The 288358-nt window shown below is 45.8% G+C and overlaps 1 protein-coding gene across 1 annotated transcript; it reads left to right on the top strand.

Moving 5' to 3' along the window:
* The first annotated feature begins 42817 nt into the window (after positions 1-42817).
* ATP10A (ATPase phospholipid transporting 10A (putative)) lies at positions 42818-222620 on the top strand. Its single transcript, XM_054451653.2, has 21 exons — positions 42818-43607; positions 125462-125666; positions 164331-164416; positions 174050-174156; positions 175244-175375; positions 177341-177471; positions 179451-179703; positions 182999-183216; positions 184474-184668; positions 187139-187706; positions 193110-193213; positions 193308-193434; positions 199266-199450; positions 206197-206524; positions 209544-209620; positions 213495-213620; positions 217836-218036; positions 220258-220338; positions 220418-220522; positions 221024-221211; positions 221358-222620. The coding sequence occupies exons 1-21, from the start codon at positions 43159-43161 to the stop codon at positions 221989-221991; spliced, it is 4500 nt and encodes a 1499-aa protein (XP_054307628.1). The 5' UTR covers positions 42818-43158; the 3' UTR covers positions 221992-222620.
* Positions 222621-288358: the final 65738 nt, after the last annotated feature.

Below are 288358 nucleotides of genomic sequence, written 5' to 3' on the forward strand. Positions count from 1 at the left end.
ACTCCTGTTTTCATTCCTCTTCCTCCACAGAATTTTATTATAACAATTTCTTATGCTTAAAACTCTTCTGTTCATCACACTGTCAGGTTTCTTCCTACAAAAGCTATGTACAAAAACTTAAAATTTTAATTTTCTTCAACATGTCTCTAAATGTTAAATAACTTTTTCCAGTTATTGTAAATGATTTATTCCAGTTATCATGGTTATTAACACTCAATTCATTAAGGTAAAATGACTACATGATAACTTGATAATTATTAATAGTGAAAATATACACATCAGAAACACATCTTATAATGAGACAAATGGTACTAAGACTGTTTTCAAATTACTTTATGTATCCATGGATGAATATTACTTATCAGTAGCATGACATATGATTCGGTATCAGTTGGATTCCTATTTTTTATATATGTAAGCATGGCGAAAAACTTTTTTACATGAGTAAATACATCTGAATGGAAAGTGTTTTGTTGTAAAGATTCCACTCCTTCTGAGTTATGTGCTGAAAATTACATGATGATTGATCATAAAAAATTTTTTTTGAGACAGTCTTGCTCTGTCACCCAGGCTAGAGTGTAGTGGTACAATCATGGCTCACTGCAGCCTCAAACTCCTAAGCTCAAGGGATCCTCCCACCTCAGCCTCCTGAGTAGCTGGGATCACAGATGTGTGCCACCATGCCCTGTTAATTTTTATTTTTAGTAGACACGGGGTCTCACTATGTTGCCCAGGTTGGGCTTGAAATCCTGGGCTCAACCAGTCCTCCCATCTCAACCTCCCAAAGTGTTGGGATTACAGGCATGAGCCACGCCCAGCCTAAAAATTACTTTTAATGATCTAATCCATCAGTTTATAAATTGACTAGATCCTCCTTCAGTTCATGGAAAGCAAAGAACTAGAACAATCTGACTTGCCAGAAGATTAGTAACACAACCATTAGTCACTCACTTTCTCACACTTTCCCAACACTGCAAATATCCTCTGGTGGACAGGCTGTGGCCGTGGCCAGGGAGGCCTTCCTCCTCTGGGCTGATGCAACATTTCCCTGGGTGGAAAGATCCTCTTGGGGAGGGAGCTGGGTGCTGTGGAGGAAGGCGGGGAAGAACTGCATCTCCATCAGGGCCTGCCCATGAAGATGGTGTTAGGTTCTGGAACACAGCTTGCTTAACACTGCCTGTGCCCTTGCAAACTTTGTGTCTTGCTGGGGCTTGTAGATCCCAGTTTGCAAATGGTGGCATTGTGTAAATCCCAACTCCCTCAGGCAAGGGCAAAAACACATCACCTCAAACTGTGTTTTGTGCTTTTTTTTTTGGCAGGGGGCCTAACGTTTTATAATTTATTTATTCATATATTTAGCAAACTGTTATGGAGGCTCCTATACCACCTGACCCCCCCTTCAGCTGAGAGGCCCACTCATGCTGGGTACCCAGGAAACTGCAGGCCTGGCCTGGAAGCTCAGCAGCTGAGTGGCACATTGCAGGGGATGAAAAGCCAGGAGGATAAGCCAGCCTGGGGGGACCCTGAGGGCAAGAACTATGAGATGTCCTCCAGGGGAGAGAGGCAGAAAGCCACTGTGGGGAGGATCGGCCTGGAACCCAGACTGACAGCTCTTCCTTTCCAAACACAGCCCCCAAGAGAGGGAGAACCCAGATGGCCCCATTTCCAGACAAACAAATGCCACTGTTTTTGTTCTTTCACAAATCTGGTTCCCTTGACAATTAAAACCAAGTCATAGCTGGGTACAGTGGTGTGTGCCTCTAGTTCCAGCTACTTGGGATGCTGAGGTGGGAGGATCACTTGAGGCCAGAAGTTCAAGACCAGCCTGGGCAACATACTGAGTCCTCCCATCTCTATAAGAAAGAATAAAATTGGGTTATAGATCATATTTTAGTAAACTTGTTTTCAGCACAATGTCTAATTTTAAAAACAACAATGTGCTCTTAGTAGTCAGACTTGGACTATTGCTGTTGTTTAAAAAAATACACACACCTTTTTCTCAAAAAGAGATGATTCTGAAAGTTTTCTGGCAGGAAACATCTCTAATGTAACTGGAGTTAATGAATGATGACTTAGATAAAAGACACTTTCTACCCATGCTGCCATACCAGCCTCCTGGTCCCCCAGGGAGATCTGTGGCCTGCAGCCCAGGGGTCATGACAGTAAGCTGGCCCAGGAGGACCACGTGAAAGGCTTCACAAGATTGCCTCAGGTGGAAGGGCACAGTATGGAAGGCAAATCAGAGGAGGAGTGACCTTTTCTGTGGTTATAAGGAAGACAGGTGAGGCCGAGAGCTTGAAGAAGGGCTTGCAGCTGTCCTGACATTAAAAGGCTTGTTCATTATGGGGGTCATGAAGCTGTTTGTCATCTTGCTTGGGCTCTTTGTGGAGGACAGATGTGACGCCCTCACATCCTTGAGGCTGGCGTCTCAGGTTTTTTGGTGGCAAGTCCCCGAGGCCCACTCGAGTGAGCCAAAGGCAGGAGCCCATGGGATACTTGGCCAGGACCCACATCCCTGGAACCTGGGCTGTGTGGGGCCCTAGACTAAGATCTCTCCTCGACCAACCTCCAGCCAGGCTCCTCTGAGCCCTCTTCTCAAAGATACCTCCACTCTGGCCTATAAAGACTTCAGCTAACACTAACACGGCATCTAGCAGCTCGTGGCCACATCCCTAGGATGACACCAGCCCCCCTTATAGTCCCTACCTCAGGAAACTCAAGGCTGCCAAAAAATTCCCTGTTCCAGCCAATCCCTGCAGCTACGGCCCCTGTCTCCCAGCCTCTGTGGGACATCAGGAGCTAACTTCGACAAGTGCCAGTTAGCAGCCCAGTGGGGCCGGCCCCTCCTTCCTGGGCTTTGCAATTTCTCACTTCCTGACTCCAGCAAGCCTTCCCTCACCCCTCCCTCCTCCCTTGGAAACATCCACTCACCTCTGTACACATCCAAACTAACTTCAGTTCACACTGTAACCTCTTCCCCACTGCAACGGTTATTGCTGTGAAAAATCTCTCCTGACCCTGTCACTACTGCCTGGCTTTGTTTGTCTTTGACACTCTGGGTTCAGGTAGGACAGGGTGTGCCCGGCCACAGCCCCCTCCGGTGACTCCAGGCTGGCCCGCTTCCTGCTGTGTGTGAGGTTTTGGAGTGGCAAGTTTGTTCTGCTTTGTTTCATGGTTTTCGGTCCCTCCCAATATCCCCTGGCCTGTGGTCACCACAGTCAGCCCAGGCCAGCAACTGACCCTGGCTGGAGGTTAACACCATGGAGCCTCCCTCATGTGTGTGCCTGAGTCCCTGCCCATGCCCCAGCAATGGTCACAGGCTTCTCACCTCCATTCAGCCCCCCTATTTGGGGCCCTACCTTTAGCCAGCTAGCCAAGCGCTCATTGTAACCCAGTATTTGTATTCGTTCTCCATAGAAAATTTGTCAACTGGGTAATGCATTTCTTTTCACCTGCCTCTTAGTGACTGGGCTTATGATCAGAATCAAGTGCTATTTTGTGGCCACCGGCCCCTCATTGGCCCCTTCCTCAAACCCATGCCAGATCTGGAGTGAAATGCCCTCAGGTTGACCCCTGCTCGGAGCCCAGGCCAGGTGAGACCGACTGGTGGGTGCACTTGGAGATCACACCCCGGCTGCTGGAGGGACACTTTGAGCTAGGGCAACACGCATCAGTGTGCACCGAGCCCTTCCTGTGCACCCGCACTGCAACTAGAGCTTTCTAAGAATTGTCTCACTCCATCCCCAAGAATTGTGTGGCTGGGGGGGGTATGCTCACCCACATTTTGCAGATGGCAGAGAGTCTTGCAGAGCTGCCAGTGTTCCTGAGGCTCACACAGCCAGCCGTGTTGGGGCGGATGCTCCGGCCTCTTGTCTGGCTCCAGAGCGAGGTAGCGCCTTGTAGCACATTCCCAACAATTTCCTCATCGGGAGGCTTCCTAGGAAACCAGCCTCCCTGCATATGTGGACACTGCGATGCATCAGCCCTATGCCTGGTTCCTCCCAAGCTGAACGCACCCACTTATGAACCGCCCTTGATATGCCAGGGCATCTTACACTGCACTGGGTTCCTATTTACGTGTAACCACATTTCACTACCTAAACAATGCCTGTTTATTATCTCACAGTTCTGGTAGATCAGGACTCTAGACAGCCTTGAGCCGAGTCGAGTCCTCTGCTCAGAGTCTCCCAAGCCGAAATCCAGGCATCAGCACAGGCTGCAGGCTTATCTGAGTCTGGCGATCCTCTTCCAGCTCACTGGTGCTTGGCAGGATCCAGCTGGGCTGTAACACTGAGGTCTGTATATTCTTGCTGGCTGTCAGCCAGGGGTCACTCCGAGCTCCTAGAGGCCACTCTCACGTTTGGAGAGTGTCAATCAAAATACGACTGGGCAGCAGCTCACACCTGTACTCCCGGTACTCATAGAGGCAGAGGCAGGAGGATCGCTTGAGCCAGGAATTCCGGACCTGCTTGGGTGGCATAGTGAGACTCTGTCTCTACGAAAGGAAAAAAAAGAAAAAGAGCAAAATATGGCAGCTGACTTCCTCAAGGCCAGCAGGAGGATGTCTATCGCCGCCTCTTGTCTCCTTTAAGGGATCACCCGATTAGGTCAAGCCCACTCAGGATAATCTCCTTTTTATTGACTCAAAGTGAACCATCAGGGACCTTCACTACATTTGCAAAGTCCCTTTTTGCCTGTTCACACTGAAACCCTGTTGTCTTCACAGGAGTATCCCACACTCAAGGGGAGATGCTATTCAGAGCATGTACATGAGAGTGGGGACTTTGGGAACCATCTTACAACTCAGCCTACCGCACTCCCCATTATCAAATTCTCCCAGCCCCTCTTCCTGAGGCCAAACCTAATGCTGGAATTCCTCACTCCCTCCCTGGACCTCAGAATAGTGAACTTCACTCCCACTTGAAACAAGGACAACTAAATGACAGACCTGGTATTGTAGAAACTCAGGAGACTATATTGCCTTCATGCACCAACTGGTGACAGAGGAATAAGTGAATTTGCGAGTCAAAAGGGTACACTCCACTTAGACTCATGGAGGATGGGCACCTTCTCCCCACCCAGGCCCAGCTCCACATCGTTCTCACATTTCACTGTCAGACTGACCTCTGCCCATTCAAAGCATTGCACATAAGCTTGGGCATAGCTTGCTTCCTTGTGAGGACTGAAGTTTGTCCAGACAGATGAGGCTTTGCTCAACACCTTGGCTCCAACCATGTCACATGGATCCTCCTCCACATTCAGCGTTGCAGATTGGCTGAATTCCAAATGCCCCACAACTAGGGCAAAGGACAGGCAGAACTTTTGAGACAGAAGAGAGACAGTGAGTTATCACAGGGTGACTCATGTAATAGGTATGACCCATCCATGAGAGTGGTTGCCCACTCCTAGAGAACAGAGGGAAACGGTGAACAAGACCGGACTCCCAACTTGCACTATTCAACAAGAACCCACGAGAACTGTGCCACGCTTGATTGAGTATTCCTGCCTCCCCGGCAGCCATCAGCTAACATGCAACTTTAATCTGTCATATTAATTGATGTCTGCATGTGGTGAAGGAAGAAATTCACATGTTTCAGAAGTGCCGTCAGTGAAATCACAGGCCTTCTCACTCCACTGAGGTAACCACTGGCCATAGCTTCTGGCTCCAGTTCTTCTGTGAGTTTCCATTTATGTCTTTTTCAAGTAAGTCCTAAGAGATTTCCCCAGCTTTAGCTTCCAGATTTGCAACTTGGTGTTCAGCCATTCCCAATTTATTATCCTGCTCTAACCTTTGGCTCATGTTTCATTTATCATGTTTCAAAATTCCAAGAACACATTATATTTCTCTAAAACTCCTTTTACATAGCAGTCCATTGTCATTTTAAGGCTGTATCTTCCTATAGTGTGTGTGTGTGTGCGTGTGGTATGTGCATGTGTGTGTATACACAGTCACTTGTCACTTAACAACAGGGATACACTCTGAGAAATGCTCATTAGGTGATTCTGTCATCCTGCAAACTTCATAGATAAACCTAGATGGCATAGCCTCCAACACACCTAGGCTGTATGGGATGGCCTATTTCTCCTAGGCTACAAACCTATACAGCATGTTACTGTACTGAATACTGTAGGCAGTTATAACACAATGGTAAGTATTTGTCTCTCCAAACATATCTAAACATAGAAAAGATACAGTAAAAATGTAGTGTAAAAGATGAAGAATGGGACACCTGGATAAGACAATTACCATGAATGGGGCTTGCAGGACTAGGAGTCACTCTGGATGAGTGAGTGAGCGAGTGGTGAGTGAATACGAAGACCAGGACATTACTGTAGAATACTGTAGACTTTAGAAACACTGTACACTTAGGCTGCACTAAATTTATAAAAAATATTTTTTTCTTCAGTAACAAACTAACCTTAGCTTACTGTAACATTTTAACTTTACAAACTTCTAAATTTTTAAAAACTTTTGACTCTTGTGATAACACCTTAAAACACAAACACAAAATATGTTGTTTCTTTATATTCTAATACTCTAAGCTTTTTTTTCTATTTAAAAACTTTTAAAAAACCTTTTTAAACTGTCTCGTTAAAAGTTAAGACACACCTAGGTATGGTGGCTCACACCTATAATCCCAGCACTTTGGGAGGCCAAAGCAGAAGGATAGTTTGAGTCCAGAAGTATGAGACCAGCTTGGGCTACATGGTGAAACCCCATCTCTATAAAAAATACAAAAATTAGCCAGGTGTAGCAGTGTGCACCTGTGGTCCCAGCTATTGAGGAGGCTGAGGTGGGAGGATTGCTTGAGCCCAGGAGGTGGAGGTTGCAGTGAGCTGAGCTAGCACCACTGCACTCCAGCCTGGGCAACAGGGCAAGAGCCTGTCTCAAAAAAAAAAAAAAAAAGGAAGACACAAACACACACATTAGCTTAGGCCTACACAGGCTCAGGATCATCAATATCACCACCTTTCACCTCCATATCTTGTCTACTGAAAGGTCTTCAGGGGCCATCACATGTATGAATCATGGCCGAGATCGTCCAGTGCACTTCAGCCTGGGCAACAGAGTGAGACCCTGTCTCAAAACATTAAAATATATATATAAAAAATAAGGCCTTCTTCTGAAATACCTCCTAAGGGACTGCCTGAGGCTATTTTACAGTTAACTATTTTTTTTATAAGTAGAAGGAGTACATTCTAAAATAAAAAGTATAGTAAATATGTAAGCCAGTGACATAGTCTTTATCAACTACTTAGTCTTTATTATCAAGTACTTGGTACTGTACGTAATCGTATTGCTATACTTTTATGAGACTGGCAGTGCAGTAGGTTTACTTCCACCAGCATCACCAGAAACACATGAGTAATTGCATTGCACTAAGACATTAGGATGAGTATAATGTCACTAGGAAACAGAAATTTTTTAGTGCCATTATAAACTTATAGGACCACGGCTGTGTTCATCACTGAACAAAATGTCATTATATGACATGACTCTGTGTGTGTGTGTATATATATATATATGTGTATATATATATATATGAGTGTATATATATAGGGCATGTATATATACACGTAATATTAATATAAACAATTATATTACACACATGCAGTCAATTAATATCTATGTCCAATGAAGTTTCCCCTGTTCTCTGGATTCCTTCTTGATCTTCCTCCCTTGTTTGTGGTTTTCCTCACACTTCAGGTTTTCTTTTGAGGATTGCAGGGTTTGGTACAGGTGGTGAGGAGGGCGGAACCCTCTGACGGTCAGGTCAGGCAAGGTGCGCTGGTGGAGGGTGAGCCATGGGAACCTTGTTCCCAGCGCAGTCAGCTCTGCCCCATCAGGACCAAGGGCAAAGTGTGGAAAGCAAGGACCCAGCGCCTTCAGTGAGCCCACACAGTGATTCACCAGATTCCCCCATCACTCCTGCTCTTTGCCATGAGAGACCTCAGCTTGTTTCTCATGTCTCCCAGGGAAAAACCCCACTAACCTTCTCACATTCAGACTACAGTTTACCTCCTGCTCAAACACTCAACCCCACTCTCAAGGTCCTCTCAAGTTTTCCTCAAAATTCATGGCCCACTGATGCCCCTTTTCTGTGTTCCAGCATCTGTGTGTTTTCTTTCTTTTGAAAGTCTCTTTTCTGTCATTTCAGTGGGACTCCTGGAGGAGAGGACAGAGCTGCATGGGCCCTGCCCACTGTGGCCATCCTTGTCTCTGCACCCACTGCCTCTACCCACCTTGTCTCTTGAGAGCTGGGGCTTGTGTGTTTGCTGAGGGCTTAGACACCCTCTTGCATTCAATGGGTGGAAACCTCATGCCTTCCCTGGGGAAGCAGAGACCATGGCCTGCACGTGGTTCTCAGTACTCAGAGTGCCTATGGTGAACACAGAGGCCAGGCCCTACTTTCAGAGATGCTGATCCAAGAGGGTTAAGATGGACCTGGGACTTCAGCCAGGGTGCATGGTGATGCAATGGCAGGACTCTGCCCACTGTCACACAAGGCTGTTCAGGAGCAAAGAGGCCTAGGTCTGATCCGCCTCCATTACTTACTCGCTGTGTGCCCTTGGGGGAATCTAGCTCAACTCTCCAAGCTGTAGAAAGGAAAGGAGAGTGGTCCCTACCTTCTGGGTTTGATTGGTTGATTAAATGGCAAAATGCAGCACAAGAAAGAACATAGCACATGGGATGCACTAAGTGGATGCTAGCTATTAAAATTACCATCTACACAATTGCGTGCACCCCAAGGTTCCCATGCTTGTGTGGCTGGTTTTGGCAGGTTTCCCCAGGTGTTGAGATTGGAGGCTGCTTCTAGGGTGTCCTCAGGAGCCAGTGAAGTGTGGAGGACAGTCTCTTCCTTCATGAAGGCCTCTGGCTCAATGCTGATGGACCCTTCCTGATGGCTTTTCCTGGTTTTTCAGACTCCTCCATGGATGGCAGCTTGTCTGCAGTTAGTGCTCTTGTATTTTTACATTTTTGTAGAGGCGAGGTCTTACTATGTTGTCCCAGGCTGGTCTCAAATGTTTTTCCTCAAGGGACCCTCCTGTCTCAGCCTCCTAAAGCGCTGGTATGACATGTGCGAGCCACTGCACCCAACCAAGTCATCAAATTTCTGCAGCAGGCAGAATACTTCCCTCTAAATCTCTCGGATAATTTTTCTATTTCTCATCTACTATTCTTGGGAAGACTAAACACCAAGGCATATATTAGAACTTTGCCCAAATTAGAAGAAAAGGCAGAGTGGCTACTGAGTCCTTTATTGTATTGTCTGATTGGATCAGGTGAATGTTGTGGTTGGGGCCACTCAGCCCTCATTCTCATCCCCGCATGCATTTTCTTTCCTGGGTGGCTTTGCAGGAGGATGTGCTCCAGAGGGTACCTTGCATCAACCCAGCACCGAATAAACAATTGTTCAGTTTCTTTTTCTTTTCTTTCTTTTTTTCTTTTCTTTTCTTTTCTTTTCCACTGCAATGGAGGCTCGCGATGAGGGAGAGAGACTAGACTCAATCACCAAATATTTTTTGTCAATATCTGTCCTTGGTAACAAGTGCCTTCGTTTTCTGTGAGGAAAAAGAAATAAAAAGTCATGGTGTTAGGAACATTGATCTACAGCTAGAGATGTAAGGACATCTTCAACATGAGGAAGAGTTGGATAATAACTCCAAAGATTCCAAAACAGCCCATGATTGCTGGATTCAAAACTGGGCCCATAGAGAGAACAGAGATCAAGACCAGAGCTCTAGCTGCTGCCAAAATGAGCAACAGGAGTTTTCTCCACTTTGAAAAGATGAGAAGATATCAGCTGGTGATAAATCAGGTGATTGCGATAAAATGGAAAGTTTTCCTTTCTGATCTAACAGGAGTGTCAACGGTTGGAAAAGAAAGCTGATATGGAATATCAATGTAGGTGGGTCAGAGTTCATCTTGATAAATATCAAAGGGAAAAATGACCTTGATTTAAATTGTTGGTACATAACACTTCAAAGGAGAAAGGTGGTTGCTTCAAAGTACCCCCTTTATTCTTTTATCCTGCTGTGGAACTGAAAGATGAAAACATCATTGTAACAAAATAGATGTCAATTTAAATAATGTCTACTCTGGAAAACATGATCTTATCAAAGAAAAAGAAGGAGGGAGGGAGGAAGGGAGGAAAAGGAAACACTAAGCACAGTGATTCTGAGAATCATGGAGATTATTTCCTTCTGGCACAAATGCAAAAACATGAGATTATTAAAAATTAGATTACTATGGAACAATTTGTTTCCAATTCATCTTTGCTGTTATCTCAGTTCATATTTTAATGACATTGCAGGGAAAATTGAGCGGTTTATTTCTCTTTTAAAAATTTTATGATGCACCCTCCCCGGTCCCATGTGAGTCTGACCTGGACGCAGCAGGGGCTTCCACACATTGCAAGTCTACAAGGAACACAGAAGGAACTCTCCTTGGACCACAGAGCCCAGTGGTGCTAGCATGGCTCGCCGCCTATGTTATACCCGCTGGCCACCTGGGGTTGGCTCTAGTATTGCAGACCATGGGCACCCTGGCCACCAAACACTCCTACCCCAGCAGCCTTGAGATCAGGAATGCGGTTGCCACCTGGCAGTGAGACCGGGAGAGGCTGCCCTGTTAGGAAAGTTGAAGTAACTTTAGTTCAGATACTGAAAGTTTTTCAAAAGTCTTTTCCAAAAGAAACGACTTCTCAATATTTCTATCATTCTTACAAATGTGCCTTTGGATGCTGATTTAGAGTCAAGCTTCCTTGCAATCATTTTGTTCTCAGCTCTACCATGTGTTGGACTCAGTAGTACTCCCACCTGTTATATAGTTCACTTGAGCTATTGGTATGATGTTTATTAAATATAATAATAATAATAATCCTCTGACCCCAACAATGTTTAAAAAGAATTATACACCACAGTCAAGTGGGATTTATCCCAGGTATGCAAGGCCACATCAACATTTAAAAGTCAATTAATATAATCCATCACATCAACAGGCTAAGAAGAAAAATCTCATGATTGTATTATAGATGCAGAGAAAGTATTTGACAAAATCCAACACTCATTCATGATTTTAAAAAAAACCCTCAGTATACTAGGAATAGAGAGGAACTTCCTCAACTTGGTAAATAATATCTACAAAAAGCCTACAACTAACATCATAGTTAATGGCAAGAAACAAGAAGCTTTCCCACTAAGTTCAGGAAAAAGGCAAGGATGTCCCCACTCACCACTGCTTTTCCGTATCATCCTGGAAGTCCTAGCTAATGCAATTAGACAATAAAATAAAATGAAGGTATACACATTAGGAAAAAACTTCTGAGACTAGTGAGTGATTATAGCAAGGTTGCAGGATACAAGGTAAATGTACAAGTGGAATTTGAAATAATAACACTCCTTTGTGATCATTTCAATTTGAATTCCCAGTGCTTAAATTAACATGCAACTTTTCTTTGTTTTCTAGTTGTAAAGTTTCATCTTTCTGTTTTCTTCAGCTGTTCTCTGCCCCTGCCCTGTCTGCCATTCCAAGCCCAAGGCCCGGGAGAACAGTGAGTGAGCAGGTCCCTCTGCCTTGCCCGTCTCATCCTCATGGAGAGCACACATCACTCTGCAAGAGCTCCACGCAGTGCTTAGCCAGTCACAGCTGCCCTGGGAAACAATTACACATAAAGCAATAATTTGCTTACAGTTTTTAGTGAAATGTATACTTCTGTGATTAATAAATAGAAAATGTGAGGGTCAAATGCAATAAACTCTTGTGGTTTGGAACACTATATTTCCTCTTGGGAGAGAAGGAAATTAAGAACATTTTTTTTCCTCTAATTACACAACAGTAAAAAATTGATTCCCTTTGTGGTAGTGAGGGTTGGTGATGAGGGCAGCAGGGAAGGCAGGCTTTGAGAATTTTAAAGCATAAAAGATGACCTTCCTATAAAAGAGTGCCACTTTTTATCATGTAATAACTTAAAACATAGAATTTGGAATTAATACAATAACAAAACTATGTTAGTTGCACCTAAATCAGCTCACAAATTCTGACAGTATTACACTCCAATTCTCTAGAAGTGCTGCATGAAGAATCCAAGCTAGATATAAATTTACTAATTTAACTTTATTTTAAAGAACACCAGGGTGAGGTTTTCTACACTAACATGTACCAGGTTAACTTGGAGTATGAGGCTCTAAGGATCCCAAGTAGTTGGCGATGTTTTTAACATATTTTTAACTGAAATAATGAAGAATCACTTATTACAACTGAAATAAACTAATCCTAAGTGTTTCTATATACCTTAACTGTTACCGATGTTTATCTCCCTCCTGCCCCAAGATTTCAAAGATTCATTATTCCTATAGCGGTAAAAATCCCAAATGTCTTATGTTCTCCCATCTTCTGAGTCCAGCCCTCGTTTTCAGTCTCATTTCCTGTGGTGTCTATGGCACCCCCTTTCTACCCCAACATCATTTGTTCCAGCACCAAGACTCATCACTGTTCCACAAACCCACCACACGCCTCTTTGCCTTCTGCTCTTCACACATGGCATTCCCTGTCTGGCTTTTTCTCCTCCACACAGCCTCTTACAGCTACTAGAATCCGATAACTCTTCAATGCCAATCGCAAATGCCACCTCCTTGTCAAAAGCTTTGAATTCCAAGTGAACATCTTCTTCTTCTGTTCCCCCTTGAAATAGGATTCCAATCTAGCATTGATCACATTCATTCATTTAATATAATTCAGCATTTTACTGGACCTTGGCAATTTATCTAGCTCCAGCACATATGTTTAGGCACTTACTATTAAATGGTCCCTGCCCTCTAGTAACTTAGGGTTTCTTCCTTGTGTTGTAATACTTTGTGTTCCTTCTTCATTAGATTTTAAGGCTACCTAGGGCAGTACTTTTCAACTTAGCTTTGTGCCTAGGTTATTGACCAATGGTAAAGGAAGTCAGGTATAAATGCAAATTAACTCACACCCAGGAGGCTGCTCTCTGCACCTGTGGGATTCCAGACACTCTGCCTTCAGAAAGCAACCCAGTAATTATAGAAGACCTAAATGTACAAGTTGATCATAATGTTCATATGGAAATATAAACATGTAAAAATCACCAGAAAAACTCCGGAAGAAATAACAAAGGACTAGCCCTGCCAGATATTAAAACATAGAATTCTTTCTTTTTTTTTAGGTGATGCTCATTCATTTATTTCTCATTTTATCCTCATCACACCAGGCTGGGAGAGGAGGTGTCATGCACCAGTGTATAGATTGTGCTATTGCCTTGCTTTCAGGCAGAATTGAGATCCAGGTTCTAACTGTCTCCAAGTTTCCAGCTGGGACAACAGCAGGAAACAGGCAGGGGGCTGACTCTCAGGCTCATGTTCCAGGACTCCCATCTGGGTACCTGAGGATCTTCCACAGAGATCATACATGGGGGCTGACAGCAGCCCCTTAAAGCAACGGGGATGACAGACCCAGAACTGATATCAGGAGTTGCAGGAACAACCACATCTGCACAGAGAGGACCTGAAAAGACCTTGTCCTTCCATCTGTATCCCAGAATCCTGGCAGAGCCTCTCCATGAGGACAGGGCCAGGGCTGGCGCCTTGGCCCATGGCTGGTCTCATGAGTGGCTCAGAGTGAGTCCTGCTCTCTCCAGCATCTGTAGACTGTAGACATTGTTACCAGCTCCTGTTGGTGCCTCTCTGCTTGAGGTGCTGGGCAATTGTCTTGGACCATTCACCATCCTCTTCCTCAAATCTTCACACTCAAGAAATCTCCATTCTTTTAAGAAACACTGGATCTCCTGGTCACTCTAAGTTTTAATTGACTGCATCTGTTGGTTTTTCTGGTTCCTTGGTTTCTTTTTCCTTCTTTACTTTCTGGGGTTTTCTAGTAATTTCAGCCCGAATTCTCACTGTCTCCATTTTGATTCCTGAGGTTTTTTTTGTGCAGCCACAGGGTCTAAAAGCACAGGCAGAGAGTTGGCACAGCCTGTGCTCTGCTGGAATTCAGGTGAGTCAGGAGTGCCCAAATGGAAAAATGTATTTGCTCCTCTATACTCCCTGCCAGCTCTCTATGAAGCTTCCTTAATTAAAGGAGTGTGGTATTAGCAAGTAAAAGGACGGCAGACCAGTGAAACAGAAGGTAAAGGCCTGAAATACAGCCAGGTACACATGGAGATAAAGCAAATGATACAGACCCTAAGTCAGCAAGTAAAAGATGGAACCCTCAAATAAATATTTTTGGGACAAATAGATAGCTATTTAGAAGTAACATTCAATCCATACCTCACTCTCCACACTAGAATAGTATATGACAAATGTAACAAAAATCTAAATGTAGACCAAGTGCAGTGGCTCATGCCTGTAATCCCAGCACTTTGGGAGGCTGAGAAGGGAGGATCCCATGAGGCCAGGGGTTTGAGGCCAGCCTGGGCAAAAAAGTGAGACCCTGTCTCAATTTAATATATTTTTAAAAATCTAAATGTAGAATATTGAGACTATCTAAATTCTAGAAGAAAATATAAGTAAACTTCTTTATCATCTGGAGTAAGAAAATCTCCCTAAATATAGCTCAAAATTCAAACTTCTTAATTATGACTCAAAATTCAAAATGTATGAGCTTCAAGTCAGTGACAAGTAAGAAAGAAAATTGAAAATAAAGTAGAAATTCAAATTTTAGAAGCAATAAAAGACCAGTCATATAAAGATGGGCAAGACATCTAAATAGAGAGTGAATTCCCAGGGGGAAAAATGTAAATAGCCCTTAAACATATGAAAATATGATCGATCTCAAACAAAATAGAAAAAAAACCAAATTAAAACTAAACTGAGATATCATTTCTCACCTACCAGGTTGACAAAAATGCAAAACGCTAATGACAAATGATGCTGAGAGGCCCTGGGAAGCAGGCATCCCCAGATATTGGGTGCGGCACTGCACAACAGTGAGCAAAACTGCATATGCGCTTACTCATGACCCTGCAAACACACCTCCTGGAATCTAACTTTAAGCTACATTTGCAAAAATGTGAAAACATGTAGGCAAAAGGGTGTCTACTCACTGTAGCCAAAGGCCAGCCAGAGACAGCCCACATGTCAAAACAGCAGGAAGCTGATGGAATACATTACGTGGGCAATGCAATTGTAAAAAGGAAAGAGGAATCTGGGCAGGGGTTATGTTGGGGTTGTTATATTACTTTCTTGAGTTTTGTATTTCTTTTTAAAAAAAAGTATCATAAAATGTTAAATTCTGCACCCAGCCCCCTACCCCAAGGGAGATGGGCCCTGAGAGAAAGTCGGGGCATCTTTCATGAACACAGAGATCTGAGGATGGCCTGTGCCTCTTCAGGAGCTCACAGCAACCTTCTACTTGAGGAGTGTTAATAGAGTTTCTAAAGTTTGAAAGTCACTGCTGTATAAGACTTATGCCTGGCTACTTTACAGAGCAATATTTAGTTGCCATCGCAATTCTTTTCCACTCTTCAAATTTATGAGCCTGGCTGCTCTTCAGACTTCCCCTGGCTGCATCCACTTCAGCTGGCATTGTCTCTGGCTGCCGGCATGTAAGTGCAGTGAAATGTGTTGCTACAGCTTGCGTTACCTCTTGCCTTTTCAATACTGCATAGCCCCAAAGTCTCTCTCTCTGAAGCCTTAGGAAGGACTGCTCATGGGAGCTAGGGCATTACTAGGACTGCTAGATGTCTTTCACAGTCAAAACACACAGCCCCCACAAAATCCCTACCCACTCGCCCCTGGCACTGTAAAGCAACAATGCAAATGAATATATGAGACGGGTAAAAAGCTTTGTGTCCAGACAAACACGTGCACAGGGATGTTTATAGCAGCTTTATTCATAACTGCCAAAACTAGGAAGCAACCACCATGTTCTTCAGCAAGTGGACGGCAAAATAAACTGTGGTACATTCAGAGAATGCAGTATTATTCAGTAGTAAAATGAAATGCGCTATCAAGCCATAGAAACACATGGAGGAAAGTGACACGCATGTCACAGGGTCAAAGAAGCCAATCTGAAGAGGCTACCCACTGCATGGTTCCAACTGAACGATATTCTGGAAAAGGCAGAACTATGGAGACAGGAAAACGATCAGTGGTTCCTGGGGGCTAGAGGAGAGAGAGGGATGGATAGGAGGAGCACAGAGGATTTTTAGGGCAGTGAAACTACTCTGTACAATACTGCAACGGTGGATACAGGGCATTATACATTGGTCCAAACCCACACAATACACAACACCAAGAGTGAAGCATAATGTAAACTGTGGTCTCTGTGTAATAATGATGTATCAATGTGGCTTCATCAACCATAAAGAAATGTGCCACTCTGCTGGAAATGTGGACGGTCAGGGAGGCTATGCTTGTGTGGGGGTGGAGAAGATGTTGGGACCCTCTGCTCATCTTGCCGTGAACCTAAGACTGCTGTAAAAAGATAAAATATTTTTTAAAATGAGCTTTTATTGATAAATAGAACGTGCTAGAGAAATTGTTATGTGCCCATTATGTGGGAGGTACGTTATGCAGAAATGCCAGCCACATAATTTGACCATCTCATGATTTCTTATTCCTGCAAAGACGGATGTGGCTCATAGCTTGGTCCACCCAATGCAGAAACAATATGAATAAGCATTTCCATTCTAGCCTAAATGCCTTCCCCATAATGCTTCCAAATCCTTTATTTCCTTTCCCAACTCAAAAGCAGCAAATTGAAGGTAGCAATTTTAGGATCTTATCTGAATTTTCCACCTAACTAACTTTTCTTTTTTCTTAAATCTTGGCAGCTTATGAATCCGCACACATTCCTCTGCCTTGGAAACCTTAAAAAGATTCTAGCGGTCGGGCGCAGTGGCTCACGCCTGTAATCCTAGCACTTTGGGAGGCCGAGGCAGGCAGATCACGGGGTCAGGAGATAGAGACCATCCTGGCTAACACGCAGAAACCCCGTCTCTACTAAAAATACAAAAAATAAGCCGGGCGTGGTGGTGGGCGCCTGTAGTCCCAGCTACTCGGGAGGCTGAGGCAGGAAAATGGCGTGAACCCAGGAGGCAGAGCTTGCAGTGAGCCGAGATCCCGCCACTGCACTTCAGCCTGGGCGACAGAGTGAGACTCCAACTCAAAAAAAAAAAAAGATTCTAGTGACATAATAAATTCTGCCTTATTTCCACCCAAGATCAAAAGCTCTTTACACTTAGTTCCACAGGACTGTGGGGGCAGCAGGTGACCTTAGTGGTTGACGTGAATCTCTCAGAGGCTGGCTGCCTCAGAAGAGATCAAGCCTTAGGTCTTCCTTCCTGTGCATGAGACTTTGCAGCCAAGTCTCAGGAGGGCATCTGTACTCACATTTGCAAAAGGTCAGCCGAGCGTGATGGCTTGCACCTATAGACCCAGCTACTCTGGAGACTGAGGCTGGGGGTCACATGAGACCAGGAGTTTGACACCAACCTAAGTCACATAGTGCGACCTGTCTCTAAAAAAAAAAAAAAAAAAAAAAGTTTTAAATTAACAAGCCATGGTGGCATCCATGCGCATGTAGTCCCAGCTACTCAGAAGACTGAGGCGGGAGTTTGCTTGAGCCCAGGAGTTCAAGACTGTGGTGAGCTAGGATCAGGCCTCTGTACACCAGCCTGGGTGTCAGAGAGAGACCCTATCTCTAAAAACAAACAAACAACAACAAAAAAAACGTGCAAAAAGTCAGGATGGGCATGGAGAGAAGGCACTGGCAAGGAGATGGCTCCCTACAAGTTTCTTACATCTTCCCTTATACCCTAAATCCTGCCCTCTTTTCCTTCTACCTGGATAATGATTTTCTTCCTTTGGCCTCTCTGATGTACATCCCACCCTCAATATCTTCCCTTTAGTCTACTTTCCATGTTGTCATTATGAAAACTCTGGAAAGGAAAGAAGCTTCAAAGTCAAAATCCCCTAGTATTCAAAATTGTTTAGGAACCATGAAGTACCAATTTTCCCCATCAGATGAGCAAAAGAGACAGATGGATAGTATCTTATAGGTTTGGATGTAGGGAAATAGCTCGCTCCATGCAGTGGCAGATACAAACTCCATGCAGTGGCACAGCATTTTGGAAGGGCTCTTTGGAAGGACTGCACCTATTCAAATTCAAATGCATGTTTCCTTTGACTGAGACACCAGTTCTAGGAATCTAGCCTATATCAATTCAGTCAGTGCCAAAAGTATATGTGTAATGTATGTTTTGAGTCATATTGTTTGCAATAGAAAACCACTTACATGATCTAAATGCTTATCAGTATGTCACTGGTCAAGAAAGTTTTGAAAACACTTTGCTACAGAATGCAACAGAGCTACCACAAAGGGTAAGCTCCATACAGCCTGCAAAGAAAGATTCTCTATATTGTACTTCTGCTGTTATATGATAAGCAAAGACCAGGGTCACATGTTTCTTTTGTAGTTTAGCCATATGGACTCCCAAGGTGTAAACACCACCCCCCATGGAGTCATGGCATCAGACTCCTCAGCAACCTCAAGGACAGGTTTCAGAGTAGCAACTGGACTGCATCTCACATCCTTGCCTCAGCCCACTAAAGGTCTTCCTGCAGAATCTTACCCTGGCTCACACCTCTTTTCATTCCAAAATGCAAAGAAGAGCCATGATTCCATCTCAGATCAAATCTAGAAAATAACAGTTATACATCGAGGCCAAAAAAAAGAAAGAAAGGATAAATATTTTAAAAACAAAAATATAGAGGACAGGCTAGATGCAGTGGCTCATGTCTGTAATCCCAGAACTTTGGGAGGCTGAGGCAGGAGAATTGCTTGAGATCAGGAGTTTGAGACCAGCCTGGACAAGAGAGCAAGACCCTGTCTCTAGAAAAAAAAAATAGCCAGGTATGGTGGTGAGTGTCTGTGGTCTCAGCCATTCAGGAGGCTGAGGTAGGAAGATCTCTTGAGCCCAGGAGGTTGAGGCGATAGTGAGCCAAGATCACACGACTTACTGCACTCCAGCCTGGGCAACAGAGAAAGACCTTGTCTAAAAATGCAGGGATGGAAGGAAGGAAGGAAGTGGGGGGGGAGGGAGGGAGGGAAGGAAGGAATAAAGGAAAGGAAAGTTCACTAAGAAACCAATAATGAGGAAAGTGTGAGCACAGCTAACATTCAAGAACAACAGCCATTTGGAAAAATGGCTGCAAGTAACAATTAAAACAAGCAAATAAAAAAGCAACAAAGTACAATTTTTACATAATAAGTCAACAAACATAATGATAAAAACCCTGGGCTCAAGAGGCTCTGTGGAATCTGGTGCACTGTGCATACGAGTGAAGTCCCCACACCCTTTCCCCTCCAAGACAGACACTTCCCCAAGCCAGGCATAAGCACCCAGATCTGCTGGCACAGAATGCAGAGGTTGGACAAGACTGCGTGGGAAGGGAACAGAGATGAGGGCCTGGGAGAAAGCATGGGTGACTTGACTAGAGGCCTTGAACTTCCCCTCTCACTGGTCTTTTTCTTTAAAACAAACCCATTCACTATCCCTCCACCCCTCCACGTTCCCTGCTGCTCCTGATTGATGCAAAAGAACAAACACATTCATTTCCTAACAAACACCCTTGTGGTGAGATAACATGTTGATCTGAACCGACATGTTTATCATTCCGTCTTTCCCCATGGCCTCCTTCCATTTCGGCAGCAACTTGAGGTCTTGTCTTACCAGCTCTCGAACATTGGCCGGGAGAGGAGAGGAGACCTAGTGTTGGAGTTCTCAGCCTTTGCATCCCAAAATAGACTTTTGAAACTTCATGTGGAGAAAGAGAAACCTCAGGGAAGCTCATGATGAAAAGGCATTCCTCTCACCCACTTCATCCCAGACTTGACAAAGACGTCAGAGTCCAGGGAAGGAGGAAAGGAGAAGACCAACAGAGATAATTCTATACAGCATGGGGCCTAGCGTCCTGCCCTGCACCCACAGGCCTGATTGAGGGAGAAGGGACAGAGGGAACCCCCTTTTCCTTTCCCTCTTACTTGGCCCAGTCCCTTCCTGGCTTCTGCCCACCCCTGTCTTTGTTCCCTTTGATTCAATGTTTTGTTACATCTGCACTGGTTTCACTATCTTTCATCAGTCCTATAACCTCTCTTCCCAACTCCTCTGCCTCCCTTTTTCTCAAAATCATATGCCTTTTTTAGACTGACGGTTCCTGCCTTACGATGGTTTGACTTAGACTTTTCAAACTTACTGTGGTGTGAAAGCAATACACACTCAATAGAAACAGTACTGTGAGGCCAGGCATAGTGGCTCACATCTGTAATCCCGCAAGTTTGGGAGGCTGAGGTGGATGGATCCCTTGAGGCCAGGAGTTCGAGACCAGCCTGGGCAACGTGGTGAAACCTTGTTTCTACCAAAAGTACAAAAATTAGCCAAGCATGGTGGCGGCGGGCACCTGTGGTCTCACTGCTGGGGAGGCTGAGGTAGGAAGATGGCTTGAGTCTGGGAGGTCAAGGCTGCCACAGAGCAAGACCCTTTCTCAAAAAAAAAAAAAAAAAAAGAAAGAAAGAAAGAAAAGAAATAGTAGCTGGAGAACCCACACAACTGTTCTGTTTTTCACTTTCAACCATATTCAATAAACTGTCTGAGATACTCAACACTTTATTATAAAATAAGCTTTGTGTGAGATGACTTTGCCCAACTGTAGGCAACTGTAGGCACTCTGAGCTTGGGTGAGGTGGGTTAGGCTGAGCTAGGATATTCAGCAAGTCAGGTATATCACATGCACTTTCTACTTAAGGTATTTTCCATTGACCACTGGTTCATTGTGACATAATCCCATCATAAGCCGAGGAGCATCTGTATTATTACTATTATTATTATTGTTATTATTATTTTTATGTGTGCACACCAAATGTTTATCAGCTTCTCATTCTCTTTTCCCAATTGTCTCATTTATTCATTTTTCAAATATTTATGGACAATCTACTATGCACCAGTCATTGTTGCAGGCACTGGAGCTGCAGGAGTGTTCAAAGTAAACATAATTTCTATCCTTTCCCTCTCACGGACTTTATATTCAAATAGGCTGAGGGTGATGTAGAAAATGATATCAACACATAGACCATAACACCAGATGGTGATGAGGGCTCTGAAGATAAGTAAGTCAGGAAGAAGGAAGCTGCCAAACACAACTGGAGTAGTGTCAAAAAGGTACATACCACTAATCTCAGCGCTTTGGGAGGCTGAGGCAGGAGAATTGCTGGAGACCAGGAGTTTGAGACCAGCCTGGACAACATAATAAGACCCTGTCTCTACAAAAAAACTTAAAAATTAGTTCAGCATGGCGGTATGTGCTGCTTGTCCCAACTCAGGAGCGGAGGCAGAAGGATTGCTTGAGCCCAGGAGTTGGAGGCTTCAGTGAGCCATGGTCATGCCACTGCACTCCAGCTGGGGCGAGGGAGACCCTGTCTCTAAAAAATAATAACAAAATAAAATAAAAAGGGACTGACTTGAATGTCAGTGCATTAGGAAAGGTCTTTGAGAAAGTTGATGCCTAATGCAGTGAGAGTGGCAGTTAGACAGGCATCGATTGCTCAGACTCACAGATCTGCAGATTGTTATGAGGTGGAATCCAATATGCTGTGTACAGCAACCACATTAAAGTAAGGATATGCATCACAGCCAAAGGGCGTCTCCCAATAAGAGGCCAAGAGAGGTCAGGGCAGTCTCCTCATGCTCCCTCTGAAAGCACTTGGCCAGATGCACGCTCTCTCAGATCAGGACCCAGGGGCTACAGAGGCATGCACTAGGCAGGCTGTTAAAGCTGAACCAAGAAGCAGAGCCAAATTGGGAAGGTGAGGTGCAAGGGACCACAGAGACTGAGTGCAGGGAGCAGAGGCAGGCAGGGGGTGTTTGTGTGCTTTTTGTAAGTATTTTGGTTCATCTTAGTGTGTCCACTTAATGGAGCTAGAATAAGTCAGCAATTTCCATGTGATAGTCCATAATTAAAAGAAATAATACCATGTTATTATAAAGAAAAGAGAGTTGAATAAGAGGTTCTTGGCTTCATTAAGCCAATTAGATCAGTTTCCTTCTGGGAAAAGCACAATGATTCCTACCGTGCCAGAAAATTCAAGTGAACCCTGACAGCTCTCAGGATTAGGAAGTATTTGCTCAAGCATGGAAGTCAAGCTTCAGGGGTGGCTAAAGAATGTCTGAGCCTGACTATGCAGATGCCACGCATAACTACACTGTGGGAGGATGGCATATATGGACAGTAAGTCATCCAAAGGGCTTCTAATTTGTGACTTATAAAAGCATACTGCACATTCTGGAAAGTGCACACATCATAATGTACAGTTAAAGGATTACCGCAAAGTAAATACTGTCACGCCAAGAAGTAGAGCATGGCCAGCACTCCAGAAAATCCCTTATGCTTTCCCCAGCCACTGACACCTTTCCTTCTTAAAGGTAACCACAAAAGTAAAAAGAAATGCAAAAACCCAGGCAACTGGCATTCTATTCAGTTAATAGAATATTACAAAACCTCACAAAGTTCCCTTAAGACCCTTTCCAATCATCTTCCACTCCTCAATGCCAGAGGCAACCATTGTTTAGACTGTTTTCCAAGCTACATTAGTTTTGCCTATCCATGGACTTCAACTACATAGAATCAAACATTAGGGAGTCTTTCATCTCCGGCTTCTTTCACTCAGCGTAATGTATCATGATTCATCTATGTTCTTGAATGTATCCTTGATATTATTGAATAATAGTCCATCATATGGAAATAACACATTTTGTTTATCCATTCACTTGTCGATAGATATTGCAGTGGTTTCTAGTTTTTGGCTATTTTGAATAAAGCTGCAATGAACAACCCTTTTATGTACATATATTTTCATTTATCTAGAGTACTTGACTAGGACTAGAATTGCTGATCACAGATAAATATATTTCATTAAAACAGAAATTACCACACATAGTTCCAGAGTGGTTGTGCTGACGCTAGACAGGCGAGCCCCCAAATTGGGGCTTAGCCTGGGAGGGCTCTTGGCTTCACCCAGGAAAGAATTCAAGGGTGAACCAGTGGTGTTAAACAGCAACTTTGATGGCAGCACAGTGCATAGCAGTAGCAGGGGTACTGCTCCTTGTGAAGCACGGCTAACCACAGGCAGTGTGCCCAGAGTAGCAGCTCAGGGGGGTTCTGCAGTCATTTCATACCCACTTTTAATCACAGGCAGATCAAGGGGTGGATTATGCAGAAATTTCTAGAAAAAAGATGATAACTTCTGGGTTGTCAGGTCATTGTCAGGGAAAGGGGTGGTAACTTCTGGGTGTTGCCATGGCAATGGTAAACTGACATGGCACTGATGGGCATGTCTTATGGAGAGGTGCTTTTGCCTCTTCCCTGTTTCAGCTAGTCTTCAATCTGGTCTGGAGTCTGAGCCCTGCCTCTGGAGTCAAGTCCTGCCTCCTGCCTCAGTACCTGCTTTACGCTTCCACCTGCAATGCATGAGAGTTCCAGCTGCTTCACATTCTTTGCCAATATTTGATGGTATTATTCCTTTTCACTTGAGCCATTCTAATGTGTGTGTAATTGTACCACCTGGGCCTGGAGTTTCCTTTATGGGAAGGACTTTGATTTTGTTTTTATTTCTATTTTTGTTCATTTTAAATTTGAGATGGACACTTGGTCTGTTGCCCAGGCTGGAGGGCAGTTACACAATCATGGTTCACTGCAACGTCGACCTCCCAGGCTCAAGCAGTCCTCCTGCCTTAGCCTCCCAGGAAGCTGGGACTAAAAGTGTTCACCACCATGCCCGGCTAATTTTTTATTTTTATTTTTAGGAGAGATGAGATCTCACTATGTTTCCCAGGCTAATCTTGAAATCCTGGGCTTAAGTGATCCTCCAGTCTTGGCTTCACAAAGTGCTGGGATTATAGGCATGAGCTACCGCACCTGGCCTAGGACTTAGATTTTTGAATTTAACATCTTTAACTGATATAGAGCTATTCAAATTTTCTCTTCATCTTGCACTGGTTTTGGTAAACTCTGTTTTTCAAGGAAATATCCTATAACATCTAATTTGTTGAATGTATTAGAAGTCTCCACTATGTTGACTTGTTATTGTTTTAAAAACTATACGTTGTAGTGTTGTAGTGAGAGTGTAATTTCATTTAACCTCCACTTTTTTGCTATGTCATATATTTTAAATTTGCATAAGTTAGAAACCTCACAATACATTAGTATAATTTTTGCTTAAACAATTGCTTGCTTTTCAAAGACATTAAGAAATTAAATATAATACAGTATCTTTTTTGTTTTATATTTACAATATCCAGTTTTCTCCATTTCTTTTCACCTGAAGAACTTTTAGCTTCTCCTCTAATTCAGGTCAGCTGGTAGTGAATTCTCTCAGCTTTTGTTTATCTTAAACTGTCCTTATTTCACACTGTCCTTATTTTTGACAGATTATTTCTTCCTGGATATAGAATTATGGGTTGATGGATTTTGATGAGAAGTAGCTGAATTTATATACAATTTCTCTGTATGTAACATGTCTGGTTTTCTCTGGCTACTTTAAAGATTTTCTCCTCATCTTTGATTTTCAGCAGTTTGACTCCATTGGGCCTAGTTGTATTTTTGTTTTATTCATCCTGCCTGGAGTTTTCTGAGCTTCTTGGAGGCTTATGGAAGCTTATATTTTAAACAAATTTGGGAAATATTTGGCCATTATTTTCTCAAAACATTTTTCTGACTCATTCTCTTTCTGTTCTCCTCCTAAGACTCCATCTCTCCATCTCTCCATATGTTAGACTATTGAATATTGTCCTACAGATCAATGAATCTCTGCATACTTTTTCTCCCTAATATTAAGATTGGATAATTTGCATTTATCTGTATGAATGTAAGCAGAGTATGCTTTGATCATCTTCGTCTACTGTTAGGCCCATCCAGTGAAATCTTCATTTCACACATTGTACTGTTCTAGAATATCCATTTAGTTCTCTTTACAGTTTCTATTTTTTCCACTGATGTCCCCTATATTAAAATTTATTATGACCATTGTGTATGCTAGGTTGCTGAGAGTCTTTTTCTTTTTGGTCTTCTTTTAGATCTGTGTGTTTTATTCTGGCAGCCAGTTAATGTACTGGTGGTTGAGCTTGATCCAGCTAAGGCTTGCTTCTGGACTTTGATGTTGGTATTCTGGGTGTAAAGTAGCCCTTACTCTTTTTTTGTTTTGTTTTGTTTTTTTGGTTGTTTTTTTTTTTTTTTGAGGCAAAGTCTTACTCTGTCGCCCAGGTTGGATTGGATTGCAGTGGTGCGATCTTGACTTACTGCAACCTCTGCCTCCCAGGTTCAAGTGATTCTCCTGCCTCAGCCTTCCAAGTAGCTGGGATTACAAGCACATGCCACTATGCATGGCTAATTTTTGTATTTTCAGTAGAGACAGGGTTTCGTCATGTTGGCCAGGCTGGTCTCAAACTCCTGACCTCAGGTGATCCACCCACTTCGGCCTCCCAAACTGCTGGGATTACAGGCGTGAGCCATCGCCCCTGGCTGAGTAGCCCTTACTCTTTGACTGATGTAGTCCTGTCCCTCAGGCATGGCCTTGCTGTGGTCTCACTTGAATACTCAGAGTGTTCACCATTCTGTTTCTGGCGAGGCAGAACTCCTGTGTCTCCCAGCACTCCAAGCACTGCACAGTCTCTGGAATTTCCATTCAATCTAGCAGCTGCTCACTGCCAGGCCTTGCAATTGACCAACACATAAGCATAGCTTAGTATCTAGCCAAAGACTTAAGTGGACACTGTGCAGACTTTTAAACTCCTTCTCTGCACAGTTCCCCATTCTTTCTGATACCCTGTCCTTCAAATTGCGGCTGCCTAAGCCACCCTGAGCTTCAAGCAAGGCCTCTATTATGCACTGAGACCATCAGTCATGCTCTGGGTGGATTCCACTTCCTCCCATCTCCAGCTGCAGTTTGGAAAATGCCCTCAGGTGGCAAACAGAGGCAGTTTTGGTGCCCACCCTACACTTTCTTCCTCTTTCAGGATCACAGTTCAATCTTGCTGTTGCCCAGTGCTCAGAAACAGTTGCCTTGGCTGGGCACCATGACTCATGCCTGTAATCCCAACACTGGGAGGCTGAGACAGGAGAATTGCTTGAGGCCAGGAGACCAGCCTGAGCAGCATAGTGAGGACTCCTCTCCATAAAGTAAATAAATAAATTAGGTGGATATGCAGCACATACCTGTAGTCCCAGCTACTCTGGAAGCTGAGGTGGGAGGATCGCTTGAGACCTGGAGGTCAAGGCTGCAGTGAGCTATGATCGTAACCACTGAACTCCAGCCCAAGCTACGGAGCCCAAGTTTTGTCTCAAAAAAACAAAATGCCTCATCTATTTTGCCCATATTTATAGTTGTTGATGGTGGAAAAGTTAGTCTGGTATCAGTGACTCCATCATATGGCAAGAAATGAAAGTAAATTGCCAAGAGTTTCATTTTCTTTTTAAATTTGTACTTTAATGATTTACAAACATCATCATATACAGGTTATATTTTACAACATGTTGTCCAACCTTTAAAACAAACAAAGAAACTTCAACAAATGTAAAGTAAGGAAACAGATTTTTAAGTACCTTGGTTTTCAAAAAATTCATTTTGAGGAAAGCGGAGCCATGGAAAGGTCTTCTGCTGTCAATGGTGCTACGCTACCTTCCGCCACGCCAGCAGAGTCCCTGGATGCTAGGATCTAAATGCATTTGGCAGACACAGCTGAGAAATAGATGTGTGACATTAATAAAAGAAACAGTTCAAAAATGCATGCTTTACTCCAATCTGTACCTATATTTTTATATTTTTGTCTTCTGCAGCCCTCTCATTTGCTTGGAGTTTATAAATTATTGCACTTGCCAGAGCCATCATTCTAACAATAAAAATGCTAAATTTAAACTTTCACTTTTTTTGAAATAAAACTCTCAATTCTGCCTGTAATCTCAGCTACTTGGGAAGCTGAGGCAGGAGAATTGCTTGAACCCAGGAGGTGGAGGTTGCAGTGAGCTGAGATCGTGCCATTGCACTCCAGCCTGGGTGACTGAGTAAGACTCTGTCTCAAAAAACAAACAAACAAAAAGCAAAATAAACAAAAAAAACCCTCTCAATTCTACTAGAAATATAACCTAGGGTTTTTTTTTGTTTTTGTTTTTGTTTTGTTTGTTTGTTTTTTTACTTTAAGTTCTGGGATACATGTGCAGAATGTGCAGGTTTGTTATGTAGGTATACACGTGCCATGGTGGTTTGCTGCACCTGTCAACCCATCATCTAGGTTTTAAGACCCGCATGCATTAGGTATTCATCCTAATACTCTCCCTCCTCTTTCCCCCCATCCCACAACAGGCCCTGGTGTGTGACATTCCCCTCCCTGTGTCCATGTATTCTCATTGTTCAACTCCCATTCATGAGTGACAACATGCGGTGTTTGGTTTTGTGTTCCTGTGTTAGTTTGCTGAGAATGATGGTTTCCAGCTTTATCCATGTCCCTGTGAAGGACATGAACTCATTCGTTTTTATGGCTGCATAGTATTCCATGGTGTATACATGTCACATTTTATTTATCCAGTCTATCATTAATGGGCATTTCAGTTGGTTCCAAGTCTTTGCTATTGTAAATAGTGCTGCAGTAAACATACGTGTGCATGCATCTTTATAGCAGAATGATTTATGATCCTTTGTAACCCAAGTTTTATTTTAAAAAAAAGTTGAAGTTTCAACCAAGCCAGAAGATCATAACTATAGACAAAGGAAAAGAACATGAAATATCCAGTTTTCTACATGGGTAGCTAAAGTATGTAATGTATGTGCATTACTTTTACTCAAAGTTGTTTTTTCTTTTAGAGACAGACTCTTGCTCTGTTGCCCAGGCTGGAGTGGAGTGGAGTGGCATGATCATAACTCACTGCAGCCTCCAACTCCTGGGCTCAAGAAATTCTCCTGCCTCAGCCTAAGTAGCTGGACTGCAGATGTGTGCCACCATGCCTAGCTAATCTCTTTGTTTTTAAAAATTTTTTTGTAAATACAGGTTCTCACTCTATTGCCCAGGCTGGTTTTGAATTCCTGGACTCAAGTGATCCTCCTGCCTCAGCCTCCCAAAATGTTGGGATTACAGGCATGAGCCACCGCACCCATGCTCAAAGTTGCCTTTGTGGTGTGGAAGCCATTTCTCTTTATTCTAACTGCCTCTAATGAGGCAAACATGTTTCATGTCTAGATTATCTGCAGCCAGATGGGGAAAGCATTTAGGATCTAGAACTTGTCAGATAATATGTGTAAAATTATGTTTGGGTAGCTGAAGACCAAAGGAAGTTGATAGAATCATGTAATGCCTCACCACATCTAGGATACAGAACTAACACACTGATATAACTCAAACAAGAGCCTCTTTTACCTGGCCCACTGCCTCCATCTGTACTTATTCCTTACCACACCTAAATTCCAGACATACTGAAACTCTTGTGAAAATACTTGGTGATCTTATTCTTTGCTTCCACCACTCTCTCTGCTGTGCCTCCTTCTTGTTTCTGCGTGGCAAGCTCCTACTCTCCTTTCACCACCCAGTCAAGGATGGCCTCTTGACTACCTCTCTCCGGGTAGATTTTTTTTTTTTTGAGATGGAGTCTCGCTCTGTCGCCCAGGCTGGAGTGCAGTGGCGCGATCTTGGCTCACTGCAAGCTCCGCCTCCCAGGTTCACACCATTCTCCTATCTCAGCCTCCCTCGTAGCTGGGACTACAGGCACCCGCCACTACGCCCGGCTAATTTTTTGTATTTTTAGTAGAGATGAGGTTTCACCATGTTAGCCAGGATGGTCTCGATTTCCTGACCTAGTGATCCACCCGCCTTGGCCTCCCAAAGTGCTGGGATTACAGGCATGAGCCACCGCACCCAGCCCTCTCTGGGTAGTATTAACAGTTCTCTGACTTCCAGAGCCCTGCAGAGGCTTCTGTCATGGCACTGGTATCACATAGGGGCACTTGGTGTTTACAAGTGGAAGGAGGTAGGATTTAGAGAAGTTGATCTTGGTGACTGGAGCTTTCTATTAGTCATTTGGGAGAGAACGGATATAGGAGGCATAAAATGAGCAAGAGCATGTTTTCAGGTTGCTTTATTTCCAAAATTTGCTCTTGAGAATCAAAAAGGAAGGGCTGAGGTGGTATATTACAGCAGAGATGGAAATGCAGTGGGAGGGAGAGTGAGACCACTGAAGACCATCCGGCGGCAGGGCGACTGGAGGAGGTGGCCTGGGCGGGGCCTCTGGCCTGTGGGCTGTTGGGGAAACCACAGCTGGCACTGAAAGCCTGCCTAGCTTCGCCCTATGTAGCTCCTGGTGGGGACACCTGACAGCCGTGGAGGCAGGCAGAGCCTGCAGACAGGCTGGAATTGGCTGGAACCTCAAATGCTGCTCCGTGTTCTGCCCTTTGCCTTGGCTTGCTACCCACAGTTGTCATCCTGAATTTTCCAAGAGGCAATTCCTTTCCTGTGTTTAGATATGATGCTGAGCCTTCTCAGAACTGTCCTGGTAGACGTTCCTTCCTGGGCAACGGCCCAGAACGCATCTGTGTCTTTCTAAAATGGAGATGGGCTCCTTGACACCTAGAGGAGCAACAGAGGGTGTGAAGGAAAAATTTCAGACTTAACACTTGAATGTGGCTGGGGAGGGTGATGTTTTGTCAAAATACAAGTGTCTCCTCCACTCAGCATGGCTCCAGAGGGCAGAGACACAGCCCTGTTTAGCACGACTGAAGCAGCATATCCACCACTGTTTGTTGCTTGTCTGCAACAAGATAAGGAACTTCTCAGAACATAAAGCGAACACACTGCTTCCTTGCTTCCTTCCCTGAGAGTGTCTTTCCTAACAGGCAGTGCACAAGCGGTCTGCAGACCACACCTGAAGTAGAACTGACTGTGCATCCTTGCACTCCTGATCGTTACCACAGAGCATGGCACATAGTGGGCACTTCATGGTACTCTCTTTGTGAAATAGTTATTTTCATGAATAAGTTGAGCTTTAGAACAATCATTAGAGGACTCAGGCCTTTTTCAGGAGAGTGGACCTTCTCTCTCCTCAGCAGTAATCACTTTCCTCTCTTAATTCCTTCTTCAGTAAAATATAATAGCACATTGCTCTCTCTTGCTATCGCCCTCTTTCTCTGTCTCCATCTGTCTTATACATCTAATAATATATTATTTGTCCAAATATGATTTGATTATTCTATAAGATAAAATTGAATGTCCCTTTTTTCTTCCTTGTCTTGCTATCTTCCTGTAGCTGGTCATAGCAACATTGACTCAACGAATGACTTAATCAGTCTTGCTTCTTAGGGATTACAATGGATTCAGCTATGTCCTTCTCAAATTTATATGTTGAAGTCCTAACCCCAAGTATCTCAGAATGTGACTTTATTTGGAAATAGGGCTGTTGCAGATGTAATTCATTAAGTTACAATGAGGTCATGCTGGAGCAGGTGGGCCCTAATCCAATGTGACTGGTGTCCTTACAAAAAGGGGAACGTGGACACACACACGCACACACACACACACACACACAGAGAGAGAGAGAGAGAGAATGTCATGTGACCATAGGAGACGATATTGCAGTGATGTCTCTACAAGACAAGAAATGCCAAAGATGAGCAGCAAACCTCAGAAACCAGGTGACAGACTGAAAACAGAGTCTCCCTCCCGGTCCTCAGAACCGGCCAACTCTGCTGGCACCTGAATTTCAGACTTTTGGCCTCCAGACCTGTGAGACACCTCGTTTCTGTTCACGCCATCTAGTTGGTGGTGCTTTGTACAGCAGCCCTAGTGAAAAATATAGGAGTGTATTCTACACACTTTGTTCATATCCCACAAATGGGGCCTAACACATGACCACACAGTTGAACCCAAGAGGCTGAGGCTGCCGTAAGCTGAGATTATACCACTGCACCCTGGCCTGGGCAACAGAGCAAGATCCTGCCTCAAAAAAAAAAAAAAAAAAAGAAGAAAAAATAAAAGTAAAAAGAATTTTAAAATGTTGTTTACCTTTAATATGATAGTATGTTAGGCTTTCATGCTATGGAAATAGGAAGTTTTTACGTCGTTCATTTTGCTGTTTGTGGCTTCTAGGTTTTGTCCTTGTTTAGAAAATTCTTCCCCCTCTAACATAAATATAACACGTACTTCTCTGGTACTTCCCTTTGTTAAAATGTTTTAATAATAAACCCCCTAGGTTGTATTTTAGTTTATGATGTGAAATAAGGATTTGACTTTTCCACCCAAATTGTCCATGTTTCCAATGCCATATACTACACAGTACTTTCTTCACTCCATTGATTTCAAACTCCACGTTTCATCACAGACTAAATTTCCATACACACAGAAATGTTGCTGAGTTCTTACTTTTGTCCCCAGTGTGCATTCCTGTGTGAAAGCCACCAGAAATAGTATCTTTAATTGACAGAGTAGATCTATCTCTCTCATGATTATATTTTGATAGTGGAATTTACATTGTTTCTTTGTGTGTGTGTGTGAGGCCCACCTTTACAATACATCATTTGGAATACAAACATTATATGTTAGACATATGCTAGTTATAAAGCGTACGAATATGCAAATATATTACAATGAGAAAATTAACATCAATAAAATGAATAAATTAAAATAATCTTGATTTTTTCAAGTAATATTTATAATATACTAAATGTTGATATATTTAAATAATTATAGTTAAATATGTTTATATCAGAATTTATTTAAAATATAAATATATAATTAAATAGTAATTAATAATTAAAATTAATAAAATAATCAACTCTACTTAGATTTCACCATGTACTATGTGTGTATGTATATTTAGTTCTACACAACTTTTCCTGTGAACACCACTCTGATTCAATATAGAAAGAGTCCATCATAGGGATCTCTTCCACCACCCTTTTATAGCCACAGCCTGCCCCCTCTCTCTCCCCTTTGTAAAAATTGGCACCACCAACTAATTTACCCTCCATCTCTGTTGTTTTGCTGTTTCAAGAATGCTACATTAGGCCAGGCACCGTGGCTCATGCCTGTAATCCCAGCACTTTGACAGGCCAAGGCAGGCAGATCACTTGACCCCAGGAGTTTGAGAAAACCCTGGGCAACATGGCAAGACCCTGTCTCTACAAAAAATACAAAAATTAGCTGGGCATGGTGGTGTGTATCTGCAATCCCAGTCACTTGGGAGCCTGAGATGGGAGGATCACTTGAGCCCAGGAAGTCAAGGCTGCAGTGAGCTGAGATCACTCCACTGCACCCCAGCCTATGCGACAGAGCGAAACCCTGTCTCAAAAAAAAACCAAAAAACAGAAAATTAAAAGAATGCTACATTAATGGAATTGTATGATATGTAGACTTTAGAGACTGGCTTTCTTCACTCAGCACAAGTCTCTCAAGATCCATCCAAGTTGTGTGCCTCTGTAGACCATGTCTTTTTACTGTTGAGTAGTTAATTCCACAAGTGTGGATGCACCATAATTTGTTTATCCTTTCACCTGTTGGAGGCATTTAACTTGTTTCCAGTTTCTGACTATTATGAATAGAGCTGCTATAAACATTCACATACAAGTTTTGTGTGAATGAGTTTTAATTTCTCTAGGATGAATGCCTAAGAGTACAATTGCTGAGTTGTATGGTAAGCACATGTTTAGTTTTACAAGAAACTACTTTATCACATATATAAGTATGCTTAACAAGATTGTGCTTAATATTGCTAGTAGTATTAGTGCTCTGCAAAAATAGTATTGTACCACATGTGGTCATCCGGGACTTATAGCCAACATAATGTTTCCAAGATTTCTCCATGTTGTTGTGTATAACACAACATAATGAGACACCGTCTGTACTAAGCCCGGGAAGTCAAGACTGCAGTGAGCTGAGATCACACCGCTGCACACCAGCCTGGGCATCAGTGTGAGTCCATGTCTCAAAAAAAAAAAAAAAAAGAACATGTTTGTATGTATATATAAATATATCAAGCAAATGATATATCTTTGTTTTCTTTCCTCTCTTATTCCCTTATCAAGTAACTATAAGATATATTGAGCCAGGTGCCTTGGCTCACGTCTGTAATCCTAACACTTTGGGAGATTGAGGCACGAGAAGGGCTTGAGGTCAGGAGTTTGAAACCAGCCTGGGCAACCTAGAGAGACCCCTATCTCTATTAAGAGAAAAAAATTTTGACTTTATATCAATATTTCAGTATTGCTAATTTTACATAATACTATTTAAATTATGGGATATTGGCTGGGCTCAATGGCTCATGCCTGTAATCCCAGCACTTTAGGAGCCTGAGACAGGAAGATCTCTTGAGCCCAGGAGTTCAAGACCAGCATGGGCAACATAGTGAGACCCTGTTTCTATAAACATACATACATGTGTACATACATACACAAATGGATATCAGGAGAAGAGTAAACATTACTCAAGGACTTTACCTCCTCTTCTGGAGAAGGGATGGTTTAAGGAAATGCATATGGGTGCTAAATTGACAAGGGGTAGATTTGTGAAGATTAATTTTAAATGTTAATTTGACTAGATTAAGGGATATCCGGATAGCTGGAAAGGCATTATTTCTATTTTATTTTTATATGTTATGTTATGTTTTATGATTTTTGAGATAAGGCCTCACTCTGTCACTCAGGCTCTAGTGCAGTGGCGCAATCATGGCTCACTGTGACCTCAATCTCCTGAGCTCAAGTGATCCTCCCGCCTCAGCCTCCTGATTAGCGTGGACCACAGGTGCATGCCACCACGCCTGGCTAATTTTTTTACTTTTTGTGAAGATTGGTCTCGCTAAAATGTCCAGGCTGGTCTCAAACTCCTGGGCTCAAGCGATCCTCCTGCCTTGAGCTCCCAAAGTGCTGGGATTACAGGCATGAACCATGACGCTCATGCAATTTCTGGGTCTGTTTAGTGAGAGTGTTTCCAGAAGAGACTAGCATTTGAATCAACGGACTAAGGAAGGAAGATCTGCCCTCATCTGATGTGGGTAGGCACCATCCGATCAGCTGAGGGCCTGGATAGAACAAGAAGCAGAGGAAAGGTGAACCACCTTCTCTGGAGTGAGCCATCCATCTTCTCCTGCCTTGGACATCAGCACTCCAGGTTCTCTAGCCTTCATACACCAAGACTTAGAGCAGTGGCCCACTGGCTTCTCAGGCCTTTGACCTTGGACTGAGAGTTACACCTTTGGCTTCCCTGGCTCTCAGACCTCAGTACTTGGACTGAGTCACACCACCGGCTCCCTTCATTCTCCAGCTTGCAGAGGGCACATCATGGGACTTCTCCGTCTCCATAATCCTTGTAGCTAATTCCCACAGTCAGTCCCCTCTCATCCATCCATCCATCTATCTATCATCTCTATCCATCATCATCTATCTATCTATCCCATCTATTTATCTATCATCTATCTATCAATCATCTGTCTACCTATCATCTATTTATCTATCTAATCTGTCTATCCATCTATCATCTCTATCTATCCATCCATCATCTATCATATCTATCTATCCATCTATCTATCTATCCATCTAATCTATCTATACATCTATCATCTTTATCTGTCCAGCCATCCAACTATCTATCATCTATCATATCTATCTATCTATCCATCTATCATCTCTATCTATCCATCCATCTATCATCTATCATATCTATCTATCCATCCATTTAAATATCTATCTACCTAATCTATCCCTCCATCTACCTATCATCTCTGTCTATCCATCTATCATCTATCCATCTATCTATCTATTTAGCTAGCTAGCTAGCTATTATTTCTATCTTTCTATTAACATCTATCTTCTATTCTTTCTGTTTCTCTGGAGAATCCTGACTAATACAGCTATTTTATAGTTAATTTGTTGAGTTGAAAAAATAAATCCAGCTGAAATATTAGTTCAGTAAATGTGTAAGATCAACTGGTTACTTTTAGAGTTCCATTCAGGGACATGGCATATTTTATATCTATTGAGATCTTCCTTTATCACATTCAGTAAAATTTTAAGTTGACTAGTCATGTGACAACATTCTTCTCATCTATAATATTGGGATAAACATTCTTCTGCCTCAACGAATGGCCAGGAGGGTGGAGAAAATGACTATAAAATGAGAAGCACACGCCTGGCTGGTGTTACATGTGCTACACAGGCCAAATATTACTGCTGCTGTTGTTTGCTACGATTATTTGCAAACATCTTGAACTGGTTTTTGTTATTTTTCCTTAAATATTTTATTCTAAAAATGAGACCATTTTTGTTCATTTACTGCATTTTCTAATTGGCTGTTGCTTGCATAGGAGTAACTTACTGATTTGTACATCTTTATTGTATAGTTAGCCTCATTACTAACTACTCCCCTGATAAAAACCACAGTTTATTACCTGGGCATGGTGGCATGCCTGTAGTCCCAGCTACTTGGAGGGCTGAGATGGGAGAACCACTTGAGCCCACGAGGTCGAGGCTGCAGTGAGCTGTAATTGCTCCACTGCACCCCAGCCTGGGTGACAAAGCTAGATCTTGTCTCAGAAAAAACCTCACAAAGTTGCAAATAGTGATAGATTTTGCCTTTACACCTATAAATATTACTATAGAACAAAAAAGAAAACTACAAATAAACTATTTTCCCTTGCAATTGTGCTATCCAGTTTTAATAGCAAGTTTTGCTAACCTTGCAGAATAAATTGAGAGGGTTTCAATATCTTTTTGTACTGCATTATAAATAAAATTGAGGAATAAACTATTTTGTAAACTTTGTCAAATATTCTCTATTGCGTGGTTTTGGAGGATGAGATTCTGAGGACCCGTTCAAGATCCTCCGGAGATTGTTAATCTATTCGAAATATGTGCTTATTCCTTATTAATTTATATTTTGTTTGTTATATAAATACATTAGCATGATACCAAGGTAAATACTTTTTCTTTCAGCACACAAGCACAAGTGTTGTCTCTTTGAGTCTTTGCTTGTCTTCAAATGCATTTAATTGTCAGGATCGTTGAGTATCAATTTGACTAACAGAGAAGCTTATATTCAAAATCTACTTCTCAAAAAATTCTGTTGACGTTTTTCCATCACAGAATGAAGGTGAACATTCACTTACCAGATATTTAGTAAGAAGCCACCCTGTGCAGTGCTCTTCTAGGCACAGGGGTTACCTTGCAGCAGTGAAAGAGGCAGACACTGATTCCTGCCTTGTGGAGCTGAACGTCTTGTCACGAAGGAGAAGAGGCAGTCCGCTAACACGTGGGATGCCTATCGGTGCAAATTCAAATACAGCTGGAAGGGGATGTGGAGCCCTGGGTGGGTTGTGTAAGAAGTGCCTGGAGAGTTGCAACCCCAGCTGGGCTGAGCTCTCTGGTGTCTTCCTTCTGCCGGTCTTGGTTTCATCATCTTAGTTGCCCTGTTAGCTCCCTGTGGCTTTAAAATATATTTTTTGTAAGCATTTTGTCCATCTTTCCTAGATGTCTCCTGAAGGGCTGTCCCAATTTTCTTGGGCGGCTATTAGCACAGGCAAAAGTGAGAGGGATTTTTCTGGGTCCACCCTCTCCCCAATATGATCATCTAGATTGTTAATGTTGCCACTTTGTGGGATTTTTTTAATGTGTTACCTGCTATGCTTTCTACTTCCAAGAATTTTTGGCTGTTCCTCATTTACTGCCTTTCCATGGCAATTTTATAGATGGGCTGGTCTGCTGGATATCTAAGGGCAATAATGGTGATTTCTAATGTTATTGTCTGTGTTCTGAATTGGCTCTTTTTCCTCAGAGAGGAGAAACTCACTTGGGTGAAGTTTGCTTTTTTTTTTTTTTCATGTTACCAGTTGTCCTAAAACAATCCAGTGACTCTTGACTGTAATATAGATTCATGCTTATCATTGCAGATACAGACCAGAGGTTCTTAATCCTGGCTGCAATTGGAATCACCCAAGAAGCTTTTAAAAAATCTGGGTGCTGGGGTCTGGTCCCCACGTGTACTGAGTCTGGAGCAAGGCTTGGGCATTGCTTGGGCATTTAGAAGCTCATCAGGTAACCTTAAGGAGCAGCCGGTCTTAAGAGCAGCTACTTGAAATAACCAGCATGGGACTCGCAGTGGTATCCTGGATGTAGCAACATGGCGGCCTCCTTATTTTCCCAACTGTGCCTCATCCTAGAATGGCCTGCTTTCTCTGATTTTGAGCCTTCTCAAGGGATCTACTGGAAAAACTCACTTTTTTTAAAAAAGTGTCCTTGCCTGCTTAACTCTGTAATATGTTTTCTTTTCTTTTTTTTTTTTTTGAGACTGAGTCTCGCACTGTCTCCCAGGCTGGAGTGCAGTGGTGCGATCTCTGCTCACTGCAACCTCCACCTCCCAGGCTCAAGAGATTCTCCTGCCTCAGCCTCCCGAGTGGCTGGGATTACAGACGCGTGCCACCATGCCCAGCTAATTTTTTGTATTTTTAGTAGAGACGGGTTTCAACATGTTGGCCAGGCTGGTGATTCGCCCGCCTTGGCCTCCCAAAGTGCTGGGATTACAGGGGTGAGCCACCGCGAGTGGACAATATGTTTTCTTATATGTGTTAGACTTTCCTGCTAATGTGCTCATCAGTTCTATATATTCCTGACACCCCTCAACATCTTCTGAGATATCTTTTTGTCTTCTGAAGGTACTTTTTCCCAGTTCCCCAGTACAACTGAACATTTATTTTTTTGAAAAATATCATGTGTTTTGTAAAGGAAATTTAGTTTGGAAAAAGGGAGAACAAATTATCTCAGGCAGGCATATCAAACTACGAATTCCTTAGAAATGATGGTATGTTGGATAAGGAAAAGCTTAAAAATAAAAAATATAAATTTTTGCTTATCTGTCTAGAATTTTTTTTTTTTTTTTTTACAGAGTTTCACTCTTGTTGCCCAGGCTGGAGTGCAATGGTGCAACCTCAGTTCACTGCAACCTCCACCTCCCTGGTTCAAGCGATTCTCTTGCCTTAGCCTCCCGAGTAGCTGGGATTACAGGCATGTGCCACCACACCTGGCTAATTTTGTATTTTTAGTGGAGATTGGGTTTCTCCGTGTTGGTCAGGCAGGTCTCGAACTCCTGACCTCAGGTGATCCTCCCGTCTCAACCTCCCAAAGTGCTGGGATTACAGGTGTGAGTCACTGTGCCCGGCCAGAATTTTGTATTTTTAGGATTATGTACATAATCATAGATTTAGCTTATTCAATCATTAGTCAATTACTTTTGTCCAAAATTTCACAGCTCTGTATTTTGGAACTTTTTGGATGATGCTGAGGCCATATTAATTAATAGATAGCATCTGTGCCTGGTTTATTGTATTACAAATTTCAGAATCTGGCTGGACCCAGGTGGGAGGATTGCTTGAGCCCAGGAGTTTGAGGCCACCCTGGGCAACATAGGGGGACCTCTCTCTTTCTAAAAATTAAAAATAAAAATAATTTATTTATTTTTGAGATGAAGTCTTGCTCTGTCACCCAGGAGTGCAGTGGCGCAATCTCGGCTCACTGCAACCTCCACTTCCCAGGTTCAAGCAATTCTCCTTCCTTAGCCTCCCAAGTGGCTGGAATTACAGGTGTGCATCACGATGCCCAGCTAATTTTTGTATTTTTAGTAGAGACGAGATTTCACCATGTTGGCCAGGCTGGTCTTGAACTCCTAACCTCAAGTGATCCTGCCCATCTCGGCCTCCTAAAGTGCCGGGATTACAGGAATGAACCACCACGCCAAGCCAAAAAATTAAAAATATTTAAAATAAAAATTTTAAAAATGTCAGAATCTGTTATGCCTATTTGTAAGGGCAATCACTAGAGTAAATATTAAACAATGCTGTCAAGTTAAAATGTTTTAGACTGTGATTCTTACTTATTCCATAATTATTTATTTCACCAGCCATTAGAGGTACTGACTCTCGGTATCTGAAAACTAGAAACAATCTTGGTGATTGTCTCATTCAATTCTCTATACTTCTTAGTTGGAAAGTAACACCCAGAGTCTCTTCTCTGCACTCTGTTTATGCCCTGTATGCATCTTGCGCATCTAGGTGCGATCTCATCACACAGCTCTAACCCCCAGGTGTCTCCCAGCATCCCCCACAGCTGTGTCACCAGTGTGGACCTTTGCTGTCATGTCCGGTCTTCGATACACCACTGCCCACTTGCCATCTCACACTTAACATGCCTTATGCTGAGCTTGCATTTTCTCCTTAAACCTGTTCATTTATTTTTCTCACTGAAACATCCAACCTGTTGGCCAGTTACATTAGCTCTACCTGGAAGACATACATCCAGTTTGTCCATGTCTGTCTATCCAATGCCAGGTCTAAGCCACCTCTTAATTTACACCTCTCCTGCTCCAACTCTGCTCAGAATCAATTTTCTATCTATTAAAAGAGCATATAAGATCCTTTTGTCTCATGCCTCTCTGCTTGGGGCAGCCCATGGCTTCCTATTGCACTTGGAGCAAATCCAGAGACTTGTCCCTTCCAAAGGCTAGTGAAGCCCTAAATGCTGGCCACTCTGCTGCTCCTCATGGCTACCCTCTCCTGCATCCAGACCTGCTCTTGACCCCAGACTGACATCACCACTGCCAGCACGACTCCTACTCCTGAGGGCTGGTGAGCACCTCCAGTTCTGCCTCATCCTCTGTCTTCCCAACTCAGTAGATGAAACTTGGGTTTTTAGCTGTTGGGCCACCCTCACCTCCTTTCTTGCACATCCCACAACCATTCCAACAGCATGTCCCTCATGCTCTGAGGAGGCCTTGTCCCACCTCTACCAGGGCCACCCAGCCTGAGCCACGACGTGGCTCAGGATCACTGCAGTGGCCGCTCGCCACGACGTCTCCCTTCTCCTGCCCTGGCCCTCTACATTTTATTTACATTGCAGCAGGAGTGATCTCTGGAAACCTCGGTAAAGCCGCTTGATGCCTCTGCTCAAAATCCTCCCAAGGCTTTCCCTCTCACTCAAAAGCCAAAATCCTCACCAGGATCCACAAGGCCCCACATGACCTCACTCTCGGCCACGTCTCCAGTCTCCCACTCATCTCCAGTTTCCCGGGCTTCCTTGCTGAGCCTGAAATCCCTGAACGCCCCCCTACCCCGTCCCGTTCTTGCCATTTCTTCCCTAGATGCCTGCACAGCTTGTGTCCCTAGGCCTCCACTCAGTGTTGCCTGAGAAGCCTCCTTGGACCACCCAATTGACAGGAGCAGGAGCCCACTCCTCCCAGCCCTGGTTTCAGGTGTCCCTTCATTTTCTGAGCCATCTTTGTTGGGATTCCCACGTGAGGACTTAGTGTTCCAGGGAGCAGAGACTTGCTGTGTTTCCCAGGTGTCCCCATTGCCTAAAGCAGAAGCTGTGGGGTTGAAGGTTTTAGAATGAGTGTGAGGCAGAAGCCCCACCTGTTTCTTAAACACACTGAGATTTCTCCTTCTTTGGGGCCTTTTGACAGAGCTGCCCCCTCTGTCTGGAAGCCTCTTCCACCTGATCTTGTCCCATTCAGGTTTCAACTCCAGTGCCTCTCTTTGGAAAGGCCATCCCTCATCCCTCCCAAAGCCCTCCGTGGGCTCTCATGGTTTTTCGTTTGGTTGCTGCAGCTCCATGACAACGTCTTGTTCTCCCTAGCTCTCCGATGAATTCCTGTGCCTGGAACATTGCCGGGCATACAGCAGGTGATGAGTAAGTATTTGCCGAGCAAGGACAGTTACAGTGGTTCTCACGGCCTACGGCAGGCCCTTGTTAGAGCCCTGTGGTGCAGATGGCCAACCCAGAGTTGACCAGACCACATCAGAGCCTCATCCTCGCCCCAGCAGGCCAGGGTCTCAAAGTCCAGCTGGCAGAAGACACCTGAGCTCAAAACCCCTCCAAGATTCCCCGGATCACACAGCTTGGAGACCTTTCTGGAGGTGAGCTGAGCTAGGCCTTCCTGGAAATCCTGACTTTGGACTGGGGAAGAGCAGGTGGAAAAAGATTCCAGACTTGAGGAGCATTGTGACTCACAGAATCTTGGAACCTTAGGGCGGAATGTGGATGGGATGAGTAAGGACTGTTCTGAGAAGGATAAGGAGACCTCTCACTTTGGGGCTGGGCCTGAACCAGGGAGGGGCTGAAGAAAATCAGCAAGTTGGTGCCAGGTCCCCTCAAGGCCTTAAGGGACCTCTGCCTGAGGAATCATCATTTGGCTTTGTAAGCACCGGGGTACTCCTGGAAGTCCAGGGTAAGCAAATGGAATGAGGCGGTAATTACTTTGGCAACAGTGTGGACTGGCTGAAGCTAGGAGTCTGGTAGGCGCCGACACCCCTGGAGACTTTGGGCGAAGGGTCCACGGGGATGCCTGTGAAGACAGGAGGCCACTGTGGAAGTGTAGGGAGGCCGAAGGCCTCGGGGGTCACCAGGTGGGCTGCTAGAGGAAAACACGGAGCCGTGAGATGAGGCCGCAAGACTGCAGGTGCTGTGGGCCTTCATTTGCAGTTGATGCTCCGTTTGGGTTTCTGCTGGTTGCCTGTGAGACTTGACTCCTTTCCCCGACAATGCAGACTTCAGCCAAACCTTTCCCTGATCTGGGCCTCTACATCTCAAAAGCCCACCCCTGTGACTGGGGGACGGGATTATTTTCTTCACAGCTGTCACCACTCTACCTTCTAACACTGGGTTCTGGGCAACATTGTGGATGGTGGCAAAACTGGGTAGAGCTGTAAGAATGTCATAACTGGAGCCGGGTAAGCCAGGGTGCTGGAGGGGAGGGCCTCCACAAGCCAGGGTCCTGGGGAAGACGTAAGTGATTTGAGTCCATCCAGGGCAGTGCCTTGTTAGCAGGCACCCCCAGGAAGAGCCTGGGGCCAGGGCCAACCCCCCAGCCACGGCCTCCTGGGCAAGAAATAACTGCTTCTCATCTCTGTACTTCTTGAGTGGGAGGCAAACAGTCACAGCCGTGGGACATCTGTGGGGTCTCACTGCGGACGTGGGGGACTCCCAGCTCCTTTTTCCACGCCAAGCTTATTCTCCAACCCCTTCTCGGATGCCCCATGATGTGGAGGGGAGCCCTTCGCCCCACACTTCTGGGACACCCTCCTGACCCTCCCCTCTCCTCCCCACAACCATCCTCGCCTCCCCTGCCGTCTGGGCCATGACAGCCGCCTCAGAGCTACAGGGCACAAGGAGCGTTTCGGTCCTCATGATTTCCCAGGGAGGGAAACAGACACTCAAACACCTGCAAACCAAAGCCTGTCTTTGCTATAGCGATATATTTCTCCTTTCCATGAAAAAAGAACAGAAAAAAGAAAAAGAATTTATTTAGGAGAGGAAGGAAAGGTAGTGATGATGATGGTGGAAAGGAAACGGTCTAGTTCACCCAAGAACGGAATCTGAAAGTGGTGGGAGCTGGGCAATGGGGTAGGAAAGAAGTTCTTAGAGGCAACGCGGAATCGCCCTTCCCAGGGCTCCCCAGGCGCAGAGGTCCTCCGTAAAAAAGACTTAAAAATTGGAGCACTGGATGCCATGGCTCCTTTGGATTTTGATTCCAGTTGATCCCTGGAGTAGGGTCCTAACCGGGGTCTCCCGAGGTCGTTTCGCCGTCCAGGATGGAGCAGGTCTGGCCCCTGGAAGGGCGCGCGGGCTGCTCGGGGACGGGGGCGCCTTTTCTCGCGCTTCGCGGTTTCCTCTCTCCTACTGCAGACAGCGCGCGTTTGCAGTGTTTTGGGACCGAACTGATGCTTCTGGGAAACGAAACTAAACCTCTCTGAAGTTTCCAGCTCGGGCTTTTTTTGTTTCCCGCTATCCGGCGTGGCCCAGTCCGGGCGCGGAACGAGGGCGGGGCCGTGGCCACCGCAGCGGAAACGACCCGGGCGGGGGGCGGGCGGCGAGGACAAGGGGGCTCTGTGCGGCACCCGCCCAGCTTGCGCCCTGAGGACTGCGGCCGGGCGGCGGGGCTGGACGGGAGTGGACGGGCCTGGGCGCGGGCTGGGCGCGCTGGGCCGGCCGGGCGGCGCGCTGACCGCGGTCTCCGTGCGTCCCGCAGGCGGGGAGCTCGCACCGCCGCGCCCGGGCCGCGAGTGATGATAACCTAAGAGGCCGGCGCGGGCGGGCGTGAGCGGCGGAGGAGCCGGGAGAGGCGACACGCGGCCATGGAGCGGGAGCCGGCGGGGACCGAGAAGCCCGGGCCTCCGGGACGGCGGAGGCGCCGGGAGGGCAGGACGCGCACGGTGCGCTCCAACCTGCTGCCGCCCCCGGGCGCAGAGGACCCTGCGGCTGGCGCGGCCAAGGGCGAGCGGCGACGGCGGCGCAGGTGTGCCCAGCACCTGGCCGACAACCGGCTCAAGACCACCAAGTACACGCTGCTGTCCTTCCTGCCCAAGAACCTGTTCGAGCAGTTCCACCGCCCGGCCAACGTGTACTTTGTCTTCATCGCGCTGCTCAACTTCGTGCCGGCGGTGAACGCCTTCCAGCCCGGCCTGGCGCTGGCGCCGGTGCTCTTCATCCTGGCCATCACGGCCTTCAGGGACCTGTGGGAGGACTACAGCCGCCACCGCTCCGACCACAAGATCAACCACCTGGGCTGCCTGGTCTTCAGCAGGTGAGTCGGGCGGGCGGGCGAGCGAGCGCGCGGTGGCGCAGGGCAGGGCGCCCCGGGAACTTGGTGTTGGGCGCGGTGATTGGCAGGGGCTGGGTGCTTAGAAGGCAGCTCCACTCTGGGTGGAGGGCCCGGCTGCGCGGGACCAGGTGCCGACCGAAGCCACAGCGCCGCCAAGGCCTCTCTGTGCCCCGGCGGCGGCTAAAGGGGCGCCCTGGATGCGGGGACGCGTGGGGATCCCCTGTCACTCCGTGTCGGGGCCAGAATGATCCCAGGGCTCGAAACCGACTGCCGCTGGGCATCCTCATCCACAGCCGCCCCCACCTGAAGTGAAAGGCAGGAAAAGCCAGCCTGGCCCCCTGGCCTGAAGTCCCTGCTTCAGTATTCGGCCAGGCACAGTGGTCTCTGAACAGCCGGCATAGGACAGTAAAGCTCAGTCTGATAACAGCTCGGCTCAGGACAGCAGCAAAGTGAAACTCCTGCCAAGTCCTGATATGCCTGGCACTGCCCAGGTACCAGGGCAGGGGAAATAACAGCAGTGTCCATCCTCCACTGTGAGCCATGAGTCGCAAGCCAGGCACCGCCCGGTAGCTGCCTGCCTAATTTTCTTCATCTTAACCTGCTTCCTGGGGGAAAGAGGCTGTGGGGCGTTTGTGAGCCTTGCCACGGCCAGTACTAGGGGTGACCCTGCGATGGACCACTCCTGCTCTTTTTCCCTCCCTGAGTTTTAGAGTCTCGGGCGGACCTATCCAGAGGCCTGCGGCCTTTTCATCCTTTATGCTCTCCACCCCAAGAGAGCCCCTTGGTAGATCCATCTTGGAGCTGTGTCCAGCAGCCTGGACCACCTCAAGGCCCTGTCCCTGAGAAAGGTGGGTCGTCTTAGCTTTCCTCCAAAGCTCAGCCCATCGTTACCTCCTGCCTCACCTTGCTTGACCCGGGTACAGGGACTGAGATGGGCTTCTGAATAGAACATTAGCGGTATCTGGCTTCCATTATGCATGGGGAGACTCTAGGAAGCCCTATGCTCTCTTAGTGGCAGATTGTTCCCCTAAAAGAGGAGGGTCGGAGTGGCTCCTGCCTCTTAGAGGTAGACATTCATGAATGCCTTAGACACAGGCACTCATAGCTTGGATGAAGCCATGGATGCGTGCCTCTGTAGTTGAGTACCTTTCACCCTCCCAGCAACACTGCAGTGGCTATGCTCCATATTTTTGTAAACAGAGTAAACGGGTTCAGAGAGGTTAAGTAAACCTGCCCAGTGTCACACAGCAGCAAGGTCGTGGTACTGGGATTTGACCCAGGTCTTCCCGACCGCACAGCTTTTTGAATATTTCTGTGCTCGTGCTTCTGAAACTTTTGTAAGAGTCACTGGAGGCACTTGTTAAAATAACAGTTTTCCAAAGTGTCTCACTCAGCAGGCCTGGGATTGAGCCCAGGAATGTATTAGATTAGCATGCAGGTGACTCTTATATGATGGCCCACACTTTCAGAAACACCACTCTGCCTGCTCCCAAGCCTTGCCCTTCGGCCAGTCAGCAAGCGTGACTGTCATTAGACCGGGCTGTGGGATTTCCCGGCCCCTGTTCGCCAGAAGCCTCAGCAGGGACAAGAGCGGCACCCCTTACACAAATGCCCTCCGTGTCCCCCGAGCGAGGCCTCCACCACATAGCCCTGGTGGGGCTCAACAGTTTTAAGCCTTTGCACAGATACCACTTCCTGTTATTACTGAGCCCGTAACTCCTGTAGCCTCCTTTTTAGAAATACTTATGCCTCAGGAGAAATATCGTTTATTTTCGGTTGGCAAAGTGCTTTGAATCCATTATGTCATTTGATCCTCATGGTAACTATCATACCCATCTTGCAGATGAGGAAACTGAGGTTGGATCTAAAAGCTATTCTCTTGTTTCTATGAGCTTGTAAGGCTTCATGGGACTTTGAAACTTCAGCTTCCATTTGGACTACACCCATCTACGTTTCCCTCCCCTTCCAATCTGCCGTTGACTCCAGGCATCTTAACTCTCCCTCAGACTCTGTCTTCTTCCTTACTGAAGGAACTGTCAGCATTTTTCATTCACTTCCCAGCCGCCTTGAGGACAGTGGGCCCAATGCCCTACTTCTGTTTATTGTTCCCTGGGAAGGCAGGTCAAATTCTTCCAGTCCCAGAAAGGCTGGAAGAGGTGGTGCCAGGCCCTGGGAATAGAAGGAAGAGGAGGCTGGTTTCACCCAGAGTTTACTGTAGGGACAGATGACACCGTAGGGTGTGTCTACCAGGTGAAGTCCTGGGTGGGGCTCCTAGCCCTGGGATGCAGGCTCCATGTCAGGCGAGGCCTCCCAGCGCAGGACAAGAGTCTGGGATGGTGGTGTGAGGACCAGGAAAATGGTGCCAAGCAAGGTGGGGCAGAGGGTGAGTGCTGCAGTGAGAGATCGGGGGCGGGGGGTGCACAGGGTCATGGCACAGAGATTGAGAACAGGTTCTAGGGTACACTGGGGTGAAGCATCGACATGAAGCCCTGGCTCTCAGGACCTGGCACCCAGACAGCACAGAGCAGCCAAGGAAATGACTTCTGTGTCAGGCCAAGGTCTGTGCGGTGCCTTTGGTTGACTGCAGAGAAGATCAGAAGCACGACTGTGAACTGTCTAGGTCTGTTTTGTGTGGCGCTTCCTCCCAGTGTTGCTGCTCTAGCTGCTGTGCATAGGAGTGTCGGTCCAAGCGTGCAACGCACTGTTCACGCAGCGTATGAGCAGACTTTAGCTGGAAGTCTTACCGGCTGCCACTGTCCCAGAAGTGACTTCTTGGACATTCCCTTGTATGTGGATGTGCAGCCCGTAGTGCGTCATCGTTTATGTTATTATTTATGTGCTGTTTTTCAGTGACACCATCCTTGGGCCCCTTTCTGTGAGAATCCCTTTGGAGCCTGTTAGAAATGTAGCTTCCTAGGCCAGGGTGTTTGAGAAGTAGTCGTCTGTTTCCTCCTTCTGAACACATTTTCTCCTAATGGATCTCACACGCAATTTAGGAAAACTCTCTTGAGCCACACTCAGCAGGTTGGGGGAGCACTGGGTGATTCTGGGGGGGTTAGGTCCTGCCTGTGGCGCCTGCTGGGGGGAAGGGCCCACCCACCCAGCATCACTAAGCTGTGGTCCAGTGGGATGGGGAGGGTGTGGGAAGCCCCTCTGATCATGTGGGCCTCGGTGCTGGCTGAGGCCGTTCAGAGAAGCCATCTTCCCATAGCCCTGGGTGGGAAGAAAGGGGCTGCCTGCGCTTGAGACGCTGCCACTGAGTGAGCCCTGGTGAGAGTCTAAGGGGATGTGGCCTCCGGCTTTCATTTGAGGCTTGGACTTCCCTTTAGCTGACATCGGTCTCCAACACTGAGTGTCCAGCTGGAACAGGGTGGGCATCCCTGGGGGCCGAGGGCTGAGGGGGCAGCAGAGCAATCTCAGGGCTCCTGCTGGGTAGGGCTGGAGGAGGAGAGGGGAAGAGAAGGGCAAAGGGACTCAGCCTAGGCTGGGAGAGTGGCGGGCGGTTCTGCAGGCAGGAAGCAGAGATCTCCTATCAGAGGAAGACTTTGTGCCTTGCAGAAAGCTTTCTCATCCACCTCTTCCACAGCAGGGGTGAGGGGGGAAACCTTAAATCAGCAGACCTGGAGTCCTGCTCCCAGAAATGGAGTGTGCCTTGCAAGGGTGCTGCCGGAGGAGAACCTGGGCCAGTGATCTCATCTGTCCCCCAAAGCCTGCCTAGGCTATTGTTATCTTTTTTTTTCTCTCTCTCTCTTTTTCTTCTATGTACTTGGTGATGACTTGAATATAATCTTATTGACACCTTTCAGTGTCTGTCTCCAGGATGATGTAACTAGCAGTATTTCTGCAGGAAATAACCAGAGATGACTTTTCCCTGAATCTTCTGGGCTCTGTGCTTGGGTCTGAGGGCAGCATCTCAGCGTCTTTCCGTCATCTTTTGGGAAACGGGTAGTCAGGAGGTGCTCTCTGCTTATTTTGGAATTGCCCTACTTTTGGTCTCTTCCCCTCACTTTTATTTTCACTCCATTTTCCCAGCCCACCAGGGTTATTTATCCAACCCGTGTCCCCTGCCCTTCATGTTTTGTTGTTTCGGAAGAGCTGAGCGGATGAGAAGGTGAGATTCTCACCCAACAAGGTCCTCCTTTTGTTTTCTTTTTCTGCCAGGGCTTTTGTTTCTCTTGTCTCCCCTCTTCCATTCCTCCTCCGTGCCTCTTTCCCTTCCCTTCCAGGTGAGCCTCATCTCTTCCTCTGTGGCACCCTTGGCTCTTTCGGGGCATATTCCCTCCATCCTCCCTCTTAATGCAACAAGAGGCCAGCAGTCAACACATCTTTCCCCTGGGAAGCACAGCACCCTGTCATTTGGGTAAAAGGTTTGCAAAAGCAGAGACACCAGGACAAGACCCAGGAGTTAAGAATGCGCAGGGACCATGCCAGTTCTTAAGCAGGGTTGACATCTCTGTAGGTAGGTTAGGGCACTGGACGCTTGCGGAATATTATTTCCACATTGCCATTCACATGTTTGTTGGAAATAATTTTTCGGTACCTGTTACATGTCATATATTACTGGGCTCATGAGGTCAAGTTGCAGTGGAAAAAGAATGCTTCTTTTCCTAAAACCTTGGTTGTCATCCAAAGGCAGCCTTGTTCATGAGGCAGTTCTTTTTTTACTTGTTAATATGAGCCAAATGTTCTATATGCACAATTCCATTTTATCCTCCCAACAATCATATCATTTCCACATCCCCATTCCACAGATGAGGAAACTGAGGCTTCAAGACTCAATAGCTTGCCTAAAGTCACACTATTAGGAGCTGACAGTACCGTGATTTGAGCCCAGATCTACCCTGCTCTGACCCTGTGTTCACAGTTATTACCTTACTTGCTATTCCCACCCCAAGAACAACAGGCCTCATTAAAATAATTATTCTAGAAAATTTCACATACATAGAAATGTGCACATGTAACAAACTGCCATGTACCATTGTCCAGTTTCAACAATTAGCAACTCATGGCTAACATTATTTTATCTGTATTCCCACCTACTCCCTTCTCCTCTGTCATTCTGATGCAAATTCCAGACATCATTGACGTTTCACCTGTAAATGTGTCAGTATTTGTCTTTGGAAAAGCATGACTCTTCTTAAAACTAAACTATAAATACCATTATCATACCTAAAAAAAATTATTATTTTTTAAGACAGAGTCTTGCTCTGTTGCCTAGGCTGGAGTACAGTGGCATGATCACGGTTCACTGCAGCTTCCATCTCCTGGCCTCCAGTGATCCTCCTGCCTCAGCCTCCTGAGTGGCTGGGACCACAGGTGCACACCACCACACCTGGCTAATTTTTCTTGAAAATTTCATAGAGATAAGGTCTCACTATGCTGCCCAGGCTGGTCTCCAACTCCTGGGCTCCAGCTGTCTTCCTTCCTTGACCTCCCAAAGTGCTGGGATGACAAGCCTGAGCCAGTGTGCCCGGCCTAATTTCCTAATATTGTTAAATACCCAGTTTGTGTTCAGATTTCCACTTATGTCATAAATGGGATGTGTACATTTCAATATGTATGTTTGAATTAGCTCTAAATAAGGCCTACTCAGCAGGTGGCTGATAAATCTTTTAAGTCTCTTTTAATCTATAGATTTTCCCCCAGAAAACTCTATTCTCTTTCTTTTTTTCCCTTTCAATTTATTTTGAAGAAATTGGGTTATTTGTCCTGTGGGGTTTTCCAGGGCCTGAATACTGCTGATTACTTCTGTGTGGTTTCAGGTAACATGTTTTTTTCTATTGTAATTTCTGTGAATTGGTAGGAGGGTCTGCACACTTCCTCAGCGTTTCATCAGGCTCAGGTTTGAATTTTTGTTATTGTTGTTGTTTTGGTCTCCACATTCCTAGGTGGTGTTCTGCATTTCCATTAGGAGATACGTGTGCTCACTTGTCTTTTTGTGATGTTGACAGCCATTGATGATCATTGCCTATATCCATTGATTTGTTAGAGGTTGCAAAATGGTGGTGTCCTAATTTATTATAGGAAATACTTTTATAAAGAGACACTTCCCCTCATCTACTAGCTGGTTTCCCAGTGGTCCAGCCTACATAGTAAAAGAGAAATAAGTGCTTGATATTGGATCACTAACATCTTCTAACGCTAACTGTATTAGACCATTCTCAGGCTGCTATGAAGAAATACCCGAGACTGGGTAATTTATAAAGAAAACAGGTTTAATTGACTCATAGTTATGCATGGCTGGGGAGGCCTCAGGAAACTTACAATCATGACAGAAGGCACCTCTTTACAGGGTAGCAGGAGAGAGAATGAGTGCAAGCAGGGGAAATGCCAGACGCTTGTAAAACCATCAGATCTCATGAGACTCACTCACTATCACAAGAACAGCATGGAGAAAACTGCCCCCATGATTCAGTTACCTCAACCTGGTCCTGCCCTTGACATGTGGGGATTATTACAATTCAAGGTGAGATTTGGGTGGGGACAGAGAGCCAACCCATATCAGTAACCAGTTAGCGTTCTAAAATTCTCAAGCTTTTTACTTTGAAATCATTTTAGACTTAACAGAGAAGTTGCAAAAATAGTACAGATGCATACCCCTTACCCACCTTCTTTTAATTTTAACATTTAACTGCACTATAATTTTCAAAAATCAAGAAAATAACATCAGTACAAAGCTATTCACTAAGTCACATTCTTTATTTAGATCTAAACAGTTTTCCATTAATGCATTAATCAGTTTTGGTCAGTATGTTTACATGTTGATCCTGTGTCCTGCCACCTGGCTGACTCACTTATTACATCTAATAATTGTTTGTGGCTTCCTTAGTCTTTTCCATATAGAACCATTCATCAGTAAGCAGAGATAGTTTCACTTATTCCCTTTCAACCTGATACCTTACATTTCTTTTTCTTGCCTGATTGCCCTGGCTAGAAGCTCCAGTATAATGTTGAATAGAAATGGCAAAAATGGATATCCTTCTCTTGCTCCGGATCTTAGGGGGAACGCATTCTTTTTTGCCATTAAGTATGATGCTAGCTGTTTGCGTGTGTGTGTGGGGGGGGGGGGGGGGTGGTGTTTTAACCAATACTGAGATTTCAAGCTGTGGGGTTTTATAGATGCTCTTTATCAGGTTGATGAAGTTCCCTTTTGTTCCTACTTTGTTGAGTGTTTTTGCATCAAGAAAGAATTTTTGATTTTGTCAAAGGCTTTTTCTACGTCTATTGAAATGATCATGTGGCTTTTATGTGTAGTTCAACTAATATGACATATACTCATTAATTGATTTTCAAATGTTAAACCAATCTTGCATTCCTGGGATAAAACTTACTCGGTCATGGTGTACAATCTGTTGTTATATTTTGCTGGATTCCGTTGACTAGAATGTGTTGGAGAATTTTGCATTTGAATTTATATGCGATATTTGGGATTGGGGGCCGTATGTGTGTCTTTGTCTGGTTTTGATATCAGAAAAGTACTATACTGGTCTCATAGAATGAGTTGGGGAGTGTTTCCATGTTTCCACTATTTTCTTTTTTTTTTCTTTTTTTTTTTTGTGAGACAGAGTTTCACTCTTGTTGCCCAGGCTGGAGTGCAATGGGGCGATCTCAGCTCACTGCAACCTCCGCCTCCCAGGTTCAAGCGATTCTCCTGCCTCAGCCTCTGAATAGCTGGGATTACAGGCAGGCATCACAATGCCTGGCTAATTTTTGTATTTTTCTAGTAGAAACCGGGTTTCACCATGTTGATGAGGCTGGCCTCGAACTCCTGACTTCAGGTGATCCATCCTCCTCGGCCTCCCAAAGTGCTGGGATTACAAGCGTGAGCCACTGTGCCCGGCCTGTTTTCTTTTTTGGAAGATTTTGTGAAGATTCGGCATTAATTCTTCATTAAATCCTTGGAAGAATTCAACATGGAAGATAACTTCACTCTGAGCCTGGGCATTTCTTTGTGCGGAGTTTTAAAGATTACTATTGCAACCCATTTACTTGTTACGACTCCGTTCAGATTTACTATTTCTTCTCAAGTCAGTTGTGATAGTTGTATCTTTCTAGGAAGTTGTCCATTTCTTTGAGTCACATAATTTGTTGTCATAGAGTTGCTGATGGTATGCGCTTGTAATCCTTTCTGTTTCCATGAAGTCTGTAGTAATTATTGTGATGTGGTCTAATAGGCATTTTCTTTTCCCCCATTCCTTCTCTATTGATGAACTAGAATTCTTAGAACAGCTGTTTTTCTTTCTCATTGATTTGTATACTCCATGATTGATGTCATTGTAGTCTACTGGAAATTTGTTTTATTCTGGGGATGATCAGTGGATATTAATGTAATTGATCTTTTGCTCACACTGTTCCAGGCTGTGGCCTTTGGGAGCTCTTTCAGGCTGGCTGTCCTGTCCTTCAGAGGCCTCAGGCTTTCTTCTTTCTGAACTCTCCCTTACTCTCTGACTACATGGGCTGTTCCAGGCTCATCTATTTCGGCTGCCCCAGCTCTAGAACCAACCACTTCTCCTGCGGGCTATATAACATTTCTAAAAAAAAATTATTATGAATTTGTGGATTTAAATATAATTTATTGGTTTTAGTTCATTGCAGTTATTTCTATAATTGATTTCTTTGGTCAGTAGGAACCAATCAAGTTATCTCCTGAGTCTTTTTTTTTTTTTTTTTTTCTGAGACAGGGTCTAACTCTGTTGCCCAGGCCGGAGCGCACTGGTGCAATCATAGCTCACTGGAACCACAAGTGGTCTTCTTTAATGCAGTTCTTCTGTACCTTTCAGTGGCCTTTGAAGCCCCACCTGCCTGTTCCCGGGTGCTATGCCATGGCCTGCATGGTGCTCATTTAATGGTCATTCATTGTGGTGATTGTCAATTCTCAGGTTCCATCCTTCCTGCAAGTAAGGGGTCAGGGGTCTCATCTTGGGGGGGAGTACTTCCTTCCCGACGTGTTGGTGGACATTTAACAATCACAGTGACTGGCAGTGTCCCTGGCACTGGTACTCACAACTGGGGTTGCTGGTTGACATGCGATGCCCCCACCTGCCCAGGAAGGTCCTGCCCCATTGACTACCCTTTCCCAAAGGCCAGTCAGGCCTTCACTGAGAAGCATGTTTGGAAGAACCTTTTAAAGACAGGGCTTCCCCACGTTTTGGGAAGGTTGAGAAGGGGCTGGGTGACTGGTAGACTCCTGCTGGTCACAACATGGTGCTTCAGCTTCTTGTTGAACTCCTGCAGCAGGGGAGCCCACTGTGCACATTTGTACAAGATTCACCTTGCCATATTTAGCACACTGACAGAACTTACAGGAAGCATGAAGAGCTATTTTGATTTCTGCTTTTTTAGAAGACTCTTAGCCTGACTTTCTATGTTTACTTGTTTTGCATTTTCCCGGAGTGCAGTTTGTATGAATTACCCTGCACATACCTTGTGGTTATTTTTCCACTGGGGATACTGTATTTTGGAATATTTTGCCTACCAAACTATTTTTATTAGGCAATTAAGAATTTTTGTCCTCATTTTAGTTAGAGGCAATTAAAACGCCCTTGTAGAGGCTAAAGGAAAACTTCTCCTTTGCCCTCTGAAAGTTTGCTGGAAATCAACTGACAAAGGGCAGATTAATAGGAGAAAAGGCATACACATTTATTAACATGCATAGCACAGAAGAACTGTAGGAGAATGATTGCCCAATCTCAGTGGAGTACGGAGAGTTATATACCCTCCTTCTTAGGGGAAAGGGAGATGGGAAGTGGGGATGATCGTAGGGGGGTAGTAAATGAGTTTTAGGGGAATTCACGGTGCTTGAAGAACACACCATAGTCTGGGCCACAATCTTTCAGGCCTGCAGAGCAGACAGTGGTTTGTGACAAAAGCCTGTCCAGCTGTGTTGACAGACTTCAGTTTTTCTTCCCACAATACGAATTCAGTTAATAAAAACTTGTTTTCCTCTTTGGAGTGTCTGGATTTTAGGGAGAGAAGGGAACTTTGGAGGAGTTCATCTTGGGCTTTGGGTGAGACAGAGGATTGAGAGGTGAGGTTGGGGGGCGGTTAGAGAGACGCTGAGGGTTCTTCAGTTCAGCGCATCAAAGTGCCATATTTTGCGGTATTGGTTCTTGAGCCCCAACACCCTCAATGAGGTCAGACCCTTGCCAGCAGTTAGATGCTAGGCAGAATGCATTTCTCTTCATCCCAGTGTTCTCATTTAAATTGGAGGGAAGATGGCATTCAATAGGAGGGAGTATAACATTACTTTGGAGGGAGGATGGCATTTAACAGGAGGAAGGATAGAGGGAGGATGACATTAAATTGGAGGGAGGATGGCATCAAATTGGAGAGAGGATAACATTAAATTGGAAGGAGGGTGGCATTCAATAGGAGGGAGGATGGCATTAAATTGGAGGGAGGGGAAGAGAGAAGATAGCAGCTTCTGGTGTGCTGTGAGGAATACGTGAAATAATGCAGAGAGGGTGGGCTACAGTGCCAGGCAGGCAGGCAGGTAAGAATTTGAAAAGTTTAGTTGCAACTCATTAGTATTACTGTTACTACTGCTATCATTATTGCTATTAAGATCTTTTGATCAAAATAAACTTCCTCAGTTTTTTAAAATTTCTAATACAGTTTTATTTTTAGAGATGAGGTCTTGCAATGTCGCCCAGGCTGGTCTCGAACTCCTGGCCTCAAGCAATCATCCCACCTCAGCCTCTCAAAATACTGGGACCGCACCTGACCTGTCCACATTGCTAAGACACTGAGTTGTGCCTCCAAGCCCAAAGAATTTTAGGTGTCATTTAGCTGTATACTTGTACCATGAGGAAATGGACAGTTTTTGGAAAGAATTTTGAAATATTGGGAATAGATCCGACCCCCATTGAGAATTTTAAGGACCGCCAAGGATCCAGAGATACCCTCTGTTGGCTCAAATGTCTTCTGAAAAATGTACCTCACTAGAAGAAGCATTCTGGGGAAATGGTAACATTAAAGCATTCTTTGTTTAAATGGCAATGTGGTGTATATTGTAAATGAAATTGGATTTGATAATAACCTTTTAGGGGGAAAGTTTGTTTTGAAAACATAAAATGAAGTAAATTCATTGGCACATTTAACGATGTCTTTGATTGATTTTTGCTTATCAACAGTTATAACAATTAAAAAAAAAACGTAAAGTAAGTCTTGGTTTTCAAAAGGAAACTCAACCTAGACCAGGAATGGAGAGCCTTGGAACAGAGGCCTCCATGCAAGTCTTCTCAGAAAGGTGCTTAGTAGGTGCTTTGGAGGCCCGTGAGCTCTTGCATAGTAGGGAACTTTAGATCCGCTCAGGGACCTGCCTTATTTCTGTTTCAGCATCAGAGTTGCCTCTTGTATAGTAATCTAAGACTTTTCTAGAAAGGTCCTGGGGTGCGAACACACCTCAGCATGGGCCAGGCCAGACTTGACAAGGCTCCCTCCCCAAGTTCGGCAGAGTCGCCGAGATCCCCACTCATCCCTCCCTAGCCTGTGTTTGCTTTGCTTCCCCCAAGAAGTGATGTTTGGCATGGAAACTACTGCTTCTAAAAGAATCCAGTACACGAGGGGTTAACGAAATGGCAGGAAACCCAGGCTGTCACCGCACATTTGAAATGAGTCATTTGTAGAGTTTAAAACATTTCACTACTTTTGTGTCCTGCGTTTTGTTTTTGTATACTTCTAATAACAGTTTAAAAAGTCAGGGGCAGGAAAGGTAAATGTAGGTTCCAAGTTCCATCCTTTGTTCAGATGTGACCTTGGGGCCCTTGGGTGCTCTGTGCAGGAGGGGAGGTGAGCGCGGCCAGGTCTTGGGGGGCGGTGGGCGTGGTCTCGCCCTGCCGGGCCGCGGAGTGAGTCACCGGGGCTGGGGAGGGAGGGAGGGGGGGAGAGAGGGAGGGAGGGAGGAAGGAGCAGCGCTGGGTCCGCTGCCGCCGGACGCCCTACAGTTCCAGTTTTCCAAAACTGGCCGCGTAGGATGGCGCCTGGGGACTCGCCTCGCCTGTGGGCTGGCCCCCAGGGTGTGGCCACATCCCTTTTTCTGGGCCTTTCCCTTCAGGGCTCGGCTGAGGCGGTACCAGACACAGCCGGGGTCTCTCCTGTTGCTTTTTGCCAAATTGGAAATCAGTTTTCTTTCCCTTACAAAACGCATCCACGCTGTCTGTCTCGATCATCTCCAGTGCTGCACCTTGGCCCAGGAGTATGGTTGACTCAGAAAACTGAGAGCATTGTGAGAGGAAAGACGAGGCAGGGAGAGAGCGAGCTGGGGAGGCGCCTGTTCCTGCTGGGTGCTCCCCACTGACTCTCTCTGAACAAGCCAACCATTTTTGAACATAAGTCAAAGCGATGTTTTCCAGAATGTCTCATATACATAATGGGCTACAAATTGTTCACCTCCAGTGAACAGTTTCAAAATATACGTGGCATGTAATTATTTTCTCAAAAAGGGTAATCTTATCGACCTGCGTGATTTAATTATATTTAGTTATGTATGTCTTGTCCCTCATAATTAATTGGTAGAAACCTAGGTAATGGCATTTCATAGTGCCATCATTGTCATTATTTTATTTATTCGTGTTGCCAGGACAGACTTGAGTCAAATCAGATGTGTGTGTCTTTTTTAACTCTCATTGTGACTTGCATTGTAATATTTTCCATGTACACATTTTTTTTTTGGAAAGAAAATCATTTGCTTTTAAGCAGGATGGAAAGTTTGATTCATTCCAGAGAAATCTGGCTGCTGCCTGTGGTCTTTCACATCCATGGGGAGCATGTTTCGGGGCCAGGAGGCCATGCTGACAGAGACCCTCAGGTTCTCTCTGGCATGGAGGTGAGAGCCAGAGTTGAGCTCAGTCCTGCAGCTGCGCCGTGCTCCTCCTTGATCACGGTTAAATTCCTCCGTTTCTGGTCTTTTTCTCTTTTTCTCCTTTCAGTTTCCTATCCTGTGTTAATTCCTCTGTAAAGCGTATGGCCAGACTTAATGGGAATTCCTTCATAATGCGCCCTTGGGACTTGGAGAAGATGTAGAAGGAGGGAGGGTGGTGTCTGTAATTCTTGGCTCTGTTCCTAACTACTGCATGCAGTGACATCTTAACTCAGTTCCTGCTTATTTAGTCCTGTACTAAGGATGTCTTTTTATTTTCTCTTGTCTGGTGCTTTGACATCTGGAGCCTTGCTGCCTCCGGAGGGACAGGCCCTCCCAGGGCTAGATAATTCCTAGAGATAGCAAACAGCATTGCTGCAGCATGCCTTCCGTGTGCAAGCCACCCAATCCAACGTCCACACCCTCGGCCCCCTCCGTGTTTCATCCACTGTGCACCTGCTCTCGTCACCCCAGGTCCAGCCACCAGGCAGCTAGGGACAGCCCTTTGTCCCAGGGTCCACCGAGGTTATTCAAACTAATGGATTCTAAACCTGCTCACCCCGCTTCTCCTGTTCTTTCCCATGGAAGGCACAGAAAAGACTCTACCTCCTCTCACCAAGGTCCCTGCCTCCTAGGACACTGGTCTCCCCTATGCTCCCCCTCCCACAGCGGTAGGAGCGGCGAGCTCCTTCTCTGGAGGACTCTGAGTAACAAATCCTCTTTTCAATGGCAGTCCTCTCCTGACCTGTCAGCCCCATAGTGCTTGAATAATAATAGAACTTAAATTGTAAAACATCCCTGGAGCTACTGCTCTCCCTTAGGTCCCATGAGAAAGGGGAATGAAAGTTGGCTGCAGTTAAGGTGGCTAATCAGCTGATGGTGCTACCTTAACTGCAGCCAATTCTAATTCCCCTTTCTCATGGAAAAACATGGGGAGATTATTCTGGAGTGAATTGTGGGCCCAGTGTAATCACAAGTCTGTGAAAGTGGAAGAAGAGCGGGCAGAGAGGTCCGATATGAATACTACTTAATTTGCCATTGTTGGCTTTGAAAGTATGGGCGGCTCTAGGAGCTGGAAAAGGCAAGGAAACATTCTCTCCCGCAGCCCTGCTGAAACCATCGTTTTGCCCCAGTAAGACCCATGTCAGATTGACCTCCAGAATTGTGAAATGACAGATTTGTTTAGCCGGTGCAGTGGCACAAGCCTATAGTCCCAGGTCCTCAGGAGGCTGAGGCAGGAGGATCACTTGAGACCAGGAGACTGAGGCTGCACTGAGCTGTGATTATGCTACTGCACTCCAGCCTGGGCAAGACCCCATCTCTGTAAAACAAAATAAATAAAATAAAACTCCCCAAATTTGTGTTACTTGAAGCCACCAAGTTGTCATAATTTGTTGCCGCAGCGGGAAGCTAATACATGTGTTCATTGCAGAGTTTAACAAACAGATACCATGTTTATTTTTTTGCTTGTTTTGCATCCTCAATTTACAGATGATTAAAAAAAAAACAAAAAACACTTTTTAGAGGCCAGGTCTTGCTATGTTGCCAGGCTGGTCTTGAACTCCTGGCCCTCACACAGTCCTGCCTCAGCTCCCCAAGTAGCTGGAAATACAGGCTCTATCTGCCATGCCTGGCAGAAACCACCTTCTTAACTGCAGCTTTTTGTGTGTTAATATTGATTAAGATCATTTCCGTTAAAAAATGGCTGTAGGCCAGGTGTGGTGGCTCACATCTGTAATCCCAGCACTTTGGGAGGCCAAGGTGGGTGGATTGCTTGAGCTCAGGAGTTGGATACCAGCCTGGAAAACATGGCGAAACCTCATCCCTACAAAAAATACGAAAAATTAGCTGGGCATGGTGGTGCATGCCTGTAGTCCCAGCTGCTTGGGGGGCTGAGATTGCTTGAGCGCAGAAGGTTAAGAGTGCTGTGAGACGTCATTATGATTGCACTACTGCACTCCAGCCCAGGTAACAGAGTAAGACTCTGTCTCAAAACAAAACAAAACAAAACAAAAGGGCTGTAGCTGTTTGAATTAGCTAGGAATATATGGAATAGCTCCAAATTGCTTAGTGGGATCATGAAGACCCCATGACCCCCAAAGATCATGATACGGTGGAAAAAAGGTGCTTTTTAAAATTGTTGTTCAAATACTTAGTGATAAAACTTCACGTATTTCTCTAGCACCATATACTTGCCTGAATTTTTATGAATTTGTATGGCACCATTCTTAGCTAGCTCTGTGAAGAGCTTATAAATTCTTCATTGTTCCTGTGAGGAAATGGGAGCCCAGAGAGGGAGGTTTCAGTCCAAAAGGGGCAGAGCTTCGGAGCAGAACAGGTGGCCCTGGGGCTCTGGGGTCCCAAGAGATGTTACTCAGGGCCACTGGCTGAGTGCCTGCGCGTGCTGCTCAGTCAGAGCCTCCTGTGTCCCTTTGATCTTTGACGTGTGTGGATGAGATCAAGTTGTTTAAATATTTCTGGCTTTTGAGAAAGTGTCTAACACCAGATAGTTATCCTGATAAAAGCCAATACCCAGAATTTAACAAGCATAGCTGACAAAGATGCTGTATGGATGCTTTTTAGAAAAATGTATATGTTACTGATCCTTTTTAGTGTAGCTGGTTCATTACAGCCACAGTCTTCAAATGTTTTTGATCTCACACCTCTATCAGTAAAAAGTGGGCATGTGCACCCAATGTGGGTGTGTATTTATTTATAAATTATAGGGATGTAACGCATAAATATCTTAACATCTATTGAAACATACAAAATATAAATAAAAAAATAAACCACAATTACAAACAAAGGTGGCAGTATTTTTCTGCACTCCTGTGATGGTGTTATGTTTTTGTGTGTGGGCGTCACTTTAGGCACCACTACCCAGAACATCTTCCAGGAGCTTCATGTTGTGATGTCATTTTACATCACTGAAAGAACACTGCATGTGTCAGGCACGTGTCAGTCACATGTCAGGCTAGCTGATTCTCATGCTGTCTCTTTTATCCAGGGATATTTAGGAAATCTTAGAGAACGCCCAGCAACCTGGGGCCACCACCACGGTCTACCTTCATGCCCAGGGGTGGCCCCTCTGCGCTGTGCATGTCAGTTCTGAAGGTTGAGGCATGAGGTGTGGGGTGCTCTGACTCCTCCACTTCCTGGAAGTGGACCACGTGCAAACTTGCGGCTTGTCACTGTCACACTGAGCAGCTGAGCTGTGCTCCACTGGTACACACAGCCTTACAACCTTAAGCGTGTTCTATCTTGTGCTTTACTTTTAAAAAATTGTTTTATTATGGTGAAATACACATAACAGAAAATTAGCCACTTAACCCTTTTAAGTATGCAGTTCATGGAATTCAATACCTTCACATTGTTGTTACCATCACCACCACCCTGCTCTCCAACACTTTTAATCCTCCCAAACGGAAACTTTGTGCCTGTGAAACACTAACTCCCGCTTCCCCCCAAGCCCAGCCCCTGGCGACAACGGTTCTGCATTCAGCCTGTATGAAGTGGACTGCCCTGGGTGTCTCATGTGAGCGGAATCACATAGTACTTGTCCTTTAGTGACCAGCTTATTTCACTCAGCATCGTGTCCTCAAGGCCTATCTGTGTTGGAGCATGTGCCAGAGCCTCCTTTTTGAGGCGGGTACCATTCCATTGCGTGAATCCACCACCACATCTTGTTTATCCATTCATCTGTTAACGGACCCTTGGGCGCTTCCACCTTTGGGCTATTGTGAACAGTGCTGCTGTGAACATGGGGGTACCAGTGTCTGTTTGAGTATCTTGCCTTTTTCGTCCATGGAGACATTCTGCATGGATTCCGGGACGGCTTCGTTGGGGTGGTGCCTAGGGCAGCATGCACCCTGGGGACCCTCCCACGGTAGCATTTGTGCTGCTCTCAGGACCTCTAGGGAGGTGGCCCCTTAACTCACTATGCTGCTGCTGCCAGTGGAGAGATGTCGGGCCCTGGCTGGGTATTTACTCCCCTCCCTGCAGTCCTTTGGCCAGGGAGCCCAGGAGAGTTGCTGTCAGCATGGGTGCGGTCGGGTGCCCTGTCTGTGGTCTTGTTGCCTAGATGTCATCCCACACTTTCTCTCAACCTTGACACTCGTTGTAAGGCCCTGCTCTCTGGTAACAGGGACATGACTGTGAACTCAAGGCAGAGTATGCGAAACAGTTCCGGGGAGGCTCAGTGTGTATGTTGGTGGAGGTGGCCGGGCCTCATCACAGTTAACTTCAGCCATCACCCAGGTGGCCTCTGACACACACACACACACACACACACACACACACACACACACACACACACACACACACACACACACACACACACTCCATGCTGCCGGGCCTCATCACAGTTAACTTCAGCCATCACCCAGGTGGCCTCTGACACACACACACACACACACACACACACACACACACACACACACACACACACACACACACACTCCATGCTGATTTCCTGATTTTGAAGGCTTCACTTGGTCTTCTTGGCCTTTTGTTGAATATGTCACTGGCACCTTCTTTAATACATTCAGTCTGTGTCCCTTGTGCGTGCCCAGATTCCTGGCAGTCAGCAGTGAGAAGCTGCCTGCCAGTGCTCCCCACAGTTCCTGAGAGGCACCAGCCAGAGGGGCTCCGTGAGAGGCGAGGTCTTGCTTGGTGAGTGTCCACCTCATCACACACTTTCTCCTGGTGTTTGGTAGGGATTTGTGGAGAACCACTTTCTCCCGGTATTTGGTAGGAGTTTATGGAAAACCTTTTCATTCATCCCTTTGCTATGGCCCTTGTTCAGGCTTGTGCCCCTTGGATAAAATCGGAGGCACACAGTGACTGGGGATGGGAGGGACAGGGAGAACACCCATGCCTGAAACCTATCATTTAAGACAAGCTGAAGCCACCGCATGTGCCTCCCAGGTTGTGGTGCGGACTGCCAGCCCCTCCTTGTCTCATTTTGCAGACAGGGGCTAAGCATGTCCCCAGACGGCAAGCCACAGGGTCCACAAGGCCTGGTTGTTTGGCAGCTGGTGCATGGCCAGGTCTGCCCTCCTCACTACTCACCCACTGCAGCCTCTCGGGGTGGTCCAGGCAGGAGGGGCAGGAGCCCTCTTCTTCCTTTGCCACTCAGAGTGCGTGGAGCGGGCAGGAGGATCAGGTTGCGGGGAGCTGCACACTGAGTAAGTGCTTGTTCTCCCTACATTTTAAAAGCTCACAGGAAAATGGAGAGTTTTTTTCGAAAGAAAACAATTTCAATTATTTGATTTACTTTTGATTACCTGGGCAATTAATATCCCTTTATTTTAAAATATGACATCATAAAATCAAATAGACTAGGAACATGGTGATAAAATAGAAAAATATCTCTTAAACTTCCTCAGTTTAGGAGGACCCATAAAATTCCCTTTTACTTGCCTCATAATTTAACTTGAGGTTGCAGTTTATGAGTCTTTGCTTTCGTAGAGGCTCCAGCTGGCAAAGACGTGCCGTGGAGAGAAACGCACCACCTGTTCCCTCAGGGTCCCTTCTACTGAATGGCAGATTCTCCCCCCGTCTTTATATGAAAATGTTCAAGTTGCAATGTTGTGACACATACTCCTTGTAAATAACAAATATGTGAGCAAAGTGTATAACAGAGGTATGTTTTAATACTGTGTGCTTTGTGGCCTTGTATCATTTGTTTCTGAAATTTTGACTCCTTCATGTTCTTGGGGTGACAGTAAAATCGGGTGATATCTCTATTCCATTTGTCTTGAACACAAGTATCCAGTGTGGTGGGCGCTGTCTCAGTTTTGGTGGTGGGTAATAGTGTCATTTCAGACAAGCACTCTAAAACAGCTCCGCGAGACCATGGGAAGCAGGAAATCGGCTAAAAGGGAGACTCCAGCCCTTCCAGTGCCTGGTCCGTGTTCTTGAACTTAGTTTCTTGTGTTAACCGGAAAGCGCATCCAAAAATAGCTTCTAGAGTTGGTGGGTTCTGCGACGGGAGCTGTGGGCATGGCATGATTTTCCCAGATAGCTCAGATGGGAGTTTCCCTGTGGCAGCCGTGCATCTGTCTTTCTACAGGGGACCAGTTTTCCTTGAATATCCCCAAACGACCTTTTCTACTCTGGATGCCTGGATAAGCTCTGAGTAGATGGAGTCTGGGAGGGATGTTGGAAGAAGCTGTATTCACTCATAGATGTCTAAGAGGGCTCTAAGCCTCTGTGCCTGCTTTTGCTGTGATGCGGGATGCAAATGATGAATTCCTGCACAGAGAGGAGTAACTCTTTTCTGCACCAAGTCTGGGCTCTGGTATGGGAAAATCTATCATCCTGTCTATATAGAGGCACACTTCAGCCAGATTCTTGGTGAATTTATGATGCTCCCCACTCCCCGTTTAAATCACATCTGTCTCTCCACTTGCACCGAGGAGTTTCCTTCCATCTCTGAATTTTGACATATGTGGAGCTGTGCTCCTGGGAGCCTCTGCACACACTGATATGGGTTTGGGTGGTGATAGGTGGAGTGCCGAGGTCACACCCTGGGACGGTGGGGGTGGGGGGTGGATGGTGGGCCTGCTGCTCCTAGGGCTCATGGAAGCCCTCTGGCACCAGGGAGGAGGCACATGGCGTGACTGCACTGGGCATGAGTTTAGCTTAATTTCGTGCCAACTGTTGGCACCTCCTGGCAGCCACTCAGAACAATAGGTTTTGAAATTCTGGATAATGGAGGGTGATCATTTTGATATTTAAGTAAGCCTGCTTGGCCAGGCACCATGGCTTGTGCCTGTAATCCTAGCACTTTGGGAAGCTGAGATAGGAGGATTGCTTGAGGCCAGAAGTTTGAGACCAGCTTGGGCAACATAGTGAGATGCTGTTTCTATAAAATGTATACATATATAAATAGCCAGGTGTGGTGATGTGCATCTGTAGTCCCAGCGACTTGGGAGGCTGAGGTGGGAGGACTGCTTGAGCCCAGGAGTTCAAGGTTGCAGTGAGCTATGATTGTACCACTGAACTTCAGCCTGCGTGACTGACAGAGTGAAATTCTGCCTCAAAAAAAAAAAGTCTGCTTGATTATGGAGTCAAAGACATTTACCTGTCTATACAATGAGAGATAATGTTTATGACTGAGACCTAAAAGACTGTTGACATATTCATTCTATTCATCCTAGTATGAAAATCATTTGGCTCCTATAGAAATATCCCCCAAAATACAAGGAAATGAAAACCAGTGTTTTATTTTCTAGGCAGTGCACTGAAACACGGTAGAAAACTTTAAAAACAGGGGCTTCTGGTTTTAGAACAAGATGGTGTAGATTCATTTTTCCCTGCTCCTCCCCGTGATTACAAGTAAATAATTCAACAAGAAACAGTAAAAGGACACTGAAAACTAAAAGCAGGCAGACTGACTGGGGCCTCAGGACATGAGGGGTATCAACACTGTGAGTCCCTGGACTTCTGTTTTATCTCCTGTATCCTTCCAGTGTGGGCACAGGAAGGCCTGTAACCAGAACCGCCAACAGGTATAGAGAAAACAAAATAAAGCAAAACCAAAAGGCTCTTTCAGGCCAAAGGGGAAGCTCAGTGAGACCTAGTGGGAGCCCAAGGCCCGCTCCACACCCAGGCCATCAGTGGACAGCCTGACGCTGCTGTGTGGACCACACCGGTGATTCCGGGAGACCCAGGCTCAGGGGCTTTTGCCCACCCACCCACATCACAGCAACAGGTGGCCCAGGGAACTGCCTTCCACTCCTTTATACAGAGCATTTACAAAAAACCTACAACCAATTTCACAGTTAAGGGTGAAAGACTGATTCTACAAAACCCAAAACAAAACCTCTTACAACTGAAAAATGAGCTCATTACAATGACAGGATACAAGATCCATGGCTATGAATTGACTGCATTTCTGTATCCCCACAATGGACTAGTGAAAACTGAAATCACAAATGTAATACCATTTACAGTTGCACCAAGAAAATAAAATACATACATATAAATTTCACAATGCTCATACAGGATGCAGGATGAACATTACAAAATGCTGATGAAAAATATCAAGGAACATCTGAATAAATGGAGAGACTTCCCATGTTCATGGATCGGAGAAATGAACATAATAGTGAGTCGGTTTTCTCTATAATTATCTATAGATTTAACATAACTCCTATCAAAACCTCAGCAACGTTTTTTTTGTAGACATAGACAAGCTTATTCTACGTGGAAAAACACAGGTCCAAAAATATCCAGAAGATTTCTCAAAAAGAATAATAAAGTGGAAGCACTCACTTCTCCCAATATTAATGCTTACCGTGGAGCTGCAGAATTTATGATAGTGTGGTATCAGCAAAGGGATGGCACATATGTAATGAGCCAGAGTGAAGAACCCAGAAACAAGTCCCAACAGATATGCCCAATTAGTTTTTGACAATCAGTTCAGTGGAGGAAGTATAGTTTTCCAATAAATGGTGTGGGAGCAATTAGACATATATTAGAAAAAAAAAAACCTAAACCTCACATACCTCATATAAAAATTAACTTGGTAAACATTATAGATTTAAATGTAAAATGATAAAACTTCTAAAAGGAAACATAGAACATTTTTGGGATCTAAGACTAGACAAAGAATTCATAGACTTGACGTGAAAAGCATAATCCTTTGCTGTGGGAAAGACCCAATGAACAAGAGCAGACAAATTCCAGACTTAGAGAGAATATTTGCAAATCACATACCCAACAAAGCACTAATATCTAGAATATGTAAAGAACTCTCAAAATCGAACATTAACAGAACAACAAATCCTGTTTAAAAATGGGCAAGACATGAGACATTCACTGAAGAAGGTATACAGATGGCAAGTAAGCACATGAAAAGATGTTCAACATCTTTACAAAACAGGGAAATGCAAATTAAAGCCACTCAGAGATACCACTGTGCATCTATCAGAATGGCACAAATAAAAAGACTGATACCACTAAACGCTGCTGAGGGTGTGAGAAACGGGATCTCTCCTATGTTGCTGTGGGAATGTGAAACATAGCCATTCTGGAAAATAGTCCCTTCACAAAATTAAAAATAGAATTGTCATATAATCCACCAGTTGCACTCCTGGGCATTTACCCCAGATAAATGAGAACTTGTATTCACAGAGAACCTTTGCAGAAATGTTCATCGCAGCTTTTTTTTTTTTTTTTTAATAATAACCCAACACTGGAAACAACCTAGATGTTCCTCAAATGGTGAGTGGTTAAAGAAACTGTGATCCATCCATAGGTGGAATACTAGTCAGTAGTAAAAAGGAACAGACTGTTGATAAACACAGCAACTTGCATGGGCCTCAAGGAGATTTTGGTGAATGGAAAAAACCTGGGAGCTAAATGATAAGAATTGTGAACTCAAAGAAGGGAACAACAGACACTGGAGTCTACCTGAGGGTGGAGGGTGAGAGGAGAAAGAGAAGCAGAAAAGATAACTGTTGGGTAATAGGCTTAATACCTGGGTGATGGAATAATCTGTACAACAAACCCCTATAACGTGAGTTTACCTATGTAACAAACCTTCACATGTGCATAGGTTTGTTACCTGTGTAACAAACCCCCAAACCTAAAATAAAAGTTAAGAAAACCTAATTTCAAAAGGATATATACTGCATGATCCCATTTATAGAACATTTGTGAAATAACATTCTTAGGGGGATGGGGGACAACTTAGTGTTTGCCAGGGGTTAGGGATGCAGGAGGGGTGGACGTGGCCCCAGAGAGGTAGCATGAGGGATCTTGTCCCATTGCTACCATCTTGATTGTGTGTACTATTTTGATTGTGGTTGTGGTTGAGAAATTGCACAGATGCACATGCGCACACCCACATGCACACAAATGCACTTAAAGCTAGAGAAATCTGAATAAGCTTTCCCGGTTTGCCAATTTCCCAGTTTCAATTTTGTCCTCTGGTTTTGAGGCATTGGTAGCCTTAGGGGAGGCTGGATGAAGGGTGCATGGGACCTCCCTGTACATTTCTTTGCAACTCCCTATGAATCTGTAATTATTCCAAAATAAAAAGCTTAAAATATGACCATTGAGTTATTAATGGTAATGAGTCAGTATAAGAAGAAGACATGGAAATTTGGTGTGCCCAGTGCACATGTCGCCCAGGTGGGGCTCCTGCCAACGGAGTGCCCGGCGGTGGGAATGTGAGGCTTTCAGAACCCAGCATGCTCTCCAGAGCGGGAGAGAGGACGAGCCTGCCGCCTTGCTAAGGAGGGCTAGTGTAGATTTACCCTCTTTCCAGCAGAGATGAAGATCTTGGTCAACGGCATCTCTCACGGGTGTGAAGATAAGCATTAAGATTTATGAGTAACTTGAGGGCAAGTGGGAGAATGTTGCTTTTTTTTTCCCCAGACCTGGCCTCTAAGGAGACTTGGCTCTGTAGTTATAAAGGGTACATAAAATGCTCTGGATGATTAGATTACATTAACTCCTGGAAATACCAAAAGTACTTTATTTTAATGTATTTGTTCTTGTAGTTATGAGCAATTTGGATAATTACAGTTGGAAGGGATGTGCTGACGCACATACGCTGGAGTTACTTATTATCCCAGCCTTGATCCTGGGAATATCACAGCCCTTCACCTGTGATACTGGAGTTTAAACTGGAGCTAAGGTGTAGCCAGTCTTCTAGACAGAATAAGTATTGGATACAAGCCCGCTGTTAAGTCATTGCTGTCACCTAGGTAAACACGACTTTGTAACACATTTATGAGAAATGGACACCATAGAGAAATAAATACTACACTGCTATGGGATATTCCTGAGTGAACCAGCTTGTGGTTAGACGCATTGCTCCACCAGACAAGTTTACAATGAACTCGGGACAGGTGTCTTGCAGTTATATGGGAAGACAAGGAAGCGCTCAATAAGAAATGCTTCTGCAAACACACTGTTCGCTCACCATAAAGAAAGGCTGCCTCTACCATAGCAGTAGTACCCTGGAATAAAGCCCATCCTTTCCCCATTTTCTCAGGGGAAATAAGTACTAAGGAAGTGCCACATGCGATATTATCATCAAGCGCCACTACTCTCGAAAGGCTGCTTCCCTTAAAAAGCCCCAAGGGACTCTGTTGCATAGTGAGTTTAAAGATGCAGAAAATCAAAACTTCATCTGCACTTGAGTAATAACACTCCGTTGCTGGATTACTAAAATATGATTCTAGGACAGAGATTAAAGGGTGACACCTCAGCTCCCAGCCAAGACTTGAGGTTGTAATTCTATGGTGGGAGAGGCCCCTTAGGCTTTCATATTAACAGTGTGGTTAGGGAGTTTGCCAAGGGTGGCTTTGCTGGGGATGTGAAGGTGTCACTGTCACCTTGCTGGGCATAGGCAAGGCACTTGGAACAGACAGCTCCAGGGCTTTCACTCCTATCTCCCTGAAGGAATCTAAGGGTTGGGCAGACACCTAGCGTGCCAGGTGCAGGCAAGTCACCTGGGTGAGACAGGCAGTATATTCCAAAGTGTTAGGCCTCTTAGGCTCTTATTTCTGAGTAATAAGCACTTCTTTGAGTGTGCTGGCTTCACATTTGATTGAAACATCAAAGCATCACAATTTCTGTTGTGTTCAAATTGGGTCAAACAAGTGCCGTCCAGACAGGGTATGGACTTTCATACCTTTCGTCATCATTGCTCTACACATTGGATGCTGGTTGGTGTTTAATGAAATGTATTAAAGTTGAAATCCAGGATGCCCTAGTTTTTACTAAAACAGTGAATCTTGTACATTAATCTGTGCAAACCAGCTCCATGGCCCGGAGCCCTGGCAGCTCAGCTGTCCCTCGTCCATCCTCCACACTGCCAAGGGGCAGTGAGAGGCTCCAGCATACCTTCCTTCCAAGAGCACTGTCGCCAGTTCCCCCCTCCCCACCCGTCTTCCCCACTGCCCGGCTCCCCTTCCACCTAAGCCTGCCACGTGCTCCTGAGCAGTTTCCCCTTCTGTTAGCCCAGAGCCTTCCCCATGCCCTCCAGCTGTTTCCCAGGACCCTGCCAGCCAGTGCAAAGCAGGAAGGTGCCTTTCGGGCAGCTTGCTGTTTGTGGACGTGCTTGCCTTCTGGTCAGTTACCCAGTGGTGCTCGTTCATGTTAGATGGGAAATCCTCTGAGGGCTGAAAGACACTTTCGGCTTTGATCTTCAGGTCAGCAGGACCAGTCAGCATCAACATCTACTATATGGAAAGCCCTAGGCTTATGCGTCCTGCAGTCTTGAAACTTCCTGCCCTGTGACCACCATCTCTGCGTTTCTCCCACTCCCTGCCCCGGGAGCCTCCTTTCTTCTCTGTCCACGTGTTTGAGATTGTTTGTCAGCGTGAGATCCCGCAGCATCTCTGTGTCTGGCTTATTTCACTTCAAATCCTTCAGGTTCATCCACGTCGTTGCAAATGGCAGGATTTCCTTCTTTTTAAAGGCTATATAGTATTGAATTGTGTGTATATACAATTTTCTTTATCCATTCATTCCTCAGTGGACACTTAGGTTGGCTTCCATATCCTGGTTCTTTTGAGTAATGCTGTTTTGAACCCTGTTGAGGGGCAGGTAGGAAAAATAAGCCTCAAGGTCTAATGCACAGCATGAGGACTGAAGCTAATATGGTAGTCACTCTTGTATTGTATACCGGAAATTGGCTAAAAGAGTAGATTTTGGGGCTTTCACCGAAAAAAAAAAATGAGGTAACTGTGTGAGATGATGGATATGTGAATTTGCTTGACTGTGGTGATCATTTCTCTAGGTATTTCACTATGTTATATGTACATCAAAATATAATGTTTTGTACCTTATATGTATATAATAATTTTTTAAGAAAAGAGAGCCCCATGGCAGGTGGTGTGTGGACCTGAAGGTAAATACTGGGTCTTGCCTTTGAGGGACCTGCAGGCCAGGGAGAGGGACAGCACATGCATAGACGGTCTTGCTGGATCGGAGACTTTCTCAAGTGACTTCAGCCCTCATCTCCTACTGTGAACTGACAGTAACAATAGTGCCCATTTCCTAGGGTTGCTATGGGCACTGGCGCCCATGAGCCAATAGCTGCAAAGGACTCAGGATGGCTCCTGGCACATGGTTGGCACTGTGAGTGTGTTTGCTAGAGGTAGGGACAAAGCTGCTGCCTGAGGGAACAGTGGGGCTGCTCGGCTCTGGACGCGCTGCCTGGAAGACACCCTCCAGAAGGTGCTGGGCCTGTCCAGTGTTGATGCTCACCCGGGTAAACAGGAGTTTGATGAAATCGACATGTGTGATTGCCTGGCTTTGGTGTTCAGCCTGCACCGTGAGCCTTAAGTGCTTCTCATTTTGCAGCCAGTGTTGCCACTCTGTTGTTGGGTGTGTTTCTCTTGCCAAGCTGGACCTGTAGGATGGTTGGTTCAGACAACCCACTGAAAGGAAATTGGAAAGAGAAGAGAATTAGCAAAGAGGAAAGGTTAGAAAGAGAGAGATGAAGTTATATAGCTGGGAAAAGAGGAGCAGGAATAGCATAGCAACTAAGAGGAAGAAAAAGTAGAATACTCCCAGGCTGAGAGCCCACAGCTGTAATCCCAGTGCTTTGGGAGGCTGAGGCAGGAGGATCACTCGAGGTGAGGAGTTCAAGATCAGCCTGGCCAACATAGTGAGATCTTGTCTCTACTAAAAATTGAAAAATTAGGCCAGGCGCGTTGGCTCATGCCTGTAATCCCAGCACTTTGGGAGCCCGAGGCGGGCGGATCACGAGGTCAGGAGATTGAGACCATCCTGGCTAACACGGTGAAACCCCATCTCTACTAAAAATACACAAAATTAGCCAGCTGTGGTGGCGGGCACCTGTGGTCCCAGCTACTTGGGAGGCTGAGGCAGGAGAATGGCGTGAGCCCTGGAGGCAGAGCTGGCAGTGAGCCGAGATTGCACCACTGCACTCTAGCCTTGGCAACAGAGTGAGACTCCGTCTCAAAAATAAATAGATAAATAAATAAAATAAAAAGTTAGCTGGGTGTGGTGGCACGAGCTTGTAGTTGCAGTTACTTGGGAGGCCGAGGTGGGAGGACTGCTTGAGCCCAGAAGTTTGGCGTTCAGTGAGCAGTGATAGTACCACTGCACTCCAGCCTGGGTGACAGTGTATGACCCAGTCTCTTAAAGAAAATATAAAAGTGGAATACTGATTGGGAGGGAGGAGGCTGTGCCCAAGGATGAAGGTTCCTATGGCCAGCCTTGTTGTGTGCAAAGGGCCAGGCTCTGGACCCTGTTCAGGACAATTGGCAAAAACTGTGCTGACCCCATAGTCAGGAAAGCAGCTATGGTCACTGCCCTCACTGCGACCAGGGAGGGAGCTGCTTCTGTGGGCTGCTGCTCCTGCGGGGGCTTTATTGAGACCCACTTCACATACCATACAATTCACCCAGTTAAAGTATACAATTCAGTAGCTTTTTAATATATTTGAGTATCTGGGAGAGTTTTGCATCCATCGCCACAATCAACTTTAGAACATTTTAAATTAACTGATTAATTTTTAAGAGATAAGGTCTCGCTCTATTGCTCAGGCTGGAGTGCAGGGGAATGATCATCACTCATTGGAACCTGGAACCCCTGGGTTCAAGTGATCCTCTCACCTCAGCCTCCCAGGTATAGCTGGAAGCACAAGCTCATGCCATCATGCCCAGCTAATTTTTGTTTTTAAACTTTTTGGTAGAGACTGGGTCTCACTGTGTTGCCCAGGCTGGTCTCAAACTTCTGGCCTCAAGTGATCATCCTGCCTTGGCCTCCCAAAGTGCTGGGACTACGGGTGTGAGCAACTGCACCTGGCCTAGCACATTTTTAGCAGAAAAATGAGCCCCATATTCCTTAGCTGTCACCTCCTAATCCTCCACAGATTTGCCTAGTCTGCACATTTCACAAAAATGGATCATATGTAATACATGGTCCTTTGTAACTGGTCCTTCACATAGCATGTTTGCAGGCTCATTCATATTGTAGCCCGTATCAGTACTTGATTTTTGTTCATTGCTGAATGGTATCCCATTGTATGGATGTACCACATCTTATTTATCCATTTGTCACTGATAGATATTTGGGCTGTTTCTACTTTTGGCTACTATGAATAATGCTGCTGTGAACATTTGTGTACAAGTTAGTGTATGGACGTGTGTTTTCATTTGTCATGTGTATGTCCCTAGGAGGAGACTTGCTGGAGCACACGATACCCCTGAGGTTTAACTGGAGAGCTGTTTGCATTCCCACCAGCAGTTCTGCGAGGGTTCCACTTTCTCCACATCCTCCGACGCTTACCTGTCTGTTTCAGACTCCAGCCATCTATCGGGTGTGAAGTCACATCTCATTGTGGTTTGGATTTGCATTTTCCAGATGGCTACTGATGTTAAGCACATGATGTTTGATGTGTTTATTGGCCACTTATGTATCATCTTTGGAGATCTTTCACCCATTTTTAAATTTGGCCTTTTATTATTTAGTTGTAGTTTTTAGTAGATACAAGTTCCAGTCAGATAATAGGACTTGCAAAAACTTTTCCCCATTCTGCAGGTTGTCTCTTTGCTTCCTTGATTATGCCCTTTGAAGCACAAACTTTTTAAATTATTATTTTTAATTGACAAAAAATTGTGTATATTTATGGTGTAAAACATGATGTTTTGAAATATATATACATTGTGGAGTAATGAATAGTTAATAACACATAGTTAATAGCAGATAATAGCATAATAATAAATAATGACAATGTATTGTATACTTAAATTTACTGAGAGAGTAGATTTTTTTTTTTTTTTTGAGACAGAGTCTCCCTCTGTTGCCCAGGCTAGAGTGCAGTGGCGCCATCTGGGCTCACTGCAAGCTCCGCCTCCGGGGTTCACACCATTCTGCCTCAGCCTCCCGAGTAGCTGGGACCACAGGCGCCCACCACCACGCCTGGCTTATTTTTTGTATTTTTAATAGAGATGGGGTTTCACCGTGTTAGGCAGGATGGTCTCGATCTCCTGACCTCGTGATCTGCCCACCTCCGCCTCCCAAAGTGCTGGGATTACAGGCGTGAGCCACGGCACCCAGCCGAGAGTAGATTTTAAGTGTTCTCAGCACAAAAAAATTAAGTCTCTGAAGTATGCAGGAATAACATAGGAACCGAGAGGAAGAAAAAAATGGAATACTGCCCGGTGCATGTTAATTAGCTTGATTTAGCCATTCCACTGTCATCCATTTTGTAATAATTTTTCACTCCAGAGTGAAGAGAAGTGTGGTAGGGGTACTCTACTGTCAAACCACTCTTTAAATAAATAAAAGTGAAGGTTATCACAAGAAATTCATGATGAGCAGGCCTCAGACCAGTCATCTTCGGCTCTGCAGGGCCGGGCTTCTCTGGCTGTTTAGGGACCTCAGTGTTGCATTTCAGTGAGGTCTTTGCGGGAGCATGGCCAGCATGCATGCATGCTTTTTATTCTTTTAATTAAAGATAAAAATAAAAAAATATGGGCCGGGCGCAGTGGCTCACACCTGTAATCCCAGCACTTTGGGAGGCCAAGGTGGGCGGATTGCCTGAGGCAGCAGTTCGAGACCAGCCCAGCCAACATGGTGAAAATCTGTCTTTACTAAAAATGCAAAAATCACCCACTTGTGGTAATGTCCGCCTCTAATCTCAGCTACTTGGGAGGCTGAGGCACAAGAATCACTTGAACCCAGGAGGCGGAGGTTGCAGTGAGCCGAGATCACACCACTGCACTCCAACCTGGGCAACAGAGTGAGACTCTGTCTCAAAAAAAAAGAAAAAAAAAAAAAAGAAAAAGAAAAAAGAATAAAATAGATTAAAAACATTTAATTGACACATAACAATTATACATATTTGTGGGGCACAGAGTGATATTCCCTATGTATACAGTTTGTAATGATCAAATTGTGATAATCAGCATGTCTGTCACCTCAAATACTTATTTCTTTTTATTGGGAGCATTCAAAATCCTCTCTTCTAGCTATTGGAAAATACACACTAAATTACTGTTAACTATAGTCCCCCTACAGTGCTGCGGAACGCCACAACTTATCCCTCCTCTCCAGCTGTAATTTAGTATCCAGTAACATACTCTTTTCATTTCCTTTCTTTGGGCAGAAGGCTAGATGTTGCCTGTTTTTGTTTTATTTTTCTGCTTCACATATAGCGCACGAAAGCAGAGTGTATTCAAAAAAGTTTGAAAAAAAAAAAAGGAAACGAATTTACATAGGACCTGTAAGCATAAGACAAAAAATGGAATCTGGTCATCGACAACCTTAAATAAAAAGATGCCCATTTTAGACTGCGACAATGGTCCAGAACATGACAAATCTTTGTGATGTCTTTGCCTTGCCCGGCACACTCACAGGCAGCTGCCTTTGCTCAGATGAGGCCTTGTGTCTGCTAGGAGAGTAGCACTCAGATTGTCCACCCATTGCTGAATGAGTTTCCTGAGGCTTCTGTAACAGATTACCATACACCAGGTGGCTTAAACCAACAGAAGTGTATTCTCTTACAGTTCTGAGGCTTCAAGGCTGAGACCAGGGTGTGGGCAGGGCCGTGCTCCTGTGGAAGGCTCTAGAGAAAAATTCTTCCTTGCCTCTTCCTGCATCTGTGGTGGCCGCCAGTCCTTATATCCCCTGTCTTGCAGCCACATTGATCTGATTTCTGTCTCTGTCTTCACAGGGCTGTCCTCTCTCTCGTGAGTCTCTGTGTCTCTGTTTTCTCTGCTTATAAGGATACCAGTCATTGGGTTAGGGCCTGCCATACTCCAGTACAACCTTATCTTAACTAACTATATCTGCAAGGATCTTATTTCCAAATAAAGTGACATTCAGAGGTTCCAGATGGACATGAATTTTGGGGGACACTATTCATTCAACACAGTGTAATCGCCAGAGTCACTTACTGGCACTGTCCTGCTGGCACTGGAGGGTTTTTGTTTGCTTGTTTGTTTTAGGCATTCCATTTTGCTCGTGAATAATGAGTTATTAACAGCAGGAGGTTCAGAAGGTTGTGTGGCTCTTTGGAAATACATGACAGTGCTATCTTTTAGATCCCCTCACCTGGGTCAGGCAGTGAGGTGGTGCCCGTAGGAGCCTCTGTAAGTGCAGGTTCCCCTTGGTACCATGCCTTGCACATCATGTGAGCTCAGAGTTTGTGGATAGATAGAAACTCAGGAAACACAAAATATCGATCCATATGGTATTTAGCTGAATCTGTGAAGACTGTCATTGATTGCCAAGAATTATGAGGATATTGCTAAGTCAGTGGCAGTCATTTACACTCCACGAAAAGCCATTTTCACATCTCGACACACTGAACATGTATTTTTAGAGAATGACTAAATGCAGTTCCATCCCCTATTAGGAATTCCCTGCCCGCAGCATTCTCCAGGAAAATGTTGTCAAGGAGATTAACTGTCCACATGGGTGAGTCCAGCATTTTTCTGAGGTAGCACAAACATGCAGAGCCCATTATAGTTCCAGGACTTGCCCAACAATGTGTAATTGCAGCGTGGAGAGAATCTCATACAGGGAGGAGCCCCTGAGGCCCCCAAGCCACACACAGCTTTGGAATGAGGTGGGAGAGGGTATGGGCAGCGGTCCCAGACATCCAGACACTGTGGAGGGTGCTGGGTACGCATGGGGTCCAGCCTGTCTGCTGAGGAGCAAGCAGGGCATGGTGGGGAAGGTGGCGTGGGTGGCTGGGACTTTTGTTTGCATTTCATTGCAGACTCATCATTTGCCCCAAATATAATTTTGGCCTTGAATCATGTAGCGAAGCAGCCAGATGAAGGGAGGCCCTGCACAGCCAAAGCTCTGAAGCCTGGGAAGTATTGCCGTCCCCCTCTGAGAACATAGTTCAGTGAATCACTTTTCTGGCTTCCTTTCAAAGTCTGAGGAAATGAAGTCTTTAGGTTTGAAATAGTGATTCCCAGGAGCAGGTAAGTGCTGAAAGCCTCATCAGGTGGCATGTTTACTAAAGCCACTTGTTTCTTTTGAAAAGGGTTTTAATATAGACCATCTTAAAGTGTCATGACCTCATGGGACAATGCAGGGGGACAGAAATAAGTTGTCACCTCTGAGTTTGGGACTGAAGACCCCAGTGCTCCAGTGAGGGAAGATGGAAGGGGGCCGTGGCGAACTGGGCTGTTAGAGATCATGTGGCCGGTGCAGGGACACAGGCCCCCCACCACAGAGAGAAAGGGTCTCTGTCTCCTCCTGAGAGCCTGTTCAGGAATCTCCAGATTCTTGAACTGGTGGCGTGGTTTTCTTTGGAAAGGAAGGAAGGTGTAAAGAAGCCCAAGTCAGTTTCTCGCTTGAGAAATGCTCTTGCAAAGGGGCAGTGTGGTGGGAATTTTAACCTTTGCCACTCCCTCTAGCAGAACTGTGTGGTTTTGGACAGGCTGGCCACCAGTTTCAGAGCACAATAGAGGGACACTTCCACCCCTTTCAGTGACTTCCCAAGGTGGCTCTGCAGAGCACCCCTTAGGAGAGTGGAGGCCTGGCCTCTAAGGCCATTCTGAATGAGGGGAAGGTGGGGATGACCCAAGAAGGCCAGCACTGCAAGGCCACACCCCCTCTTCTGCATTTACCCCCAGGTGCCTGTGCTGGCAGCGGCACATCACCAGTCCTTCTCCTCTCCGTGGCTCCATCCACAGCTCCTGCTGGCCAAGGCTTTCGACCTGGCTGCCCGTCGCGCTTCTCCCTGCCTGCACCACCTCCAACTCTCTCCAGACGGTGACTGAGGCCTCCTAGCTTACCCTAACCACCTCCTGCCTCCACCCCGGCCCCTAGCACACACCTGAGCATCCTCCACCCAATGGCCAAAGTGATTCCTTACAATATAAAGCAGACTAGGGCCCTCCTCTTCTTGGAAGCCTCCCTGTCTTCTCTTCCCTGGGAGTGAGATCCAAAGTCTTTGCTTGACCCACAGGGCCCTGTACCTGGTGGCCCACTGTGTCCCTCCCCTGCACCCTCACTCTCCGCCTCCCATCCCACTGCGCCTTGGCCTCTTGGGACTCCAGGACGAGCCCTGCCGCAGAGCCCTGGGGTGCTGCCCCTTCCCCCAGCTCTCTCCTGGCTCCTGCCTCGTTCAGGCACCTGTCCCAGTGTCACACTCCCAGGGAGATCCTCCCTAAATGCCTCACCTCTGTCCCTACTCCTTATCTTACTACAGTCTGACCCACTTACGGATTTGGGCATTTAGCTGTTTCTCTACCCACCCTCCCTCCGCATTAGAATGTTAACTCTTGGGAGCAAGAGCTTTGTTTTCTGTGTGGCGGCATGCTTGGTTCCTGCTCAAGAAAAAAAATTTTTTTTGAAAGAACAAATAACATCAGCACTCAATACTCATTTATTCACATATTTAAGACATTTTTACTGGGTATCCCATTTTAATTCATCCTTAAAATGGAACTGATCTTGCCTCGTTAGCCTAAGTTCAGGAGAAATGGATGCAAAGCTCTGAAAGTCACTGATCTGGGTGCTGTGAGGTGACATCATCACAGGTGACATCATCACTCAGCCATGGAGACATTTGAATGGACGCTCCCCCTTTCTCCCAGACAGATGTGACCAGGCTTTATGAAAATTGTTCTGTAAAGAGGCACTTTTCACCACATTATTTTAATACACTTGTGTTATTACTAGAAAAATGGGAAAGAAGGAAATAAAGTTTACATTGACTTCCTCCTCCTTACTCCATGTTGGTTCTTGCAAACAGGCTGGAGTTGTGTGTCTGTTACCTCCTCCTTTCTCGCACATGTTCCAGCATTACGCATGATGTGGAGCAAAGCTTTACTAATAAGGTTGCCAGGAATCACCAGCCATATAAATACCTATGTTTTTGAGTGAACAATTCCATTTCTATAAATCTGTCCTGGGAAGGTAATCTTTAATGCAAAGATTACAGGGCCCGAGGATAGTCAGTTTTTGCAACAGCACATGTAGAACACAACATGAATACTGCCAAATCCATATAATAATTAGATATCATGGTTCACTTACTGGAATACTGTGTATTTATTAAATTATATTTTAAGATACTTTCTGGTTACATGGAAATGCTTATGACTGGATAAAGCAATACAAATGATATCAAATACGGGATGTTAAATTTCCCTCTAAGTCCTGCTTTAGCTGCATCCCGTATGTTTTGGTGTGTTGCATTTTTGTTCGTGTTCACCTCAAAATATTTCCTGATTTCCCCTGTGATTTCCCCCGTGATCCATTGGTTATTTAAGAGTGGATTGTTTAATGTCCACGTATGTATGTATTTCTCAAATTTGCTTCAGTTATTGATTTCATTTCTAAGCTCATTCCAAGAGCCTACTTAGTATGGTATCGATCCTTTAAACTTACTGAGTTTTGTTCTATGGCTTAGCTTATGGTCTGTACTACAGGACATGCCACATGCACTTAAGAAGAAAGTTTATTCTACTGTTGTTGGGCAAAGTATTCTACAGTTGTCTGCCAGGTCTAGCTCATTTATAATATTTTTCAAGTCTTCTATTTCCTTGTTAATTTCTGCTAGTTCTATTTATTGTTGAAAGTGGGGCATTGGATTCTCTGTTATTGTTAAATTGTCTATTTCATCCTTCAGTTCTGTCATTTTCTGCTTCATTTGTTTTGGGAACTTATTGTTAGCTTCATTTTTGTTTATAATTGTTATGGCCTCCTGATGGATTGACCTTTTTCTCATTATAAAATGTCTTTCTTGATCTGTAGTATCATTTTTTTGTTTTAAAGTCTATTTTTTTCTAATACTAATATAGCCAATGCAGCTCTCTTTTGGTTACTTTTTGCACAGTATAACTTTTTTCATCCTTTTACTTTCAACCTATTTGTATTTTTTAATCTAAAGTGTGTCTCTTACAGATCACATATAGATGGATTGTGCTTTTTAAAAAATCTATTCTGTCAGTTCTGCCTCTTAATTGGAGAACTTGACCATTTACATTTAATGTACTTACTGAGTTGGTAGGATTTAAGTCTGCCATATTGCTATTTGCAGTCTTTATGTCTTATGTATTTTTATTTGTCTATTCCTCCATTACTGCCGCCTTTTTTGTTAAATAGATATTTTCTTGTGTGCCATTTTTATCTCCTTGTCATTTATTTTATCACTTTGAGGGTTATTTTCTTAGTAATCACCTTGTGGGTTTTAGTTAGCATCTAAATTTCCAGCAACGTAGGTCAGATTAATACCACCTTAATTACAGTGCCATGAAAACTTTGTTCATATGTAGCCCCACCATCCTCCCTCCATTGTGCTGGTGTTGTCAAGTCCTGTCAATTACATCTTTTATACCGTGTATGCCCATCAACATAGATTTGTAAATGTTGCTTTATGTCTTTTAAATCAAGGGGAAAAAAGAGTTACAAAGAAAAACTACATTTGCATTTTATATTTACTTAGTAGATACTTTTACTGGTGCTCTTTATTTCTTCTGATCTATTCAAGTTGCAGTCTAGTGTGCTTTCATTTCAGCCTGAAGGATTCTGTTTATTATTTCTTGTAGGAGAGGGGTCTGCTAGTGGTGAATTCTCTGTTTTTGTTTATCTGGGAATGTCCAATTTCACCTATGTATTTTGAGTAGTTTTTGCTGAATACAGAATTAGCGACTGGCAGTCTTTATTTCAGCACTTTGAAGATGTCACCTGACTCCCTTTCGTCCTTCATGATTTCTGATCAGAAGTCAGCTGTTAAACTTACTGAAGATCCCTTGTACGACGTGCATCACTTTTTTCTTTCTTTTTTCCAGATTCTTTCTGTTCATTACCGAATGTAGGGTTTTGGGCTTTTGACAGTTTGATTATGATGTGTATAAGTTTAGATCTCTTTTGAGTTTATCTAATTAGGAATTGTTTATTTAGCTTCTTACATGTGTAGATAGATGATTTTCATCAAGTTTGGGATGTTTTCAGCCATTATCATTATCATCATTATTATTATTAGTTTTTTTTCTTGAGACAGAGTCTTCTTCTGTTGCCCAGGCTGGAGTACAGTGGTACGATTTAGGCCCACTGCAGCCTCTGCCTCCTGGGTTCAAATGATTCTTGTGCTTCAGCCTCCCATGTAGCTGAGATTACAAGTGTGCACCACCACATCTGGCTAATTTTTATATTTTTGGCAGAGATGGGGTTTCACCATGTTGGCCAGGCTGATCTTAAACTCCTGACCTCAGGTGATTCCACTTTTTGAGACGAGGTCTGGCTCTGTTGCCCAGGCTGGAGTGCGGTGGTACAATTTCAGCTCACTGCAACCTCCACCTCTTGGGCTCAAGCCATCTTCTCACCTCAGCCTCTCAAGTAGCTGGGACTACAGGTGCACCCTTGCACCTGGCTGATGTTTATATTTTTATTTTGTAGAGATGGGATTTTTCCATGTTGCTCAGGTTGGTCTCAAACTCATGAGCTCAAGTGATCCACCCACCTAGGCTTCCCAAAGTGCTGGGATTACAGGCATGAGCCACAGTGCCCAACCCAGTCATTATTTTTTCAACTATACTTTCTTCCTTTTGTCTCTCTTTTTTCTTTCTGGGACTCCCGTTATTCGTACATCTGTTGGCTTGATGATGTCCTACGGAACTCTGAGACTGTCGCTATTTCTTCATTTTTTTTTTCTTTCTGTTTCTCATACTGAACAATCTCAGTTGACCTATTTTCAAGTTTGCTGATTATTTTTTCTGTTTGCTCAGAAATCGACTGTTGAGATCTTCAAATTTTTATTTCATTTATTATACTTTTCAACTCCAGAATTTGTACTTGGTTCTTTTTTGCAATATCTTTATTGATATTCTCTATTTGATAAGACATTATTATCATACTTTTCTGTAGACATGATTTTCTTCAATTTTTTGGAAATATATATTTTTTCTAGTAACTCCAACATCTGAGCTTGCTTGGGGACAATTTTTCCTGTGTGCATGGGCTTTCTTTTCTTATTTATTTGCATGTCTCATAATTTTTTCTTGTTCAAAATGACATTTAAAATAAAGCAATGTGGAAACTTTGGAAATTGAATTCTTTTTTTCTCCCCAGGGTTTGTTGTTGCTGTTTGTTGCTGTTGTTGTTTATTTATTGACTTTTATGAACCAGTTCTCTAAGGTCTATATTCTTTGTCCTACGGTAGCCTGTGCTTGATTATCTTAGTGGTCAAATAATGATGGACAGAGTCTCCTAATCTTTGCTGATGTTATGTGTGCATGTTTTGGGCACACCTTCAACTCTTTGCCAGGCAGTTACCTCTTTGTCTTAGCCTTCATTGCTGCTTGTGCAGAACCTCATGTCTGCTAAAGGTGAGGGCTCATGGCCCTCTCATGTTCCTTCTGAGTGTGTGCATAGCTCTGAGCATGTGCCTATTCCTGCACATGGGTGTGGCCTTAGAGATTCCCAGGAATATGCTGGAGGTTCAAAGCCCTCTGTTAATATCTCATTCCTAAGGCTTTCTCTTTAAGATTTTGATCTGCTTGTTGTTTGCCCCACCTCATAGCCACCATCTCAGATGTTCTAAACAACTGCCTCTAATTTGACAAACGTCCAGTGAAAACGCTTTTCCTAATGGGTGAGTTCCAAGTCAGGTTAAATAAAGACAGACTTGTGAATGGGATTTTCCAGGGAAAAGCGGCCTGGTCAACTAATGATAGTTCTCTCATACGGGCTTTGAAGGAGCTCCAGCCTCGTGTTTTGCCCTTCGGTAGCTGGTTTCTTGTTTTGTTTTTCCCAGGGTCAGGGTGTTGCTCTGTCACCTGGGCTGGAGTGCAGTGGTGCTCACTGTAACCTCAGACTCCTGGGCTTAAGCGAACCTCCTGCCTCAGCCTCCCAAAGTGCTGGGATTGCAGGCATGAACCACAGCACCTGGCCTAATGGCTGGTTTTGAAGGCTACCTTGGAGGTGCAGTGAGGAGAATAGGAAATAGGGAAAGGTAAAACGCCACAAAGCTCACTGTTCTTACTGAGTTTCAGCCATTTTTCTTGAATAAATGTCCTTGGATTGTTGCTAGTATTTGATTAATTTTCAGAGACCTGAAAAAAGTTGATTTTGATGATATTTTGCCATTGTTCTTTCTCACTGCTTTTATGAAGGAGATAATTTTTGGAGGTCCTTCACTCCACCATCTTCACTGACTTCCTAAACATAGGATATTAAATGTGTTTCGTTAAAATGCAAAAAAAAAAAAAAAAGTGAGAATGTTAAAAATGTAAGAAAGAGGAATGAGTTGAGAAATGTTTTTTCTTTTTTCTATTTTTTTTTTGAGACAGGGTCTTGCTACCTTGTCCAGGCTGGAGTGCAGTGGTGTGATCACAGCTCTCTGTAGCCTCAACCACCTGGGCTCAAGCAACCTTTCTGCTTCAGCATCCCTAGAAGCTGGGACCACAGGCATACACCATCACACCCAGCATTTTTTTGTATTTTTTAATAGAGGTCTCACTGTGTTGTTCAGTCTAGTCTGGAACTCTTGGGCTTAAGTAATCCTCCTGCCATGGCCTCTGAAAGTGCTGGATTACAGGCATGAGCCACCTCGCCAGGCTGAGAAATGTTTTTTTCAATTACTATGTTTAGTGAAATATTTTTTTTCTCTTTAATAATAGGAAGTGTAATCTATAAATGTTATGTTCATACACAAGTAAGTTTGCCTTGTAGCAAATTTTTAGTAAGTGGTGGGGGTTGGTAAACTACAGCCCCCATTTTTGTAAATCCAGTCTTACTGGCATGCAGGCATGCTGTTCTGCTATTGCACTGCCCGTGGCTGCATCTGTGCTGTGGTTGCAGAGGTGCATAGGTGCAAAAGAACTCACATGACCTGCAGAGTCTAATATGTTTACTCTCTGGCTCCTTACAGAAATAGTTTGCCAACCCCTGGTGCATAGGAAAGTAAGTAGCTATTTTATTTTAAATATAGTAATGAATTGGGAAATGTGTTAACTTGAAGTTTGCTTATTACCACATGGTTATTTTAAAAGCTCTAATGTCAAGAATGAATTTAGTAGAACATTTTGGTTGTGAGCAATGTTATGCTATGAAAATTTTTTACTTGCCTTATAGAAATTAAAGATCAACAATAGTTGAGTTAATTCAAGTAATGCTTTTGGTGCTGTGAATAAATTGTACCGTAACTTCCTTGGAAAACTTCTATTTGGAAACAATTTGGTCCAGTCACTTAAATCTTAGCATTTGAAATACAACATAGTGGGTATCTGACCCCAAAGCAGGAGGAATGCCTGTGTAAGGGCACTGACCCCACAGAAGGGCACCTGGGGGATGTCCTCAAGTTTTCAGTTGTTATTTGAACTTGTGCAGGCCACTTTGTTTTTCTGATCTCAATTTTATCCTCTATTAAATGGGTATAATATTCTGAAAACATTGTGTGAATTAAATGAGGTTATGTGTGAATATTCCTCATGAACTATAAGAGTTGAACAATTGTCTGTACTATTATTATTATTGATATTGTTGCTAATGTGTAATCAAGATGCAGAAGAGGTTTTTTTCTGTTGCTAATGCCATTAGCATTGCATTTCTGTAGCTAATGCCATACCATTGAAGCCAGATTCTTTAAAATATTAAACCCTCCATTAATTTAAAAACACTGTGCCCTTTCCAAGCCAAAACCTCAATTTCTGTTTCACTCTTGAGATTTTTTTCAAAAATAATAAAAGTTTAATTTAAAACATGTTGCTTCTTTAAATAGTTAATTTCTGAAAGTTTGCACACTGCAGAAGCATCAATAGTTCTTATTTTTTTCGTGTCCTTGAAAAAAAAGAGTTCTTATTTGGATTAAATGACTCACAATTTAGTGAAGGTAGAATTTACAATCCTAGATGGAAAGTCAAAGAAAAAATATGACATGTGAATCTAGCTTGTTTTTATTTTAGGTTGGAATTAGCAATTCTATTTGGCTAAAACTTTGACTTACTGCAGTTAAACATTGATTCAACGGTGAATTGATGATATACTGCTTTGTATAAGGTATAAAAGGTGAGGGGAAATAGTTATCTCTAAGGTAATTTCCTCTAATAATTGTTTTCTAAGCAGTAGGTTCTGTATGTGTGTGAGAGAGAGGGGTACAGAGGGTATGTGACTAGGTTTGTCCTTGGAGTGAGACAGGTCAGGGTTTTGTTTCCACTCTACTTAGAAGCTCATTGTGTCAATTTGGGTGCGACACTTAAGCCTTGTGCTCCTCTGTAAACCGGGAGTATTACTTGCCTCATATAGCCTTATTGTGCGATAGGCAAAGGTGTGTCAGGACCCTGTGGCCTGCCTGCCACTCTGATCATTAGACCAGCAGAAATGGGAGGGCAAAGCATAGGTCAGATCAATAAAATTCATGCCTGTCCCAAAGTTACATATCCAGACTAGAATGTTAATGAAATGCTGAAAATACATAGGTTATTATTTATCATTATTTGTGTTTTCAGAAGTACTACCGAACAACTTGGCATCCTACAACATATATTTGTAAATAACACATACAGCCGGCCCTTCGTATCCCTGGGTTCTGCATCCCTGGATTCAGATCTAAAAGTATTAAAGACAAAAATCACTGGGTCTATACTGAACACATACAGACCTTTTTTTCTTGTCGTCATTCTCTAAACAATACAATATAATAACTATTTACATGGCATTTCCATTGTATTAGGTATTATAAGCATGTAGAGATGATTGAAAGTCTATGGGAGGATGTGAATAGATTATATGCAAACACTATGCCATTTTAGATCAGAAACTTCAGCATCCGTGAATTTTGGTATGCGGGACTCCTAGCACCAGTTTCCCACAGGATTCCATACTGGAGGGTTGACTGAATTTTCATAATTCTAAAAGGTACACAGTATTTACTATAGATCATTTGGACCCTAGAGTAATGTGGAAGGAAACAGCCATCATTTGCAGGATTCTTTGCCATTCAGAGCTGTTACCAATTTGGCATAGCTGTAGTTTTGTGTCCCATGTTTGTCCCAACAATATTATGTTTCCTATGCCATAAAATATTATGCAAAAATATGATTTCTAAAGACTACAATGTTTTTGCTCTAAAGATTGTGACCATTGACTTCATTATTTGTTTTGATCTGGGCGTAGATCCTTGTAGAAAAATTTGTGCACTCTTCCAGTGATTTCAAGCAAAGCCCCTTCCAACCTTGGATTCCACAGTTGAAATGCTCACCCAGAGAGGCCCCTCCCCCACTCTCACTGACACTGGGCCACCCCCTTAAATTTGGTCTTTCCTTTAAGGCAGGCAAAAATGGCATCTTTTTGTTTCCAATTTTTATCTATTCAATGTTGTTTCTTTAAGGTCACTAGCCATATGCTTTTTTTTTTTTTTTTTTTTTTTGAGACAGGGTCTTATTCTGTCATCCAGGCTGGAGTGCAGTGGTGAGAACACAGCTCTCATTGCAGCCTCGATCTCCCGGGCTCCAGTGATCCTCAGCTTCCTGAGTAGCTGGGACCACAGGCTCATGCCATGACACCCAGATAATTTTTAACTTTTTTTGTAGGGGTCTAGCTATGTAGCCCAGGCTGGTCTTGAACTCCTGAGCTCAAACGATCCACCTGTCTTGGCTTCCCAGTTTGCTGGGATTGTAGGCATGAGCCATTGTGCCCAGTCTGTTTCTTCTTTAAATCACCGTTTCTTTGTCAGTTTTTCTAAAAATTAAGGTTTCTTTAATTAAAAAGTTTATAGGATATATTGATATGACTATAATGTATGTTTATTTTTATTTGTCAAGTATTTTTCCCACTTTATTATTACTTTCAATTTTGTTTAGAGTGTTTTTGACACATAAAGTGGAAAACTTGCGTACCTTCTAATACATCAACCTTTTCCCTTTTAAGTACTTTTTAACTTAAAAAGTTCTTTCGAACCCTGAAATATGCAAATATTTGCCTACATTTATTTCTGTTTGCCTTATGGTTTTATGTTTTAATTTATCTGAAACTTTTAAATGTGTATTCTGTTTGGGTACAGGTGTTGTTTTTCCCCTTCATATAATAAATTTTCCCAAGCAGCATTTTTGAATTTTCCCTTCTTTACCATATAAAATTCGACCTTTATTGTACTCTTTTTAAAGCATTTTTTCCCAGACCGCTGCTATTATCTCGCACACTATGCCGAGCATTTATAAACATTTCAACACGTAGTGGTGAAAACCCAACTCTGAAATTGTTTTCTTGTGTATTTTCACCTATTTGTTTTTCCGTGTAAGTTTTAGAATTATTGTCAGGTTCTCTCCTCGACTTTGGAGTTTTAGTTGGGATTGCTCTTCTGTCAGGAGAATCAACATCAGTATGGTATACTGTGTTTCTGTTTAAGACACGGTAGGTCTTTGTATTAGCCCAGTTTTCCTTTTTAAGTCATTCAGAAAGTACTGCCATTTTCTCCATAGACATTCTGTCCATTAATTTTGAAATTTACTTCTTTAACTTTTGTAATTTTTGTGTTATGGTGAATGGACCTACCGTCCATGGACAAACCCCTTTTCCCAGATTTTTGAGCTAGTTATTGCTGATGCATATTGTTCATGTGAAGCTGGCTTATTTACTGAAGGTTTAAAATTACGATCCCGTAGTTCTATCATATTTTTATTTATCTATACGTATTTCTATTTCTATCTATAATACAATGTATTCCTTCCTTTAGTGCTGTTTTTAATTTTTAAATGTTTAAAAATTTGTATAAATTGAAGGAGCACAAGGAGTATTTTGCCTGGGGGTGAAGCCTGGGCTTTTAATGTATCTACCGCATGTATATAATGTACATTAAGTAACTTCTCATCCTTCACCCCCTCCCGCCCTCCCCCCTTTTTAAGTCTCCAATGTTATCATTTTACATTCTATATCCTTGTGTTCATGTTATTTAGCTCCCACGGATAAGTGAGAATATGTGGCATTTGACTTTCTGTTTCTTAGTTGTTTCACTTAAGATAACAGCCTCCAGTTCCATTTATGTCGCTGCAGAAGACATGATTTCATTCTTTTTATGGCTGAATAGTATTCCAGTGTATATATGCCACATTTTCTTTATCCAATTATCCTTGGATGGACACTTAGGTTGATTCCACATCTTTGCTACTATGAATAGTGCAGTGATAACAATACAGGTGCAGGTGTGTCTTTTTGATATAATGATTTTTTTTTTCATTTGGGTACATACCCTATCGTGGGATTGCTGGGTCAAATGGCAGTTCCATTTCTAGTTCTTTGAGAAATCTCCATATTGTTTTCCATAGATTTGTACTAATTTACATTTCCACTACCAGTGTTTAAGCGTTCCCTTTTCTCCGCAGTCTCACCAGCACCTGTTATTTGTTAACTTTTTAATAATTGCCATTCTGGCTGGTGTAAGGAGGTATCTCGTTGGGGTTTCAATTTGCATCTCTTTGATGATTAGTGACGTTGAGCATTTTTCATTTGCTTGTTGGCCATTTGTATGTCTAGTTTTGAAAAATGTCTATTCATGTTCTTTGCCCACTTTTTAATGGAGTTACTTGGTTTTTGTAAGTTTGTTTGAATTCCTTGTAAATTCTGGATGTTAATCCTTTGTCAGCGGCATAGTTTGCAAATGTCTTCTCTTATTCTGCAGGCTGTCTATTCACTCTGTTGATTATTTCTTTTGCTGTGCAGAAGTTTTTTTAGTTTAAGTCCCATTTCTCTATTTTTGTTTTTCTTGCTTGTGCTTTTGAGGTCTTTGTCATAAATTCTTTGCCTAGACCAATGTCCAGCAGTCTTCCCTCGGGTTTCTTCTAATACTTTTATAGTTTCAGGTCTTAGAGTTAAGTCTTTAATCTATCTTGAGTTGATTTGTGTATAGAGTGAGAGATAGGGGTCCCAGATCATTCTTCTGCATATAGCAATCCAGTTTCCCCAGCACCATTTATTGAAAAGGGTGTCCTTTTTCCTGGTGTTACATTTTTGTCGACTTTGTGAGATCAGTTGAATGTATCAGTGTCCTCTTCCATTCCATTGGTCTGTGTGTCTATTTTTGTACCAATATTGTGCTGTTTTGATTACTAAAGGCTTCAGATATAATTTGAAGTCAGATAATGTGATGCCCCAGCTTTGTTCTTTTTGCTTAGGACTGTTTTGGCTATTCAGGCTCACTTTTGGGTCCATATTTCTTTTAGGATGGTTTTTTTCTAATTTTGTGAAAAGTGATATTAGTATTTTGATAGGGATTGCTTTGAATCTGTAGATGGCTTTGGGCAGTATGGCCACTGTAATGATATTAATTCTTCTGGTCCGTGAACATGGAACATGGAACATGGAACGTTTTCCATGTCTGTGTCATCTACAGTTTATTTTATTAATGTTTTGTAGTTTTCTAAAAATACTTGTTTAATATTAACTTACTACCTTTCTTTAACCTTTTCTTGTATATTTGGCTCATAATCTATTTTTCATATTAAACACTTATTCTAGATTTAACTTGCATTAGGAGTATCTCCTATAAAGAGCACATATTTTGACTTTTACATATTGTTTGCATAAAAATCAAGTTAAATTGAAAATTTAAGTTTCCTTAAAGATCACTTTAGTGGGATTTACATTCAAATAAATAATAGTATGAGATATTTATGTGTTTCTAGGTTTTTTTTTATATATTTATGAATTTATATCCCAGATGTTTCAAACAATTTCCATGCAAATTGCTTTTTTTAAAAATAATTTTTTTTTTTAAAAGCTAGTAAAATTTAGCAGTGGGGGGATTGTATAGTGACACTAATGTTAATAAGTTCTGATAACCCACTACCATCTGACCAGTCAAAAATTAACTAGAATACTAAAACTAATTTCTAGTGAAAAACAAAAATGAATACAACTTTGTATATTCTCTTTAAAGGAATGTACATTGCAAATAGAATTTTGTCATCATCGTATTATTACATGTAATTTTTCAAATTCTTTAAACCATTTCATCTTCACAAGAGCCCCGTGCTGTATTGTTCCCATTTTAAAGACGAGAAATCTGACCCCAGGAAAGGTTAAATAATGTGTAGAGGTGGATATCCATGTATTGAGCTGAACTGACAATTGAACTTTGATATTTCTTTTAAACCATGGTGGTGACCAGTGTCCTCCCAGCTATAATCAGATTAGACTAGAGATTTGGGGGAAAGGAAAGAATAATTTATGTGCATTTGAGCAGTTGTTTTCTGCACTTCTGTAAATTATTTTGTCAATCTTATTTAGACCCTTTTATAGGATTAAATATGCTAAGTGAAGTTGTATTTCCCCATATTGCTAATATTTGCATTTCAGTTGTCTTTATACTATCCAAATTGGAAATTGATTTATTAAACTGACCTAATTTAAATAAGAACCTCACCTTCTAGTTGGATACAAACCGCATTGTTTGTTAAAAGAGAGAGAGAGGCTGGGTGCGGTGGCTCACGCCTGCAATCCCAGCACTTTGGGAGGCGGAGGTGGGAGGATCACCCAAAGTCAGGAGTTTGAGACCAGCCTGACCAACATGGTGAAACCCTGTCTCTACCAAAAATACAAAAATTAGCCAGGCATGGTGGCAGGTGCCTGTAATCCCAGCTATTTGGGACGCTGAGGCAGGAGAACTGCTTGAACCTGGGAGGCAGAGGTTGCAGTGAGCCAAGATTGCACCATTGTACTCCAGCCTGGGTGACAGAGCGAGACTCTGTCTCAAGAAAAGAACAAAAACCAAAAAACAAAACAAAACCAAAAAACAGAGAGAGAGAAAGACAGAGAAAGTTGCATTATATATAGTATATTATATAGACTAGCTAAATTGTAAAATTCAAGCAGGATTTTTTTTCCTACACATTAACAAATTTTAGGTTAGAGGCCCACACCGTTTATAGCCAAGAGTGTAAGATACAACAGAATTTTGTTTGTTTATTTTACAATTTGATTTTTAAGATCCATTTTTACTCCAGATTTTTCTTTGTAAGCCTCTTCTTTCCCTAACAAGGAGAATAATACATTAAAAGTGGAGATCTTAGATCTTTTCACTTTGCAGATAGGTCATACCTTAAAAAATAATGTGACTAAGACAAAAAAATTATATTTTCTTCTCATTTGTTAATTCTTCACAATATCATACCGTCTCAGAATTGAATAGCATTATCACTGACCTTGCAAGGTTAGGGAAAGAAGTGCACACACAAATCTTTCGCATGGCGGATTGTTACTTTTTAAAGAGGTATGAATGGAATGGCATTACTTTTGAAAATATTTTTTAAAAAGCTCTCTAAATATTGCACAGAATTCTGTATTTCATATTTTTACTGTGGCCATCACTTAACACAAACTTGAATTTATATCATATGTAGAGACAATTTTATTATTTAGGGACCGTCAGAAAGGAAAAAGTTTTTCATTTCGTTTTCCATATTTCTCCACCTTTAATTTTAAAAGCAGAACTAGAAAAGCAGCTGGGTGTGGTGGCTCACATCTGTAATCCCAGCACTTTGGGAGGCCAAGGTGGGAAGATAGCTTGAGGCCAGAAGTTTGAGACCAGCCTGGTCAACAAAGTGAGACCCCTCATCTACAAAAAAACAAAGCAAAATAAAACAAAACCCAGAGAAGCAACATAAGATCTTTCATTTCACTTATAATAATTTTTATTGTTCTCCAAGTTCTGTTTACCAACTTAAAATATTTTAAATTCTAAGTTTCAAATATTATTGATAGTAAATAAGCAAGTATATCTCACTTTAAAAAATATTCTTAATTTTCCTATAAGTCAATTGTTACTGGCATTCTAGATCTTCTACCCTGGAATACTTTGATTTAAAAATATTTAAGTAATTTCTTCTTATCTTAAAACTTTCCACCCTACACAATTGTCAGATTAACCCTTAGGTTATTAGCATAGAATTAGAAAGGCAAAATTTCCTTACATTTGCAAGAGTTGGAACCAAAATAAGTCAATTAAAACACAAAGATACTCTATATAAAGCAAAAATGTGTTATTCTAAGCAGGCGAGCTAGTTGCTTAATAAAGTTAGCTTTTCTCCTAAAATGGCTAAAAAATAGAAACAGTCTTTTAACATTTCCAACATTTTATTTTCGTGGAAAAAGCAATTTTTCACATGTGCAGGAAATGGAATGATTAAATAAGCTTAACAAAATTTTTTTGCAGAATTCATTTTTGGGTTTGGTTTTAGTCTGTTTCTGTAGTACCCGGTAGACATAATCTTGTGTGATGGGTAACAGTTGCGAGAGGTGAACTCTTAAGTTTCTTTGCTCTTTAGGATTCTGCAACTTGCAGAACATCTGCTAAAAAGTAACAAAGCTGATGCATTTAAGTTTTCCATCTTCTGTTTGCCTGGTCTTTACCGGCATGGAAAGTAAGGAAGAGCTGGTGGGAAGGGCTGAGGGAACTGAGGGGCTGGAAGAAGGGCGTGTCCACACTGAGATGCCGCTGGATTGCATGGGTACTGGAGCTCCGGTGATGGGAGGCTGCAGAGCAGTTTGGCCCCAGGGGGGCCCGGAGCCCACGAAGTCCAGTGCTGTCTGAGGTGTACAACAAGCTACACATGGAGATTTTCATAACTGTCTTTTTCATACGTCTCCTTTTTTTCAGCTCTGAGAACAGAGTTTATTGAGGATCACTGGTTGGCATCTTGACACCCCCATGGAATAGACTGCCCATGCACTGTGTAGATGCTATTTTTAAAGTGTCGGGAATAGACTCTTGAGGCAGTTAGGGAGCTACCATTCATCCTTTACACAATGAGAAGTCTGTGCACATATAAAATGAGAAAACAGGCTTAGAGTGTGTGAGTAGCCTGCCCGTTGTCACATCCCAAGAAGCCCATGCATGTTCTGAAACTGGAAGTCACGCGAAACATTTTGAGCATTGATGATCTCCCTTTATCAGTAATTTCAACTAACTGGGTTATTTAAGTGAGTAGGCATTTATTTGTGGTTTGTTTTTCTTATGATGGAGAATAGTAGTCGGGTTTCATGGAACGTAACTTCTGAGTGCCTAGTGGTGTGATGTTGACCTGGTAGTGGGTTTAGGGGATGGAGGGAGATCCATCTAATCAAGTTGATTTTAACGACCAGCAGGACACTCTGTTGGGCATCTTTTTCCTTAAAAGGACATTCTGATTCTTTGAGAGAACCTTCCTGTGTATACATTCTTCATAAGCCAGGTGGATTTTTCATATTTATAAGGTACACACTATACACAAAAATGCATGTGTTTGTGCATTTTCTCACTGGCTTTTCATCATTGGTGCCAGGCTGGGACAAGCTTTGCAGTACCAGATTATGTGGCTGGCTCTGCCTTTCTTCTGTCTGTCCTCAGATTTGGAAATAAAAAGTGTTTGCGCTTTTTATACACCAAATGACTTCCCAAGTGAGACAGAACGGTTCCAAGGGCAATGCACAGTAGTTTAAGTTAACTTAAAGAAGGCTTATTCACTTGTCTTTAGAAGTAGCTGACTCCCACCTGCTCAGCTTTCCAGCTTTAGGACTGTGGGGACTCCAGGGATCACAATGAAGTGGATATATTCCAGAGTGATTTTGAAGAAACAGAGGAAGATGAGGTTCCTGTCATCACGGATGGTACTGAGGAAAAGGGCAAATGGGATTTGGATTCCAGTCCCAATCACGTTGGTCTGCAGACATCATTGGTGGAACCAGGCAGAGGGGCATCTTTGCCATTTCTGGTGACTTTCATTCCTTGTGTACACGCAGATTTTGTCTGGCATCATTTTCCTTCTGCCTGAAGGACTTCGTTGAACATTTCCCATGGTACAGGTCTGCCCATGATGAATGTCTTTGTTTAAGTCTGAGCAAGTCTTTATTTTTCCTATGTTTTAAAAATACATTTGCACCAGTGCAGAATTCTAGGCGGGCAGTTTTCTTTCACTTCCTGACATATGATGCTCCTCTGTCTTTTTGCTTCATTGTTTCCAATGGGACATTGGTTATAGTTCTTACCTTTACTTCTCTGTATATATAAGGTATTAATATTTTTTTCTCAGTTTTCAAGATTTTTCCTATCATTGATTTTAAGCAATTTGAATATGGTGAGCCTGGGTGTAGTTTTCTTCTTGTTTCCTGTGCTTGGGGTTTACTGAGTGTTTTGAATCTGTGGCTGTATGGTTTTCAGTAAATGTGGAAACATTTTGATCATTATTTCTTTAAGCATGTTTCTCTGTTTCCCACCCCCCCAAACTTGAATTTACAGATAGATTAGGCTACTACAGCTGTCCCATAGATTACTGATGCACTTTTCACTTCCTTATCTTTAAAAAAAAAAGTCTGTTTCATATTGGATAGCTTCTATTGGTTTGTCTTTAAATTCACTAACTTTTTTTTTCTTTCGTGATGTCTAATCTGTCATTAGTCCCATCAGTGGGTTTTTCATCTGAGACATTGTAGTTTTCAACTCTAGAAGTTCAATTTGGATCTTAAAAAATTTTATTTTTTAATCCATTCCATGTCTCTGTGTAACTTAATCTTTCCTCTAGCTTCTTGGACACAGGGATATTTCTCAAGTGTTTTATCTGCTGTCTATTCCTTTTATCATCACTGCCATTCCTGGATCTTTTTCTATTGATTGATGCTTTTCTTTATTGTAGGTTGTGTTTTTCTGCTTCTTTGCATGCCTGCTTTTTTTCAATGGAAATCTAACATTGTGAATTTCACCTTACAAAGTGCTGGACATTTTTATGTTCATATAGATATTCTTGAGCTTTGTTCTAGGATGCAGAGAAGTTACTCAGAACAGGTGGGCCCTGCGGAGGCTTACTTTTAACCTTTCTTAGTTGGGATCAAAGCAGCCTTTAATCCAGGCATTTTCCCCTACCGCTGAGATAATATCCATCAGATTACTCTACCTGATGGCCTGTGAATATCTACCTTAACTGATGAGATCAAGGACTATTCCTGGATCTTGGTGAGCTCCACATAAACTTTCCTTTGTTTTTTACCATTGGGTCTTTCCCTGAACTTGGAGAAGTCCCCTCACGTGTATGCATTGATCAAGCCTCAGCCACAATCTCAAGGGTACCCTCCAGAGACAACTAGAGCTCTCCTTCTGGGGGCACTGCCTTACAAACTTGATCTGCCTGTGTCTCTGTGGGGCTCCATTCAGGGCACCCGCAGGCTCTGCCTGGCTCCTCAGATGATGAACTGGGACAGAGGAGCTCACCTTGTTTTGCCTTATCATAGGATCATTGTCCTTCAATTCCTGCTGTCTAAAAATCATTTCTTAACATGCATTTCTTACTTATTTGGTGCAGAAGAGTAAATCGTGCACTGTACTTTTATTCTATCTTAGTGAGAAGTAGAGGTTTGTAATCACTTTCAAAGTGAAATTGCACTTTGTCTTTCTAGCAGTCCCACTCAGAGATCAATAGTGTGCTTGGCCGCCCTTCCACAGCCAAGAGAGAATAATCATGCAGTGTTTCAGAATACTGTATTCCCCTGCGTTCAGAGAAAAACAGAGACAGCCCAGTAACAACAACAAGAAAAATAGCTTGTTTTAATTTAAAGTAGAACAAAATGAGTATTTTTTCCTTTGTGTTTAAGTCAGGTCGATTGTAGATAAATTAAAGGGCTTTGATATCATCAGCAAAGCATTCTTCCCAGCTCAGGAACAAATGCAAGTGTTCTTGGAAAAGGTTTGTGGGTGTACTTAGGGCGTCCTTGTTATTTTCCCTCGCTTTGAATGAAAAAAGAAACTTATTTATTTTTATAGTAATGTTTCCTCAAAGTGATTGTGTAGCAACCATAGAACATAACACTCTGCGTTACAAAGTAGAAACAAATAGAGCTTTGTACTTAGTACAGGTCATGATATCCAAACTACAAAAGTCTTTTTAACAGGGTGAGGATCTGAGTGAGAGGTTCCTGTTTCCTGACTTGTTATTTTGAAGTGTGATTGATAACTGTGCTCTTCACCAGAGAAAAGTCAGAAACTAAGGAAACTGTTAGCAACAAAAAAACTAAACTAAAAGTCATTTTGGTTGATTTAACTCCGAGGCGTCAGTTTCTTAGAGTGCCAAACCCAAACCCTGGCTGCCATCTTTGCCGCTATAAACGTTCACTCCATTTTAGGGGAGCGTGTTTGCGCCTTGTAGGGTGGAACGGGGAGTGTGTGCTGGGTGAGAGCCATAGCAGTCTCTCCGTGATGCTCTGCACCAGCTGGGGCTGGAGCACTCTGCCCACTGGCAGCTTCCAGCCGTGTACCTCGGTTTCCCCTGGCATCGGGGTGGGTGTGAGCTGTGTTGGCCCTTGCAGAGTGGAGAGTCTGTGCAGGTGCAGCCAGCTTGGACAGATGCATGATGGGAGGACAAGCCCACATCCATCTGGACGAGGAAGTGTTACGAGGTCAGGCTGGGTCAGACTTTGGTCTCGTTGCCACTAATAAACCACCATGCATGGTCCGTGGACTCCTGAAGCCTATGGTGTCTCTGGGGTCCCAGCGTTTTCTCCCCACAATCTCACAAGTAGTTTTTCACTTCCTTCTTGTAAACTTTCAGATCACGTCCCACCTATGCACTGGTCTTGCTACAAACACTTACCAAATAGTAGAGGGGAGTGTGCACTCCTCTAACAAGAGCTGCGTTGGATAGGCCCATCCACAGAAAGCTGGGAGGGATGCCCGGGTGTGCAGTTTCCACATGGGGAAGTCATTGGAAGGCTTCCAGTATGTTCCATGCCATTTGTTTTGTCTCCTCATCCTTACCTCTTGTTCCTTTTTTTGTTTCCTCCTCTCCTTTCTTCTCCCAGCTCTGCCTTATGCCTTGATGGCCTAAAACTGGGCAGGAAGAAAAGTTTGCCTCTGTCCTCCTTCTTCTCACTCACTCCAATCCCTTATCTGCGAAGAGCCTGCTGGAGCCCAGGGAAGTCCGTTTCTGCTGGGGACATCCCAGCCTCCGCCTTCTGGGTCTGGGCAGTGCCCCTGGATACTGACTTCCCCCTCCCTTTTGTGTCCCACCCCACGCTGAACCATCCAGGACCTATTTTGCTGTTTTGTCTGGGGACTTAAAGCTGTTCATTGGCTTTAATCAATGCAAGGAAGTAAAATTCCTGCCAAGCTGCCCTTAAGGTCATCTGGGAGAGACCCTGCCATGTAACATGATCCTTCCGCCTCCTTCCAGCCGCGGCTTCATTATATGTAAAGCTAGGCTTCTGCTGACTCTCAGATCAGACCCTCCTGGCTTTGTGTGCCTTTGTAAGGCTGTGGTTACACCTGAGGATCTCGGCTGCCCTCCTCTTAGCTGCCAGACATAATTGATGGTGTTTGGGTCTAGGCTGCACCTCACCTTCCTGGCTCTGAAAATGAGTCACCAACCACCTCGATTCCTCGTGTTGGAATCCCTGGAGTGCTATTTTCCGTGGGAGGCTTTTACTTTCCGAACCTGGGCAGCCCTGGGCTCCTGGTCCTGCCCAGGGCTGTGCTGGCTCGTTTTTCAGACCGTGGTACAATCAGGCCTTGTTGATCTTGTGCCTGTTGTATGCAGGTGTGAGTTAAAGCCCTGTTGGATATATAACCTGACTTTAGTTTGGCTACTGCTTTCTTTGACTGGCTTTTACCTGTGTGTGTTTTCAACTTTTGCAAAACAGTCCCCGTACCCAGAGTCCCAGTGGCACTGCTACACTTTGAAAATAAGCAACTAAACACGTGATGCCCATTCTTAGGACATCCTCAGATTTAAAGGAACCGTAAGAACCTCGGGCTGGGCTGGAACTGCTGATAAGCAGTGGTGACCGCTGAGCGGTGCAGGTTCCTCGGGCTTGGTCCCGGTAGGTGACTCACAGAGCTGTCCTCCCTGTGGGCTCTGCCCTCTCGGGTGACCAGGAACAGGGAACGTTAGGGGATCTTAAGCCAGGCCCTTGGGCTTTCTGATAGCAGATCTTATTAGAAGGTCTGGGGGGAAATGAGGAGCATGAGAATGGTTTTCCTGCTCTAGCCCCGCATCCATCATCTCCCCAACGCGTCCCCACTGTGGGTCACTGGGAGTGATCAGGAAGTGATGTGGAAGCAAGGGTTCCAGTCACTAGGTGATGAGCCTAATGTGTAAGACTAGGCTCCACTATGGACGTTCCGTCATTTTTTTTTTTTTTTTTTTTTTTTTTTTGTAATGACCTTCTTACGTTTGGGTGGTTCACCATGCATGTCTCAGATTTTCTGGAAGTGTTTGTAGCTCTCTAGCTTGGGTGACTCGGAACCTGTGACTACCAGGGCAGGCCATTTCTCCATGAGTGACCCAGGCAGCAGCGGTCCAAGGTGGAACTGAGAATGAAGGTTGTGGGAAACAGGACTAGGTGTCTCCAGTCCCTTCCTCACCTGTCATGTGTTTTAGGATCTTTCCATGCTCAAATTACAGTATGTTGCTGGAGACCAGAGATTAAATGCAGGAGTGGGATTGCCTTCCTGCCTTCCCAGCCCCTCTGTGGGGAACAGCACTGTTCTCAGGCACGTAGTACATATATGGAACCATGAGTGAGTTTGAGATTTTCTCAAGAAGAAAAGGAAAACGAATAAAAACGAAGGGTTTAAAGCAGAAATTAAATTATGTATTACTTTGAAAATAGGCTTCACAAAAAGAATATCATTCTCGAATAAAGTAAATTTGCCCTGTTTATTCTTAAAAGCTCACAGCAAATTTTTGATGAAGCAGATGGATTTCTTAAATTAAGGTTTGATACTCCATTTGATTTTTTCCTTGTCTGTGATTTTAAAATAAAATTTATTCCTTAGAGAAAATCAGAGTAAAATGCATGTTCTCCATTCCTCCACCATGCAGTAAGCCGTGTCTGAAGGTTTGGGGAGTGCATGCGTGGGTCATGTCTCACCCCGCCCCAGACATATGCTCCTCTCTCCCATCTCATGGGCTCTTCACATGACATCCTGCAGAGCCCACCCCACCCCACACTCAGTTGGGCTCTTTCTGGTGGTGGCTTCATCCCATCTGCGGCCACTGGGGAGCCCTGACCCACAGTGTAGACTCTTCTATCCTTCAGGAAGCATCTGCAGGGCTCAGGTTTCAGGGACACAAGAGGGACACTCTCACTTAGGCATCATGTCCCCTCTCCCAACCCTATGGCCCCTCTTCCGTTAGACCCTTACTGCCTGTACCTGGCTTCTCCACACGCCCCACCTTCATCTCGTGGCCACGCAGTGAGAGCATCGCACCCTCCCAACTACATCCAGTCTTCCCTCAAAGCCCGGGGAACCCTGCTGTAATGTTAATGCCTGTCCATCTTCCCCACCCTCTAATCCTAAACTCAAATCCCACCTCACTCAAGGACCTGCTCCAGGTCCCCTCAAAGAATGTGTGGCGTTTGGCATAAAATTGGTATACTGGCACAAAGATAACATAGATCCAGGTCGGCCACCCAATGGGGGAAAAGAGTGGGGTAAAAATACCTGAGCTGGGAATCAGTAGTTACTTATAAAACTGTTCTCAGCCAGGCACAGTGGCTCACGCTTGGAATCCAAGCACTTTGGGAGTCCGAGGCGGGTGGATCACCTGAGGTTGGGAGTTCGAGACCATCCTGACCAACATGGAGAAACCCCATCTCTATGAAAAATACAAAATTAGCCAGTCTTGGTGGTGCATGCCTGTAATCCCAGCTACTCCGGAGGCTGAGGAAGCAGAATAGCTTGAACCCAGGAGGCGGAGATTGCAGTGAGCCGAGATTGTGCCATTGCACTCCAGTCTGGGAAAGAAGAGCAAAACTCCATCTCAAAAAACAAAACAAAACTGTTCTCACACCTGCAAAATGAGGTAAACTGGAGCATGTTTCCATGACAGCTGTTGTGGCTTGTGTTGAGGTAATCCTTCCTTGCTGTTCCTCATGTGACTATTAATTTATGGCCAGCTGCTTAATCTAAAATTCCCTGCAGCATAGTAAACCCATGATGAGACCTTGACAAAAGACAAATGCAACAATGAGAACAAGCCTTAGACCCAGAAAATAACCTTGAGGAACAGGGAAGATTCATGGCAATGCTGTTTTCATATTGCAAAATTAAGGACGTTTATTATGTCCAGCATGAAAACAAAGAGTTAAATCTCTAGGTGTGTTCTATCAGCCAGTGATACATGTGTCCCTTTTGAAAAGTAAATATGACAGATTTAACTTTAAATATTCTTTCATGATTGCTTATTGGTTTTTTTTCCTACTGGTATGTTCCACTGTAGTCTTCCTCAAAGAAATAGTACAGTTGACCTTTACCTCCACTACAAAACGGCTGCAGAATTGATACAGTTGTCACCAATACATGTTGGGTTTTTTTTTTTTCTTTTTCTTTTTCTTTAGCAGGGGGGATGGAGTTTTGCTCTTATCGCCCAGGCTGGAGTACAATGGTGCGATCTCAGCTCACTACAACCTCCGCCTCCCAGATTCAAGCAATTCTCCTGCCTCAGCCTCCCCAGTAGCTGGGACTACAGTGGTGCAACCACCACGCCCAGCTAATTTTGTATTTTTCATAGAGATGGGGTTTCACCATGTTGGCCAGGCTGGTCTCGAACTCTTGACCTCAGGTGATCAGCCCACCTTGGCCTCCCAAAGTGCTGGGATTACAGGTGTGAGCCACCATACCCAGCCCCATGTGTTTTTCTTTTAAAAATATTTGGTGAATGACGACTTCATTTAAAACTGTTATTTCACAGGGAGTGTTCAGCTGTCGTCACAAGAACTTTCAAAGTCTTCATTCATTGAGCTAGCAAAGCTCACTTTAATATATCTGGGAGGCCCCTGTGGCTGGACACAGAGACAGACGGCCTGAAGCCAGCCCCTAGCAGCGGAAGGGTAGGCAGGAAGGCCCCTGGGCTGGTGGGGGGACCACCCTGCTGGCTGCCCCACCTGCCTGGGGCGGGGTGCTCAGGACAGGGTCAAGCAGCCAGTGACGCTCCAGGGAGGAAAGTGGGTGACATTGGAGCAGATGCTTGAAAAACGTAAGGATGCCACCAGGGGAGAAAAGAGTGAAGGATGTTTTCCTCCTCTCACAGCCATCACAGCCATTCCTTAAAAGCCATGAACTTCTCACTCCTCCCGCTTGTGCTCTGTTATTGCTCCTCCAAAGCTGCTCTTTCCAGCCTGGTGGATGCCCCTCCGTTTGATGGAAACACACGTGTGAGTGGAAGTGTAAGCTGAGGTCAGAATGGTGCGATCTCCACGTACTAGAGAAAAATACATTCCCTTCAGTTTCTGGAGAAAGGGAAGGAGTTATAGTTTGAAGTAAGTGAACATTTATGGTGGAGAGGAAGAGAAGAAAATGTACAGCTGACTTTTGAACAATGCGGGGCTTAAGGGTGTTGACCTTTAACTCCCTGCACAGCTGAAAACCTGTGTTTGACTTTTGAGTCCCCTGAAACTTAACTGCTGATAGCCTACTGTTGGCCGAAAGCATTACCAATCACATAAAGAGTAGATTAACTCATATTTTGTACATTAGATGCATTATATACTGTGTTCTTACAGTAAAGTAAGCTAGAGAAAAGAACATGTTATTAAGAAAATCTTGGCTGGTTGTGGTGGCTCACACCTGTAATCCCAGCACTTTGGGAGGCCGAGGTGGGCGGATCACGAGGTCAGGAGATCGAGACTACCCTGGCTAACACCGTGAAACCCCATGTCTACTAAAAATACAAAAAATTAGCTGGGCGTGGTGGCGGGTGCCTGTAGTCCCAGCTATTCGGGAGGCTGAGGCAGGAGAATGGCATGAACATGAGGCAGGAGAATGGAGGCGGAGCTTGCAGTGAGCAGAGATCGTGCCACTGCACTCCAGCCTGGGTGACAGAGCAAGACTCCATCTCAAAAAAAAAAAAAAAGAAAAGAAAAGAAAATCTTAAGGCAGAGGAAATATATTTACTATGCATTACGTGGAAGTGGATCATCATACAGATCTTCATTCTCATCATCTTGATGTTGAGCATGCTGAGGAGGAAGTGGAGGGCATCTTGCTGCCTCAGGGTGGCAGAGAGGTGGAGGAGATGGAAGGGGAGGCAGGAGAGCCAGGCACACTTGGTGTAACTTTTGTTAGAAAAAAACCACATGTATATGGACCTGTGTAATTGTGGCTGTTTCATGTAGTACATGGAATGAATGAAAAAATCACTTTTTTGATGCATGACCAAAAGAATATTTAATTTTCTGCATTAGAAAATAAAAAGTGCTAAAAATTTGGCACTTTTCTGTTTCTTCTCAAGGTTGTAAGGGGCTGCTTGTAATCATTAAGGTAAATGGCTAGGGAAAACTATTCCAAATAAATGGCAGATGTGCCTGCCGTCTTTGATTTCAAAATACATTTTCCTTTAGTCTCTGGGAATTGTGGGAATTACAGGTTTACTTTTTCTTCTCTTTTTTTTAAAGTAAAGGCAAGACCTTGTTTTCACGAAGCCAATTATAAAGTGTTTGGCATTCCCTAGACTTAATTTTGGGGGAAAAAATAGCGCAGCCTTTGGGTTTCACATATGGATTCAGCATTTCTTCATGTTCTTCCCATGTAAGACAGACACACCCCTCCAATCTGAGGGCCCAGGAAGTGCCAGAGAGGAATGAGACCCGCATTTGTTTGGCTGAAGACTGTGACTTTTATCTGAGACCTACTTAGATTTTAGTGCATTCTGTTCCCCATCAAAATGTGTAAGTAGCCAATTCATTTCTATTCTTACTCAGAGATAGCACAAAAATAAGGACGCGTGTAAAGTATATTGCAGTGAGTGGGTACATACATTGCTAAGTGCTGCCATTGAAAAAATTCATTGTGGTAAAGGACCTTTTTTCAACAATGAAGGCAGCATCTCTTTTCCTGGATCGAGACCCGTAGGCACAGTGAAGGAACTTGGAATTGTGTGGCTGGTGGCGTGGCTCCAATCCCTTGGAGGCACCGTCTGCCACAGACCAGCGCGGGCTCCTGGCACACAGTGAGTCACCCGGATCCAACCAGTCATTCAAAAACAAACTTGAGAAGGATCACTGGGTGCAGCTTCTCTACACGTGGTAGACAGGGGTCCCATAGGCTGCCAGGGCCCCGTGTGTGGATGCTGGACTGGCTTCTCCTGGAAGAATGCCCGCGTGATGGCCCGTCAGCTCACCATGGCTGCCACAGGTCCCATTCTGGCAATGTGCCTTTTATTTCAAAAGAATTTTTCCTTTTCCTCCACACCCGCCTTTCTATTTTCCAAACGAAGAGCCTCCACCTACCCAGGCTTTATTATAATTTAAGTAAATCTAAAATGCCAATGTTTAAAATTTCTCACATTTCTATCATATTTTATTTTTTACTTCTAAAAGAACTTTCATATCAATTTTTTTCAACTATTCAACAAACACTTATTTGAAATATGTTAAATATTCAGCAAAGGCCTACTTTGTGCTGGAAGAATTCTCATTCGATTCTTAAAGACTGTGATGAGAGGTGACTGGCCTACTATCGTTACCGCATTTCACAGATGAGATGGCTTGGGTTCAGCTCACAGGAGTGAGATGCTTCTCCAGGCACATGTGTGGAGTGGGCGGCCGGGTGGACCTGGACCTGGACCTGGCCACCTGTTTAAGGCCTCAGCTCTTTCCACTCCACACCACTGCCTGTCATTTGTCCTTTCCGTGTTTAGCCATATGTGCTCATTCACGCATGTACACACACACGTCACACACACACAGACACACACCACACACTCACAAACATACACCACACACACACCATGCACACAGACACACACACCACACATACACACGCAGACGCACACACACCCCTACCCACATATGCACTCACACACCATGCTATGTATTCACAAACACAGCGTCACATCACAAACACCTCATATCACACACTAAGCACAATTACACACACACAAACACACACCACACACTCACATCCATAACCACCCACACACCATGCACATAGACACACACATCACACATATAGACACACACACAGATGCACACACACATACCAAGCTACATACAAATACAGCCTCACATCACAAACACCTCACATCACACACTAAGCACGATTACACCTCACACACACACACCACACTCACATGCATGCACCACACACACACACACCATGCACATAGACACACCACACATACAGACACACATACAGATGCACACACACACCATGCTGTGTACTCACAAACACAGCCTCACATCACAAACACCTCACATCACACACTAAGCACAATTACACACACACACACTCATGTGAATACCTCACACACATGTGTCTTGGGGCGAAGCAATATGCAGGCAGACCAGCAGCAGCAAGTGCGTGCCAGGAGAGGCGATGGGAGCCTGTGCCTGGGAGGACAGCGGCAGCTCCCGGTTACACTCAGAGAAGCCGAGGCCCACGGAGGTTTGTGACTTGTCCATCATGGTAAAGACTGGGTGTCATTCTCAGATTTTCTGAATCCACTGTTCAGTTCCATAGGCCCTGCCGGAGTGCCCACTGCAGGCTGTCCCGGAAGTGCAAGCAGGATGACCACAGGCCTTGGATCCCGGGGAACGTATACCTGTGTAGAACAAGTGTCAGTGACGGATACTTGGGAGTAGGACAGGACTGGCCCACTTGAGGCTGCGTCTGGGGATGAAGCTGCCCCTCGTTCATACGGACTCACACAGACAGAGCAACTTGAGCTCCTCCTTTCAGTTCTGTCACTTTGCAAAGCTCTTGGTAGAGGGCGAATTGTCCTAGCCATTCAGTCCTTGTACCTGAGAAGCAGGAGAGAAAATGTCCCAGCACCCAGGGGACATGTGACATGGACAGTGCCCACCCTGTGCCCCATTGTATCCTTAGCACCTAGTGTGTGCTCAGCAGAACCAACAGATGTTTCCTGAATGAATGCATGAATGAATGAATGGAGGAGCCCAGCGGGCGAAGCATAATTCAGGTATTGGAGGGGACGGTGTGGCGGAAGTGCCCGAGACAGGGAAGGAGGCACCAGCACAGACCAGTGTCACAGGCCAGCTGTCTGCTTACTACCCGTCTCCCTCCCCGCAGGTGCCAAGATTGCTACATCCCGGGGTGAGATGTGGCTGTGTCCTCGTGACCCGGCTTTGCCAGGAATTATCTCACCTCACAAAGACATAGCCCTTGGCCATAAGAGCACCTGGAGGAAACTAGGTTCTGGGCAAAACCCCTAAAACAGCACCCCTACTGGTGTTGGCCACACCCTCATATGTAAAATGCAGTTTCACCTAAATTCTGTTCACGATTTGTTTTAGGCAGATTAATGACCCCCACGGATGTGTACATCCGAATCCTCGGAACTGATGGATGTTTTAGGTTGTAGGGCTAAGGGGAAGTCAGGAGCTCCTCAGTGACCTCGAGATAGATTCTCCTGGATCATCTGGGTGGGCCCAGTGTAATCACAAGGTCCTTAAGGTGGAAGAAAGAGTCAGATGAGGGAACCAGAGTGCTGGTGGCCCAGTGCGCAAGACTTGCCACCATTGCTGGCTTTCAAGACAGAGAAGGCGGCCGGCCGTGAGCTGAGGCACGCAGGTAGCCTGCAGAAACCAGGAAAGGCAGGGAAGCACATTCTCCGCTGAGCCTCCAGGGAGGAGCGTGGCCCTGCCGACACCTTAGCTCAGTGGGCCATGTGTTGGAATTCTGACCTACAGAACGATAACATCATAAACATGTGTGGTTTTCAGCCACTAGGTTTGTGGTGACCTGTTACAGCAGCCCCAGGAAGCGAGTTCATGGGCCTAGTGGTCGGAACACAGCACGCAAGGTCTGGGTAGCCCCAGCCTACAACAAGGAGGCTCACGGGCCTGAGAGAACCTGCTGGACGTTTATCAACAAAAAGCCTGCGGTGGGAGGTGCTGAGGAACATGGTCGTCGAGGTTTGCAAGGACTGAAGCTGGGTGCCACAGCCTCGTGCTGAGATTCCGATGTTAAGAACAGCTCAGTCTGTGCTGCGGCGCAGGCACACGCACGTGTTTCCACGGTGCACTCTGCCCAATTTCTGTTCTGTTCTAAGAAGAAAAGCATCCAGACGGAGAGTTCCCAAATAGAGTTTTGGCCCAAAAGCAACATTTTACTGAGTCAACACAGGAAAATTATTTTAAAAGGCTCTTGGGAGAACAAAGATGGCTTTGTATTTGGTGCTGAACCCAAGTAGGCCACATGCCCTTGTCCTGCAGATCTCGTGTTCTCCGCATTAACATAAAGGAGTTGATGAGATCCTTGGCTCCGGAACACAGGGAGGTGTGGAGCCTTCTGTAGGGTGCAGGTGGCCAGCTGTTCACCACCTGTATCCTTTATCCATGTAACGAGTCAGTAACTGGGGAGGTTTAGGGACACGGGGCTTTTGTATGCTGTCAGATACATCCATCGGGGTTCAGAGACTGGCACGGCGGCCTTCCAGCAGGTGGACTGTGGTGCCATTCCTGCCCAGCAATGCCGAGCAAAGCCAGAGCAGGCCGGGCAAGTCAGAGACACATCAGCATCAGGGGGCTTGAGAAAGCTGGAAAGTGTGTTTTTCCTGAAGCGAAGCTGTCCCACACCGGATTGAACCACTGTAACATGCTTAACAAATTGAAGTCTCAGCGTAGTGGCCATTGGCTGCCCAAGAGCTGACCAGGAATGAGCGTCGCACCTGCCCCCAGGACTCTCATGCACCCTCATTCTCAGTGCTCTGCCTGACGCGGGATGCTAAGCGCTGCATGCACCTTTAACACAGTCCCCGTGACTACCACCTGCCACACAGGCACTGCCACTGTTACCCCACATTGCAGATGGGGATGCTGAGGCTCAGAACCGTGATTGGCTGTGAACTCTAAAGTGCTGGTGCAGCGTAACCCTGGGGGTCTGGCTCCCACCCCTTGCTCCTCTTCTCTGCTGGTCCACCTCATGCCCCGAGCCCAAGTGCAGTGAAAGGGCCCCTGGACACCTGCATCAGCTCTTCCTGGGCCTCGAGGAGATGCTGGCTGAGTGGCCTTGGGCATTTGGAGCACATGTCCTCAAATTCCAGCACGCACAGGACAGCCTGTGGGTTAATACACATGGGGGCATAGACCCCACAACCAGCCTTGGGACACCCTTTGTGCACCCAACTGCTCTCCTCTGCTGAGGAGAGGCTGTCACCCCAAAGGTCTCTCTCTTTTAGTTTCGTAAAAGGAAAACATACTTTCCCTTCATCTGGAGCAGACTTACCAAACCCCATGACAGTGAGCCAGGAGCAGCGTCAGCATCTGGTACAGCGGGTTCATCAAATACCAGGAAGATGTGACAGAGACAGGCCTGACTTCTATGGGAACTCGGTTCCTGATGTTGTTGTAATATTGGTAATAAAGTTAAACCAAAAAATAATAGATGAAATGAAGTCAGAAAGACATGGTTAAAGTAGTTACTGTGAGCACCAGCTTTTGAAATTAGGGTAGGTGGGAAGCCTCGGGGTCCCCAGAGTGGTCTGCTGAACAGACCTTTCTACACAAAGCTAAGCTGAGTTTGCATGAACATCTTCAAGTGTTCGTGTTTCCTCCTGGTGCTTGTACCTCCGTAAACTCACTCTTCATTTGCCCCATTTGAAATTGCCGTGTCAGAATGTAGCTTCTTGTGGGAAGGTGCACGGTGGAACAGTGCCAGGGAGCAGCAGCGCCCAGCAGGCATGCGTGGAGTGAAGGAGCGCGGTCAGCTCCCAGCTGCAACCGCTGGGTCACAAGGGGAGGGCAGGTGAGAACTCAGGCAGGAGAGGAGAGGTGCTTGGGAGGTAGAAATCCGTGCTGTGTCCCCTGGGGAGGCAGGAGCAGGGGACAGGCGGGTATCAGAGAAGGAAGGAAATGGTTCTTGGGGTGTTCAGTTGGTGTGGGGTGGGCCAAGGAGAGCAAGGGAAGCAGCTTATCTGTCCAGGACATAGAAAACTCACTGAAGCCCTATGGGAACCTGTAGCTAAAGAAAACCCAGCAATGCCGATTCTGTCTTTATTTTAAATGTCAATGTTTCTTCCTCAGGGATATTTGTTCATTCATTTTGTTTTGTAAAAGATATTGCATTAAAATAGTGTTCATCCTGATCCCTGAGCTGTTGCGTGCACCCTTGCGTTTTGCACTTGATGTGAGCGCCTTGCCTGCCTCGCCCTGGCCCCCAGGCGAGTTTGGTGTCTAATGACAAGGTTCTTTGTCGCTTTTCCTCCTTCTTTAGAATTCCTGAGACTGAGGAGGAGTTAGAGGTATCCATCAATAGTTCCTATTAGTGAAGAATTGTTTCCACTCTGTTGGGTTTTCTGGGTTTGTTGTTGTTGGCCAGGAAGAGATACATGGTATTCCAGAACTTCTACCTAATTTATAAATGTACCAGTTTATAAATACTTCATTATAAATTGATGTGTTTGGACTGGATTCCCTCACAGTGATGCCCTGAAGCTATATGTACTTCGGGTTTGTTGAATTTTACTTCTATTTATTTATTTTCAGACAGGATCCTGCTCTGTCACTCAGGCTGGGGTGCAGTGACGTGATCACAGCTCACTGCAGCCGCGACCTCCTGGGCTCAAGCAATCCTCCCACCTCAGCCTCCCGAGTAGCTGGGACCACAGGCGTGCATTTCCATGCCTGTCTTGAATTTTATTTCTTTGTGGAACATGCCAATGAATGTTATTTAGTTTAACTTTGTTTTTTTGTCTGTTTGTTTTGTTTTTATTCTTAGTGAAGAATTTTGCTGAACACCATTTTGGTTCATCTCTGAGTTTAGGGTGCCTGGGCCGGGTTGCCCAGCCCTGAGTTTGTAGTGCCAGCCTTTAGAGGCTGTAAATTCCCAAAAGCTACATTTGAGCACCCGACACATCAGCGCTCAGGAGCAAAAAATGTGAGGGCGGGAGAGACGAGCTCCCAAATCCGACCTGCGTTTGGACATAACTGGGATTTTTTACGAGGAAGGCAGGGATGCGAGAGGGGAGAGCCCAGGAGGAAAGCTGCTCACCTTCCTGGGCCAGTCAAACCAGACACCATCAGGGAAGTCTGCGTGACCGAAGGATCATTGTTCTTTGAAAGAAAAACAAGTTCCGTAACCTTTCAGACAGCCCCCGAGTTAGGATGTGAAGTTATCAATGACTAGTGATGCCCCTGTACCAAAATAACTGCAGGCAAGCAGGCATGGGGAGAGGAAGGAAAGGCACAGAGAAAGGAAGGTCGGCCAAACAGGCACCTTATGGTTTGTTTTTTTAAAGTCACAGAGCCTCCGTTACATGAGGACGGGGGAGTTTGTTTCTTCTATAGGGGACACAGAGCAAACCACTCAAGCCAGTCGGGGGCCTCCGAGTGGGATCCCTGTACCGGGCTGGTGGGTGCGGGCGGCGCACGGTGCCCTCCTGAGGAGGAGCGAAGGGACACGGGCACAGCTGTCAGGCAGCTCCGACAGAATCACAGAATCGGTTGTGTCCCACGGTCTGCAGTTTGTTCTCCCTCTCAGTGTCTGAGAATTGCCTGGTTCACTCAGCCGTGGACACCTGGGCGCTGTTTCACCAGATGGGAGTCCGGCACAGTGCCCGCGGGAAAAGAGCGTGCCTTCTCTGTGGAGTTGAATCTTTGCTGCCTTGCGCCGCCCTGGCCATTTGGTTGGACATCCACGTAGAGGCTGTGGTAGGCTAAGCCCCTGGGAGCGTTTGCAGGGTCGTTTAATTACACAACATCTGTCACCCAGGTGAGTCTGGGCTTCGGCCCCCTTTTCTATGACAAATGGACTTGCGTGGGTGTCTGTTGAGGCTTTGGGATTCCCGCCTGAGCCCTCCTGGTGGCTATGGGACCTCAGACTGCCTGGGGCAGAGGGGGAAGGCTGGACAGGCACTGGTTTCCCCCAAGCCTCCCAGCACTGGCTTGGGGAGGGTGCGGCCTGTATGTAGAATTCAGACCCTACAGCATGAAGCGCACACTGCACCAGGCGCCTCCAGAGTGTTGATTCGCCTCCAGGAGACTTGTTTGGAGTTTTGATATTGTTGCTTTGGAGTCCATCTCCCCTGCCAGGGTAGGGCTCTCATTGCTGAGACTGCCTATGTCAGTGAAGCTGAGGAGCTCCTTAACTCCAGTGATGAGAGAAGCCGGCTGAATGCAACCCGGGGCCTCCCTCCCTCTTCCAGTTAACTAGGCCGGATTCCAGATTTGTGACCCTGACGAATTTTGCAAGGGTTATATTTTTAAGAAGCTTAAAATGAAGTCTGTAACAACACAGAAGTCTTACATATAACTCTCTTCTTGGACAACTTCTTATTGTGCTCTGTGGGTAACACACTTTCAGTTTAATCCCTGTAGATGTCCCTGGAGGATATGACATAGACGAGGAGCCAGCCTAGGGTGAGATCGGGTAGCATGGCTGTGCTGGCACGTAGAGGGTAAAGGCAGGGCTGAAGGTCTCTCTCCCCACCCTCACCCTTCAGGGCGGCAGTCTCCTGGTGATCTGTCTGCCCCAAAAGAGTGCCAGCCAGAGGAGTCCCAGCTCTGACCTTGGTGACAGGGAAGGATCTGCGTGCTGTGGAGCTGGGCTGCCCTTCTTGGATGGCTGTCCCCCCAGGAGGGGCCCAAGGACCCACTGACCCCGCTCCAGAGCTGCAGCACTGGCACCTGGAGCCCAGAGCGTGTCATGTCTCCATATGTAGAGAGTCTGTAATTTCAAAGAGAAAACCTAGCACAAAATGGAAAAGTGTGGCAGAAAGTCAGGAAGAATTGAGTTCAAGGGAGCACAGAACCTCTGAAAGGGTGGGGTGGGGGCAGGGGCCAGGGCAGCCACCATGGCACTGGCCTTAGGGGACTCTCTCTGAGAGGGCTAGCCTGTCCTCATGCCACTGAGGAGTCCTTATTCACAAAGACATGTACTTTGTGAATTCTTTTCTGAAAAAATTACATTTCCAACTTACTAGAACTTGCAACAGCACAGATGAACCTGGAGAACATTATGTTCAGTGAAATAAGCCAGCCACAGAAAGACAAATACTGCATGATCTCACGTACGCGTGGAACCTAAAAATGTCGAACTCATAGAAGCAGAGAGTAGAATGGGGGTTACCAGAGGTTGGAGGGGACTTGGGGGGATTTTGGTCAAAGGATACAAAGTTTCCCTTAGACAGGAGGAGTCGTTTTAGGATCTGTTGTACAGCACCGTGACCATAGTTAATAGCAATGTGTATTTCAAAACTGCTAACAAGTAGATTTTAAATGTTCTCATCAGAAAAAAAGATCGGTATGTGAGATGTTAATGGTTTAATTTAACCATACCACAGTGTATACATGTATCAAAACATGACATTGTGCCTCATGCTATATACAATTATTATTTGGCAATTAAAATTTAAATTTTTTAAACATCTCCAAAGCTACAGAAGGAGGAAGGCCTCTACAAGGCCAGCTCAAATTACTGCTGTCACCACCTTCTGTCAAGTGTCACATTGTCCTATGGCCTAGTTGACCCATCCCAGAGGGATATCCGGCAGGTTCCAGGCAGGTAGCACCTGCCCAGGACACATGTGGCTCTGACAATGTCTGCCTCACCTGTGGAGGGTCCATGACTATGGGAGAAGGTCCCCCAGTGTGGGTGGGAAGAAGCCACGTTGTGAGGTGGGCTAGCAGCTCCCTGATGACTCATGAGCACCACGTTTGAGCATGAACGGAGGCTTCTTTTCCAACTCCAGCTGCTCGGGCATTGCTGCATGCATGCACACAGGCCATAATTAGACCATGGCAGTGTGCATTAAAGAGGCCAATGCCACACTTATATTTATAAGCTCTGAAACAAACTATTTTTTTTTTTGAGACAGGGTCTCGCTCTTTTGTTCAGGCTGAAGTGCAGTGGTGCTATTGTGGCTCACTGCAGCCTCAACCTTCTGGGCTGAAGCAATCCTCCTGCCTTAGCCTCCCAAGTAGCTGGGACCACAGGGGTACACCACCACACCTGGCTAATTTTGTTTCTTTTTTGTAGAGCTCAGGCTAGTCTTGAACTCCTCCCACCTGGGATTACAGATGTGAACCACCACGCCTAGCCCTGAAACAAACTGTCTTCACATCTTGTCCCTGTTCGTTTTGTGTTGCTATAAAGGAATATTTGAGGCTGGATAATTTACAAACAAAAGAGATTTATTTGGCTCATGGTTCTGCAGGCTGTACAGGAATCATGGCACCAGCATCTGCATCTGGTGAGAGCCTCAAGCTGCTTCCACTCATAGGGGAAGGGAGAGGGGAGCAGAATCACAGGGGTGAGGAGGGAGGTGCCAGGCTCTTTTTAACAATCGGCTCTCACAGGAACTAATAGAGCCAGAACTCACGCATATCCCCTACACCCCCAGGGCAGTCATCTATCCATGTGGGATCCACCCCCACGACCCAAACACCTCCCATGAGGCCCCACCTCTAACGCTGGGGATCGGTCTTCAGCAGAGGTCTGGAGGGGACAAACATCCACACTATAGCACGTCAAAATTTTCCCAGTGTGTATTATTACACAGGACTGCAGAGTGAAGGAATAAAATGATATCTAAAGAAATACTTCTGGACAGATGTCTTAGTGCTAGTACCTGTCTGGCACACTTTGGGAAAGCAAGTACTCATACTAGTAAGCATAACGATCATAACACATGACTAAACCAAAATCAGAGCTCATTCTGTGGCATTAGGTTGTTATTCCCCTCATCAGAAATCCAAAAATGTTAAAATAGTTCTTGCTCCTATTTACAATAGGAAAGGTATTCAATCTCAAATCATTGGGCAGAGTGTAGGGAAGAGGCTGTCACTCTCTCTTCTCAGCAGGTGACAGGGAAAGCCCAAGGTCGCCATTCATTAGATGTTAAACATCGGACTGGAGGTGCCAAGTTAGTGCAGGCCTTCCCTCCGTGGGCCTGTGTCATAGTCACATGGACGGTGGTGTCCTGGGTGGCCCCCAGGCCCCGGGTGGGCTGGGCTGTGTGGCCGTGATTCGTGCTGATGCAGTCCCTCAGAAGGGGGTGCTGCTTATTGTTGTATGTTTGCATGGTCACATAAGATACCTGGGATATAGCCAGCTGTAACCTACACAATTTTCCGAAAGAAAAAAAAATTTTTTTTTCCTAAAGATAGGAGAGAACCACGTGATTTAGCAATGCCTGTTTCTCAGCACTTCCTGTCTCCCAAATACTCTAAAATTGGGAGGCATGAGCCAGTTGAGTTTTGGGCCTTCCTTAGAGCTGCTGTTCTGACTTCCAGCTGTGAGTCTTTGGGCGTTGACTCAACCCCCTCTATCCTCAGTATCTTCATCCTGATAATGGGAATGACACACCTCCTAGGGACACTGCCAAGACTGACTGGTGACGATGACTCTGCAATGGCCTTTGTGGAATCCACGTGTGTGGCCTCCAGAGAAGGTGACCATCAGCATGGCCCTTCTCACCGTATTTTACCCAAGGAGGAAAACTCAGTTTGTAGTTAGTTCTGCATTTCAGCCTTGTTATCCATTCTCGGAATATTACCGGGTAAAGTCAGTTTCGCGAGGGCACTGCTGCTGTTGATGCTTGACTGGGAAAATTGACATTGGCTTCCAAGCCGGGATTCACAAAGGTGTCTTAGGTCACTGTACACTGTGCCCAGGGAAATCATGTCTCCGTAGTATATTTTGATCCATATGTTAAAGTCCCTTCTATTCCCAGGGCTGGGTCTTCCAAGACGAGGCGGTGTTTGTATGCTTAAGGTACTTTACTGATCATACTCTGTAGCCCATTACAATTTAGGGATATTTGCAGTAAATACGTTATGGAGAAATATTGTGATTTTTTTTGGAGATATTTCCGGAGATTTTTTTTTTGCTTCTTATATTTATTTGTTTATTTATTAAAGAGGTTGCTTTTGTGATTTTTAATTCTGCGTGGTAGGAGAAGCCAGCCTCTGGGCAGGGTGATGTTAGTAAGGGACTGATCGGAGGGTGAGTGCTTCCAGTAAGTTGTTGCAAGAGAAGCCTCAGGGAAAGGCACATCTGAGGGCTTTGACCCAGGCTGCCACCCTCACATGAGTGAGAAAATCAATCTGCCTGTCTGGCTTTTAATCCCCTCATAATGAAAAATGAGAGAGAGGAACCTTATAATCAGTGAAGCCTTTTCACCTTCAGAATTCTGATTTAGAGGAATCTGGGGGCTCTGGGGAAGTGATGTCCTGGACAAAATCCTTCTCTCCCTCCCATACACATCCTGAATGAGGTAGCTGCTGTATCCCTGGGCATCTGGGGCAGGACTTGGGTTCCCTGGGTCCCTAGACAGCACTGGTGCGGCATCGGAGAACCCTGGGGTAAGTCCCACAGAGCAGAGCATCTTGGAGGAAACTTGGGCTTGCAGAGGTTTGGGGGCCTCCAGTGGAAAGGAGATCAATTGTGCATGCAAAGGCGACTGGATGCCCTGGTTCCCCAGGCTGATTTTCCCTTGCTCCTGAGGGAGATTTGGGAGAAGTTATGTGCCTACAACTCTTGGGAGGCCACTTCACCTTTTCTAAGAAAGGGGTCTGCCATCACTTTAGAAAGCTGACCCAAGTGTGCTATGCTAACCAAAATAGTAACCATTCATCTGCAGGGTCCTGGCAGCCAGGGAGCGGAAGAGGGTTTGGACAAACAGAACTCACACCCAGCGAAGTGGAGCTGCTGGGGAAGACCTGTGGCCACTTACAGAGAACTACTTACAATCACTCAGGGAGCACAATGAGCACTTAGAAGGGGAAGTGGGGAAGGTGGTCTACAAAAATAGGAACAAAAACTGCACAGTACTCAGAAAGAAACTTAACAAGAGGCTTAGGACCTTCATGAAGAAAGTGGCGCTATCTTTTTAAAGGGTGTAAGTGTGCATGAGGCACTGCAGCATCTCCCAGGGCCCTGGGTGGGACGGGAAGAGCAGGTATGATTGCAGTGCCCATTCTCCCAAGAGCCGCATGCATTTCTATTTGGAGGCTTCTCTTGGAATTGAATAAAATGGCCTTAATGTTTATGATGCCTCCAAATAGCCAAGACAGTCTTAAAAATAAGATTGAGCCCGGGTGCAGTGGCTCATGCCTGTAATCCCAGCACTTTGGGAGGCCGAGGTGGGTGGATCACCTGAGGTTGGGAGTTGGAGACCAGCCTGACCAACATGGAGAAACCCTGTCTCTACTAAGAATACAAAAATTAGCTGGACCTGGTGGCTCATGCCTGTAGTCCCAACTACTTGGGAGGCTGAGGCAGGAGAATCGCTTGAACCTGGGTGGTGGAGGTTGTGGTGAGCCAAGATCGCGCCACTGCACTCCAGCCTGGGCAACAAGAGCAAAACTCTATCTCAGAAAAAAAAAAAAAAAAGATTGAAAAGGAGCAACTTTTTGTACCAGATATTGGAACTGGGGCCGCAGGTGAAGTTGTGCAGGTAAAGATGGTCTCAGCAATGAAAGCCCTGCCCTGGCAGGGGAGATGGACCCCAAAGCAACAAAATGAAACTCCAAACAAGTCTCCTGGAGGTGAATTAACACTCTGGAGGTGCCTGGTGCAGTGTGCGCTTCGTGCTCTAAGATCTGAATTCTAAACACGGGCCTCACCCTCCCCAGGCCAGTGCTTGGGGGGTTGGGGTTGGACATCCACACAGAGGCTGCAGTAGGCCATCTAACCCCCGGGAGCATTTGCAGGGTCATTTAAATACATGCAACATCTGTCATCCACATGGGTCTGGGGTTGGCCCCCTTTTCTATGACAAATGACCTGCATGGGTGTTTGTTGAGGCTTTGGGACATCCCACCTGAGCCCTTCTGGTGGCTATGGGACCTCAGACTGGCTGGGGCAAGGGGAGGGCTGGTGGCCACTGTCTTTGCAGAGAGCAGAGCAGGACCTCCCCAGTGTGCTGGCCCAGGGCCCTGTCTCTGGACTCCACCCTGAGCAGGTACCTTTGCATGAAGACTCCTCTCAGCGCTGAAGCTGATGGTGGCACTGATCCAACATACTGTACTATCATGCCATATGGGGTTGACATGAGAGAGGACAGGTAGATTACTGGAAGCTAATAAGCCCAAATCAAATGATATTATCTATAACAGAGTGGGTATGTAGGTTCAGTGGGAAAAGAACTAGTTAGCAATATTGACACAATTGGCTGTCTGGAAGAAGCAGCATTGGATGCTCAGGTCGTAACAGAGGAAAATGAACATCAGTTGGTTTGACCATTTAAATGTTTTTTTTAAAAAAAAAAATACTCTGCACTCCTCCCACAAAAATCAAACAAGCAATACTTGGAAACAACATGTATAATACAGGGACATAGGTGACAGTCTTAGCCAGGCCTGGAGAAGTCAGGTATATTTACCTATATAAAAATCTGAAAGGATTATATAACAAAATTATGCCACAACTAGAAATTTTAAAACTGACAAACCATGGCTCTTAGAGAAAAATATTTGCAAGGCCAAAGACAGAAAAGGGGTTAATATTTTCAATATGAATGCTCTCACAGGTTTTGTGGTTAAGAAGAGAGGAAAGAATACAATAGAAAAAATGAGGGAGGCCAGGCACGGTGGCTCACACCTGTAATCACGGTGCTTTGGGAGACTGAGGCGGGAGAAATTGCTGGAGCCCAGGAGTTTGAGACCACCCTGGGCAACATAGCAAGACTCCGTCTCTACAACCAAGTTAAAAAACTGTTGGGCGGGTGGTGCATGTTAGCTACTCCCAGCTACTCCAGAGGCCAAGGTGGGAAGACTGCTTGAGCCCAGGAGGTCGAGGCTGCAGTGAGCTGTGATTGTGCCACTGTAGTAAGCTAGATTGTGCCACTGCACTCCAGCACAGATAGCAGAGTGAAACCCTGTCTCTAACTAAATAAATCAGAAGAAGAAGAAAAAAAGAAAGATTGAAGGGGAAACAAGCAGAGTTAATTCACAGAGGAGGCTGCCAAGTGGTCTGGGCGGCAGGCAGATGCACATTAAAAGAATAGTAGATGTCCTGCCCTAGCCAGGTGTGGTGGCGCACGCTTGTAATCCCAGCTACTGGGGAGGCTGAGGCAGGAGAATTGCTGAACCCAGAAGCCGGAGGTTGCAGTGAGTCGAGATCATGCCACTGCACTCCACCCTGGGCGACAGAGCAAGACGTTGTCTTAAAAAAACAAACAAACAAAAAAAACCACACTTGCAGGGAGGTTTTAAAAAGACAAAAGAAAGCAGCTGGTTTTGCAGAAAAAAGGGCCTGGAGACTCTTAGATACTGATGGAGGAGTGTGAATTGTTACAGCCTCTTAGGAAAAAATATTTACAATGCAAAACTTCTCCGTAGGAATAAGGAGCGCACAACTCCTACCTGTTTCCTGGGATTGTCATACCAATGAATGAATTAATGCATGAGAAATTACCTTGAAAACTCTAGAAGTGCCCCAGAGTGTTTTACATCCATTACTAGTGGGCAGTATTATTGAGATGTCTTGAGGTCTACTAAGATACTTTGAGAATGTACCACTATATGCAGAAAAGACCACAGTAGAAATGATTTGTCAGAAAAAACGTTTCATGTTAAAACTTACTAAGAGGTTTGTAAGTGATATTGTTTTGAGGCATCATTTTGCTTTCGCAAACTAGTGTTTCCTGGGGAAAATAGATTTAATCGGGGTGTTCAGTGTTGCATTGTAGTAAGTAATTACGTGATGTGAGCATAGCATGGTGTGTCACTTTCTCTGGGCTGAGAGACTCTGCACCCTTTCTTCATTCTAAAAAGAGGCCAGAGGCCCTGCCTTCTGGGGGTGAGTTCCGCTGGGACAACGTTCAGCCCTTTCTGACTTACCACAGAGCGACCAGTATTTTCCATTCAGCTTGACTCATTTGAGCAATCTGCTCCATGCACACATGTGCTTCCACACATCTGGGACATTTCTTAGAGCTCACATCACCTCGAGGACACATACAGAATAGAAAGTGGTTCAGAAATACATTTTGTGCATCTAGTCTACACTACCATATTTTTGGCAATTTCGGTATCAGAAGATTCACTCCAGAAAAAGCACTCCAACTATCATTTCTCACTGCCTCTCACTTTTAGTATTAGATTCAGAATCCATTAGCACGTCTCACTGAAGGAGCAGATGTTTCAGTTTATGGTGGAAGGAAGACACATTCTGGGCGTTATGCAACATACTTGGCTCACGTTCCCACTGCGGATTTTGCCATTGCTGTTACAGTGCTGAGTTCTCACCTTCGTGATTTTAAAAATACGTTGGTTCTGTAAACATTTACTTAATAATCCATTTTCCAGAATGTTTGTCCTGGGTGTTTTAAAGCAGCATTTCTCAACTGGGAGCGATTTTGCACCCCCAGGAGGCATTTGACAATGTTTGGAGCTGTTTTAGGTTGTAACAACTTGTGGGGAGGGAGCCCTACTGGCATCTATAGTGGGAGGCTGGGGATGGTGGTCAGCAGAGTGTAGAGCCCAGAGCTGTCCACCATCAAGGATATCCGGCCCCAAATCTCAACAGCGCTGACGGCGGAGAAATCCTTGTTGCTGGCATTCTGGGCTTTCTACTTCTCTGCCTGATGTATATAATGAGTGTATATTAAATCTGCGATAATTTTAGAGTCTTGTTTGGTCTTTTTTAAGTGATGTAAAATTATTTTCTGTCTCTGTCTCTGTCATACACACACACACACACTTCTTTATTTGTCCACCATATGAAAAATAAATTCCAAGAAGGGTTTTCTTATTCCCAAGGCATCGGCCTTGGCACTAATGATTATTCCACAAGATTCTTGGATCTCTTGTGGTGATCCTCCCATTTAGGGCTCGCCTCACTGTGTCCTGGTTTCACATTTGCTCTGTTGGTTTAAAGTGTTACGCACTTCTCCTGTTAGTTGGCCAAAGGAGTCCCCCAGGCTGACCTCACTTGGGAGGCCTCAATCTAGTTGGTCTGCATGTTAGATTCATTAACATGTCTTCTTTTTTCTTAAAAAATGTATTCTTGCCAGGCATGGGGGCTCACTCTTGTAATCCCAGCACTTTGGGAGGCTGAGTCAGGTGGACATTTGAGCCCAGGAGTTTGAGACCAGTCTGGGCAACATGGTGAAACCCCGTCTCCACAAAAAATAAAAAACAAATTAGCTGGGTGTGGTGGTGCACACCTGTCATCCCAGCTACTTGGTAGGCTGAGGAGGGAGGATCCCTTCAGCCCTGGGAGTTGGAGGCTGCAGTGAGCTATCATCACAGCCCTGTACTGCAGCCTGAATGACAGATCAAGACCCTGTCTCAAAAACAAACAGCCCCGCAAAATAACACATTACCTGTTTCATCTATAAGGCACAAAGCATCCAGATTTTTCTAGGTTTAGTCAAATGTAACACAGGTTTAATTGGAGCTTTCTCTTTGTAGGGATTAATTGTTCTCTTCCAATGAAATAATACAGAATGATACCAAACACATAAACATATTTTATATACCACCACACCTCAAGCAGTACCGTCTGTGTTCTCCATTTCATGGAAATCCTGTGAGCAGTCTTACCATCTTTCTAATAAAAAAATCAAAATAACAGCTCTTGTTTTAATTCCAAACCACAAATCAAATATAAGATATAACGCGCTGCTCATTTGTACTATTTCTGATTGTATTAGTCAAAATCAAACACTCACTTCAACAATAATAGTGAGGAAAAACCATGCTCAAAAGGAAAACAGGAGATGTGAAGTCAAAATAGTGGCCACGGCCTCTCACTTAATTGAACAGTCACTGTTGACAGTCTGGTGACAGCCAGAAGAGCATGAAGCGGGTGGGACAGGAGCAGAGGGCTACGGGGAAATGGGTCAGTGTCTGCTGGAGGAGACTATAGCGATCCTACAGACCCCCGTTTTGCAGATCAGGAACTCGGGCACTCAGAGTCACTGGCGCCCTGTCTTACTGGGGATGAGTCATCAACACACTTGAGACTGTGTGCGCACCGTGGCTTTGTGACCCTAAATGAAAGTAGTGGCCAGATGTGAAGCACTGTCGTTAATTATTGATCATTCCAAAGCCAGCTATTTAGTGCTGCTCCTACATGTTTCCTGCAGGAGGGATTTTGTGAGGAAGGGTATGGCGGCTTTGTGCAGAAGGAACCTGTCAGGTGGCCAGGCTGGGGCCCCTCAAGTGTCAGGTGTCCCCTGCCCATGTTCGGAGCACCTCTCAAAGCCACCAAATCAACCTGAAGCCAGGGGAATAAACAGCTACCCTGCCCTAGCGGGAACTCTCTCAGTGGCTTGTTTAGCCCAGAGGGAAGTCCCCAAGGTGAGCCCGGGGGAGGGCAGTGTCCTTCTGTGGCCACAGCTCAGATGGTCCCAACTGCAGGTGGTACTAGTGAGGGAGGAGCTCATCCCTCATCTATGCAGGCCGGTGTAGGGGTCACTTCCCAGTTTGTAGCAAAAAAAACACAGTTTGGTGACTCCTGATCTTGGACAAGCCCCCTCCGGTTGTTTGCACGTTGGAAGTGGTTTTGGCAAATGGACTGAACTGTGTTACTCCATGTCTTCGTCAAACACTGGCACAAATCTGGAACTGTCTGCCTTTCCTCCCACCTTTTTCTTATCTTTTTCTTTTTCTTTCTTCTTTTTTTTTTTTTTTTTTTTTTTTTTAAGAAGGAGTCCTGCCCTGTCATCCAGGCTGGAGTGCTATGGCGCGATCAGGACTTACTGCCACCTCAACTTTCCCAGTCTCAGGTCATTCTCCCACCTCAGCTTTCTGAGTAGCTCGGACCAAGGTGCGCCAGCACACCTGGCTCATTCTTGTATTTTTTTGAGAGATGGGGTCTCACTATGTTGCCCAGGCTGGTCTTGAACTCCTGGGTTCAAATGATCCTCCTACTTCAGCCTCCCAAAGTGCTGGGATTACAGATGTGAGTCACCACGCCCGGCCTCCACCGTTTCTCAAGCTTAGTGATATTTTATCTCAGACCACATTAGTCTCTGCACTGCATAATTTTAAAGGGAAAAATGGAAGAACTTTTTTGCTTAGCACTTTACAGTCTTCATGAGATATTCCTCCTTTAGGCTACCAGATCAGATGTGCTTTCAAAACCAAATCTCTCTAAGGCTTCCTAGACCCTGGAGTCACCCAGGTTTGTGTGACTTTGGGGAGGTCAGTCTCTACGTGTTTGGTTTCCACGTCTATAAGTGGGAACATACTGTCAGGATCGCGAGAGGGTTCACTGAGATAGAGACTGTGAAATGTTCTGTGCAGGCCTGGGTTGTAATAGAATATCCAGCACAGCTTTGCTGATTTTTAAATGTTGTTATTACAATTAAGATGATAATGGGCCAGGCACTGTGGCTCACACCTGAAATCCCAGCACTTTGGGAGGCCAAGCTGGGCGGATCATGAGGTCAGGAGATCGAGACCATCCTGGCTAACACGGTGAAACCCCATCTCTACTAAAAATACAAAAAAAAAACTAGCCAGGCATGGTGGCAGGCGCCTGTAGTCCCAGCTACTCGGGAGGCTGAGGCAGGAGAATGGCGTGAACCCAGGAGGCGGAGCTTGCAGTGAGCCGAGATCCCGCCACTGCACTCCAGCCTGAGGGATGGAGCGAGACTCCGCCTCAAAAAAAAAAAAGATGATAATGATGTCTCAACGCTGAGAGGAATTTAGCATCTAGAGCTCCTGCTGGTGTGGCCTAAAGACCTGTCCGAAGCTCTTAGTCATCCATGGCCTTTGTAGGGGAGGTCCACTTCTGAAGAACAGTTCTGTCGTTCAAAAGACTACATGGTCTCGCTAGAGCTGGGCATGAAATGTGCTTGAGTGATGCGCAAGAGGACTGTCTACCTTCATGGATGTGCCACTGGAAGTTACTGTCTCCAAAAATGGAGTAAAACTGCGGTGGTGATGGGCACACATTCGAGATGCCCTTCCAGCCGTGTTCACTCGGCCGTGGGAGGTGAAGGCCGAGGTGTGGAGGCAGACCTGTGGCTGCCGGCGGGGGTGGCAGGCACCCAGGAACCCTGTGTCCCCCGGGCCCTGTGTGGTCAGCCCTGGCCCACCCCGATGCCGTGTGCTGGCATGGTGCCCCTCTGCCCCCGGCCACTCCGCCAGCTTCCCTGCCTGGGCATGACCTTGCCTGTGTGGCCTGTGCTCAGCCCTCAGCTCTCCTTCACCCCATACTTCTCCCTGGTGCTCTCAGTGATGACATCCACAATGGGGGCTGCTGTCACCTCTGTGCTTAAGACCCCCAAATATTTCTGTCTCCATCTGCCTGTCTTCAAAGCTGGAGACACCTCCGGAGAGCCCACCCTGCACAGCCCCACCAGCTTCTTGAACTCAAAGTTGGTCACTGTTGGACTCTGTCCCTTCTCCAAGCAGACCCTGCCCCTGGGCAAGGTGGGTGGTGCCCCCATTCCAGCCACCAGGGCAGAGACCCGGACACCCACTCCCCGATGTCCTCTTCAGTAGCACAGGCAGACTTCCCCAGCCAGCTGTTCTTCCTGTCTCTAGAGGTCCGCGCTGATAAAAGCCTCGAGAAGGGCGTGGTTGAGCGGCTGATGTTAGAATGTTGTGCCAGTGGGCTTGATTTCTGTCTTGGGGGTATGCAGAACCTGTGCATGAGGATAAATTGCAGGGTGAGATGCCCCTCCTGCCACTCACTGCTTCTGCCTGCCCCTCGGTTCCTGTCACTACAGCCTGTGAGCTGCTCCTTCCAGCCAGTGTCACGAGAATGGACGTTATTAAGTGTATTCGTCAGCTCAGGCTGCCATAGCAATGGACCACAGATGGGGTGACTTCAACAGCAGGAATGTATCACCTCGCAGTTCTGGAGCCCAGAAGTCAGACACCGAGGTGTGGGCAGGATGGGTCCTCCTGAGGCCCCTCCCCTTGCCATGTTCTCCCTGTCCTAACGGCTGTGTGCGCACGCCTCTGCTGCCTCTTTCTCTTGTAAGGACCCCACCCACATTGCATTTGGGCCTAGCCTTATGGCCTCATTCTAACTGGAATCCTCTTTAGAGCCTCTCTCTCCAAATAGTCTCTGGCGGGACACAGTTCAGGGGACATTAGGAAAGGCTGGAAAAAATAAAATAAGATATCCCCCCATGGAAAGGGGATTTGTACATAAATACAAACACATATCTATATCTGTCTATATCATAAGATATATATCTATGATATAGATATGTATACAAACACATATCTCTATATATATATATCTATATCATAAGAAGAATAAAAATCAGGGAAATGCAGCCAATGGTGACATGGCAGGGTTGATGTGGGCCCAGGCTCCTTGCCGGGTGCTCCAGCTGGAGTGGTTGCAGGATTTGGACCCCTGAGGCATCTCTTGCCTTTTTGGTCTGCTGCAGTAAGGAGGGGCCTGTCCCGCTGTTCCTTCATAAGGGGTTCCTGAATCTGAGTCTTCCAGGGTCTGTCCCTGGTAGGGATTCCCATGGACTGCAGGGCCTTTTCTTTTTCTTTTTTGACATGGGGTCTCGCTCTGTCACCCAGGCTGGAGTGCAGTGGCACGATCTCGGCTCACTGCAGCCTCCACCTCCCGGGTTCAAGCGATTCTCCTGCCTCAGCCTCCTGAATAGCTGGGATTACAGACACATGCCAGCACACCTGGCTAATTTTTATATTTTTAGTGAGACAGGGTTTCATCATGTTGCTCAGGCTGGTCTTGAACTCCTGACCTTGTGATCCACCCACCTTGGCCTCCCAAAGTGCTGGGATTACAGGCATGAGCCACCGCACCTGGCCAGGGCCTTTTTTCTTAGAAGCCAGCGTCCTTTCTGCAGCCCATGAGGAACCCCTTCCTACGCCCCCAGAAACCAGGACAGTGACCTGAGGTCTCCACGTGGCACCCCCGTCTCTCCATGTGTGGAGGGTCCTCAGGGGGGAATCTCCTTCAGAGCCGAGATGCCTCCCCTGAAGTTTCTATTTTAAAAGCCTCCTGGATGGGGCAGGCAAGCTATTGTTCTATGATTACAAAGCAGATGGAAACCGACTTTATTTTGGATGAGGGTTATACATGGAATGTAGTTAACATAAACTGAACAGAGACAGTGCCTTGCGGTGTCTCTCCTCCTCCGCCCAGGGTGAGGCCCAGGACTGCCGTGTCTCCTGGGGACCCCATCGCAACAAAGCCTGCCCCGCCGATGCTCGGGCATAGGCTGCCTTCCTGTGTAAGCAAACTGTGACTGAGCGTTGGGAAACTTTCTTCCAAAGGGACAGGCCCTTTCTAATGGCTTCATGTCCTCTGTAGGAGCCCAGCAGACGCTCATGAAAAGGAAGGACAAAAAAGCTTGTAATGACATGAAGTCAAGGCTTGACCTTTGGAAAAGGAAGTAGGCACACGGCTAGATATGTCAGTGTCTCAGTCATCAAAGCTTCCTGTCTGTGCTCGGAAGGGGTCCGACTGGCCGTTGCAAGCTGGACGGCCCGGGGTTGGGGGCCACTGCCATGCCTCCTCTCAGACCTCGGGCTGGGGCCTGAGGAATGAGCCTCTGCATGGCCAGAGGACCCCATGGTTCCCTGGACTGACCATGCTGGGACCACATGGCCTGCAGGTGACCGAGCTTGTCACAGCGGGAGAAGCAGCACTGAGGAATGCTTGGGTAAGCCCAGGAAGAACAACTTTGGGACCACTTTCAGGGGCTTGACTCCACAGCCCCCAAAGGGCGCTCTCTAGTGGTGATAGCTTGCCTTGCATTTGTTTTCGAGGTCAGAACCGCATTATCTAATGTATCTTTGTTCCCACCGTAGTGCCCCAGAGCTATGCTTTGTACATAACTGGTTTGGTGGATCTTGAATTAGAGGATTTAAAAAAAAATAGAGGCTTAAAATGACAGGGGATACTCCTCTCTTCAGCATCTAGGGCAGCGGATGGTTTCTTAGGAGCCTCTTGAACTTTGCCAGGGGGTCCCTCAAATCCACACAGGGGAATAAAATAGAAGTGAGAAAGTTGGCGTGTGGCTTCCTAGCTCTGCAAACTCTCCATACTTCTCATCCAATGCTCAGGCAGCTGATAGATGTGGCCCACACAGTCCACCTCCAGATACAAACCAAACTCCTTGCTCTCTTGGAACTTGGGTGAGAGTAGTTTCATGGGGGGTGTAGGATAGGAGGATTAGTAAGATGGTTATGGTTAACATGAAATGTGTTTTAGTGCTTTTTACTCTTTTACAGTATCACCCAGAGGATAGGTTTTCTGTTTCTTTGTTTTTGAGATAGGGCCTCACTCTGTCACCCAGGCTGGAGTGCAGTGGTACCATCACAGCTCACTGCAGCCTTGATATCCTGGGCTTAAGTGAGACTCCTGCCTCAGCCTGTCAAGTAGCTGGGACTACAGGCTCATGCCACCATGCCCAGCTAATTTTTTTTTAAATTTTTTTGTAGAGATGGGGGTCTCACTATGTTGTCTAGGCTGGTCTAAAACTCCCAGCCTCAAGCAATCCTGCTGCCTCAGCTTCCCAAACTGCTGGAATTACAGGTGTGAGCCATCGCACCCGGCAACCCAGAGGATTTCTCGGTGAGATTTTCTGGTGTAACGTATCTTGTTCAGATAAATTTATGTTCCTCCACTTATTTAAGAATGGCCAAAACCACCTTCAAGGAACTCTTACAAATGACCTTTGTGACATTAGTTAGCCTGTTATTCCAGGAAAAAGAATTAAAGAAGAAATCTAAAAATTATGTTTTAATCTAAATATCTGTTGATAGTGACTCGTAGGTTCTGCAGGCTGACTGTATTGGGCGTTGTTCTAAGCAGGTGGCTTGGAATGTGTCCCTGGGAGGTAAGGGGGCCTTCCAACTGCCAAGTGTCTCTCTTACCTGCTGCACTTTAAGTCCCATTTCCCATGGCTTAATGTGTTTTAATTTTTTTTATTATGATGGAACATGCAAAATATAATATTTAATATTTGAACCATTTTACATTTTTTAAATTATAAAATGCACATAAAATCTGCCATTTTAACTATTTTTAAGTGTACCATTCAGGGACATTAGTGATACTTACAGTGTGGTACAGTCATCACTACTATGTATTTCCAAAACTTTTCTATCACCCCAAACAGCAGCTCTGTGTCTATAAAATGATAACTCTCCATTCCGCCTCTCTCAGCCACTGATGGCGCCTAATCCACTTTCTGTCTCTGAATTTTCCCCCACTGGGCACCTCATATGAAGTGGAACCGGCAAGACTTGTCCTTTTGTGAATGGCTCATTTTACTTGGCACAATGTCTTCAGTATTATAGCATTTCTCTTCATGACTGGGTAATACTCCATTTTGTTTATTTTTCACCTGTTCATGGATACATGGATTATCCCACCTCCTAGCAATTCTGAGTGACGCTGCTGTGAATATTGGCTTGCTATACCTGTTCCAGTCACTGCTTTCAGCTCTTCTGAGTGTAGACCTAGGAGTGGTCATTTTAACCATTTTAGAGTGAAAAATTCAAGTGCATTCAGTGTTGTGCAACTGTCACTAATTCCAGAATATTCATATCATCCTAGAAAGAAGCCTCTTGCCGTTAAGCTGTGACTGGTACTCCCTTTTCCCCCAGCCCTTGGCAGCCGCAAATCCACTTTCTGTCTCTATGCATTTGCTTGTTCTGTATATTTCATGTCAATGGAGTCATACAATATGTGGCCTTTATGAATATTCTTTTCTTCTTTTACTTTGAGTGGGCTTCAGTGGTATGAATATTCTTTTTTTTTTTTCGAGACGGAATATCACTCTGTAGCCCAGGCTGAAGTGCAGTAGTGTGATTTCGGCTCACTGCAACTTCTGCCTCCCAGGTTCAAGTGATTCTCCTGCCTCAGCCTCCCAAGTAGCTGGGATTACAGGCACACACCACCGCACCCGGCTAATTTCTGTATTTTTAGTAGAGACAGAGTTTCACCATGTTGGTCAGGCTGGTCTCAAACTCCTGACCTCATAATCTGCCCACCTCGATCTCTCAAAATGCTGGGATTACAGGCGTGAGCCACCACACCCGGCCAAATATTCTTTTTAAAACACCTGTTTATTATCAAAATTTTCAGCCTATGCAAAAGTAGAAAGAATTGCCATATGAGCCCCACGTGCCCATCACCCAGATCCAGCCATGACCAATGTCTCGTGAGTTTTGTTAATCAAAGTCTGTTTTCTAGGGAGGAAAAGAAATACGTGAACCGATTCTGGAAAGAAATCCATGTGGGAGACTTTGTGCGTCTTCGCTGCAATGAAATCTTCCCTGCGGACATTCTGCTGCTCTCCTCCAGTGACCCCGACGGGCTATGCCACATTGAGACCGCCAACCTGGATGGAGAGACCAACCTGAAGCGGCGGCAGGTGGTCCGCGGCTTCTCAGAGCTTGTAAGTGACCCACGTTTCCAGGGCCTCGCAGGCATCACAGCCACATGGTGTCCCCATGACAGCCTTCTGGGGCTCAGAGCACCTGCATTTTCCTCTGTGTCAGACCAGGCTGTTTTTCCTAGTAGATGAGTCTGAGGGTCTGAGAGGACCCCTGACCTACCTGAGCCCATGACCTGCCTGTAACTGTGGGAAGCAGGATTCAGTTTTTCTGACTCTGATTTCCCTTGTGCATGTCTCACTTTCTCAGAATGTTATTTGTTCCTGTAAAGTTACAAGGAACATTTATGACCAGCTGATGGTCAACACGTACCTAGCAGTTCCACTGGTTTACTAAACGGCAACACAGCAGGAGTCATGGCCTGTTCCTACCAGGATGCTCAGGAACATTTTCTCCTCAAGGGTGTTTGGGTTCAGCGCCAGGTCTTTATAGCTGAATCCTGCCTCTGGTGTGCCTCGGTCACCGTGCAGCAGGGTGAGGGGTGAGAGGCTGGAGGGAAGCAGGTGTGACAGCTGCACGCACCGACTCCATCGGGCTGCCCAACCTGTGTCCCTACTCCAGGGAGAAAGGGCCCCACCTGCCAGGTCTGTGCCGGCAGTGTGAGGTGCTAATGCCAGGTGAACTGACAGGGGCAGGAGCCCTCAGAAATGAGGAAGACCCTACAAGGAAATGGGCCTGGCCCAAGCCTTCTCCTCCCAAGCCTCCTTCTCCCAACCCTGCTCTGGCCTAGACAGCAGGTCTGAGTCGGCCTGCCTTGAAGAGTGGGGAAGCCAGCCTCTGGTTCACAGGGAGGATGCCGCTGGGCTTTTCCTCCTCTATCAGACAGTGCCCTCCCCCATCGGCCTCAGCACCAGCCCATCAGGCTTCCCCGGGGCAGTGGGCTCTGCCGTCTGTGGACCTCAGTGAGGGCACTGTAGGGCGTGGGGGGTGAGCGATTGGCTGGGCAGGGTTGTAGGGGGTTCTAGCATCCCTGTCTCCGCTCTAGATGCCCCCGGTCACCGTCACAGGGGGAGGTGCCTGACACACTTGCAGCAGGCCAGGTACTCCACACCTTGCCCGCCCGGCCTGCCTGCGGCAGACATCAGTACCACACAAGCGTCTGCCTGATTGTTCCACCCGGGCTGATTTCCGCCATGATTTCCTCATTTACTTTGTGTGTGTGTGTGTGTATGTGTGTGTGTGTGTTTTAACCTTTTATGCCAAGTGTATTTTTGTGAGCTGCCTCAAATCTTTCTGGAATAAGGCAAAGCAGACATAAAAATTAAAAATAGTATTTTTTTTGTTGTTAATGGAGTGCTCTCATTTAGATCAGGAGAGCTGGTGAAAGAGTTAGGGACCCCTCGAGGCACAGCCTGGCGACGCCCAGCTTCTCCGTGACTGTGCTGCAGGGTTTGGTGATAAGTGTGGGCCCCATCCGCTGCCACCCCGTCGCCCCAGGCCCTCGTGCCCACCCCCCACCCCCGGCTCTCTTCAGTAAGTCATGGGCGTGAGCCGGTCACACTCTCAGCTTCTCCCCTAGGCCTGCCCCCGTCTCCTCTGCAGGGATGTGAACTAACACTGACATCAGCCAGGGACAGCATCCCCTCTTAGTTCCCGGGGTCTCAGCTAGAGTTAGGGGCAGGTAGAGGGCTGATAGCTCAAATGTCACCTCTGAGAGGAGCAGCCTGTGTGCACAGAGGGTGAGTGCCACTTAAACAAATGCAGATGAGTATCTACTGGTGAAACCTCAGACGAGGTGGAAAATACAGCAGAATTTAAGCACTGGAGGGTGGAGCATGCACGCTTGGCATGGCAAGTAGGGGAACGCCGCAGATAGATCTCCTTGATCAACTCTCAAGAATGACTTCCTCTACCGGGCATGGTGGCTCATGCCTGTAATCCCAGCACTTTGGGAGGCCGAGGTGGGTGGATCACTTGAGGTCAGGAGTTCGAGACCATCCTGGCCAACATGGTGAAACCCCATCTCTACTAAAAATACAAAAATTAGCTGGGCGTGGTGGCGCGTGCCTATAATCTCAGCTACTCGGGAGGTTGAGGCAGGAGAATCGCTTGCACCCGGGAGGCAGAGGTTGTAGTGAGCCGAGATCGCACCACTGCACTCCAGCCTGGGCGACAGAGCGAGACTCCATCTCAAAAAAAAAAAAAAGAACTTCCCCATTTCCTATCTTCTGATCTTCAACTTCTGAACCCAGTCATATCTACAGTCCTCCCCCACCCACTTTTTACCCAAACAATAACTGCAGCACTTCATAGCTCAGTGGTGCTTTATATAAATGAGCTGCTTACAAGTTGGATGTTTAAAACTCGAGGACGGCTGCAGACCAACACATCTACGTCACCCTTCTCAGGGCCCCGGGAATGCTGAGGAAGTAGCTTTGAGCCATGATCTGGTCAAAATGGCCAAATTAACAGCCTAAACAATTCTGAGGGTTTTTAAAAAATTGTTTTATTAGCACCAAAATTCTTTACCTGCATACACATTCTGGTCCCAATTACCTTTTTTCCCCCACTTTCTGGTTTTTTTTTTTTTTTCTCTTTCCCTAAAGGTCCAAAGACATTTTTTTGGTATCCAAATTCCCATTTATGCATTAAATTCTGAAATCTATGAACCACCCCACTGAAAATAAAGGAAGCAAGTCTCTGACTTTTAAACCCCAGCAACTGAAAAACCACAAATGCCAAGAACATTTAAGTACTCTGTGTTTCAATTAGTTTTTTTATAATACTGAGTTAGCTTGTCTCAGACAGGTTAAGAACTAGTAATAATCTGTACACTGACTTATGTGAAATATAATATATTATTTTACCAGTTTAATGAATGATCAGTTGGAAGTGGGAGCCCCTTTGCAAATCACTTAAATTAGAAGCGATTTGCAACACTTAGGTTAAGGAGAAGAGCGGGCCTTGGCATTAATGCAGAAACTTAATGTATCCAGCAGGGTCCAGTCAGGAGACAGAAACCACACATGATTCAATCAGAGAAAGTCTGATGTGAAGAATTCTTAGTTGGGGATTGGGTTATAAGAAGTAATGATACGTGAATTATATCTCAATAAAGCTGTTATCTTTAAAAAAATAAATAAAAAAGGAGTAAAGAGGACTCTGAAGAATACAGGAGCCAGGAACAGTGGCTCACGCCCATAATCCCAGCACTTTGGGAGGCTGAGACCGGAGGGTTGTTTGAGGTCAGGAATTCCAGACCAGCCTGGGCAACACAGGGAAACCCCATCTCAAAAAAAAAAGAAAAAAAGAAAAAAACTTGCCAGATATCATGGTGTGCAACTGTGGTCCTAGCTCCTCAAGGGATTGAATGGGAAGGATGGTTTGAACCAGAAGTTTGAGGTTGCGGTGAGCTGTGATCATGCCACTGCACTCCAGCCTGGGGGACAGAGACCCTATCTCTGTCTTGAATATATATGTATATGGGAATAGCTGATGAAGGGACAGCCACTGCCCCTGGCTTTGAGACAGACGTGTTCTCCCACTCAGGGAAGAGCGCCCTCCCAACCCCTGAACCATGGCAGGGGGCACAGCCTTAAATTGGGAGATGGCAGAAAAGGTACTTAGGGGCTGCACTGGTGGAACCTGCTAGAAGCCTTCCCTTGGGGGCCGGGGAGGCCATTGCCAGTGACATGCCAAGCATAGGAACTTGCTATATGCCAGGAGCAGTTGCTGGCCACTGGATGCTGCTGGAGCCAGGCCCTCGCTGCAGTCGATGAAGACTGGTGACAGCTCTCTAGACAGCAGCGCCGTGGAGCCCCACCTTTGAGAGGGTGCATGGAGCAGCAGCCTGGGCTCAAGAGGGCCCATTGTTGCCTGCAGGAATATGTTCAGGGTACCCTAGACTGAGAGATGGGGAAAGTGTGGAGCAGGCCAAGCCCTGGAGAAACCTGGAGAGGGTGGGCAGTGCGGAACGGGTATACACACACACACGCATGCACGCACACGCGTGCACACACACATGCGTGCACACACACACACCCCACCTAAAGACCAGCCACGGGACCAATACGTGGAGGACTCAGGCCTATTCACCAGCGATGCCCAGTACGCAGCAGTGAGATGAGTCCAGGGGGCTTTTGTTAGGGGTTTGGGGCCATGAGGGGTCAAGGGAGATTCCAGAAAGAGGAGGTTGAAACTGACTCTGAAGGCCAGGATGGAGAGGTCTCGGGTGCCAGGCACTATGGGGAATGACGTTGGTCAGAAGGTGCCCCAGAGGTGGAATAGGGTTGTATTTAATGAAGAGCATTGGAAAAAGTGCACAGTGTTGAAGGGCTACAACAAAAGCTGGAAGGAGGTGGGCATGGCCCACCCAGACCCCAGAATCTGAAGGCGAGGCCTAGACACCGGGCTGATGGCTCCGGGACCTTAAATCACCCAGCTATTTCACTTGTGGCAAAAGAAACAGAGATCTTGAGACGTAAAGATTTGATGTAAGAATTGGAGTTGAATGGATGTTATCCAAGAATTGAGAGAGGCCCCTGTGTGGAGCATCACACTGTCAGACAATGTCTCACATTTGTTCAGCCTCCTGCACGCCAGGCCTGCTATATCTCCCACAACTGTAGTAGAGCAAACATTTTTAAACACAATTTCACAGTGTTTTAAGTATAAATCTTGTGAGATAATGATTATCACACCATTTTACAGATAAGAAACAGAAAAAGTGAAGTCAGGAGAGTCTCCCAAGGTGCCTCCCCTCCCCCACCCCATCCGTCAGTGTGGATTCGGAGCGGGTTCCTCCACTTTGCGTGGGGTGTCTGCTGTCTGTCACCTGCACATTTGTGCGGCCCTGCAGCCCTGCAGCCCTGCCACGAAGGTGCATACATTCAGACGTTCTGTGGGTCGCAGTTTCTAGTTCATCTGTAACATTTGTCATTTCTGCAGAACCAGGAAATCCCTAGACTGATAAGTTTATGTAAAACTCAGTGTTTTCAAAGACTCATTTTTGTAAGTTTTAATTCATTCAGCAGATACGTATTGAGCATTTATTATGTTTCTACTGCCATTCTAGGAGGTGCATTGATCAAAACTGGGGAGCATCTTTCCTCTCATGGTGCTTACATGATCTGTGTGAAAAATTAGATAGACGGTTGAAGTCTTCGGTGCTAACTGTAGACGAGAAAGCAGAAACAGGGATATGAAATGTCAGATGAGTGTTGGAATTTCAGCTGGGGTGAAGCGGGGACAGGGCTGTCCTGCTTGAGAACAGCTGGAGAGTCCAGACCCAGAGGACACATCAGTGTCGGGAAGAGCCGTCCCAGAGGTGACTTCTGTGTGGGTTAATTTACTGAGAAAATAGTTTCCAACAGTTTGTCTCTTGGGTGGACCTGTTTGGGTGAGTGCCCACAATCCCAGCCACACCCACGTCCTCTGTGCAGCGCTGTGGGGAGTAATCATTGTCAGGCTTCCAGAAAGATCTGCTGCTGACTCTTCCCAGGCATGTGCACATGTGTGCACGTGTGTGTGTGCACAGTGGTGCGTGTTCCAAATAAGGAAGAAAGATAAAAGGAGTATGGAAACTTCCTAGGCTGGACAAACACTGCTCTTAAACACGTACCTTCACAGTCAGGTCAGCAGTGATGCTAAGGTGGAGACAGGGCCTCCCCTCTGCTTTCTGAATACACTGTGAGCAGTCCCTGGGGGGCCTGGTGTATTCAGGCTGTGACTCAGCACAGTTTTCTTTACAAAGGAGAGTCAGTCCCACCCCAAGTTACTTGACAGAATTCAGAAGCTTAGAAAACGACTTTAAAAGTCCAAATATGTAGAAGACAACATATTTTTTTTTAAAAAAACTGCTACCTACACATGCTTCCAAAATTGTCTCTATCACAGGAAAACTAGAAGTGAAAAAGTACAATTTGCAAGGTAGTTTTTGTACTCAAGTCTCTTTTTCCCTAAGCTTTTCAAGTTGTTAGTTGTTAATGAAATTTAGCTACATTGGCCGTGGTATTGAAGGAGGCAGCATAATCTATCATCTAAGTGGAAAACAAAGACAGCTGCCTGGGTATGGTAATTAGATCGGTCAGTTTTAAGCCTTTACAAAGAGGCTTCCATGTTTTTCTCTTACACATGGAAGGATAGTCAACAAGCTCATAAGTTATACTGAGACATTTTTGTTTTTAAATTTAACAATCTCATAATTTTCTTGAAGGACATTAAATCTGTAACAGGAAAGACAGAAATAAATGACTTTGACAATACAATAACTTTATTTAGATTAAATTTTTAATTCTAACAAGTGTGGATATTCAAAGAAATTCAGTTCGGTAGGTAATATGATTATTTGAGACATACCATGTTTTTTCATATTAACTGTGTTTATTTCATGGCAATATAAGTTGGCCCGAAGAAGATTTTTTTTTTTTTTAATTCTGGTGACTTCATAATGGATTCTTTGCCTTTAATTTATAGTCTATTAAATCACCATGTACAGAGAGTACAGCACCAGCAATCTGATCTTTTTTTTTTTTTTTTCTTTTTGAGACAGAGTTTTGCTCTTGTTGCCCAGGCTGGAGTGCAATGGCACCATCTCGGCTCACTGCAACCTCTCTGCCTCCCGGGTTCAAGTGATTCTCCTGCCTCAGCCTCCCAAGTAGCTGGGATTACAGGCATGCGCCACCACTCCTGGCTAATTTTGTATTTTTAGTAGAGACGGGGTTTCTCCATCTTGGTCAGGCTGGTCTTGAACTCTGGACCTCAGGTGATCCACTCATCTTGGCCTCCCAAAGTGCTGGCATTACCGGCGTGAGCTACCGCACCCGGACCTCTGATCTAAATGAATAAATTAATGCCATGAAGTTGATAATAATTTGGCTAGTCTGAAATATTTATCCAAAAATATCTTCTTATACTGTGTGAAAACTTAAAAATTTTTTGTGTGGTTGGAAATGATCATTTCGTATTCCAGAAGTAAAAAGACAACCAAAGCAGTAAGATGTTTTAATTCTGTTCAAGATAGCATACAATGTGAAATGCTTTTTTTCTCTTTAACTGTATTTTCACTGTTAAAAAAAAAAGAGGGGAATTTAATAAAATTTCCAGTTTTCCTAAATGTAGTTTAATTGCATCAGCAGTTGCAAAGGGTTTGAAACTTTCTCTGTGTGTATGTGTGTTTCTGGAGCAGGGATTTCCTTACCAGTAGGAAGAGGTGACAATGTGAGATCGACCCAGTTAACACTAGGCGTCTCCTCATGAGTGAGTGTGTGTGTGTGTGTGTGTATGTTTAGGTGTGTATGTTTGTGTGAGTGTGTATGCAGACAGTTGTGAGTGCAAACATTTTTGCAAGTGAGTGTGCAGGTAAGTGTATGTTCCAAAGAAGAAAGCAAAGTGAAGTGATATTGCTTTATTAGGATATCACTTTCTGTTATCTCTAAATTTAGGAGAGGATAAATGTTCCCTCCTAGGCTAAGATCTAGTGTTGTAGAAGTGGATTGCTCTGCAAGAGAGTGCTCCCTGGGGGAATCCGGAGTTTCCAATCTCCCTATTGAGGACCTGCTGTGAGCCCATGCATTAGGTGAGAGGTGCCCATGCGATCCACCTCTTCTGATTGGACTCTGGAACCTTTGTCCCTTGGTGGAGGCCGTATGCTGTGTGTCATTTCCCTTCTGCTTGTTTTGTGAGCACAGCTTTCAACAAGAGGGAACTTCCTTGTGTCCCCAGAGCACAATGCAAGACCTGTCAGCACCCCCTGGCCTCCGCAGACATTTGAGTTATCCTAATTTTGTGAATTGGTAAGAGCCGGCTTCCCTCGTTCAACCTATCAATGCTTTCGGTTTGCGTGTGCTCCTCAAGTGGAAGGCCGTATTTTGGTTCTCATTGTGGTATTAGGGCTTCCTTAGAGTTTCGCCCGTCCACAGCAGCAGAGATTCATGAACACATTTGCAGTTTCATATAGTCACATAAACCAGACCTTATAAAGGAATCGACCTTTAAGGAAAGCAAGAACTCGACTTCAGAAAACACTATTACCTACTGGGATGTGGATGAAACTGGGCTTCCTGACATCTCAGTTGGGTTTAGTGTCGAAATTAATTCAGGGCTTTTTCACCATTGCTAATGAATAATCCATGTGCCAAGGAAATGACTTCATGAACCCCAGTGAGACTTTTAACCAAGCTGAGATCAGGCCTGCAAACTTCTTTAGTTTGTCAGTTTTCACAAAGCCCTTTTCAGTAGTGTGTCTGTCAGAAGGCCCTTATGTTCCCCGCCTCCCAAAACTGTAAAAGGACAAGAAATGTGGGTGTCATTGCTGGCCACGCTGTCTTCCCTGGGGTTCTGGAAAGTGGGGGATTGGGTGCATGCCGGGGGGTTCATAGGTTAGGAATTGTGCCAGAGCTTCAGGGTCGTTCCACTCACCTGTCACAACTGACCTTTGCCGCACTGGCACCAGTCCCTGGTGAGAAACAAGCCCTTTCATTTGTGTAGTAAAGAAGGCCAACTTCAAAGCATTATGGATGTAGGTTTGTTTTGGACAAAACTTCAAATAGCTGGTTTGCTCATCCGGCCTTTATCAAGCATTCTGGGGCCTTGACCACCAGGCAGGAAATTCTGCGAGGACAGACTCTGAGGTTGACATCTCCACCTCGGCCCAGTGAGCCTGCGTGGGCCACGGAAACCCCTCTCGGGGATTTTGAGTGTTGTTTTAAGGCTAAAAGTGGGCACGGAAAAGTTTCGGGTGCAAAGTCAGGTTCTGAAGCTGAGACTGCCACAAGCATCAGAGACGTCAGGGCCTGGTGGGTGGGTGGGGGACGTTGGGAGGAGAGAGCCCTCCCTTTTCTGCAAATCTCCTATGGACCAGAGATTCAGCCACAGCCCAGAACCTGGAATTGGGGTGGCTCTGAGTCAGTGTTCAGAAAGCCGGTAACCCTTGACGACTGAAATGAGTGACTGAGGCAGAAGTATCAATCAATTGAGGTTTGTTAAGCCAGCTTTAGGGTGTGTCCCAGTAAAATAGGAATCACAGACACCTGTGGCTGATTTCTGAAGCGGTTTTCAGGTCGGGCGCGATGGCTGACGCCTGTCATCCCAGCACTTTGGGAGGCTGAGGCAGGTGGATCACCTGAGATCAGGAGTTCGAGACCAGCCTGGCCAACATGGTGAAACCCTGTCTCTACTAAAATACAAAAATTAGCCAGGTGTGGTGGTGGGCGCCTGTAATTCCAGCTCCTTGGGAAGCTGAGGCAGGAGAATAGCTTGAATCCGGGAGGCAGAGTGGATGCAGTGAGCCGAGATCATGCCACTGCACTCCAGCCTGGGTGACAGAGTAAGACTCTGTCTCAAAAAAAAAAAAAAAAAAAAAAAAGGCGGTTTTCAGGAGGTGTAGTAGTCATACATTTCCTTAAAGCAGGAGGAGGCCCACAGGAAGAGTGGCAGGTAGGCAGCCAGGGAATGGTCACTTTCCTGTGAGACTCCAGTTGGTGTCCAGTAAATCCACATTTTTACATCAGACAAAGTCAATGTGTGAAGAGAAAAAGAGAGCACAGAGTCAATTATGCAGACATCTCTGGGTGGGTGGAGGAAGGAGTCTTGTCTTTGTTCTGTAGCTGGCAAGATAAGCTTGTAGTGGACACTATTAATGTGGAATCCAACAGACTTTAGTTTTAGAAGCTAGACTTAGATAGCAGACCTAATGTTTTTTTCTTTTTATTTTTTATAGAGATAGGAAGGTCTCACCATGTTGCTCAGGTTTGTCTTGAACTCCTGGGCTCAAGCAATCCTCCTACATTAGCCTCTCAAAGTGCTGAGATTATAGGCGTGAGCTGCCGTGCCGAGCTCTTTGTGTTATGATTGGCATGTCCTTGTTTATGGGTGGCCAGCAAACAATGTCCTCATGAGTGATTCCAGGGGGCATGTTGTGCTGCAACCCTGTTAACCTCAGTGGAGAAGGCACAAGTCCAAAAGGCAGAAGAAGAGACCCAGAGCCAGCATATGCTACACGGGGTTTGATTAGGGGCTTACACAGAGGGGAGAGAGTCTGGTGGTGGCCGGCTGAACAGGAAAACCACTACCGCTTATAAACAGCATGCACTTTCTACAGCATTTTCACTTAACACTCTCCCCTGAACGACCTCCACCTGGAAGCCTTCATTTAACCCAAAATTCAGGGCCTCAATCCCCTGTGCAGCCCGAGTTCCACAGGACAGGTGGGGGCTCAGATGTTTATCATAGACAAAGAACAGATCTCTGGGTTGGCCACGCCCAGATGTCCTAGCTCAGCACACACTCGGGCACATGTGCCATGCAGAGTCATCCTCAGGGCAGGCTTGAGGTATTGCTGTCAGGTGCATTTGCCCTGCAGGGCAGCCCTGCAGAGACGCTGTAGGCCTCTTGCCTGTCCCTGGGGCGTTGGATGATGTGTAATGCCAGTGAGAGCGGTTCATCTGGAACAGGGTGTTGCCTGACTCCACCTCTGGACCTAAGTCTGGGGGTCCTGAGATTTACTATTTTCCTTTGCAACCCTCTGGTGAGAGTGACGACCCCCACTACTCCCTTCTCCTGGCTGGGTAACAGTGCCATCTGACACTGGGCACTCACCTGTGTCAGGCCCTCATTCATTTAGTTCTCTTGGCAGCTCTGAGAAGGTGCTGTTATTACTCGCATTTAGCAAAGGAGCCACTGAGACTCAGAGGGAGTCAGCCCCTTGGCCTGCCAGGGTCCAAGTGAATGGTGGGCCAGGTTCTTGGCCAAGAGTTGGGGCGCAGGGCCTGGCTGTGAAGCCCCTCAGGGCCATCTCTGCAGAGCAGCGTCACCATTACTGTCGCCGCTCAGGCTGATTGGGCTGGGCTGGGCCGATCCGCAGCTGTGGTCAAGTCTGGAGTGGCTGAAAACATGGGTGGGGCCTCTCTCCACCTTGCCTGGGTCGTGTTTTAAATGCACACCTCATAGTTGGCTTGGGCTGCCATAACAAAGTGCCATGAATTGGGCGGCTTAAACTGCAGAAATTTATTTTCTCACAGTTCTGGAGTCTGGAAGTCTGAGATCAAGGTGCCGACAGAGTTGGTTTACTTTGAGGCCTCTCTCCTGGGCTCGCAGGTGGTCGTCCCTCTGTATGTGTCTGTGTTCTGATCTCTTCTTTAAGGACACCAGTCCTGTTGGATCAGGGCCCACCTCAGTCACCTCATTTAACCCTTATTCTACACCTCAGAATTGAACTCCTGCTGTTAGTATTTGTTGTGGATGCTCCAGACATACGGCATGAGGCATTTCTAACATCCCAGGCACTGGCACGTATATGTCAATTTGATGGGCTGGAATGTTTTGAAAATGTATGTTGTAAATGCAGCGTTTGGCTGCCCACCTGCACTCGCTGGCCTGCATGTGCTGAGGGAAGGGAATTCTTAAGTCCCTGGTTCCTGTAGGTCACATTAGGGGATCTGACTCTCATCCAATAAGAACACAGGCCTGCGGTGGTGGCAGCTTGGTGCACAAGGCAAGATGTGTCCCTCAGCCATGACAGTCAGCCTCGTGTTCCAGTCCCCAGAGAACACATGGCCCCCGTGACCTCAAATCACTCCAGCCAGGGGCGTCAGCCGTTCTTGCTGGGTCCAGCTCTCAGGAACTCACCTTTCCACCTCAGCAGGGAAATCCCCTGAGGAACCAGAAAGAAAGGTAGACTTTGTGTCTGGGTGAGGAGGAAGGGACCACCCCGTGATGGCTCTGTGGCCTTGGAACCCACCCAGCAATTTGGGGTCATCTCTGCTTACTTGAGGTTTTAGTCTGCAGAAGTCCATGAATGCGGACACCAAGTGAAGTCTCAGCTTCAAGCTCTGGGGGTGTCCTGGCTGAAATCCACAGGGAGGGACGGCTGAAAACATGGGTGGGGCCCCTCTCCACCTCACCCGGGTCGTGTTTTAAATGCACACCTCATAGTTGGCTTGGGCTGCCATAACAAAGTGCCATGAATTGGGCGGCTTAAACTGCAGAAATTTATTTTCTCACAGTTCTGGAGTCTGGAAGTCTGAGATCAAGGTGCCGACAGAGTTGGTTTACTTGAGACCTCTCTCCTGGGCTTGCAGGTGGTCGTCCCTCTGTGTATGTCTGTGTTCTGATCTCTTCTTTAAGGACACCAGTCCTGTTGGATCAGGGCCCACCTTAGTCACCTCATTTAACCCTATTTCCTCTTTAAAAACTGTCTTGAAATAAGGGCACAGTCTGAGGTATCCAGGGTTAGGATTCGAACACATAAATCTGGGGAGGATAGAATTCAACCCCTCACAGTGCAGGTTCAGAGTGAAAGTAACTGCCATTCCTGGATGGTGGCATCACCATGCTGATCACCTCAGATCAATCTGTTTCACTGCCTCCCAGTTCTCTCCACTGTCAGGAAGAGGAAATGCTTTCTCATGATGAACGTGCAGCTAGAAACTGTAGTTCCAGAGAGTTAGCTGAAGGCTGAGGCACCGGGGCAGGATGGCTACTTCCCCAGCTGGCTGCGGTGTTCTAGGAAGCTGATGGTTATGGTTAGTATATGCATGTCTTTTTTTTTTTTTTTTTTTTTGAGACAGAGTCTCCCTCTGTCACCCAGGCTGGAGTACAGTGGTGCCATCTCGGCTCACTGCAACCTCCACCCCCGGGTTCAAGCAGTTCTCTGCCTCAGCCTCCTGAGTAGCTAGGATTACAGACGCCCGCCACCACCCCCGGCTAATTTTTTTGTATTTTTATTAGAGACAGGGTTTCACCATGTTGGCCAGGGTGGTCTTGAACTCCTGACCTCGTGATCCATCCTCCTCAGCCTCCCAAAGTGCTGGGATTACAGGCGTGAGCCACCGCGCCCGGCCTATATGCATGTCAAAGTAAAAGTTCTGTGGATAACAGTGGATCAAAAGGAATGAGGATTTTACTATGGGGCAGACTTCGAAAATCTGATTAGAGTGTGTTTCAGTATTGGAGCGTGTGTGCATGCACGTGCGTGTGACAGTCAAAGCATTAATAAGCAATGTCAGGACAGAAACTCTATTAAACATTTCCCTTAGAAATAGTGAGGGAAAACCTTTCAACCCTTAACTAAACTCTCCTTTAAAAGTTCTTAGCATTTCCTTCAAGGAAGACATAATTTCCACAGAAGCAATACGTAGTGTTTTTCCTGTTCCCTGCTTGTTTAACATTATAAAAGTAATCCAGACTTGTTTTACACCAGTAGTGAAAAGAAGGCTCTACCAGGCATGGTGTTTCACACCTGAAATCCCAGCACTTTGGGAGGCCAAGGTGCCCAGCACTTGGGGTTCCCTCTGACCTGGCTGTCCCTCATCCAGTGCAGAGAACCAGCTGCCAAGTCCTGTAGATTCTGCCTGTGCAAGTCCAGGAACCAGCCTCACAGGGGTGAGGGGACTTTGGGAGCCAGCCCTGGTGCGCCCGTTGGACCCCCTTGGCCCCATGTTCACCCCAGTGTCTCCCAGGTCAGGGATGCCCAGTGCCTGCCCATGCACCCATCCAGCTTGGCATGTTAGATGCGTCTCAGACAGAGGGCCCGCAAGGGTCCCATACTCCAGTGAGCACACCTACCTCCGTCTACAGCACAGTACTTCAGAGAGGTGACAGCGGCTGGGTCCTTGCTCACTGCAGTGGCCGCAGAGAACATCTGCCAGCACTTAGCACAGGCAGCTAGCATGCATTAGTTTTTAGCCCCTTAGTGTCTCATTGGCCGAGGTGGGATTCCCCTGAGGAGCTTTAGAAGTCCCAAAGGCCTGGGCTCACCCCTGCATTCTGACTCCCCTGATGTGGGGTGGGCCAGGCACTGGGGTGCTCCAAGCTCTTCTGCACTAAGAACCACCACCCTGAGATAAGTACAGTTGCTTCCCTATTTTACAAATAAAGGGGTCCAGGTCTGGACAGGTCAATGGGCTCACCCTACTATGCAGCCAGTCAGAGGAGGGGCTGTGCTGCAAACCCAGCATTGGACTCCAGATCCTGTTCTTATAGCACTCCCCAACCCCATGCCTCTCTGTCTGAGCCCCAGTTCTTCCAGGTCTCCCAGCAGACTCACTGCCTGGGACGTGGCGCAGCCTCCATCCATCCTCTTTGCTTCTCGGTGACAGCAGCCTTGCGTGGCACCTCCTTCACCTTCTCAGGGGTGCCACAGCGTGTCCACCCATCTCCTCTCTGCAGGAAGCCCTACGTTCTGCTGCAGCACCTGCCAGAATGATGCACCAAAATTGCAGTTCTAACCTCGGCACTCTCAGGCTGAAAAGCCTGCAGCGGTGGGTGTCACCTGTGAACACCATGGTAAAGTTAGCAAATGGCTCTCTAGACCAGAACAGGCAGAAGGGAATTTGATTGCTGCCCACACATCTGACTGTAATGTGCTATGTAGCGGAGCAGCCCTCTTCAAAGAAATTGCTGATGCCAAGAAACCAGGCAGGGCAAAGTGTGTGTATGTGTATACGTCTGCCTGTGAATGTCCATGTATTTAGTTATATGGGGCCCATTAAAGTTTTTTTTTTTTTTTTTTAAGAAACGGTTCCACTAGTATAAAGTGTGGACAAAACCCCGATTAGAGTATTTTTCAGGAGTTTTTTGGGACTGGCGCCTTCTCAAGCTGCAGCTCTAGTCCCCATGGCACCTGGCTATGTTCTAGGATGTTTTGCTGAGGCCCGAGGAGTGTTTGCAGGCGGCACAGACACTGAGCTCAGGGTGCTGGAATGGAAGCGGCTGGGTTGGGGCCTAGAGGCAGTGTTTGAGCACGTGGTTCCTCAGTGCATGTGAGTACCACCTGGCCCTTTCTTGTCACCAAGAACTGCCAGTAGGAAGATCCAATTATAATAGAGGCTGGTGGAGCTTCCTGCCCTCCTCACTTCTTCTGCTGGCTGAGAGGGAAGCCCTATTTCAGGAGGGGTGTGGGCCGCTGGGCTGGGCCTGGGGAGGGAGACGCTGGTGGAGCATTCGGGGGCTCGAGGATGTTGGGTCTGAGGGCTTGACCACAGCACAGTGAGACACTTGATTATACAGGCAGGCTACAGCGTGGCATGGAGAGTGAGCTTTAGGGTCTGCCTCCTACATTTGCTAGCTTGTAATCCAGGAACATCATTTGACCTCTCTGGGCCTCAGTTTCAGTATCTGCTGATATGGGTTGTCCCCACCCAAATCTCAACTTGAATTGTATCTCCCAGAATTCCCACGTGTTGTGGGAACCAGGGGGAGGTAACTGAATCATGGGGTCTGGTCTTTCTTGTGCTATTCTCATGACAGTGAATAAGTCTGACTAGACCTGATGGTTTTATTAGGGGTTTCCACTTTTGTTTCTTCCTCATTTTTCTCTTGCCGCCGCCATGTAAGAAGTGCCTTTCACCTTGCACCATGACTCTGAAGCTTCCCCAGCTATGTGGAACTGTAAGTCCAATTAAATCTCTTTTTGTTCCCAGTTTTGGGTATGTCTTTATTAGCAATGTGAAAATGGACTAATACATCTGCAAAATGGGAATGATGTCAGAGGTCCTTCTAGCCTGCCCTTTGCACTGCACCTGGCAGGTGGTGAGTACTCAGAAGGGTGGCCGCCCTCAGCACTGCCCTGCTGCTGCTGTCATTGAAAGGCAGGCTACTGGAGGAAAGGTGAGACTGGCACCAGGAGTGAAGTTATAGAGAAAAGGGTTTGCGTCTCTGTAAGAAGAACCTGACCATGGATACAATACCTCTGTCTAATCCACAGAGCTGGAAGAATTAAGGTGAGGCTGGAGAGTTTGGGTATTAGATGAGAATTGGCTGTCCAGGGCCGGGAGCTTCCAGCCTGAGCTCTGGGAAGGAAGCTGCGTCTCAATGATCTTTTCCTCGCCCGGGACTTCAGGAGTGACCGCTTACCTGCACATAAGAGCAGGAGACAGCTGTAGTGCCACAGTGAGGGATGTGATATCATCAGAGGCTCTACACGGGCAGAATTCTGGAATGTGGGTGGGAACGCTGAGTCTCTGACTTTAACCTGAGCTTTCTTGGTGCCAGAAAACCAGAGCAAGTTGGACACACTGAATGTTCTGGAGGGTTTCTGAGATATCAACGGCAGGGGCAGGTGGACGTGTTTCTAATGGAAAGTTCTGATGCTGAAAGGGAATTCTTTGGTCACATGTTGTCACTATTGGCAGGTATTCTATAGAGGAGTGGAGAATGTTGGATTACTATGCTACTGGCTGTTAAACATTGTCTCTCCACGAAGCCGCTAGGCTGTGCGAGGCAGACACAACACCCCCGCCCCGCCCCCGTGTGCTGTGCTGACTTCATCACGAGGGCTCCACAGGGCTGCTGGTGCTCCGCAGAGACCCTTCACCTGAAACATCAGGGCCGTTTAAAGTCTAAGCTTCAAGGAGAAAATCATCTAGAAGCAAGCCTTGATGATGTTTAATGTGTGTCCTGCCTCCTCACTAGCATTCTGCAGACAAATGCTTTAGCCAGGAGGTTTAATAGAATGAAGTGCATTTCCTTACCTTTCCTTGCAGTCTCAGTTCCCCAGTGGTTCTCATTTCCTGAGCCCAATCATGGAAGTCAGAATTACCCTCTGCCATTAGCAGGCTGGAACTTTTAGCTCATGGCACTCCTAAACCCGAAGGTAGAGCCTCTGAGGTTTCTAGCATCATAGGCTGAGTGATAACCCTTTGTATTTCAGGTGATGGGAAGAAGTGAAGGATAGCTCAGGTTGTTGGAAAGGGAATATCTTGGTCTGTTCCTAATACTGTAATGAAATGACCACAGACTGGGTCATTTATAAATAATAGACATTTATTTCTGACAGTTCTGGAAGCTGGGAGTAAAAGATTGAGGCGCCAGTAGATCTGGTGTCTGGCAAGGGCTCTCTTCCTGACCTGCAGACAGCCACCTTCTGTCTGTGTTCTCACATGGCAGAGAGGGAGAGAGGCAGAACTTCGAGTGAGTGTCTCTTCTTAGAAGGGCACTAATCCCACTCATGAGGCTCCACCCTCATGCCCTAATCACCTCCCAAGGACCCACCTTCAAATACCATCAAATTAAGGACTAGGTTTTAACATATACATGGGGGACTCAAACACATACATTCTAAGGGCTAAGTTTTAACATATACATGTTGGGGGACTCAAACCTGACATCTGTAGCAGGGAACATCCTGAGTCCTGGAAGCCCGCGCTGCACCGTGCATCTTAGGTTGGAAAGCTCTTTGCCCAGGATTCCTCATTTTCGTAAGTCTTTGTCGGGTCAGTGGAATAACAGCATCAGCCTCACTCGGTGCCTTTAAGAAATGCAGAGTCCCAGGCCCCGCCCAGATCCACTGAGGCAAGGATCTGCGTTTTGACAAGATCCTGGGGGATTCATGTGCCCGTTGGAGACTGAGAAGCCCTGCGTTGCATGGGTGTCGTCTGGACATAATGAGGCATATTCTTCTCTAATTGTTGTCCTTGGTTTCGGATGCAAGTGGGATAACCAGCTTCTGTGATCCTGCTTTCCTGACATAGTTGCTATTTTCATACTTCACTAATTAAGCACTTAAAAGAAGACACAGAGAGGTTATCTTTCACAAACAATGTACTTTTGAAAAGCTCTGAATAAAATAAAATTAAACGGTGTTCTCCTATAGATATAATTTTAGCGATGCTTTATTTCCATTGCTTATTGATTGATCCACAGGGGAGGAGCTTATAGCTGGCCAGCTCTCATCTGCAAAGTAGTTAATTATTAACCGCACTTATTTGCACTGATCCTGTGCTTCCTGGAGTGAATCATTTTACAGCAGGTGCTGCAGAATCAGTGTCTTGCTGTGTCCTGGTCTTCATTAACCTGCAGCCTGTGTTCCTCCAGCTTTTCCAAATAATGACGGAGGACAGACATTCACAGAAACAATGTTTAATCTGGGCACCCTGTGGCCCACTCAAGTTGACACATAAAATTAACAATCATGTGCGTGGAAGCCTCAGAGGCATCCTTCTGGGAGCCCAGTGCTGGAAGGGATGCTGGAGAGCCAACTTCACCAGGAGGAAGTGAGTCTGGATGCAGGGGGAGGAGCCTGGCCATCTGCTGTCGTTTGGGATGAGTCGGACTCACTGGTTGCTGATATTCAAGACAAACAGATGAGCGGATGTTAAATTAGTGATCTAGAATTAAAAGGATGCCCAGTCCCAGTGAAAATAATTTATTTCAAGAATTCCATGGGCAAGCAATTTAGGCATGTAAAATAACACCCTTATTCTCAGCAGGTTAATTTTGCTTGAGAATGAATTGAGTGCAGGTGGAGGAGCAATTATTTTCTTACAAAAATAAGCTTCCCTTTCCCTAAGTTGAAAATAGCCTTGGATAAGTCAGATGACAGTAGTTTCTTAAAGACAGGCAGTTTATTAACTGGTTGTTTTTAGCTGCTCAGTAAGAGTCTTTCAAAAAATCAAAAGTTTGGGAAAATGTGTGCCACTTGGAAAAAAAAACATCGTTAGTTAATTATCGGTTGAAAACTTTAGCTGCCCTTTGGTTTTTTAAACAGCCTTATTGAGGTCTGACTGACATAAAATAAACCGCACATATTTAAAATGTATAATTTGGTCAGGCTCATGCCTGTAATCCCAAAGTTTTGGGAGGCCAAGGTGGGAGGATCACTTGAGGCCAGGAGTTGGAGACCAGCCTGGGCAATGTAGCAAGACCTTGTCTCTACAGAAAATTTACAAATTAGCTGGGCATGGTGCCATATGCCAATTCCTAGCTGGTTAGGAGGCTGAAGCTGGAGGATCCCTGGAGCCCAAGAGTTCTGGTTTGCAGTGAGCTACGATTGTGCCACTACACACTAGCCCAGGCAATAGAGTGGGACCCTGCCTCTAAAATAATAAATAAATAGGCTTTTAAAGACAGGTTTAGTTCCAGAGTTGGACTTTTCAGCTTTGTTTCTTAATTAGATTATTGACTTAGGGGGTAGAGGCTACTAATGAATGGGCAAAGCATATTAGGTAGAAGTCTCCTGAAGCTTCCCTCAGAGGCCCATTTGTCCTGGTGGTTAACATGGAGACCATTTTCAGAGGTTGGGCAGACTGTTTTTAAGGGCTTTCTTGGAAATCTTTGAGACAGCCCCTTTTCTAGTGTCTTGGTTGTTTGCACAAGTGGCAACAATTTTTTGGAAACTGTTGTTTTAGGAGTCACCTATTAGAAAGTGCTCCAGGGCAGTCCCAAAACTGTTCTAGGTTGTTGGTTGCCATGGAGCTGAAACACTTTGGGAACAGCTTTCAAAAGCTCATTTGTGCTGTTTCAGCATTGCCTGGCCCATAAGTAGTCCAGTGAGGCTTGTCAGGTTCCTATCATTCTCAAAAAATATCAGTGTGCCTCTTTCATTCATTTTTGGGCCTCCCCAGGTCCCACCAACCTGTGTATTAGTTGGTGGCAGTCAGATATCCAGAGGTCACATGTTACAATTAAGACCTTGAATTCTTTAGAAAACTTTCGAAGGTCTTTCCTAGGTTTAGGAAATTTTTGAACTATGGCCCTGAGCTCTATTTCTGTCTAGGGAGTATCAGTCACTTGGGGATTATCTCCTGAATTTGTGGGTAGTTCTTATAAGGAAACTGTTTAACTGCTATTTCAAGGGAAAAAGGCAATTCAGACAGAGTGTTAGCCTATGAATATTCAGGAGTAGACCATGAATATTCAGACAAAGTAGGATAGGGTATGGGGAATATCTTGCATTTTTAGATTTTCATTAGCTTTTTGTAATGAATCTTTATAAAAGGCTATTTTGGAATCCTGTTGTCTCTTTGAGGATCCTGAATGCCAATAAGAATCCCATTCCCCCTGCCTAATTTGCGGAGCCCAGGACTCAAGTGCACTTCTTCAATAAACAGTTTTGTTCATCTGGAACGTTTTACAAAATGGCTGCTGGAATTCTGGATTATCTTTAATAAGATGTTTCCACTTCTGTAAATATTTGCAGGTTACAGGGCCAAATATACATGAAAAAGGCAGGTCTGCTAGAAGGCAAGTATTTAGAGCTTGAGAAATTAGGGATCCAATTTTTATGTCGGATCTTGGGTTTCTCAGGGCCGGGATGACTTTACCTCTGAGATCGCCTTGACCAACTTAGCCAATGATTTTGCATTTTCTGTCTGACCCAGGTACCCAAGTCTTCTCTTACCTGTGTGTAAGAAAAAAGAACACAAATCCAAATCTGTGAATTCCAAAAGCTGGAGTTCACGCCCTCCTGCAGTAATAACCACTTATGGCAACTGCTGTCAGTTCCCTTTAAAACTGCAGCCCAGTGGCTCTCTCCTGTAATCCCAGAACTTTTGAGGCCAAGGCAGGCAGATCACGAGGTCAAGAAATCAAGACCATCCTGGCCAACATGGTGAAACCCCATCTCTACTAAAAATACAAACAAATTAGCTGGGCATGGTGGCACGTGCCTGTTGCCCCAGCTACTCCGGAGGCTGAGGCAGGAGAATCTCTTGAACCCAGGAGGCAGAGGTTTCAGCAAGCCGAGATCATGCCACTGCATTCCAGCCTGGTGACACAGCGAGACTCCATCTCAAAAAACAAACAAACAAAAAAAGAACCAAAAACAAACAAAATAAAAAACTGCAGCACATGAATGCCCAGTGGTTCACACCTGTCATCTCAGCACTTTGGGAGGCCGATGCAGGAGGATTGCTTGAGGCCAAGAGTTTGAGACCAGCCTAGGCAACGTGGCAAGACTCCCATCTCTACAGCAATTTTTTATCTTGTCTCTACGAGAACAAAAAATTAGCTAAGTGTGGTGGTTGTGCATCTGTAGTCATAGCTATTTGGGAGGCTAGTGTGGGAGAATCCCTTGAGCCCAGGAGGTCAAGGTTATAGTAAGCTCTGATCACGGCAGTGAACTCCAGCCTGGGTGACAGAGACCCTGTCTTTAAAATATATATATATAACATATATATCATATATATAACATATATATCATATATATAACATATATATCACATATATAACATATATATCACATATATAACATATATATGATATATATAACATATATGTGAGATATATATATATAGAAACTGCAGCCCTTTATTTATGCTAGCCACAGGTGGGGGGCAATGTACACTTCTGTCCAGCCATATTCTTGGGAGCTTGACTCAAGTGTTTTATGGAACCAAGCACAAGAAGTCTTGAAAAATGTAGCAAAAATTACAGCCCTTAAGAGTGACTTGGGGGGGGTGCAGTTAGGTGTGCCTTTTCCTGTGTTCCTCAGGGGGTCTCAGGGAATCAACCTAAGTGTCCATCAACAGATGAATGAATAAAGAAAACATGGTATACACACACAATGAAATACTATTCAGCTTTAAAAAGAAGGAAATTCTGTCATTTGCAACAACATGGATGGAGTTAGACAACATTATGTTAAGTAAAATAAGCCAGGCACAGAAAGACAAGTATCTCATGTACTCACTTATATGTGGAATGCAAAGCAATCATACTCAGAAGCAGAGAGTAGAACTGTGGTTACAGAGGCTGGGGGATGGGGGAGATAGGGAGATAGATGATGGTCAAAGGGAGCAAAATCTCAGACAGGAGGAATAAATACACATTTTTTGATTTTGAGTTCTGTTGTACAGTGTGATGAATATAGTTAGTAATGGAATATTATACATTTCAAAATTACCTAGAGGGAAAATTTCAAACGTTCTTACCACAAAATCGTCAGGTACTTGGAGTGGTAGATATGTTAACTAGCTTAATTTAGTTATTCTATATTGTATTCACAAATCATACCATTACTTTATACCCCATAAATTTATACAATTATAAATGATTAGTTTACAACAAAAATCGCAACATAAAATAAACAATTAGAGAAAACAGCATCTAGAATAATAAAATACCTGGAAGAAATTTAAGCAAGGAGGTGAAAGACTTATATACTGAAAACTATAAAACGTTGCTGAAAAAAATTTTAAAGGACTTAAATAAATGAAAAACCATCCTATGCTCATGGATAGGCAAATTTCATATTGTTAGGATGCCATACTACTCAAAGCAATCTACTGATACAATGCGATCTGTGTCAAAACCCTAATGAATTTTTGCAGAAATAAAAAAGGCAATCCTCAAATTTTTGTAGAATTACAAGGTTCCCCATATAGCCAAAACAATCTCAAAAGAGAAGAATGAAGTTGGAAGATTCACATATCTTGACTCCAAAATGTACTACAAGACTACAGTAATCAAAACAGTGTGGTCTACCTGAGATGTTGTACCCTTTGACCGTCATCTCCCCATCTCCCCCAACTCCCAGCCTCTGTAACCAGAATTCTACTCTCTGCTTCTGAGTTTGGTTGCTTTAGATTCCACATATAAGTGAGTATATGAAATATTTGTCTCTGTGCCTGGCTTATTTTATTTAGCAAAATGTTGTCTAATTCCATCCATGTTGTTGCAAATGACAGAATTTCCTTCTTTTTAAAGCTGAATAGTATTTCATTGTGTATCTATACCACATTTTCTTCATTCATCTGTTGATGGACACTTGGGTTAATTCCATTATTGTGAATAATGCTTCAGTGAACATGGGAGTGCAGACATCTCTTTGGCAAACTGATTTCAAATCTTTTGCGTAAATACCCAGAAGTGAGATGTTGGTTCATATGGTAATTCTATTTTTAGTTTTGGGGGAACCTCCATATAGTTTTCCATAATGGCTGCCCTAATTTATATTTCCATCAACAGCATATGAGTGTTCCCTTTGTCCACATCCTCATCAACATTTGATATCTTTTATCTTTTTGATAACAGCCATTCTGACAGGTATGATAGCAAATCTCATTGTGGTTCTAATTTGCATTTTCCTAATGATTAGTGATGTTGAGCACTTTTTCATATGTCTTTTGGCCATTTGTATGTCTTCTTCTAAGAAATGTTTATTCAGATCCCTTGCCCATTCTTTAATTTGATTTTTTGTTTTCTTGCTATTGGGTTTTTGAGCTCCTTGTATACTTTGGATATTAATCCATTATTAATCAATAATAGCTTGCAATAATGGATATATGGCTTGCAGATATTTTCTTCCAATTTGCAGGTTGTCTCTGCACACTGTTAATTGTTCTTTTGCTGTGCAGAAGCTTTTGAGTTTGATATTACCAAACTTGTGTATTTTTGTTTTTGTTGCCTGTCCTTTTGGGGTCAAATCAAAAAAATTATTACCCAGACAAATGAGAAATATTTTTTATAATGTGAGTTATGGTAAACTTGTTGACACTTGTTTTAGGACCTAAAAGATGGTCTATCTTGCTAAATGCTCTATGTGCTTTTGAGAATAATGTGCATTCTGCTGTTTTTAGGTGGAGTATTTTATAGATGTCAAACAGGTAACACTGGTTGATGATGTTATTCGAGTCTTCTGTATTCTTGCTAATTTTATGCCATTTTTTTTCTAGGAATTATTGGAAAGGGCTACTGAACCTCTGAACATAATGCAGATATGTGTATTTCTCTTTGCAGATCTATCAGTTTTGCTTCATTTATTTTGAAGCTTTGTTGTTAGGGGCATTTTGGCCCTTTTATAAATCCCTGGCAATATTCTCTGCTTTGAAACTTACTTTGTCTGATAGCAATATAGCCATTTTAGCTTTCTTTTGACTAGTTACAGCATAACCTTATATAACATATTTGCATCTTGTATTTAAAGTGCATTTTTTTAGGCAGCAAGAAATTGAGTCTTTTGCTTATTTTTTAAAAAAGAGTCTCTGCCTTTAAATTGAAATGTGTAAAGCTTTGCATTTAATGTGATTAATGACATGGTTAGATTTAAGCCTATCATCTTGCTAGTTGTTTTCCCATCTTCTCTTTGTGACCCTTTTCTTCTTTTTCTGCTTCTTTTTTCTCCCGTTGGCTATACCTCTTCATTAGAGGTTACTTCAAGGTTTGTTGGATACATCTTTAATTCATCCTGATCTATCCTTTCAGTGATATTATTTCAGTTCACATACAGTAAAGGAACTTTGCAATGGTATCCTTCCATTTCTCTCCTTCCAGACTTTGTACTGTCATCATCATCATCATCATCATATATATATGTTGTAAACAAATGTTATTTTTATGATACATTTTGCTTATATATTACAGAGATTTACGTAATAAGAAAAAGTCTTACTTACCCATGCTCATAAAAAGAGCACTAAAATCACCTAGAGCTTAAGGATGAACTGGCTGTCAAATAACAAAACAAACAAACAAATAAACAGTTGCCTTTTCCTGTGCTCTTCATTCTTTTGTGTAGATCCAAATTTTCAATTGATAATTTCCTTTTGCCTGAATGGCTTCCTTTATCATTTTTTTCTGGTATGGATCTGTGGGTGATGAATTTTTTTTCAGCTTTTGTATATGTGCAAACATCTTTATTTTACACCTTCCTTTTTTATTTTGAAAAATATCTTTACTGGGTGTAGAATTCTAGGTTGACAGTATTTTACACTTTGGTGCTTTAAAGATGTTGCTCAAGTGTCGTCTTGCTTGCATTGTTTGTAATGAAAAATCTGCTCTTATCCTTATTTGTGTTCCTTTGTACATAACACAGCTGCTTGCAAGTTTTTTTTTAATTACTAGTTTTAAGCAAATTGATCATGATATGCTTTGTAATTTTCTTCATAATTTGGGGGTTTGAGATTCTTGGATCTGTAGGTTTATAGTTTTCATTAAGTTTGGAAACTTTTCAGTTATTATTTAATGAAATATTTCTTCATACCCTTCCCCATCTTTGGGGATTCTAAGTAATAGAATATTGGCTTCTTGAAATTGTTTTACAACTTACCAATCCTCTCTTTTGATTCTTTTTTCTCTTAGTATTTCTGTTTGGATTGTTTTGGTTACTATTTTTCAAGTTCACTATATTTTTCTTTTGTAATTTCTAATCAGCTGTTGATCTCATTCAGTTTATTTTTTGTCTCAGATATTGTAGCTTTCATCTCTAGAAGTTCAATTTTGGTCTCTTTTATACCTTCCATGTCCCTACTTAAGTTTTTGATCATTGGAAAGCCAGCATAATTACTGCTTTAATGTCCTTTTCTATAAATTCTAACATCTGTGTTTCTTCTATGTTAGATTAAGCTGACTTACTTATTCTCTTTATTATGGGCCTAGTTTTCTTTCTTCTTTGCATGCCTGATAATCTTTAATAGGATGCCAGATATTGGATTTAACTATAAATATTCTTGAGTTGTGCCCAGGACTACAGTGAATTTACTCAAAACAATTTGATTTGTTAGGAGGATCTAAAGAAGTGCTCATCTAGAGTTAGTTGTTCTGCACTCCTGAGGCAAGACTTTCCTAAGTTCCCTAGCAGTGCTGATGAATGATTAGTTTTTCCAGTGTGGCTGGTGGAAGCAGGCACTGACCCCAGATCTGTGTAACAGAGAACATAGTTCCCTCTATTTCTCTCTTATTTGCATCATCTTTAATCTCTTAATAATACTTTATAGTTTTCAGTGTTGAGATCTTATACATTTTTTAGATGTATTCCTAGCAAAGTGATTTTGTTAGCTTATTACAAATAGTGTGCTTATGAATTCAATGTGTGTGTGTTTACATGTAGTAAATATAGTATACATGCATATGTATGTATGTTCATACAGTCTATAGAGACATAGTAGATGATCTTGTATCCAGAAACTTTGCTAAACTCATGTATTAATTCTTTTTTTTTTTTTTTTGACAGAGTCTCACTCTGTTGCCCAGGCTGAAGTGCAGTGGTGCTATCTTGGCTCAGTTTCAAGCAATTCTCCCGCCTCAGCCTCCTGAGTAGCTGGGATTACAGGCACACACCACCACGCCCAGATAATTTTTATTTTTTTTTGTATTTTTAGTAGCTATGGGGTCTCACCATGTTGGCTAGGCTGGTCTGGAACTCCTGACCTCAGATATCTGCCTATCTCAGCCTCCCAAAGTGCTGGGATTACAGGCGTGAGCCACTGTGCCCAGTCACTTATGTATTAATTCTAATAAGTTTCTAAGATTATTTTAGATCTTCTACACAGTCATTTTATTTTTGAATTATGATAGCATTATTTCTACCTTTTTAGTCATTATACTTTTATTTTTTTCTTACCTAATTGCAGTGGCAAGGACTCCAGTACAGTTCTAAATGGAAGTGGTGATATCATACATTCTTTCCCTGATACAATGTGTAAAGGGAAAAATTTGAACATTGTACCACTATATATGATATTTTATTAGGATATTGGTGAATAGCCCTTACAAACTAATGATTCTTTTATTCTTAGTCTGCTAAGAGAAAGTATCATGAATAAATGTTGAATCAAATGCATATTCTGCTTCAGTTGAGTTGATCATATGATTTTTCTCTTTTTGTGTTAATGTGTCTAATGACGTTGATTTTTCTAATGCTGTACCAATCTTATTCTTGAACTATATCCGTCTTCCTAATGTATTGTCTTCTATATATTTCTGGGATTAGTAAGCTAATGTTTTATTAAGAATTTTTGGCTGGGTGCAGCGGCTCACGCCTGTAATCCCAGCACTTTGGGAGGCCAAGGAGAGCGGATCACGAGGTCAGGAGATCGAGACCATCCTAGCTAACACAGTGAAACCCTGTCTCTACTAAAAATAGAAAAAATTAGCCAGGCGCCGTGGTGGGTGCCCGTAGTCCCAGCTACTCAGGAGGCTGTGGCAGGAGAATGGCGTGAATCCAGGAGGCAGAGCTTGCAGTGAGCCAAGATCGCGCCACTGTACTCCAGCCTGGGCAACAGACCGAGACTGTGTCTCAAAAAAAAAAAAAAGAATTTTTGCCTAAATAAGATAGACTTGTACTTTTGTGTTGTTTAATATGTTTATTGTGTTTTAGTATCAAGCCCATGCCAGCTTCATAAAATAAATTAAGAAGTATTTGTTCTCACTACTGGAAGAGTTTATATAAGTGAATGTTATTTCTTCCTCAAATTTTTGGCAAATTTACTGGTGAAGCCATCTGAATCTGAAGTGTTTTTTGCAGAAAGATTCAAATTACCTTTCAATTTGCTTAATGTTAAAGAACTATTGAGAATATGTTGGGTTTTTTTCTACTCTAAATTTTAGAAATTTGTATTTTTCTATTAATCTGTCCTTTTTACTTAAATTTTCAAATTTATTGGCATTCAATTGTTCACATAACACTTTTAACCTGTTGATGTATGTAGGATTTGTACTGATGTTCCCTTTTTTATTTCTGTTATTATATAATTTATATTTTTTTCCTAGATTTGTCTTTTAATTAGTTATCTTTATTTTTTCCGCTATTGTGTTTAGTATAGTCTTCTTTTTTACAAGTTGTGCCTAGCTCATTAATTTCTCCTTTTAGTATTCCTTAATATATTCAAGTAGACTATTAATTTCCCAGAAAGCAAGCAATATCCCACAATCTTTGATACATAGTACAAGTTGAGTATTCTTTTTTTTTTTTTTTTGAGATGGAGTTTTGCTGTTGTTGCCCAGGCTGGAGTGTTGGCACAATCTTGGCTCACTGTAACCTCTGCCTCCCGTGTTCAAGCGATTCTCTTGACTCAGCCTCCTGAGTAGCTGGGCTTACAGGAGCCCACAACCAGGCCCAGCTAATGTTTTGTAGTTTTAGTAGAGATGGGGTTTCATCATATTGGCCAGGCTGGCCTCGAACTCCTGACCTCACTTGATCCACCCGCCTTGGCCTCCCAAAGTGTAGGGATTACCGGCGTGAGCCACTGCGCCCAGCCAAGTTGAATATTCTTTATCTTAAATACTTAAGACCAGAAGTGTTTCAGATTTCTGATTTTTTTTTTATTTTTGGGATATTATTTGCATTACACTTACCAGCTGAACATTCCTAATCCGAAAATCTGAAATCTGGAACACTCCAGTGAGCATTTCCTTTGGGTGTCATATGCCAACACTCAAAAAGTTTTAGATCTTGAAGCATTTTGGATTTTGGAGTTTCCTAGTAGGGATACTCAACCTGTATATTTAATATCATTTGCAAAAATATTTTTCTTAATTTCTCTCGTGACTTCTTTTCTTTGACTAATTGGTCATTTAGAATTGTATTACATAATTTCAAAGCAAATGGGACTTTTAGTAATTTTCTTTTTATGGTGAATTCTGATTTAAGTTAATCCTATATGAATTTAGTTTTTTGAAAATGATTGATACTTGCTTATGGCACAGAATATGGTCAGTACTTGTCAGTGTTGTGTGAGTACTTGAAAAGACTGTTCTACAGCTCTTGTATGCAGTGTTTTATACGTGTCCATTAGGTTAGTTTATTAATAGTGATGCTCAAATTTTATATAACTTCCTGGTTTTTTGACTTTTATCAAATACTGAGAAAGGAATGTTACCAAGTTTGTGGATTTGTTTTATGTCTCCTTTGTTTCTGTCAATTTTTGTAATATATAATTTGAGTTTATGCTATTAGGATTGTATAAATTTAGACATTTTTATTTTTCAAATGAGTTGAACTTTTTAATTCAAATTAATGCTTTTTATATAGAGACATGCTTTTTGATTTAATACTATATTATCTAATATTAATACAGGCACATTAGCTTTCTTTTTGTTACTGTTTGCCATTTATATCTTTTTCAGCTTTTCACACTGTTTTCTAGTATCTGCATGCTTTAGGTCTTTCTTCTCGTCAATATAGTCTTGAGTTTTTAAATTCAGTCTGACACAGTTTTTGGGTTTTCATTAAAATATTTTTCTTGATCCACTTTTAAAGTTACTACTGGTATATTTGAGTGTGAAGCATCCATTTATTATTTTTATTTGTCCTGCCTGATGTATTCTTTTTTCTCTCCATTTTTGCCTTCTTTCTGATTCATTGAGTTTATCATGCTTTCTTTGGTTGGTTCGGAAATTATATGCTTCTTACTATAATATTGGTAGTTACATGAGAGATTACAACATGCATCTTTGACTATCAGTATTAAATGTGAATTGATTTTTATTCTCTTTCTGAATAATGCAAGGGCCCTTTTTAAGCAAAAAACATCTTTTTATTCTCTTCCAACTTACATACTCTTGTGTGTTGTAATTATATCAGTTTATGAATTGCCAAAGACGTTATTATTTAATACAGTTAACATGCTTTTATATTTACTTTCTTATTTACCATTTTTGTTGCTTTTCATTTCTGCCTGCATCTTAGTCCTTTCATCAGACCAATTTCCTTCTCTCTCTCTCTTTTTTATAGCAGAGTTGGGGGTCTTGCTCTGTTGCCCAGGCTCATCTCAAACTGCTGGCCTCAAGCAATCCTCCTGCCTTGGCCTCCCGAAATGCTAGGATTACAGGCATGAGCCACCGTGCTTGGCCTCCTTCTCTTTTAACATTACTGTTTAGTATTTTATTTAGTTTTTGTGTGCCAGTAACAAGTTTTATCAATTTCCCTTTTTTTGTTTGAGAGGATTCTTGCTCTGTTGCCCAGGCTGGAATGCAGTGGTGCAATTTCTGCTTACTGCAACCTCCGCCTCCCAGATTCAAGCTGCAACCTCCGCCTCCTGGGTTCAAGTGATTCTCCTGCCTCAGCTTCCCAAGTAGCTGGGATTACAGACACGCGACACCACACCCAGCTAATTTTTGTATTTTTAGTAGAGTTGAGGTTTCACCATGTTGGCCAGGCTAGTCTTGAACTCCTGACCTCGTGATCTGCCTGCCTCAGCCTCCCAAAGTGCTGGGATTACAGGCGTGAGCCACCATGCCAGGCCTCAATTTCCCTTTAAGAGTTTATTTTCTTTGGTTTTCATCATTTTAGTGTCATATGCCTAGGTATAATCTCCCTTCACAGACCCTATTTGAAAGTTCTTGCATCTGTGGTTTGTTGCTTTTTGGTCAGATTTACTACATTCTCAGCTATTATGTATTCAATAATTGCTCCTCCATCATTCTCTCTCTCTTTTTCTTCTGGGGCCCTGATTACACACGTTAGACTTCCCTCTATCCTTTATGGTTTCTTCCCTGTCTTCTGTATTTCTCATCCTTTCATCTTCCCATGCTTAATTCAAAACCATTTTTCTCATGTTTCTTGTAGTTTGCCAGTTTTCTCTTTGTGTTTGCCAAATCTGCTAATAAGCCAGGCAGTCAGCTTTTAACTGAAAATTTCATGCGGGCTCTATTTTTTCAAAATCTCTAAGGTCACATTTTATAATTTCTAGCTGTTCTAAAATTTCAGGTGCATCTTTAGCTTTATGATGACAGCAAGCATGATTTTAAACTTCCTGTGGGTCTGTTCCTATTCTTGTTTTGTTGGTTCTTCCATGATGCTTTACATCCTGTTATGCCTGGTTATCCCTGAGTCTGTATCTGACATTGTACCTGGAAATTGATTTTTTACAAATAATTTGAGGCCTTGTATTTCATATATATATATATATATATATATATGTATATACACACACACGTACATGCACACACACATACATGCGCACACACAGACACACATATATAAAGAAGACTTTGCTGGTTTTGTTTAGTATCTAGGGGTTCTAGCAATTTGGAATTATTATACTCCATTTTTCATATTGAGATTTTTCTGGGCCACTCAGTTGACTCTAAGCTGGGTAGCAGCTGCACAAAAGGAACTCAGCAGTGTTCTGGATGTGTTTGATGCAGTGGCACCATGTTGGATTAAGTTCCATGTTGACGCTCTTTCCTGCAGTTCACTTCCTCTGTGATGCAGTTCTTCCTGGTTGCGTTAGAAAGCATAGGTGTTTATCAGGCCCCTCTCTTGGTAGGTTTTATGGTAGACAGAATAGTGGTCCCCCGAAAGATGCCCACATCTTAATCGCCTAAACCTGTGGATATGTTATGCTACGTAGCAAGCAGAAATGGAGGTTGTAAGTGGAATGAAGGCTGTTAATCAGACCTCACTATCAAAGTGATACAGCATGAGACAGACTCAATCCCCGCACACTGATGACTTTAAAAATGGAAGGAAGCCATAAGTCAGGGAATGTGACTCAAGAAGCTGGAACAATCAAAGAGATGGATTCTCTCCTAGAGCTTCCAAAAGGAACGCAGCCCTGCCAACTCCTTGACCGTAGCTCAGTGAGATCTGTTTCCAACTTTGGACTTCCAGGACTGTGAGATAACAAATGACTGTTGTTTTAAGCAACCACATTTGTGGTCATTTGTTACAGCAGCTACAGGCAACTAATATGGGCCCTGAGCACCAACATGTGTCTCATGAGCTCCACTCAATCTCTTAACTATATCTTGCAGAAGCTGTAGACCCTCCTCAGGGAAAAGAAACCTCAAAGCCCAGCCTGAACTCTGGATTTTTGTCTTTTTATTTCTTGGCTTGCTTATTCTTCACTTTCTTGTTAAATCGTTCATACCTCCAGGCAGCTGTCTTCAATTTTCTGTCCAGCATCTCTGTTTGCCAGTAACTGGAGGTTTGGTCCAAATTGCCCAGTTGTCTGGTGCAGGATAACTTTTCTTTTGAATCTGATGATTGAGCAAGTCTGGGTGTGCTTTAGAATTTCACATTTCTGTTGCCATTTTAGTCTTGGAATCATTCCCCAGATTAGCACAAGAGCTTTTTTCTTAGCTGACCTCCTCTTTTTGTATTCTCCATCCCAATTGGCCTCTAAAATAGTAGTATGGTCTTCCTCTATGTGGCTACCAATGGCCCTGTGGTCCATGGAACTCTGCCTTTAGGGTCCCTTTTATTATAAACACACTGAGGCTCCAGACCCCTCTTATGCTGTGCAGAGAGAGAGCACCTTTTCTCCAGCAAGGCTGTCTACTCAGTGATCTCTGAAGCATGACACATTCACACCCAAAAGCTATGCCTCAGCTCACACCATCACCCCCACCTGTAGTGATGGAAGAGGCACTAAGTGGCCTGTGGCTGTGGAAGCAGACAGACTGATGTGGACCTGACTGTGCTAATAGCTCAGCAGAGGGGCTGCAGGCGGGTTTCATGCAGGGACACCCTGTTGGATTAAGCACAAATACGTTCAAGAGGGCAATTTTAACGAACAGCCCTCATCTAGGTTTGAATTTGGTGTTCTGTGAAGCAACTCTCATTACCTACTGTCTGAATGCGCAGCCAGTTCTTAGGGACTCTTAGGTGCATTTGACGGAGGAGAAAGCAAGGCTTTGCTCACAGCCACAGCCCACTGAAACAGCATGGAGCGTTTGAGGCCAGGAGGGAAAGAAAGGGTTTTGATTTTGAGACTTCAAACTCTAACCCCGCACTGTGAGCTTTAGAATTTTGCCACCATCTACCGAGGCTTTTTGACTGTGCGACAGTCAGGAGGCAAGGGGACAAAAGATGAAAGGCAGGAAAGGCAAGGAGGGGCTGGCGCCTGCGTTCTCAACTAGAATTTAACAAGGGAAAAGCTGCCTTTCTGCTCAGAAACTAAGGGAGGACCACTTGATCTCTAACACTCGTGCTTGCGGCAAGAAAATCTCCAGTTAGAAAAAGAAGGCAGAACCCAGACATCCCTTGATCAGTTTCTCTGAGGCGTGAGCCTCCCAGAAGCCACCTGTGGACCTGTGTGAAGCTGACTCTGAAAGAGAACTGCGGAGGCCCCGATGCCAGTTCTCATTGTCCCTGTCAGCTTGTCACCGTGGAGACGAGAACCACGTCAGGCAGGGACGCAGCATTCACAGAGTCCGTCACATGCTGTGTGACGTGCAGTGGAGTGTCCTGCCATGAGCGGCTGGGCCAACCTACTTATCACTTCCATATTTAGGATACCTTAAATAATACAATCACAGCCGCTATTATAGATTACATTGCTGTCTAAATGGGTTTCATGCTCATTTCTATTCAGTATTTGTCACGGGGCATTAACCGCTAGAGTAACACTGAATCTGTGGAACTTGGAGAAATTATCACTTTGAGTTAAGTTTCCTTGTACGTTCGGTGTTTCTTGCCACCAGACGCTTTCACTTGGGTATTTATTTATTATTTATTTATTCAGTAAATAACTGATTGAGTACCCACTATGTGTCAGGAGACACGTGGTGGACAAAACAGACTACTTTGCTATTTCAGTTTAGCAAATTGAAAATGTTCACCTGACAATACAGTCTTGGCAGTGAAAAAGTAAATTCACTCATTCATTCAGTATTGGGATCGGGCCATCTGCCCTCCTTTGAATTTCCACAGCACTGACTGTCAAGTGGTAAATACAAATTAGATTGAAATATAAAATAATAATAATAATAATAATAATAATAAAGAAATTACAAAACAAAAGAGTTGGGGGTAATTATTCCATTAATTTGTGTTAAAATGCTTGGCTTAATTTAATTAAGGCATTCTTTACCCATGATCAATAAGTAAGGAGCTAAGGAGCCGGATTAGGGGCTATGAAGAAATCATTTTATATTGCTGCCAGGGGAAAAGTGCCCGCACTTTAAAAAGAGGAACTATGCATTCTGGAACCACAGAGATGCCTCAGCAGGCCGTCTTGGCAGATGGTGCGGCAGGCAGGGGCTCTAGGTCCCCAAGAGCCCAGCATGGAGTTCTGAGGTGATCCAGAAACTTGTGGCACATGAGATCCTTCTGAGATAAGCATTCGTCACCCTCTGACCGTGTGTGTGCCAGGCACTGTGATGGTCTCAAGGGCACAGAGTACCTGTGCTTAGGGAACCTGTGGTCTAGTGAAGGAGGAATGGGAGCCAACTCCAGCCACACCCAGGAAGCACAGGGTTTGATGTCTGTGTGGGGACTAAGCAAGTTCGGAGCTGTGGCACCTGCCTACCCTACCAGGGGGCCGTTAGGAAGGCTTCTCCAGAAAAGACAACATCCTGAAATTCTAAATGAAGGGCACTTCGCCTGATGCTGTAGGATGGGAAGACAAAGGAAGCCATGCAGACAGGTTTGGGCTTCCTCAGGGTTCCCTGCGTGGCAGGAATGGGTGCTGGGAGGGATGGCAGCTGAGGAGGTCAGCGCAGTGACCCTGAGCAGAACTTTGCTGTTGCGTGGGATGAGAATTGCATCCTGTAGGGCAGCAGCTGTCTCCAAGGCTTTGTTAAGGTGGAATACTTCTGTGATCAGACGGGCATCATTCAGTCCAGGGGCAAACAGGCCCATAGCAGGCGGCGAGACCAAAGCAAGGTAGACAGTTAGAGGTGTTGTGTTTGTCAGTGAGAGCCTTCGAGGACCATGTCCAGGCGTGATGTCAAGGCTGGAGGTGAACCAGGGGGACCTCAACCTCCTTGTGACCTAGGAGTATCATAACGGGGAATGCAAAGGGCGTTTTCAGAATGGGATCCAGATGCAGAGGACAGGGGAGTGTGTGTGTTTTCCACATCTTCTCGCTGGTGCAGGCGGTGGCCCTGCCTGGCTGGCAGGTGCTGGCCCCTGCTGTCTGTGCATTCTCTCACCAGGGTTCTCTCTGCCCACATCATCCAGAGACCCAGACAGCTGGCCTCACTCAGAGATTTCCACCTGGAGCGTTAGGCAGGGTCCCTGCTGGCAGCGGACCTGCAGATGACCAAGTGTGCTGTGTGCTCACCCAATGGCTGAAGCAATATGAACCTCTTTACTTTAGTTTTTTTGTGATAGAAAAAAAATAACAATATCCTCTTTAATGGACTGTAAATGCCCTTTCCAACATCACTGCTGTTTCAAGATGGAGGACATCTGTATTTGCTTTTGTTAAGTACTTAGTAGCAATTCACTTAATGCAAATGTGAAATACAAGGTTGGTAACAGAATCTCCCCTGTGAATCAAACCATTCATTCAAGTAGCAATCTGGGCACTGCTGAATTAGACACACGCCTCCCCCGTGTGGTCGAAGAGGGGACACAGCTGTTCTACCAGGAGGAGGTCCCAGGCATCAGGAGGAAGCAGAAGCATGCCGCAGGGCTCTGGGCATCCCTGGAGCACCTCCTGCTGCAGTCTCTAGCAGAAACACAAGTTCAGGGGCAGGGCTGGAGGGCTCTCTGTTGCACCATTGTCCTGCCTCTTTCTTTCCACCTAGTAAGGTCAAATCACTTTGCCCAAAGAAGTTTCAGAAATATTTGTAAGACAACAACAGAAACTGAGCACTTTCTTTCTTGCCGGTGAGATATTTATTTGAACATGTTGCTCTGCAGTGGGCGAACCCTTCACGGTGTCCGCTTTCTTTCGTCTGAGATGCTGGGGTGCTGCAGCAGAGATGCAGAGGGCAGTGCTTCAGCTTGAGGCTGGCATGTGTGGGCAGCACTCTTGCAGGTGATGCTGTTTCTGCAATAGTGAGTCTGTCGTCCCAAGCACAGGGATTCATTGGAACCACCTCTGCATCCTACAGAATTGTGGACTTACAGGGCAACAGAGACCCTGGAGATCCGAGTCCAAATGCCGTCTCTTCACTTGCCAAAAGTCTCATATTTATTAATCAGAAGAACTAGCACTAAGTCCCCGGGCTCCTGATTTTTTACTCTGTTTTTGAGTGGGCTCTGGTAAGCCCACATCCACGGGCATTGCTGAAGATGGAAAGAGGGTATCTACGATCAGATTAAGGTATGTTGAACTGAAGCATGTTTTCAAAACATTAAAACTTAAATTTTGGAAACTTAGAACTTTAAAAAGCAATTAAGGCCGGGTGCGGTGGCTCACACCTGTAATCCCAGCACTCTGGGAGGCCAAGGCCGGTGGATCACCTGAGGTCAGGAGTTCAAGACCAGCCTGGCCAACATGGCAAAACCCTGTCTCTACTAAAAATACAAAGATTAGCCGGGCATGATGGCGGGCGCCTGTAATCCCAGCTACTTGGGAGGTTGAGGCAGGAGAATCGCTTGAACCCAGAAGGTGGAGGTTGCAGTGAGCCAAGATCCCGCCACTGCACTCCAGCCTGGATGACAGGAGCAAAACTGTGTCTCAAAAATAAAAAATAAAAAGCAATTTAAATTTTTGGGGACGTTTCTGTAGAATCTGTTACACATTTTCTGGCTTATTTGCACAATCTTTTTCTGTTAATGCCAGATTGTCTCTGCAGGTATTGATGGTTGAGCTGATAGCTCAGAGGCCAAGAAAGCTCCAGTCCGTCACTCCAAGACCACTGTGACCTTGGCCACGATACTTAAAGATCCTAAGTTGAAGGTGGTGCAAAAACTGACTTCCTAGCAAGGTTGCCTGATAATTGTAGGGCGCTTAGCACAATGCCTGGCATTTGGCAAGCCTCCCAAAGCTCGTAATTATGTTGATGGTGCTGATGATCAGAATGGCAGTGCCCTCACGAATTACTGGCGAGGGAGACTTTATGTACTTGTACTCAAAGGTGCCAGATTTCTGGTCTATGTTCAACTTGATGATTATTTCATTTCTTCTCAGTCAATTTTCAGAGTTTGTTTATATCCACTTAAAAATGTTTAAATTGTGTCTCCCATCCAAGTACTGACCCTGCTTAGCTTCCAAGATCAGTCAAGATTGGACGCATTCAGGGTGGCATGGCCGTAAATGAAATTTTTTATCATAGCAAAATATGCATAGCATAGAGTTTACTATTGTAATCATTTGTTAGTGTACAGTTCAGTGGCATTAAGTTCATTCGCATTGTTGCGCAACCATCACCACCATCCGTCTCTAGAACTGCTTCCTCTTCCCTAGCTGGATATCTACTTTTTAAGAAGAATGGAGTTAGTGTGCTCAGAGCAGAAGGGTGGATCGGGGGACTCTACCTCTGTCCGTGCTCCAGGGGGCAGGTTGACAAGTCTGACTGATGGATAACTTGGGCATGACCTCAAAGCTGGTTTGGAATGAGTCAGGGGTAGACATGAGTGGATGGAGGGATAAATCAATGTATTTCCTAAATGGGGAGTGTTGCTGTATTGCCTGTTGTTGGAAATAAACAATGTAAACAGGATTTTCCTCATCCAGAAGGTGTGCTCTGGATATGAAATGCTTTTTAAATGAGAAACTCAAAGATGGTCTCGGTATTCGTTTACTGGGGCCTCTGTAATGAAACACCACAGACTGGGCTGCTTAAGCAACGGAAGTTTATTTTCTCACAGGTCTGGAAACTGGACATTCAGGAGTAAGGGGTCAGCAGGATGGTTTCTTTTGAGGCCTTTTTGGCTTCTCCCTGTGTCCTTTCATGATCTGCCCTCTGTGTGTCTTTGTGTCCTGATTTTCTCTTTGTAGAAGGCCGCCAGTCATGTGGGATTAGGGTCCACCCTGATGACCTCATTTTAATTTAGTTACCTCTTTAAAGACCTCATCTCTAAATAAGGGTACGTTCTGAGCTACGTGGGGTTAGGACTTCAATATATGAGTTCCAGTGGCGGATGAGGGGCTCCAGTTCAGCCCATGCCAGTCTCTAGAGATCCCTCCAGTTTTAAAAATCCTCCAGATCCTCCCCAGTTCCAGAAGGATGCAGAGGAAGCCAGCCGTCCCGTGCCTGGGACCTCCCCTGCGCACACTCCCCAGGGCACGGGATTGTTGGTACGACATTAAAAACACAGCTCTGAAGTCCCAGAGACAGAATGTCCTACTGTTTCTGAGCCATGTCCATGACATTTTTCTTAGAGAGAAAGAATAATAAACAGAGACAAAATATTTTAAGTCCTACCCTCCTCGTCTGCCAAGAATAATCCTGGTGTTCTCTGGAACTCACTGCCTTCATGGCCATCCTGTACTTTGTATCTGCAAATGTCTGCCCTGGAAAAAGCCATCCACTGGTTTCAAGATAATCCACAGGCTTTAAATAAACACAAGACTCCTTGAAACAGAGCCTCACTCTGGAAATAGAGCTAGAGGCCATTTCAGTCCAAGGAGAAGAGAGACTGATGGCTAATTAAACTCCAAGAAGAGCCTTTTAAAATAGCATTTCAATTTCAGTTATTGAATTGAGCTACGATTATCTAGCACACGCCCCTTTTAATATACACTTTACACTGGGAAACAGTAGGAACTGACTTTTGAGTAATTATGGCTGTATTCTATGCAGGGAAATGTGTGGTTGCGGCAGAGCCGTAGTTACCTGGGGTGGTGTCAACAGTGTTTATGCCATTTCTATAATTTTTAACCACCTTCACTTTTTGTGTGTGTCAACAAAGATAGTTCGATTTTTTACCATGTTATGACACTTGCTAGATTAAGTAGAATGACAGCCCTGACCAGAGAGCTGATAAAAAAGAAATCCACTAATTGTACTCATTTATACTGAAGGCTTATTCCCTCCATTTCTCTCCCTTCTTCCTCCTTCCCCCCACTCCTAAGCCTTTCTTATGAGCCAGGCTCTGTTTTATCTATCAATAGAAAAATTCTAAAGACATTTTTGTGGTGAGTTGTCAGCGTTTTTTAATTGAGCAGAATACTAAAGAAGTTGTTGGCTCACTCATTGGCTATGTAAATCTTTTTCATCAAAGATCCATGAAGATCATGTAGTGTATGTTGAAAAAATAGAATTTATTATAAGCTCCTGTTTTCCAGGTGGAATTTGCTTCTCTAAGTCTGTAGAAATGGGCAAGTGCCGTGTGTCTTAAAAAACTCATTCATCCCTTTGCTTCATTGATGGCCTCCTTTGCTGTATTGCCTGTTCTCTCATTTTGCAATAGAGCTGCAGTCATTTCTGCTCACTTACTAGCCAGTAACCAGCACTGGTCCCCCAATTGTCACTTATTATAAAATGATTAACTGTTATTTATTATACAGTGGAGAAGGCGGTGCCTTGGCTTTCCACAGAGATTCATAGGCAGAGTTCTTCCCCCATGAAATTTGCCTACCGCGGATGTGAGACAGAAAAACAAGTGCCTTTTAGAACGGCACAGCCTGAGCCCAGATTTCTCTAATGTCTACGTGCTGTTATTTTAGGTCTCCGAATTCAATCCTTTGACGTTCACCAGCGTGATCGAATGCGAGAAGCCAAACAACGACCTGAGTAGGTTTCGCGGTTGCATGTGAGTATCGTGCGTCTGCCTGCGCGCATCTTTCTGTTTGATAACTATATAGGCAGGTGTATACACATTCTCAGTTATAAAGTATGCATTTAATACTCTTTGCCACATGGTGTAGCTGTTTAGGAATGTGGCCCAGCACCTGAGCCTTCTTGGCTGCTTTTGGAACTGGTGGGTAAGAGCCTGTTGTCAGTAGAAGCTTGCCACTACCATCTGTAAGGAGGAGGTACCGCTCTTCCTCCCGCTAGCAGGCCCCGGAAGGTGATGGGTGTGACCAGAGATGTGTAGCTGACCACACATGGCCCCGTTACATGGAAGCAGGAATAGGCCGGGTGGAATTTCATGGATGTATGCTTCCACTCGGTCACTGAACAAGTATTTATTGATACCTGCTACATGCTGGGCTCATTCAAGGCACTGGATGTAATGTGGTAAACTGAATAAACAGAAGTTCCTGCCTTTGTGTTTATTTCATTCTAGTTAGGGGGAAAGAAAGACAATTAAAACAAATAAGCATAACCTAGACTGTGTCTAGTAGGCCAACCCCTTCCTGCTCCAAAACAGAAAGAGAGGTGGATCAGGGCACGGGCCTGGGCCTGTGTTGGCACTTGCTGAAGCTGCGTGATGGGCAGCAGTAGAGACCACCTTCATGTCTGTTTGGAAATTTCCATAATAATAGGAGTGTGTGTGTGTGGTCAGTGCTGTGGTGAAAAACATGGAAGAGAATAGGCAGTGTCAGGATGCAGTTGCTGAGTGGCCTGCCAGGGCCCTTGGGGATGGTCTTCTGGACAACAAGGCTGTGACAGGGGCATGATGCACATGACATTCCTCTGCCCTCAAGCTCTGTTCCAGCTATCATGTCTCAGCCACCTCCCGTGGGCTCAGCCCTCTCCCCTGCAGCACAAGGGGCCACCGCCTGGCACTGTCCTGCTTGGAGGCAGGGATGGACCTTTGAGGCCTGCAGCCGCTGAATGGCCCAGGCAGTGGCCTCGCCTGCCCCACCCGTCCCCCCCGACCCCCCTACCCCCCCTACCCCCCCGCTCCCGCCACGCAGACATACGGAGGCGTGGGAGCGATCTGCTTCTGAAAATGGCCCCATTTCTAAGAGCTTTCGGTGTAGGTTGAGTCTTCTGATTTGCCAGCACCTCCAGCATTACTGCCTGTGCCCAGCACACAGTGGCAGGCGGTAGGGCTGGGGATGACCCAACGGAAGTGAACTCTGCACAGCAAAAGCTGAAATGTGTCTGCAGCCAAGTGATGGCCCCGTCACCCACTGGAATTGCCCTTATTATCTGAGAATCAGACACGGATAGCATTAAATCACCCCTTAAATCACCCCTTAAATAAGCCGATTAAAGCAGGGTAAAACTCAACAACAAAATGTAAGCATATAACCTCTATGATTTGGGGAGGAAATACTCAGCACAACCCATGTGCTGTGGCTTTTCTGGTCTTTCTTGACTCCTGGGCCATCTTCCCCAGGCCTCCTTGATCCCTTGCCCCAAGAGTTTGTGTGCACGGCACCATCCTCAACACTGCTGGGAATCCCCAGGCACGAGTCGGCTACAGAGAGCAGGTGCTGGGTTGCTAGACATCTTGACCTGAAACGATTGTGAAGGGTGGGGCGAGGGCAATCTCTGGAGAATGTTCAGTGGTATCCCTGGAATAATTTTATGGTGCCAACTCCACCAAAAAACATAAATAAATAAGGGGTCGACTTTCTCTTCTGAAGACTGCACTCCTAGCTCATTGTCCTTGGTGTGACAGGGCGGTGCCTGGCAGTGGAGGCACAGCAGGGACAGATACGAAGGCCTGGAGCCTGCTGGATCCCACAGAGCCTAGGAAAGGTGACGGCCCTCTGCTGGGGTGGACGAGAGGGGCAGGGTCTGGTTCAGGAGAAGGGAGGGCCCTTGTATTGTTCAGCCACTGTCTGTAGCAGTGTGGTGAGGACAGGAGTCTGGTGTGGTGTCTGCCCTGCGCTCAGCCGCAGCGCCTCACTGCCTCCCACATGAGGCCCTTGGCTGGCTGGGTACCCCCAGGCCTGGCTGCACTCCCCCCGGGTGCTGCGGAAGATGCCTCTTGAGTGGGTGTCATCTGCCTGCAGCCAGCCAGCCAGGCCCACTGGGGCTTCTCCAGCCTATGCCGCCAGCAGGAGTTCCTCGCGTGGTGTCCTCACCGGCATGTTGCCCGAGAAAGGGACATGAGAAGAGCAGCTCTCCCAGCATGAAATCCTTTCCTGCTTTGCCCTCAGTCATGTCATGTTGTCTCCTTGTGTACTCCACCCATCGTCCAACCCTAGTAGCCCCCCTGTATCCTGGGCCCACGCACCATCTGGGCCTGTGTGGGCACAGCCAATTCAGGCCTCTCCACACCTGACGCTCTTTAAAGGTGATTCGCCATCTCCACCAGCCGGGGTGTTCTGGGCTTGCCACAGGGCTGTCAGGGCCTGGACGGCCCCTCTCCCAGCCAGACAAGTCAGGAGGGGCCTCTGGGGGTGGAGCAGCAGTGTGTTAATACTCCCCCCCGTGACTGTGGGGCACGACCAGAGGGAGCAGCCCTGCCCCGGACCATCAGCCTGAAGGGGACTGGGACAGCCTCATAGTGAGGAATACTCCCGGGGCAGGAGTGCTCCCTCAGGCAGGAATCCTTCCTTCTGTAGGGCCTGGTAATGCTATCTGTCGCAAGCAAAGAGAAAGGGGGTCTTAACCCCATACCAGTCCTGATGCCCAGGGCAGGGAGCTAAGTTGGGAGGTAGGTCTGCTGTCCAGGCTCAGGAAGTGGCTCGGCTGCAGAGCCAGCTCCCTGGTTTGCTTCCTCCCACTGGCCTCCTTGCAGCCTCCGTGAGGCAGCTGCTGCCCTGTAACCTCCTTCACACCACAGAGCCCAGGAATGCCGGCAGATTTGCCTCTTTTAGGACCTGCCATTCCAAACTTGAAACATTAACCGTTTGCACTTGGAGAACAGAACTGAGTTTGGGTTTGTAGCAAGAAGACCCAATTCTGAATATAGGCTCTTTCTCTTCCCTGAGAGGTGGCCTTAGGAAAGTTATTCTGCCTTTCTGAGCCCTGGCCTTCTAATCCTGGAGGTATCATCGACTGCCTGTCAACCTCACAGGCTGACATGAGAGTCCAGTGCAGGAATGAATGTGAAGTACAACATGAATTAGAAGGTGTCGTGGCCAGGCGTGGTGGCTCAGACCTGTAATCCCAGCACTTTGGGAGGCCGAGGCAGGCGGATCACGAGGTCAGGAGATGGAGACCATCCTGGCTAACACAGTGAAACCCCCTCTCTACGAAAAATACAAAAAACTAGCCGGGCTTGGTGGCAGTTGCCTGTAGTCCCAGCTACTCGGGTGGCTGAGGCAGGAGAATGGCGTGAACCCGGGAGGCGGAGCTTGCAGTGAGCTGGAATCACGCCGCTGCACTCCAGCCTGGGCGACAGAGCGAGACTCCATCTCAAAAAAAAAAACAAAAACAAAAACAAGGTGTCGCATGTGAAATGCTCACAGTAGGAAAATCTTAGACACAGAAAGGGGATTGGCAGTTGCCAGGGTTTGGGGGTGTGGAGTGAGATAGGAATGGGAAGTGACTGCCCATGGGTCTAGGGTTTATTTTTAGGGTGATGAAAATGTTCTCATTAGCTGGGTGTGGAGGTGCACTCCTACAGTACCAGCTACCTGGGAGGCTGACGTGGGAGAATCGCTTGAGTAGGGGAGGCAGAGATTGCAGTGAACCATGATTGTGCCATTGTAGCCATTGTACTCCATCCTGGGAGACAGAGCAAGACCCAGTCTCAAAAAAAAGAAAGAAGGAAATGTTCTCATATTAGCTGGTGGTGGTAGTTATACAACTCTGATGATACAAATACAAACAGAAAAAAAATTAGGCTGTGCAGTGGCTCATGCCTGTAATCCTTTGGGAGGCCTAGATGGGAGGTTCACTTGAGGTTAGGAGTTTAAGACCAGCCTGGACAATGTAGTGAGACCTTGTCTCTACAAAAATCACACACACACACACACACACAAATTAGCCTGGTGTGGGTGTGGTAGTGCGCACCTGTAGTCACAGAAACTCAGGAGGCTGAGGTGGGAGAATGGCTTGAGCTCAGGAGGTCCAGGCTGCAGTGAGCTATGATCACACCATTGCATTCCAGCCTGGACAACAGAGCAAGACCCTATCGGAAACAAAACAAAATACAGAACTGTATGAACTTTAAATGAGTGAACATTATAGTATGTGAAATATATCTCCAGCTGGCAGAAAAAGAGTGCTAGGAGCCTCATTATTCAAGTGCCCTTTAAGGCTGCATTCTTTGGAAGGATCCTCATAGAGTTAAGCCCTAATGAAATCTTCAGAGTTAGGATCTAGAAGTAACATTGTTCCCCACCTTCTCCAGCTGTTCCCAGCACTCACTCCTTAGCCCCGACCCTTGGGTGTCATCGCCCAGAGAGGCCTCCTGGGAACGGAGACCTGGCTCAGCCTGACCCTGCTGATTGTGCTCAGCCAACTTTATGGCATGCGGTCACCTCTGGAGCCACAAATCAATCAGACATTTGCACTTTCCCCTAAAGAATAAAGCAAAGAGGTTGGCTGGTTAGTTGGTCATCCAATGTAAAATTCCATTTCACATTGTAAAGCAGGTTCCCTAGTTCTCTTTTCAGATCTGTCAGTGTTTGCTTTATATACTTGGGTGCTTTGATATTGGATGCATACATATTTATAATTGTTATGTCTTCCTGCATAACTGACCCTTCTTTGTCTAGTAGAATAGTTTTTGACTTAGTCTATTTTGTCGGATACAAGTATAGCCAACCCTGTTCTCCTTTGGCGACCATTCTTACCCCACAGAGCAGGGTTCTGAGCTGGAGAGCCTCCTACAACCGCATAGGGCCGGCACGAGCACCAGCTGCATTTTGGGGTGGGCTCTTCGCGCTGGTGGGTGACACCCTCCAGAGACCATGGTTAGTAAAGGCAGCAGGGCTGTCACTAACAACAGAGCTGTCACGATCCCTGCCCCCTCCTGCCTGGTGTCTGGTTGGAGCCTTGTGTGGGCTGTATCCAAAATGTCTTTACTGCCAGTGACCAAGCATTAAATAAACTGCATCAACTAGATTCATTAAAACTGGAATGTTTTAATTTCACCTTGCCACCTTTAGTTGACATATTTATATCTTAAAAATATTGAACATCAGCACAAAACAGTCTGGTAATTTCCACACTTACTTTTGTTAGATATGAACATCTGATTATTTTATACAAAAATATTTATTTATATTTATTATTTTTACAAAAATATGAACATCTGATTATTTTAAAGCAAATTCTGCCCAGGATTTGCCAATGGAAGGAATTATCTGTCATTCCTTCCTCCCAACTTATGTCAGTCAGGACCCACTTAGGAAGCAGACTGAACACCCTGATTCATATAGATGAGGAAGGATACTTGTTAAGGGCGCATCTTTGCTAAGGTGTTTCTACAGGAGTGGGTGGGTGTAGGGGACGCATCGGGAACAGAGCAGATACTAGATTAGTAGCCGCTGAGCAGTCACTGTCATGAGGCCCCATGGGGAAGAGTGGCCCTGGGGGACTCATGACCAGGGAGATGCCTGGGGAAACTCATAGCCCTGGTCAAGGGACACTGCCTGCCAGCCAGTGCTGCCTCTCTACAAGGGAGCAGGGAATAAACTCCCTGTCTTTTCTTTCTTTCTTTTTTTTTTTTTTTTTTTTTTTTTTTTTGAGACAGAGTCTCACTCTGTTGCCCAGGCTGGAGAGCAGTGGCACGATCTTGGCTCACTGCAACCTCCACCTCCCAGGTTCAAGTGATTCTCCTGCCTCAGCCTCCCTGAGTAGCTGGGATTGGGATTACAGGCACGTACCACCATGCCTGGCTATTTTTTTTTTTTTTTGTATTTTTAGTAGAGATGGGGTTTTGCCATGTTAGCCAAGCTGGTCTCTAACTTTTGGCCTCAAGCAATCCTCCTGCCTCGGCCTCCCAAAGTGCTGGGATTACAGGTGTGAGCCACCACGCCCAGCCTACTCCCTGTCTTTTCTTGCTCTCAGGCACTCCTCCAGTGTCCTTCCTGTCACCCCCACTGGATGGACCCAGCTCAAAGCCAAGGGCCAGGCAGCCTTCAACGTTTGCCAGGCTCTGAGGTAGGCACTGGGGTGTGCAATGGATAGGACATGAGCAGCTCCTGTTTGGAAGCAGAGACACGGAAGCAGAAGGAATACTGCCAGCTGGTCTGGGTGGGGGGCCTGGGAGTGTGGCGTGGAGGACCGCCCTGAAGGCGGCAGAAGCTGAGCCCAGGCCGGAAGGCCGGGCTCCCTCAGGCAGAGGCTAACACAGAGTAGACAGAATGTGCTGTATGGGGGTGGCTGGGGCAGAAGACCACAGAAGCCATCCCTTCTGTGGGCCAAGCAGGGGCTGCAGAGTCAGCTGGCTCCTGCGTCAAGCTGGAGCAATGAGGAGTCCCGCAGGCGACACTCACAGGCGCACACTCGAAGATTGCTCCTGTGCCTGTGTGAGGAACCCACGTGAGGAACCCAGGCCAGTGGAGCTGAGGCCAGCAAGCGTGTGTTGCCGGCTCCATCAGAGACATGCAGACGCCTGAATCAGAGCAGTGCTGCATGGAGATAGAGAGAAGGGGGCATGGATTAAAGACACAGCCAGGGAGAAGGTTAACGTGGAGATGAGGTTGAATGGATGTAAAAATGAGGGAGGAGTCAGGGACAACCAGTGACCATGCCAGTGTGGAGCTACCACCTGGGGTACGGCAGAGATGAGGGTCTGGGGCTCTGGTTGCTGGAGGTGATGTGACCTGAGGAGGAATTGGCTTGGAGACTGCTGTCCCTGGTGCCTGACTTGTATGCTGCTGCCTGTGGCTGTGGAGGAGACATCCAGCACTGTTGCCCTGCACCGTTGTGTTGGAAGGGGAGGATTCCCACCCCTGTTGCGGGCCCTCATCCGCACCTCTGATGGTTGCTGGCCCTCACCTTTCTTCACATGCTGGGACTCAGATGAACGAGACCCGTTACCAACAGCAGATGTGGTCAGGAAAACATAACATCTTCTGAGAAGAAACACGGGGCAGGAGGTATCAGGCAAACTCTGCCACTTTCCATGGAGCCTGCATGGGGCCCTGTTGGTGGACGGCCAGTGTTCTCACCAGACGGTTCTCTCATCCAGTTTTGATTTGGAAGACATGGGTCTGATAAATCAGCAGACCTGGGGACTTGGACTGCATGAGGCCTTCTAAGTGGCTTAATTAAATGTTAAAGGATGTGTGTGAGTGCTCAGGCCACCGAAACAGTGCCATAGACTGGGCGGTTTTACCAACAGACTTTTGTTGTCTCCCGGTTCTGGAGGCTGGGAAGTCTGAGATCAAGGTGTCTGCAGGACTGGTGTCTTCTGAGCCCTTTCTCATCGGCTTATGGATGGCAAGATGTCTTCTCCTTGTGTTTTCACATGGTCTTTCTTCTGTGTGTCTCTGTGGCCTAATCTTCTCTTCTTAGAAGGACCTAGTCCTATGGACTAGGGCCCACACTAATGACCTCATTTTTTTCTTTTTGAGACGGAGTCTTGCTCTATCGCCCAGGCTAGAGTGCAGTGGCATGATCCCAGCTCACTGCAAACTCTGCCTCCTGTGTTCAAGCAGTTCTTCTGCCTCAACTTCCAAAGTAGCTGGGATTACAGGTGCCCGCTACCACGCCTGGCTAATTTTTGTAATTTTTGTATTTTCAGTAGAGACAGGGTTTCACCATGTTGACCAGGCTGGTCTTGAACTCCTGACCTCAAGTGATCCGCCTGCCTCGGCCTCCCAAAGTGCTAGGATTACAGGCGTGAGCCACTGCGCCTGTACAAAGGACCTCATTTTAACTTAATGATCTCTTTAAAGACCCTGTCTCCAAATACAGCCATATTCTGCAGTCCTGGGAGTTAGGGCTTCACCAGCTGAATTTGAGGGGACACAGTTCAGCCCATGACAAAGGAGCTGACAGCTCACGTTCTTGTGTGCGTCTTTGTGGAGTTGAGCCTCATGCCTCTGTGGTCCTGGGCCTGTGTTGCCCTTGGCCGGGCCCCTCTCTCTCACAAGCCCAAGGCAGTCTCCAGCCCAGGCACCAGGCACCTGATGGTGATGTTGTTCTCCAGCCTCCCCTTTCTGATGTGGGGCTGTTCACGCAGCAGTGCGTCCCCGTCCCCTCACATTCGCTCTTCCTTCTGGCATGGACCTGTATAGGTCGATGCACCTGTGTAAGGTGCCAAGTTTCCACCTGGCTTGGACTCATCAGAAATCACAGTAGTTGCTCAAAAGTCAGTGTCACCATTAAGAACATTTAATGTAGAACATTTTTCTTGTTTCTATTAAGTTTATCGTTTGTCCTTAATAAGCATAACCTGAACTTAGAGACGATTTGTTATTTTCTACTGTCCCAGTGCAATGGTGTCTTCGTCTGGCTTTCGCTGGAGAAGTCCGCGGGAGACACGTGGTAGGGGGTGTCCTCACTCCACAAGTGTGGAGCAGGGTTTTGTACCTAAGGATATTTCATACCCGCCAGGCTTTTGATGCTGTGACTGGCAAAGTGGTTTGCCGTCTCGAATCTCTCTTTAAAGGAAAACCTTACTCCGTCTTGGCATTGCCAAGCGAACAGTAGACACGGCGTTGGCTGCACAGCCCTTGTGCGGCCCCCGTGTCTGCTCTGGTGAAGAACCCTTGCTGTCGGTAAATAACTGACTTGTGGAAAATATATCCTCCCAGCTTGCATTTCAGCCTTGCCTTTACTGTTTAGCTTCTCTTCTTCACTAGGACATAGGTTTATTTCCCTGGTCAGGAGGCTAATAGTTGGCAGGAGGGAAACCCCTGCAGGGGTCCCTGGTGAGACGCTAAGAGCCACACAGGAAGCATGTGGGCTGTGAGAGTGTGGGGAATGTGTGTGGAGAGGGGGTTTGGGTGTGAAAAGGTGGCCTCTCGGAAGGCACTCTCTTGGTGGCCCTGCCTGGGGTGGGTCATTAGTGGGCCGGGAGGACAAGTTTGAAAACCAGTAGCTTAAGCTTGGACTATCCCTCTGAATCTAAATAGCAGTAAAACAGAATTTATAGAATTGTTTCATGGAATTTACCACATTTCAGACCACGTATATTAATATTTCTAATAACTTTATAACTTCTTGTAAGAGAAAAGGATGTTAAAAATGAAACCAGTATCGTCCCCTTTTGTAGAAAGATGTTTGTATTTTTATGACAACTTGAGACTGATTAGGAGTAACATTTCCTGTGTTGAGCAGGAGATGTACAGAGACCAGATAGCAAGGCCTTCCTTGGCCGGTTGGGGGTTTGCCCTTCCTAGTGGTGATCAGTCCTGGAGTGAAAACAAGTCCATCTGCAAAACAAATAAACACCGGGCTGTCAAGCTGCTTCTGGATGCCCAGTGACTAGTGAACAGCAGTTCCGTCTCAGCTCTTGCAGAGACCCACAGGGCGAGCCACCCACTCTCGGGGGCCCCCTGTACCCTTCCCAGTCCGGATCCCGGTGGCCCCAAGCTTTCATTGTGTCAGGGCCTTCCTTCCTCAAGGCAGTGCGGCTCCAGACATGAGGTACAGGCCTGCAACCACGTGACATGTGCCAACTGTCCCTCCACAGCATACATGACAACGGGAAAAAGGCCGGGCTGTATAAAGAAAACCTGCTGCTGCGGGGCTGCACCCTTAGGAACACGGACGCAGTCGTTGGCATCGTCATCTATGCAGGTAGGCTCGGGCACCTGGCACCACCTGCTGCCAGACAGTGCTGTGTTCTCCAGCACTTCCCCTCACTGTTTTCTTTTCTTTTTTCTTTTTCATTTTTTTTTTGAGATGAGTCTCGCACTGTTGCCCAGGCTGGAGTGCAGTGGCGCGATCTGGGCTCACTGCAAGCTCCACCTTCCGGGTTCACGCCATTCTCCTGCCTCAGCCTCCCGAGTAGCTGGGATTACAGGTGCCCACCACACCTGGCTAATTTTTTTTTTTTTTTTGTATTTTTTTTAGTAGATACAGGGGTTTCACCGTATTAGCCAGGATGGTCTCGATCTCCTGATCTCGTGATCCGTTCACCTTGGCCTCCCAAAGTGCTGGGATTCCTTTGGGAGGGTGAGCCATCGCACCCGGCCTCCCTCACTGTTTTCTAAGAGTAGCATGGCTGGATGCGGTGACTCACGCCTGTAATCCCAGCACTTTGGGAGGCTGAGACGGGCAGATCATGAGGTCAGGAGCTTGAGACCAGCTTGGCCAACATAGTGAAACCCCATCTCTACTAAAAACACACAAAAAATTAGCTGGGCCTGGTGGTGCACACCTGTAGTCCCAGCTACTAGGGAGGCTGAGGCAGGAGAATCTCTTGAACCTGAGAGACGGAGGTTGCAGTGAGCCGAGTTTGCGCCACCGCACTCCAGCCTGGGCAACAGAGTAAAACTCCATCTCAAAAAAAAAAAAAAAAAAAAGCGTAACATATCCTCATTGTAGAACATTTGGAAACTAGGAAAATGGAAAGGAGCAAAAGCAAAAATTCTTTGAATAGTACCTCAACCCAAAGCCTTCTTTCTTGGCATGGTAGTTTATTTCTTTCCATTTCTTTTTCCACAGTCATTATATATATATATAAGATTAATTTCATTTTATTTTACTTATTTTCAGACCTGTTCAACAGGAAGTAAGATTAATTTTAAACCCTGCTTTTTTGACCGAGCTTCTCACCTAAGCACCAGTGAATGGCAGCATGGAATTCCCTCCACGCCGTCTGTGCAGCTGGTCCCTTAGCTCCAGACTCTGACTTGCCATGTCTCTTTGTCCTCTCCGACAGGACATGAAACCAAGGCTCTGCTGAACAACAGCGGGCCCCGCTACAAGCGCAGCAAGCTGGAGAGGCAGATGAACTGCGACGTGCTCTGGTGTGTCCTGCTCCTTGTTTGCATGTCTCTGTTTTCAGCAGTCGGTAAGTCTCCTAGACGGATCGGAAATGAGTGGGGGCCAGGCGCAGGGGCTCGTGCCCGTAATCCTAGCACTGGGAGGCCGAGGCGGGTGGATCACTTGAGGTCAGGAGTTGGTGACCAGCTGGCCAACATGGTGAAATCCCATCTCTACTAAAAATACAAAAAAAAATGTGCCTGTAGTCCCAGCTACTCGGGAGGCTGAGGCAGGAGAATGGCTTGAACTTGGGAGGGGGAGGCTGCAGCAAGCTGAGATCGCACCACTGCACTCCAGCCTGGGTGAGAGAGTGAGATTCTGTTTCCAAAAAAAAAAAAAGAAAGAAAGAAAGAAAGAAACGAGTGGGCTCCAGGTGAGCTTGGTGGGCTGCCCCCAGACATGCAAACCTAGCACTCAAAAGTTAAAACCCCAGTTTTTCACTGACTTGAACTCAAGGGCAGCCTGCATCAGCACAGGCCACATGGAAACGCCTGGGTGAATGGGCATGGTAGAGTATAGCTGTCCCTCGGTATCCATGGGGGGTTGGTTCCAGGACTCCCCCTCTATAACAAAATCTTCAGATGCTCAAGTCCCTGATATGAAGTGGAATAGTATTTGCATATAACCTACCTATCCCTTCCTCTACTTTAAATCAGCAGTCCCCAACCTTTTTGGCACCAAGGACTGGTTTTTGAAGACATTTTTTTCACGGATGTGGGGGTAGCGGGGGATATGGTTTAGGGATGAAACTGTTCCACCTCAGATCATCGGGCACCAGTTAGATTCTCATCAGGAGCGTGCAACCTAGATCCCTCCCATGCACAATTCACAATAGGGTTCATGCTCCTGTGAGAATCGAATGCTAGGTTGGTGCTCCTGTGAGAATCGAATGCTGCCGCTGATCCGACAGGAGACGGAGCTCAGGTGGGAATGCTCACTCACCTGCCACTCACCTCCAGCTGTGCCGCCCGGTTCCTAACAGGCCATGGACCAGTACCAGTCTGCAGCCTGGGAGTTAGGGACCCCTGCTTTAAATCACTTCTAGGTTACTTATAATGCCTAATACAATGTAAATGTCATGTAAATAATGGTTATACTGTGTTGTTTAGGGAATACACACAGATATAATTTTTTTCTCCTAATATTTTTGGTCCATGGTTGGTTGAATCCACGGATATGGAACCCACAGATACTGAGGGCTGACTGTAATGTTATTTTCTGAACTGACGATTTCTTAGTGGAAGAATGCTTTCATCACAGCAGTGGCGGTAATTCCAGGGGAAGAAGTATCAGTAAGCTGGTGCCGAATTAAGGCTAATAGCAGGAGAAGCACAAATGTTACTAATGGGAACTTCATGAAAAGAGAAACAAAAAATGGCTTGGGGTCCTAAGAAGGGACTAGCAGTTAGGTTCCATGTAGGGCTACCCCAAGTGGGTGCGATGTGGTCTCAGCCCAGCGGCATGAGTTACAGATGTACGGGACATGAAAAAGGCTTCTGTGACCAGACAGGTGTGGGTCCAGTGGATTAGGCAATGTGCACTACTGTTGGCTTCCCAGAGCCTCCTATATGTGAACTGTGAGTCTCAGGAAAGGACAATAATGGCAGTGTCTGAGCCTACCGACTGTTTTTTTGCTGCGCATTTCATGAGACTGGTATTTCGTGAGATGTGTGTTAAGAAATTCTGTCTTGGCGCCTCACACTGTCAGCTGCCAACACGCGGGTAGCTCTGTGTTGGGACAAGTGGTGCCACTTAGCACCAACAATGGGAAATTCTCAGTGTAAGGAAGAGACCAAGTCCCACCTCCTTCCTGAAGTTGGATCGAAGGTGCCAAGAACATTGTGTTTTCACTTTCTGACATGACAAAGCTGAATAAGAAAACCAAATGTGCTTGCATCAGGTAACGAATATTAAAGTTTTGCTTTAATATACGCTAGCAATGTTCTTATTTTTCCATTGGATGAATGACATTTCCCTTTGAACATTACTACAGGACATGGACTGTGGATATGGCGATATCAAGAGAAGAAGTCATTATTTTATGTCCCCAAGTCTGATGGAAGCTCCTTATCCCCAGTCACAGCTGCAGTTTACTCATTTTTAACAATGATAATAGTTCTGCAGGTAACAATACTAAGTATCGTACAATAATTGCTTTACTTTTATGAAGAGAACTTAAAATCATCATACTCTGTTCAGAATTTCCTATAAATTCTGTGTCTAGGAAGACGGCAAATATATCTACCTGGAGTTCTGCCTTCTATTTTTCAGCCTAAATCACCTATGGGATCTTTCCTTGGGTGATTTTTAAGTTAAAATTCTCCTTTTCTGTTCTGAAGATTCTTGTGCTTTGAGGGTTTGGTTTGGGTCACTGTTTTGTTGTTTTTCCTTTCAGTTACTTTTTTTAAAACAATAGATTTTATTTTGGGATAATTTTAAGGTTTGCAGAAAAGTTGCAATGACTTTTGCAACTTTTCTGTAAATCTTTAAATTATTCCAAAATAAAATTTAGTTTTCTAAATAAATTTTACAGAGAGTTTCCATGCATCCCTCACCCAGTTTCCCCTAATGTGGACATATTACATTGTCATGGGACATTGTGAAAACTAAGAAGCCAACTTTAGTCCTTTGCTTTCTTTTTTTTCTTTTTTCTTTTTCTTTTTTTTTTTTAGACAGAGTCTCGCTTTGTCGCCAGGCTGGAGTGCAGTGACATAATCTTGGCTCACTGCAACCTCCACCTCCTGATTTCAAGCAATTATCTTGCCTCAGCCTCCCGAGTAGCTGGGATTACAGGTGCATGCCACACACTTGGCTAATTTTTGTATTTTTAGTAGAGATGGGGTTTCACCATGTTGGCCAGGCTGGTCTTGAACTCCTGACCTCAAGTGATCCACCCACCTCGGCCTTCCGAAGTGCTAGGATGACAGGCGTGAGCCACTGCACCCAGCCTAGTCCTTTGCTTTGAACAAAACTACAGACTTCTTTCAGATCCCACTAGTCCTTCCATACAGGTGCTTTTTGTCCTCCAGGATTTAGTTGAGGTTATCCACATTGCATTTATCTGCACTTGCTATTGTTACTATTATTATTAATTCGTGTGCCTCTCTGACACCTCCCAGTCAATGCCTTGCTATCTATGCCCAGAAAGGTCTGTAAAAGAGTGGGGAGGGTCCCAGAGTCCAGAGGACAAGGGGGCAGTGGGGTCACTACCAACCTTCCTGGGAACTGAGTGACCAGAGGACATTGGCTCAGCCTTTGCCTAGGAGGGAACCTTTGCTGTCTCTTATATGTGCATCATACAACAGGAAACAGTCTTATTTAACTGTCTAAATTAGTTTTTTAAATAAATGCAAATTTTGTTCTAGCCTTGAGTTGGGACTGTAGTTGGCGTTTGATTAATGTACTTCAGTTCCCAGGAGAACCCAGTTAGTCTGTGTGTGATATTCTGAGTCTGTAAACATTAGTTCAATACTGTTACTCTACAAAAACAAATGAGTAAGTAAACATTAATTTCGAGGAGAATTGTTCTTAAATTATGGAGGCATCACTGAATGTTTTTCTCAAAGCCTCTTTCCCTTTCCTCTGCATTGTACAAGAAGAGCACAGAATCACAAGGCCAGCATCTGAAAAAAGACTGTCTGTTGTGTTTGCACTGCCCCCTGAACTTGGGGTTGTATCCCTGGGAGATGGGAGCCCAGGGAAAGCCTGGGGGTCGAATGCCACCATGGAGTGTGGTGTGAGGTGACCTTGCTTATAAGGACTGACTGTGCCATGATTTTTTTTTTCTCTTTTCTCTCTTTCCTGTCCTAGCCTCTCTCAAGCACAACTTGCTTGCTTCTATCCAAGCCATGGGTACCATACTTCCAGACACGATAGTGGATCCCCACCCTGCAGCTGCTCCATAAGCTGTCCTAGTTTATTCTCTTTGCCAATACTCTAATACTTTTCCAATACTGACTCTAAACCAACCTATTTAAGCTCTCTTAAAGGTACAGTATAGTCCCTACTTTCTTGCGGTTGTAGTCATTTGTTATTTAAATAGATTAATTCCCCAGCTCCCTGGTCCTCATGGTCATTCATCCTGTGTGCCTTGTCTCTTCCAGGTTTTGATCCCAATTTCCTTATACGTTTCCATTGAAATTGTTAAAGCATGCCAAGTGTACTTCATTAACCAGGACATGCAGTTGTATGACGAAGAAACAGACTCGCAGCTGCAGTGCCGAGCTCTGAACATCACGGAAGACTTAGGGCAGATACAGTACATTTTCTCAGATAAAACTGGCACTTTGACAGAGAATAAGATGGTTTTCCGAAGATGCACTGTGTCTGGTGTAGAATATTCTCATGATGCAAATGGTGAGTCTGGGGGTGCGGGGCTCCCAACCCAGGCTGAACCAGAAAGCTGCCCTATCCAGAGCTGCTTGGAGACACACACACACACACACACACACACACACACACACACACACACACACAGGCTTCAGGGATTACTGATTTTCAAGGGAGTATAAAGACGTGGCTGTCAGAGCAGCTCAGGTGCCTGAAGCCTGGTGCTGTTTATAGAGCAGGCACTGGCATGGCCGCCCGCCCTGTTCCTGCAGTGTCTGGGGTGCCAGGCGTCCGCCTAAGCGATCAGGCAAGCCACCCGCAAGGAGCTCACTCCCAAGGCATCTGGTCCCCTTGCTCTGCCACACCAAGGGACAGAGAGATGTCTCTGTTGTCACCCATCCATTTTCTAGTCATAAAATCCTCAGAAGGGCACTGGCTAATTCATGCTTCATTCTCTTCCCTGGAACAGTGTTCCTGGGAACTGGAAAGATGAATCGCCTCACTCCCAATTATTGAAGCGGTCCCCACTCCCACCTCTCCCTTCCTTATCTGTGGCTGCCTCCTTCCAACCTGATGCCTCTGGGGAGACACCAGCTTCCGAAACCCAGGGTGTGACTTCAGCCAGCGCCCCACCCCGGTCAGGAGAGGGCACGGACCAGGGTCCCTGCCACCGCTGTGCCTGAGGCTGTAGCACCCTGGGAGTGGGCACCCTGCACTGCAGCCTGGGGTCCATTTCCTGCCTGTAACAGAAACAGAGTCCATGCTACAGAAACAGTAAATTAAAACCGGACAGAGGGAACGCAAGCGGGCATGACTAGGAAGCTGCTCTTTAGAAGGATTTGGTGGGAGGCATCTGTTGATTACCTGACACTTTTGTGAGATTTATAAAACCAAGGATTATCATGATAGCCACAGTCTTCCTCAACACAAAATGAAAGCAGTCATAGTAAACAGAAGGCAGAGGAAATTACCCACTTTGTTTAAAGTTTTATTTGCCACCCAAAATAGATAATCAGTGACAGTACTCCATCCACTCGCCCGTCCTCCCTCCCACCAGCCTCCTTTGGCCTCCCCCTCCTCTCTTTTTCCCTTCTCCTACCCTCCTGTCCTCTCCCTCCTTCCTCCCCTTCCCCTCCCATAGTTTCTAAACCTGGTACAGCACAGTGCATTGTGTGCTCTTCTCAAAAACAGAACTCAGCAGAGTCCTGAGGGGATCAGAGACCCGGGCAGTCGGTTCTACAGCAGCCCTTAAAGCCAAGACCCAGTTTCAGATAGACACGAGGAATAGGTTTTGAGATCTGTTGCACAGCCAGGTGACCAGAGGCAATAAGAATGTATTATACATTTCAAAATGACTGAGAGAGTAAATTTTAACTGTCTCACCAGAAAAACATGATAGGTGAGCAAAGTGACAGATTTGTTAACTAGCATGATTTAATCATGCCACATTGTACACATATATCAGAACATCACATTGCACCCCATAAATGTATACAATGCTGATTTATCCATTAATAATAATAATACATTTAAAAGATAATAATAAAGTTGGAAGCTCAGGCTCCCTGGGGCAGGATCCCAACTAAGATTACAGAAAGATTCTGACAGTTGCCAAATGCTACCATAAAACCAGAGGGTTTCCTTGCCTCAAGACACAGGGAGCTTCCTGGTGATGAATGAAACCACATACATCTCAGCAGCGTGTTTTAGAGAAGTGCCTGGATCAGCTATTGACAGGCACCCAGGCAAGGAGCATCATCAGCCAGTTATCTTATGATCTGACCTCTCCAGATCTCACTCATAAAGGAGTTCAGATGGACTCTGAGCCCCAAGCCCTGCTCACATACCAGAACCGGCTGTGGAAGCCTTGGGTGTGCCCCCTGTGACAGCTTGGCCTGATGACCTGAAGCTGGCTGGCTGTGCATGCCCAGGAGGGGGCATTACCTGCTCCTGGGCCTCATCTTTCCTGAGGACATGGAAGGCATGCCTGGGGCCACTGCCTATCAGAAACCACTTCAGAACACCAACACACCAGCCATGGCCCCCACAGCCTCTGAGGGAAGGAGGGGGCCCTGAAGGATGGCTCCATGGAGCTCCGGATGTGCGGGACCACTGCTGGGGGAGGGTGGGATGGGCCAGTCCACTTTCTTGGAGGCTGAAGCCCAGCCCCTCACCTCATGCTGGACAGAGTCATGTGTCCAGGTTTTGTGCGTCCTTGCTTACTTACGGTGCACTGGGCTGATGTCGCCCGAGAGCTGGTGAGACATTTGCAGGGCGTCTGCTCCTGGAATTAGGATCTCCCTGAGTTGGAATCCTGGCATTGGCAAGTACTCGGCCTTGTGATGGTGGGCAGGTGACTTCCCCTTTTTTATCCCCATTTTTCTCATCTCTCACAGAGGGTCTGTTAAGAGATGTGCAGTATAGGGCCTGGTCCACGCGGCTGGCCAGCTCCATAAGTATCTCCTTCTCTGGCCTCTTGACAGGCCCCTGCTGCTTTGACTCAGCACCATGCCTGTGCTTGAAGTTCTGATTAAACGCTTGTTCTGATGAGTAATCCTCATGAATGGTCTCCATTTTGCTCATCCACGGTGAAACAAGCTGTCCTCCCTGGGCAAAACCCAGAAAACTGGTTCAGAACCACGGGTTAGCAAGAAGCCGCAGCGCAGGCACCTCTAAAGGGGATTTGCCCAGCGTTCACCAAGTCATGGGGAATTTGCTCAGCAGGGGCGCCTATAGGCTTTTGCGCAACATCATGGTCAAGATCATCTTGGATGGAGTTTCAAAGCTGAGTCCAAACCCTAGCTGTAGGGGTCCAAGCGTGCAATCTAGGAGTGTGAGCCCCCCGTGCCATAGCATTTCATCCAGACAGGAGCAGATGGTGGCCACCGTCCATGTGGGCAAGGAGCTCAGCACCAGGTGAGCACTGTCATCCCAGCATGACTGGAAGGCCCGCCACCCTCTGTCCTGCCTCCCTCCCCCAGCCACCTGCCACCCTACCCCATGTACACCTAGGCTCTACCTGAAGAGACCGGCTGGACGTCAACCCGTTCCCCTTCCCCTAAGTTGTGCGACCTAAGAAAGCTCCTTACGTTCTCTGAGATCAAAGTCAGTCTTCTCATCTGTGAAACAGAGTTGAGAATATCAACTTCCCCAGGTTGCAGCTGACTGAGGATGTTCTCTGTCCCTTGCTATTAGAGAGCGAGGGTGGTGAATCCTCTAGGGCTGCCCTGCTGGAAGCCTCGCAGAAACTAAAACACACTGAATGGGTTCTCTCCGCCCAGCCTTCCCCCATGATGCCTCACCCTCCGCCCTCTCCCCACAGCGCAGCGTCTGGCCAGGTACCAGGAGGCAGACTCGGAGGAGGAGGAGGTAGTGCCCAGAAGGGGCTCAGCGTCCCAGCGCGGCAGCATCGGGAGCCACCAGAGTGTCCGGATGGTGCACAGAACCCAGAGCACCAAGTCCCACCGGCGCACCAGCAGCCGGGCTGAGGCCAAGAGGGCCAGCATGCTGTCCAAGCACACGGCCTTCAGCAGCCCCATGGTGAGTGTACAGAGCCTCCTGCTAGGGCGCTGCCACATCTCTTCCCCATTTTCACCATCCCCCGCTCATGGAAGGTGTCTATATTTAATCCTACAAATACACTGTCGCTGGGCGGCTTGGCTCTACTCAGCAGAAGCTTTTCTGGCCAACACTTTCTCTCCACTGTTGTCTTTTCCAAGACACTGACATGGACCCTTTGCATGGCTTCTAAGGCTGGTTGATTGCTGGCAAGTCACCCAGAAAGGGTGACAAAGAGGAAGCCCGTGCTGCCAAATGAAGCAAATAAAACCTCAGGACAAGATGACAACCACTAAAAAGCAAAGCCAACCCCTCCCGAGGGAGTTTTAATTAGACGAGCCCAAATCCATAAAATACTTTCTGCCTGGCCTTGTCAGCCGCCAGACATTAATGGACCACCATCATCCAGCAGGGAGAGGTGCAGAAGTGAGCAATAACCTCTGAAAGAGCCTTTCACTTCTGAAATGTTTTACCAACGCAGCAGAGGGGATGAATCCCCCTTGCTTACTCTGTGGTGGCCTCATTCTCTCATGTGCTTCTAAACCCACAGAGAAGCTGCCATCTAAATAGGGCTGATTTAGAGTTTTGGACGCTGATTGGTGGGTTTCTACAGGGCCCCAGGAGTGGGGGCTGTCACGCTTGGCAGGAGGGAGGTTGCATTGCAACAATGTTTCCTGACAGCATCTTTCAATATGAGTCAAGAGTATTTAAAGTATTCAAACTTTCTCGTTTAGCAATTTAGCGATTCAGCCAAGGATTGCTACATATGGAAGTTTATCAGTGTGTAATTTACATCAGCAAAACTGAAAGAAGTTTAAATATCCAGTAATAAAGGGATGGTCAAATAAATGATGACATGTCCATTTTCAAGCTGTTAAAATGTGTTTTTAAATAATTCTTAAAAGCCTTGAAAAGTTCAGACAATTAATAATGTTTTGGAGAAAATGGAAACCACCAATATGTATATAAAATATTTTGATTATGTAAAATTTAAATGTAGAGCAAAAAGACTAGAGGGCAATGCTGACGCATGTTTTTCACAAAGTGGATAGAAGCTATGTATATTTTGTGCAATTAAAATTGTAAGTAATTTACAATTATAAAATGACATATATGTATATGAGAGATGAAGTTCTGTTTACAGCTTATAATAAAATCAAAGTACCTTAAATAGTCACGCCCCAAGATCCTCAGCAGGCTACTGGGTGGGACTCACTGCCAGCCTCCCTTTCTCCCCAGGAGAAGGACATCACGCCTGACCCAAAGCTGCTGGAGAAGGTGAGTGAGTGTGACAAGAGCCTAGCCGTGGTGAGGCACCGGGAGCACCCGCTGGCCCACCTCTCGCCCGAGCTGTCTGACGTCTTTGATTTCTTCATCGCACTCACCATCTGCAACACAGTCGTCGTCACGTCCCCGGATCAGCCACGAACGAAGGCAAGTTCTGGAGGGTCCCTGAGCTTGACCTTGACCTTCTGCACTGCGGGCCATGGTTGTCAGTCCTCCTGAGGGCAGGCGCCCTTCCCTTTCCTGCAGCAAGCGCTCTTAGCGCATCGTGACCTAAGGGGGATGCAGTGGGGTGCTTCATACTCGGCAAAACAGTGCTTGTGGTTCTGCAGCATTGGCCCCGGGCTGCAGTGAGCAGGGGCTATGGTTGGGGCCAAGTGGAAGGCGACAGCCCACCAGAGATGACTTCTGAGCCTGGGAGGGGAGGGACACAGGGCAGCCAGCCAGGCTAGCCTCAGGTAGGCAGGTGGGTGTGTGGAGGCCCTGCCTGCCTGGGTCTTTCCTTTGCTGCCTGTCCTGGGGCAGGGCGGGAGGGAGGCTGCCCAGAACAACCTCCCCGAGCCTCAAGGCCCCATATCCACACAGGAGAGAGGACAAGACAGGTCGGGGGCCCAGCTTCCGGGACAAGGAGCTTGCACATGGACCCTGACTCTACCAGCCATGCAGCTGGAGACACATTGGCCTCCTCCCTGTGCCTGGGGTGCCTGCCTGGGCCGTGGGGCCATGGGGAGGATTTATGGGACATTGAAGATTGTTCTTCAATGAAAAGCTGTCGAGAATCGATCAGAGGCTACTTAGGATACTAGAAATATAGCAATGCTCAAATTGGTTTTGGTTCAGTCTGACATTAAGGTTTTCTCCTGAGAGAGGAAAGGTTGCACGTGTGAAAGCTCCTTTATCACCCAGTGCACCCCAGAAAGCCCTGCAGTGGGCTAGGCAGTGTAGGCAGCATGGAAGCGTGATATGCATATGGAACCAGGCAGTTTTGAATGTTGAATGGGGTGGGTGTGTGTCATAGACTTCCCAGCCCCCGACTCTCCCAGGATCCCTTCCCAGCCTCCTGGGTCTGCCCCTCCAGCAGGTCCCTCAGCAGGCGATGTGGGGTGAACAAGGTGACCCGTATTTTCTCTGCTGTGGCAGCATGTCTGGCAGTACCTGGGCCCAGTGACTCCCAAGTGGACAGGCCTGCCACTCAGAGACCAGCAGGCTTGAGGCTTATGCCAGCAGCCCTGGGCTGGAGCTGCTTCCCGAAGCCGCAGTTCATCTCCTGGCTGCCTCAGCATCTCCCATCTGGCCTCTGGGCTCTGCTCCCAGCATTAAAAACCCTTCTGGTGTGTATCCCTGCAGAAGTGCCCCTTTTCTGGGCTAGACCCTGACTGACAGATGTTAAATGAAGGGTGAGAGATGGCAGCGTCATTGAGGCTTGTGCTGAAGGTTACACAGCTTGAGTTCCACCTAGGGAACAGCCTATCAATCACTCACACTCAGGCTGCAGGTGAACATGTCTCTGGGTGCATTTCTGTTCCCACATATTGGTTGGTGAACGCCACCTTCGAGGACATTTGGAGCCAGCAGGGATTGCTGTGCAGGTGCCTGTGTCTCCCAGCTGGCTATGTAGCATATTTAAAATCATAGCAAAACCAAAGGAAAAGCACCTGTATCAAAATCTGGCTCTATGCACCTTGCTTTACCAAACACCTGATTTTTCTGGAGGCTGTTACTGTAATTCACAACTTAGGATGCGATGGTAAAATTGCAGTTTTAAGAATTGCCAATTCAGTATTTTGATTGTTTTGACATTTGCTCTTTCAATAAAGAGCAAGAAAAAAGCGTGGTTCTGTTGCTGTATCATTGAGCTTTTTGAAACTTTAACAATTGTGTGTGTGTGTGTGTGTGTGTGTGTGTGTGTAATTCATTTTGTTTCTTACTGTGTGGTTAAAATATTGTTTCAATGTTTGGGATCCTCAATTTGTCAATGTATTTAATGCGCTTAGAATGATTATTTGGGGACTGGAAATGTGATTTGTATATTAAGTTTTTATAGATATAATTCAAAGGAAGTATAAACTGATGTGGTTTGTTAAGTGGCTTTTTAATTGGGAAAAAAATGCCCAGTTTTGTGCCAGGCAATGGGGAGCCTGCTCCCCTGAGCTGTTTTTTGCAAAGCAAGGGGCATTGTAGTGCAGGGACAGCCCAGACGAAGCCTGCAGATGCCACCAGCTGCAACTCCCCTGCATACATCCAGGCCTCACTGATGGGCCCTTGGCAATCATGTTCTGAAAGAATCTTGCATAACCTTTGATTAAGAGAAGTGGAAGAGGCCGACGGACTATCTCAAGGAAGGAGTACTGTCTCTGCTTGCAATTTCTTTTTTTTTTATATTATTATACTTTAAGTTTTAGGATACATGTGCACAACATGTTTATTGCAGCACTATTCCGCTTGCAATTTCAATGCATGCCTGAAATCTGGGAAATGGGAAATCTGTGCTCTGAGACCCCGGTGGGGAAGTCGAGGTCATTGTTCCTCCAAGTGCCTGGAGCATCCTGTGGGAACCAGGGTGGGGCCTCTGGGGGACATAGCAGTTCCCTCACCTGCTTTCTGACCATTTCTCTTGCAGGTGAGGGTGAGGTTTGAGCTGAAGTCTCCCGTGAAGACGATAGAAGACTTCCTGCGAAGGTTCACACCCAGCTGCCTGACTTCAGGCTGCAGCAGCATCGGGAGCCTGGCCACCAACAAGTCCAACCACAAGTTGGGCTCCAGCTTCCTGTCCACCCCGTCCAGCGACGGCATGCTTCTCAGGCTGGAGGAGAGGCTGGGCCAGCCCACCTCGGCCATCGCCAGCAATGGCTACAGCAGCCAGGCGGACAACTGGGCCTCGGAGCTTGCTCAGGAGCAGGAGTCAGAGCGCGAGCTGCGGTACGAGGCGGAGAGCCCGGATGAGGCGGCACTGGTGTATGCAGCCAGAGCCTACAACTGCGTGCTTGTGGAGCGGCTGCACGACCAAGTGTCAGTGGAGCTGCCCCACCTGGGCAGGCTCACCTTCGAGCTCCTGCACACACTGGGTTTCGATTCCATCCGCAAGAGGATGTCAGTGGTGATCCGGCACCCGCTTACCGATGAGATCAACGTCTACACCAAGGGGGCCGACTCAGTGGTCATGGATCTCCTGCAGCCCTGCTCTTCAGGTACCCCCACCCCTGCCCAGCTGCACCCCAGCTTGGGGGAGGAAGTCCTGAGAAATATCCCCACCCAATTCCTTCTCTTGAGTAAAGCGATTTTCATTAATCCTTTTCCAAAAGAAGTGCCCATTGGAGGATTGCATGGGTTTCTTCAGATCACTGTTTGCCTGTTTGAAGGGTTTGGAATAGGAAGTATTCAGGGGGCTTCCATGCCTGCACACCCCCACCTCCAAGAACTGGGGGGTCAGAGGATACTTGAAGAGTGTCAGGTTTTAAATTTGAACAATGAAGGTTGAGAATCTAGTCTAGTAGCTCTAGAAAGTTCTTCCTGCCCTGTGGACCTGGTGCAGCTGAGAGATCCAGGCCACAGTTTATGGGGCTAACTTGGGCCACAGTGGGGGCTCAGGAAGTAAGGGATGCTGGCCTCGCCCAATGCCCTCTGTTCTCGCACTTGGGAGGGGAAGGGCCGAGCCCCCCTCATAAAGGGAACCTGGCCACCCACCTCTCCCTCTGTGCTCAGAGGACGGAGGAGTGCAGCCTCACCTTCGGGGAACTGAACTGAGTGCAGGTGAGAATGCTGCAGGAGCCTAGAGGCCCCACTGAGGCTCTACAGCCTGCCACAGGCTTCCTCTTTTCTGCACCTTGGAAGCACCTCTGGGCAGCAGCTGCTGGGAAATGCTATAAGCCAGATGCTCCCTTCTGGAGCTCCGAGTTGGAGCTAGGGAGTACTTTACCTCCCACTGGCCTTTCTTGCCAGCATCTCAGTGCCTCAGGAGAGGATCCCTGGCACAGAAGCCCAGGACCACTCATGATGGAGAATTGGATGGGAGGAAGAGCTTCATATAGGAAACCCACGTCCCCATCACAGAGGTGTGACCTCCAAAAGGCAGCTGAGCTAAATCTGCAAATGTGTGTCTGAGAGGAGTTGGGATGACCTTCCACGATGATGACCACCGCAGGGCGAGATCTTCCCTTTCTCCCGCTGCAGTGCCTATGCCTTGGAGTCAGCAAAGAATCCAATTCATGGACAGATTTTGAGTTCTAGGAAGCTTCTTCTGAAAATCGATTCTTGTTTACATCCACACAAAAGAAAAACATAAATAGCATAAATAGGGCAATTATCTGAGTGATTTCATTCCACAGCAAAAAAATTTCTCTGTCTTATTCCACAGCCTTGGGTTCAAGACAACATAAGGGGCCCTGGGCTTCAGACTTCACAGCATGACGGGTGATGTCTAAGGGGAAGGCATGGAGTGGCCCTGGCATGTGGGGGCTGCCCAGCGCTGGCAGGCGAGGCCTGTCCCGTCCTGTAGAGCAGGGAGCCCTGTGAGCTGTGCGAGGAAGGCCGCAGCGCTTGCCAGGCTTGTACTTTGCTGGCAACATATTTTTTTACATGAGTAAAAACCTCAAAAGCAGAACACACACAAAAAGAACTGCTGTCACTAAGTCTCACTAATACCATCAGCCATCATTTCATAAAAGAAGGACCACATTTCACACTCCACCCCATCCCCCCAAAAAAATTACCAAGGATATCCCAGAAAACTAGATGCCTTTCAATTGAATGAATTTAACATCATGACCTCACTCTTCTACCCCTGCTTTTCTGGTGACTTCCCAGAGTGGATAGAGCATTGTCAGGAGGCAGGACCCCCCCTGCCTGTTCACTAGCAGGTGCTGAGGGCCATGGCAGAAGGAACAGTGGTGGCCTGGCTTCCAGAGGCCCCCGAGTGAGCCAGGGATTTCCTCGTTTGTCTGCAAGTCGGGAAGGCACCTGATGCCGGTTACAAGACAGTCCACATTGTTCTCCTCCGACTCAGAATCAAACTCACAGTTGGGGTGGGGGAGCCCCTGCCCAGGCCGGGGAGCCTCTCAGGTCTGGTATCGTCAGCGTGGCTTTGCTGTGGGTCTCAGGAAGGGAGCTTCCCATAACCAGGTAACTGCAGATAAGAAAAAGAACCTCAAATCCATGGCATCATGGAAGGGCCAGGTAATGACATTGTCACAACTCTCACCTTATCAAAACCATGACATTGATAGGAAAAGTTAATCAAGGGCTTGTGTTGATCTCCGCCTTCCCCTGGGAATTTCCAAGCAGTGCACGAAGTCAGGTTTGGATAGGGAATATCTACGTGTCAACACTGGGCAGGTTAAGGTTCAGAAAGTTCAAAGACCCCAGCAGTTTCCCAAGAGAATGACTACAGGAGGGCCCTGGAGGCCCCTCGAAGTTACCCACCTGTGACCACCTGCCCTTATGCACAGATCGTTCGCCTTTTACTTGGGGAGCGGTGGAGGGGTGTGGATAGGTGCAGACTCATTACAGAGGGCTCACTGTGCCTGGGAATTGCTCTGCTTGTGTAAATCAACTTATCACCTGTGTGTAGGTGACAAACTGAGGAGGGCACAGAGTTGTCCCACTCCAGACTTAATCTGATGCCCTCTTCAGAGGGCTGGAAACACTTTCACCAGAAGAGGCCCCAGTTGGCTGAGCAGATAGTGGATGTGACTGTATTATATCAGCAGGACGGGGCCATGGCTTACCTGCCCTGGCAGGTGTGGTGTCAGGCAACAAGCAGGGACTCCACGCCAACCCATTCCCACAGATCTCTGTTCAAATCCTAGGTCTACACTTACTGGCTGGGATAACCCTGGACGAGTCACTCACTCTTTCTGTGCCTCAGTTTCCCATCTACAAAGGAAATCACGGTGCCTACCTCTCACAGGAAGTCCCCACACGAGCCCCTAGCTCAGTGCCTGCTGTTACATTGATGTCCAGCATCCACTTGGTACCTTTCCCAAGTCTCTGGCTCCTTCTCGTTAAGATCCACTTGCTTGTGCTTTGGTGGCGTTGCTACTTGTAGTGGTCTTTAAGGCGTAAACCTCAGGCCACTCTGCCTTCTCCCAGAGCAAGGACAGAGAGCTGGCCGTAGCCCACTGCCTAGTGTGCGCCTCACACATTGATACCACTCAGTAATCAGTACATATTTTTTGCATGATGAGTACATGCAAGTACAAGCAGGGACTGCACATTAGTTTACCATTTTAATAAGATAACTCCTTATTGGGGAAATATCGCTTGTAAAGCTTAGAAGAAATGGAAATATCACTTGCAGCAATTTTAAAGCACGTGGTAAAATCATGAAGAGAGGCTACCCTCATCCCTCTGAGGGCCTCTCTGTGGGTCTGCAAGCACCACTGGCCAGCTGTCTCCTGGTGGGAACATCAGGTGCAGCCCACTACCAGGTGCAGCTGTCTCGGCCCTGCTGTGTCTGGGGTCAGTGGGCACTGGAGTCATCTTCGCAGACTGCACCTGGAGCTGTGCCCCTAAGCCCCCTGCTCCTGCCCCGACCCAGATGCAGCCTCAGGGTCCTGCAGCACAGAGCTCTCAACTGTCCCTGCCCAGCAGGGGGCGCCGGGCAGCACTGGTCCCACTCCTGCAGGTGGTGTCATGCCTCACCCAAGGAGCTGAGTTCTAGGCACAGAATTCCTCCTGTCACCATAGGGAGACAAGACACACAGGACTTGGGTGGCTGTGGAATATCAGAAAGAAGGGGCTAATATTGCATGACCATTGCCTAAAATGCAGGGTGAAAATTGCCATGCCTTCAGCTTGAAATCAGCCACCCCCAGCATCACTTCAGCAAGTGGAGAAGAGCAGGGCTGACTGAATGCCTCTGGGGATCCACACTTTTGTTCCCCAGTACATTCTCCTTCAGAGGTTCCCCCAGCTCCTCAGTGATAGTCTCCTTGGAGCTGGAGTTCTTCCCATCCTCTCCTACCCTCCATCAGAGTGTAGACCGATCCCAGCCTCCACAAGGGCTCCACCCTCCAAAGCCCAGCCTCAGTTTTCCGCAGTGACTGCCCAGTGGTAGGTGTGGCAGGACATGTAAGGGAAAAGTCACCCAGGAACGAGGGGCAGATCTCACCAGAAAGGGCACAGGTGTGTGTCCATGTCTGCAGGAGAGGACGACGGGCTCAGCCACTTCTGCCTGGCAGGGCCAGGTGCTCCCTGTCACTAGGCCCTGTGCAGATGGCCCTGCACAGAAACACCCCGTTGTCCACCTGAGAAGCAGACACCTGTGGGGCCACCTCCTTGTCTGGGGCACCCAGGATCCCGAGTGGCCCATCCTCCCTCCGTGGGCTCAGTTCATTTCGTTTTGGAGAGTGGTTAATCTCAGTGTCACACCCGGTACCACCGCACGTCCCAGTGCACGCCACATGTCGCCTCTCCCCAGGTCAATGGGACAGCTTTATCATGAGTATTTCAATTCCAAAGCCCCTCAGTTAGGCACGGCTTTGCTCAAGGAACAATCTGATTCTGGAAAAAGGTTATCTGCGTCTTCTAAGAGTGTTACCACCATACCAGGAATACAAAGATGAGTTTGAGCATCATCCTTTCAGGAAATGTAAATACCTAAAGCAAAGGATTCTAGAGCAACTGTTTTTCTTCCCCATTATCAACTCCATAAAGAGTCTTTTCTGACTTTTTTTTCAATTGTCCCCTCATGGTCTTTAAATAACATAGATATGCTGTGTATCTGTTTATGTTCTATATGTGTACTTAGACTTTGTTTAGAAAAGAGTAAGATTCTTCCACCTCCAAGAACCAGTGATCACTCCCTTGAAGGCTCTGTCACCCCCATGGAGAATGCAGCATGGTCGGGCATGTAAAAGGGTCTCTTACCAGGTCCTCTTTGTCAGGCGGTGGACTTAGATTAGTAGATAATCCTTCCTGGGCCACGGGCCTCATGACTGGTCAGTAATGTTGCCAGATTTCACAAACAATATATATAGAATGTCCAGTTAAACTTGAATTTCAGACAAACAAATCATTTTTTAAGTAAAAGTATGTCCTATGCCATATTTAGACATCGTTTGTTATATCTGGCAACGCTACTTGTAAGGATCCTACGGTTCTGAGGATAGAAAGTGCGCTTCCCTTTAAGTAAGACTTTTCATTAACAGCAAGAACGTGAGCCTCCATTTAATAGGCTGGGCAAAAGGATGCCAAATGACTTTTGATGTAGTTTTTACTTTCATGAGCTTATTTCAACAAAGGGTGTTAGAAACAGCCAAACATCAGCCGGCGCAGTGGCTCACATCTGTAATCCCAGCACTTTGGGAGGCCGAGGCGGGTGGATGATTTGAGCCCAGGAGTTCGTGACCAGCCTGGGCAACATGGCAAAACCCTGTCTCTATGAAAAAATAAAATAAAATAAACAGCCAAACATTTGCATATTGATGAGATTATTTTTTAAACATAACAGCTCATTTTTGCATTGAATTCTGTATGAAAACTTGTGCTCTATTCGCAAGTAACCAACAGACGTGGGGTAAATCTCGGAGTGTCTGAAGATCATTCCGCAGGCACCAGTTCTTACCCATGTTTCTGCTTATTCTCCAACATAGTTGACGCCAGAGGGAGGCATCAAAAAAAGATTCGGAGCAAAACTCAGAATTACCTCAACCTGTATGCGGCAGAAGGCCTGCGCACCTTGTGCATCGCCAAGAGGGTGAGTGGGGGCGGCTCCGCGAGGATGCACGTGCAGGTGGCCGCCCCACAGTGAGCAGTGCCCGGTACGGCACTCAACAATGTGTCTCCCATAGGTTCTGAGTAAAGAAGAGTATGCCTGCTGGTTGCAAAGCCACCTAGAAGCCGAATCCTCCCTGGAAAACAGTGAAGAGCTTCTCTTCCAGTCTGCCATTCGCCTGGAGACCAACCTGCACTTGTTAGGTAATTAACTTGAGAGCCGCATGCCTAAGGGCAGTGTGGAGTTTGCAGGGATGGCCCTGGAGGGGTGAGCGCTCTTGTCAGCGGCTGCTCCGCAGGCTGGCCTTGGTTAGGGAGCCGCCTGGCAGGACGCTGGCACAGCTGAGGCAGGAGGGTGCTTGCCTGAATCTTCTCCTAGTCTCATTTCTGTGAGGCGCACATGCTGCCCCCCAGGCACCCCAAGATAGCAGCTGCCATGCTTCCCCTTAACCTGCTTTCCCACCAAAAATAGAGCCAAGGAGTGAGATTTCTGACAGTTGGGGGTTGAAAGAATTTTCCCCTCGGGAAACAGGGAAACTTTTGGGACCCAGAAACTGACTGCTGCATTTTGCATCTTAGGAACGTTTCACAGATTCGAGGTGAATGAAAAGAAAATGGGCTCATTTTTACTGAAATATGTCCACATTTCCAACTGTGTTCATCTTGGTGCTTAATAAATACTAACTAGTATTAGTGATAAATGAAGGTATTTATTATGTTAATGCTTGCTTTAATACTTAAAATATTTATTTTCCTATTTTATTAAAGCATTCATTAAATAGCCAAGTCATTGTGTACATGCTCTGTGTGTCCTTGAAGAGCTGGTGTTGAGGATGCTGCACCCCCACCTCCATCCCGGGTGTTGTGAGTCAGGTGGCACTTCTTGAGCACAAAGCCCTGGGGAGTTCATCTTCACTTAACACTAAAAGGCGGTGTTCACTTGCCCTCTTTTTCTAGGCAGAGGAGTTGGGATAGCTATATATTTACATCTACATCTCTAGTATAATACATAGTTAAGGTTTGCATTTAATAGCATAATGTACACTAGGCATAACATATATCTGCACACATTTTATATATTGTTTGCCCACAGTATCTTATAGGAGGCCACGCATTACTCAGAAAGCCCCGGGATCCAGGGGCCCAGTGGCACCATGAGCGGCAGCCCTGGATGTGAATTAAATGGAACACCTGAGAAATGGCTGTGCCTGTTTTAGGCCCCGAAGTTTTGGCTTTCTAAAGCAGGGCTGCTGTCGTCTGGACTGACTGGGCTTCCCCGGAAGACAGTATTGTGCAGGCCTGTGGGGCAGGAGGCATCTGCTGGTTGTCCCAGACGTGCCCGCCCAGCCTCACTGACCAGTCTGGTTTTTAACCCTTCACTGTGGGGCACCTTCCCCAGGCAGCAGCTTTTTCCCTGGACAGCACTAACTTCCCAAATGGAGGGAACTTGGCCCTCCAGTGCCTTTTCACAGTGCTTGCTGGTTCTGCCCCCTGGAGTAATGCAGACAGAATCTCCTCCCTTTTCCACGTGATGAAACCTTGACTATTTGGAGACATGGCTGTGAGTCCCAGGCTGCCCCTTCTCCATATTCCCTGCTGTCAGAGCCCAGGAGCCCTGACTCGGTTGTCCAGCCCTGCTCTGCCACTGCAAGCTGGTCATGCAGGCTGGTCGTGCAGGCTGATCGGGCAGCCTGGGGCAAGTGGCTCAATCCTTTCTGCATCCAAGTTCTGCTCTGTGGTAATCCCAGTGTTTCGGGCTCCTGTGAGGGTGAAAGGAAGGGATGACGGGAGGCACTGAGTGTGGCACAGGCACAGGGCCCGGCACTGAGTGGTTGTGTGGTGATGAGTCTCCTGGTTGGTGCTTTCACACCGTTTCCACCCAGCTGGCCTCTCCTCTGCAGGCTTTCTCTGGTGATCGTGCATCGGTCACCTCTCTTGGCCCAGATGCTGCAGCTCTGTTAACATATCCTAAGTTGTTAATGGCCCCTTGCGGCACCTGAGGCTCATGGTGAACTTGAGATCCAGTCATCTTCTTAGGCCTTTTTCATGGGGATTTCTTGCTTGGATTCTATAATTTTTACTTGGGCAACTGTGTGAAGATCTAAAATCAGAGTTTTCTACCAATCCCCTGTTCCACTTCCTTTGATTGGAGTAGGGATCCTGGTCATCGGCGTTTCTCCAAACCAATTCCACCACGTCCCACTGTCATCCTCAGGTGGATTCCTTACCTCCAGGTGCACATGAGGATGGCTCTGAGATGTGTCAGTGATGGAACTCCTGGGTTGCCAACATGGGTGCCAGCCGTGCACTGGAGCCTGCTCACGCCTGCTGGCAGAGCTCGTGGATACATTTTGAAGAATTTTGCAGTAGCCCACATAAATGTTCAGGAATCTCACGTCGCCTTTTGATGCTATGTTAGTAGATTGAAGTCCCCCAAGGTGGGAGTATTTACACCACAGAAATGAGCAAATGCAGTAAATCGACCTTCCTCCCACAGACCGGTTGTTAACCACTTACCGTCTCCTGCTACCTGGTATGTTTATGTTTCAAATGACGAGGCCTGAGCTGGAGAGTATGAGAGCCACCCACCACCTTAGTGTTCACACAGCTCAAACGCGGGCACTGTGTTCCAGCTCCTCAGCTTCATTGAGAAAAGTGAAGCCAGCCACTTATATTTTTACTATTCCAAAGCCAAATCTTTTCATGAAGGTGCTTTTTTTTTTGCTTTGAGACAGGGTCTCACTCTGTCACCTGGGCTGGAGTGCACTGGTGTGATCACAGCACATTGTGAGCTCAAATTTCTGGGCTCTAGTGGTCCTCCCGCCTCAGCCTCCTGAGTAGCTGGGACCACAGGTGTGTGCCACCAGGCCCAGATGAATTTTTACTTTTTTGGTAGAGACAGGGTCTCACTCAGGCTTGTCTCGACCTCCTGGTTTAACGTGATCCTCCTGCCTCAGCCTGCCTAAGTGCTGGGATTACAGGCGCGTGCCCCTGCACCAGGCCCAGGTGCTTATCTTAAATAGCATCAGAGAACCATACATAACTATCTTCAGCAGAAAGGATCTCCATTCTCTCCATGCTCTTGAAATTTTCTTTTCCTTAATGCTCTGGGCAGGAACCTAAATTCAAAGGATACTCTTGCTCATTTTCCCCGGCGTCCTTGCTAGTTCTCTAAATGTCTAAAACTTCCATTGGTGAAATCCTTTCCCCTCCCATTCAAAGCTGTGTGGCACCAAGCACAGTGACGCTGGGCTCTGCACACTACCAACTCCTGAGTTATGATACTCAGAAATGCCAGGCCTTCCAGAGGGTCAGGTCGTAAAGACAGTGGCATTTACTCACAGTCACATAAATTATATCACAAACAAGTACCCTGGAAAGGTGAAGAAAGCCACTGTGCCCCAAATCATCTTGAAAGGCTGCTCCCTGCAGGCACTCTTTCCTCTGCCATGTTTCATGCGGAGGTGGGGGTCCCTGCCATAACTCCTTTTTCAGTTTAATGTTATTCTGCACCTGACTCAGGCTCACACCTTATAAAGGTGAGTGTCGGTGGCGTGACCCAGTGGGAGGCCCATGAGTTTGACCAATTAGCTCCTGAACTAAGGAGGTTCTGTTTTCAAGGTGTTAACTTTTCCCTGTGAAACAGCAGACACCCTCCGTACTGGAGTTTCCGGCAAGGCCTCCCCTGCTTTCTTTCTTGGCAGACATTTGACTGAGGGACTCTAGCTCAGCAGCTGGGATACAAGGGTAGGAGGCACAAGGTCCTTGAGGCAGGAAGTTGCCATTTAGAGAAGAGTGGGCAACTGCTTGGGTTATGTTTCAAGCACTGCAGTGGAAGCGTTATCCTGGCAAATTGTCAGTAATCCATCAAGGTTAGCCATTATTAGTCTTACTCTATAATCATTATTACTGTCGTTAAGTATGAATGAATTACTATGAACACACAGAGGAAGGCAAGACCATCCCTCTATCTTCCCCAGACATCAAGAAACCTGTCACAGTACAAGTGACACTCAGGATGAGCCAGGGACACGGGCCACACACAGTCTGTCCCCCTGCTAGAGCCCAAGGGCCAGGGTAGAGGAGCGAAGCTAAGGTCAGATGCCCTCCCGGCGCCCGGGTGGCTGGGCATGTGCTCGCAGGGAGCACAGAGTGTGACCTGGCTTTCTTCCTGAGCAGGTCTTAAGCTCCACACGCTGCGTGGTCTTCCCAGGGTACTCAGGTTGTAAGGTTCAGAGCAGAGTGCAGTATGGGTGCAATGTTCCCTCCTCCTTTCTGGAACCTCCCCAAGTTCGCACATCACCTTCCAGTACATCCCGTACATGGGAGCTAGGCCCAGGCTACGTGAGCTGGAAGACAGCAGATCAGCCACTTGCCCCTGAGGGGGTCTTCTGGGGTGCTGGTGATGTTCTGCCCCGAGCTCAGGGCTGGTGACACTGGTATGTGACTTGTGAAAGTGTATCAAAGGAATATTTAAGAAATGTACACTTGTGTGTTTACTGTACCTCAGTTCTACCTTCCCCTCCCCATGCCTTCCGTCCCGTCATTCTAGAAGAAGGGGTAAGGGTGGCTTAGTTCGTTTGTTCTGCTGTCACACAATACCACAGACTGGGGGCTTAAGCCACAGACATTTACTTCTTACAGTTTTGGAGGCTAAAAGTCCAAGATCAAGGCTCTAACAGCTCGTAATGTCTGATGAGGGATCTCCTCCTGGTTTGCAGACGGCGCCTCCTTGCGGCGTTCTCACACAACGGGGAGATTGAGAAATCACCTCTCCAATGCCTATTTATTTATTTATTTCTTGAGACAGAGTCTCGCTCTGTCACCCAGGCTGGAGTGCAGTGGCATGATCTCAGCTCACTGCAACCTCCACCTCCTGGGTTCAAGCAATTCTGCCTCAACCTGCCGAGCAGCTGGGATTACAGGCACCCACTACCATGCCCAGGTAATTTTTGTATTTTTAGTAGAAACAGGGTTTCACCACGTTGACCAGGTTGGTCTGGAACTCCACGGCCTCCTAAAGTGTTGGGATTACAGGTGTGAGCCACCGCGCCCAGCCCCAGTGCCTCTTTTTATAAGGACACTGATCACATCACTGGAGCCCCATCCTCATGACCTCATCTGAACTTAATTACCTCCTGCAGGCCCCACATCCTAATACTACCACATTGGGGATTAGCACTCCCTTCTATGGATCTGGGGGACACAAACGGTCAGTCCATAGCAGCATCCCAGCACAGGGCACAGCATGGTGTAGAGCAGTAAAGGAGCCTCAGTCAGGGCTCAAACCCAGGGACCGGGGGCTGCAGCTCACTTCCAGAATGGGGAAGACAGAAACCATCTCACCAAGATGTAAACAGATCTTAAAAAAAAAAAAAAAATCTGAGGCAGGCCTAAGCACATTTCCGCAGTCAATAGTACATTTTTCCCAACATACTGAGACCAAAAAGGCAAAACCTGCCTCTCGACTTCTTTATGTTTGTGGAAAAAGCATATTTCAGATAATCTTGGTTTCAAGAAATAATGGGCTTGCCTGTGAAGTCTGTTTCTATAGTGACTAGTAATAAGCATTGTTGAGACTGGACATTCTGAATTTCATTGACCAGAAGCTTTGTATGGGATGGGCAATTTTTAAGACTATATTTTTATCCCTCCAAATATCGTCATTCCCAATACCTTCCCATACGTTTTGCTTTCAGGTTATCTGTAAAGTTACAAGTTAGAAAAAGTTGAGGTACTTTGGTGTAAGTACACGTAATTATGCTCAGTGACTCACAGTTATTCCTACGCACTCTCGACTGAGTCACATCGACAGAGCTGTCAAAAGTGTCCACCACTGTCCTGAAATGGTCCCACAAGGGACTTCCTGACACTACATGGCAGACAACTGGCAGCCCAGCCCCAGGCAAGGCCCAGGCAACGGGGGCTGTACCAGTGCCTGCCTTTGGTGTATCTAGTGCATGCCATTTGCACCCCAGAAGGATTGGGGGGCACGTGAGAAGCGGGTTCGCTCACACTGCTGTGCATTTGACCAGGTGCCACTGGGATTGAAGACCGCCTGCAGGACGGAGTCCCTGAAACTATTTCTAAATTGCGTCAAGCAGGCCTGCAGATTTGGGTTCTCACTGGTGACAAACAAGAAACAGCCGTCAACATTGCGTATGCCTGCAAACTGCTGGACCATGATGAGGAGGTCATCACCCTGAACGCCACGTCCCAGGTAGGTGGGTTTCAAGTGGCTCTGCTTCTTTCCCCTGGGGTGGCCCATGTTTATCGTGGCCCCCTTGGCAGAGACTCACATTCCTGGCAGCTGCTGTGAGAAGGAACTCACCCTCTGCGTTCGGGTTTAGGACGTGCATGTTATTGCCTTGGAAGAGGTGAAGTTTGCTGGAATTTCTTAGTACCAAAGGAATGCACATCTGGGCTTTATTGATACAAAGTTCAGCCTGCTTTCTCCTGACATACTGTCCAAGTCATCAAAGAACTTTCTTGTGAGGTCCCATGTGCTTCCACAGTGGAGCCAGGGCAGTGGTCCATTTAGCACTGGCCACCTCAGGACCACTGCAGGCACTGAGGACTTCTTTATCCAGTCAGATTTGTCTGTTTAAATCCCCAAGTCTGTGGGGAGTAGCTACTTCATATACTGCCCTGGTCTGGGCTCTGAGTCCTCGCAGAAGTTCCCACTCAAAACTTCTTGCGCCGGCTTTCAGGCTTCTTGAATGGAGCAGGGAACCGTCTTGCTGTGGCTGATCTGCTCCTCCCCAGTGTGGCCAAAGCCACCACAGTCTCTCTGGGGCTCACACTCAGACTCCCCCCAGCCCCCTTAGGTCCACACCTGCACCATCAGCTGTCAGGACCTTGGGACTTTGTCGCTTGGGAGTACCCCTTTCTGAGATGGCCTTGGTGGGAGCATTCCTGGTCCGTGAGTTATTGCAGCAGCCCCCACTCATCTCCTGGCCTCTAGGGCCTCTCACTCCATCTGTAAGTGTAGGAAAGGCTGCCTGCTAAGCCCTGTTGTCCGCATTGTACAGACGCCACTGTGACCCTCGCACCTTGTTCCATTAGATTCTATGATCCAGATTCCCACCATTCCCAGTCCTTTCTTCACGGCCACGCCGACCGGGGCGCCCCCTTCCTCTCACATCTACGCAAGGTCATCCTGCTTCAGAGCCTGTGCCTTCACCAGGGCCTTTTTTTTTTTTAAGTGACCTCTTTCTCCAAGAAAGTTTGGGAATTTATACTAAAGGTTGACCTAATGACCTGGTCATTGCTTTTATTTATTTATTTGTTTATAATTAGCATACAGTAAAATTGGCTTTTTTTGGTTATACACTTACGTGAATTTTAACACATGCATAGATCTGTATAACCACCGCCCTATCCACGGTCCAGGAGAGTTCCATCATCCCCAGAAAGTCTGCCGTGCTACCGCTGTGCAATTGTAACTTCCCTCCTTTTCTAACCTCTGGAAGCCACCAATCTGTTCTCCAGAACTACAGTTTTGTCTTTTCCAGATGTCAAGTAAACAGTATACTCCAGTGTGTAACTTTCAGAGCCTGGCTTCTGTCACTCAGCATAACACCTTTGAGATTCACCTGAGCTGTTGCATGAACCAGTAGTATATTTCTCCTTGATGCTGAGTAATTTCCACTAACACCAGATTTTGCATATCCATTCACTCAGTGAAGAACGTTTTAGTTGTTTCTGGTTGTTGACAATCATAAACTGCACTTCTATAAATGTGTGTATATGAACATGTTTTCATTTCTTTAAATACCTAGGTCAGATGTGAGTGTGTCTAAGTTTATGAGAAGCTGCCAGACACCAGCCTGCTTTTCAAAGTGCTGTATTACTTCGCTCAGTGTCTTTTCCAGCACTTCGCATTGTCATTGATTTTTTTTCTGCTAGCCTCTCTAATGGGTGTGTAGTGGTATCTTGTTATGGTTTTAATTTGCATTTCACTAGTGTCTAATGAAGTTGAACATCTTTCCATGTGCTTATTTTCCATTCAAATATCCTCTTGGATGAATTGTCTAGTCAAGTATTTTTCCATTTTCTAATTGGGTTGTTTTCTTAATGTTCAGTTTTGAGAATTCTTTATGTTTTCTGTATGTAAGTCCTTTGTTGGCTGTGTGATTTGCATGTATTTCATCCCTATCTTCTTTATTTTTTAATATTGTCTTTCACAAAAGCTTTTAGTTTTGATAAATTTTTATTCTTGTTAAATTTAATTTTTATTTTATTATTTTTTTTTTGGAGATGAGGTCTCACTCTGTTACCCGGGCTGGAGTGCAGTGGCGCCATCGCAACTCACTACAGCCTCAACCTCCCAGGCTCAAGGCATCCTCCTGCCTCAGCATCCCTAGTACCTGGGACCACAGGAGCGCACAAGCATACCTGGCTAATTTTTTATTTTTTTAAGAGATGGGATGTCCCCACATTGCCCAGGCTGGAGTTCAAAATCCTGAACTCAAGCGATCATCCTGCCTCGGTCTCTCAAAGTGCTGAGATTACAGACTTGAGCCACTGTGGCTGGTCTGATTGGTCATTTTTTTTTTAATTTTATGAATCATGCATTTGGTGTCATGTCTAAGATGTGCCTAATTATGAATATTTTCTCCTATGTTTTATTCTAAAAGCATTACACGTTAACATCTTATCTATAGATGCAGTCCATTTTGGGTCACATTTCATGAAAGATGTGAGGGTTAGGTTAGACTTCATCTTTCCACATGTGGCTGCCCAGTTCCTCCAGTGCCATTTGTTGAAAGCATCTTTTTCTGGTTGAAAGCATCTTTGTCAAAAATTAGTTAGTTATATTTGTGTGGGTTTGTTTCTAGACTTTCTGTTCTGTTCCATTCATTTGTTTGTCTGTCCCTTCACCAATACGATATGTATTGATTCATTGTAGTAGTTTGATTACTGTAGTTTTTTATAAGTCTTAAAAATTGGTAGTGTTATTCCTCCAACTTTATTCTATTTCAAAATTGTTTTGGCTAGTCTTCTTATTTGTTGCCTTCATATATGAATTTTAAATTAATTTTTCTGTACAGAAATTCCTGCTGGAACTTTTATTTGAATTTTGTTAAATTTATAAATCAATTTGGGAAGCATTGATATTTTTATTATGTTGATCTTCCATTCTGTAAACATGGTATATCTCTACATTTTTTAGGTCTTCTTTTTTTTTTATCAGCATTTTATAGTTTTCAGCATACACATCATATATTTTGTTAGACACATACCCAAGCACCGATGCTCCTCAACTTATGATGGGGTTATGTCCCAATAAACCCATCATAGGTCAAAAATACCATAAGTTGAAAATGTATTTAATACCCCAAAAGACCCATCCAGAAGTTGAAAATTTGTAAGTTGAACCATTGTAAGTCAGGGACCATCTGTACAACGTTTTTTGTAGGTTTTGTAAGTAGTATTTTTAAATTTTTATTTTCCATCTGTTTATAGTACAGTTGACCCTTGAACACATAGGGGTTAGGGATACCAATCCCTCCATGTAGTCAAAAATCCACATATAACTTTTGACTCTCCAAAAACTTAACTACTCATAGCCTACTGTTGACCAGAAGCCTTACTGATAACAAATAGTCAATTACAACATATTCTATATATTGTATGTATTATATGCTGTATTCTTACAATAAAGTAAGCTAGAGGAAAGAAAATGTTATTAAGAAAATCTTAAGGAAGAGAAAATGTATTTACCATTCATTAAGTGAAAGCGGATCTTCACTGGCTCTTTCCTTGGTCGTGTCTATTCTGCCATTGAGCCCATCCAGAGAGTTTTCAAAAATAAACTTTATATATAGAATTGTTTCAAATTTAGAAGAAAACTGTGAGGATAGTACAGACTTATTTCTCATATATGCCATACATAATTTATTCTGTTACTGATCTTACATTAGCCTGGTACATTTATTACATTAAGGAGCCAATGTTGATGCATCATTACTTTCTAAAGTTCATACATTGCCTTAGTTTTTACCTAGTGCCCTTTTTCTGTTCTGGGATCCCATCCAGAACACCACATTACATTTTGTCATCATGCCTCCTTACACTCTTCTTGGCTGTGACACTTCGGTAAACTTTCTTTATTTTTAATCATTTTGACCATTTTGAAGAGTGCTGGCCAGGTATTTTGTAGAATGTCCCTACGGTGGGATTTGTCTGATGTTTTTCTTATCACTAAAGTGGAGCTAAGGGTTTTAGGGAGGACAGCTACAAAGATCAAGTGCCATTTTCATCATATCCTATCAAGGGTACATGCTGTCAACACCATGTCAGTGTTGGGGTTGACCTTTTAGTCACTGTACTCTTTGCCTCTTCCCATACTGAATTCTTCCGAAGGAAGTCACTGTGCACAGCTCACAGTTGAGGGTGTGGAGTTATAGTTTTCTCCTTGAGGGCAGAGTATCTACATAGATGATTTAGAATCCAGTGAGCTTTTTATTTCAGTTAATGTATTTCTGTCTCAAATTTCTATTTGGTTCTCCGAAATATCTTCCTTCTTTTTGGCCAAGACTTTCTGTCTCTCTGTTCATTTCCAGCATGTTCAATCTTACTTCTTGGAACATTTGGATAATGGCTGTTTTTATCTTTGTCGATAATGTCAGTATCTGTGTCATCTTGATGTTGGCTTCTGTGGATTGTCTTTTTCCACAGAGTTAAGACTTTCCTGGTTCTTTGTATGCTAAGATGTTTTGGATTGTATCATGTGCATTTTGAATATTATGTTATGACACTGGCCATTTTTAATTTCTATGCAGAATGTGGATTTTTTTAAGCAGGTGATCAACCCTGTGGGGTTTGGGCTGTGAGCTCTGGGTGTTGGTTTCAAAGGCAGATATGTTTATAAGACCTAGTCTTGCATTTTTGCCCTCCTGAGGTCACCTTGGAACTTGGGTGGCAGTCTGTTGCAGAGTTTGCCTCTCAAAGGCTTTGTTATGGGTGAGCCCAGGAATTCATAAACAACATTATGGGGTCAGTTAGCCAAGCTTCTCTTTCTTTACAATTTTTCCAGCGCCTCTGGTTCCCCAAGAATCCCCTTTTCAGTCTTCTGGCAGGAAAGCTGGAGTGCGTCACCTTCTTCTTCCCATATTTCCTGCCCTTCCCCTGCGTCCAGCGCCAAGTGGGGGCAGAATAGAAGACAGAGCACCACAGGCTCTGATGGAAAGGAGGGTCTAGCTCCCTTGGAGCCTGCGGCAGCAGACAGTTCTGCCACTGCCATTCCTGCACAGCCACGGTAGCAAAATTGCCTGGGACTGAGTTCAAAATAATAGACGAAAAAGAATAAATAAAATTGGAGACTTCCTCATCTTCTCAGAGCATTGGGAACCCCCTTTTCACTCCTCAAGCCAGAGCTAGAAGGTGTCTCCTGGAGCTCTCTCTGTCCCTGCCTTGGAGCCCACGTCCAGGTTCCCTGGTGCCTTGGGCTAAGTCAGGGGCTACCAGAGTAACAGTGACATACCCACCACCCATTCAGTGTCCTTAGCACACTTGTCTCCTCTCCCAGTCCGTCGGCTGCTACTCACTCTCAGAGCTCCGCAGTAGTCAGCCTATGCGTCCTGCCCGCATGCCGGCTACAGTCAGTGGGAGCAGCGGGATGAAGGAGGAGTCTCCACTGCTGTGCGAGTCCAGGGAGCTCATGGAGTTCCTGTGATGGCATCCTGCATTCTCCTCAAGGCCTTCCCCAGTTACTGCCGTATCCCACCCCATGCCCTGGAAGCAAAGCTCTCCCTCTCCTGTCCATCTCCACACTTACGCACGTCCTGGTTGGTGATTTGCTGCAGCCATGAGTGTGTGTGCATCAACTGTCTGTTGCCCCTACGGCAGTAACTGTGTCTTTTCAGTCTTCTTTTCTCTAGTCTGGCTTCGTTTTCTGAATACAAAGGATCCTCAGTAAGAGTGTGTTGAACACAGCTGGATTTCCGTGTTGTGTTGCAGGGCACTGGTCACTGACCCAGCAGACTCACCGTCTGCAGAGGATCGGGAGCTGCTCAGGCTCCCCGGAGCGTGTTTGTTCCTGGAGACGGTGGTCCCTCTTGTGCCTCCAGCTCCTGCCCCTGATCCCTAGTGCTGCTACCACCATAGGTTTTCCTCCTCTCTCTGGAATCCAGATCAAATTTTGCCTATTAAAAGCTTCCGTAATTATGCTTTTTGTTTTTCTTTTCCTGAAGGAATTGGAGAACTTATGGAGGATACTGAAAATTGCATTTCTTTAGGGGCTAATCATAACAAAGCCTTTTGCAGAGCTTTGTGTCCTGCAGTTGGTCCTCAGTGGGTTAGGTAAGGGCCTCTGAGAACTATCAAGAAGTACATGGAGGGCCTTCAGTCTAACTATCCAGCAATTTCACAATAATACAGTACGGCCTCCCAAAGTGAAGATGGTCCATTCCAACCTCTGCACCGTATCATGGGCGATCAAGTAAGATCTTAGAGAAACCTAGACCAGTTCAGTCTCTTTTTTTTTGAGACATAGTCTCGCTCTGTCGCCCAGGCCGGAGTGCAGTGGCACGATCTCGGCTTACTGCAAGCTCCGCCTCCCAGGTTCACGCCATTCTCCTGCCTCAGCCTCCCGAGTAGCTGGGACTACAGGCGCCCACCACCACGCCTGGCTAATTTTTTGTGTTTTTAGTAGAGACGGGGTTTCACCGTGTTAGCCAGGATGGTCTTGATCTCCTGACCTCGTGATCCGCCCGCCTCGGCCTCCCAAAATGCTGGGATTACAGGCGTGAGCCACAGCTCCCGGCCACCAATTCAGTCTCTTCTATGGGGAAAGTTATCCTCTCCAGCTGAACTTCAGTTTCCGGAGGGTGGCCTCTGGGCAGGCAGGTACTGCAGCCTGGAGCCCGGGAAGGATGTCAGCTCCAGAGGTGTTGAGCCAGGGCGGGGATGTTTGTGGCATGACTCTGAGGGAACTGCGCTGTCCTCTCCTGTCCCTTTCAGGAGGCGTGTGCAGCCCTGCTAGACCAGTGCCTACACTACGTGCATTCCAGAGGCCTCCAGAGAGCCCCTGAGAAGACCAAGGGCAAAGTGAGCATGAGGTTCTCCTCTCTCTGCCCACCCTCCACGTCCACTGCCTCTGGCCGCAGTCCCAGCCTCGTGATCGATGGGAGAAGCCTGGCCTACGCTCTCGAGAAAAACCTGGAGGACAAATTCCTCTTCCTTGCCAAGCAGTGCCGCTCCGTCCTCTGCTGTCGGTCGACGCCTCTGCAGAAGAGCATGGTGGTGAAGCTGGTGCGGAGCAAGCTCAAGGCCATGACCCTGGCCATAGGCGAGTATCCCAGCTGGCCAGACGGCCTCCTCCCAGCTGGACCCAAACTTCCTCTACCCTTCCATGCAACACCACAAGATGGGAAAACACTTCCTCACCTTTCCTTCTGTGTGTAAAATAAACCCCCAGTGTGAAAGAGCAGGCAACATGTTCTGAAGGTAAAGTTTACATTGTAAAGCCACAAAGGAGAGTAGCAGAGTTACAGGTTCATGCTGCAAGGTCAGTAATCCAGTGCTGCTTTACGGCAACAAGATGGAGCTTACCCTGTTTCTCAGGAGACAGGACACCAGAGACCTGCCTGTCCCAGTCTGTCCGGGCCACAACAGAGGGCACTACACACTCAGCCTTAGCCCAGGCCAACTTAGAAGGCCCTTTGCAGCTGCTTCTGGTCACCATGAGCCTCCGGGTGTCCAAGGCTTTGTAACGCCCTAAGGGCCCAGAGGTTTGGTGACCAGAATTCCCACTGCCTCCTGTCAGCTGTGCTGATGGTTCTGGGACAGGCTTCTGAGTAAATAAGTCCATCCTCAGATACACATCGCTGCTCAGTTTTACACCAGATATTTAAGGACTGTGTCTCTCATGGTGGTTTTTCCTGGCAGACACTGTTGGCCTGGAGAGCCCTGTCTGCTCCTCTCCAGGGATGGGATGGTGGCCACTCACCTCCTTCCAGGACATCCTCTCTGCCCACTTCTGGTGCAGGCAGAGTCTCTAGCACAGGTTCAGGGGCTCAGCAGCACCACCTCCTGGTGAGAGCAAGGAAGGAAGCAGTGGCCGTGATCCCCACATGCCAACAATTGGGCCTCCCTGTAAATAGAATCTACACCTAGGAGAGAATTGGATCAGAAATAAAGTACCCTCGCCAATCAATCAGCCAGTGTTGGCAGTATTGTCTGCAAAAGGTCTGTGACAGCCCCTGCTTATTGACATGGAGATTGCTGCCTGTTCACAGTGGGCACCTCACCTGGCCAGAGGAGACTGCTGTTGAGCCTGGGTTACAATGGGAGTGAGGAGAATGAGTGCTGGCCTGAACACGGTCGTCATGGGGACCCTGCCCTACACACCCTGAGGCCGGTAACCGCTAAGGAGAGTAGGCACAGGGCACGTGCTCAGGAGGCCTGGGGAACCTAACAGCCACGGCCTGTCCTGAGGCCATCTTTGCCTTCATGTGCCTGGGGTGGCCCTCAGGTTTCCCTGAGGAGCTGGAAACGGTCTTCAGGCTGACCTGCACCACCCCTGTCCCAGCCTCCTCCTCTGAGCGTCAGTGTCCTCCCTGGGAGCACGACGACAACATCAGCCCTGAAAGGCCACAGTACACAGTAAGACGTGAATGATGTTTCCCTGGCCTGGCCAGTGCCCGGCTCAGCCACGTGGCCACTGGTGTCTGGTATTCCTTAAGAAATGGAAGGAAATCCTTGGGTGATTAAAAAGAAAAGGAAACACAGAATGGAATCTCAAAAGAAAACGGGAAAGTAATGACCCATAAGAACATGAGTGCGTGGCTGGGCACGTGGTTCACACCTGTCATCTCAACAGTTTGGGAGGCCAAGGCAGGAAGGTCACTTGAGCCCAGGAGTTTGAGACCAGCCTGAGCAACATAGTGAGTCCCCATCTCTACAAAAAATAAAAAAAATTAGCTGTGTGTGGTGGCACATACCTGCAGTCTCAGCTACTTGAGAGGCTGAGGTGGGAGGCTCACCTGAGCCCAGGAGGTCAAGGCTGCAGTGAACCGTGATCACACCACTACACTCCAGCCTGGGCAATAGAGCTAGAGACCCTGTCTCAAAAAAAGAAAAAAAAAAACTGCTGGGGCAACATGGTGGGCGAAACCCCATCTCTACTAAAAATACAAAACCTGGCTGGGTGTGGTGGCATGTACCTGTAGTCCTAGCTACTCAGGAGGCTGAAGTGGGAGGATCACTTGAGCCCAGGAGGTTGAGGCTGCAGTGAGCCATGATCATGCCACTGCACTCCCACCTAGCCTGGGTGACAGAGTGAGACCCTGCCTCAAAAGAAAAAAGAAAGAAAGAAAGAATGCATTAAAGCATCAATGTGACCTACTCCTAATGCCCAGTGGTTTATAATGTAGAGAGCATTGTTGCATACCATATCTCATTTTTTACCATATCTCATTTTAAATGGGACATTCTGGGGAAAGCTGTACAGATTTTTATTGCTTCAGAGAATTCCAATTTGATATATATTAACTGATCAGTTAATATTGGTCTCAACATTATAAAGAACAGGAAAATCACAGGGAAGAGACATCCTGTAGTCACACTACAAGTCATTCTAACTTTGTGTATCTGCACCTTTTCTCATTTGTGCAACTTGGGATGTATGCCCTGATTTGGGCTCTTCTGCTGCCCAGTTCCAAGAATGGTGACTGTCACGGAGTGATAACGACTTTATGTCTCTGCTGTCCTTTCCCCAAAGGTGTCCAGAGCTCTGTGTTCCTAAACATTTTCTATCAACAAATTGACAGAATGAAGAGAAGTTCTCCTTTATTGCACCCCTAGAGGGCCCCAAAGTGAGCACAATGGCTAATACTGTGGCAATCCATGTACAAAAAAAAGAGCTCCACAACATGCTGGGCTGAATTTAACCTCCTTCCTTTAGTTTAGAAACTGCCCGGGGAAGTGTGGCTGGGAGTAGCCTTGGCTGCTTGGCTGGAGTGGTTCAGTAACTAATGATGATGAAGATGATGATAGCATCTTTCCTTGTGCCAGACAGCAGGATGAGGGCTTTACTGGTGTAAGAGCGACACTGCAGAGTGGGCGCCACGTACCAGGTGGCTCAGCTCCAGCCCGCTTTCTGAAACATCTCCTGGTGTGGCTAGCTTATCCTGAATGCTTAACTCTATTCCCTCAGGGTGGATGCTCTACTCCTTTTTCCCCCATCTCCCCCAGGACCCTTTAACAGGACTGAGTTCAGTGGGGATCCCCAAGAAAATCTAGCACATTGATTTGATTCTGTGCTATTTCTAGAATCAAACAATTCTTCTTGCCTGTGCTGTTTCTAGGTGATGGAGCCAATGATGTCAGCATGATCCAGGTGGCAGATGTGGGTGTGGGAATCTCCGGCCAGGAGGGTATGCAGGTAAAGACCAATCAGGCTATTCTGTGTGACCACTTGGCCCTACTGGCCTCTTGTCCTATCACCATGTGGGCTGTCCCCAACTTCCTCTGGGCTCTATTGAACGAGGCTAAAGGGTTTGCCCTCAATATAGCTGATGCTCAATACAGCTGCTAAGCCGCTAGTGGAAGGTAAGGGGGAACGCCATTCTTCCTGTTTATGAAGCAGTGTGCAGTAAGCATGTCTTCCCATGTCACAAGTCTATTTTTGTGAAATAAGTGGTTCAGAGAGAGGCAAGGTGAGTCATCGCCTTCTGTCTGGCTTTCGATGGCTCAGTCCCAGCAGGCACTTTTTACTGTCCGTGAACACTGAGCAATACCATTTGAAAAAATGCCTTTGATGTAGGTGGAGCCTGGTGTCACTGTACAGGTGGAATGTAGCCATCCTCACTCACATGGAAGTTCACCTCTGCATCTTTCCTCTGCCACTGTGTTCACTCTCGGTCTGGGAGTCAGGCATTGAACAAATGACTTAACTAAAAATGTGCTTCTTTTGGATTTAGTATTACAACAGTTTCCAACATTTGATTAAGTATGAATCACAACGTTTTTGGGTTGGTGGAAATTTTAGGGAACAATTTATCCGAAGTTCTAAAAACCAGGATGTTGACACCACTTACTCACTGGTTGATTCATTTGCTGACTCAGTGGTTCTATCAGTAATGATCTATTGGGCATGTACTACATGCCAGGCCTGTGCAGAGCTCATTAATAGTTTTAGCTGATGTTCCACACTCAGATGGAGGGTCCCAAGCTAGATGCACAGTAGTTCCGTCATGGCTGGTCCTTGACACTTGCCTTACTCCCCCCGCCGTCATCTGACTGGAATCTCTGTGTTACGTTACTCGCACATTTTTTCTTCCTCCAGAAAATTGAAAATGGTGTTCATGTTTGACTCACCTTTGTGTCTTCACAGTGCCCAGCATGGCACCTTTCACAAGGGGAAGCTCAAGAAACATTTGCTAAGTAAATGTACAAAATACAGTGGACCCTTGAACAACACGGGTCTGAACTGTTTGAGTCCACTTATATGGGGACATTTTTCAATAAATATTTGAAAAATTGTTTGGAGATTTGTGACAATTTGAAAAAACTTGCAGGTGAACCACATAGCCTAGAAATATCGAAAAAATTAAAGTGGGCCAGGCGTGACGGGTCACACCTGTAATTTCAGCACTTTGGAAGGACAAGGCGGGAGGATCGCTGGAGGAGGCCAGGAGTTTGAGACCAGTGGGGCAATGTGGTGAAACCCCATCTCTACTAAAAATGCAAAAACCCCAGCATGGTGGCCCATGCTTGTAGTCCCAGCTACTTAGGGGGCTGAGGCAGGAAGATCACTTGAGCCTGGGAGGTTGAGCCTGAAGTGAACTATGATTGCACCACTGCACTCCAGCTTGAGACCCAGTCTTTTTTTTTTTTTTTTTTTTTTAAAGGAAAAAGAAAAAAGTAAGGAAAACATAGATATGTCATGAATATGTGAAATACATGTAGATTCCATTGTGTGTGTTTATCAACCGTTTATGTGATCAGTAAGGCTTCCCGTCAACCATAGGCTATTAGTAGTTAAGTTTTGAGGGAGTCAGAAATTGTATGTGGATTTTCAGCTGTTCGGGGTCAAGGGTCCCATGGTGTTCAAGGGTCAACTGTAGTTCATTCTGACTTTGTTGGCATTGCTTCTGTTTTCACTGTTTCCTCTACTGAAAATCTGATGGGGGCAGTGCCTATTGACCTCATATGCTTGGAAACTCGACAAGTAAACATCTTTTGGATCAAACACTTGAATGTTCAGCATGTGGCTGGGGAGGGGCCGGAGCTGCCATGCCTGCTCTCCTCCTCAAGGTGGGAGCACCAGCCCAAGCCCTGGGGCTCTACATGAGAGGTGATGGGAACAGCTGAGCCATAGGGCAGGTGCCCAGAGACGCAGCTTTGAACAGGCGTAGCTGCTGGGGAGGTGGTTGCTGGGCACTTCTGCACATATGTAAAGCTGTGCATCCTCCCTGGGGTTGTGTTAGGTGAGATGGGGATGAGGCTTGATACTTTTCCTTACCATCCTATGCACTTGGGTTTTCTGGCACTGGGACCCTGTTGCTTGCATTTTAGTCAGTCCCTGCTGAGCCCTTTGAGAGATGCACTGTGGGATGCTGAGGGAGAGGGATGCCAGAGATGTCAGAGCTGAGCCGTGGAGGATCAGGCAGGAGGAGCAGGCGCTCCCCAGCTCAGCCAAGGTGGGGAGGCTGCCCCAGGCAGGGGGCAAGAGGAGCAAAGGAGATCTCACAGCTCCTGGGAAGCTCTGTCTTCGTGAGCTCTGGCTCATCTGGTTCACCCTATTTGTCCTGCACCGTCTAGAGCCAAGGCTGACTGGGAGCCAGGGATACAAGGTGACCCCAACATCTCTGATCCTGCTCTCCTGGAATTCCCAGAAAAGCTGGGAGGCTTTGGAAAGGCCACTTTGACGGAAGGACAAGCATTGTATTTGAGGCCTGGATTTAGGGGAGGAAGGAGCTGCAGAAGGCTGGCAAGCCAGGCGTCCTCAGAGGGTTTTGACTGTGGTTCTCAAGGGCGGGGTTTCTTCTTCAAAGGCAGCCTAGAGTTTGGCCTTGTAGGCCATCAGCCTCTTTTTAACACTGGTCTCTTTTGACTGAGCTTTTCAGACTGATTCTGTGGAGGACAGGGACTGTGTCTAGTGGTATCTGTTTCTCCAAGTCTGTGGCTGGCAATAGTGGAGCCTTAATAAATGATTTTTTAGAGAATGAATCATGGGGGTAATGAGTAAAGCATTACAGAACACGAAGAACCTTTTAAGCCCCTATGTGTTGACAGGAAGAGGTAGAGAGACATTTGCTTTGAAATCCTTAACTTCTGGTTCAGAAAATTGATGTTCTAAGGTTTTGTGTATCATGACACTATTCCATTTCAAGCGTACCACTTGAGGCATAATTTACTGCTTTCTACATATTATTTGAATATAGGGAAATCAGTTAGATGTTAAAGGCAGGTTGGCATTCTGTTTAGAATAACCTTCTGATGATAAGCAGAAATCTAGCTTTTCCTGCCATTTTGTTTGATTTTTTTTCCAAAGACATTTATTGTACAGTGGGTTTCAAATTATTCTGGGGACAAATGGTATCATTTTGATGGTGTTTTCCAGTATAGTTGGCTTCATTGTGTAAGCACCTTGCTTGATGATATGCAGGGGAAGCTTGATGATATGCCGTGGCAGGGTCCTGCCTGTCCATGGAGGAAACGTCTTCTCCACTCCCTCCTGCACACGGCCACTGCCCGCACCCGGCGTCCTGGGTTGGGAGTGTGTGGGAGGCCAGTGGAGCCGTGGGCCTGGCTTTGCCCATCACCAAGCCTCCTGGGGAGAACAGCCCAAAATGCACCTCCCAGGACAGGGGAATGTCTGTCTCTGATACATATGGCAGGAGCAGCTTTGGGTCATCCTTGGGTTGTGATCATGGACCCATTTAGAGGAAAATGACATCCAGGGGTGAAGAAAGGCAGATAAACTCCATGTATCTCAGTGTTTTTTCATTTGTTGAGAAAACAGCAGGAAAAGGAAAACCTTTTAAACCCCATTAATGACACATATTTGAAAGCGTAAATGAATCCTATAAGGTGACATCCCTGAACTAGCGTGTTGGGTGAGATTGCCTCTTTTGTAACGGAAGGAGATGCTGAGGGAGATGACAGCGACGGAGACCCTGGCCAGCCACGCTCACACTGTGTTCAGAATGGGGATTTTCCTTCCCTGTTGTGTACCTTGCATTTTGAGAAGAGAAGACAAACCTTACACCAGGTCGGCATCACCAGTAACAGGAATCCCTCTCCGTTTGAAGGCAGTGATGGCCAGCGACTTTGCGGTGCCGAAATTTCGATACCTGGAGAGGCTCTTGATTCTTCATGGGCATTGGTGCTACTCCCGACTTGCCAACATGGTGCTGTACTTCTTCTACAAAAACACAGTAGGTATTGGATACCTGTCTAGAGTTTTGGGATTGGAAGTTTCGGTTCTTAGGACCATCGCCTGAATGAGGCGAAGGAGGATAGAGCAGATGGGAGGCCATGGACAACCTGTTCCGTCCTCCTTCGCCTGTGTGAGTGTCCCCTGTCCTGGGCTGGCTCTGCACTCGGTAGGCTCAGAGTCTAATTCAGGGGCATGAGAGCAGCTGCATCTCTATGGAGAGGTGGTGGAAACAGGTAGATAACACTAGCAAGTCCACTGATGGCTGCAGAGTGAGAAGGGGCGTAATTATGAGGCTAGCAGTTTGCACAGGGGCACACAGCTGGTAAGCCTTCAAGGCTGCGTTCACCCCAGGCCATCCAGTCCTGCTCCCAGGCTCCTAACCACTCTGTCCATGGGTTTCTCAGGAGCGTGCTGCTGAAATATCCCCAAACAGGAGTCCTCTAATCAGCATTTTCTCTAGAGTAGACAGGGAAAATCCAATGATAAGTACAATTGTGCTTTGTGGTCTGGGATCAGAATAAGGGAACTTAGCCTCACTCTGATTCCCATACTGAATGGCCTCTGTTGGGACACACCCACACCAGGACAGGCGACAGGCGGCAAGCCCCCAGGTCAGGGAGGCTCAGACCCGGCAGGAAGGGGGTGCCCATCGGGCCTTCCCACCCTCTCCCACCTCCCAGGCTTGCAGAGCAGACGCACCCCTCTTGGATGAACTCAGTCTGTAGCTGAATTGACCCTGCTGTAAAGTCACACCCAGGGCAGATTGGCTGCAGACATTTCTGTCTCTCTGGGGTCTCTGCATACAGCCTGGTCATTTCATGTGGACCTTCATGTTGGACTCTTCGTTCCTTCTTCACTGCTTCTTTGGCAGATGGGCTCCTCCATAGCCCTGCAGGATGGACCACATGGCCGCCTCAGAGTTCTGCCCCATTTGTAAGAGATTTCTAGATATTTTACTGAGGAGTTGCTAGGCTGCTGCTGCTTTGGGCTGAATGTACAAACAAAGAGACAAAATAAACTCTTAGGATAAGTGATCTTCCAAGGTAGTCCCATAAATCTACCTGGCTAAACACCAGAACTCCAGTGTCAAGATTATCCTGTACTCTTCTGAAAATAAAATAAAATAAAAGGTGTATTCTTTTTCCAGTTCCATATAAAAACTCTCCAGTTAGCTAGCTCTAAACTGTCATTGGTTGTTCATGTTTTTGTTTTTATTTTTTGAGACAGGGTGTCACTATTGTCTCCCAGGCTGTAGTGCAGTGGCACCATCATAGCTCACTGCAGCCTCAACTTCCTGGGCTCAAGTGATCTTCCAGCCTCAGCCTCCCAAGCAGCTGGGACTACAGGTGCGTGCCACCACGCCCATCTAATTTTTTTTTTATTTATTTTGTAGAGACAGGGTCTCACTTTGTTGCTCCGGTTGGTTCTCCATGTTCTTAATTGTTTTTCTGGAGGCTACACCTGCTTTCTTTTCCCAACCCCTCTTTCCCCGTCACACCCACCCCCTTCATTTTTCGGAGCGTCTTCCAGCAAACGCATACAGCTGCTCAGATCCAGTCAGGGCAAGTTTAACTTGATAGGTTTGGTCCCAGACATTAATTCAGATTAGGTTGTGCCTGGGACTATCCGAGGAAGGCTGTGTCACATCACTCCTGGGCTTGCTGGCTCATACCTCCTTTTTCCCAGCCCTGGCATTGAATCCCCAAAGCTTCGAGGCCTCAAGTGCACAGTTGTAAGCCTAAAGGTTCTCAGCTCCCGAAGGAGTGGAGGGATGAATGGGGGTGGGCGGGCAGAATCCAAGCCCCATTTCTATCACTTGTTAGCTGTGAGAACTTGAGCAAGTTAATTCCTTCTTTGGATTTTTTTTTTTTTCTTAAAGACAAGGTCTGATTCTGTTGCCCAGGCTGGAGTGCAGCGGTGCCACTATAGCTTACTGTATCCTCAAACTCCTAGGCTCAAGCAATCTCCCTGCCTCAGCCTCCTGAGTAGCTGGGACTACAGGCCACCATGCCCAGCTAATTTTGTCTATTTTGTAGAGACAGGGTGTTGCTATGTTGCCCAGGCTGGTGTCAAACTCCTGGCCTCAAGCTATCGTCCCATCTCTGCCTCCCAAAGTGTGGTATTATAGGCATGAACCACCATGTCCAGTCTTCTTTTAAATATTAAAAAAACAAAACAAAGCCTGTGAGTTGAGCCAGCTGATCCCTAATTCCCAGTTAAAATGTCTCAGATCGAAGGGAGGGCAAGAATAATGTAGGCCAAATCATTAAACATTTCAGATGCAAACAAAGGCCCTAGTGGCCACCTGGAATGGGCACAGCCTCCTGCTTGCTGCGATGAGTCCCTCCCCATGGAAGGGTGCAGAAAGGAGAAGAGGACGCCTGTTTTTATTCCATAAAAACGCCAGGCCTTTGTTAACAAGCATTAATCTACATGAGGAGTTCAAGGATAATCACTCTGCCTCCTGAAATGAGAAATTCATTAGTTTTAGGAATAAGATGGCCTTTCTTTCCAATAAAAAGCAGAGAAGAAAGGTTTCCATAGCAACAGTGGTTTGGGAAGAAAGCTTTTTGGTACTATAGGAAAAAAAATCTCAATTATCTGAGTACTTATCTTCTCTTTCTCTTGACTGTATTTGCTACCGATGACTCACTAGGCCAAGACTGTGGGGGTGAGTGAGCGAGAGCCAGCCGTAGGAGTGAGGAAGGGAAGAAAGTCAATGAATAAAAACCAAATGTTCGTTTTCAGCATGTAGGGAAAGGCTGCATATTAAGACATTTAAATCATAGTCTGACACAGGACTTGGAGGCTACGTGGCATGGTGGGTTATTTCAACATAAGCTATCGTTTCTTATGATCTTCACAAGTCACTTTCAGGTCAAGAAGCCAAAAGCTCAGGGAGGTGAAGTGACTGAGTCAGGGTCAAAAGGGTAGATAGTTGCAGCTCCAGAACCAAGCCCAGGCCTTGCGGTGCCCAGCAGAAAATGTCTGTCCAGCGTCAGAGTTCCCTACTGGGACTGTGCCTGCCCTCCAAGCCAAGACCCATCGCAGTTGAACAAGTTGGGTTCCTTACTCACACCGTGACCTCAGCCAAGTCATTTGATGTCTTGGAACTTCAAGTTCCCTCTCTGTATGTGGGGTAAGAGCACTGGCCCTGCCTGAGTCCCAAACAAGGGAACTAACGATACCACTCACCACCACACACCGTAGGTGAGCACCTATAGCTCTCCAGGGACTCTGGTGAGTACTCTAAATGCACTGGGTCACTTCATGCTCACAGCAGCTGCATTGGCTGAGTATCATTGGTATGCCCATGTCATGAGCAAGGAAAGTAAGACTGAGGAGTTCATGCTCTGTGCCCAGCTATATAGCTCATGAGTGTTAGAATGCTTTGCAATCACTAAACTGTCATGCCCACCGTATAAATGCACTCAGGCCACTGATATTCAGGAATCTAGCAATAGTGAGAAGAGATCTGACCTTGCTCCCACCCCACTGAGCAGGGGCCAGAGGTGGCTGTTCCACCTCCCTGAATCTCACTTTCCTATTCTGCTGAGCCGGGTAGCTGTAGCTATGAGGATCAGAGATGATGCCTCTCCCTCTCCCCACAGCAGAGGTCCCTGTGGACCATCAGGTCACCGCAGCGATGTTGATGAGGTCATTGGCTTTGCTATTGTGCTTTTGTGTGTCCTCCCCTCAGTGGGAGTCAGTCACTGTCCACTGCACCTCCTCGGAGAGTATGCAGGTCACTAAAGAAGAGACAGGAGCATAGATATAGCCACAGGTATGCTTTGTCTGGGGTCACAAACAGAGGAGGGCCACTAGGGAAGGTGCCACAGCTCATACCCAACTGGCCCTCTTGAAATGTGAGCAGCCCTCTACACCCCGTGAAACCTTGATTTTGTTTTATGTTAATAATCCAGAGCTTGTCAAGCACAAAATCTCATCCCCGCAAGGGCTGCTCCTGGGAATTCCCAATTCTCACTGCCAGTTCTTCTTTCTTAAGGGAGTGAGGAGGGCAAAGGGAAAGAGGAAGAGGGAGAGGCAGAGGCCAGCAGCAGGGCTCAAGGTCACGGCTGTCTTTGGAAGAAATCGCTGCCAATACAGTTAATCTTGACTGTGAAACTCTGCAGGCCTGTCAGCTCTCTCGGATGAGAATCCTCAGCAATGGCTGAAGACTCGCCTGTTCCTGTTCTTCCTTTCTTGATTTCAGATGTTTGTGGGCCTCCTGTTTTGGTTCCAGTTTTTCTGTGGCTTCTCTGCATCTGCCATGATTGACCAGTGGTATCTAATCTTCTTTAATCTGCTCTTCTCGTCACTTCCCCCGCTCGTGACTGGGGTGCTGGACAGGGATGTGCCGGCCAACGTGCTGCTGACCAACCCGCAGCTCTACAAGAGTGGCCAGAACATGGAGGTAAAACTCCCCCGAGTCTCCGCCTTCCACCTCCTGAGCTCTGCCCTCCAGGTTCACTCTTCCAAAGTGCCAGTCCCCCAGCCTCCCTTTAGATGGACACCCTGGACAAACTGAAATTCTAGAATTCAACATTCTAGAGGACGGAGAAAAAGGGCTGCTTTCTGCTTGGCTGTGGTGCATCAAGTGTCGTAAGCGAAACTGTCCCCCCTCCAAGAGTCTCCAGGAGCCCAAGGAAAGCCCAGAGTCCAAGTCAGTCACAGGAGATCACTGAGGCTAGAGGGGGGTTTTTCTAAAGCAAGGAAGAAAATGTGACTTATTTTGAATGGGATTTAACAAGAAGACAAACCCACAAGGAAGCCACTGAGCCACTGAAAGAGCAAATAGATTTAAATACATATTGGCATTAATATACCACATAGATTCACACACTGATGACCAGCTGTTTCTAGCCAGCCATTAAAGTAGACAGCAAGTGCTTTTCTTTGCCTTGAATTATTCCATGTGGGCGAAAAGAACATGGAGTCTCATTTCTCCTGCAATAATCCCTAATTCCAGATTCATTCACTGATGAGTTAACTTCCCCTGGCCACCTCTGAGGATGTTCAGTTCCCACAGAAGCAGGCCGCATGCACGGGATGCCGGGAGGCTGAGGGCCAGGGAGGGGAGCAGAGCCTCTGCTTGTTATCTGTTGCTTCAGGGGAATTCCCATCCTTGGCCAGACCTCAGCCTCCTCGGCCACCTGTGGGACAGAGACGCTGGGAGTGTGTCCTGTCCTGTGGAATTAGGTGGCCCACAGGAGGAGCCTAGCCAGCACTTTCCCTAAGTGCTCAGCCAGAGCTCCTTCCTCAGTCTGTGTTTCCTGCAGGTCCTGTGCCAGCTGCTCTGGTACTTGGCAGGATCAAATACACATTTGGTCACCCGGGTAATAGAGAGTCTGTTCATCTATATCAAGGTTATTTTCATTTCTGCCCATGGGTATATAGCTGTTTGCTTTTAACATTGGGACACATCCGTCGTGTAATTTTAAAAGTGAAGACTCACTCTTAAGAAACATTCTAAGGGATCCACCACCAAGAAGGGCAAAACCTGGTCAAAGTGGAAGGAATAGAAGGGCTCAAACTGGGGGAGAATGCCCGGAATTTCAGGTGCTATTCCTACTTCCTACTTGAGAGACATGTTCCCTGGGAAGATGCAGAAAGCAGTTTCATCTTTTTTTTTTTTTTTTTTTTTTTTTTTTTTGAGACAGGGTCTCGCTCTGTCACCCAGGCTGGAGTGCAGTGGCGTGATCTCGGCTCACTGCAAGCTCCGCCTCCCGGGTTCACGCCGTTCTCCTGCCTCAGCCTCCCGAGTAGCTGGGACTACAGGCGCCCGCCACCACGCCCAGCTAATTTTTCTGTATATTTAGTAGAGACGGGGTTTCACCATGTTAGCCAGGATGGTCTCGATCTCCTGACCTCGTGATCCACCCGCCTCGGCATCCCAAAGTGCTGGGATTACAGGCGTGAGCCACCGCGCCCGGCCAGTTTCATCTTTTTCCTGTGAACCTGGAGCTACTGAAGCTCGTCTTGTTGGTGCAGGTGTGCCCAGTGAGTGACTCAGCTGCAGATAGTTTTGTAGGTGTTTGGTAGTGCTTTTCATCAGGCCTCTGGGGCCTCGCGTCTCCAAAAGTCCTGAGAGAGTCAGTTTTCCTCGGGTGCTTGCCTTGTGCATTAACTTACGTGTAGCATCCTAGGAAATGTCGTTCGAGGTGTCAACCTAAATAGCAAACAGAGAGAGGCTTTCTAAAAGAGAATGGTGTTTATCCGGGAATAGGGCATTGCAATGGGAATATGTGTGCTGTAGTAAGCTGTGTGCATATTTAGCGAGATAAAGGAAGACAAATGTATTTAAAGGAAAAAATTTCATGATCGTTTTGAGATGCTCTTTCCTTGACTACAAGGATAAACGACAAAGATGGTGCCTGTTTGAGATTGGACAGACAGTTGCTGGGCACATGTCCTTACAGATATATTTTTCTGTGGATATGATCATTTTTGTTATCAGGTATTTATGCATGAGAACCCTCCCTTCATGGCCTTTCCCAGCTCTACTCCTCAGGGTGGGTTTTTGTTGTTGTTATTGTTGTTGTTTTTAACACAAGTGACTCCATTTTTATTCTAACTGCTTTCACAGAGGATCCCAATGCTTCACTGCAACATCACTGATTGTTTTTGTGTCCCAGGAATACCGGCCACGAACGTTCTGGTTTAACATGGCTGACGCCACCTTCCAGAGCCTCGTTTGCTTTTCCATTCCTTACCTGGTAAGTTGGCCCCCGGGTGCAGTTTTTCTTATCAGCTGGATCCGGGGACCTACAGACCCAGGACCCCACTGTCTTTCAGGCCTACTATGACTCGAACGTGGACCTGTTTACCTGGGGGACCCCTATCGTGACAATTGCGCTGCTCACCTTCCTGCTTCACCTGGGCATCGAAACCAAAACCTGGGTAAGAGCCGCCTGCGTGGCCACATCTCAGAAGAGCACTGATGCCATGGACCCCACACTTCCCTGCAGATTCATGAGGTCTGGGAGGTCGTTTTGAGTAGACAGGAGACTGCAAAGCTGACCTCAGTGTGATGAGAAGGACAATGACACATTCCCGAGCCCTGTGGTATGGGGAGCCGCTGCAGCCCGATGCTCGCACTTCCCCGGCCACGCTCATCTCCCTCCCGCCTCTTTCCCGATTCCACCACCACATTCTCTCCTTTCCCTACTGTCTTGCCTTCTCGCCCCTGACTCCATCTCACCTCCTGTGCATCTCCCAGGGTGGTCCATGGGTTCCGGAGGCCTCACTGAGCCCCACCGGTTACCCACGTCATAGACCGCAGTGTGTCTGAAGGCCTCAGAACCTCACACCTGCTCATTGATGACTGGCACATTTTTGTTATTGTCATTGTTGTCTCTTTTAGGTGGAAATAAAAACACTTTCTTTCTCATTCCCCCTCAGACCTGGCTCAACTGGATAACGTGTGGCTTCAGTGTCCTTTTGTTTTTCACTGTGGCTTTGATTTACAATGCGTCTTGTGCCACGTGCTATCCTCCGTCCAACCCTTACTGGACTATGCAAGCCTTACTGGGTGACCCAGTGTTTTACTTGACTTGCCTGATGACGCCTGTCGCTGCGCTGCTGCCCAGGTGGGTGTCGGAGCGGGATGGTGCCTCTGAGCCCCGAGTGAGCCCAGACGACATTGGCATTGCTTCTGCTCTGTGTGGGTCTCTGGAAGCTCAAAGACACCACCGACAGGAATATCTAACTTTTTGTTTTAATGTGCTTTTTCTAGATTGTTTTTCAGATCCCTCCAGGGGAGCATTTTCCCCACGCAACTTCAGCTGGCACGTCAGTTGACCAGGAAGTCCCCCAGGAGATGCAATGCTCCCAAAGAGACCTTTGCTCAGGGACACCTCCCGAAGGACTCGGGAACCGAGCACTCATCAGGGAGGACCGTCAAGACCTCTGTGCCCCTGTCCCAGCCTTCTTGGCACACACAGCAGCCGGTCTGCTCCCTGGAGGCCAGCGGGGAGCCCAGCACAGTGGACATGAGCATGCCATTGAGGGAGCACACCCTGCTGGAGGGGCTGAGCGCACCGGCCCCCATGTCCTCCGCGCCAGGGGAGGCTGTCCTGAGGAGTCCAGGAGGGTGTCCTGAGGAGTCCAAGGTGAGAGCTGCCAGCACCGGCAGGGTGACCCCCCTGTCTTCCCTCTTCAGCCTGCCCACCTTCAGCTTACTCAACTGGATTTCCTCCTGGTCGCTGGTCAGCAGGCTGGGGAGTATCTTACAGTTCTCCCGGACGGAGCAGCTTGCAGATGGACAAGCGGGATGTGGACTTCCTGTCCAGCCCCACTCAGGCAGATCAGGACTTCAGGGGCCAGACCACAGACTACTTATGGGAGCATCTTCAAGGCGGTCACAGTGAAAACCTTGAAATGGCCTTTTTTAATATATATAAATAAATGTTAATATTATTTATGTTTATTATTTGCACAGAAGAATTCTAGGGAGATGTATTTCTAAATGTTTCCCAGGCTAATACAGGAAACAAGAGGTACCAAAAAAGAAAGTTTATTTTTTAAAGTTCTAAGTAGAGTATATTGAAAAGAAAAAGAAGAGCCTTAACATATATAAAAGTTCAAAGAAGAGTAACACTTGAAAAGTGTGTTTAGATTTATTTTTTCGTCTCATTTTTAAGAACAAGCAGTATGATGTGTTTTCTTCAACATGTATGACTATGCACTGAGTACAAACGTGTGACTGCTCATAGTTGATGTAGGCAGGTGCGAACACGGGGGAACAATGAGCAGAGATGGCAGAGGGCAGAGCACATGGCCCCCAGAGGCTTCCAGTGTCACTGACGCAGGAGGACTGGGCTCCACTTTATCCAGATGAACGAAAGGAAGACCTCAAGAAAAATTCACAGTTGAGTGCATCCCAGCATTCTGTTCTGGGCAGGCATTTCAGGAAGACCACCTTGTAGGTATTACATCCCCGGTGTAGTATTTTGCCTGTTAAATCATAACAAGCAATAAACAACTTTCACTTTGCAAAGACAGTGTGTCCAGTTACCACTGGTGTATGAAATGATTAATACCTGACCTCACAGAGTATGATCTGAGGGCACTTCCGTAAGGCAAGTCCTTTTAGAGGCTATGAAGAAAACAGCTGCATGGCACATACCAAAGCTGCTGCACAGCTGGCCACCATGGCACCCTGCACCAGGCCATCAGCACCATATGCCAAGGAGCTTGGCGGTTTTCAGGCATTTTTCTAATGAGCCATTAGTTCTGTCCCTCTAAAACTAGAAAAGGAAGGGGAGGAAATGATAACAATCCAAGGCAATGATATGGCATGTCATCTTCTGAGCGCTTCTTTCTACTTTGTCAAACAGTTCTTAGTTGCTGGCTCTGCTCAGCACCGGGGCTGTGAAGGGTGTACTCCCTGCTGTGTGGGAGGGACCTAGGGCCTCTTTGGATGCCTGTCTTCGAGGACAGCAATGCAGAGAGGGCATAGGATCTGAGGACAAAGAAATTCCTCAGCGTGGCGTATCAGAAAGCATGGCTCATTCTGCAATGAGCCTTGAGTGTGGGCCATTGCAAGTCACAGAAAATGCACCTCATTCCAGTCAAGCAGAAAAGCAGGCACAGGCTCAGTGTAGGTCCCAAGAGAGGGTGCCTGGACTCAGCAATTCAGACCTGGGCTTTTCTCCCAGCTTTCAGGGACAGCTTTGTCCTGGGTCTGCCTCTGTTCTTGGGGATGCTTGGCTGGAGTCACCCCCAGGACTTATCCATGCATCACTATTCAGAAGAGACAGAGGGCCCCTCTCTCCACATTCCAAACAGAGTCCTGGTTTCCTCAGCCTCACCCTGCATAGCTTGCACAACATCCTCAGAACCATTCACTGGCAAATGGAGGGGAACGTCCTGACTGGGACTCCCAGCTGGAGCTGGGAGAGAGGTCCACCTCCCTTAGAACACCTGAGCTGCTGCATGAGTGGATGTCAGAGGAATCTCTATGCCCTGTTAAATGGGGGAGACAAAGGGGTGGTGGGGGCTTCAGCAGCCAGTGATTTCAGACCGAAGGTGACAGCCGTCCCAACCCTGCCCAGCCTGATGCCACTTCCTCTGTTGTTGGAACAACGCATAGGAAAAGAATCTCCTTTGGAAGGTGACAGTGCTCCCTGAATTAAGGTAATGGTTGTGAGCACCAAGTACAAGGACTAGATGCATATTTACCTGTGTATCTGAGAGTTCCAGATTCCCAGCTTCCAGATGATCCTGCACATACAACCTACCTTCTTTCCAGAGGATGTCTTTCTCCTCTGGAGAGTAGATGCTTGCTCTTGGGAAATGGAATGACCTTGGTGCTGGCTTCAGGAATTTGTATCTCACAGCCAGTCTAGAGAAATAAATGTTGTAAATGGCATTGACAGCTGCTCTTTAGGATGGGGAGTATTATGTAAATCCACAATAACAATCTATGGCAAGCAACTAAGTTTGATGTCAAAATGAACGTAATATGGGGGCGAACTTCATGATTATCTCAAAAAAGCAGTAGGTGAAATAGGTTACCAAATCCTAGTAACAAATATAAAATAAGTAGGAAGGCTGGCTTCCTCAGGCTTGGCGACAAAATAGCTGGGTTAGTCATTTGACATTGTACAGTGTGCCTAACTCAAAGTCAAAATCAATTAATTCTAAGTTCTTGGAGGTCAGATACTATGGCCTCTTCACTTTGGATCCCTGGCACCTTGCACAGAACCTAGCAGTTTGAATGCGCTGAGAAAATGTTTGAAGAATCGAAGAATGAGTGGTAATCCTGAAACACTGAAGGCATTCCTGTGGTAATCAGAGGTAAAGGACAATTGCTTGCTGTAACCCATTATGATTTAATATGTTCTGTAATTTCTGGCTAACAAGACATGCATTCTTGAAAAGACAGTGGGTTGAAAGTAAAAGGATGCAAAAGGACTTAATATATAAAGAATATGTAAAAGAAAGGAGACATAATTATATTAATATCAGACAACATAGACTTCAGGCCATAAAGAGGGACCTGATAATGATAAAAAGGCCTTCTCAGGACATGAGAATCGCCCAAGTGATGTACCCCTAATAACCAGAGCTTTAAAATACATGAAACTCAAATTTACAAAAAGGAGAAATAGACAAATCACAAATATACCCAGACTGTCTTTCAGTCATTTACAGAATAGATAGAGAAAAAAGTGGATGTAGGAGTTAGAGGGACATAGGCAATTTCCTTATTTGTGACTAGAAAATGCAGGCCCAGCTGTAAGTGTGCACGGCTGCAAGTGCTTGGATGTAACTACAAGCAGAGCTTCTCCCCTGCACATGGAAGTGGCCCAAGCCAAGCAAGGCCAGGCAGGCGCAGGGAGAGGTGCAGAGTGCAGAGAGGAGCAGGGAGAGAGACCTGGAAGAGGAGTGAGCACAGAGAGGGTCCCGGCTCCCTGACTCATTGGCCAGGAGGCACCTGCCCTCATCATATCTGTGCCTTCGGTAAGGGGCCGGGACTCAGCTTCGCCCTCCTCCTGCTTTCCTCGCATCTCTACTGAAAATGCCCCTGTTTGGACCTGTTACCTCGAAGGCACGAAGACTTTCATAAGTGTTCACCCTGCCACTGCTGCAGAGCCCATGTCTAGGGGAGCTTCCCACACTCAGGGTGAGGGCACATTTGTGAATCACAAAATCAACTTTGTCACCACCAGCTTTTTGGTCCCTTCCTTTCCCCTCCCCCTCTCCCTCCCCCTTCCCCTCCCCCTTCCCCTTCCCCTTTCCTTTCCAACAGGGTCTCACTCTGTTGCCCAGGCTGGAGTGCAGGGGCGTGATCACAGCTCACTGCAGCCTCTACCTCCTGGGCCCACAGGGTCCTCCTGCCTTAGCCTCCCAAGTAGCTGGGACTACAGGCACCTGCCACCATGCCCAGCTAATTTTTGTATTTTTTTGTAGAGATGGGCTTTTGCCATGTTGGCCAGGCTGGTCTCAAACTCCGAGGCTCAAGTAATCTGCCTGCCTTAGTGTCCCAAAGTGCTGGGGTTACAGGCATTAGCCAACGCCGCCTGACCTTGTTTTTCTTTAATGAAATGATGGCCTTTGGTGGTCTGAGCAAGCTCTAGGGAAGAGAGCCTTGTTGTTCCCTCCCTCCCAGCCCCTGGGGTTCATCTCACTCAGAAGGGAAGCCATGTCTGGGGCCTCTCAATGGTGTGGTTGCTGTTACACGGGCCCTGAGAGCCCCACCCAGAGGATCTTCCTGTTGCGACTCCTTTTTTATCTCAACCTAGCCTGTTCTCACACAACGTCAACCTGGTGTCTTACTGAATGAATCCCTTCTCATGTTTGTATTTAAAAGCACTAAAATACTTTCGAACTACTTGACCTTAGTTTATACCTAACCTGGGGCAAGTGTTTTGGAACAACAGAAGTGACAAAAGTGTTTACAGGATGCTTAGAATGGTACTGCTGTTCTCTGGTCCTCATTAATCAAACCACAGCTAGAGGCCTTCACTGGAAAGTGTATGACATGGCTCAGACTTCGGATGGCACAAACCAACACCTCCTGAGCCAGGCCCAGGCTCAGGCCCAACCAGTACGCGATGTGCCTCCAAATTTGCCGGGAGACCATCCGCAGCTTCCAAAATTCCTCGAGCAGCGCACCCCGCAGCCATCCAGCCAGGGCAGACTTCGGCCGGCTCTTAACGTTTTCTTCCTAATGAGGAATTTTCAGCATCCTCAGTTCTTGTTTAAAATGGCACACAAAGCCCAGGTTGTTCCCTGAACTGCAAACCTGTCTGCTTTTCACCTTTTCCCAGCCTCTCTGGCTGGAGGGCGACAGCAACCCAGGTGAGACTGGGGAGGCCCCGGGCCCCGGGCTGTCCTCCCATTTCTCTTCCAGCTTTCAGCACAGCTGCCTTCTCTAATGCCACAGGCAGATTCGTGCTTTACTGCAGAAAAGTGGTATTTCCTAGCTCATAATTTAATTATTTTAGAAAAGGCTATCTTTTTAGTTTTACAGATGTTAACTTTGCATCTCAAAGTTAAATGACAAAAATAAATAAATAATGTAAGACAGACCAGCTGTCCGGCAAATAATCCACAGAGAAATGCAAAAATGTTCTGGACAGCCAGGGCTGACCCATCTATGCTTTCAGAATGAAGCTGTGAAGTTTCTTTTTATTTATTTATTATTCCCGAAGCCATGAATTTTAAAGAGGCCTGGCCAGGGACACAATCACTAAATAAAGCAAAGAAGGGGATCCTGACTAGCTGGGCCGTCTGAGTTAACCAGTCATTTATTATCAATAGCAGTCCCTACGCTGGGAAGACGGCAGAGGTTCGTAGACAGGTAGTGCCAAGCGTCTTTCTCATTCTGAATCTCCTTTGTCCAAGCTCAAGGCCTGTGATGAAGACTCACTCTCAGGCCTTTGGGGTACAAGAGGCTGCCATGGTTATTCTGTTTGGAAAACACTTCCAGAGCCCTGACCCCACGGTGCACGTGTGGCTCTGCCTCACTACACACCAGGCCTGAGGGGACCTGGGCGAGCTTCCTCTTTGCCCTCCAACCCTGCAGGGGCGTCAGGGCACCATGAAACTCATGCCCACATGCACTTCAATGGAGAGTGTCCCGGGCTGGGGACACACACCAAGGCTTGCCATCACGTTCTTTTCATCAGTGTAACAGTGGTAACTGTCCAGGGACACGCAACCTCCTTGTCTCCCATCACACTCCGTGGCCCAAACACAGCACAGCTGGAGCCAGGAAATATCCACTAAGTGAATGCCCATCACTGCTACACACTCACAACTGTCTCCCTTGGCAACCTGCACATGCAGGACAGCTCTGGACAGGTGGGGCACTGAGGCAGCCCAGCCAGGCTGCAAAGACAGGGCTAAGAAGCCCAGTGGAAATTGTGTATTTCACCAAAGACTCCCAGAGAGAAGCATTGCCATCACCTCCCTTCTTCAAATGCAAAGAAAAAAAAACTCAATAGTTTGTTGTTCTCGGGACTTTTGGGCATGGCAGTCTCAAAAATGAGCCAAAGCAGGCAAGAAAGGGTGTGCAAGGCCTTCTCTGGGTGACAGTGACGAAGGGTGAGTCCTTCAGAACGCTCTACTCTGGAAGCCCGGCCTGCTGCAGGGCGACATCTCCGTCACTTGGAAGGCCAACGTCGTCCCCCAGCTGTCGGGTCCAGTTCATGCTTGTGAAAGTCCTATGTGTGTGGCCACACATATGAGGACACATTAGAGTAGTTTGAAACTGAAGAGAGCAAATTGCAGAATGAGGACAGTTCTGACAAAAATGTACCTCTTTTCCAGCTGATGTAGCTGAAAGCCATTGGCTGCTGCACAGGAGCAGCAGTTGTATAAGACCGACACCCAGGAAGCCCTACCTCTCTTCGACGCTTGTTTGAAATTTCTGCCAAGAAGTGTCCATGACAATGGGTAGCAGGGGCCTCCTCCGCCCCTGCCCAGTGCATAGGGGGAGTCCAGCAGGTTTTGCCTGAGCTACCCTGCTCAACCGGAGTGGGCTGCTCCTGTAAAACCCACCCTCCACGTTGGAATGAGATTCCAGTTCATCCTGACGGCTGACCACTGGAGCGGGCAGCCCACCCTGCACCCCTCAGAGCCCCTGAGGGGCCCTGGGTATGGTCTTGCATGCTGCTCACTGGCCCTGCTCATTGGCCCTTGCCCCTGTGAGCCTTCTTCTCCTCCTCCCACCCCAGGATGTTACACTTGGGATGTGACTGTGCACACATCTGTACAAGTGTCTCAGGAGCAATGACCACAGGTTAGTCCTTAAACTAGTAACCCTCTGCACACCTCGTCTTGCCCTAGGACCCCTTCTCCCTCCCAGGCACCATGGTTTCCCTTACCCTCAGTCTACCCTTGAAAACAACCACCGAACATATCCTACAGGAGTTTTTTCCATTGTTTTGGTAATCATTCATATAAAATCTCATAACAAGGATAGTCAAGGCATACTCCACATCACTGATCAATAGAGAAAGACAAAACCGCAGTGAGATAGCACCTCACCCCCATTAAGAAGGCTTTCTGGATCATTTAAACAACGAAGAAATGACAAGAGCTGGTGAAGATGTGGAAGCTCCAGAGCCCTGTGCACTGCTGGAGGGAACGCAAAATGGCACAGCTGCTGTGGGAAACAATGTGGCAATTCCTCCCAAAATTAAAGGCAGAATGACCATCTGATCCAGCAGTTACACTTCCAGGTATCTACCCAAGCAATTCAAAGCAGGGACTCACACAGATATTTACACCGCCATATTCATAGCAGCATTCCGCACAATAGCCAACAGATAAACATAGCCCATGTCTGCCGACAGATGAATGAATAAACAAAAATATGGACTCTACATAAAATAGGATATTATTCTGTCTTAAAAGGAGGGAATTTCTAACACATGTACAACACAGATGAACCTAGAGGACAGGACACTGAGTGAAGGAGGGCAGTCACGGTGGCTCACGCCTGTAATCTCAGCACTTTGGGAGGCCGAGGCCAGTGGATCACCTGAGGTCAGGAGTTCGAGACCAGCCTGGCCAACATGGCGAAACCCCGTCTCGACTAAAAATACAAAAATTAGCTGGCGTGGTGGTAGACGCCTATAATCCCAGCTACTTGGGAGGCTGAGGCAGGAGAATCGCTTGAACTCAGGAGGTAGAGGTTGCAGTGAGCCAAGATCGTGCCATTGCACTCCAGCCTGGGCAACAAGAGTGAAACCCTTTCTCAAACAAACAAAAAAAGGACAGATGATGTGACTCCACCTATATGCAGTGCCTAGAGTAGTCACACTTGTGCAGACATGAGGTAGAATGGGGGTTGCCAGGAGCTGGGAAGGGGAAAGGGGAGTTCGTATTTAATGGGCACAGAGTTTCCATTTAGGTTGATGAAAAAGCTCTGCGATGGATGGTGGTGGTGGTTGCACAACAGCGTGAAGGTACTTCAGGCCCCGGAACCAACTATATGCCTTAAAGTGGTTAAAATGATACATTTGATGTATGTGTAAGTTACCACAACAATTTTTTAATTTAAAAAAAAAGGCAAGAGCACCTTAGGGAATACAATTTTAGCTTAAAATATTTTCAAAGCACTCGATTCCGAGACAGAGCTCAGAGAGGCTGCCAGGGCCTCCAGCCTGAGCCTGCTTGGCGGCAGGGCTTGCCTCATCACCCTTCACTTTCAGAGCCTCTGAAAGTTCATCTCCTTGTAAAATCAACATGACAGCAAATGTGTCTGCTCCGACTGGGAAGCCCTGAGTAACCTGTTGGAACCCAGGTGGCCATAAATCTCTGTCCTGAGTTATGGCCCGAGATGCAGGAAACACGTGGACGTGGAGGTCCAGTGCAAGTCATTCTGCTATTTTTACCTCCCACTTTCTCTCAGAGAAAACTAGGGGCTGACAGCCGGGGGCTCGGAAGCCATCAGAAGAGCCACGCTGGGCAGGACAGCTCCCCTGGGGCACCCGGCCGGCCTCTGCAGACATAAACTGGGACACCTTCCCCAACCCTAAGCCAGACACTTCTGCTGCACACACACTACATTTCCTTTGCAGGAATTAGTGCCTCATGATAGCATCTTGTATACTTTATACTCGCTTCTTATTTCTCTGCCCCTTCTCCCTCCCTCCCTCCCCACTAAGATGGGGAGTTTCCATCTCAAAAATCCCATACAAGAAATGAGGAGAGAGGAGAGAGAGGGAGAAATTATCTGATAGACGAGACAGTATTTTTCACGGTTAATTGAGGATGATTTTCATAACTGGCAAATGTCATTTTGATCTTTGCTATTAGAACATCTGCACCATCTCACAACAGGAAGCACAGATATATTCCTTGGGATTTACCTATTTTTAGAACTAAGAGCACACATTCCACCAGCTGTCTCGTGTTGAAAATGTTAGCTTTCCAAACCCACGCAATTGGATTGAGCATTTATAAATAGATTCAATAAAAGGAGGTTCCATTAGGTCTATACACTAAAACTTGAATTTTTTAAAGATCCTCCAAGGCCCCTTTTATTTGGTCTCTTCTTGAATCATGCCCTGCGAGCAAACCATGCAGTTTTATTGCTGAAGATAATATACATTGTTTTTTGAAAAAACAAAGGTAATACGGTATTCCTCTGTGTGAAAAAGGAGCTCAATTCTCGGCTACACCTAAGCATGCAGCCGCATAGTGATGCCTTGAAAGGAAGTGTACGTGACACATTCGGAGACCGGGAGCCCTCCTGCTGGAGGAGGCTGTGTACACAAAGCCTGGTGTCTCCGGGGGCTTGGGGAGAGGTCTTCACAGCCTCAAACCCTGCCCCCGAACCCAGGAAATGCTCCCCCCCGGCATTCCTCAATGCACATTCCAGATTTATCAGAAGGCACTGGAGTTAAAGGAAAACCAAGCCTGCGGTGTACTCCTGTGACATATAAGAATAAGCCAATGCTTCTGGTGTGCCGCAATTTCATCAGTGCTCTCCTAATGCTGCTCTGAACCCTAGAGGAAAAATCGTGCCTCCCTGAGCCGTAGAGTGTGAGGCTCTGGGCTATTTTCAGCCTGGATTTCTCACGCGGGCTGGCCACGTGGGGCTGCGGCGGCTGCTGTCTGCAGCCTCCCTGCTGGGGATCCTGCACAAGGAACCAGGATCACATGTCCCCTCCCTCTGGTGGTTCCCTCCTTCCCTCCCCCAGCCCTGACAGGGATTCCCAAATCCAGCCAGGGGTGGGAACCAAATGCAGAGACCCCAGCCCAGCGCTAAGAAGGGTCTCTTTAAATGAGGATGTTGTCTCCAAGACAATTGTCCCATGTTTTCCTAAATACACATATATGTGTAGTTACATATAATCACCTTTTTTTAAAAAGCTGTTTCCATGTGCTCTTGTTAAGCATAGCACGGTGTAAAGCACAATCTAGCAAAGTGATGGTGAGTGAATGCCCACAGGCTGAAGGTGCATGTAAGTAACCTCTGAGAGGGCTTTACCAAATGCCACCGTCAACACACACACACACACACACACACCATGGCTATACGTGTGCTCGGTATGCGGCTTTAACAAAAGTGTTTAAGATGGAGATGATATGAACTTGGTTCTCTCAAAGCAGAAGCACCAAGATTTCTCTGTGTGGCAGCCTGGTTCTTACACAGTTAGGTGGAGGGAGGAGCAGCTGGATGCTAACCGTATTCTTGGATCTAAATAAATGTATTTTATACACGGTTTCATCTCTGCCTGAATCCCCGTGCTTTGGAGTCAGCTGACTGCGGTGTGGGAGGCGGGACAGGAATTCAGGTCCTTCCCTTAGGGCCATTAGATCAGCCACCTAATGTGATGTGACACCCACACATTTCAAAACCAAATGAAGCAGCACCCTCCAAGCGCCTGCCTGACGTGTCTCTCATGATGAGGCAGACATCCATCAAAGTGATTTATGCAGATGGACCGCCTCAGCCCTCACAAAAGCCTGTAAAATTTATTCTAATTTCACCCAATGTGCAGATGGGAAACATCGAGTCCCAGAAAGGGTAATTAACGCGCTCAGGTCACGTGGCAGTAGCGGTGCAGCTGGGACTAGAGCCCAGGCAGGCTGGTGCATGAGTCTTCCTGACTACATTCTAGGATCTTGGTGGAGGAAAGGTTCTGCAAACAGGAATTTCCACATGTAAGTCAAAAATATGAATTCCATTTGTGCATAGACATACCGATTGTCTTTCTCAAATCCTGGCCTTTGGAGATAAAGTAAATTAAAATAAACACTTTAAAGGTAATTCTTGTGGGACCCATGTTATTTCTAAATCACGGTTCGTGTGGCACCTACTGTTTAATTCAATTCACTCATCCATTCATTCATGCATTCACTGAGCAGCACGCCTGTGCCAGGCCTGGGTGCCCCTGCAGCACCCTCAGTGCACTCACGGCTTCACACTTGGGCCCTGTCCTGGATACGTTTGGTGCATTACTGGAGACACGAGCTTTGTGTCAGGTGTGTTAACAAGCGCTGCGAAGGGGCCACATGAGGCAGAGGCTGGCATTGGTGAGGCAGGAAGGGAGGGTAGGCTGGGGTGGGGGGCGCTAAACCAGAGTGGGTGAGAATGTGATCTTGGCATCAGGAGAAGGCACTGAGCTTGGACCCAAAGCAGAGTAACAAGAAGGGGCTTAGCATAGTGGAGTTGTGTGGGAGGGAAGGAAGAAAGGAGGGGTGAGGGAGTGAGGGAGGGAGGGACGGGTTTGCCCCAGGGCTCCAGACATATACAGAGATATACACAGTGGTATGCACCACGAGGACAAAACTGGGACCAGCAAATGTGGTGGATTTTCTCTAGAATCATCTGCCCTTCCTGCCTGTCTTCTCTCACCCACTGGGTAGCAGGAACAATTTAATGTTTATCCTGTCCCCTCCAAGCACCTCTTGGGGCTGCTCCTCAGTAGGGCTGCTTCTCCTTGCTCTCATCCCCAAGTTTCTTCACCCTGCCCAGCCTCTAAGACGAACCTTGGCTCTGTGAGGAGAAGGTTTTGCAGGGATTGGGGCGGTGGGGGCTCGTGGACCCACTGGAAGGTGTACTAGGACTGTCATCCACGTGTACAGGCTGTGAGGCTCCTGCTGCCTTGACTGCTGACATCAGGTCTGTCAACATGTGGGCTCTCAGGGCCTGCACAGGATCCGGCAGCCTTCCCCCAGGGCCAGCATACTGCACAGGGGATTTGGCCTTGGGGGCACGTAGGGGATGCCGTCAGGCCTGTGCTCATGGAGAAGGGGTGACAGGTACTGCACTATTGGAGCTTTCCCTGTCTTCATGCCATGGATCCCCAGGGTCATCTGCAGAAGACCATGGACTCCTCACACTCATGCTTCTAAGTGTATGAAATGAACTACATCAGATGACAGAGAAAACCAATGACACTGAAACAGCAAAATAAGTTTTAAAAAACCAACTTGCTATGTGACAACATATATGCATTATTAATTCATTAAATAATCTGGAAGCTGGTTTCATAGCTGCTGCAATTTTGGAATAGTGACGAGCACACACGTGTGTCAGGATAATTGCAACAAGCATAATGTAAATGGAAATAGCTGATTGCTGTTGGGGACAGAGTCCCCAGGACAGAGGGTTGCCAGATAAAATACAGGACACCAGTTAAATTTAAATTTCAGATAAACAGTGAATAATTTTTGTAGCGTAAGTATGTGTCAAATATTGCGTGAGATATACTAAAAAATTTTGTTTATCTGAAATTTATTTAGGCATCCTGTATTTTTTATTTGCTGAATCTGTCAAACATTGCCTCCCAGTACTGGCAGTGTTACAGTCATTTATTGTGCACATTTATAACTGAAAGAAATGCTAACTTTTGGTTAGAGATTAGTGACAATAAATATTTCTTTCCCACCCAAGTGTATGAACCTCCCTTGGTCAGGAAGCCCTGGCCCAGCACCATCCCTCAGCAGACATTTGGGTGCAGGGCGTCAGCCCACGGCAGGCACCTGTTTTCTCTTCTCACCATCATGCTTCATGGGCTCTAGACCCTGTTTACCTGCTGGCCTGGCCTCACCTGGGGTCTTGCTAGTGTCCTGGACCCTGAGTGTCTGCAGGATTATCCAGAGACTGTTGGGCTGACTCCTCATCGGGGCCTCAAGCCCATGGTCAGTCCCTGTAAGACATCATCTCTGCCGTCTCTGAGTGTGTCTCATCTGTACCACCCAACACTCTACCGGATGGAGATTCTTCTCTTATTGGGATCCTTTTCTGGATTATAAGTCCCATGAAAACTGGAGTTAGATCCACCATTGTATTCCCAGCTACTGAAACAGTGCCCTACACACAGTAGGTGCTTAATACTTTCTGAATGAACAAATACATAAAATAACAAAGAATCACAAACCTCTTATTATGTTGCTGATTATGATTATGTTTGTCATTTGTGTGTAAAATGTGCCCAGAGAGGTAAAATGGAGCTATTTGATAGAGCCTTAAAAACCACAGGGATAGGCCGGGTACAGTGGTTCACGCCTGTAATCCTAGCACTTTGAGAGACCAAGGCGGGCGGATCACAAGGTCAGGAGTTCGAGACCAGCCTGGCCAACATGGTGAAACCCCGTCACTACTAAAAATACAAAAATTAGCCAGGCATGGTGGCATGTGCCCGTAATCCCAGCTACTCGGGGGGCTGAGGCAGGAGAATTGCTTGAACCTGGGAGGCAGAGGTTGCAGTGAGCTGAGAGTGTGCCATTGCACTCCAGCTCTGGGTGACATAGCAAGACTCTGTCTCGGAGGGGGGGAAGAAAACTATAGTGATAAATTTTAATTTCATGAACTGGGAACTTCAGAGCCATGATGAGCTTCTTGGGAGAGAGGGATATATTTGTAGTGTCAATCGAGAAGGAATATTTTGGGCATCACTCCTGGCAGAGCAAGTAGGAACGAGGAAGACAGCACGGTGACTTCTCTCAAGACTACTGTGCACTAGGAAATCTGTTCCAAGCTCCCTTCCATATGGAAGTGATGTCATAGAGTCCTATTTTCTTCTCTTGGGTCTTCCTAAAATCTGCATCTGAAGCGGCTTCCATAATGCTCAATATAACCTTCCAGATCTGGAAGATGAAAAGTCCACCCCCTCCAAGACAGTAGCTGAAGTTTCACATTAAAATGAAAACCTGCCTCTGGGGCAGAGAACACTGAAGTTGGAAAGGCCATGATTTTCCAGCAGTAATTGCCTATCTGGTCCCATCATCTTTTTTGTTCGTTCAAATTCTCAGTTAGTCGGATACATTCAACACATCTGAGCCCAATATGAAAGGGAACTGTAAAGATGACAGCAGCAAATAAGCTCTGGGTACACCCAAAGGGGTCCAGTTGAATCTGAAGTGTGCAGACATTCAGACGTGGTACCACACATGGCCTGGGTGAAGTGAGAAATCACCTTTCCATTCCACGCAGACACCTCCTGAGCTCACAAGCCCACACCCCAAGTCAACCCCAACCCCATTCCTCCCCTACTGTCCCCATCTCTGACTCCACCCAATCCTTTCTGAAATCTTAGTTCAGCTTCAAAATGTGTCCAGATGCAACTGCCTCTCCCCACCACCACCCCCAACCCCTGCACTGACTTCCCTGGGACTGCACTCACAGTCCGACATTTGCTCCCAGCAAAGGGGGCCAGATCTCCGTGACCTCCTGCATATGGAGGGGCACACTCCACACTAGGGAGCTGCAGGCCCTGCTCCTCCATGCTCTGTGAGGCCCCTGCACCCCGTGGAACACTCATGGTCACTCCACCTGTTCTACTAGGCTCAAGCTTTTCTCTTTCCTCCATGCCTGCCACCCTCTTCAGATAAACTCTCCAATTCACTTTTACACAGATGCTCCTTGGTTCTTGTCTTTGCCCTGCCGTGAAGTTAGGGGGTTATCTTTGTCTTTGTTTTGTTTATTTCAGTATCCCAAGTGCCAAGAGCAGTGCCTGGTTCACACAGAACGTTCCATAATTATTTCTACGATGAATGAGTGATGGAGCAAATGAATGAATGGATTCAAAGATGAGTGAGACAGATGACTCAGACTTAGTTTCAGGTCGTTTCCATCTGGCTAACTACCAAACCAGCAGACTAGCCGTGTGAAGGATACACCCGATGTCAGAGGAAAGACTTGGGCTGGGCACATTCTCTCATTCCCACAGAGGGACACTCAAGTTCTCAGCAAGCCTGTGCAGAGTGAGTTTGACCATCAGAGGCAGTTTGTCCCTCTAGGCTGGGGCCATGCCAGCCTTCAGGGTCCACCTGTTATCGTAGAAGAGTTTCTTACTCCATAATTAGAAACTTGTGTGTCTCTCTCCTGCTTGTGATGGGGCCAGGGCCATTGCGTCTTGTGTAAAGTGATGGATTCTTAGAAAACTGCTCCTAGGAATATGGATGAGCCTCGAGGACATTATGTTAAGTGAAATAAGCCAGGCACAGACAGGTCAATACTGCATGTTCTCACATGTGGGAGCTAAAAAGGTGCATCTCGTAGAAATGGATAGCTGTTACTAAAGGATGAGAAGAGGTTGGATAGTGAGACATGAGTTAACAGATATGAAATTACAACTAGATACAAGGAATAGATTCTAGCAGTAGGGCCAGGTGTAGTGGCTCACGCCTATAGCAGATTGGGAGGCCAAGGCAGGCAGATCACTTGAGGCCGGGAGTTCGAGACCAACCTGGCCAACATGGCAAAACCCCGTCTCCACTAAAAATACAAATTATTTGGGTGTGGTGGCACACACCTGTAATCCCAGCTACTTGGGGGGCTGAGGCACAAGAATCACTTGAATCCGGGAGGCAGAGGCTGCAGTAAGCTGAGATCGTGCCACTGCACTCCAGCCTGGGCAACAAGAGCGAAATTCTGTCTCAAAAAAGAAAAGAAAAGAAAAAGAAAAAAGAAAAACCCATGACATGCTTTTTTATTTGACGTGGCATGCCCACCCTGTCCCTCTGTTTCCCACCACCCTTAGCCCCATTCCACAGCAGAGGATGTGGGAGGATGTGTGAGGCTGTGGGCAGGAAGAGGGTATCTCCTCAAAAGGTGCAATATTGGCTTTTAGGGCAGATCAAAATGGCAATGTCAAAATGTCTCACACTCAAGCAAAGCAAGACGTTCTATCAATCAACCATCATCACCTGGGCACCTGGAGATCCCTGGTGCACAGAGGGGTATCCACCATGGGGGCCTGTCAGATGCATCCATTTGGAAAGCAAAAGGCCAGCGAGTGGGTTGGGTGGGAGGCAGTGAGATGTGAGTTTTGAGTGGTGTATTCTTCTCTACAGGCCCACAGAACATACAGGCCATCTGTCGGGTCAAGTCTTGTTTGCAGTGAACAGTCAGCTGGTTTAGAATGTCCACCACTGAGTAAGTGTTTCCCAGATGCCAGCTGCTGTCAGGGCCTCTCTCCAGACCCAAATTAGAGAAAGTGGCTGAAATTCGATTGAGAAATAACTTGAGTACAGTATTAAGAATCTCTAAGTACTACTTCATACCCATTAGGACAGCTATTGTATTTTTTTGTTTAAAAAAAAAGAAAAGAAAATAGCAAGTATTGGTGGGGATGGGGAAAACTTAAACACTTCTTAAACTGGTGGGAATATTAAATGGTAAAATCACTGTAGAAAACAGTGTGGCAGTTCCTCAAAAAAACAAAAAAAAAATCAAAAACAAAAAACACATAGAATTACCATATGATTCAGCAATTCCGCTTCTGGATATGTACCCAAATGAATTTAAAGTAGAGATTCAAGCAGATATTTGCACATCCATGTTTATAGCAGCATTATTCACAATAGCCAAAAAGTGGAAGCAATCTACATGTCCATCAACTCAGTGAATAAACAAGATGTGGTGTATGCATACAAAGGAGTATTATTCAGCCTTGAAGAGGAAGAACATTCTAACACATGCCACATCATGGGTGAGCCTTGAGGACGGAATGCTCAGTGAAATAAGCTGGTCACAAAAGGAAAATGCTGCATGATTCCACTTATAAGAGGTACCCAGAGTAATCAGATTCAGGGACAGAAAGTAGAATGGTGGTTGCCAGGGGCTGACAGGAGGGGGAATGAGGATTAGTGTTTAATGAGCACACACTTTCAGTTTAGAAAGATGTAAAAGTTCTGGAGTTGAATGGGACTGATAGTTGTGCAACAAGGTGAATGTATGATACTTAATGCCATTGAACTGTACACTTAAAAATGGTTAAGATGGTAATATTTATTTTATGTATATTTTGCCATAATAAAGAAGAAGGCGGAGGAAGAGGTGGAGGAGGAGGATCAGAATCTCTAAGTGGATTTGCTACAGAGGAAGCGTGCAGAAACGTTTCCCCTTAGCCCTCCCTTTCCCGATCCACTGTCCAGTAGACTTGCCTGAGCTCCTCCCCACTTCTGGAGTACGCGTCGCCTTTAAAACACAATCTTTTTGTCTACCCAAAGACTACGTGCTCATGGCTTAAGGTGCCCAAAGAGGACCTAAACCATGGCATTTAAAAAAGGCAGTTGCCAATGCCTCCCTCCATGCCTGAGGTTGAATTCTACTTTCAACCTGGTTCTTCCAAAGTTCTAAATAAAGATGCTTATTGTCCTGTTTATTGATTGATTATCCATCCACTGTCTGCTATGAAATGAAAACTTAGCACTTACCTGCCCCTCCCACCCCAATGCTTCCAGTCTATCCCCATTTCTGTTAAATCAGTTTTCATTGCTTACATTTTCAACACTGAGCCCAATATACTGCTAGGCTAGTCCCATTTGCTGTCTCATGTAAGTTTTTTATACTTGTTTGGAATTAAAACTGACTGTTCCCTTTGCCTCGTTTTCTATATAGCTATCCCTAATTCATCTTGTCCCACCTAATGGGACAGCAAAATGCCTCTCAATGCTATTTTCCACACAAACACATCAGGTAATGGACCAGTTCGGGCAGTGTACTGGTGCCACCTCCTACTGGCTGAAAGAGCCTGCTGTTAAATATTCAGGAATTCTATAATTTAGTTGCTCAACACAGCATGGTGAGAGCTTTTACAGTACAGAAATCAGCCAATGCTACAAGTCAGGTTTTGATTTGTTTTTACCTGGGGGCCGTTTCCCCACATAGCAGGTATCAGTTCTGTCTTTCCCTGCAGGGCTCTCTTCTAGCCCCCTCCTGCTGCTGCAGGCAGCAAGCCTGCCCCCCTGGCCTTCACTTACCACCTGGAGCGGTCCCCTTCACCCTCCCCAGCATTGTATTCCATTTCCCAGTCAGATATCTCTTTCTTCTTCATTTTCTCCCTATTTTGGGTGAAATCTTCCAGTAGCTTCCTTAGCAAGAGTGTACTGGAAATAAATTGTGTGATCTATTAAAGAGAAAAATACTCCTGACGCTTGTTAAGTAAAAGGTGGTAAGGAAGAATTTATTCAAGGGAGACTGCCACAATAGGGTTTTGTAGCGGGCAAGAGACACTGGCTCAACTCTGACTACAATAAGCAAAAATGCAGATTTATAGGCAAGAAGCAGGTGTAGGGGGCTGGTGGATGGAAAATTACCAAGAGTCATTCTTTGCTAAGGCAGTTCTTTGCTAAAATGACCTATCTGAATTTTTGCTGAAGGTAGCCAGGGTGATAAGATAGCAAGAGTGGTCGGACTAAGGGTGGGGGATTTTCACTAAGTGACTCAGCAGGATTCTTGCTAAGATCAGAGTAAGTGGGCCAAGAACAGAGCCCAAGGTCGGGGCCCAGTCAGAATTCAGAGGAGCCGGACTAGAGTTAGATCAAGGTAAGAGCATTGGTCAGGTCCTTTGCTTGCTTTATCCTTGCTCATAATTGACTGATAATAGCTTGACAATGAAATTCCAGGTTGAAAATAACTTTCCCTTGGCATTTTGAAGGCCTTCCAGTGCTTTTCAACCTGCAATGTTGCAGCTTAGAAGTTGGTTGGAAGCCATCCCTGTTCCCAGTTATTTGCATGTGATTGTTATTTTGTCTTTCTGGAAGTGTTTAGGATCTTTCCTTTATAGCTGCGTTATAAAAATTTTACAGTGACATGAGTTGCCTTGGAAAAAATACTTGAAAACATTTTTCAGTATTTTCCTGGGATACATAACTGACACTTTAAATCTGAAAACTCTTGTCCCTTCCTCTTGACAATTTTTTCTTATTCTATTGATAAATTCCTCTCCTCTCCGTTTTTTCATTTATTCCTTTATGGAATTTATAATTCTTTGTACATTTAGAGTCTACTTTTTCTCTTTTCCTATTTTCACCTTTGTCTTTTTGAATCTATAAATATTTTCTAGAATATTTCATTGACTTTTTCTGCTCGTTAAAATTTTAAATTTGTTATACTTTTAATTTCTTATTTTTTAAGTTCTTTTAAAAATTTTCTTTTTCCTTTTAATTAATAGAGATGGGGGTCTCACTATGTTGCCCAGGCTTGTCTCAAACTCCTAGGCTCGAAGCAATCCTCCTGCCTTGGCCCCTTACACTGCTGGGTTCACAGGCACGAGCCACTGTGCCCAGCCTATAATTTTAATTCCTAAGAGCACTTTCTTGTTCTTTGTTATTTATAATGCCACCCTGTTTTTTTTCATAGGTGCAGTATTTTGGTGGATATTACGTTTTTCCCTGTTTGTTTTGAGCTCTAACTTTCGTGTATGATGCTTTCTCAAATGTTTGATGATTCTTTGTATATATTTAAAAGTAAATGATTGAAATCTAATTGGAGATAACAATTTTCCTTAGGGTGATTGAGCTGGGACCCAAGTTAGAGAAGTTGCAGGTCTTTACTTTGGGGCTATTTTGTTATTATAGTAATGAGGCATCCAGTCTGCACCCTGGGGTGGTGTGGACCCAGCACAGGTGTGTCTACCTGTGCTGTGGAGCAAGCCAGGGCAGGGCTGGAAGCTCTCCCCTTCCACAACAGACAGGTAACCTGTTCTCACACCAGTCTCTCAACCCTCTCTCCCACTGCCAGAGTTCACAGTCTTCTAGATGCGTTTCTCCTGTGTAGGGGGAGGGTATGTGCTTCTGCAGTCGATGCATCCATCTCCTGGTGTTCTGGGGTTCCCGGCGCCCAGGCTTCCCGGGCTCTGCAGGGAGACTCCGGGCTCTTTGTACATCTCAGTGGCGACTCCCTCTCTGTTCTTTCCCCGCTGCCTTCCTTTCTTCTGATCATCGGATGCTCTTGTCCACTAGGTCGGTCTATACACTGTTTTCTCCCCGATTATAACTTCCTGCGGTTCCGGAAGGAGCCGAGATAAATACTGGTGTTCAATCCGCCATCTTTAACTGGACGTATATTTATCCACCACTTTTCTTCCTCTTTTTGTCTTGCATTCTGTCCCTGGTAGGTGCATCCCTACGCCTTTGCCAAGGAAATCCCTTCTCCTGCACTCTTGCCCCATCTCCCCCCGATGCCATAGTCTTTCTTCTTTTTTGTTTTCCACCTCTCTTTCTTTACTGACTCCTTCTCAGCCTGCAGGTATGCTCGCTCCCCCACCTCCCCTCATTCAAAGCTGATGAATTTTCCTGGACCTCTTCTATGAGACGGACACTGAGGCTGCACAGATGAGCACAGCACATGCCCGATCCCCGCCGGGCGCGGAGGCAGCTGAGCATGGGCAGGGAGAGGAGAACCAGGCCTCGGCTGCGCAGGATAGGGCAGTGGGCGCTGCACACCAGGCTGCGGGAGCAGCGGCTCCTGGGGCGCAACGGGTGGGGAGGCCTCCAGAGGCGAGAGCCCAGAGGAGTGAGAGATGCTCTTCCAGCTGATTTTACATACTAAGGAAGCTAAGAAATTTCTTTTCTTTTCTTTTCTTTGTTTTTGTTTCTGTTTTTTTTTGAGACGGAGTCTCTGTCGCCCAGGCTGGAGTGCAGTGGCGGGATCTCGGTTCACAGCAACTTCCGCCTCCCGGGCTCAAGCGATTCTCCTGCCTCAGCCTCCCAAGTAGCTAGAATTACAGCTGCGTGCCACCACGCCGGGCTAATTTTTGTATTTTTAGTGAGACAGGGTTTCACCATGTTAGCCAGGCTGATCTCTAACTCCTGACCTCGTGATCCGCCCACCTCGGCCTCCCAAAGTGCTGGGATTCAGGCGTGAGCCACCACGCTCAGCCGGAAGCCAGGGAATTTCTGAGCTGAGGAAAGAGCTTGTATGAAGCCCTTTGAAGAAGGGCCTTCCACCTTTGGCGGTGTCTGCCCCCACAGCAGCACTGCAATTGCTCTCTTAAATATTGCCAATGATTTGTGAGTATCCCACGGATGTCTCCTTTTCGAGTTCATGGCTCTCCCGGCTCCCCTGCGTCCGCCAAGGCTGTCCCTGAAGCTGAAGCTGCTCCGTGGAAACTTCCTCTCCTAGGTGTTCACGCGCGGCCTACTGGCTGCCCCCTGCGTCTCCACGTGTGCGCGCCCGGCTTCCAGCCAGAGCCTCCCTCTCACTCTGTGCCCTCTGTCTCGGGGTGCCCACCCACCGCCAGCCCTTCAGCAGCCTCTGAAGATAACTCTCAACCTAGCGCCCGGGGCTTCTGCCTTGCGTGTCAAGGAGACGCGATGTCCTGGATGCCCCAGGAATCTTAAACCCCAAGCGTCCCAGATCCAGTTTGTCTCCCCTCGAGCCTCTGTTTCTGCTTAACCTTTGCTCTTAGTCATAAAATCAATGGCCTCAGCTCCCAACTGAAAACCCTCCACCCTGTCTTAGATTCCTTTCTTGACAGAGCAAGTCTTTCACCAAATCCCACTGATTTTACCTCAGAAATACCTCTCAAATTCATCACCTCTCCTCCACTTTGTCCCACAGTCAATGCGGAATCTTCCTCCCAGTCCCTGGTTGCTGAGACCTTCTCCACTCCACCACCAGCATCCTCTTTCGGAAGCTTAAACATGCCTTGTGTGTCTGAGTCTGCTTATGAGAGGCCTTCCACAGCTCCAGGGTCTGAACTATGGAGCCTGTCAGGGCACTTCACAATCTCACCAGCCTGTTTCCATTCACCCCTGCCACTTCAGACTCACCATGAAGGGTCAGTATGCTTGGAGGCTTTCATCTATAGCGTTTCCTCTCATTCTGGATATATGGCAGGACGGCACAACCCCATGCCCTTGAAGTTAGGTGTGACCATGTTACTTGCTTTGGCTACTAAGATGTGAGTGAAAGGGACACGTGTGGCTTCTGCAGAGAAGCTTTGAAGAGCAGCATGTGATTCACTGGGTTCTCCCAGACCAAGGAGACAGCGATGCCATAGATGGTGGTTCCATCAGCCTGGGAGCAGAGCCCACTGCCAATAAAGATGACGTGAGCATGAGAGATACATCCACCTTGCTGCCTTAAGCCATGGTAACCTTAGGGTTGTCTGTTACTCAGCATTATCTAGCCTGCCCTGACTGAGAAATCGTTGATGTCTCTCAGTGTATTAGAGCTCTCCAGAGAAACAAGGCCAATTGGATATACACAGATATATATGTATATTCAATTTATATAGCTATAGGAAGAAATGTATTATGAAGTATTGGCTCACGTGATTATGGACACTAAGAAGTTCCATGGCCTGACTACTGCAAGCTGGAGGCCCAGAAAAGCTGGGAGTCTCGTTTAAGTCCAAACCTGAAGGCCTGAGAGGAGCTGATGGCATAAGTCCCAATCCAAGACCAAAGGTGGAGAATTGGAGGGCCATGGTCTAAGTCCTATTGCTACGGGTGGGTCTTTGTTCTTAGAGCTGCCAAGAGGGTGGTGGCCACTCCCAAGATGGCAGCCAGCCTTTTGTTCTCTGACTTGGGGTTCGTGGCCTCACGGATTCCAAGGAATGAAACCTTGGGCCATGCGGCCAGTGTTATAGCTCTATTAGAAGCCGTGGGTCATGGAGGAGAACGTGGAACCCAGTGACTAGTGTTCAGCTTGATTAGCATAAACCCGGGCCTTATTCGTGCAGGAACAATGGCTAGCCTTTAGCCCGAACAGGAGTGGCAATGGGCACCTCACTGGATCAGAAATGCAGCAGACACCCTGCCGGATCCGGAGGGGTGGAAGTCAATGGAGAGTCTGGGATGGCGGCGAACAGCAGTGATGGACGGTGAGAGAAAGCTCAGCTCGATCCAGAACAAACATGGACCAGAAGAGTGTGCAGTTGCAAGATTTAATAGAGTGAAAACAGAGCTCCCATACAATGGGTAGGGACCCAAAGGGGGTTGCCCACACCCAGCTCGAATGCCTGGGGTTTATATCCCAATCATGGTCCCTCCCCCTGTGCTCTCGGGTGATAGATGATTGACTATTTCTTTACCGCCTGCTTTTAGCCTAATTTGTATTTTAGTGAGCCCTCTTTACTACCTGATTGGTCGGGTGCGAGCTGAGTTACAAGCCCCTTGTTTAAAGGTGGGTGCGGTCACCTTCCCCAGCTAGGCTTAGGAATTCTTTGTCGACCTAGGAAATCCAGCTAGTCCTGTCTCTCATTATTTGAGTCTGAAGGCCCAGAAACCAGGAGCACTGATGCCCGAGGGTAGGAGAAGAGGGATGGCCCAGCTGGAGGAAAGAAAGCCCATCTGCCCTTCTTCTCCCTTTTTGTTCTGTTCAAGCCCTCAGCAGATGGGATGATACCTGCCTGTACTAGTAAGGGTCATCCACCTTACTCTGTGTGCTGATTCAAATGCCAGTCTCTTCCACAAACACCCTCACAGACACACCCAGAAATCATGTTTTACCAGCTATGTAGGCAGCCTGTGACCTAGTCAGGCTGGCAAATAAAATTAATCCCGGCACTCAGCTTTGTCCCCTCTCCCTGGAATGTCTGGTAGCCTCATCGTCTTCTCATAACAAAGTGCCTCTCATTCCTCAAGCCCCCTCTCCCCTTGAAGTTCCCATAACGGCTGGATCACCCCTCATGCTGCCCTAGCTCTTTGCCCACACTTGAAGCCTCAGTGTTCATCTTGTATCCGCTTCAAGTGCTTTCCTTCGTGTGTCCCCTTCTCAGCTGTAACTTCTGCAAGAGCAAGAGCAGCTTCATTTTCACCATCAGCCCACAAAGAACCTGCCGAGTGCAAGAAGACCACCCCCCCCAGTAGGCACCATGGCCTGTTTTCAAAACTTTATATTCTGTCCAATTTGACTAACCAGCTTCTCAAGCCTCCAGAAGTTATTTTCAGAAATCATCAGTTAGTCTAAAACTGGCCAACCAAATGGATTGTTTCTAATTTTAAACAAATTCAAAATCTAAAATTCTGGCTTTATATAATGGATCAATTAGGGGGAGATTGCATGATATACATAACAATTGTTTTCTTCACCAAGGTTTATTCTAGAAGCTTTTGAGCCTATTGTAATACAAAATCCAGAGAGCTCTGGGAGGCAGGCAAGGGAATGCATTTTATTCATGTTTCCCAGAAACTAGCACAGTGCCCAAGCTAGAGGAGGTACTCAGCTGACATTTTCTGAATTAGATTTAATGAACAGGAAAAATGGCTTATAAAAATGAAAGTGAAGTTTCTCTTCCTTTTCCCTTCTACCTGCCTGCTTTGTCTTGTCAACTGAAGAACGACAAGGTTCATACATTCAGAAAGGAGAGCTTTTTCTCATATAGTGTTGCAGCCTGCAGGGTGGCCATTCTGACAGGCTGAGAAGGGTAGCCTCCGGCCAGAAGCCGGAACGGGCACCTAGAGAGTGAGAAAAATAAGTCAGGGATTTATGCTAAGCAATGTGCTCAGATATGCATATTCAATAAGCATAGGAGGAGTCATGAATATTTATGAAAGGAAAAATGTGCGCATGCGTAGTCGAGCTTCCTGCCTCTCCATAGGGCCCATGTTCAACAAACGGTGTTGTTAGCGTGATCCAAGGGTGGAGCTTTTGGACCTCTGATGTCAAAAGGTGAAAAGAGGAACCCTCTTCACTGTGCATCCTCCCTCGACTGGCCAGAGCCACTGCTGGTCTGTTTTCAGGAAGAAATGCTGGTTGGTTGTGCCCTGGCATGGTGGCTCACACCTGTAATCCCAGCACATTGGGAGGCCGAGGTGGGTGGATCACTTGAGGTCAGGAGTTTGAGACCAGCCTGGCCAATATGGTGAAACCCTGTATCTACCAAAAATACAAAAATTAGTTGGGCATGGTGGTGTGCACTGATAATACCAGCTACTTGGGAGGCTGAGGCAGGAGAATTCCTTGGTGGAAGGTTACAGTGAGCCAAGATCGCACCACTGCACTCCAGCCTGGATGATGAAGGAAGGAAGGAAGGAGGGAGGGAGGGAGGGAGGGAGGATGGGCCAGTCAGGAAATCAGTTTTCTTTCTCTGGGGGGCCCTTGGCCAAGAGGAGATTCCATCCGGTTGGTTGTGGGACTTTTGATTTTATTTTTATTTGTCAGTCTTATACAAAGCCTTGTTTGTTCTTTAACTTCTGAAACCAAATACAGGGAGGGTGTATCAATTGATTTGTTTTATAAAAATTGTAAACCAAAAATAAAATCCTAAGCCCTCCAACCAAATGAATGGGCCCCTTTCATTGCTCAAGAAAACTTGCTCAAGAAAACCCCAGAGAAACTTGAGAAACTGAATTCCCAGTTATGATGGGAAGGGAGGTCAGACACACCTTGTTATACCCCCTGGTTTTTGGCATTTAGGTTAAACTAGAGATTATAAGACTGGCCAAACAGACTCTTGTGCCAATAAGATACCAAATTATAAGCAAGACCTGAAGCCATGCAAGTCAGGGATTCAGTCATGCCTGACACACCATGAAATCGCGTTAGACAGGTTTCTATTAGCCCAGTACAATGTGGCTTACTTTCCATCCTGACTCGTGTAGCATCACATGACAGATAGCCAACCTGAAGGAGATCAAAATGTTTTACCCCAAAATATGTTTCTCTGACACATTCTGAAATGGCTGGCTGGGTGTGGTGGCTCACACCTGTCATCCCAGCACTTTGGGAGATGGAGGTGGGAGGATTACTGGAGCTCAGGAGTTCAAGGCTGCAGTGTCCTATGATCACGCCACTGCACCCCAGTCTGGGTGACAGAGTGAGGCCTTGTCTTGAAAGAGAGAGAGAGAAAGGGAGGGAGGGAGGAAAGAAAAGAGAAAAAAAAGAAAAAAAATTTTGGCTGGGTACAGTGGGTCATACCTGTAATCCCAGCACTTTGGGAGGCTTAGGTGGCAAGATCGCTTGAGGCCAGGAGTTCAAGATCAGCCTGGGCAACATAGTGAGACCTTGTCTGTATGAATAATTTAAAAATAAAAGTAAATTTAAAAAAATAAATGAAATGGTTGCCACAAGGCCGACGGATTGAAACAGCCCTACAAAGCCATCTTTTGTGGGGAAAATTTGCATCCGTAGAAGATCACCATTAATGCAGCCAGATCTTTCCTTTCTAGGCCTTTCCCGGATCAAGGAGAGATTAACTGAGAGCCTGACACCTTTAAGGTCTGAGAGGAGACATTCACCATCTATTCTCTCCAAGGGCTGCCATCTATGAGCCTTCCTCTACATAACAAGAACTTTGGCCCCACAACCCCCTTATCTTAACTCAACCATTCCTTTCCACTGACTTCAAGTCTTTAGTCAAAGCTAAATTTTTTCAACCAATTGCCAATCTGAAAATCTTTGAAACCACTTATGACCTACACCCCCTTGCTTCAGTAGTGCCTGCCTCTTTAGGCTGAACCAATGTGTACCTTCTATGCATTAATTTATTATTTCACCTATAATTCCTGTCTCCCTAAAATGTATGAAACCAAACTGTAACCAGACGACCTCAGGTGGACTTTCTCAGGACTCTCCCTGGGCCATGGTCACTCATATTAGCTCAGAATAAAACCCTTTAAAATACTTTGCAGAGTTGGGTTTTTCCATTAACAAAATTGTATGCTGAATGCCTTTGGGAGCTGCAATTGAAGAAGAAGGAAAACGGAGAAGAACGAGGAGAAAGGCGGGGGGGAGGAGGAGAGAGATGAGGAGGAGAGGGAGGAGGAGGAGAAAGAAGAGAAGAGGATGAAGGAGAGGGAGGAGGAGGAGGAGAGAAAGAAGAAAAGGGGAAGAAGATGATGATGACAAATATGACACAGCAAGAAAATAAGCGAGGAAAGGGGTGCAGCAGGTCATGCACAGTCATAATAAAAGCTGTAACTTCCTGAGCTCTGAATCCTTGGGGCACCTCTCACTGTAATCTACAAGCCTTACATCAGCCTGGCAGTGAGTGCTCCTGCTGCATAGATGAGGAAGAGGACTCAGGACCAGACAGCTGCTCCAGGCTCTGAGGCCTGGAGTGGAGCCTCTGCCTTACCCCAGAGTATGCCCTCTGTCTAACCCAAAGCTTCCTCTGCTCCTGGGAGCTGACTTGCAATACCCAGTTCTGGCTCCTAACTAGAATTCTTGTTCTAGAGTGGATCGGCCACCCTGAAGCCTCATCACGGGGTGAAAGTCAGTTCGTCCACTCTGCTTGGCTCTGATGTAAAAGAGAAGGCTACTGGAACAGCCATTTTTACATTCTGTGCCTGTGACCCCCTAGGTGGCCTGAAGCCCCCACCTGCCCTCCACAGCCAGGCTGTCAATGGTCCTGCCCTCGCCAGCTCCCAGCAGTCCTAGAGCCTCCCTCTCCAAGCCTTGGGTGGTCTAAGGCCTGAGGTTGTCAGCAGAATCAAAGGAGGAGCTAAATTGTCACCCCCAACTTTCATTTGTATTGAGGTATAATTTTCATGCAGTTAAATGCACAGATGTTAAATGTACAATACAGCTCGTTGGTTTTTTAATGTAAACACACAGCCACATCACCACCACCCTAAACAAAGTATAGAACATTTTCATCAGCCCAGAAGGTTCCCTCTCGCCCATTTCATCAATTCCATTTCCCACACTTTTCACTGATCTGATTTCTATCACTATAGTTATGTCTGTCCCAGAACGCATATCAACAGAACCATGGAGCATACCTTGTTTTGTGTCTGTTGCTCAGCACAGTGAGATGTATGCATCTCAGCATAGTTATTTGGAGATTCGTTCATGTTGTTAATACATATGAATAATGCGATTTTTATTGTTGAGTAGTATTCCATTGCGTGACTATATTACAATGTTTATTAATTCTCCTTTTTAAATTTTATTTTATTTTGTTTTTCTAATGAGAATTTTTAATTTTTTTATTTTTTACATTTTGTTTTTCTAACGAGATTCTTTTTTAATTTGAAATATGCATACAAGCCGGGTGCAGTGGCTCACGCCTGTAATCCCAGCACTTTGGGAGGCTGAGGCGGGCAGATTACCTGAGTTTGGGAGTTCAAGACCAGACTGATCAACATGGAGAAACCCCATCTGTACTAAAAATACAAAACTAGCTGAGCATGGTGGCGCACACCTGTAATCCCAGCTGAGGGAGGCTGAGGCAGGAGAATCACTTGAAACTGGGAGGCGGAGGTTGCGGTGAGCTGAGATCGTGCCATTGCACTCCAGCCTGGGCAATAAGAGCAAAACCCCGTGTAAAAAAAAAAGAAATATGCATACAAGAGTGCCATGCTTTATGTATGATATATGGTATATGTGACATACATTATGTAAATATGTATTGTATTGCATGTATGTATATATATGTATATATGCACACATACATTTTAAAAAATAATGATAAAATAAACTGCTATGATCCCACGAGCCAAGTTTAAGACAGAGAACATTACCAATACCAGTGACCCCCAACTCAATGTGCCCTCCTCTGACAGCCTGCCACCCCATCCCCAGGGAAATGCTCTGAACTTGGTTACTTGTTTCCTTGGCTTTCTTGGAAGCCATGTCCCACATGTGCATATTCACAGACAATATAGTGCTCAGTTGTGCCCATTTTTTAGCTTCATATAAACCAGATCATTTGTACATATCCTCTGCAGCCAGTTCTTCCTGCCCAATATTGGTGAGATCCTTCCTGGCTCATGCCTGGAGATGTGCTTCATCTATTTTCACTACTACACAGTGTCCCCCAGTGTGAATGTGTCTTGTGTGTCTGTCCATTCTGCTGCTGTTGTTGCTAGCAGTGCTGCTGAGAATGTTCAATGCACCTGTTAGGTCATATGTATAGGTGTGTCTCTAATGCATATGTAGAGGGTCAGAATTGCTGGGTAGCAACCTATGTGCATACGTTAGTCAGGGTCCTCCAGGAAGACAGAACCAGTGGGATGGGTGGATGGATGGATAATAGATAGACAGATTTATTATGAGGTATTCACTCACACAACTGTACAGGCTGAGAAGTCCCATGATCTAATGTCTGGACACTGAAGACCCAGTAATGCAGGTGGTATAATTCAGTCCAAGTCTGAAGGTCTGAAAACCAGGGGAGCTGATGGTGTAACCCAGTCTGAGGGCCAGAGGAGAGGAGAGGAGAGGAGAGGAGAGGAGAGGAGAGGAGAGGAGAGGAGAGGAGAGGAGAGGAGAGGAGAGGAGAGGAGAGGAGAGGAGAGGAGAGGAGAGGAGAGGAGAGGAGAGGAGAGGAGAGGAGAGGAGAGGAGAGGAGAGGAGAGGAGAGGAGAGGAGAGGAGAGGAGAGGAGAGGAGAGGAGAGGAGAGGAGAGGAGAGGAGAGGAGAGGAGAGGAGAGGAGATAGATGAGATGAGATGTCCCAGCTCAAGCAGTGAAGCCAGAAAAAGGAAGCAAATTCCTCCTTCCTCCACCTTTTTGTTCTATTCAGGCCTTCAAAGGATTGGGTGCTGGAATCACCCTCCCTGACACACCCAGAAATAAGGTTTATTCTGGGCACCATGTGGCCCAGTCACGTTGACACATAAAATTAACCATCACTATGTATCTTTAACTTTACTAGGTGCCATGGGCTGAATCATTTCCCAAAAAATGTGGATGTTGAAACCCTAACCCCCAATGTGACAGTATTTGGAGATGGGGCTTTGCGAGATCACTGGGTTTGGAAGAGGTTATGAGGGTAAGGTTCTCATGGTGGGATCAGTGCCTTTATAAGAAGAGACCAGAGGCTTGCTCATTGTTTCTCTCTCCCCTCTCCATCCTCCCTTTCCCCATGTGAGAATACAGCAAGAAGGCAGCTGTCTGCAACCTAAAAGAGAGTCCTCACAAGGAAATGACCATGCTGGCACCTTGATCTTGAACTTCCAGGCTCCAGAACTGTGAGAAATAAATGTCTGCTCTTTATGCCACTCAGTCTATGGTATTTTGCTATGGCAGCCAAGCACACTAAGACACTAAGCCATGCCAAATTGTCTTCTAAAGTACACACTGTCTAGAAGAATCCTTACTTTTTTAAAGAAATTTTTTTCTAGAAAAAAAAGAAAAAAGACCTTTTCTGCAGACTCCCAACTCCCCATGCTGATTGATAATTGCTGTGGTCTGTAGGTCTCTTCCCCTACCTGATTCTCTCTCCCATTGACCACACTCAGTAGTCAGGCTTCTTTATTTGAGCTGCTTTCATTTCTAATTTCCCATGAGAGCCCTGGGGGATTCACCACTGGGGTCACTGTCAGCACAGCCTCCAAGGACAGTGCAGCAAAGCCCTACAGCGTATACTCACAGAGATGTTTAATTCCTCTCAGGGTCTCTAACACAGATGCTTTGTGAATCCGATAAAAGTGATAATCCCTGTCCCTCGGAAAATTTACATATACACACAGCTTTCATCTAATTTCAGAAGGTTCGTAGCCTCCCAGCCCTTCCCTAAGTGAATAAGTCATATTAAGCCTGGAGAAGAATGCTGTGTTGGCATTTGGTTCTGGATAAAACAAAGGCTGAATTTCAAAGTAAATGATAAATGGATAAATGTTTATGTACTTTTTAAACATCGTATTTTTAATAGAAAAAGATAACGGCAAGAGAAGATGAAGTATTGTGGTTTCCCCTGCTTGAACCCCCCTCAAAATTGTGACATCTCAATCCTGATATCCAGCCCTACTTGGTCAAGGATTTCGACTAAGATAGGAAGGAAGCAGCAGGGATGGATAAATACCTCCTCTGTCTTTCTGCTAGGGTTGGTGGTAGATGAGTGTGTGGATCAAGAAAAGGCCATTACCATAGTTCTGAATGTCCCCAACCCTATGCCCCTGAAAACCCTCCTCTTCTCCCCTACACAGACAGCCTTGGCAGTCTGGAGCTCTCTCCTTATTTTCCCTTTGTCAACCAACAACTTGCTAGGGAACAACTTCACTTGAGTTCTTAATCCTTTGGTGTGGGTGTCAGCAGATGTGACCTCTTGCAGGTGTACTTCTTTGTAAACCTCATCATTGATTGTGGACAGGGTAGTTCACTGGTAGCTGAGAGCATCTGGGATGAGATAGAGAGAGACATTTTTTAGGACAGGGTCCATTTCTTGAGGGCCTGCGGGAGGACCAAATCTCTTGTCTGAGCCCTTGCTTTGTTTCTTGCGAGTTGTGTGATTTTTGTACAAGTTACTTAACCCAGGTATGGCATTCTCATCTGTAAATTAGGAGTAATTATGACAGTAGCTGTTCAAGAGTACTGCAAAGATTCAGTAAAATCATGTGAAGTTGGAGTGCTCTGTGGACCATACAAATGCAATTTATCCATTCATCTGTATACCTACCTACCTACGTAGCAACCTTTCCGTCTTTCTTGTGTATGGAAGGATGAATGTGTGTGTGAAGGCATGTATGAATGTACGCATATGTCCATCCTATGCATGCATCCATGTATACATCCATCCATCCTTCCGTCTGTCATCCTCTCCATCTCTCCATCCACCCATCCACTTAGCCTCTATCATTCATCAGGAAGACAGTGGACTCTGGGCTCTGGGGTGCAACATCACTTATCCAATGGCATAAACCTGTCACTCATGGTCAGAGGAATTAGTAAAAGTAAAAACAATATGATGAATAAACTGTTTTGCAGGTATCAAGGAAAAAGGTGCCTTAATTTTTCAGCACTTGAATGTTTTCGGCTGCCCTGGGAGATCTGTCATCTTGCTGAAGCACCGCTTGTCAATGTATCTGCTCATCCATACATCCAACGTACTGTGCCTCCTTCCTCAAGGGGCCTCGAGGGGAGACCTGGAGCTGCTGTGCGATTGATCGTGATCGAAGATTTCACACTCCTTTGTGGAAGGAATAGGATGTGTATGTGTATAGGCTACAGCAATAATTCCTTACCTGGTGTTGAATTTGTTAGAGCCACTTAGAATGAGGCCTTGTGAAAATGTTATAAAGGTGACAAATTCATGGGCATTTTAAGAATTACTAAATTTTTCTGTGCAGTTCCAGAATTTAAACTAAAAGAAGCAACAACAGCAACAACAACAAAAAAGCCACTCTGAGAGAGCACTTATTTGGGGACAAGATAGGTTCAGAGTTAACCCATCCTTTGTGAGGGTGACATTGCCGCAGGGATCCAGGACGCTTGGGTGCTCTTCTCTTTCCCCTCTCTGTCCACAGGTCTCCTCTCACCTGGGTAATGTGAGCTTCTCTTCTGCCTTTGGGTGCTCTTCTCTTTCCCTTCTCTGTCCACAGGTCTCCTCTCACCTGGGTAATGTGAGCTTCTCTTCTGCCTTTGGGTGCTCTTCTCTTTCCCTTCTCTGTCCACAGGTCTCCTCTCACCTGGGTAATGTGAGCTTCTCTTCTGCCTTACCTGGCCCCATGCCATACCTGGAAGAGCCATGTGTTATGTTTGTGGAGGCAAGCATTCTTTTCTTGCTCCTCTTCTCCTGCATTCTTTCCACAGCCCAACTCTTTTTTGTTTGTTTGTTTGTTTGTTTGTTTTGAGACGGAGTTCTGCTCTTGTTGCCCACACTGGAGTGCAGTGGCACGATCTTGGCTCACTGCAACCTCGGCCTCCTGGGTTCAAGCGATTCTCTTGCCTCAGCCCCCCGAGTAGCTGGGATTACAGGCGCCTGCCACCATGCCCAGCTAGTTTTTTGTATTTTTAGTAGAGACAAGGTTTCACCATGTTGGCCAGGCACAGCCCAACTCTTGACTATCCCAGTGTCTGCTTGGTTGTCTTGCAGGACTCCAGGGTCCTGTGAGGTGCTTTGTGCAAAGGGCTTCCACAACCAAGTACAAGCAGATGCTGCTCCTGGAAATCAGTGATTCTCAATCTTGAGTGCCAGTCAGAATTACCAGGATGTTTAAAAATGCCTGTGTGCCTAGGTTCCCCACAGACAGCTGGGGTGGGCCCCAGCAAGTTGAGAATTCCTGCCCTAAATCAAGACTTCCCAATCTCGGCTCTCAGCTGGTTTCTTAGAAATAGAACAAAATATCTGCCACTAGAATGGGTGATAGTCTTTTTCCTCCCTCAAATTAAGCAGAACAAAATAAAATTAGTGGATAAAATTTTCCAAATTTAAATTTTCCGCTCCTGAGTTTTCTTAAAATTAGGGAATCTAATTTTTTTTATCCAGCTAAATTTAAGATTTAGGGATCTAATTCTGTTGTTATGAATTAAAATATAGCCAAAATATTATGTCTGATTTAGACCATATTGTACATTTAAATTTTAAAAAACTTAATTGTGGTAAAAAAGAAAACACAAAATATGTCATCTCAACCAATCTTTAAGTGTATAGTTTAGTAATGTTAACTATATTCACATTGTTGTATAACAGATCTCTGGAACCTTTTTATTTTGCAAAACCAAAACTATAGCTGTTGAACAACACCCCATTTTTCCCTTCTCCCAGTGCCTGACAACCACCATTCGACTTTCTGTCTCTATGAGTTAGGCTACTTTTTAATCTTTTTAAAAATTTTTATTTTTAGAGATGGGGTCTCACTATGTTAACCAGGCTGGTCTCAAACTTCTGGCTTCAAGTGATCCTCCTGCCTCGGCATCCCAAAGTGCTGATATTATAGACATGAGCCACGGTGCCTGGCCCAGACTAATCTGGATAACTCATGTAAGTGGAATCACACAATATTTGTCTTTTTCTGTTACTTACTTATTTCACTTAGTATAATGTCTTTAAAGTGTATCCATGTTGTAGCATGCGACAGGATTTCCTTATTTTTACAGGCTGAATAAATATTCTATTTATGGCTAGACCACATCTTGTTGATCCACTTATTCTTCCGTAGACACTTGGGTTGCTTCTACCTTTTTATTATTATACCTAATGCTGCAGTGAACAAGGGTATGCAAATATCTCTTCCAGATCCTGCTCTCATTTCTTTTGGATATATACCCAGAAGTGGCATAGCTGGATCATATAGTAAATCTATTCATAATTTTTTGAGGAACTTCCATACTATTTTCCATAGTGGCGGCACCATTGTACATGACCACCAACAGTATACAAGAGTTCTAATTTCTTCACATCCTCACCAATATGTTTTCCACTTTTTTGATAGTGTCCGTTCTAACGAGTGAGAGGTAGTAGCTCATTGTGGTTTAGGTTTGCATTTCCTTTTGGTGATCACTGATGTTGAGCACCTTTTCATATACCTGTCGGGCGGGCATTTGTATGTCTTCTTTGGAGAAATGCCTATTCAAGTCCTTTGGCCATCTTTTAATCAGACTATTTGTTATTTGTTTTTTTGTTGTTCTGAAAAACATTTCCAGGAATGGAGATTCTATCAGCAAAGTCCAACTACAACCTTCTAACTCCCTCATCACAGGAACATCTGCTCGTACTTGGTTGTGGAAGCCCTTTGCACAAAGCACCTCACAGGACCCTGGAGTCCTGCAAGACAGCCAAGCAGACACTGGGATAGTCAAGAGTTGGGCTGTGCCTGGCCAACATGGTGAAACTTTGTCTCCACTAAAAGTACAAAAAATTAGCTGGACGTGGTGGTGGACGCCTGTAATCCCAGCTACTTGGGGGGCTGAGGCAGGAGAATCGCTTGAACCCAGGAGGCAGAGGTTGCCGTGAGCCAAGATTGCGCCACTGCACTCCAGCCTGGGCAACAAGACCGAAACTCCATTTCAAAACACAAGTGCATATGCACACACATGTGTGCACACACACAGATACACATAAGCACACATACATGCACATGGACACATAAGCACATACACACACATGCACACCACACCTTTGCCAGCTTGTTCCAGTGTTAAGTCATTATCTTAGTCCATTTGCTATAACAAAATACCATAAACTCAGTGGCTTATAAAGAGCAGAAATGTATTTCTCACCATTCTGAATGTTGGGAAGTCCAAGATCAAGGCACAGCAGGTTTGCTGTCTGGTGAGGGCCCATCGTCTGGTCCATAGATAGCACTTTCTCACTGGGTCCTCACATAGGGGAAGGGACTAGCCAGCTCTCTGTACTCCTGCTGCCTTTTTGTTTGACTCAAAGTGGAAAACCCAGAAGACATCCCAAAGGATGCATATACAGCCTGCCTTCTTCAGGGATGCAGAGGACGGGCCTCACCTCCATGCCCAGCAGCTCTATTGGGCCCAGTCTGTGTATCAAACCAAAGCTCAAGAAATGCTTGCTGGTGATGATGACATCAGGAAAGCAAATGGACTGTTTTCTGGGTCTTTCCAAATGAGCTGCCATTTTAATCAGGGCCTCACTGCTTTCCCAGTTTAGAATTTTTCTAAAAGGAGTTTTATCCTCAACGTGGAAACTCAGAAAGTTGAGGCTTTTGAATTAAAAAGAAAAAAAAATCAAGAAAGAAAGGATAATTTTTTTTTGCAATAGATCATCCAGACACTGTTACATTTTCACTATGGTATACCAGAAAAGAAGGTTTTTTTTTTTAAGTTAAAATAAACTCACCACAGCCTTATAATCTATTTATAAGGTCCTCCCAGTCTGCCTGATTGTCTCTTCCCATTATTATAAAGTCATCTTTGGTCCCAGTTTGTATATACAGAGAACTGCTCACCTGCAGTCATTTAGTTCTGAACATTGTCCCCTCGGTGTGAGGGGGCTTTTATGAAACTAAGGCTCATGCAGACTGAATGCAGTCTTGCAATGGGGCACAGGATTTAAATAGAACACAGGACTGAGTGAGGGCGGCAGGGCGGGGCTTTCCTTTGTTCTAGGAGCTGAGGGGGGAATGAGAAGCCCCCTCCTGCCCTGCAGCCCTTGCGGCAGGCTCTCTCCCTCTCTGCCCAGTCCCTGGGCTTCCTTTTCTTCTCCCTCCTGCCCAGTGTGGTCAGGCCATTCCTGGTGTGATTTCCAAGGACTTCAAGGACAGCCCTGGCCCGTTTCCCCAGTAACAGAGACTGGCCTTGGGAGAAGAGGAATGGCCTGTCCCCATGATCTCTGCAGCCCTCCCTTCAGTGCCCGGAGCCAGGCGCCCAAGCCCAATGCTGCCGAGTTTCCTCCACATCACATGTGGTCTCAACTTCCTGGGCTCCTCGGCCTGGTGATTATTAAGGAGCTGAGTCACCGGGGCCCTTGTGCTCAGTGTCTCCATCACTGATCACTGGACTTCCCATGTCGTTTCCATTCATATTGTCTCTCTTCTTCGTCTCCCGGGAGTCCTAGCTTCTTCTGAGATTTCATGGAAAGGGTTATATTGACAATTTGCATTTAGAAATATTATTTTTCTCTTCTTAAGAATAGTTTCTTTCTTTCTTTCTTTTTCTTTCTTTCTTTCTTTCTCTTTCTTCCTTCCTTCCTTCCTTTCCTTCTTCTTTCTCTTTCTTTCTTTCTTCTTTTTCTTTCTTTCTTCTTTTTCTTTCTTTCTCTTTCCTTCTTTCTTCTTTTTCTTATTTTTCTTTTTTGAGACAGAGTCTCACTCTGTCACCCAGGCTGGAGTGCAGTGGCATGATCTTGGCTCACTGCAACCTCTGCCTCCCTGGGTCCAGCAATTCTCCTGCCTCAACAGCCCTCCCCATCATCCCGCCCCCCAATAGCTGGGACTACAGGTGAGTTCCACCGTGCCTGGCTAATTTTTGTATTTTTGGTAAAGACGGGGTTTCTCCATGTTGCCCAGGGTGGAAGAATAGTATTTTCCAACGTCTTCACAAAAATAACATCTGTGAGGTTTAAAAAAAAAAAAAAAAAAAAAAAGCAGGGGCTTTTATGCCTATTTCATAGTCAGGGGAACCTAAAACCAGCTAGAAGGCAAAATGCTCAAGTCCACGCAATGGAACAAAGAGGGTCTTGGCTCTTTGCCCTAAACCAGGGATTCCCAGCTGTGAGTTGCAGACCCCAGGAAGCCACAGAGTTGCAAAGTGGCTTCAAATTAGTTAGTGCATCAGGCTCTCTGCAGATGGAAGGGAGGGTTAATGCACCAGGCCCGCTGCAGATGGGAGGGAGGGTTAGTGCACCAGGCCCTCTGCAGATGGAAGGGAGGGTTAGTGCACCAGGCCCTCTGCACATGGGAGGGAGGGTGCCATTTCATTAACATAAGGTGAATTCATTCTGAATAGTAGCTTTGGATGTTGTCTATTTTCTCAATTGGCAGATAGTAAAAGAACACTCCTCGGCTAGGGCATGTCCACATGCTTATTTTTCCTCTCATTCCAAAGGGCTCCTCATGACAGGCTGTGAATTCCAGGAAAGGGCCAGAGGCATAGCATCACCATTTCACAGAGTGTGGTGTGCACCCAGCCACTGACGCAAGGGACAATTTTAGGGACTCCATGGGCAACATCTTTTATTTAAGTGTGTAGCTTCCATTTTTGATAGCAAGTATTGATCGTTCTGTTTTTTAAAAAGAATACCCCATGTGTGTTTTTCTCCCCATGTGTCCTGAACTTAACATAAAAATTGAAGAAAAAAATGAATATTCAAGTAGAAGTGTGGGTTGATGTAAAGAAAAGGCAGGTAGATACGTGGCTTGGCAGTTTTTTGGGAAGTGCTAATTGCAGGGAGGAAGGACCATCTGTATGCTGAGGAAGGAAGAGTTGGTAAAATGAATATGTTACAATCCCTGGGATGTGTGATGTCCTGTGCACAAGTGTCTGTGTGCGGTAGGGCCAGCGGTCGGATAGCTGAGCAGGTCCCTGGTCCCATGACTCCTGTAGCCTCCCAAGGACACCACAGTGAGGACAGTGGCAGAAAAGAAAAACCTGTAGACAGTTCTGCCAACTATACATCTCCCCAACACACCTGCCGTGCTGAGGACCCCTCAGCACCCAAACCAGAGATTCCTCCTGCTCCCACAGGCCAGGGTGGGCTCAGAGCCTGCAAGCTCCCCTGTGCGACAATGTGTAAGGATGAACGTGAGAGATGTGAAGGAAAAAGTTCTCTCTATCCCCAAAGACACACCATTTTCACCATCACCAGGCTTTGAAATCCAAGACTCTGTCTTGGAGTTTTGATCCTCGCAGGATTTTCCCTTTTTTTAATGTTAAAAGGGTTTGCACCTTCACAGCAACTCAGATGTGAATATGGAACTCTGCCGAGACCAGCTCGGTCGTGGAGACCCTAACCCAGCAGCGCTAGAGTTAATTCAGGAATTAAGACAAAGACACAGAAATAGAGTGCAGAGTGGGAGTCAGGGGGCTGACAGCCTTCAGAGCTGAGAGCCACGAACAGAGTTTGACCCACACATTTATTGACAGAAAGCCAGTGATAAGCATAGTTTCTATAGATTATAGATTAACTAAAAACATTCCTAGTGAGGAGCAGAGAAAGAGGCTCTGGCTGATTATCTGCAGCAAAAGCATGTTGTTAAGGCACAGGCCGCTCCTGCTATTGTTTGTGGTTTGAGCAGTTTTCCACTCTGGGTGGGCCAGGTTTTCCTTGCCCTGCTCCATAAACCAATAACTTTTAGCAGTGTGCATGATAGCTATCACTAGCATGTCACATTGCTGCAGAAATGCTGTTTATGGCCCGTTTCTTTAAGGTCTGTTTATGACAGGCTTAGAGCTCGCTACCAGCATGTCCCCCTTTATTTATTTATTTATTTATTTATTTTGCAAAGCAATAAAGGCAAAGGCAGCTTTGTCATGGTGGGCTACTTCTCGCAGGATTCGGGATCCCCATCTGCAGACTACACAAAGACAAACAACACAGATTAAAAGCACAATCACCATTGAAATCACAGAGCCTCCAAGTGTCTTGATCCATTTTAATGGGTTAATAGCTGCTAATCCATCTGCAGCTCCTTCAAGCACTTCAGTTCCTGGCATTAGCGTCAGATATGCCTGAGAGGCTTGAAATACTTGTTCCTTCAGTTTTGCAATATCCAAAGATAAATTTCCAGTATGACCCTTTAAATGTCTCTTAACTCTTTCCCACTCATGCTCTGTTTCTTTATACAGATGACGAGTAATGCAAAAATCAGAAGTATCTCAATCACATTGTAACTGCATTCTATATTCTAGACTAACTACTGAATCTCCTAGCCACATTACAGTTTGTTGGAGATCATTGATTTGATTAGCTAGTTTCTGGTCTATATTAGTTTGGGAATTCCATAGCAGAGTAGAATTTTTCTGCCAATTATTTACATAGTCTGCTGTTTGTACTGTGGAATGCAAAGCAACTCCAGCTGCCGTGGCAGTAGCTGTGACAGCAATCAATCCCAGAATGACTAAAATTAAAGCAGCAATTTAACACGAAGAGCGCCTCAAAATCTTTTGAAGAATTTCAGTAATAATATGCACAGAAGGAGAGGCTTTCCAAGGACGGGAAATCTTTCCAGGTATCCATATTCCTTCTCGGGCTCTTACCACTAAAATAGAATGATCAGTATTATACAAGGAAGAATTCACACAAGAAAACAATCTACATTCTTGACAAGTCACATCAAAAAGCTCCTCTTTTTAAGCTGAAGTATAGCTCAAAAAAAACTTGATCTAGAGAGATCAAGTTTTAAATCACCCACTACAAACAGGAAAGGAGGCCTTATTGTCAGTCTCAACTTGGCTGCAACCGGGTGGTCCTTGGGTCCCTCGCAAAATCTCTTCCTCGGCATCTGGATCATGATAAGGTTTCAGGTGTCTTGATGGTATCCAAATCAGCTGCTGGTTTTGGCCTGGAGAAACACAAGCATAACCTCTACCCTAAGTTATTATTTTACCTATTTCCCAACTTTTTGTTAACGGATCTCTCCACCAAACCTGTTGTTCTGCTTCTGTCTTTGCAGCTGGTTTCTGTAGATGCTGCTCAGCTGCTGATAGCATCTGGCCTTTGGGCAGGCTCAAAAAATTTGAAGTTAATAATGCTAGATTTAGTTGCATGTGTGAAGTCCTATAATCACTGTTCCCCCCTTTCTGTTTTTGTAACTGCTGTTTTAGGGAGAGATTCATTCTTTTCACAATGGCTTGTCCTTGAGAATTATATGGGATACCAGTAATGTGTTTAATATTCCATATAGAGAAAAATGTAGCAAGAGCTTGGCTAGTATAGCCTGGGGCATTATCTGTTTAAATAGAAGCTGCAATGCCCATCACTGCAAAACACTGCAAAAGGTGATGTTTAACACAGGCAGAAGACTCTCCTGATTGGCATGTAGCCCAGACAAAGTGAGAAAAGGTGTCCACACATACATGTACATAAGCTAGTCTCCCAAACAAGGGAACATGTGTGACGTCCATTTGCCAAAGAGAATTAGGTTTCAATCCTCGAGGATTAACTCCTCCTGTAAAAGATGAGGAATGTACCATTTGGCAAGTTGGGCATCACTGGATAATAGCTTTAGCTTCTTTCCAGGTAATGCTGTATCTGCATTTGAGACCAGAGGCGTTGACATGGGTTAAATTGTGAAAGTGTCCAGCATTAGATATTGCAGTAGCAACTAGGTGATCAGCCATTTGATTCCCTTCAGTTAAAGGTCCTGGAAGAGGTATATAAGCCCTAAGGTGAGTAATGTAAAAAGGGTGCATTCTATTCCTAACGGCTGTTTGCAATTGGGTAAATAAAGTCATCAGTTGCTCATCTGTGTGGAATTGTAGCTGAGCATTTTCAACTAACTGTGTAGAATAAACCACATATGAAGAAACAGAAATTACATTGACAGGCATCTCAAAAGTAGTCAGTGCCTCAATTACAGCTACAAGCTCCACTTTTTGAGCTGAAGTATAGGGCGTCCGGAAAACTTTACTTTTTGATCCAGAATAAGAAGCTTTACTATTACTAGGCCCATCTGTAAAAACATTTTCAGCACCTTCAATTGGTTTAAATTTAGTCATTCTAGGGAGAATCCAATTAGCTAATTTTAAAAATTGAAATAATTTTGTTTTCAGAAAGTGATTATCAAGAACACCTATGAAATCAGCTAAATGGGTTTGCCAAGTAAGACTTGTTGTATTTGTGTCTTTGTAAGAGGGACAATAATTTTTCCAGAGTCATATCCATGCAATTTAACAATTCGAGTTCTCCCACTTCCTATCAGAGTAGCAATTTGATCCAAATAAAGAGAGACTGTGAATTAGTATGCAGAAGAAAAAGCCATTCTACTAAGTCCTGCTCTTGGACAATAACACCAGTAGGTGAATGCTGAGTCAGAAAAATCAACAAGTCAAAAGTATTTTTTGGATCTATTCTATTTATTTGAGCTTTATGCACTTGCTTCTCAATCAGCTGTAACTCTGTCTCAGCCTCCTTTGTTAATTGTCAAGGGCTAGTGAGACTAGGATCTCCTCTAAGGATAGAAAATAGATTACTCATGGCTTAGGTAGGAATGCCTAGAGCAGGTCGTATCCAATTAATGTCCCTTAGTAATTTTTGACCGTCATTCAGTGTTTTTAATTGATCCCTACATATAGTTACTTTCTGTGGCGCTTATTATAGTGTCATTTACTAAGGTCCCTAAGTAGGAGTAAGGAGTAGTAGTTTGAATTTTGTCAGGAGCTGTAATTAAACTGGCTTGAGAAATCGAGTTTTGTAAGTGATCATAACATTGGAGTAATATTTCCCGAGTGGGGGCAGTACAAAGAATATCGCCTATATAATGAATAATGTAACACCATGATAACTTTTTACGAGTAGGTTCAATTGCTTGCCCTACATAAGTCTGGCAAATTGTTGGACTGTTTAACATGCCTTGTGGCAACACTTTTCAGTGAAAACGCTTAGCAGGCTGCAGATTGTTTACCGCAGGAATTGTAAATTCAAACCGTTCACAGCCTTGCTCAGCTAAGGGGATAATAAAGAAACAGCCTTTTACATCTATGACTATTACAGGCCAATTTTTTGGAATCATAGCAGGAGAAGGCAATCCTGGCTGTAATGTCCCCATAGGTTGCATAACTGAATTAATGGCCCTTAAGTCAGTTAACATTCTCCATTTACCTGATTTTTTCTTAATAACAAAGACTGGAGAACTCCAGGGGGAAAATGTTAGAGCTATGTGTCCTTTTTCTAATTGTTCAGTAAAAATTAGAAGTCCTCTAAAGCCTCTAGTTTCTCTTTAGTCAGTGGCCATTGTTCTATCCAAATTGGCTTCTCTGTTAACCATTTTAAAGGTATAGGTTCTGGAGGCTTACCCGTAGCCACCATCAAAAATGATATCCTAAACCCTGATGAGAATTCTGTCCTTCCACTTGAAGCAGTTTCTTTAACCCTTGTAAATTTTTTCCTAATCCCATGCCAGGCACATACCCCATCTCTTGCATCATATGCTGAATTTGAGGGCTATATAATTGTTCTGGAATTAACAGTTGTGCTCCCCATTGCTGTAATAAATCTCTTCCCCAGAAATTTATAGGTACAGAAGTTACAATTGGTTGAATAGTCCCAGATTGTCCATCGGACCCTTCACAGTGCAAAATATAACTACTCTGGTATACTTCAGGGGCTTTACCAACTCCAACTCTGTTAAATTGAGCGGGTTGAATTGGCCACGCGGATGGCCAGTGCTGTAGAGAAATGATTGAAATGTCCACTCCTGTATGTACCAAACCTTTAAATTTCTTTCCCTGAATAGTTATTTCACAGGTAGGACATTTATCAGGAATTTGAATCACCCAATAAGCTGCTTTACCTTCTTTATTTGTGCTTCCAAATCCTCCTGTTCGTTTAGTTTCACTTTTCCCCATTTCCACAGACGGCACAATCAGGAGCTGTGCTATGCGCTCTCCTGGGTCTGCTTTCCAGGGAACAGAAGTAGATATAACAATTTCAATTTCCCCATTGTAATCTGAATCAGTGACTCCTGTTTGTACTTGTGCTCCTTTTAAATTTAAATTAGACCTACCTAGAAGTAATCCTACCGTCCCCACTGGCAACATCTGACTGGAGACAGCAACATTCTTTAACAGTCTCATTACAAAAGGAGAACCTGGTCCATATTGATTAATAACTTTTTTAAATTCTTTAAGTAATTTAAGAGGAAAAGGCTCAAACGTAGCTATAATATTCCCCTGTTGATCAGGTGGGTGTATTCTAACAGGGAACTGCCAAGCAGTTCTCGTCTAGCTTGCTGGATTCCTGCCTGAATAGAACTGAGAGAGGTCACTCGAGGCACTGCTTGAACGGTCACCAGGGCAGCTACTTTTTGCCCCTGTCCTCTGGAAAAGAAATATCTGGAGGGTCAGGCCACTCTTCTTCTTCAAAATAATAAGGATGTGCAGAAGGGTAGGGACAAACCTCTCCCTCCTTTGCCGCTTTAGCTGGCAAGAAAACCTGCTCTGTCACCTCTTCTGTTACTTCATTACACTCTCCCTCTTCCTCTGATTCCTCCTCCTCATCATCTGTGTGGAAAGATTCCAAGGTGGAGCAAACCAGAGCCCACACTGACCAGACAGTTACAGGAATATCCTCAGCACCATCTTTATATGCCTTTTTCAGTGTGCTGCCTACCTTTTCCCAGACCTCTACATTCATAGTTCCCCAGTCCAGAAACCAGGGGCAATATTTCTCTACTGCACTAAAAAGCTGCATAAGTGCTAACCTTCACTCCTCTTTTCCTGAGGAGATGCTGAAGCCGACTCAAATAAGCCTCTTGTCTGCTCTACCCTTGCCCCATTGTTACCCTGATGCTTCCGAGCTCCCCTTCTTACTCACCACGGGGATTGCTTAAGAGTACTCGGGTGTCCTCCAGCTTACTTCCATGTTCTCCAACCGTCGCTCCAGCGACCCTTCATCCTGGATTCGAGCCCCCATGTTGCACACCGCTTGCTGAGACCAGCTCAGTCGTGGAGACCCTAACCCAGCAGCGCTAGAGGAATTAAGACAAAGACACAGAAATAGAGTGCAGAGTGGGAATCAGGGGGCTGACAGCCTTCAAAACTGAGAGCCACGAACAGAGGTTGACCCACACATTTATTGACAGAGAACCAGTGATAAGCATAGTTTCTATAGATTATAGATTAACTAAAAGCATTCCTAGTGAGGAGCAGAGAAACAGACCCTGGCTGATTATCTGCAGCAAAAGCATGTTGTTAAGGCACAGGCCGCTTCTGCTATTGTTTGTGATTTGAGCAGTTTTCCGCTCTGGGTGGGCCAGGTTTTCCTTGTCCTGCTCCAGTAAACCAACAACTTTTAGCAGTGTGCCTGATAGCCATCACTAGCATGTCACATTGCTGCAGAAATGCTGTTTATGGCCAGTTTCTTTAAGGCCTGTTCATGACAGGCTTAGGGCTTGCTACCAGCAGATCTCTAACAACAGTTTTGATGAATTCAGTTCATGTAGACAACTTGATGCTAGTCTAAGGAAAGGAGGGTCAGGAAAGGACAGAAACAAACCAACAAACCTCAATAAAGCAGCAATGCCCATAGAACCCTGCAGAACGTGGCATGCACAGGTGCCACCCTTACAAAGGCCCAGCCCAAAGGAGCAAAGCAGGCAACCTGAAGGGCCAGCCTGGAAGAAACCTGCACCCCAGCCTGCAGAACAAAGAGGGGCAGAGAGAAAGTCTTTTCCAGAGCACAAGGAAGCAGCCTGAGTGCTGCACAAAAATCTCTTTCCCTTCCTGGCTGATTTCCAAGTATAGCATGGCAGAAACAGAGATGCACATTTCTTTCTTGTTCTATTTTTTAAAAATAGTTTTCAATTTGTATTTTTGTAAAAACGGGGATCTCACTATGTTGCCCAGGCTGGTCTTGAACTCCTGGTCTCGAGTGATCCTCCCACCTTGGTCCCCCAAAATGCTAGGATTCCAGGTGTGAGCCACACACCTAACCCCTCTATTATTTTTAAGAATGAAAATGTAAGGTAGAACTTTGTCATGGGTTGAATTCATTACCCTCCATTCATATATTGAAGTTCTACAGCCGGTTCCTCAGAATATGACCTTATTTGGAAACATGCGGTTGTGTATAATTGGTTAGGATGAGGTCATGCCACAGTAGGGTGGAGCTCTAGTCTGATATGGCTGGTAATACGACTAGGAAAAGAATGCCATGTGAAGAGACTAAGACACACCTAGAGAGAACAATAGGTGAAGAGACACAGGGAGAAGGTGTCCATCTGTAAGGCAAGGAGAAGGACCTCAGAAGAGACTAACCCTGCCTAGAACTTGATCTTGGATTTCCAGCCTCCAGAACTGTGAGACAACCAGTGTCTGTTGTTTAAACCCTCCCAGTCTGTGGTGCTCTGTTACAATAGCCCCAGGAAACTCACATAAGCTTCTTGTAAATTCTCTATGTTAACCTCGAAAAAAATTTCTTTTTCTAATTCGAAACAGAAAACAATTAGAGAAAGTTTTACCTTTCCCACATTGACTCAAAAATCCATTTCTATTATATAATCTAAAATTAAAATTACTGGCAGGGCATGGTGGCTCACACCCGTAATCCCGGCACTTTGGGAGGCTGAAGCGGGTGGATCACTTGAGGTCAGGAGTTCGAGACCAGCCTGGCCAACATGGTGAAACCCTGTCTCTAGTAAAAATAAAAAAAAAATAGCTACTTGAGCCTTAGGCATGAGAATCATTTGAACCCAGGAGGCAGAAATCAGCCGTGAGCCAAGATCACGCCACTGCACTTCAGCCTGAGCGAAAAAAGCGAGACTCTGTCTCTAAATAAATAACTTAAAATAAAATGACTGTTATTCCAAAACACCTCTTGATCGAGAAGCTTTATTCTGGCAGCTGCATGGATTACACACATTCTCAACCATTTATTCAGGTACAATTGCCATACAATAAGCTGCACATATGTAAAGTATACAATTTGATGGGTTTTGCCGTATCTATATGGTGGCACTGTGAATTAGTTGTATTTTCTAGGATTTTATATACATCTTAGAAATTTATAGAATATGTGGAATCATACAGCACCCTCCCCTTTCTTGGGGGAAGGGGCCTGGCTTCTTTCACTCAGCGTAATTATTTTGAGAGTTATTTTTTCCCCATATGATTACGCGTATCAATAGTTGATTCATTTTTATTGCTGAGTAGTCATCTATCATGTGGATAAAACTGTGTGTTTCCAGTTTCTGGCTATTGCAAATGGGCTGCTGAGAACGTTTGTGTAAAAGCCTTTGTACGGACTTATGCTTTCTTTCCTCCTGGGTAAGTAGCACAGAATGGCCGGATCATGCAGTAGGTGTATGTTTAACTTTCTAAGAGGCTGCCAGGCAGTTCTCTAAAGTGACTGTTTCATGTGATATTTGCATCAGCGATGTGTGGGTTTCAGTCCTGCACAATCTCAACCTCACCTGTGTGATTGGCCTTTGTCACTGTCATCATTCTCATAGGGGTGCAATGGCATCTCACTTCACAGCCTGTGGACTATGATGTAAGCAAAGCCCCTGAAATCCTGTAATGTAGAAACTGCAGAACCAAGGCCACAGGATACATGACAGGCCAACCTTTGCTACTCAGTGAGCACAAATGAAAACAATGCAATCAATGATGCTGGAAAATCTGATGAGCCACTTGATGCCTGCCTTCTAGCAAGCAAAATAAATTCCAGGTGCATTTAATCAGACCTGCATTTAATCTCAGTTAAGCACAACATGGTGACTAAAGTCAACAATAATTTATTGTATATTTAAAAATAATGAGATGGGCGCGGTGGCTCACACCTGCAATCCCAGCACTTTGGCAGGCCAAGGCAGGAGGATCATGAGGTCAGGAGATCAAGACCATCCTGACTAACACAGTGAAACCCCGTCTCTACTAAAAATACAAAAAATTAGCTGGGCGTGGTGGCGGGTGCCTATAGTCCCAGCTACTCGGGAGACTGAGGCAGGAGAATGGCGTGAACCTGGGAGGTGGAGCTTGCAGTGAGCCCAGATCGCGCCATTGCACTCCAGCCTGGGCGACAGAGCGAGACTCCATCTCAAAAATAAATAAATGAATAAAAATAATAATAATAATGAAAAGAGTGGCATTGGAATGTTTCTAACATAAAGAAATGATGAATGCTTGAGGTGATGGGTACCCTAATCACACTGATGTGATTGTTACACATCGTATGCCGGTATCAGAACACCACATGTACCCAATGTGCCTATGTATCCATAATAATTAAAATTTTAAAACTTCAAAAAATCTGTTGAAAAGTATTATTGTTGGCTGGGCACTGTGGCTCACGCCTGTAATCCCAGCACTTTGGGAGGCCTAGGCGGGCAGATGACTTGAAGTCAGGAGTTCAAGACCAGCCTGGCCAACATGGCAAAACCCCATCTCTACTAAAAATACAAAAGTTAGTTGGGTGACGTGGCAGGTGCCTCTAATCCCAGCTACTTGGGAGGCTGAGGCAGGAGAATCGCTTGAATGCAGGAGGCAGAGGTTGCAGTGAGCCAACATCGCACCACTGCACTCCAGCCTGGGTGACAGAGCAAGACTCTGTCCAAAGAAAAGAAAAGTATTTATTGTTTGTTCCATAGGAAAATTAGTATGTGAGGAGAACATAAATATACAAACACATGAGTGTTCCCGTCCACTCTGCCTCTCCCTCTGCAGCCTCTGTGCTTCCCACCTCTCTGATTCCATGCACAGGCCTCCAGTCACACTGAATTGCTGACCATTCCTGAAGATAGCTGAAGCCTTCCAGAAATCAGTGGCTTTGCCTAAAGGTCACCGGCTGGGAAGGTGCCTCCCCCAGTTATTCACCTAGAGAATTCCTACTCATTCTGCAAGATCTGCCTCAAATTCATTTGCAAGACTTGCCTCAAATAAATGTCACCTCCCTTTGGACTGTGCCCTTCCTGCCCAGGTGGTCTCTCTCACCTGCACATTCTCACAGCACCTATCTCGTTGCTTGGGATAGCTATTTACAGATTGGTGCCGTGCACCTGTGAGTCCCTCTGGGGCAAGGACTTTGCATTCTGGGGGACTGTATTTTCAGTACCCAGCACAGAGGAACCTAGTGATATGGGCTGAGTGACAGGAGTGAGCGTGTGCACCTCTTAAAAACATACATGACACCGCAGTGGCTAGACGTTCAACATTTTGCATTTACACTTACTCAGGAGAAACTCTCCTAAAGACCCTCCCACAATGGCCTCACTGGGCTGGCAGGGCTGTCCCAGCTTCCTGCACCTTCCCGAGGGAATCCTTGGGCTGCAGCTGAGGGCCTGGGGCACCAGGGAGCAAGCCCCATGCCTGGTCCATCAAGATGCTCGCCGCCTTAGAGTTGGTGGCATTGGTGCCCGGCCCCAGTGTGCCCAGATAGTGTTATTGTGTGATTTAGTTAAATATTGCCTAATCCTGTGACAATATGAGTGGGGAAAGAGTTACTGTTTCTATGAAAATGAAGTTCAAAGCTTTGGAAAGACTCAATAAAGGTGAATCATGAAAAAACATTATGTCCAATTAAGTGTGTGGGAAGAAACTCTAACAAATGGAGGGAAGTAAAATTCCATAAGAATTCCACGCTTAGAGTCTGTCCAAAAGTCTTTAAGCTCTCACGTCACTTTAAATCAGTTGAAACTGATAAATATGGACAATGTATTACAACTGTGTGCTCTGAGCAGGAAGTCAATATAGATCTGAAATCACCAAATCAGATGACCAGCACGTACATCTATGTCTTTAGGCTTCAAGTTAAAATAAAATGTTATACATACACACACAGACACAGACATACATGCATACACACACATATACATATAGACACACATGTATACATATGTATGTACACATATGTGACTATGTTTATATGTGATGTGCATATGTGTGTGCCCACGCACATACCTGCACATGCCTACATAGACACACACATATACACATCACATATATACATATGTGCATGTAATATATATATATATGCTCATATATAATGATTTTCTACTTTAAATAATTTTGGCTGTATGCTTACTCACTACTGGGTTCACAGGAATTAGATAAGAGAGCTCCTAGTAAACACTTTAAATACTTTTAAAATACTCAAATAATTAAATGTGTGTGTAGATGTAAATGTATATTTTGAATATTTGTGTTTATACATTAAACTTTTGTGTAAATATACTTCGTATGTTGAATATGTTTTTGCAGATATACATAGTACAAAAATTAAACCTTTTGCTTCTTCAGTGTTCTGCCTTTGAACATTTTTAGGTCAGATGGTTGTCACGGTCAGGTTTCCCTGGAAGCCGATGCTGAGATGAAGCTGGGCACACAGGGTGCTTACTAGGGATCAACACTACGGGAGGAGAAGCAAGAAGCGGGATTCGTTCAGGGGAAGTTGGGCTGAGGGGTGACCCAGAAGTGGCTTCAGCTGGACCTAGGGGGGGTCCTTAGCTAGTTAGTGTTGTTTCTAAGGTGGACAGAGATGGACAGGCCTTCCTATAACCACTTGGATCCCTCACTGGGTGTGGGCCACCCCAGGGAAGGATGCATCCATGGACAAGGTGGCTCTGAAGCAGAGGCAGCTGCCAAGGGTCTGGCAGCTGGAAGCCACCTGCCACCAGTGCTCCCTGGAGCTGGGCAGAGAGTTTGTCATTGAAGGGACTCTAGACAGCACATCCCAGGGGCCATGACAAAGCTGATCGGGTTAGCTTTAGAACAAGGAATCTGTATCTTGTGGAAGACATCCCAAAGCAGCTACTAGAAGCCTCTGGATTAAAAACCCAGTGCTTTACTTATCATATACCATTTCTCCTTTTCTTGTCCTCAGAATGCCATGCTCCTCCACTTTAGGATAAAGAGAGTATTCAGGAAGCCAAACTTTTAGTGGGAAATCCTGGGATTTTCACTGAGAGCATGCTCAGGAAGAGCTGTAAATGGTGGCTAATAAAGCTTTTTGGCCTCAGACTATGTCATCAGATAAACACAAACTTTTTCTCCAACACATGTGAATTCTAATGCCCAGTTACTCCTCTCTTAATAAAGGCTCAATAACAGTTATTCAAAGAATGATACTACTTGCCCATTGCAGAGGTGGGTCCATCTCTGATGCCACCACTGGCTGGTCCTAATTCAAACAGGCCTTTGGGCTGGGGACTTTCCCAGTTACCATGTGCCCTCAGCCATGCTGCCCAGGAGGAGGGATGGGTGCCAGCTGGGGCTGCCTGGCTCTTGGGAACAAACACCCTGTGGCCCTGTGGTGATGCAGGTCATGAAGTTCTGTATCCCATAGTTTTGACAAAGTTGTGCTTCAGACCATCCTTGCACTATGCACGTGCAATTTACAAACTGGGTTCTAGAGCTTGGAAGATCCATGTAGGCTCTGACTCCGGAGAGGTTCTCTCGGTCTTCTCTGACCCTAGGCTGTCTCATCTCCCTTCATATCCCATCCCTAATCACCTTCATTTCAACTTTTCTTCTTTCTTTTCAAAATTGCTGTTTATTTCTCTCTCTTTCTATTTTCTTTATTTTTTTAATTTAACAAAGTAAAGCATGCCTCTTGCAAAAAGAGACCCAGCAGGAAAAATGTATGAAGTGAAAGTTAATGGAAATTAAACAACTTGCTCCTGAATGACTTTTGGGTAAATAATGAAGTTATTGTAGAAATTAAGAAATTCTTTGAAACTAATGAGAACAAAGATATGACATATCAGAATCTCTGGGACACAGCTAAGGGAGGGTTAAGAGGGAAATTTATAGCCCTAAACACCTGCATCAAAAAGTTAGAAAGACCTCAAGTTAACAACCTAACATCACAACTAAAAAAACTAGAGAAGCAAGAGCAAACCAACCTCAGAGCTAACAGAAGACAAGAAATAACTAAAATCAGAGCTGAACTGAAGGAGCTTGGGACACGAAAAACCATTCAAAAGATCAACCAGGAGTTGGTTTTTTGAAAAAAAAAAAAATAGTAAGATAGACTGCTAGCTAGACTAATAAAGAAGAAAAGAGAGAAGAAGCAAATAAATAAAATCAGAAACAACAAAGGGAATATTACTATTGACCCCACTAGAAATATAAGTAACCCTCAGAGACTACTATGAACACCCTTATGCACACAAACTAGAAAACCTGGAAGAGATGAATACATTCCTGGGCACATACACCCTTCCAAGACTGAACCAGGAAGAAATCAAATCCCTGAACAGACAAATAATCAGCTCTGACATTGAGGCAGTAATAAATAGCCTACCAACCAAAAAAAGCTCAGGAGAAGACTGATTCACCAAATGTACAAAAAAGAGCTGATGCCATTTCTACTGAAACTATTTTTTAAAATTGAGGAGGAACTCCTCCCCAACTCATTCTATGAGGCCAGCATCATCCTGATACCAAAACCCGGCAGAGACACACACAAAAAAGAAAACTTCAGGCCAATATCCTTGATCAACATTGTTGCAAAAATCCTCAACAAAATCCTTGTAAACCAAATCCAACAGCCCATGAAAAAGCTAATACATCACCATCAAGTAGGCTTTATCCTTGGGATGCAAGATTGGTTCAACATACACAAATCGATAAATATGATTCATCACATGAACAGAACTAAATACAAAAATCACATGATTATCTCAATAGATGCAAAAAAAGACTTTCAATAATATTCAACATCCCTTAATGTTAAAAACTCTCAATAAACAAGGTATTGAAGGAACATACCTCAAAATAATGAGAGCCATCAGTGACAAACCCACAGCCAATATCGTGCTGAATGGGCAAAAGCTGGAAGCATTCCCCTTGAAAACTGGCACAATACAAGGATGCCCTCTCTCTACCACTCCTATTAAACATAGTTTTGGAAGTCCTGGCCAGATCAATCAGGCAAGAGAAAGAAATAAAGGGCATTCAAATAGGAAGACAGAAAGCTACCCCTGTTCGCAGATGACATGATTCTATATCTAGAAGGCTCCATTGTCTCAGCCCAAAAGTTCCCTTAGCTGATAAACAACTTCAGCAAAGTTTCAGGATACAAAATCAATGTACAAAAATCACTAGCATTCTTATACACCAACAACAATCAAGCCAAGAGCGAAATCAGGGACACGAACCCCTTCACAATTGCCACAAAAAGAATAAAATACCTAGGAATAGAGCTAATCAGGGAGGTGAAAGATCTCTACAAGGAGAATTAGAAACCAATTTTAAAAGAAATCCTAGAAGATAGAAACAAATGGAAAAACATTCTATGCTTATGAATGGGAAGAATCAGTATCATTCAAATGGCCGTATTGCCCAAAGCAATTCACAGATTCAGTGCTATTCCTATGAAACTACCAGTGACATTCTTCACAGAACTGGAAGAAACTATCTTAAAAGTCATATGAAACCAGAAAAAGTCTGAATAGCCAAGACAATCCTAAGGAAAAAAAAAACAAAACCCAAAGCTGGAGGCATCACGTTACCTGACTTCAAACTTACTACAAGGCTATAGTAACCAAAACAGCATGATACTGGTACAAAAACAGACACATAGACCAATGGACTAGAATAGAGAACCCAGAAATAAGCCCACACACCTACAACCATCTGATCTTCAACAAAGCTGACAAAAAGAAGCAATGGGGAAAGGACACTCTATTCAATAAATGATGCTGCAATAACTGGCTAGCCATATGCAGAAGACTGAAACTGGACCCCTTTTTTACACCATATATAAAAATCAACTAAAGATGGATTAAAAAGTTAAATGTAAAAGCCTAAGTCATAAAAACCCTGGGAAACAACCTAGGCAACACCACCCAGGACATCAGAACTGGAAAAGATTTCATGATAAAGACACCAAAAGCAATCACAACAAAAGCAAAATTTGAGAAATGGGAGCTAAATTAAAGAGCTTCTGCCCAGCAAAAGAAACTACCAACAGAGTAAACAGACAACCTACAGAATCGGAGAAAATATTTGCAAACTATGCATTTGACAAAGGTCTAATATTCAGTATCTATAAGGAAATTGAATTTACAAGAAAACAACAAACAACCCCATTAAAAAGTGGGCAAAGGACATGAACAGACACTTCTCAAAAGAAGACATACATGTGGCCAACAAGCATATGAAGAAAAAGCTCAACATCACTGATCACTAGAGAAATGCAAATCAAAACCACAATGAGGTACTGTCTCACACCAGTCAGAATGGCTATGATTAAGAAGTCAAGAAAATAACATGCCGAAGAGGTTGCAGAGAAAAGGCAATGTTTATACACTGTTGGTGGGAGTGTAAATTCCCAGCAATCCCATTACTGGGTACGTACCCAAAGGAATATAAGTTTTTCTATTATAAGGATACATGAACTCGGAGTTCATTGCAGCACTATTCACAATAGCAAAGACATGGAATCAACCTAAATGCCTATCAATGGTAGACTGGATAAAGAAACTGTAGTACATATGCACCGTGGGATACTATGCAGCCATAAAAAAGAATGAGATTATGTCCTTTGCAGGAACACGGATGGAGCTAGAGGCTAAATATTGGGTACTAGGATTAGTACCTTGGTGACGAAATAACCTGTACAACAAACCTCTGTGACATGAGTTCACCTATACAACAAACCTGCACATGTTCACCTGAACCTAAATTAAAAGTTAAAAAAAAAAGTTAAATATTCACCAGCCTCCATCATCATTCCTCAAGGTAAACTTCACCATTTCATCTTGAAGTTGAGCATTTACTCAAAATTTTGTCATCCCCAGGAATCAGGGGGAGTACAGCACCCAGGCCAATCTGTTTTTATTGGATTCATTAGCATTTTATTCCTAGTCATTGCTTTTAAATTTTTATTTATTTAATTTGAAGTGGCACAATCATGGCTCTCTGTAGGCTCATCTTCCTGGGCTCCAGCAATCCTCCCGCCTCTCAGCCTCCCAAGTTAGCTGGGACCACCATGCCTTGGCCTCCCAAATTGCTGGGATTACAGGTGTGAGCTACCATCCTTGGCTAGTTATTATTTTTAACTCTGTTTATTTCCAGTGGCTCAGACAGAAAAAGAGAATTACTGCTCACAGCAGCAGCCATCCATGGGTTAAGGTCTAGCCACTGTCAAAAGACAAAATTATAACAAATTTAGTTTAAAGATCTCAACTGGTTTTATTTGCAGTTCCAGAATTGGGCAACACCTCATCCCATAATGCAGGATCAGTGCTCCAATGAGCTGAGCAGAGGAGACAGAGAAGGGCTTTGTAGACAGAGAAGGCTTTGTAGAGAGAGAAGGAAGGGCTGAAGAGAGCAGAAACCAGGACAAAAGCAGATCGGTCATTTCACAGTTACTTGTCTTATAAGATGAGGACAAGGAGGCAGAACAATATAAAAATAACTGTTTGTTGCCAGCAGGTGACTTCAGTTAAGGATGAAAACAGAAGCAGCTTCATGACCTTGTCAACAGAAGATGGAAACTGGTCTGTTTGGGAAATAGGGTGTTGTCGCTCCTGATTTTGCAGAAGGTCAGATAACAACTTACTTTAGGTTTGCTGAGCGTGGCTGATTCTACTTTGATTTCTAGACTTAGTCCACAACAATGGCCTCCTATAATCTTCATTTACCACCACCCGCCCTCCTTGTCTTCAGATTTGTGCAGCTCAGAGCATCTGGACCAAAGAATGATCTTTGTTCTGCAATGGAATGGAAACTTCACAGAGGCAGCTTCTGAAAAATTCAGAACAGGCCCACATGTGTAGGGTGCATGGGGGAACCGACATAACCTCCTTTTCTTCTTTTTTTCTTTTTTTTTTTTTTTGAAATGGAGTCTTGCTCTGTTGCCCAGGCTGGAGTGAGTGGAATGGCACAATATTAGCTCACTGCAATCTCTGCTTCCTGGGTTTTAGCAATTCTCCTATCTCAGCCTCCTGAGTAGCTGGGATTATAGGCACCCACCACCACACCCAGCTAATTTTTGTATTTTTAGTAGAGGCAGGATTTCACCATGTTAGCCAGGCTGGTCTTGAACTCCTGACCTCAGATGATCCACCCCACCTCACCTCCCAAAGTGCAAGCATAACCTCTTTAAAGCCAGGAAACGGAGCCCTGTGGGGCAGTCCACGGAGGCCCCAGACACACGTCGTGGCTGGCCCTGGATGGACTTTTCCTCCTACCCAAGACTGCTCACAGAGGTAGATCTTGAGTCTGTGGGGATGGCAAGACCCAGACTCTCTGTGTCCTTATTCATGCTTAGAAATATCTACTCTAGAATTAACTTTCTCTGAAAACTCAGCAACATGAGTTGGTGTTTCTCAAAGTCTCCATACTGCCTGAGAAAGAAGAAGAAAGATGAAATAATAATACACGGCCACACTAGGCTGATTTCAAACTGTGATAACCTTTCAAACCTCTTCTCCCCACCCTGCTCCATTCCTGCCCGTGGAGACTCTACCCTGCTGCTTGGCAAATTAAACAGATGGGAAAGACAGCCGCTATCTTGAGCCTGCAGCCTTCCCCTCAGCTACCCGGCGCCACTTGGGGGGTTCAAAGCCAACACCCTGTCTGTCTGCACTTCCGAGTCATCGCCTCTTTGAACTGGAAGAGAGCAGCCCCTCATGGCGTGGGCCATAGGTCTGAGGCCACAGAGGTGACTGGGCTGATCCAGCGTCCCCAGCGAGCTGTGCAGAGCTGAAGAAGAGCGTGCTTCACACTCACACAGTGATGTCAGCTTCCACTGTTGTGATGCTGAGAAAAACAGGGAAGACAAAACAGAGGCTACTTCTGCTCAAACCAAATCCAGCATGCCTGTGGCAGTGTACATGCCTCTGTGTTCCCCAGAGCTGAGCTCAGCTGTCCTCGGCTGTGGGCTCAGTCCACCACAGCCCCAGAGCCAAGCTGGACCAGAAGTCGAAGACACTCACGCCCACTCATTCCACGCCTAGCATGCTTCCTCGAACTGGTGTTCCTCTTCTGGGAACTCCAGCTCTGCTTCCTTTGAACCGAGCTGCTGATCCGGATTTCTTTCTCCCGGCCAGGATACCTGAGACCCAAGTCCTCTTTAGAGTTGGGCTCTCCTTCTTCTTGTCTGGCCTCTTCCAGAAATCAGAGCCCTTCCCCATGCCCAAGACAATACTCAGGGCAACAAAACTCAAGACAATGGTCAAATCAAGAGGAACCTTCCTCTGCAAAATTATACTACATAAAAGCTGATGTTGTGCAGCTCAAGTCTGGGCAAGTGGCCTTGCAAAGGGACTCTTGAGGGCCACAGCCATCCTCTCCACACCACCTTGGAAGATGAACCAGATCTTACTGGGCTTTGAGGCACAGAGTCAGGTGCTTGCCCGGAGTCTGCGAGCAGCAGGCTTCAAGTAACTCAGTCTTTGCTCTCCTGACCCTCCTGGACTTTCTCCAGCCATTGCTGAGTTTCTCTTGGCTTGAAATGCTGCATCACACATCCAGGCACTGCGGTGGTCTTGCCTATGAATGCATAAGCCTAAATATCCACCTCGTCCACCCCTCATTGCTAAAAGGAGTACATCTACGACTATGCTCAGAGGTGTAACAGCGAAAGTTGAAGAACCGTCTCTGCCCTTCAGGACTTGTGTGTCCAGCAGCTGGAGAAACCAGAGACACGTATGAAGTCCCCAAGCCTTTACAAAGCAGGGTCTTGCTGAGGGCAGCAGGGAGTGGTGTAGAGAACCAGTGAATGAGGAGTGCTGGGGAGGGGCTGGTGATGAGGGCACTGGGAAAAGCTTTTCAGAGCTAGGTGGAGGCCAGGGGGCTGAGTCCTGGAGGGTGGCCAGGTGTGAAGGAGCAGAAGTCAGGTAGGAGAAGTCAGCATGAGAGAAGGCAGAGTGAACCCGTGTTAGGATTCAGGGATTGAGCCACTCACACCGTACTGGGCACAGCAAATGGACTCCTTCCAGGCCTGTTCTGAGGTACCCATGTGCCCTGGAGCCACAATTTTGTGCCTCCTTGATCTTTTTAGCCCCGACAAATAGCTCTTGAAAATATTGCTTGGATTCAATACTAAGCAAATAAAAGTGGGGAAGTCCTTTCTGCACAATAATCACAGCAAACCAGACAACAAATGTAGAATATCTGGAAATGAGGATCCCACTGAATGGTGCACTCCCCTCTGCAAGCTCCCATGCAAACCCATATGCCAGTGGCCCTTTCTGCATTCAGTCCCAAGGACACTCTTGCCCCTCCTGAAGCCTTGGCAGTTTGACCTTCTACACTTTGCTGTTAGGGGCAAGTAGCCTCTTGCTTCTCAGTGCATGTCCTTGTTATTGTTTGCCCAAGGCTGCTCACATTGTGACTGTAACTGTCAGGATCTTGCAAGACTATGTCCCTGGAGGTGGCTTCAAGAAGCATCCAGGTGTAAAAGGAAGAAATGGCAGTCGGACCAGCATCTTCCAAGGAGTTAACCAAACCGGCAGCTGTCTAGTTCCAACTGCAAACTCCAGTAGACACAAAGGGCTTGCCCAGACGCTCGGCTGGGAGCCTCAGCCACACTCCAGCCTGCTTTTCACCTGCACTGGCCGAGTCCCTTAACATGACCAGCCCCCACGTTGAGTCTTTGCAGTTTGCTGCCAAACTGCAAAATATACATCGTCCCAACCCACATCACGAAAACAATTTCCAGTAATCCCCTGCTTACTTCAATCCTGTAACTTTTCGTTTCCCCACATCCCCTCTCATCACCTTTTTGGTTCTCCCTTTTTATACTTCTCATAGCCTGTTTTTGTTCCTTCTCTGTTCTTTTTTTTTATTTATTTTTATTTTATTTCATTATTATTATTATTATTTTAAATTTATTTATTTATTATTATTATACTTTAGGTTTTAGGGTACATGTGCACAATGTGCAGGTTAGTTACATATGTATACATATGCCATGCTGGTGTGCTGCACCCATTAACTCGTCATTTAGCATAGGTATATCTCCTAATGCTATCCCTCCCCCCTCCCCTCACCCCACAACTGTCCCCAGGGTGTGATGTTCCCCTTCCTGTGTCCATGTGTTCTCATTGTTCAATTCCCACCTGTGAGTGAGAACATGCAGTGTTTGGTTTTTTGTCCTTGCGATAGTTTACTGAGAATGATGATTTCCAATTTCATCCATGTCCCTACAAAGGACATGAACTCATCATTTTTTATGGCTGCATAGTATTCCATGGTGTATATATGCCACATTTTCTTAATCCAGTCTATCATTGTTGGACATTTGGGTTGGTTCCAAGTCTTTGCTATTGTGAATAGTGCTGCAATAAACATACGTGTGCATGTGTCTTTATAGCAGCATGATTTATAGTCCTTTGGGTATATACCCAGTAATGGGATGGCTGGGTCAAATGGTATTTCTAGTTCTAGATCCCTGAGGAATTGCTGCACTGACTTCCACAATGGTTGAACTAGTTTACAGTCCCACCAATAGTGTAAAAGTGTTGCCATTTCTCCACATCCTCTCCAGCACCTGTTGTTTCCTGACTTTTTAATGATTGGCATTCTAACTGGTGTGAGATGGTATCTCATTGTGGTTTTGATTTGCATTTCTCTAATTCAAGATGGATTAAAGACTTAAATGTTAGACCTAAAACCATAAAAACCCTAGAAGAAAACCTAGGCAATACCATTCAGGACATAGGCATGGGCAAGGACTTCATGTCTAAAACACCAAAAGCAATGGCAACAAAAGCCAAAATTGACAAATGGGATCTAATTAGAGCTTCTGCACAGTAAAAGAAACTACCATCAGAGTGAACAGGCAACCTACAAAATAGGAGAAAATTTTCGCAACCTACTCATCTGACAAAGAGCTAATATCCACAATCTACAATGAACTCCAACAAATTTACAAGAAAAAAACAAACAACCCCATCAAAAAGTGGGCAAAGGACATGAACAGACACTTCTCAAAAGAAGACATTTATGCAGCCAAAAAACACATGAAAAAATGCTCACCATCACTGTTCTCTCTTTTAAAACCCCTATCGCCTTTAGGTCTTGGTTGGAGTTGAGTACATTTATACTGGTGTCCCTTTCCCCCATTGAAATAGTCTGAATAAATCTGTCTTGCCACCTTTAACAAGTGTCCTGTGCTGTTTCTCGTTGACATAACCAGCTGGGATACCAGACCCTCTCTGGGACTAACTGAAGACGCTTCCTGACCAGCAAGTCAATTGGGACTCAATGTGACCAATTAGTTAATCTGAGCTGGGGGCCAGCCTCAGTCCTCCATTAGCATGGCCACAGTCAAACCTCTACCATCAGCATTCCTGAACTTTCCCTCTCAGAGACTCAGGTGAGCAGACTTCCTCACTAGTGTGGGAGCCCTCGCCTGCGGAATAAATTCCCAGCTCCATTCGCTGACCCCTGGGGCACCCAGGGTCCTCCATGTGTTCAGGGGAGCATCGGCTGTGGTTCAGGATGGGATCTGCCCTACCATGCTCAGGATAAAGAACCAGAGACCTAGGCCAAACTGCAAACACCACCACTTAGAGCTACCATTGACGCACCTCCTCCTCTGCACCCTACACTGTGGGACATTCACACATATCTATTTTCATTTGATTTTCCTCCAACAACTCTACCAAAGAGGAAACCAAAGCCCGTGAGGTTGAGAATCTGCCACAGTCACAGAGCCAGGACTTAGAAAAGTGGAGGTTCCGTGTCATGCGCCTCTGGTCCCAAAGCCACCCCCACCTCATGCTGTAGTATCTTCTTGTCCAGTGCTCCATCACTGGGGCAGTGGACACCTGAATAAGAGAGCTTTCCCCAGACGCACGTCCAAGGTTTGGAGTGGAAACACCGGGGGCATGGCCGGGTGCAGTGGCTTCCCGATGTAATCCCAGCACTTTGGGAGGCCAAGATGGGTGGATCACCTGAGGTCAGGAGTTTGAGACTATCCTGGCCAACATGGCGAAACCCTGTCTCTACTAAAAAATACAAAAATTAGCTGGGCATGGTGGCGGGCGCCTATAATCTCAGCTACTCTGGAGGCTGAGGCAAAAGAATTGCTTGAACCCACAAGGCAGAGGTTGCAGTGAGTTGAGATTGCACCATTAAACTCCAGGCTGGGTGACAGAACGAGACTCCATCAAAAAACAAACAAAAAAACCAGCAGCAGTGGGGGCAACTTGAAGAATGAAGCCCTTGGGGCCTGAGCTGGCTCCCAGACACCAGTGGCCACTGGATTCTCAGGACAGAAGAGAAAACCAGTCTGCTACAAGAGGTGGCTGGAGGGTCGAGGTCCAGGGTGGAGAGAAGCCAGCCAGGAAGCAGCAGGAACTCCAGGAACCAAACATCTTCAGGGTGGTCTCACGGCAGCCTCAAGCCAGCAAAACACTCTCTGGGGCCCAGATAGGGAAGTGTCTCTCTCACACAGGACATCTGAGTTCTAGGCAGAACCCACAGGGCTAGCATGCCTGTGACTGGGAGCTTGCCATGGCTCAGGGTCCCTGGGGAGAGAAAGCAGACGCTGGCAGAGTTGGACATGTCTGCTGACCCTGGCTGGTGCCCACTGTGAGGGATCCGCATCCAGGCTTGGGCTGTTTGGCCAGGCTTCTAGTGAAGGGAGGAACCAGCCTGCGCACCAGAGTCAGTACGATCAATCCAGGCAGGTTCTCACCAGCTTGGGCTACTTCTAAGCGTGAAGTCCAGCAGCATTATGTACATCCAGTGCTGTGCTACCACCACCACCCTCCATCCCCAGAACTCTTCGTCTTGCCAGTTGAAACTCTGTACCCATTAAACACGAGCTTCCCTTTTCCTCTCCCCCCAGCCCCTGGCAACCATCATTCTATTTTCTTTCTCTAGGAATTTGAAGACTCTTGGCACCTTATATAAGTGGAATTATCCAGTATTTGTGCTTTTGTGACTGGCTCATTTCACTTAGCATGTCTTTAAGGTTCATTCATGCTGTGCCGCGTGTCCGATTTCCTTCCATTTTAAGGCTGAATAATATTCCATTGTATCCATACACCACATTTTGCTTACCCATTCATCTGTTGATGGGTATTTGAGTTGTTACTAGCTTTTGGCTGCTAAGAACAACACTACTATAAATGTGGGAATGCAGATATCTCTTCAAGACCCTGATTTCAATTCTTTTGGGTATCTACCTAGAAGCGGAATTGCTGAGTCATATAATAATTCTATCTTTGGTTTTATGAGCAAATTCTACATTGTCTTCCATTGTGGCTGCACCATTTTACATTCCCACCAGCAGTGCACACAAGGGTTTCTACTTTCTTCACGTCTTTACCAACATTTGTTATTTTGGGGGATAGTAGCCATCCAAATAAGTATAAATAATGTATATTTTTAAGCCCTTAGATTTTTTGTTTTGTTTTGTTTTGTTTGCTACAGAGTCTCCGTCTGTCACCCAGGCTGTAGTGCAGTGGCGTGATCTCCACTCACTGCAACCTCTGCCTCCCAGGTTCAAGTGATTATCCTGCCTCAGCCTCCCGAGTAGCAGGGATTACTGGCACCCGCAGCCATGCCTAGCTAATTTTTTTATTTTTAGTAGAGACAGGGTTTCACCAGGTTGGCCGGGCTGGTCTCGAACTCCTGACCTCAAGTGATCCACCCGCCTTGGCCTCCCAAACTGCTGGGATTACAGGCATGAGCCACCTTGCCCTGTCTAAACCTTTAGGTTAAGGAAAGTAGGGAAGTGCTTCTGCTTAGGGCCAAAGACTCAGACAATCAGAACTTGGGGTGGGCATAGCAGTCTTCTTCCAGGAGCAGCAGGCACAGCTACTTGTGCTCTTAGACATCTGCTTACCCATTGGTATCTGCATGTTTGACTCTGTCCCAGGCCAGGAGGCCTATGGGGTTAGAGCCCCTTCGTCTTTGTTCTCCTAGAGCCTAGCCAAGAGCCTGGCATGCAGCAGTGTTCTTGGAAAGGGTGTGTTTCATAGAGTTCTTGATCCCAGACATGCATTCCTAGACATAAGCCCCCACCACCCTGAATCATCGACTTCTGCAAATGCTTTCCCATTCATATGCTGGCTTTCCAGCCAGTGCCGGAAAACGTTTTATCTTCTCTTGGTATATTGCTTTATGAAATTGCCTGCGGATGCCTAAATGAGCCATTTTTCACTCCTGGTGACCAGCTTCATTGCTGCACTAATTCCCACAAGGACGTGTAAATCCCCTTTTAAGCTGGAATATCTCCAAGGCCCATATGCAGGTAGTGAAGGCAGAAATACGTGCTAAGAAAATAAAACCTACGTGGAATGAGCCCTGGAGATCGCAGAGAGCATGGCTTAACAGCAAATGGGGGAAGATGCCTCTCATCAACCCCCATGGCCGGTGAGTGTAAGTCTGGGCTTTCCGGGACAATTTTCAAATTAAGGCTAAAGAGGCTCAGGGAAATGCCTGGAAGTGTCAGCTCAAATCGTGTCTCATTTCCGCTTGCTATGGTCCTTATGGCCGTGATACCTAAATCCTTTCATTTCTTTCAGTAAGGAGCTGGTGCTGCTCCCAGCAGGGTCCTGGTCACAGCTGGAGTGGAGAGAAGCAGGACAGACAGGCTGGCGCTGGGATGGGGAATCTTCTTCTGATACGAAAGGAAAAAACAAGCTTGGAGCAGGGGACCTGTGAAAACCATGCAGGAAGACCCGGTTCTGAAATCCGAGAGGAGTGCAGGATGATGGACACATGTAAAACCAGAAGGGGGCATCTAGAGCAGGTGGGAAGCCAAGAGCCTGGAGCATGGAATGAGCCAACTCAGCAAACCTATGCAGTTGTGGGAGGCTGTGGGGTGCGCATAGTGAAAGGGGCAGGGGCCGCTGAGCAGTGAGGACAGCGTCAGCCAAGGGTCTCAGTACAGTGCATGGACAGTGTGTGTGAGCGAGTGTCAGTGTGCATGCATATATGTGCGAGTGTGTGAGTGTGTGAGAGACAGCATGTGTGTGTTTGTGAGTAGTGTGTCTATGTGTGAATGTGTGTTTATGAGTGTGTATACATGAGTGCATGAATGTGGGTGAGTGTGGGTGTGTATGTTTGTGCACATGTGAGTGTGTGTTTGTGAATGTATATATGTGTGCATGTGTATGTGAGAGGGTCTATATGTGTGAGTGTGCATGTGGGCGTTTGTGAGTGTGTATACGGGTGTGTGAATAAGTGAGTGCATAAATGTGTCTGTAAGTGTGTGTGTGAGTGTGCATATACATGTGTGAGGATAGCACGTCCTCAAATAACTTCATTTTTAAGATTGTTTTGTTACGATGTTGATGATTTAAAAATCTATTCCTGGCCAGGCCACTGTGTGGAGTTTGCACGTTCTCCCCATGTCTGTATGGGTTTCCCCAGGTACTTTGTTCTCTCCCACATCCCAAAGCCCTGCAGGTAAAGCAGATCCCCATGTCTCCATGGTCCCCGTGTGAATGAGTGTGGGTGTGTGAGTGCTCCCTATGAGGGCATGGCATCCTAGCCAGGGCGGGTTCCCAGTTTGCACCCTGAGCTGCTGGGACAGACTCCTGTCACGCAAGACCCTGAAGTGGAATAAGTGGGTAAATAATTCATACTAGTTTTTATTAATCTTTCTTAAATGTGTGTATAGCTCACATGTACTTCAATGTTTACTATTAGAAGTGTTTTGGTCTTTATTAAGAAGTTTGGTGAAGTTTTTGTGAACAGAAATATGTCATAGAAACTTAAGTCTTATTTATATCAATTAGCTTATGGTAAAACAGTCTTATTATACATCATTTCACTGTGAACCTATTGAGGATATTTAGGGAGGACTTACTGTATGTTTGTGTAAGCGCGAGTGTCTATTAATAAGTGTGTATGAGTGTGTCTTTGAGTGTGAGTGTGAGTGTTTGTGTGTGTGCATGCACACACGTGTACGCATGCACACACATGTGTACAGGGCACCAGGAGAGTGGTTGAGGCTGGCCTGACTCAAACATCTGGGGCTTGAGGGTTGGTGTCACTTTAGGACAATGTAAGATGCTTCATCTTAGGACAGTTCACACATCTTCATATGCCTCCTTCTCATCGTTAGAAAACTGTGTACACAAATATGACATTTAAATTGTTGGAGCTGGCTGGGCGCAGTAGCTCATACCTGTAATCCCAGTGCTTTGGGAGGCAGAGGCAGGAGGATCACTTGAGCTCAGGAGTTTGAGGCTGCAGTGAGCTATGATCTCACCACTGCACTCTAGCCTGAGAGACAGAGCAAGCCTCCATTTCTAAATAAATAAATAACTGTGGTAGCTACCGTCAAAGATTGCAAGGACTTCAAAAGGATCCTTGCCTCCCAGTTTTCATGCCCTTAGGTAGTCACTTCTTGTATAGAATCAGGGCTGGTGTGGGTGACCCACACAATATGACGGAAGTGATGGTGTGTAATGCCCAAGGCTGTTTCATAAAAGGCTCTGTGGCTTCCACCCCTGTTTCATGAGTCACTGGCTCCAGGGGAGCCTGCTGTCATGCTAGGAGCACACTGGCGAGGCCTGTGGAGAGGCCCACGAGGAGAGGCAGTGACTTCTGGCCAACACTCAGCAACCCCTGCCAGCACTCCCTGCCAACCATGTGAGTAGCACCTTGGAACTGAATCCGCCAGCCCCAGTCAAGCCTCTGATTACTGCAGCCCTGGCTGACACCTGACTGCAACCTCAAGAGAGACTCCAAGTCATAACCACAGACATTGTGAGACAAGAAATATTTATCACTATCTGAAGCCACTGAGTTTGGGGTAATTTATTATAAAGCAATAGATAACATATAATAGGAAAATGAGTAAAAGAAGGATCTTTGAAAAAATCCTTCTTGCTTAAAAATCCTACTTGTTTTCTCAAGTAGGTTATTAAAAATTATACATACATATAAAAATGAATAGTTTCAGATACGCAACTTTAAAAATGCAGTTGTATCAATGTTAATGTTTTCAGGTGATTTATAAAAATGTGTTGACCGAAAAGAAAAATATGAACCATACGAACCCTGAAAGGTGACCCTTAGACTATGGAGCTCACATTCATATTCCCCTTCTAGCTCTTATCCCTTGACAATGCCCAGTGAGGCTCCATCAAAAGGTAGCCATCCACGTGGAAGATTAATGGAGACACTACACAAGGGCGAGCAAGCAAGACGCCATGCGACACTTCCGGACGAGAGATTGCCTGGAAATTTCGCAAACTCGCATTTTACTTCAGAGCTAAGCTCTTATTCTAACTCTTGGTTGCTTTCTCCTGCCTTTGGCATTGGAGTGTAGGCTGGAGTCCTCTTAGGGCAGCGTCTTCCAAAAAATATCCTCATTTGAAACAAAGACCGCGTTGTGACAGACAGATCATTTGTGATGGAAAGTTCTTTCCCCACTTTTCTCCCTTTCTGGAAATAATTTTAAAAACAATCCTGGTGATTCTCGGAGGCCATTAGACTATCTCAGAGAAAGCATGGGCATTTGGGTGAGTAGGATTGACCCTGTGCTGTCCTGCGCCCCAAGGGCACTGTGTGGCTGCTATGACAAGGGAGTGACATGTGGGCCCCATTCTAAGCCTGTCAATCATCCAAGGAGGCTATTTCCAGATAGGGGCCTGGGACTCCCCTTGTTGCAGAGAGGCCCAAGAATCTCTTCCAAAAAGGAGGCAAAGCAAAGAACTTATCTGAAGGAAGGTTGCATTGAGTCTTTTTCTGGAAAGGTGATCTGCCCTCTACGGTTGGAAGCACCTGAGGGTCAGTGTGACAGTCATGACAAGTTGGACCCAACTTTGAACCAGATCAGGAGAGAGGGCAAAGCTGTCACCTCACAAATCCAGAGGAGGGGTCTTGTGCCATGGGAATTCCTCCTGGGGACTTGCAGGAAGTCTTTGAGAGAGGTCGGGTGAGGATAGAGACAGAAAATTGTGGCTTCACCTTGTGAGTGCTCTGGAACAGCCCGTTGTGGTGTTTGCAGTGCTTGCTCAAAAGAGGGAGCACAGAGTCAACACTGTTAGGACTAGATGGGGCTCTGGTGTCAGCAGTGAGAGCAAAACCTTCTCTGATTACAGTGTGTTCCCCTTGCTCCTCGGGGACACAGGAAGGGCAGCATCTATGTCATTTCGTATTTGTTAAGTGGGGCCACCCAGGGATACCTGGCCGTCCCTTCAACCAGGATTCAACTGTGAAGGTTCAGTATGGCCTTGGCGCTCACTGCATCTTCTGATACCAGACATGAGAGAAGTGTCGCTGTACCTTTGTCCTGACAGTGACCTTTGTCCGAGAATGACTGTACCTTGGTCACTCAATAATTCAGTGTTGCTGTGAGGACTAAGACTGCAACAGAGGAGCTTCCCTGGACAAACGCCCCTGACCTAAGGACAGCAGTCTCCCATCTCCCTTGATAATGCCACCTCCTCATTGCCATTTGACTGTAGGGAAGGCCTTGCAATTCAGAAAAGAATTATGACAAGGAACAGAGAGAGGGCTCGGTGTGGCTGTGTACACCCTGGCACTACAGGTCCACACTTCCAACACAGGTTCCAGGCTTCATGCTGTCTTCGCCCCATGAAGTTCACGGGCCTCATGAAAATAATAAAATGCCCCAGATGTCTACAAAACAAATTCCACAGGTTGGTGAAATGATGAAAAGGTATTTATCTGGGGATGGTCTGACATTAAGAAAAAATACTTTGATCATTCGTTTCAACATGTCTAAAACGAACAACATTTTCCTTCAAAATATCAATACAACTTCAAAAAGCACTGCAGTTTCCTGCGTGTCTGAGAAAGAGTGAGCTCCAGGGATAGCTGGTCAGAGACACTTGTGAGCTCTCCATCGCCTTGCGGGTGACGAGCCCCTCACAGCTAAGCCACAAAAGAAACGGCCCTGCCAGCAGCCCCTGAACCACAGTGGCCAATGCAGACAGGTGTTTTCGATGGATTCCGTGGAAGAGAAGCTGATTCAAGGATTTGGTGCAAGTCTTGTTTTGGGCAGGTGATCCCAAGGAAGACTGCAAGTGCAGGAAGGAAGACAGCCAGTAGGAGGTGTCATCCAGCAAGTAACCGCAGGGACAGCTGGAGCCCGGTTTCCCTGGGGACCTCTATCCACAATGGAGAACACACCCAAAGTTATTCCAGCCAAGCAGTGAGAAGTAATTTTAAATTATACACATACATTCACCATTCATCTTTATATTGTGCAATGACAGCAAATATCAACATTTAACTCCTAGGCAGAGTCAAGGAAATTATACCATTTGTATTTTGCACGTCAGAATGTCTGTATGTTTCTTACCAGAACAATGACTGTGGGAAACTCACTCATCTGATTTTATTTCACTTCTCCATGGGCACCCATCTCATCCTCCCAGTCTCCTGGTGACAACACCCGGATCCTTC

Source organism: Pongo pygmaeus, chromosome 16 (genome assembly GCF_028885625.2).
Source record: "Pongo pygmaeus isolate AG05252 chromosome 16, NHGRI_mPonPyg2-v2.0_pri, whole genome shotgun sequence".
Taxonomy (NCBI): Eukaryota; Metazoa; Chordata; class Mammalia; order Primates; family Hominidae; genus Pongo; species Pongo pygmaeus.

What these genes read in the sequence shown, in the direction of transcription:
- ATP10A (XM_054451653.2), top strand. Translation starts at nt 43,159, where the DNA reads ATGGAGCGGGAGCCGGCGGGGACCGAGAAGCCCGGGCCTCCGGGACGG. An exon ending in CAATGATAATAGTTCTGCAG is followed by an intron (nt 177,472 to 179,450) that starts GTAACAATACTA and finishes TGTCTCTTCCAG; the next exon opens with GTTTTGATCCCAATTTCCTT. An exon ending in ATATTCTCATGATGCAAATG is followed by an intron (nt 179,704 to 182,998) that starts GTGAGTCTGGGG and finishes CTCTCCCCACAG; the next exon opens with CGCAGCGTCTGGCCAGGTAC.